Raw genomic sequence first — 288,358 nt, 5'->3', positions numbered from 1 at the left:
ACCACTTTCCTGTCACTCTCCGAAGCGTTGATTATAGTTGGAACAAATTTTATTCTTTTCCACTTTACAATTAATATTACTATATGGAAATCTCGTTCAATATTGAAACTTCTTTGTTATTAAAGTCTTCACTGAAATTATTTGGTGCAAGATTGAGACTTGTTCCATATTACTATGAAGTAAGGGTAAACAAAACATTTCGTCTCAAATTTTTTCATTTACTTGATCTATTAGAACTTGCCTTGAATAATTAAATTACATTATTATACCAGATTTCAACATAAAATAGTTATTTTTTGTTAATTTATTGTACAAATTTACTTTATATTTTAATAAATATTATTGATATTACTTTCCCGTCTAGTTAGCGCTATAGCAGATCAGAGCTCTAGAAGGGAAAGTATTGTAAATGGTCCAATTTGGGCATATGCGGTTTTCACCGGATCGTCACGTTTTGACACCAGTAACCTAAAAAAAACAAAAAACGGATGGAAGTTTTCAGGATGATAATGTTCATATGTACATGTTTTCGATGTTAGCCTGTAATCATCTTACATATCCAGAGCTACAAGACCGAATTTGACCAAACTTGGTCAGATTACTTCTATACATGGAGCATTGATGTCATTGAATTTTCAACTTAAAAGATCAAGAGAGTGTGAGGCTGAAGAGTAAGTTCACCCTCAGTATCTCAAGATTTTGCCTAAGATAATATTTTTCTTAGTCAAATATTTGTTAACAATTAAAAAATAAAAATTTTTGCAAAAAAATTTGCAAACTCGCACTCCCACCCCAAAAAAATGCTTTTTAGTTGTCTGCTGTCGTGTGACATCTCAGCTGAGAGGTAGAATTAAATAAATGAATAATTTAAAGTGTAAACAAGTAACTCGGTCTGGCTGGGCCTCAAATTGGGTCAAACGCTCGGTTGACTCAGTACCTGGTGCGTTAAGCCTTAAGCTACTCCAGTCTGCCGACCCTACAAGCGAAATTTGTTTAAAGCAAACATTAGTTTACATTGTGCTGGCCGTCGCATTAGTTCGGTTAGTGCCGGCCGTCGCCGCTATTACGGCCACACCCTCGTGAATTAAATACGGTATTCGCGCGCGCTTTACTTAGAATGATTGAATTAAATAACTGAAAAAATATTATATTTAGATAAAATGATAAATATTTTTAATTAAGTTGTGTGTATAAACCGTGCATTAGAAGCAACGTACTGTTGTAGGACTTGCTCGGAACGCGGCTTTAGCCGTATGATAGGAAATTCTTAGCACTGTGTTGTCAGCTTTTTTTTATAATCTTTTAATTTTCAGTATACTGTTGACACAAATAACTTGAAAAAATTTAATATATTGTTAGGTCAGTCGTCATTTTATTTCTTGGTGATTTAATTCACGACAGACGCTTACATAGAAGTTTTTTACGCGGAAATGGAATTTTGTAGCATATGAAAAACTATCATGCCTGATCGGATTCAAACGCGGGGATCCCTGAACGGAAGACCGAGAAGCTACCACTCCGCCACATCGATCGGCATTCGGTTTTTATTCATCTTCTTTCTAGATAGTTAATTCATTATTATTATTTTTTTTTATTTTACTCTACACTGTTCTTTTATTTACATTAGAGATTTTTTGCGGATTCTTTCTCTGTCATCAATTGTTACTCGGATACTAACTTTTATTAAAAGATAAATACATACCTTTTGGAAAATTTTTAAAAGCTTTACTTTCTATTTTTCCTAATAGTTTTCTTTTTTCTTAAAGAGGGGAGGAACCCCATTTACGGGCGCCTAAGCAGTGTCAGGCTCGCTGACAGGTTCTGCAAGGTGTTATTAAGTACGTATGTAAACCTGCGCACTACCGTCTATACCGCCACCCCTGGCTCCCACCCTTCCTAGAACAGCTTAAAAAGCATTACATCAAGAACGGGGGTGATACGCCCTCACACACAGTCATACACCAATCACGCACAGAACAAGATAAACAAGAATTACACACATCACGCCACAAGCACACCAAACAGTCGCAACTGATCAACAAACACGCTTCATACATATCAAGCACAAAGTCTTTGTGTGTGTGATGAGCCTGGGGGCGGAATGCTCCCACCCTTATCGCACCCAGGCGATCCTCACATGCACGGGTTCCCCGTGCATCTGGGACACACACATTCCTAATGTGTGCATTGCTATCTGCTCAACTAGTGAACATCTATCAGCTAGTGAACAATAAGCAATTCCCTCTGGCCCAATGAGATGAGAATGATATGTAAGTGAGATGTAGAAACAGCCCCACCATTCCTGAGACGTGTAGTTAATTGAACCCCAACCACCAAAGTACACCGGTATAAAATCAACAAACCTTTACTACAATTTGAACCTAAAAACCTTCGACTTCCAAAATCAGCTGTTAAACAAGTAATATGCGACGATGAGTTAAACACTAGCCCAGCCCGGTGGGGTTATTTTTCATAAATGGTACTATTTTATTTCATTTGCAAATAGCAATTTGTAATATTTTACTATAATTACAATTTTAATACAATTATTGTAATGATCATATAAACTCAAAGTATCGGATATAAAAGGTTATGGTGATACTACTAACTCAAAGCTTGTTCCAGTTCCAAAGGATTGTTCCAGTTCTTCGTTCATCGTAGATGTTTATACTTCAAACTAATCTGACCTCAACTGCATATTTAATATTAGTGAAACTTTGATCTTCATCAACCTCCTAGTCCAGTGTTGTCTCAGTATCTAAGTAAATTGACCTTTTTATTTTTTTCATCTGAAGAAGTGTGGATGTAGGCTACATTTTTAAATAAAAACAAAGATTGTTATGTACAGCATTTTTGTTTGAAGGTCTATAGAAGTAGAGTGGATCCGTTTATTGTCAAGCAATGACCGATGTAATATAAATAAGTAGAGCATGTTGGTAAGATAATTTTGTATTTTTCTCTAAATGTTACGTAAATGATTTTTATTTCAACCTTTAAAATAATTTACATTTGTAAGTGAAATTAAACTGGCGTTTGGCATATTCTTAAAACAAAAAAGTAACAATAATAATGATGATAATAATAATTATAACAATAATAAACGCCATACTTACAAACAATAAATAGGAAGAACATTTTATAATCATGTAACTACTCCAGAGTAAAAATAAAATTAAAACAAAAATCAGTGAATGAAACAGTAAATTTTATGAAATATTGCAATAAAATATATAAGCTAAGATAAATTAAAGTAGAAAGTATATATCTTATAATTTATATGAAATAAAATATTCTTATTTTAATTTTTTTCATTGTAAGCTGGAGAAAATAATATCAGGTATAGTAAAAAAATTAATAGTATAAAATTAAACTCTGCGTTATTTATGAACAAATCGAGGGTCGGGGAAGTGACACATAACAACTATTATCCCCCACAAGCATAAACTTCAATAGAAACAGATTGGTATGTAAGCCCACTCACGCAGTAACGGTAGCAATAAAAATAAATGACGTAATTGTCTGGATACTAAAACAGATAAGCTAATGGAAATGTTAATTATGAAAAATTGTGGTCAGAATTTTGAAACCTCTACATCAACTTCGCAAAAAGAAAATCTGTATAAATTGGATAGATAAATAATACGTATTACGTTAATTTCTTCTTTTTTTTATATAATTTCAGGAAAAATAATGAGAGCAATATGAAAATTATATTTCATTAAAATTATTCAAATAATTAAGCCTTTTTAACTTTTACTATTTGAAATTTTGTAATTCTTGTGATGCAATTTTAATCATATCTGTTATTCTCCATTTCATGAGCTCAGCGATATATCAAATAATCAAATCATAATGACAAATTTCAAAATTAACCTGTTATTTGCTGAATTTCAATTTTTCATTAGAAAAAGTTTTGTTATTTTAAGCTGCTAATTTTTAAATTAATAATACCAACAGTTAGTTAAAAGAATAATTATAATTAAACACCGAAAAATTATGCAGAATAAAAAAAAATACTTAAGTGTTTAAACATTTAAATTACAATACAAAATATCTTGCAATAATTTTTTAAACTCTTTGCGTTTATTTTTACTTTCTTATTCGAAGTACAAGGAAGTTAAATTAAGGAAGTATTGTGATCGTGAAAAATCTCGGTTTCTAGATATTAAAGGAAATATCCATTTTGACCATCCCTGAATCCATTTTGACTAGTTTTTGCGTGACGTCTGTACCTACGTATGTGCGTATCTCGCACAAATCAAAAATAATTAGCTGTAGGATGTTGAAATTTTTAATTTAGGACTGTTATAAAATCTAGTTGGGCACCTCCCCTTTTTATAGCAATCTATTGAATCAAAAGTGTCCAAAAATCCCAAAATCCAAAAAAATTGAATTTATTACTTTTTCTTAACTTTAGTAATAAGCCCTCATTTAGAGCTTTTCAACAATGTATCATAAGTGGTACTCATTTTCATTGGTTTCAGAATTATAGCCAAGTAAAATTTTAATTAATGAAATATTTGGATCTCACAAGGGAAGGCACATCGATTCGAATCAGACTTCATTTCATTTTTTGTAACTTTTTTTAAAATTTAAATATATTGATTTATTAATAATTATTAACCCGTGTTTATAAAAATTACATTTAATAATTATTCAATAAAAAAAAAGAAAATGAAAAAATGTAAGAGTTTTTAATGAAATAAAATTTTATGTACTTTTCATTTAAAAAAAAGTGTAATGTAATTTAATAGGCGTACAAGGAAGTCATGTGTTGCCCTCATCAGATTTTTTTATTAATATATTTATTTATAGTCGCACAAAAAATTAAACTCATTAGCAATTCGTCAACATCTGTGTGAATGTACCGGTGTACGAGTAGCCTTGAACAAACTTAGGCCGACTTCTCCTGAAATGTATTGTTAATTGAAATTAAACCACAAAATAACACCGGTATCCACAATCTAGTATTCAAATATGAATAAATGTAACTACTGTTATTAGGATTTGAACCTTAGAACTCTCGATTAGAAAATCAGAGGATTTACGAAGATAAGTTTTACCAGTAGATCAACCCGGTGGTTTATTCGTCAAGTTTTAAAACTCATGGCAATCACGTAACCCCATTCACAAAATCATAATCAGCCTATAAGAAAATTTTCATGTATAATTTAGAATTCCTTACATCAATAACGATGCCCCTTTAACACTTTCATCAAAATGAATAACATTTATTATAATCAACGGTACACATAGATTGCAAATACAATAGAAAGGTACTTGTAATGGAAGTTGCAGTTTACCGACTGTATAAGAACACTGTAGAATATTTCATTACTTTTAATAAAGTAACTTTTACAAGATTCAACACTATGGCTACGTTTTAACAATTCACTGAACAGCAAAAATAATGTATTAAATAAAAAAAAAGTTTTTTGAATTTTTCTAACGTATGCTCATTGGACCCTCTGTGCTCATTAAACTGGTGATTGTGAGTATAATAATGATAAATAAAAATTAAAGCCTGTTCAATTTATAAAACCTATCAGAGTATTGCAATTTCTTCAAAGCAACAGCTTGGTCAGTACAAGACCCGAAAGTTTAACTGATCTGAAGAATGAGGGTATTAAAGTAGTTGGCCTACAAAAATATTTATTTTAACCAGAGGCATGTGCAGCCAGTCGCATCGAACATACAGTAAGGCAATGGCTGTGTTGGTAGAGCCGCCGCGCCCTTCACTGTCGCACCAATTAAAAAATAAAAATTCAAAAATTCAAAAGAAAAGCGTCTAGGGAACTGTCTGGTTTTTTAGGCTATTTCTACGCTATAATCGGAGAAAGAATTATATTTACCGGACAACCTGCGTAGATTAATCTATTTTCATTCAATCTTACACTATCTTGCCACCAACAATCTCATTCATTGTCTTCGAATAGGATGACTTACTACATGAGACCTACTTATGTTCATATTATGTCCTACTTATGTTTATGTTGTGATGAAAAAATATCGAAGATAATGTGTAATTCAAACAACACTATTCATTGGGACTTTACTCGTACTTACTGGAATCAAGGATAACAGACGAAGTCTCGATTTGTGCAAACATGACCTCTTCTGCAGTTTGGTTTCCCCAACAATTTTTAAATTTATTTATTATTGTAATATATTTTTTTAAATTATATTTTCTAGTGCGTACGTTGCAGTCTGTTCAACTAGTGAACAATAAGCAACTCTCTCCATGCTACAGTGAGTTGAGGATTATTATGTTCGACTTGAAAACGAGGTGTAGCGTTGTACAGACTCAGGCCGACCATTCCTGAGATATATGTGGTAATCTAACACCAACCACCAAAATACACCAGTATCCACTGTCTAGCATTCAAATCCGTATAAAAGCAACCAACTTTTATTTAAATTCCAACCTTAGAACCTTCGTCTTCGAAAATCAGCTGTTAAACAACTGAATTGCGACGACGAGTTTAACCAATAAACCGTGAGCGGTGAGCGTGTTATAATAATAAAATAAAATAATTTCATTATAGAAGCTATTTGACAGTTAATATTACATGTTTATATGATAGCGTATTTGGATGTAATCAGTCAAAACCAAACAAAATATTATACGAACAAATTAATCTATCATCATTAATTATTTACTTATCAATTAAAAATTTAATGTTCAAGGATTTCTGTTCAATTATATCAAAAGTATGTGTTATTTTAATTAATAATCTACTTCTGCGCAGCTACGCTGAATTCCTATTAAACTTAAGCAAAAAAATAAATAAATAAATAAAAATTTGGTGTTGAAAACAAATCTTACTAAATTATATAATTTAACGAACTCTCCTTTTATCGATTACCTATTATGGTTTTCTTTTAATTTAAAATAAAACACTTGAACCATATATGTAGGCGTTAATTAACTTTTCATATGTTATTTACCCTATATTTGTGTTTTATTAAAATTATCTAGTATTTTATATTTTAAGAAATTAAGTGAAATTTGAAATATAATCGGAATAAAAACAAATTTAACTGATAAACCATAAATTGAAACATTAGAAGACAATTTTTTTATAAATCATATGGAATTAGATTCATTCTCGAAGAATTATTTTTTTATTTCTTTAATTATTTTTTCATTAGAATGATAGTATTAATATATTTTTTTTAATAAATATAAAGGAGTTGCGTTACAGATATATTACAAATATATCTAAAAGAAAAAGATTTCCCTTGAAGCGATTTTCGTAATGGATGTCAATAGGTTCTTTATTTACATACCGACAGCTGAAATTACGCGTGGAAATAAAAAAAGGTAACGAAAAGTATATATATTAAAATATCAGTCTTTTTACTTTCCTGGCATCATGTCTCTAGTCCTATACTGCAAGAAGGAAATCAATTAAAAAATTGGATACGGCTTTTTATATTTCTGGACGTTTCATGATCTAGGGACACCAAAAAACAAAAAAAAAAGGTACAGAGACTTGTGTAAATAGGGTAGTTAATAAAATGTAAGAAAATATCTCAAGGGAGTGAGGTACATAGTTTTGGTATCAATTTCTCAAAGTTTTGAAAACATGACCATACTTTAGCTCAGTACATGAGTGCATGTTTATTTTACCATTTTAAAAAAAATTTCCTCAAAATTCCTTCTTCCCGAAAAATCAAACAAAAAGCAAACTTATAATTTATTGCACATTTTAAACGATTTTTTTTTTCTTCGTAGGCATAGTAGTAATGCAAGTAACCCCCCCAAAAAAATACTTTGGTGGCAAAATTGGTGGTGAGGAAGCCGATCAAAGTCTAATTATTAAAATTTGTTAAAACCCCTTTTTGGTTTATTTAAATTTTTAATTTTATTAAAATCATAATAAACATTTAATAATATTACGATAAAACTTCATCCCATTAATTGAAAAAAAAAATTAATATGGATGTCTGGTCAAAATAAAATTATCAACAGTGCACACTGATGGATAGATAATAATTTTAAAACGTTGTATAAGTGCGCCTGAAAATATTCTTGGAGTATTCTTTAATAAAAAAAAAATTACAATGAAATTGTAAACTGTACGGTAAGAGTCTCGCAGATATTATTTCTTCCGCTGAAAAAACGAAAATTTCTGTAATATAGATAAAACTCTTTTTAACAAAATAATACTGATCTCAAGATTTCTTGTCAGCAAGTCCTGAAAAGGACTGTTGGGTATATCTAGCGACATGGCCTGCAGTTCGTAATACTGTAGGCTTGTGTCTGCGTGGTCAGGAGAACCTATCTACTTGGTTTGTCCGACTGCCAGAATCTGCTAGCTCATCTTTATTTGTAATTTTTACTGTAATTGGTGTTGTGTTTTGGTGCCATACGCTAAATAAATACTGATCTCAAAAAAGGTAAGAGACAACATTTCTATTATAAAAATCTGTTATTAATTTAGAATTTTGTTTAAAAAAATATGTTAAATAAAACTCTTACCGGCCCGATTTCGTTTATATGTAATACCTATCACGTTTACAGAAATAATACAATTCTTATGATTATTCTTTGTTTAATAAATGAAATCGGGCTGGTAAGAGTTTTATTTAACATGTCTGTTTTTTTAAACAAAATTCTAAATTAATAACAGATTTTGATAATAGAAATATACTGTCTTACCTTTTTCTGAGATCAGTAGAATTACCTTTTTTGAGCGGAAGAAATATCTGTGAGATCCTTACTGTACGGTTTACAATTTCATTATAATTTTTTTAGATATTACTTCGTTTTGTTAGATTATTCCTTTATTTTTTTATGAATTACTGATTGTTATCTTATGGATTTATCATTAAAATTTATTGCCTTTCTAGAACAAACAAATATTCATTTTAGGAATTTCTCGGCCAATTTTTGTTTTGTTGATAGTCATATCAACAGTCACTTCACACCATATTTTTCCTTTTTTAATAAAACTAGTATAATGGACCGTCACGAATCGAAGATCCGTGATGTAATATTGCACGTATTACTTTGTAAGTGTAACCCTCGATTTTTATCGTATCCGTGGACACACTTTTTATATTACTGTTAAAAAACTTTTTTTTATTTCTCCATCAGTCAGTTTAAATAGTTTTAATTCCATAATAAAAATTTTACCAATCGAATTAATTTCTGTTTTATGTAATAAATCTTTGTTGCTACATTTACAACACGTTCCTACTGTTCGTGTTTTTTGAGTTTTATTAGCAGCTATAATCTCTTGTAAACTAATACTTTTATGTTTTTTAATGAAGTGATGGGAATTAAAAAAATTGTTTCGTCTTCAGTACTTTCATTTATATAAGAGCATTTACTAATAAAACAAGCGGTAGTATATTTTCTTTTAAATTTTATTATTTCAAGTGCATTATCAAGTTTTTGTACGCTATCTTGTACTTCCAAGCGGCGCGATTTGTAAAACCATCTTCTTGAGAAAAAGTGACAAATTCGTGTTCCGAGGTTCATCAAATGGAATAAAAAATGTTGTCTAATAAAATTCGAAGTACTTTTTGAAAGTATTTTTTATTACAAATCTAATTGAACTGAAATATAATGTATTCATGCTTATTTTTTTCCCCATTTTCATTTCACTTTCAGATTAGGTCATGTTTAGAACTGTAAACATAGTTTTAATTTGTTGACTTCCCCGTTCCCTCCAGTTCTGTGGATTCTTACCGACGAAGTTCGAAGGAACTCCTAGATTTTATGATTTTGCTATTTATTAGTAGTAAATAAATAGTGTAGTGGTTAGCGTGTTGGCTTTTTGATCAGCTACTCTTGGAATTTAGATTACAATAACAAACAATAAAAACTTATCAAAATACTTTTTATGCAGCAGTTCAATTAAAAAAGTTTTTTTTTACAAAATATATGAATACTCTTATTATTTTTTTTTTAATTTAATAAACAGAACGAATTTTTGAAGAAATGACGTTTTATACATTTGAACATTTATTAAAGAATGCATAATTTTACTTGAGAAATAATGTTAAAATTTTACAAATTGACAAATGAAGTAAAAATAATTTCAGAACTACTCATAATCTATCTTTGTAGTTTAACAACCCTGCAAGAAATTATGATCTACCATAAGGTAAAAATAACAGACATCACGACAGTCAAGTATTAGATCGACTAGTTTTACTACATATTATCTTACTTAATTATATAGTTCGTCAAACGAACTAAGAATGCAACAACACGAGTATTCTATTGAAAATTGAAAATACTAATAGACTTAATAGAATGAGGACTTGTTAGATCTTGTAAAATCTAAGAATAGACTTTAACAAAAGTTAACTCTTGATAAACACTTTTGTATTTACTGAAACATGTAGCAAATAATTTCTGTTCATTATTATCAATAGTTAATGTTAATAATAAGCATTTCCTAATTATAAATTATTAAATAATAACAAAGGAAAGGATTAATTGTGTTATTATAAATTTTTAATTAATTAAGGTGCAAAACAAAAATTTACTCTTAAAACGTAAGATAAATTTCTAGTATTATAATTGTTTACATCTATGTAAATCATGAGTCAGAATCTTTAAATCAATATATTTTAATAAAAACATCTTCTTTCACGATTTATCAGAAATTATTGGTATTACATGGACTAATTAGTTTTGTTGAAGTAGAATAAAATAACAGTTATGTCACACAAACCGACTAACTTCTAACACAAAGGTAAATAGATAATCAATCCGTTCGTCTTTTTTAACGTTAAATTACAACAAAATGTACTGTAATAAATCGATTATTTAGACACTACATTTCGTGTTACAGTTACAGTTATTAACAAACATATTTTCTGTTTGAAGTGTTATGAGAATTCGACCGTATAATGTCGCGTCTGTTATAAAGAAACATAACGTAATCATACTCTCCAATCCAAAAATCATAAATTTTCATATGAATGAAATTATGAAAAAATGAACAAAATTAATTTAATTTTAGCTTTGTTTTACCGTTTTTACAGAATATCCCACGAACAAACGGAGAATTTCAGTGCATGTTCTAAAAATGAAAATAATGAAAAAAGTTCATACTAACATAGTTCTGGAAACGCTTTGTTTTCGAGTTACGGCTAGCGAAGATTTCATCCGGATTGCAGCTTTTCTATTTAAAAAAAAGCCCAGAAAAAAATAATACGATTTTCTGTTTTTCGTGTGTTTTGCTTCAACAAAAAATCTGATGTGGACACCGCGTAACTTCCTTGTACGCCTATTAAATTACATATACACGGTTTTTTTTTTTTAATGAAAAGCACGTAAAATTTTATTTCGTTAATAGCTTCTGATATTTTTCATTTTTTTGTTATTATTGAATTATTACTTATTGTAAAAATTTTTTTTACAATAAAAGGTTAATAATTATTAATAAATCAATATATTTAAATTAAAAAAAAAAGTAGAAGTCGGATTAGAGTCAGTGTGTCTTCCCCTTGTAAGATCTAAATATTTCATTAATTAAAATTTTATTTGGCTATAACTCTAGAACCAATGAAAATAAGTACCACTTATAATATATCGTTCAAAAGCTCTCAATGAGGGCTTATTACTGCAGTTAAGGAAAAGTCCAAAATATTTTTTTTTTTATTTTGAGCTTTTTTGGATACTTTTGGTTCAGTCGATTGCAATCAAAAAGCGAGGTGCACAACTAGATATTACAACAGTCCCAAATCCAAAATTTCAACATCCTACGGCTAATCTCGTTTTTGAGTAATGCGAGTCTGTACGAACGTACAGACGTCACGCCGAAACTAGTCAAAACGGATTCAGGGATGGTCAAAATGGATATTTTCTTTGAAATCTGAAAATGGGAATTTTTCGCGATCACAATACTTCCTTTACTTCGTACAAGGAAGTAAATAATCAATATTTAAAAGTTTTTATTTACATTTTATTAGTTGTATTTACATTAATTTTCTCAAAAACAAATTCTCTACAAGATTTATTACTAAATCTTCCTCATTTATTAGGCATTTAAAAAAGCAATTGTACTACAAAAAAAAAAAAAAACAACTTATTTTCCGACATCAAATTTTGTGTTTTACGTTGGATATCTTAAAAACTGCAGGAGTTACATTCTAAGACCTATTTTATCGTATTTTCCAGCTCAAATTACATAAGAAATCACAATTGTATTCCTTAATTTGGGTGCAGAAAATTACATTAGGACTTCTTTTTATTAGAAAATCTAAAAATCAGGGCGAAATTTTTCGGTAGGCGTAACTCAAAAACAAACGTTTCCAGAGCTATTTTCATAAGACTTTTTTTAATTATTTTCACCAGTAGAACATGTCCTAAAACTTTCTCCGTTTCTTAGTGGGACACCTGACAAAGTTAAGTATCACTATATAAACCCATATGTAAAAGATTTTAAAAGCAACCAGCATTTAACAAACAAAAAAAATCGGGTTATTATTTATAATTTAAGAATTCTAAGATTTTTTCTAAGCACCATTTTGTCTTTTAAATCCTTTCATGTTTGCTATCCTTAAGTCCTCTTTAACTTGTTTGAACCATTTGACGTTCACCTTGTCACCATTACACTTGTCAAAATTTTCTTTGCAAGCCTGTTTGGATCCATTCTTTTTATATATCCGTACATTAATTGTACGGTAGTAATTAAAAGTAATTTTCTTTTTCTTTATTCAGTTAACTAAATGTACTATAGCTTATCGCCATGCCAAATCCTACGTCAAAGTTCAAGTAGCAGTCAGTCTTATAACCGTCGCTTACTATACACTCTGTTCACCAAAGAAATTAAAATTAATACAGTAACAAAATTGATTAAAGCTTCTTTTTTTTTCGACACCCATCTCTGTAGGACCACATAGAATAGTTATCTTCTGGATAATTTTTTAGTTCTTCAACTCTCCTTCATTCTTTAATTTTGCCGCTTTTTCCACTCATCCGACTAGTTTACGTTAGCTTATTCTTTCTTCTCCTTCTGTATCCTTTTGAATTCTAGAAATTTTTCCAAAGCATTCTTCTGTCTTTTAAATCCGTCACGTTTATATTTTCTACCCTTAAATTTTCTTTTAGTTGCTTGAACCATTTACCTTTCATCTTTCACCATTACACTTGTCAAAAGCTTTCTTCGTAAGCCTGACTGAATCCATTTTGTCACTTGTCCGTAGAATGCGAAAATTCGCTTAAGTATTGCTTCCGTGATTCTATCAACTCCCGGTAAAGTTCCTTATTCTTCCTTAATTTCCATCCGTAGTAAAATTTTCTGGGTCCTAGGATTTTCCGTAGTATCCGTTTTTTAGGAAATTCCAGTTTACCTATTTCCTCATGGTTCACAGCTACGAAATTTGCCGCGTGTAGTGTGTTATCTTGCCCATCCTTGAGATCCGTTTCTTATTTTAATAAAGCTTATTTTAATATATTAGAGTAATTATTGTTTTAAAAATAATTCAATACTATTTACACGTTGTATTTGCCTCTCAATATATTTGGATGATACATTTAGAACCAGCGTACCAAGAACAATTATGGTAATAAGAAGTTTTGTAGGTTCTCATTATTTAATCATATAGAAACAATACTGCCTAACAATACAATTATTAATGCTTATGTAAGAGAATGCAGCAGGAAACTGATCATGCTAATGCTAATTTAAGTCCGTCCAAAAGTAAACCGATCAACAGGAATGAGAAATTGAAGATCGATAATATTCGTATGTTTCGTTCGTCCTACAGCACTGTGTTTCAGAAAATTTGGATTACCGAACAATTTTATTCTGGAAAAAACTGTTATGTGTTGGATTTACTACAGTAAGATTTATTAGTTTCAAAGATTTTGGGCTGGGACACGTACAGAGAGATAGCGTTAGAGATGGGTGGAAGATAGATAGTATTACATGTAGATATAGATTAGGTAGATAGTATTTCTGTCTACTCAGTAGACCGAAGTACTTCATCGTTGGCTATAAAGTAGTAAAAACAAGAAGAGATAGTAAATGTAATAGTTCATGATTATTTATTTTATTACACTTAGAAATATTCGATAGTCGTAGTTATTTTTAATTTACATAGATCAAAATTTTAATACTTCCCAAACTAACACGATTCCTTGAGTTATAATATTATGAAAGTCATTTTAATCTTTCCTTTTATCTATCACTGCTTAAAAAAAACCTCTCCATGACTTATAAAATTGAAATTTGGCAGGTGTAAAAAACTTTCTCTTCCCTATCTAAATCATTCTTAAGTTCAATTGCAATGCTATCATCTCTAGTCCAAATTTTTGTATCCAGTTATGGATTTCCATTTATGGCAGGTAAGTTGGACTCTGAATCGTCCGATGGACGCTACACGTATGGTATTTTTCCTGATGTGAGAAGTATGCAAGTAGTTAGGTGGGATTTCCCCCAATCGGCATATTACACAGTTTCTTTCTGGAGATGGTGTTTTTCCAGATAGATTGGCCAAATTTGGTTTGATTAGTTGAGACTTGTGTCCGGAGTGTAGGACCATTGATTATGTGCGCAATATCTTGTATATCTGTACCAAATACGAAGCTGAACGTACCAAACCAGCTAGAGAGTTTGTGGGAATCAATAATGGTTTTGATCTGCAAGTTAATTGGAACACCAAAAGGGAATGGACCATACGTGCTGGCTTCCTTATATTCTTAGCCCTGCGGAGGATGGCAGACGGGTTCTGTTGCTGTCATAGATGTGTAAATAGAATAGGAACCCGGGTGGCTAGGGGCCCACCAGGGTGTTTACTTCGCCAAGGTTTTGGCATCGAGTCCCGGTTAGCTGAAATATTCGCTGTTAGGATGAAAAAGGATATATGAAGAACCCTGTGATGGAGCTGCGGTATGAGATAGTATAGGCATTGACCTCGCCCCCTAAAGCGGATCAGAGCAGAGAGAAATAGGGTATATAATTTCATTAGAGGCTTATTAAATTGGTAAATTTGTTTCTTGATTTTTATGTAAATCAAGAGGACTTTGAGTAAATTAAATTGTAGGAAAAATTTTTCTTTGTTGCGATCAATACTTGTTTTGTTGGTATGATGATAATATTTTTGGTGTTTCAAAACTTAAGTAATGAACTCGTGTGTACAGTCTAATTGAAGTTAGATATAGGAAGAGGTTTTGTTTGAAATCTCCGGTGTTAGATTAAGGCGCGGGGATCGCTCTTCCGCCAATCGATTAATTTTATAATTGAGGGTTGTAAGTTGTGGTAGGTGGTCGTGGTTGGAAGAGGCCATTTGAAGGCGATAGTAGGTTGTGTGAATATATTGATGGAAATATTTGCCGGTGCATTTGCATCGGTGGCATCCTGACGGAGGCCAAACTGATAAGTGCGTTATGTTATCAAGTTTAGAAGGTCTGAAAGACGACCTCCGGTAAAGCCTATCAGGGCTAGGAACAGAGAGGGTGGTGTGGCGATCTGGGTAGTCATAAGGCGACTGTCTTCCTCTATGATGGTCAGGATGTACCCATATATACCTTTGTTCAATAAGTTGTGCTTAATGAATATACATTTCTAAAGATTTCTGTTTTAAATATTATACATTGCATTAATATAACAGTCTATTTATAAAAACGCAGCGATACTTTTTAGATCCAGTTGAATTTTCATAATATAAGTTAATTACAAAAATTCAATTTATGGAAACAATTTAAGATCTATTTATAAGAAAAACAAATGAAATGGTACTTTTATTTTATTTTTGTAAGCTTCCAGACAACAAAAAAACGTTCGGTACTAAAAAATTCTTTTGAAGAACTATGAGACGAAAATCTGACAGCAAATAATGCTGTGATATTTAACTATTATTACTAAATTAGTTTCTTATCGATTCATTTGCAGCATTATTCTTTGTTTTGAACACCAAAATTTTTAGTTGTGTTTTCACTTGTCTTTTAATTTCCTGGCATCGTAGTTCTACAGCTACGTTGCAAGAAGGAAAGTAAGAAAATCAGTGAAAAAATTGGGAATGAGTTTTTGTATTTATCGACGATACATGGGAACCCCAATAGAAAAAAGTAAGGGGGTAATTGTCTGTGCACGTGTGTTAGCGAGTTTAAGTTTAATAGTTTTGATTGGAAATACAGATTTTGATGAAATTTGGCACAGACTGGTGGATATGGGGAATTTGTTGATAAAACTTTGGGGTCAATATCTCTAGCGGGTAAAGTAGATAGTTTATTTACGATCAATTTTCTCAAATTTTGCAAACATAAACCCACTTTATATTAATCTCAGTACATTTCTGAATGCTTGCTTATCTGATCATTTTTAACAAAATTTTTCCCCGAAGTTCTCCCCTTCTCGAAAATAAAAAGTATCCTTTTTATCCTTTCATTTATTGCCTATTTTCTTCACCAAATTTTTTTTAAATTTCTTCCAAAGGAAATTAGTAGTGCAAGGGTACACCTCCAAAAAAAAAAATACTTTGGAGGCAATATTGGAGGGGAATCACATCAAAGTTTAAAAATATAGATTTTTGGAATTTTTTTACCTTTTTTAGTTTCTTTTAACTTTTGATAATAGTATTACAATAAAATCTCTTTATAACTCATCCCCACCCTCAAAAAAGAAATTTCAGGAAAATTTTTATTGGTTGTACATTTTTCAGTTGAATTTTTTTTTAGTTTCATCCATTTAACATAGTAAAAGTAGAAAAATAAAAAATAAAAAATATGGAAGGTATATGGTAATTTTTTTTAATTTGTTAAACTTTTTTTATGTATTTAAGCATAAAATGATAATTTTGTAATATAATTCTTTATAAATTATTCCCATCCTACGTAGGAAATCTTAGGTAATTCTTTTCATGCATCATTATTTTTCCATTATATAAGAATATATGATAATCGATACCAGGAAAGTATTACAATTTTTGTCAGATTTATTTTTATTCAATGAACTATTTAATCCTTAAAAAAAATGTACAACTGAACGATGATTTTCAAAGTAGATTTTTCATTAAAAACAAAATGCTGTTAATTTTTTAAGGGACATTTAAAGAACTGATTATTTTAGATAAATAAACAGAAAATGATCTCTAATAATATTATTTCTTACTATCTGAACCTTTATCAAATAAAATAATAATTAAAATTTTAAAATAAACCTGTGCTTTTTATAATGGTTTGTTTTTATTTTTTAACTCCTTTTTACTGTCCATAAATGTAATATAATATTGAGGTAATAGAATTATTGTAGTCCAGTGGACTAGTGCTGGTATATTATAAAATGTAACATTCATACAACTTTTATACGCTTTTTTCATCACTTATTTGTTGAGAATGTATGACGCAAAAATGTCACGGCAAACATTAATAAATTGGTATGTACGATCGTTGTAGTAAAGGGACATAAAAAATTTAAATCAAAAATAATATTTAAGAAGTCCATTTTCAATTTTATAACTTTTTTTAATGGATTTTATTAATTACACAAAAAAAACTAAATAAAACAACTAAATAAAATTAATTGATAATTTACTTTTAATAACGTATTTAAAATCGTCCGATTCACTGTTGTGTTCTATTAAAACAATAAAATAATGATGATCGTTTATATTAAATAATATCAACGGGCAAATAAGTTTGTAATATCTAATTTATTTACATATATTTTTTTTAAATCTTTAAATGTACACCTAATAGAACTCGATTTGGTTTTGGTCATTTACAAATTTAAAAGGTGTTTCATAGTAATATTCCTCTTATTTTACAGTGCATCGTATTAAATAGTCAGGACTGTTAGTGAATATTATTTATAAGAGCATTTCGTATTCAAGTCATATTATTTATAAGAGCATTTCGTATTCAAGTCGATAAAATAATAGACCTTAATATGTATATTAGGCGTAAATTCATAAATGAGAAAAAATGTTACATGAACCAGTCATCTTGATTAATACTTTTAGTAACACATTTTTATAAATCAGAACAAATTTCTGCGCAATAATATATTAACTTTGTTAAATTCAAAATAAATTTACATAAAGTCACCTTGGTAGTTCATATCGTAAAATATAAGTATAAACAGTAATAATTGTGTCCGATTCTAGGTAAATGTTTGAATGTCTTTTACCAGCGAAAACTCATTTCATTACTTAACAATAAGCAAAAAGCATAAAGCATATGTAACAATCATCCATAAAAAAAGAAGTTAAGTAAATAATCTAACAAAATATTGTAATATAAAAGATAATTAAAAATAACATTGACCCACAGCACTGTTTTGAATTATTTTATTTTTTGTGTAATAAAAAGAACAAAATAATTATAATGGGGTTTTATTACTTAATGATTGACAACAATCGACCTCAAACAGACTAAAGATTTTTTATTACACTGTACCTAGAAACTATTCTATTATCAACAACATAATGTATTAACAGCTACTGTAATTTACGTTATTTCTAAATCTACGTATTTTTAGTAGTACACGTTTTGATTATTCATCATCATTTTCAGACCCCTTTAACAAAGTTTCCACGGATTGGGCCGTCTACAAAATTTCTCCATCTGCCTCAATCCATGAACCATCTTCCATTACTCTCACTACATCCCCTCTCTTGAGCATTTCCTCCATCGCCGTATTTTTCCATTTCATTCTTGGTCTACCATTTGGTCTTCTACCTGTTTCCTCTGCATGAATCATCATGTTTGGTTATCTTTCCTCATCCACCTTTCAATATTTTTAGTATTATTAAGCATTTTTATTTTTTATTTTTTTTCTTAATATCAGTACGTTGCTAATATCTGTTCAACTAGTAAACAATAAGCAACCCCCTCCCCTTCCGACCCAATGCGATGAGGATGATATGTTTGACACGTAAATAAGGTGTAGCGCTTGTACAGAATCAGGCCGATCATTTCTGAGAAGAGTGGTTAATTGAACCCTAACCACCAAATTACACCGGTATCCACGGTCCAGTATTCAAATCCGTATAAAAGCAACTAACAACTAACTTTACTAGGATTCACAATCTTCGATTTCGAAAATTGAAGATAGATTTAATCGACTGATTTAAACGAGTTAACCACTTGACCTGCTGTCTAGTGGGCTAAGCATTTTATGACTGTTTAATTCTATGTTAAAATAAACATTTTTTAATATTGTTAGTGGATGATTCATTATTCACTATACTTAGATACGAAGTTATCGTCACTAACAACATATATATAATAAATAAGTTTTTGTTTTTATTAAGAGATTTGCTAATACCGTTGTTGATCAACAGTATTTTTACTCCATTTTCTTCCTGTTTTGTAATGATCTTTTAATCTCAATAGAAAGTAATTCCTACATCAATAATTATCAGTTTTATATTTATTTTCAAAATCGAAAACACGGTAAGACTGATACTAAAAATATACCGAAGATAATGCTCGTAGACTAGTAATGTATACAATGTGTTACGAAGTTCTCCCGGGACTTTCGTAATATATTCTACTCGTATAAATAATGAAAAAAGATCACATAAACATATGTCCTAAAATGTTTTGTTTGCAAGTTACGACTAGTGAAAGATTTCGCTTGGATTTCAGCTACCCCGGTGAAATGAGGTCGTACTGAAATTTTTAGAACGGTAATTAAGGAGCAAAATTAGTGAATTTTTATGGCTTCTGATCTGAAAAATTGAATAAATTAGATCCCAACCGCATCCGCAGGCGTTTTTGAGAAATCTAGAATGAAGACCAATAAATTGTGGTAAAAAACTCTGTTTTTTATGTTTGACGTACAATAACTTTGTTAATTGGGTAATAAACACATATAACTATTAAATAAAATTTGTTCAGAATTAAATAATTAATTCTAAACAAAATGGTGTAAGATGACTTTAGTAAAACAAAGAAAAGTTAGAAAAATTTGAATGTTATTTAGAAACAATAAATTTTTTTTTTTTGAAAAGTACTTTAAAAGGACGTTTGTTTAATGTAAAGAAAAACCAAATTATTTTTTGATGTAAAAATTTTGTAAAAATAAAATTTAAGTTAAAGATTGCTTTTAAATTTTTTTTATAAACTGAAAATTACAGAGCAATTTAAAATTAAAATAAATAAATTAAAATTTTTTTGATAATAATTTTTTTATTAATGTCAGAAATACAATAAATTATTTGTAAAATTATAATTTTATAGTTAGAAATAAAGTAACAAAAGCTGATCAACAATGTGTAATACTGTATTAGTGTTTAAATCAGTCTGTAAGGTACATTAAGTATTTCGGTTGCTGGGAACTTTGCTGACGTTTGCGAAGATTTTCCGGGAATTTTAGTTAAAACGTACTCGGATTTCCATTGAAGTAATGCAGAAGAATACGCTGATATAGTATTTTGGGTTTGTGAAATGATAATGCCAGCTGCTGCAGTAGACTATGAAATACGGTTTCCGAATCGCAGGATTCCGGATTCTAAAACAATTAACACGATTTATCGCAATATTCCGAAAACAGGTTTACTACCTAGTATTCGTACCAGCTACGTGAGATCTGTCGAGCACGACGCTGTTATTGATGAAATTATTATCGATGTATTTCAGTGCAGTCCAGGCGTCAGGACTGATGTCTATCTAAGCGAATCGGAGTTTCGCATTCGATGGCTGGGAAGACACAAACAAAAAAGTTTTATCCTTGTCATAAACAGCCAGTTCAACATCTACACCCAGGAGACGGTCCGCTTTGCTTCGAGAAATGGATTGGTCGTAGAGGTCCACATTCCTGGCCATCAATACTGTCTGATCTAACACCTTTAGATTTTTTATCTGGAGATGGATGATTGTTTATAAAACAAACATACATTCTCTTGAGGAATTAATTTTCGAATTACGGATGCGGCTGATCAACTTAAGAACAGCCTAGAAATACTAAAAATAGCAATTTGTTGAAAATTGAGGGCTTATTTTTGAACATTTATTATAAAGTGGGACACAACTTTGGTCTAGTGAACTGTTTTTAAGTAACATTTGAATTTTTCTAACGTTTCTTTATTTTATTCGTCTTATCTACACCATTTTGTTCAGAATTAAGTTCTCTATAAGTTTTGTTTCAAAGTTTTATGTGTTTATTACCCATTTAGCAAAGTTATTGCACGCCAAGCATAAAAGACAGGGATTTATTATAATTTATTGGTTTTCACCTCACATTTCTCAAAACCTAATGTAGATACGATTCTGGGACCTATTTTATTCGATTTTTCAGATCAAAAACCAAAGAAATCACTAATTTTGTTTTTTAATTAATGTCGAAAAAATTTCAGTACGACCTTATTTTTGCGGGATAGCTGAAATGCGACTGAAATCTTTCACTGGCCGTAATTCGCAAACGAGGCATTTTAGGACATGTTTATAATTTATAATTTCACGAGTAGAATAGGTTATGAAAGTCCCGTGATATCTTCCTGATACACTCTGTAAATTCCACTCGAGTCCTTTTTGCTCCCTGTCGGTCTGTATTTATTATTATCATTTACTATATAATTAGTGCATTACTACTCTTTATTATTCAATACATAACATTACATTAATAATCTATCTCTGAGTTGCCCAATTGGAGCATTACAAAAAGTTATTTCTTTTGAATCGGCACATATTTTCTCTTAACCTTACCAAATTTGAATATAAAAAATTAATTTTAAAGTTGAATAATCAAAATGATGTAATGAAAATTATATTATTCTAACAAAATCAATTTTATCTATCTTTGTTAATAGACAAGTTAATATTATAATAAAAATTTAAATAAAGTTTATTTAAGTAAAATAATAAATAAAATATTTGAAATACAAGTACTTTATAAGCCACCCCACTGGGTTGGTCCAGTGGTTAACTCGACATCGCAAATCAGTTGATTAACTAATCTTCGAAGTCGAAGGTACTGAAGTTCGAATCCTTAATGAAAGCTACATGCATTTATAAGGATTTGAATACTAAACAGTGGATACCGGTTTACTTTGGTGGTAGGGGTTCAATTTACCACATGTCTCAGGACTCAGGTCTGTTTGAGTCTGTACAAAACTACACTCATTTACATATTATCCTCATCTCATTGGGCTATGGGGGTTGCTTATTGTTCACTAGTTGAACAGGTTGCAACGTCCACATTAGGGAAATAAAGAATAATTTTGTGTCATACAAAGGATATGCAATTAAGTGAATATTTGAACATAAGGCAACCAGTGATAAATTAATTATGCAATAATTGAAATTTGGTCTATTGAACGTAAAAGTTATAATTAAGTAATAATGTCAATTTTTCTACGAATAACTTTCAATTTTAACTTCTAACTATAGATCTCTTTTGTTAACAGCAATTAAACGCATTAATGTTTTATTAAATACTTTTATTCTTTAAATAATAAGAATATACGATTTTAGTACTGCATAATATGTTTAACCTCTTATGGTACTGTATATGCTTACACCTACTTATATCAACAAGGTAAATTATATGAAGGAAATAAACCGAGAAAAAATTATTATTATTATTATTATTGTTAAAAACTGAATCTCAAATTATCTGATTTATTAACAAATGTGCAAACCACAATAAAAAATGGTCAACAAATCTTTGAATGCAAATTTATATTTTCTAATAATTTAAAAACAATTTTAATTGGATTGAGAGCAGTCTTATTGTAAAAAAAATATAATAATATTACTGTAACAAAAAGAAAGTTAAATATTTGTGCGTATATGTGCGTAAGGTTAAAGTGGGAATCGCATATATAACTAAATATTTACTAAATATTTTTACTAAATTATGAACTACTCTAAATTAATCAGCTTAAAATATAACCATATACACTTTTTGAATCAATAAGAAAATATGGTATTACATCTTGGGGCGCAGCATACACTAATGTGATAATGTGAAAATTTATAACATATATAGGAAAGGATATTTTAAAAAAGTTTTGTTAGAATTAGAAATGTAGATGAAAATAACAAACAAGAAAATATATTATCAGTAAAAAATGTATTATTTTATTTGTACTCGGCCAATTCCGTTCGCCGCTACCTGATTCACTTTTTCAAACCAGTCAAACAATAAGAGGGTTCATCACCACCATCCCTACCTGATTCTTCTTGTATCTACAGTATGAGCAAAAAGTCCGTTTACAGGTTACTAGAATAGTACAGTTAAAAATGTTGATAAAGTTTGTTATGGATACAAAACAATACAAAAAACGGTATATTTTTTGTATTTTATTTTTTTAATTTAATTTATTTATTTTTGTATTTTTCTGTTGCAGATTAACGCTTTTATTCCCGCCATAAGCTGAGTCCTGCGCATGTCACTTCGCTTAGTGTGGTGAGGACGTGACAATCACGAGTTAAACCATAACGGATAGAAATGCTTTCACTGTTGAGGAACATTTGGTGGCTTCTGTGTGGGTTCACGAACGTCAGAACACAAAGAATACAATGCCAGACATTTTGAGGTACTTCACTGTGCAGTTTGGAAAACTGCCGTCATCACGCCCAACGTAATTCGCACGGCAGAAGAGAAACTTGGCGACGGGAAAAGTTCTTGATGCGCCGCGTAGCGGAAGATCTAGGACTCGCACTGAAACTTGTATTGCTGTGGCGGAATTAATTGAATGATTGCCGATGAAGTCAACCCGTATGCGGTCTGGAGAATTAAGCATCTCGCGATCGACTATGCGAGACTATATATGGAAAGACTGGAATGTTTCGTGTTTTCGGCCATCCTCAGTGAATGAGTTGAGTGATCGTGACTTGGAACAACGTATGCATGTACGTGAATTGCTGCTCGCACGCTTTCAACATGCAAACGATCAAAGAAACGTTATGTTCTCTGAGGAGTGTGCGATATATCGTAGCTCACGAAACCGTAACTTCTTTTTTTGGGCACAAGACAATCCGTACTTTTATTAGGAAATCGTGTGCAATCCGCTGCATGTAATCCCTGCCCAAATCATAATTTGGGCAGGGATAACAATCTGGTTGGACCATATTTCTTTGATGGTTTTGTGAACCAGCACAGTTATCTTCACACAATTAACACATGGTTGCTTCCAATATTAATGGCAAGAAAAATAGCTGAAATCGTTACACTTCAACATGACGGCGCTCCACCGCATTTTGCTGTAAGTGTCCGCCACAAGGCTAAATGAACTGTTTACAAACCACTTGATTGGACGTGGATCCCGAGACCTTCTGCATCGTTGCCATGGTCTCTACGAAGCCCAGACTTCAGCACACCGGGTAATGCACTATGGGGGATAATAAATGAAGACGTTCGTAAACGACGATACATGAACGACGATCAATTAAAAAACGGAGTTCGCATGGCATTTGAAAGGATCACCCATGTTATGCTGCAGGGGTGCACACAAGAACATGGCGACGCATCAGCATTTGCATCGAACATGAGGGAGTGCACACTGACGTTGATAAATGAACCTTGAATTTTGTAGCAATGTTATTGACAATAAATTCTAATGTTAACCCGACATAAATGTTAAAATATACTGTTTTTGTATTGACAACAATATTTATCTACATATCTAACTGTTCTATGCTATTAACATGTAAAGAGAATTTTCGCCCACATTATATACCTATATACCTTTTTCGGGATTTTTGAAATTATTTTTTGGCATACCCTTCCTAAGTGCAGGCGATGTAGACGAATATTTCACAGACGACCTAATGGCATTACAATCAGACGGAAAAGAAAACATAAAAGTATTCAGAGATTACGTATTCGACATTTACATTCCTCCTGATGCTACTTTCTCCTCCAAGAATATGGGCGGATTTCAGCGTTTCAGGAAATCGTACAACGAACAACAAGGAATCGTTTCACGCTCAATTAAATGCGTTAATGCACTCTACACTTCTCATCCAACATACACAATGTTGTTGATGCTTAAAAAAATTCCCAGGGTGATATATATACATCAAAATATGAAACAAAGAAAATGTAAGGAAATATAAACGGATAAATATTTATATCAGGAAAACATTTTGAAAGTATATGTTTGGAGCGTAGCTTTATATGGAAGAGAAACTTAGACGATCGGAATATCTGAGAAGAAAAAAATTAGAAGCGTTTGAAATGTGGTGCTATAGGAGAATGTTAAAAATCAGATGAGTGGATAAAGTGACAAATGAAGTGATTTTGTGGCAATTTGATGAAGAAAGAAGCATTTGGAAGAATATAGTTAAAAGAAGAGACAGACTTATAGGTAACATTTTAAGGCATCTTAGAATAGTCGCTTTGATATTGTAGAGACAGGTAGATGGGAAAAGTTGTGCAGGCAGGAACCGTTTGGAATACGTAAAACAAATTGTTAGGGATGCAGGATGTAGGGGTATACCGAAGTACAATGACTGGTACTAGATAGGGAATCTTGGAGAGCTGAATCAAACCAGTCAAATGACAGAAGACAAATAAAATGGATAAAATAGAAAGAAATATATCTTTGGAAACAAATAAATAAATTCTCCAGAAAATGCTAGTTTCGAATACCGTATGTGAAGCCTATCGCTTAAAATTTTTACCAATAAAATAAATTAAAATAGAAGATTGACAAAATTATTTTAAGTCACTAGACAAACAGCATAAAAAAATTAATTAATTTAAAAAATGTAACGTAGAAAATTAACTAAATTAATATAAGTAGCTAGATAAAACATATTTTAAAGGAACGGTATAACGGACCTGAGTAACGGATTCCTGCCAATTAAGAAGAAAGTAGTAGAAAATATAATAATGGAAGGAATCCAGAAAGGGGCTAAAAGAAACCGTTTTAGTAAAGCTAACAGGTTCGTTTAACAATCGTCCTTTGTAATATTGCCCGCTGGCACACCTAAACAAATGCTGTTCGCTAAGAAGAGTAACCGGACTCAGGTTTGGAATCTCATAGGAAAATGTGAGGGCAGACGATCATTTTTACGCTTCGAGTTCGGTCTAATCCTGCAGGTAAAGAGGACAGGAGTATGAATATTCCGGGGAAGACCAGTTGACGGTCAGTCTGTAAGCGAGGAGTTATTATGTGAGTTTGAAGAGAGACTATTCTGCCAGGAGGTCAGTGAAGGAGCGAATTTCTTGTATGTTTAAGTTTGACGTGATTAAGGTGACGTCACAAGTAATTCCAGTACATGGAAACAGGAAATGGTTCGGTGAGTTAATGTTAGACTATAAGTGAAAGAGATAATAGATAATTTACTGAAAAAAAAATTGCATTCATAAATTTTTAGAGTAGTTTTGTTTGTGAATAGCAAAGGAATTTGCAGCGAAAGAATTTTATAGCTTATATAATAGTCTTATCTATCGTACTATTGTTGTTAATACAATACTAGTGGTTAAAAGAAACAAAAAAGAATAAGAAAAATTAAATCAAATGATTTAAAAAAGAAAATAAACTAAATGTGATGATATAATTCAGCTAAATTACAAATTTATATTAAGCTGATATTTTTGTATGTTTGTATATTTTCTGTTTTTAGGACTGCGTAAAGACTATTTAGGTCTCTGTGGATATATATACTATCCTACTGTGTAGGATATATATACTGATCATTATCTTTCATTTTGTACACAGCCTAAATAAGTACATTTAAAAAATAATAATAAATAAAATAAAAATTACACATACAGTATGATATTCTATTTTTGTGGTACCTATTCGTTTCGGATGTTGGTGACAAAAATTATGATTTTTAAACATTATCAATGGCAGCCCGATTAAATTTAGCGATCAATCAAACTCATAGTTTGTAATTTTTTTAAGCAAGTTATTCGGAATCTAGATCCTCTTTTCAAAATTCCCCCAAAATGACAATTAGTTATATTATTCCATAACGCTCCTTATGATAATTATTTGAAGCATTTAAATGTACTTTTCTTTACTAGGTTTATATTTTATTGCGTAGTTAATAAGTTCATTGAGAAGTCAAGGATTGGAAAGATGGTCAATCCACAAGAAGTTTAACCATATTTTAAGTTCTCACTACTAGTCGTTGGCACTATTTTCACTCTTCAGCTCCATAAAAAATTACAAAGAGAATATGCCGGTCTGTTTCATAGGCAAGAGCAAATCTAAGTAAAAAAATGTCATCTATGAGATATCCTGGGTTTTTATACGAAGTCTTATTCCTACTGTCTGATCCATTATTCATTAAATATGATCAAGTAAGAATATTAGCTGAGTGAATTATACAGAATTATACAATGTAATGGTATCCTATATTATTTCTCAAATAATATCGTTATTTTGTCCCTACTAATATCGATATCCAATCCATACGTCTTACTTACTTGCTTCCAAAACACTGTTTAGTAACACCTGAAAATTATCAAATGAGTTGGTGGTATATTGTCACCAGGGTAACAGCTGTTGCTCAATCGTATATGATTAACTTGAGATCTCAGATTCTGTGCTTCCAAGACTTTCGTAATTCAAAATAGATATTAGTCATAGTAAGAGAGAAATGTAATCTTGTCAAACACAACATTTGATATGAGTTTCCTCTGAACAAACTTTAATACTGGCACTCTAATTATTGTACAGATTACAAATAAGATATTCCTTATCATTAATGAAATTTATTTAAGATCTTTTAACATTTTTGTTTTTTAGACATAATCAAATACCCTACGGTAACCAATAAAGAAATCGTACTAATCAGGTTTCATTTCTTTGCACAGCTGAAATAATAACTGACTTAAAAAACAGTGCTTTCCAAGTAGTAAGCCCATTTTGAAACCCGAATTATGTGGTAGAAACGTATTCTATTCATACTATTTTGAATAAAATTTATGAATAGATTTAGCGAGTAAATAATTTTTATGCCAATAGTTTTACAAGACTTGTAATTATTTTTGCACAAAGTATTTTTATAATTATACGATTTAATCAGTATTATACAATTTTTACTGAATTATAAATCCTTTTAAATCCACATGTTAACCATTTTAGTATAACTTCTTTGAATAATTTAAGAAATAAAGATTGAAATCTATCTGATTCTAGAGTTTTTAGATCGTTCATACTTGATACATTTTCAAAGGTAAACAATGGAGTCTCCATTGCTATCATCTGATGTAATATTTTCCTCCTTAGTGTTCTCAAAAAGAAACTCAATTAAATTCCCTCAATTAAAAATTCTTCAAATTGGGTCTAAAAAATGGAAAAAATTACTCCACTCGTGTCCGGTATTAACAGAGTCTTCCTCGACCTCTAATGAATACTAAAATTACCGTAAATTTGTTGCATTACTTCTCTATACATTAACAAAGATTAATAAAGAATAAAAATCGTATTTGTTATTTTTCTTTTATAGATATCTAATTTATGTAATAGAATAATATAAAAAAAAAAAACAAAAAAAAACATAATATTAAATAAACATAAAACTGCGTTAGAAAAAAATCCAAAATCAGTTTTTGATAACCTTGTTGATAACTTGTTGATAAATTGCTCGTGTACGAGGACGAGTCAAAAATTATAATACTTTCGCCATAACACACCTTCAAGGTTGTCATACTCTCTTCTGGGCATGCGTGCTTAGAACTGGTACGACTGCTGTGACGTTTACGGAATTTTATTCCCATGTCGTCTTTTGCCTTTCGGCTATTACAATGTAAACATGTCCACTCCATTAGCAGTTTAACCGAAGAGGAACAACTAATAGTGATTTCATTTCTCTAGTCAGAGGGAGTGAATTGGACTGAAATTCATAGTAATATTTTGTCACAATATCAGGACAATGCTTTATCATGTAGAAGTGTTTTTTCTTTGGAACAAGAAGTTTAAAAGTGTGACGCACGAAGAGGGAGCAGGACGCTCGTCAACCTCCACCACTAAGGATAAGATCCAGAAGGCTCCAGAAATTCTAATTCTGGCAAATATACGAGTTACCATCAATGAGGTAACGTATTCTTTGAACATCAGTCATGGTTCTGCTCATCAAATCATCACCACCACCTCGGCTTCCGTAAAGTCTGTTCGCGGTGGATATAAAGAGGCCAATGCAAAACACAATCTTAACTTCCAAACCATCAACAAGTAGAATTTTGCGCAAGCTTGTAGACCGCTGTACAAAGTGCATTGACAAAAGAAGATGAGTATGTGAAAAAATGACGTACATGTTGAACCCTTACCTTTGTGGTAAAGTGTAGAACCAAAAGTACAGATAATCTTTGACTCGCCCTCGTGATTCAGTCTCAGAGATGATATTTATAATGCACTAAACCTTCTGTCTACAACCGTTCTTTCTTTTAAGTGCAGTTTATTAAAAACTTCCATCTATCAAATTCTTAACGTAGTAAAAAAATATGAAAAATTTCGTACCCAAAAGTCAGAATGTTTCGTTAAATTCTGATAGCTTCCTATTTATTACGTCACGCCTCAAAATTCCACTGTTATACAACTTTTTTTGTCATTGGTTTTACCTGACTACTGTGTGTCAGTATTTACATTTTTATCAGTATCACATATAAATTGATAATTATACTGACATAACCTCCTACTTATATAATCATTAGAATATCAGCTAGATTTTCTGTCGTGAAGTTTATATTTTCAAGAGTACGACTCACACTAGGAACTTGAGAATTTCCTTGTCACTTCAACTTGATTTTATTCACTTCAGTTGTTGCTAGAAATTTTATGAAACGATTACTTTTCTGAAAATAGCTGACAATAGAGTTTAAATACTTTCTTGACATTGGTTATTTATTCTTATGTAGTGAAAAAATAATGATACATGAAAAAAGTTCAAGAAATTTTTAAAAAATCGAAAAAGTAATTTTTTTCTGCTCCACCACCTTCAAAATCACTTCAAAAAGTTTTTTGATTGTCTAAAATATTTTGATTTTACTACGTTAAATGAAAGAAACTAAAAATATTCACCGAAAAATGTACATTCAATAAAAAAGTTACCTGATTTATTTTTTGTGGTGAGAGTGAAATATGATGAAATTTTATTGTAATATTAATTATTAAAAGTTTAAGTAAACTTAAAAATGTAAAACTTCAAAAACAATCTATATTTTTTATTTAAAAATATGCAATAGATAAAAAGATAACTTTTTTCAATTTTTGGGAAGGGAAGAATTTGGAAGACAATTTCTTTTTATTGGTAAGAAAAGCACTCGGTCACATCATGGTGTCTCGCGTGGCATTACCAAGTCACGATCAGGACCGCCACCGGCGGAGGGAAGCCACACCCCGGTCGCACCGGTACCATACCCCGGCAGCGCAGCCAGTCAACCAACAAATTGCCACATAAACACAAGTCCCTGTACCAAATTTCATCAGAACAAATTTATCCAATCAAGATTTATTAAGCTTCAAACACGCCGACACACGTACGTACGAACAATACCCCCTGGATTTTTGTTTTTATTGTTTGGGGTACCTCAGTCATAAACGTTGAAAAATTCAAAAACCCCATAACCATTTTTTTTTACTCTTTACTATACTTTCCTTCTTGCTGTATATCTCTAGAGCTATCATGCCAGGAAAGAAAAAAAATTGTGGTCGGTTTAATAAAGATCTCCGGTAATTTAACTCTAATAACCTGGGCCATTAATATGATGAAGAATATTTATATTTTATCTCACAAATCGCGTGCTCTACCAGTTCTTCCACTTTTCTCAATAAAAAATTGGTCTTAAAGGAAACCAATGATCTAGCAGGACTAATCCTTCTTCGCTTTTGAAAAGAATTACCACAAATTTTACAAAAACAATCACGATTAAGTGTAAATGAGAAGGAATTCAAACCAAAAGGTCCTTATTATCCCACAACTTCTATCATAAAAATTTTCCAGTGATGACTAAGTATAAATAGTATTGATCACAATTTTTATTCACCTGTTTTTCAGTAGTACTTATTAAAATATCATACATCTAGTTTTAATGGAGACGCTAGTAAAATTTTAAGTTAAGTTTCAAGTAAACTATTTGATTCACCCAACGTTAGTAAAAACTCAATATCATCTTACTAAATACAAAGTGCGGCAATGAATCGGGCGATTTTGCAACATTATTTTCTCAGAGATGGACTTTAGTAGGGATGAAACCGTTACCCGTTTTATAGCTTACTGAAAAGCATTTAGTTACAATGGAGCAGCGGAGTGGAGAATAATGCGCCTTTGCTGTGAAAGTGTTTTACAAAAACGGTGACAGTGACATAATCGCTCAGGGTGAACTTCGAAAACAATTGATCGCAATCGTGCTGTATCATAAGCTCACGCCATCCAAACTTGGGTTCGAAACTTTAACCCACTGGTTCTTCGCTAAAGAAGAACGGTAGTAGTGTAAAAAAAATACGTGCACTCGAGTACATCGCGACTGTGCAGAGGCATTTGAGTGAAGTCCATACCGGTCAGCGCATAGCCATTCTGTTTCACACGGATTGTCTGACCGCAGTATAAAATTCAAGTAATTCATACAGTACACGAACGTGACTGTAGAAACAGGGTAGATTTGTTAAGCTATACTGCTTACTGCTATACTGCTTTTATTTGCTATCTCTGCTTAGGGTTGATTTGTTAAACTATACTAATTAGTATAAGGCAAGACCTTGTTAACAATTTACTGATAGGCGATTATCTCATTTTCATTTGTCAGGATTTGTAAACTAGCCAAATTTCCGATACTGAGCATCCAAAAACTCTAGATCCCATATCCCATATTATCTCTATTTCCCCTAAAGATGCTGCAAAGAGTAATGGGGTGACTTTAGCAAGCGACTTAATGAGTGTGTACGGCAAAATGGCGGTCATCTGCTAGATATCATTTTCGGATGATAAATTTCTCTTTTCGATTACCTAAAATCAAATATAGTAAATGCTTTCTTGTCTATGTAGTATTCATAACCAAATAAAATTAATAATTTACTCTAAATAACGTTTTTAAAATTGACCGATTCGCTGTCGCACTCTGTACTTACTACGTTTTTATTCGTTCGCTCAATGTCTAAAGACCTTTCGAGCATATTTTTAATCGTCTGCGTAGTGTAACTTAATAAGATTCTGCCTCCGATTACTTAAAAAGATTTCTATAGATTTCTTCTAAAATCGTTTGATACAATAAATAATTTGCATTTTTAAAGAAGGTATAAATATTTAGTTAATACTTAGGTTTTATTAGTTAGGTATAAATAAGAAAACAAGACTGTATAAAACTAAAAAAATCAATGCTAAATGAACCCTTAAATACTTTAGATACTTTATATTTACCCACGAGATACTAATATAAATCAGAAATTTAATACATTTCATTCTATTGTGAAATAATGCAGCATTTATCTATGTGTTTTATTCGGTAAGATAAACGGAATACCTAATAAAACCTTAAAAACAAAATCCATTTTCAATTTTTATAAAAATATTTTTATCATTATATGACAAAACAAGGTATAAATTTGATAAACGTGATGTTGGGCAAGCAGTTAAAAAATTATGATAAAGTCAATAACCAGATATTTTTAAATAAACTAAATTTTTAGAGTCTCAAATTCTTAAATGTAACACATTTCACAATGGATATACATACATACATACATATATATATAAAATGAAACAGCGAAACAAAAAATACTTTATAAATTAAATATCAGAGCTTACTATTTTTTAAATTATGGATTCTATATTCAATAGAAAATTTGTTCTAAATTGACTAATTAGTTAGATACGTTAATACATGAAATATTGCCATGTTTCTTTTCTTTTTGTTTCAAAATTTAACCGTAAAGTTATACTTAATACGTTGTTTAGCAAAGCTTTTGCTAAAGAGAAATAAGGAAATAATAGAAGAGTTGGTATTTTTATTTATTTTATTTATTTCTTTGTACGAAGTAAAGCAAGTATTGTGCCTTGTACGAAGTAAAGGAAGTACTGAAATCGCGAAAAATTTCGGTTTTCAGATTTCAATAGAAATATTAATTTTGGCCATCCCTGAATCCATTTTGACTAGTTTTGGCGTCACGTCTGTACGTACATACGTATGTGTCTCGCATAACTCAAAAACGATTAGCCATAGAAAATTCAAATTTTGGATTTAGGACTGTTGAAACATACAGTTGTGCACCTATCCTTTTGATTGCAATCGACTGAATCAAAAATGTCCAAAAAATGCCAAAATCCAAAAAAAAAAATGGATTTTGGACTTTTTCTTAACTGCAGTAATAAGCCCTTATTAAGAAATTTTCAACCTCTCTTTATTAAGATATTATTAAGGGATATTTCATAAGTGGTACTTATTTTCATTGGTTCCAGAGTTATAGCAAAATAAAATTTTAATTAATGAAATATTTGGATCTTACAAGAGGAAGACACATCGGTTCGAATGCGACTTCATCTACTTTTTTTAACTTTTTTTTATGTAAATATATTGATTTATTAATAATTATTACCCCTGATTGTAAAAAAATTACGATAAATAATAATTCAACAATAAAAATTATGAAAAATATCAGAAGTTATTAATGAGATAAAATTTGATGTACTTTTCATTTAAAAAAAATGTGTTTATGTAATTTAATAAGCGTACAAGGAAATTATATGGTGTCCACATCAGATTTTTATTTTCTACGTAATAATTGGAAAATAACTTTGGTTTACATCTCGTAATATTTTTAGTAAACATGAAAAATCAGTGTTGGATTACAACACTATACTTTTGGTAGTTCATTAATTATTTAATCATTATTAAACAATAATATATATTTGGTAAGATATAATCATTACGACTACGCTTTAGATATTGATATTTAATTATATTATTAGAAAAAGATGTTCTTAAGTCTTTAAAAATAATTCTGTAACATACCTTTTCTGATGTTTTAAAATCAATACGCATATTGTTACTTTTTCCTTTCATATTATTTCATTAATAATTGTTTTTTTCATGAAAGTTTTTTTATATCGTAAATATTTTTTCACCGAGAACCCTATCTAAAGAATGCCTTTAAAGGAATTTTCTGATTAAAATGGATTAAAAAACATAAAACGTTGATAGATCAAAGAGCATAGATATCAGAATAAATAATACATAAAATTATTTTAAAATACAGTACTTATTTTTTACCATTTAAAAGAACTATTTTTGAACGCGCAATAATCCTTAACCTACTTTAATATTTAATTATTTAACACGGAATCATAATTAATACTACGTTTAAAACGCAATACCAAAATATTGACGTAAACAAACAGAAATGATAACCGTAATTTATAGATAAAAGTACGGTTCATTGTGATTTTGTGATTTAAAATCACTATATATATATATATATGTATGTATGTGTTTATATATATATATTTTTAACTTAGCATAGAAATGGCTTAATTTTTTTTTAACAGACTTACTGATATAACATCATTTCAAAACGGAAAAAGTTATTTATTTTTTTAGTTTTAAAGTAGTTGTAAAGATACCCCGCAGTCAACAAAAAAATATATAATTTATAGTAGCAGGCAGTTATAAATAAAATTACATATAAATGGGAATATTTTCACTGTTTCACAAAAAAATAATTCTTCTAATATATATATATATATATATATATATAGAGAGAGCTATAATTTGTCATAGCTGTTCCTATAGTAGTATTTAGAAATATAAAACAAAAATTATTTTCCCTGACAACCAATAAGTGATTAAATTTAAACATAAATCATGTGCTAAGATCAAAATTAAATGAAAATTAAGCGCGGTGGGGATGTTTCTCTTAAATAATAAACTACCGCTTAAAAAAGACTTTTTTAATATATCAAACTTAATGTGGTGAAAAATTATAAAATCGATTTTAAGTCAAGGAACAGACTCTCCAGTTAAAATCCAGTTTTTAAATTTATCAGGTACTAACGTTTCTCGTCGCGGCTTTGCTCGCGATATATATAATCACAATTTGAACACGAATATAAAAATTAATTTTTGAACACAAAGTTATTTTATTTTTTGAAATACAAAAAATTAGTAATTATTCAAAAATATTAAGTATCTTAAAAAAGAAATGAACACATGAATTGAAAAAAAAAATAAAAAGATACCCGATTAGGGCTCTGCCCCTTGGACCCCAATGCTGTCTTTAAGTTCATGCTTGTGAGAATAATAATTAAAAATAAAAATTAAAGTCTCATCAATTTATAAAAAGTATCAATGTATTGTAATTTCTTCAGAGCAACAGTTTGGTCAGTACAGGACGAAACTTTGTGTGATCTGAAGATTGGAATTTCAAACTAATCGGCCTCCATCCTAAATCCTATATAGCATTTATTAAGAAGGACGGGTAACTGTCCTTCTTAAGGGTAAAGATGTATTTTTCCCGTTTCTTAGCTATAACCGACAAAATTCACTTGGAGTTGACCGTACTTCAAAAGTTTTTTCTAATTTTTTTTATTTTTGAAGAGTATTTGCAAGTTCTAATGTAGTTAATATCTCATTTAATACTGTCCGAAATGGAGAAAATTTGCGATTATGTTCAATTTCTTTTTACCTTACTTCAATTTCGAAAAAACTTGAAATTGATTTTTAGATATTTAATTGAAATTACACAGAATCATGTTGATATCTTTATTAGTTACCGAGAAATTAAAAAATAAATAGTAAATTTCATTCTAACTCCACTTTAACCCTTTAAAATCGGGATTTCAAAAAGTTCTTTCTTAGTGTTCACCGCAAAAAGAACCGGTATAAAAATTTTCATCAGTTTATCTTCAGTAGTTTTTTCTGGGGGTTGATGATCGGTCAGGACAAATTGTATTTTATTTATATATATATATATATATATATATATATATACAGGTATCTACTAACACAATATTCAAAAGAAAAATTTAACTTAACTTTATGAATTTTTCATGAAACTATCAGTAAGAAAACTACAAGAATTACAAGGGGTGGTACATCTCTTGAACTCGTTATGAAGCATAAGCAGTTCTGTTTAGGATGTTCATAGAATGTCAAATTTTCTCTTTCCCTTCCAAAAAAGAATAAATGATAAAGAAAAGGATAAGAATGGATTTCGTAGATCCTGTAAGTATTATTATCCAATTGTCTTTAAGGATCTGAAATTCGGCTCTGAGAATAACTTTATCAATATCCGAAAAAAATTACTGTTTTCCTTTCAACTATTTCTAAAAAGATGAAACAAGGTTAAATTCGATTCATGGATATTTCTAATAAATTGGATAGAAAATAAAAATTTGTAAGATATAATGACGGATAGATATGATATAATAGATATGATGAATTCTGGTGAAAACCTTTTTTTAAAATTACCTTTAAAGATTCTTAAGAGTAAAAGTGGGTAAGAATTTTTAGTTTCGATTATTTACAATCTAAAAAAGCTGGAAACATTTAACTTTGTAGTGATTAGGATTATGAGGCTTGACATTTTTCCACATGCTAAAAAATGTATTCTTTTCATTTAAAATATATATATATATATATAATTCGGAGTATTCCCTCTGTTGGTTTCATACAATGAATTAAACACAGACAATATAAATTTTAATAATATCTTTATTCTTTCGTAAGATTACCAGCCACACGCTAAAAAGTACACGTAACATAAATAATCTGCGTAACGTTTGCTTATAACTGTAAATTTATAGAGAAGCTCATATAAAAACATTTCATTACATTAGCTATCCGATGAACTGCACTGCTAGACAACCCTCTTCACAATATATTTATATACGGGAATGTTCTGATATTTTTATTCATCCTTTCGATTTCCTGAAAGTCAACTAACTTTTAATGCAGCTTTCTTGATACAGGAGATTTAAAATTAAATAAAGTTAAAAAAAGGGATGTTGAAATAAAAACTGATGTTTATGTACTATCTTACGTAGTAAGCTATTGTTAGGAAAGGATTTTCTCACATTTCCATCAAAGTATGGAAAGGATTTTAAACTGGTTTTTAAAGATAGGTCATATTGCACTTTTACGTTTTTATCCAGCTATGAGAAATCTAAAATTCAGCAATGAATTTTTCTCGAACAATAAAAATTTGGCTTCTCTTTCAACCACTAAAATGCTTATTTTAGTGTTATTTGAGTTAATTACCTTTAAAAACCTTGTAATCAATAAGCTTATTAACTTTTATTTCGAGAATAAATTAATTTATTAAGGGATTGAGATTACGACAAAACTAAAGTAACAGTTATATAAGGGTTCAAATATTGAGGTAGCGTAAAGAAAGTTATAAATTTGTTTATACAGCCTACAGCGAGTTTAGAACATCTTTTTTTGCTCAAGCAGCAAAAGAAAGGTGATTAGTTCTTCTACCTGCTTGAAGTAGAGGAATTACAAATGAAAGAAAATAAATGAAAGACCAGAAAGTTTATAAAACTCATGATCAAAATCTCTTACGTGATTTCTCACTGAGAAAGCGATAAGTGAAAAGACATGCGCAATTAAAGTAAAGAAATGTGATAAGCGTGAATAAAATCACGACGCAACGAAAGTATCATGACAGTAAAATTGAACAAGGAATGCATTATATAACTGTAGTAATAATAAATAATCTGCATCGATAATGTAAATTAGAGGTTAATAAAATACGAGATATATGTGAAGTTAACTTCCAAGAGTCCTGGTCTCAAACATATTCAGACATTCCGTTCGTATTTCAAATCGTCTTGACTATAAATTGCGTATTAAGTTGCATATATAACATGTTTTCTTCAGCCTAAAGTTCAATGAAATACTAAAAAGCGGCTGAAAAACTCAGTATTTCCCCGACTAAGAGGAGGTTACTTGAGCTAGTTTATATCTAAACGGAAAAACTCATAATGACTCGTAACTAATTTTCTCATTTCCCTATATCATGAGAGCTGAAATTTGGTTTATTTGTTCCTAAAATTTCCTTTAGGAAAAGTAAACAAAAAGTAATTTAAAATCTCTGAAGGAATAAAAAGAGGGTTAATAAACTTAAAAATTCAGCATCTTTTCCTACGAAGATCGATAACTTTAGCTAGTATTACAATAGAATATTATTTATTACCGTATGACTGAAGAATGATGCGTATTTAACGTTCTAAGTCATGATTCTCAACCTTTATCGACCCCTTCGGAAAGAGGAAATTGGTCACTTTTATGTGGTAGTATTCAAATGCATAAAAATACGTCAAAATGTTTTATATTTCCACTAGAATTATCATTATTCATTTGAGTGTTACTTGCTGCCCTTCCTAGCATTGTCACTCTAAGATTTGTGTAGTTGACGCGTTTCGGAGTACCTTCATTCGTAATACTAGAGTGCTAAAAGTAGTTTTGAGAAAGGAGTTACTCCGAGACGCGTCAACTACACAAATCTTAGAGTGACAATGCTAGGAAGGGCAGAAAATAACGCTAAAATCAATCAAAAAATATTGTTTATTTAAGGTAAAAATTTATTTATGAATTTTGTTATGGAAATAATAAAAAATTTAGTAATTTTACAGTTCTTTTAAATTTACAAAAGTTTTTGTTTATAGATTTTCCATTTAGGTTTGGCCAAAGCAAAAAGCTTCTTTAGCCTAAATTATTTAGTAGCATTAAATCGCCTCTCTTGGGGGTTACCTTTTATTTTTCTTGCTGTTTTAATCAGTGCGTATCAAATGTATTCAAACCATATGAGAGAATATGATAGAATAAGTTATTAATTTGCTGAATAAATAAAAGAATAAAAAAATTAAATTCGCTTTTATTTTATGATATGAAGAATGAAATTATAAGGAAAGAACAGGATTACAAATAATAATTCTTAGAAAAGTATAAAGAATACAAACAAAATATGATAAAAATTAATTCGTAACAGGTAGAAAATAATTTTTTCGTATCTTATAAAATCTTATAGAAACCGAATATGAAGTATTAAGCATTTTTTGCCCATTTATTCATATTTATTTGAAGTAAGTTATACATCATAATCGGAACTTAAAGAATCCTATATAGATGAGAAAAACATGTATCCACTACGTTAATTGGTAACTTAAATTATAACTTCAATTCCATTTACAAATTTATTTTGTGATGTAAAATTGTAAATGGAATTGTAAACATAACCGTTATAAATGTTTATTCTTAGAGTAAAATCGGGGAGGGAGAAATTAGATCAGCTGTTATAGCGATAACTTAGTATAGAAAAAGTATGAATGATATGAGTGATGCCTTTTCACAAATAAATTTAGAAAACTTTATATATATTTATACCTAATGTGTACGTTCCAATCTCTTCAATTAGTGAACCATAAGCAACCCCCCCCCCCCACGACCAAATGAGATGAGGATGATATGTAATACTTGTAATTGACATGTAGTCTTATACAGACTCAGGCTGATCATTCCTCGGTTGTTTAGCTAATTGAACACTAGCCACCAAAGTACACTGGTATCCACTAATATTCAAATCTGTATAAAAGCAATTAATTTTTCTAGTATTCTAACCTCACAACCTTCGACTTAGGTAAATCAGCTGTTAAACTTTGTTTTTGCGACGAGTTTACCAGTAGGTGAACTAAAATTTTATAAAAAAAAATTATTTTTCCATGGAATTTTTTTGTTAATTGGATTATCATCAAGAACAAACATGCTTTCAAAATGTAAGCTTCCTGGCATGTCAGTAAATAGGTTTAAAATCGATCACAAGATTTGAACATAGAGACTGATATGACACGCAGGCAACTACTAATGAAATACTGATAGAAATTCCCAAAAATAGCTTAATTTTTCGCATTTTATTATTTGTAAACAATTTTGAAAATAACAAAATTTCCATTACAGTGAGCTTTACAATTTTTAAATTATCTAAAGACCTGGAAAAAAGGTTTATTAATTTTTCCTAAAAGGTCCTAAAAGAAAAAAAAATCCCTTTCGGCACGCCAGAAGGCGAATTTAGATTTCACTGGCGCTAAGTAGGGGATAAAAAAGATTTCCACCTAAAGTTAAGAAAAACTTCAAATATACTCAATACGACAATGGTAGTTTCACATATTTAGCATACGACAAGTTCCATCTTCTTACAATTCCAGCAATATTTTGGTCATAACTTGCTGTAAGGGTTGGTCGTATCAAAAAATTGTTTCCGAGAAAGGTTTTAGGTAATGTTTAGAGGACTAACCACCACTTTAAACCGATTCGATACTGTGTCTATTAAGAAAGGTATGATTCGTTTTGTCTTCAAAATCCATTTTTTTTACCTCCTGGGCAAATAGTTGATGATATAAAAATACTTTATTTAGATAAGTTTTAGGCCCTTATCCAAAGAATAGTAGGAACTTAAACGAATTCGATATTTTATGAATAAGAAAGTTATAGCGATATTTTGTTTTTTTCGAAAAAGCCATCCTATTTCCACACCCATGGTCCGATTTTGGCCGATAACGAACTCAACCGAGATTTTGGGACGAGTTATTTTTACGTATTAATTTGAAAGTGATTGGCGCAAAATTACGGTATTTATCGTATCCTTAAGAAAGTGAAATATATATATATATATATAAATGTATCTATAAACCTTTGAACTGACGATGGTTTTGAGGTCTGGGGGATGTGAAACGCGAAGATATGTCGAAATTTTTCGGAAGTCGAATCATGGTACCCATTAGAATAGGTAGCTTTCTTATGAAATTTACCTAAAAATTTTCACAAACGTTTGATATATGATTTCACGAAAATTTACCCACCCATTAATTTTTGGAAGTCAAAAATCCACCTGCTATAAAATACATTTTATTTTGGATTATCTTACTATACCCCTCGAAAAAAAACGAAATATCCCATTTTTATATTTGATTTTGGCCAAGCTTTTGACAGAATGTAGTATTATGGTCAATAATTCAATCTTACCTCTGTTAATGGAACTTTGCTGCACATGAAGATACAGTAGTATTTTTCTACTATTATGTTTACTTATGCATACTTGAGTCAATGACATTCATTTCGAATTAAACCGATGGTTAATACAGAAATCAGTGAACCCCCAAACTCAGTAATTAGTAAATTGATCCAACCCATGCTCTCTCTAAAAATGTTATAAGACTGCTAAACGACGGTAGAATAAAGTTTTTCTACGAAAGTGCACTCATAGCCAAAAACTAATTATTTCATTAAAATGAATATACAAAACAGACTCTTGTCAAGGGATAGTGTACTCCAAACATGCTGATATTGTGATTCATCACTTCACTTCAGTGGTGAAGCAGTAGCGACGTCACTATCCAGAAGGTTCTGTGCTTGATCATCTCGGTCAGGCTTGGAATTTTTCACACGCTGCAAATTCATGTATCATAAAACTATAGTTGGTTGTCGGCCTAATTTTTGTGGACTAAATAAAGAGATATTCACTATTTGTAAAAATATTTATGGTTGTGAGTTTATTTAAATAAGATTAAAACCTATTTAATCAGGTTACTTGGAAAATAAATAAAAATTATCAAAAATAGAACTGATATCAATATTATTGAAAAATATTTACAAAAAAGGTTAGAATTATAACCTAAAGATTTTTTAAGTGATAAAGATTTTTTAAGTTTATAAATTATTTTCACAAATAATATGTTAGATTGTAATGGTTTTTTGTGATTAACAAGGTGAAATCAACTTTTTTTCTTTACCAGACTGCATGAGTCAAAGAAAAAAAAGAATTATAAAATATCTCATTTTATATTTAAATAATATTCTACGAACATTTTGCTATTAATGGTGCGAACGCGAGTCCAACGATAAACTACTCGAGTATGCATTTTTAGAGGCGCCAGTATATGTTTTTTTTTTTTTTGAAAAAGCACTACAGCTCTCGATTAATAAATAAATTCAAAATGTGTTTTTAAAGTAAATATTCACCTTTATAGATTAACGATACTTTTTTATTATTATTAAAATTCATTAATAGCAAATACAATTTCACAAAATACAAATTTCACATTGTGAAATTTATCGACTAATTTTAATTAATCAACTGTCAGTCGAATAATTTGATCGATACAAATTGTAGAATCATATTTTGAAAAGTCTGATGTGGACATCACATGACTTCCTTGTATGCCTATTAAAATTAATATATATATATATATTTTATATATTTATATTTTTTATTAAATGTACTTTTTCAATTTTTTTTTTTTATTTTTAAATTATTATTTATTGTATTTTTTTTTACAATCAGAGGTTAATAAATCAATATACTTAAATTAAAAAAAGGAAATGAAGTCACATTCGTACCAAACCCAAATTATTTTTGGATTTTGTACTTTTTTGGACAATTTTGCTCCAGTCGATTGTAATCAAAATGGGAGGTGCCAACTAGATTTTAAAACAGTCCTAATCCAAAATTTCAACGTTCTACGGCTAATGTTTTTTTAGTTATGCGAATATGTTCGTACAAACATCACGCCGAAACTAGTCAAAATGGATTCAGGAATGGTAAAAATGGTTATTTCCGTTGAAATTTGAAAACCGAAATATTTCGCGATTACAATACCTCCTTGTACGAAGTACAAGGAACTAAAAATATAATGCTTATTTACGTTAAAAAATACATGAATTTTATTATTTAAATATTGTTCAAGATGATAAGATGGTTTAATACATAAGGAAGTTAAGAGAAGGGAGAAAATTGATTTTTTTTTTCAAAATGATCATGTAATTAAATGTACTTTTATATGGATGTGGAAAATGCGTACTAAGAAAAAACGTAAAATAAAATGTGAAGACACTTGATTTGTGTACATGAAGAAGATTAAATCAGACGAAGTGAAAAACGAAAAAATAATAAGTAGAATTAACGAGAACAGAATATTAATCAGAACAATTGAAAATAAGAAAGCTAACTGACCGGGAGATATTATGAGAGGATATGAGTAAAACAGTAATAGAAAGATTAGTAGATGGTAGGAAAAGAGACGGATGAAATGAATAAAAATTTTTGATATTCTAAAAGGAAATTTGTAAAGAATTATACTTAACCGAATTTAAATTATGTAAGAATATGAGAAAAGAAATACCTTATATTTATAAGCAATTAACTTTTACTTCCTGTAATTACCTTGGTATATAGCTTACTATAAATGTAAATTAAAACAAGTAGCTTCTTAATAAGAACTTGCCTTATTTTGATGAACAGATGGCTTCCTATAGATTCCATATTTGCCTTATTGCTTATTAAGTTATTACAAAAATTCCTTGAGGACGTTTTTAGAACATTTAATTATCCGTTTAATTACATTATTTTCCAGAATAACTGTATTTTTTTGTTAAATTATTTTAAACATCAATAAACAAAAGAAGTATAAAAAATAAAGTTAAAAAAAAAAGAAATAGAATTGTCCATTTTTTAAATATATATATTTATTTAATATTATTCCCTGGCGACTTAATACTGACTAGAGAGTTAGTCAGTAATTTAATGTAAATTTAATCTTAACATAAAACTATCTACACTACTTATTACAGGGAAAAGGGAAAATTTATCAACGAGTAAAACCATTTTTTAATAAAAAATACTGCTTAACCTTTTTTGTAAAGATTCTTCTCATTAGGCTACCACCAATAGTTCAAAGGAATCATGAAGTAACTTAATTGCTCATCCTATGTAAATGTTACTCAAAGTATTCACTACTTATATCAAAGTTAAACTTATTACTAATATTATTACTTTTTTTTAGAGCGACGTTTGCGGTTATTAATTATAGACGCGTTTTTTTTGTGAAATTTCATTTTTAATAGCTATAAATAAGTAGTGATATCGAACAGTTGGGGAAAATCACATTATGGGAAATCAATTAATCGAAAATTTATTATAATTTGACCAGATCTAAATAACATGTAGAAACTGAAAAAATGAAGGGTTTGAAAAAGTCATAATTTGTTCGTTTTCTATTTTTTTTATGTTTTTTTTTTTATAGATTACAGATTACAAATTTTATTCATTTCATCCTCTGAAGTAATACCTAGCGGTGGTCCCGGAGGTTAAAAAAAAATAAAATTACGTGTTGCAATTAAAAACTGTATAAATATTAAATGTTGTCCAAAATGACAAGATTGGATTAGTTTTTTAAAAGTTTTCTTGTTTCAATAGGGGGGTATAAATTTTATTTAGGTTAAAATTGAATTAAAAAAGGGTCCTTTTTTCAGTATTTAGAATTTTTCTGCAGGAATTATAAAAATATAAAAAAATAAATTAACATCTTTCTTAAAAGTGTAGTATACATTTTTCTAGAAATATTCATATATAGGTTGAGATTAACAAATTTACTTAAGAAAACCTTTCTCTAAATCTAACACTCCCTTCAATAAGGCTATAAAATAAAAATTTTCTGCGTTTTAGGTCCGGAGTCTATAATTGTTTTTAAAATTGTAGACATTTCATGATAGCTCCGTATATGAAGTATAAATTTTCAAAAAATCTTTGAAAAATTTTTAAATAAAAAGGAAATAGCAAAACGTACAAAAAAATATATATTTCAATTTTAACAAGCGGGGATTGATGTTTTGTAAAATATTTTGTTAGGATTACTTTTATATTTGTTGTAAGTAACAATTTGCTTTAATAACGTTTTCTCGTTACCTCCGAATCCACAATCAAGCAATTCTTTCCGCAGAGGATGAGATGAGTGTTTTGCAGCGTGTGTGAAAAATGCCTTGCCTGACCGGGATTCGAAACCAGAACCTCCGGATGAAAGGCCGAGACGCTACTACTCGCTCCATAGAGGCCGGGATATCTTTTTAATCTACATCAGCGATTATCAACCTTTTTAGCTCCACGTCATCCAAAGAGAGAGATGTATAATGAACACTTTGCAACACCCGACCCTAACCCTATGAAATCAAATAAAAACTATTTAGCTGCAGCTGTTTGTGAACCGTGCGATGAAATGAGCGAAAAGTTTCTTCTTTTCCATACAAAAGTCAGTTGGTTATCACAGGAGAAAGTGTAATCAATAATGTTTTTCCAGTATAAACAAACGCTATTCTCGATGTTTTTACAGAATAGTGAGTGTATGTTGCTCTTGGCTTAATTAGCTGAAACATTTTCGCACTTAAACGGCTTGAATGTGAATTTACAAGGACGTGATAAAAATATTCCATTAATTCAAAGGTTCATGCTTTCATTAAGAAGCTTGATATCTGGAGTATTCGCCTTCGAAGCAAAAAATTTGATATGTTTCCACTCGCTTCCAATTATATTGAGAAAGATTTGGATGAAAAAGTCACTATTATTCACCACAGTTCAGATAGCATGAAGGTCTATTTGCGTGAGCTAAAAATTCAATTGGCGGAATATTTCCCGGAAGATAAAATGTTTTCTCAAAGAGATGGGTACCGAATCCATTTAGTGAAAACGTTGTTACAGCTGCTAAGTTACCGGTTGAATTTCACAACCAGCTCATCGAAATATTTATGCCGATAAAACGTTACAACTAGAATTCACATCTGAAGAATTAGATACACGTTTTGGATCGCTCGTTAAAGTTAATATGGAAATGTAGTCGTAGATGCGTAGAAAATATTAATCCCTTTTGTTACGTCTTACCTCTGTGAAAATGGTTTTTCGTCTGTGGTTGCGCTAAAATCAAATTTAAAAAATCGTCTTTTATCGGTTGAAAACAATTTGCTTTTGTATGTTTCTAACTTAGATCTACATGTAGAGAAACTTTTAAATGAAAAATAAATGTAGCAATCTCATTAATTTATTTTCCTTACATGTGTACTTATGAATGTTAGTAAAGTGTTTATAATAAATGATTTTTTCTCAAAAAAATTATTTCATAAAATAAATGTAAAATTGTAGGCTAATTTCGCGACCGCCCTCTTATATATATGCTATGAACAGGCTGCTCTAGATCAACGAGTTGGACTTCAAACGTAAAGTTTTTGCAAAATTTTATATTTCCTCTAGCATTATCATAATTGATTTGAGTATTATTTTAGCCCTTCCTAGTATTGTCACTCTAACATTCCTAGTTGAATCCATTCTAATCCGAAACGTGTCAATTACGAATGTTAGAGTGACATTGATAGGAAAGGCTGAAAATAACACATAAATCAATTAAACGTTAAGCTCTTCAAAAAAAACCGATACCCCATTTGCTGACATGATCACCATACTTTCCCTTTTAATGGTTTCCCTATTTACATTCATGGGTAAAGTATTCGTAAAATTATTTTTCGTGTAATCCAGTCCAATTGTAGTAGGAGAGAGATCGTCATTTGTAATTTCTTGAAGAAAATTTCACTTTTCTTCAAGAAATAAAAAACAAAAATGAATTCAATATGAAGTTATCATTTTAATACTTTTATAACATTTAACAGAAATTTACCTTACATTTTTCAGTAAAAAGATTTAAATTTGAAATATAATTCATTCATGCATTATCTCAATCTGTTTGTGAACGAAGAATAAATATGAACCACGGTTATTTTAACGAATATTTGGGATGACAATCGATTGGATTATAAGTATAAAATTCCGAACTGATAAACGATTTTAATAATGCATTATTGATTTCTTGCCTATATACTTACATTTGAGAGTTAATAACAGAAGATAAGATTATATTAATTAATAACAATAGAATCTAAAGAGGTCATCCAAAAATAACTTCAGCTTGTAAAGAATATTTCCTGCCGCACCTGTCTCTCTACACATCAATCCTCCCCATCACTGAATAAATTTCTTATTTTATTTTTTCAAATTATTTCATAATTTATATTTAAGGTAACAAACTAAGATTATTTTATAAATAAATTTAACGTCTGTTGATGAATCGAGAATTAATTTGTTTTAACAGATTTGTAATTATTTTTTGGACGATTAATTCACCATGTAAGCTCGGAGCTTGTGCTTGGGAATATGGAATGAAATTTTTTTTTTGTAGCGTATTAAAAGTGCCATCCCTGACTAGGATTCAATCCCAAGACCCCCAGATGAAAGGCCGAGATGCTATCACCACGGAGAACAGCGGAGTGGCGATTTAATTTACTGTTACAATTTAATCAGTAAGTTACAGAATTGTTTCAGCCAAGTAACTGACAAACTTTAAGAATTTTTAAAGAATTTCAGTGTGTATTCTAAAAGTAAAAATAAAAAAAATAACTTCATACAAACATGGGTTTGAGAATGTTTTTTTTTTTTTTTATATTATAGCTTATGAAAATTTTCGCCATTTTTTTGTTCGAAGTGTAAAATGAAGACATACTGAAAAGCAAGGAATTTAAATTAAGGCATAAATACAGTTCTTGAAATTAAAAATTTAATAAAACTGATCCCAGAACAAAATCTCTAGTATTTTTTTTTGAAATCATAATAAAATATAAAAACCTGATGTAAACACCACATGACTTCCTTTTAAGCCTATTAAATTACATATACACATTTTCAGAAATGAAATAAACTGGTATCAAAAATAGACTTAGAAATTAGAAAATATATCTAAAATATTTGTATGAAATGGACATGGTACTTGCTAGTTTAAGCTTTACACCAGTTGAATATGAACGATAGGAAAGTCAGTAAAACACATTCACAAAATTTTTAAATTTTATGTTAGTTTGTAAACTTAGGTTGCGTAATATTAGATAAAAAACTTTTAAGAAAAAGTGAAATACAATAAAAGTTTGTAGAATCATGAATGAAATGTGTTGTAGAATCGTGTACAGAGAGAAACATCGAGTCATATATTAATCCTTCCAAATTTACTGCTCTGGACAGCTCTGACGGGAAAACAATAACATTTAACGTGTTCTTGTAGTTCATGATGTCTATTTTTTAAGTGAGGATATCAGTTGCTCCCGTATTATACTAAAAACAGATTGAAACTAATTCAGTAGCGTTATTCGATAATTTTTGTTGAAGAAACTAGTGCAAGGGATCTGTTACTACTATTTGTTTACACAAGCAAAGAAGTGTAAATAGGAATAATCATTCATCATGCAGTTATGGTTAATCATATTTTAATCCATCCAGGAAAACATAATTGTGTCCATTTAAAAGAAAATAAGTAACGTGCAAGCTCTTTAGAAACTTGACCTATAGTTTTTTACTTCCTTGTACGAAGAAAAGGAAGTATTGTGATCTCGAAAAATTTCAGTTTTCAGATTTCAACGGAAATATCCATTTTGACCATCCCTGAATCCGTTTTGACTAGTTCGGCGTGACGTCTGTACGTACATATGTATGTACGGATGGATCTCTCATAACTCAAAAACTACTAGCCGTAGAATGTTGAAATTTTGGATTTAGGACTGTTATAACACCCAGTTGTGCACCTCCCGTTTTAATTGCAATCGACTGGACGTAAAGTGTCCAAAAAAAGGCCAAAATCCAAAACAATTTGGATTTTGGACTTTTTCATAATTCCAGTAATAAGCCCTCATTGATAGCTTTTCAATAATAAGTGCAAATGGTCAATAAGTGCTACTTATTTTCATTGGTTTCAAAGTTATAGTCAACTAAAATTTTAATTAATGAAATATTTGAATCTTACAAGGGAAAGGCACATCGGTACGAAACCGACTTCATTTCATTTTTATTAACATTTTTTTTTAAATTTAAATATATTGATTTATTAATAATCATTAACCTCTAATTGTAAAAAAAATGTGTATATGTAATTTAACAGGCGTACAAGGAAGTCATCTGGTATCCACGTCAGATTTTTTTATTATATATTCAGTTATAGCCCACCGAGCTGGTCAAATGGTAAAACTCGTCGTAGCAAATCACTTAATTAACAACTGATCTCTGAAGTCAAAGATTCTGAGGTTCGAATCCTAATAGAAGTTGGTTGCTTTTAAACGAATTTTTATAGACGACTTACTTATACTTTGGTGGTTAGGGTGGTTGGGACCACAGATCTCAGGATTGGTCGGCGTGAGTCTGTAGAAGACTACATTTATATATGATATATATCATCCTCACATCATTTGGCCGGGAAGGGAGTTGCTTATGCTTCACTAATTGAACAGATTAAGAGTACACATTGGGAATAAATAAAATTATTCAGTTATTATAAATATATTGATTTATAATCTTGTATATTGAATCTAGATAATCTTGTACAATTATAAAATCTGAAAATAGTATACAACGCTAATTAATAAATTTTAAGGATACTATGACATTTGTAAGTCTTCTTTGATAACAGAGAATTGATAATCAAAAGTAATTCTAATCGGCATAGTTATTAATCGAAGAATATTTCTTGATATGATTCTGAAATAAATAAAAATTTCGTCAATTACAGTCAGTGTCTAAATTACTCCACATTAGATCCACCCCAGTTTCCAGTACCTAATAATGAATTAATGAATTTCTTACGTAGTCTCCTACTTAAAAGTATAATAGTACAAATATATCCATATCTCTTGATAATCAGTTTGGGATAAATAAACTTACTTCAATAAACCGTAAGGTACTAGCGATTTCATTCATGATACCTTTAAGTAAGATATACCTTAGTTAAACAAAACGTTTAATTACTGCCGTATATTTACCTTTGAATAAATGCAACATAATATGAACAAAAATATATATACAAACATTTTTCTTGAACAATATCCAGTAAGAATTGCTAAGAAAAGTACTATCTCCTGCTCATTCATCATGTTCAACCTTTCTCGTTCCCATTTCAGAAGTGACATTTTTCCCATTCTTTACTTTTAGTCATAATTTCCACCGTAACTGAATTCGAAACGATTTTAAATAATTTATATTTTTATCATTCATAATAATCGACAGTAATCATTTACATAAATTATCTTTGCTTATTATACATACAATAGTGTTTACATAAAACTTTGTTTAACTACGCTTACAGAACTAGTCATCAGTCCACACATATGACTAATCCCACAGGAATTCTACGTAAATTATGATATACTGTTTGTCAAAAATTAAAAAAAAAATCTCTATAAATAGATGTGACACATGATTTTTTCAATAACTAGTAATGTAATCTTCCCTAATTATTCTATAATAATTTTTAGGTAATGTTCAAAAAAATTGTAATTGTCTTTAACATTAATCATTATCAGGTGTATTATAGAAAAAAATTTCTTGTCTATAAATCAGTGATCAATTGTATTAAATTTTTTTTTAAGTTCTACAGTTAAATGTGTGAATTCACTGGTGAATTAAGAATTTGGAAACATGAAAATATATATTTTTTTTTAAATCATATCCGCAGGAAAATAAGAAAAAGATTTTAACATTTTAATGTGAAAAATTTAAGTTATAAGAATCGTAATTCATGACACGATTGAAAATCAAAAGACAATTATCGTGGCAGGAGCGCATTACATAGATATTGTTTCAAAAATGTTATTTTTTTATAATCGTGATTGAAGTACATAAGTAATGTTTATCAGACTTATTTCGTAATAAAAAATGTATTATTATTTTTTCCCTTGTTTAAGATTGTATTGTTATTCAATATAAATACAATCTTTTATAGAGGCATTCAAAACAAATATTTTAAGACAAATTGTTCTGTTAAAGTTGTTTAATATAATTTTTTGATAAACATATTCCCATAGTTCCACACTGATTATAAAGAGATATGTTCATAATTGTATTACTATTCATTTGAGTAGGATTCTACGTAAGAAATTCATTAACTTTTTAAATTATCAGAGCAATCGAACGAGAAGAATTCTAACCAAAATTGTAACTACACGAAAAAACCGAAAGGGCACAATTGAAATTTTTGGTTATTTCTGTACGTGACATACAACATTCCATATTGTTTTATATAATTAATACAATTATTAGTTTTGTTATCACTAAAAGAGACAAACTACTCGCTTCAACCACAAGCATAAGTTGTGAGCATCAGACCCACTATGGGCTTGTTCCACGTGCGCTTAGGCCATGTAACCCTTCAGTTAACAATAAATGTTATTACTGAATTATATAACCTGCTGAAATTGTTATACCGTATTTTTTCCCAACATTATTTGTAAATCCTCATGAATACTTGCATATACCATAACGATAAAACGTTACGCTATAATCGTCAAATACATATTACTGGTTGTTAAATAATTGTACATGCAAAATAAAAGATAGAAGAAAGAAATTATTGTAAAAAATACATAGGAATTCCTTGTATTTTTTTTTTAATAAGCAAAGGTGAAGGCTATTAAATAAAAATACAGCTAGTTTATGTTATGCAATGCTTCCTCAAATGAATAAATAAACTGGTGATATCTGAAAAAATGTTTGTATAGTAATTTAGTTGGTTGTAAAGGTTTAAATTTTGGAATTAGAGTAGGGGATTTTTTCTCTATCAACTCCCTTCCCCAAAAGAAAAAAATATTTACTATGTTTTGAAACTTAAATTCAAAAAGTAAATAGTTTTTCTATATTCTATAAATTAAAAAATAATTGTTATTTAAAAGGTCATCCGCTGTGTTTTACTTCCTTGTACGACATGAAGTACTGTAATCGCGAACAATTTTGGTTTTCAGATTTCAACGGAAATATCCATTTTGACCATCCCTGAATTCATTTTGACCAGTTTCGGTGTGGCGTCTGTACGTACGTACGTACGTATGTATGTACGTACTATGTATTGTACGTAACTCAAACACGATTAGATGAAATTTTGGATTTAGGACTGTTGTAACATCTTGTTTTTCACCTTCCCTTTTTATTGCAATCGACTGAACCAAAAGTGTCCAAAAAAGCACAAAATCCAAGCAAATTTTGATTTTGGACTTTCCTTAACTGCAGTAATAAGCCCGTATTGAGAGATTTTCAACGATATATCATAAATGGTACTTATTTTCATTGGTTCCAGAGTTAGAGCAAATAAAATTTTAATTAATTAAATATTTGGATCTTACAAGGGGAAGGCCATCGGTTCAAATAAGACATCTCCTTTTTTTAACTTTTTTTAAATTTAAATATATTTATTTATTAATAATTGTTAATCTTTCATTGTTGAATGATAATCTAATAATACAACAAAAAAATGAAAAAATAGCAGACGTTTTTAATGAAATAAAATTTTATGTACTTTTCATTTTAAAGAATGTGTAAATGTAATTTAATAGGCGTACAAGGAGGTGATGTGATGTTCACATCAGATTTCTTTATTAGTATTTTCCAATACATGGTGGAAGTACATTAATTTGATGGTAATATGGTAATTTCATGGTATTTTGTCTGTCATTCATTATACAGGTACAATAGTGCAGTAGTTCTAAAATTATCGGTTACAAAAATTATTCACGTGGTATTCTAATTATAGGAAGTGTCATTTTTGGGGGAGAGAGAGTAAAGTTTTAAAAATGTTTTTTTTAATAGGTAGTGCCCCCTGACCAACCTCTTAAATACATAATACTACTTCTGTTTCATTGTATATAAAACATTACCAAAGCATTATTTTAAGTCATGTTAAACGTAAACTATTTCACTTATTGAATTTTACTTATGGCTTATATGAATTTATACTTTCTGTGTAAGAATTACGTTTTACAAATCATAATAAAAACTCTTTCAATTTACTTTTGACTGAAAAACCTTGATTTGAGAAGTTCTTTTAACATATTTATAGCGGGGAATACCGGTAATAAACAATTACAATATAGAGAATACATAAATAAACCTGATTCACCATTACGGAATGCCTTTAAAGTAAATAATCAGTACACATGTGTAGACTTTTAGTCATGTCTGGGTAAAACGATAACGTAAATAGTACATATAAAAACATTTACGTGCACCTGAATGCATATATTTCCGGGATAATTCGTCAATAGATTGTAAAATCAATGTTTGAAAATTCCTGCAATTATTTCTTAAATAAGGAGTATTTCAAATTTAGCGCAAAACTTTTACATGCGTCATTTGTTTTCACTAATTTATGACAAATCGTCATGGAACGCTATACGCCTCAATAACGTATGCAAATCATAAAGATTTTTATCGAAAATGGAATCGGTTACAGATACGTATCATGAGCTTCGCGATATTTATGGTTAGCATAATCGGCCAAATAGAAATTCATCGTTTGGTTAAAAAATTCGAAGATAATTTTTCTGTACTTGATGCTGAAACAATAATTCACAAAAGAAATGTAAGGAGTCAAGAGAATATTGCTGTAAATACAAGTGTTCTTGAAAATCGAAACATCGATTTCACATCGATCACAAGAATTGTGCCTTTCTTCAACAACAACATGGCGAATTTTCCGTAAAGATCTTTTTTCTACACCATATAAGATTCAATTAACTCAAGAACTAAAGCCACGGGTTCATACTTGCGTTGACGGTTTATTGATTAGACTCTAGAATAGCTGAAAGTGGATTCAAACTTCATAAAAAAAAATCATCTTTTCAGATGAGGCTTATTTTTGGCTTGATGGCGTTGAAACCACGCAAAATTGCCGTATTGGGAATGATTCGAATCTACCAATGATTCATCCGGGACGGTTACATCCGTAAAAGGTCACTGTTTGGTGTTGATTATGGGCTGGAGACAGCATTGGGGCATTTCTTTTTCGAAAATGAGCAAGAAATGCCGTACCTTAAGTCACAAGTCTATGCAAAAAATCACAAACAACTGATGACTTGAAAGCAAATACTCGATGATTTAGTGGAATTCAAGCTGATTTGTGGGAAAGAATTACGCAAAATTTGTTGGTAGACTTGGCTATGTCAAGCAAAGCCGTTGAGGCCATATGAATGACATTACTTTTCAAATGTAATGTAATGTTATAAGTTTCAAAACAGAAAAAAAATCGGTTGATATTAAACATAGTTTACATTATATTGCAATTTTATTTTTTACACTGAAAATGAAAGACTATATATAAGCATAATTCAAACATATTTAAGTAATTTACAAAATGTACCGTATCATCAAGCTGATGAAGAAATTAGTAGAAGCATCTTTTCAAATATACAAAAGATGATATTATTGATATGTTTTTCAGCTTGATAATATACTACGTTTTCTAAATTCGCTCTTCAGATTTTGAACTAAGCATTCTGCAAACTGACCCTTGCTTCGTATATTTTAAGTAGAATAAATAATAACATAACTATTATTAATTAAATCAAATTCCTCTCTAACAAACAAGTCTTCAACTATCTTTACAAAAAAAAACCGAAAATATCTGAGGAAACAGTACAAGGTAGAACAATGTTAACAAAAATGGTACAAATTTTAAGGGTTTCCAAGAGAAATAGAAAACATAACGTCTAATCAGAAGAGAGAAGGCAAAATCAAAGAGAAAAAATGAATTATTAGAAGACCTGGACAGAAAAGCCCAAAGAAAGAGAAATGAATACAAAATTCTACTTTACCTGGTGGTTCTCAATCTGCCAAACTTAAAAAAGAAGATAACCCTAAAATTATTATTATTAATTTGCTTTTTTTTTATAAAGCAATCGTCAATCATTTTGCATAAACTGCATAGAAGGACGAGTAAACGTCTATGCGCAATGAAGATTACAATTAATTAAAGCTTTCCGCTTACAGTAAACTGCTAAACTTCTCCCAAATTTTTCATTAAAAAAAAAACGCAATTCAGATTCCCATATATTTACTACGCATTTCTCTTTGCAATTAATATTTTGGAGTTAAGTCTACTGGCTTAACTCAAAATAGGTACATAATTCATCTCAAATTGTTACTGATTTTTGTTTGTTAGGAACTTGATTGTTATTTTTTTACTGAACAATAGTATAAAATGTTTAATAACTTAAGTAAAGACGCTATATGTATTCAGTACGCTGTTACACAAGTTAACTGATAAAATAAGAAATAAATATTTTGCTAGTACCTTATTACATTTCTAATTTTAATCCAATATGAATAAAAAAGTAATTTATAATGACCTTGTCTTATAACGCCTTACTGAAATCAAAGATGTTCTTTTTAATTTTAACTGAAACATTTTAAACTTTTTTATTTTATATTATTAAAAAGAATTCACCTTGAAAGTGTTAAGGAGATCATGTTAAAAATGATCCATGTTTTATAATGCAAATCATGTCTTGTTTTTGAAAGAAACTTTTTAAAAAGACAAATGGGTTTTTCTTAAATAACTCGCTACGAAGCGTATTGATATTTGCATAAAATAACAACAGTTACGTATTCTACGTTAAAAATCATTAAATATTACTTATTTATAATACAAACTGTTGCTAAGTTCCTGAATTAACTTTTCAGTTTAATTTTCTTATAATTTTTATATCAACAATTTAAACCTAACTCAACAAATACGTGCGCTAAACTTACCGGATGCACTGGTTTTTGAATAAATCGTCGTCTTTTCCTTTGAATATAAAATAAAAGTATCACAAAGCTTTCTTTTACGTTTTAATCGGTAATATATAATAACAAGCATTTTGTTAAAAGGAATTCAGTATTACTGCTGAACCGAAATTTAGAGTTTTCCTCAAGGACCAGAATTTTTATATTAATTAAATTTGTACCCTCTTATCTAATCTTTTATGGGGTTCTGATGATGATTTCAAGAATTTAACTATGTTTTTACCACGATTGTAAATACGTGATAGAGTAGTGATTATCTTCTGAGAATGAAAAGACATTCAACGAATTCCAAAACATGAATTTTATCAGCTAATATTAGAATCGTAATAATTTTAAGAAATCAAGTCTTTCCCATAGAAAAACAGTGAAGAACAATAGCTACGAGGGCGGTAAACAAGAAATGAGACTACGCTTGTTTTTCGAAAATAAATTTTATTCTGATTCGTACATTTACACGTTCCTTTTCAAAATAGTCAACCTTAAATGCAACACAGCTTCTAGCATATGATCCACTTTTCAAACACGAAATCGAGGACATCTTTCAAAAGTACTTTGCACTTTGCTTCCACAGCTTTTACGACCCCTAGATTCGTTTCAAATGTTCGTCCTTTCAGGTCGTTCTTCAACTCAGGAAACAGCCAGAAGTCACACGGTCCCAGATTTGAGCTATATGGTGAGTGAGGAACCACTTCAATTATTTTCCATTTAAAAATTCGTTGATTATCTTAGCGACAAAGGGTTGCGCATTATCGTGATACAGCAGAAATTCTTCAATTTTTTTCCTCGTTTTTACCTGAAGTGAATCACGATTATTTTTGGTACAACGATGTACCAGATAGCATCTACAGTCATCAGCATTGTTGATACCTGATGTTAGTAAATGAATTCTTCATGATTAAAAAAGTAGATCATCATGCCGCGCTGCAAGCAGATTTCCCTTTTTTCGGGAACGGTAAAAAATTTCACTTCAATCGAGAGCTTTTTTGTTTCATTTAAGGATCATAATGGAACATCCAAGGTTCGTTAACGATTAACACATTAAGCAAAAAGCATGTGTCTTCTTGTAGCGAGCCAACAATTCTTTACACGAGTATGCGGTAATCCAATCCGTCAGGTGTTAAAAACCGCAGAATTCAACGACTCGCAACGCGTTTCAAGCGCATCCCCTCGCTCAGAATATTGTATGTACTTCTTTTTGAGCTGTATGGCAGTTCCTACGGCTGCCGACGATCGTACCAATACGACGATACGACGATCTTCTCGAATGATGACGCTTGCTGTATTCACCATAACGTTTTTCTGACGTCCTCGTTCGACCCGCTCACGCCATATCTTCCAAACTCTCTCGTCCGCCCAAAAACACGGCGTGTCAACGAAAAAATATTGAACATATTGAAACACATTCTTCATTGAATGCTTCTTTCTACATTTCGTTAGTTTCGGATGCTGATCTTTTTTTAGACACAAAACTGAATCTCATAAAATTTATCGATATCTTTTCCATTGTAGGCAATATCCAAGACACTTAACGCGAACGATCACTGACGCTCAATGACTGCAACAATCCGATCAGCATTGAGCATTGTTCTAATCGCTAATTTCAATCTTACTTTATGTTTACGAGGATGTTGAATCTGAATATAAAGTTTATTTTACTCTAGATATTATTCTGTATCTCAGCCGGATATTATATTTAATAACAATACTTTAACGGTATGATCTTCAAGCGATTCTTCGGAAAACAAGACCAGAGCGAATTTTCTAAAGCATGTTTCGGCTGTTATGATTTTTTTTTAAATTTTAGGTGAATTTTCACGTTAGCACATTCATTTGCAAAAGTTTAAAACTTGCAAAATTCAAAACGATGTTTTACAGTATTAAAATGTAAGACATTATGAAGTTTTTTGCAAACTTAAGCTCTTAAAATGCCGTAGAAAAAAATTATGGAAATTTAAATTACACTTTAAGACTTAAAGGAGAAATATAAATACATTTGGGTACTTTTATGCATGCAGGGCTACCACTTTATACGCTTTAAATTTCCCTGACAAAGTATCATTACTTTTGGACTGACCTCGTATATTCTATTCCTGGATAATACCTTCAAATCATGACAATTTTAATTCCTTTTAGCTCACCTTTAATTATTTTTAACTTCAAATTTTATTCTTTCTTACTTTTCTGTAAAACCTATTTATATAACATTTTTTTCTCATAGTATGTGTGAAGCAGTTTTACATTGTAAAATTTTTATTTTGAATTATGATAAAGAGTGATTGTAAAAAAACACAAATATTTTAGAGGTAATTTTACATAAGGTAACATAAAATCCTAAATAAATGAATCTTAAATCAGATATCTTAATTTTTTTTCTGAATTCGACAGATTTAACAGTTTTCTCTCTCCTGCGGCCGTACCGAAATTTAACGGTATTAATTTTAGTACACTTCCTCACCGGTAAGTCGAGTGCAATATTTGCAATGTCTAAGATTACTCACTTATGCACGTAGATTACTTACATTAATATCGTAATACTTTTCAGTGTAGATCAAATTCTTCAACTTATCCCTGTATAAAACAAAAACCATCAAATGAGATAAGGCTGGGACTTCTTAGTAGCTGTGTAAACCTCTCTTATTTTCAGAATTACATATTTGGAATTGAATCTTTGATTAATATGAATTCCATATCTATTATTATAGATATTTTGCGTCCTGTCCTGATATAAAAAAAAAAAAATAATCAAGTTTCAAGTTCTCAATATCATCAAATTTTAACACATCGTAGGAATTATAATCAATAACAGGTTTCCAATCAAATTTTGATAATTCAATCAAATCCATACGAGAGGTGTCAAATGTTGATATATAGATTTCAATCCCATATTATAAATATAGAATCGGTCAGTATATTAGGTGAGTGGGACACCCAAAAAGTCGCTTAGTAACAAAAAAACAAACGACCAGCATTGAGCATTGTTCTAATCGCTAATTACAATCTTACTTCATGTTTACGAGGGTGTTTAATCCGAATATGAAGTTTATTTTATTCCAGATGTTATTCTGTATCTCAGTCGAATATACTATTTCATAACAATATTTTAACGTTATGATCTTCAAGCGATTCTTCGAAAAACAAGACCAGAGCGAATTTTCCAAAGCAGTTTCCGGCTGAGTTATGATTTTTTGAAAATTTTAGGTAAATTTTCACGAGTTACACATTCAATTGCAAAAGTTTAAAACTTGCAAAAATTCAAAACGAAGTTTTACAGTATTAAAATGTAAGACATTGTGAGGTTTTTTGCAGACTTGCAGCTCTACCGTAGAAAAACATTTATGGAAATTTAAATTACACCGTACGTAGCACGAGCAGCGGGCATTCGAGCTGCCTTTCGCATGACGATTGATCACAAAAAATATATAACACTGAATACTTTGTTTTAAGGTGTATTTATATTGCTAATCAGACTATTTTATAACAATATATGCGTTATTATATTTAAATATAACTGATACATTTGAAAATTACTTCGAACTGAAGTAGTTGCTTTTGTATTTGCATTTTTGTTAGACAGACGTGCTTCGGTATCGATAAATTATTTAAAGTTTGTTTCACTTTTATTGAAAGTGAAGTTGAAAGTGACTTTTTAATTTTTTTAATTTCATTCAATTGCCACGTGCATTTATTAACTTATAGTCCTCGCGGAAAATCGTACATGCCTTGACAGGTTTTCTCACAGATTATCTATCTACTCGTCTATCACGCATTGCAGAACTGAAGGGTTTTTTTGGAGATTTTTTATTCTACTGCTTCTTACAGAGTGAAACAATGTGATAGATTTATACATAATTTATTGAATAGATTATACTTTTTGTACATGTAAGTATGCATTTGTATATACTTACAAAAAATACATGTTCTATTTTCTTTTTTTATGATTCCAAAAAAGAGTTCAAACTTTATTTACAATGACACCAATTTTTTGAGATACAATTTAGCAAAAGAAATAAATTTGAAAATAGATTAACTGCCACCTTCTCAGCTTACACTGCACAACATGTACTTAGAGCCATTTGGCTGATTAACGAATGAAACCAAGTGACACTTCCGAAGATAACTTCTAAAGATGTCAAAGAACATGGATGGTTAATTGATAAAGGAATTTTGTTATTTGATTATTACGACAGGGTTTCAGCAAAGGAATATTTACAAAATTATTTTTGTTCTTGTAAAGCAAAACTGCTTGTACAACAAATGCACGTCCTTGCGTACAATCGAATTTAAAATGTGATATCTGCATATGTTAAGATTCATGCACTAATAAAGTCATGTAGATGAAAAAATAAATGAAAAGATTCATAAATAACGAAAAGATTAATTAATTATTTATTAAGAATCAATAAGACATTAAAAAAAAAATTGTATATAAAGTTATAAATATGTATAAACATTATTAAATATTATTAAAAAGTATCCACCTTATCAACAATTAATTTTGAACTTCTCAAGATCTTTCAGTCCTTATACCATCGTCAGGAGATTAAAATATTATTTTAAAATTAAATTAAAAAATTAAAATATTACGCAGTCAAATTCAGTCAAAGGTTTGACTGCTTTATGTTTTCATTTTTTAACTTTATTTTATAATATTATTTTAATCTTCTGACGGTGGGCTAAGGACTAAAAGATCTTGAGACGTTCAAAATTAATTGCTGGTAAGGTGGATTTGTACTGTTTAATAATATTTAATAATTTATTAATATATCAGCGGTAACCGTGTTTGATAAATTGATGTATAAACGTGTTAATGTTAATATATTATTATTACAGTATTCCTGAAGGATAAACGTTTAAGTGTATCAGTTATATTTAGATATAATAATGCATATAATGTTATTAAATAGTCTGATAGCAACGAAAATACATCAAATTTCACCTTAAAACAAAGTATTCAATATTGTATATTTTTTGTTATCTGTCGTCACGCGTGTGCAAATAGCTGGCGCAAGAGGCAGCTCGAGCGCCCGCCACCCGCGCTACGTACGGTGTACTTTAAATTTCCATAATTTTTTTTCTGTGGCTTATAAAGAACTGTAACTTTGTAAAAAACTTCATAATGTCTTAAATTTTATTATTGTACGGGTTAAAAATGAAAATTCAACACTTCGTCACTCAACTTTTGCAACTGAATGTGCTAACTCGTGAAAATTTTGTTAAAAAATATTTATATCTAGTTGAGATACAGCGAATTAAAAACAAAAAATTATGAAAAAAATATTTTTTCTCATTTTTGGCTAAAATGTTAATTTCGGCAATTTTCCCCTAATTCCAAGTGAATTTTATCAATTGAATATGAAATGTATCAAAATAAACTTCATATTCAGATTCAGTACCGACGAAAACATAAAGTAATGTAGAAATTAGCGATTATAACAATGTGATCGATACTTGTCATTTTCGGGGTAGTTTCCGCTCGCCTATATGCCAGATGTGCTAACATGTTCTTTATTTCTTTTTTTTAAGATAACATCTAGATATCCAATCTAAGGAGCTATACTGGTTATTAGGCAGGAAATCGCAACTATCCCTACTTAACAAGTTACTTTTGTAAATCCGGTTTTGTATTCTAAAACCGGTCCAGACGTACGGAATCGACGTATGTTCGAAGGAAAGTCAATAGATTTACAGCTAAGTACAAAATAAAATTTATTAACCACGTAAACTATCTGTTAACCTATTAGACAATGGGGAAGATGTAAGGCGACTAAGGGGGTATATGTAACCCCTCGGGTTGGTCTAGTGGTGAACGCGTCTTCCCAAATCAACTGATTTGGAAGTCTTGAGTCCAGCGTTCAAGTCCTAGTAAAGGCAGTTATTTTTACATGGATTAGAATACTAGATCGTGGATACCGGTGTTCTTTGGTGGTTGGGTTTCAATTAACCACACACCTTAGGAATGGTCGAACTGAGACTGTACAAGATTACACTTCATTTACACTCAAAAATATCCGCATTCATCATCCTCTGAAGTTATATCTGAACGGTAATTCCCGGAGGCTAAATAGGAAAAAAAAGAAAGAAGCGGGTATATGTACTGGACCTTGGAACCAAATAACGATATTCAGGACGATGCCTCTCATCTTAAGTTGTGCATCATCAAAGTATTTATGTTTATGTTTATGATCATTTATAATATTATATGTTCTTATATTATTAGTATTTTTCATGTTGTGGTTTTATTCGTAGTACTGGACATTATTATGATTTCTGTTTCATTACTGGCAGGACTTATCAATAATTATGATACCGTTGCTTTGCTACTGATGTCTAGAATGTATTAATTAAGGTGTTTCAATGGAAACTCCTTTTTAACTAGATTATTGTCGTAAAATATATTTATGGTTTCTAATCTACAAAACCGATTGTAAACATAAATTGAAATACAAAAAAGTTCTTTTTTCATACCATTTTATAACGTTTACATATATGTTTTATCTTTTTCAGTAAATATCAGTTTTTAATATTAGTTCTATCACTTTTATGTTTCTCTAATGTTATTATTTTTCCTTGAAGGGATGTATTATGATTTATTAAATACTACTAATAACGTTTTTATCTTATATATATATATATATATATATATATATATATATATATATATATATATATATACTTATTTATTATTTAAAAAGTAGTAATTAATGGCTATTAAAACATTCTTTTGAATTAAACTAAAAAAATGAACTAATTAACTTCACAATAAATAAAATAAACCTTAACTGATATGTTTTAATGCGCAACCAGGCGCTTCAAAAAAAATGTACGTAGTACATTTATAATTACTTCAGTACTAACTATAGAGCTACGTTAGTACTGTAAAATCTATTTGTATTCTCTCTACCTTTATATATATCTTATATATATTTATATATAAGATTAATTTATACACATTTTTTTACAGTAGCTTTAAGAAAATTTAGTTAAGACATAACTTATTTGCAAATGGCATTTCTTTGTATGAATGAGTATTTTATTTAAATAAATTGAACTGAAAAAAGCTTTTAGCTTATTTTAACTGAATATGAATTTTGAAAACTCCGTTCCTTATAGATATTCTACCAGATAATTTTGTCCTATATTCTTTTAGTATTTAATTATTCAACCTACTTTTTTCATAATCTTATCAAGAATCTATTTATTTCATTCCACACCTAATCGCTATGTAAGAATATTCTTGATAACAATTGTAATTAGTAACTTATTTGCAGTAATAAGTAATTAAAACAGTAAGCATATTCTTTTGTCAAGTAAGAGCTCATTCTGCTCAAGATCAATTTCTTTAAGAATTTTGTAACGGAAAATACTTTTAACCATCTGTTTTTGCGAATTACTTACAATGATAATTTAGGGTAGTCTTTTCTTTTTCGTTTTTATTAAGGAGAAGAAACCTTTAATAGGCACCATGTGGTCTCATACTACATTGTAGTATGGGACTCTCCCTTGCGGGCCTACCCACTAAAACCCCTCCTACAACATGCTTACGGATAATACCGTAAGGTGGGCCTTACGGTATTATCCACAGCACCTCATGTGTCTTATCTCCATTGCTGGCCCCATGCCTCGAACTGGACGGGATCTTGGGGTTTTTTTAACTTCGAGCTCTTGAGGCAGGGACCTGTTCCAAGAGAGCCAGACATCTTCCGCCAACTTGGTTAGGATGATCTTAACCAGCATTGTAGACACTTCGTGCCACAATCGTTCGGTCTGAAGCATAGTCCCAATGATGTTTTCTAGGATAATTACGCCGAAATTTCTTCTGCATGCTTCCCTGTGCTGCAGGACCAATCGCACCCTAACACCGTGTGTTCCGCGGTGTCCTCCTCCCCTCACTAATCGCAATCCGTGTAGGGTCTCAGCGTCCGCATATGTGTTGTAAAGCCCAAGTATGCCTTGAAACATCCATGACCGGTAAGAAGTGAGTCAACTCGTACCCTATTCCCTGTGTTTTCGGCATAGCCATCTCTGGAGGAACGAGATCAGTCTGTAATTTAGCGTACTTGTGTAATCGATCTATCCAGCATTCATTAGGAGGCTTACAGTATTTAGTTCTGTTTCTATTGTGCGTTTTTTATGTACATAATTTTAACTAGTTTATACTAGAATAATAATATTACAATTTTTATTACATTTACGTAATTATTGTTCTATTTGTCTAAATAATAGAACAAGGTTTCATATCGCTCTCAAAACTGTATATGATGGATTGTCACTGTACGCAGTTATGCTTAATAAACGTATCATCAACAGCATTATTCGAAGGTAAGTCAATTATTATCCGCAATTTAGTCATAATTTTTTTAGGTTGGTAGTACTATCGTGTTGCGTAGATTACGCATGCGTGGTTTAATTGTTGTTATATCTGCGCAGGTTTGATGCTACTAGGTTAGTTCCATTATCGCTGCCCTGCCGTAAACCGTGGCTGCTCCGCTTTCTGTTTGCACCAAAGAAGAGCAACGTTCTGTGATCCGTTTTTTGTTAAGGTGTATCAGGGGCCGAAATTCATCGAAGACTTTCGGTACAGTACGGGAACAGTGTGTTGCCGAACAGAGTGTCTACGAATGGATTAAAAATTAAAAAATGGTCGTACAAGTGTTACGCACGACGAAGGAGCCGGACGACCGTTTACCGCCACAAATGAGGAAAACATTGAGCGTGCACGTGACATGGTTTTCTTAGACAGACGAGTAACTATCAATGAAATGGCACATCGTCTGCAAATTAGTCACGGTTCTGCCTATGAAATCATCCACAACAGACTGGGGTTTCATAAAGTCTGTGCAAGATGGGTCCCAAAACAACTCGCACAGTTGCATAAACAAACGCGCTTGGACATCTACCAAAAACATCTGGATCGCTATGGTAACGAACGGGAAATCTTCTTAGACAGAATATCATCACTGGTGATGAAACATGGATCCATCACTACGACCCAGAGAGTAAACGGCAGAGTATGGAAAGGAAACGTCCAAATTCACCCTGCAAAAACTTTTTTTTATACCGAGGACCTAACAAAGTGGTTTTAAACAAAATTTAAAACCATAATTTTTTACAATTTGGCTTAAATTAATTCCAAATAATTCCTGTACTTTCATAATTTTATGGTGCAATCAGAGTTTACTTTTATGAAAATTAATTTGATATTTATCTGGACATCAACAATAGATTCTATAAACAGTTTGATCTTATGAAACGTACTCGAATGAAAGAAAGAAATTATAAATTAATAAATTTTTAGTTGTTTTTTTTAAATGTTTTTTTTTAAGTTCAGATCACTCATTTAAGGATAACTTAAATTACGTTATACAGAAATTAAACTTTTTAAATTGAATTATTATTTAATGTTGAAGAGCAAAATGGCCTGCTGCATACATTTTAGCGGATAATAAAGTTTACATAATTTCATTTTATTGTCTTAAAAAAAGTAAAGGAAGAGAAAGCTTAAGAAACATTTATAAGAAAAAAAGATGACATAAAATTTGTTTTATTTTCCTGGCACTGGTGATTTCTTCGTATAAAATGGAAAAATAATGATACATGAAATAAATTTAAAAAATTTGAAAAATTAAATTATTATTAAATTATTTTTACTTTCTTTTGCTCCCCATTACCAAAATCATCTTCAAGAAAGTCTTTCTTGTTCTATGTTTACTATGTTTAATGGAAGATACTAACAATAATTCCACTAAAAATATACAACCAATAGTAAGTTACCCAATAATTATTTTTTTGGGGTGGGGGGTGGTAATGAATTATGATGAAATTTTATTGTAATATTATTACTAAAGTTCAAATAAACTAAAACAGTTTTAAAAGATACAAAAAAAATCTAATTTTTAAATGTGATAACTTCTCTACCACCAATATTTTACCCAAAGTATTTATTTATTATTTTATTTTTATTTTTTTTTGGTCACATTCACCACTAGCACTACGCCTATTAAGACATAAAAGAATTTCGATTAAAAATATGCAATAAATAAAAAGATGACTTTTCTCGATTTGGGGATTTTGTTTTTTTAAATGGTAAAATGAATATGTACGCATGTTCTGAAATTAATACAAAATTGGGTTATGTTTGCAAACTTTTGAGAAAATTGACTCCAAATAAACTATCTACTTCATACTCTGTAGATATTGACCCTAAACTTTTATTAACAAATTGTCGCACATAAACCATTTGCTGCAACAAATTTCATTTAAATCGGTTTATCCAATCAAATGTTATTAAGCTTCAAACACGTACATTTTCGTACGTAACATATTATCCTCAATTTTTTTTTTTTTGGGAGGTTCGTGGGTCATGAAACGTTGAGAAATGAAAAACCCACATCCTATTTTTTCAGTGATTACTTTCTTTCTTTCTTCCAGCATAACTCTAGAGCTACAATGCTTGGAAAGTAAAACGTTAGCATTGGATTAGAAAGATTTTAGATTTTTCATTCTTGTAAATAGTCCTTCAGCATTTTCTCTTTAGTAGTTATTACAGTAACCAATTCAACAAAATTCATTCTTTGTATTTAAGGTTTTCTTGTTACATTTTACTTATCTGCTCTTCATACACAAAGTAGGAATTTTTTATAGTCAAAAACAGTGCCGGCTCGTAGCTAAAATTAATGGGAGTGCTCCTCCAGAAAGTTTTTTCTGGGCCTTTTCAAAGCCTTGGTTAAAGTTTTCTGTAAAATAAATGAACCGAAAAAAATGATTCAAATAGAATAGCTGGAAGCAGGATAATAATCTAATTCTACACTTTATCACATTCAAGAATATTGTACACGGTTTTTAAGCATAATATGCTTAAAAAACGTATTCGGTTTAACCGAATAAATAGTAAAATGTCAATACAGATAATATTTTTTACTATTATTAGATAATAACTTAATAAAATGTCCGCTTAAAAATACTATAGTCTAATGGGGTGCTTAAATTTCTATGTACACAGAAACAAATACATAATTACTTTTTATTAATTACTTTCTCTTTCGCCCTTCCAGCGTGTTTTTGGACAGATTTGTCAATCAAGAAGGCTTTGCTTTTCGCCACCTTTTAATCACTACTGAAAAAACAACTAAACCACTTTCATGTTCCTTCCACCGACTAAACTAGAAAAGGGAACGAATAAGGAACGTTTCATATACATGCGGAATAAAAGAAAAAACTACCCTCCATCAGCACGCCAGGGTCGCACTGCGGGAACGATAGTACTCTCTTCCTTGCAGCCTCACGTGCAGCTTCCTATGTGCGCATGCGCACAACAGCCAAACACCACGGCGTTGGAACTGTGAAACGCACAGTTCCATACAATTATTTATGTATCTTTTTCATAAACTGGGGGATGGCTACTGACATTAAGCCTAAGGAGTATATATTGTACAAGTATAAAGAAAGAAATAAAGAAAAAAGGACTTATTATATTAAATGTTATCGATAATATCAAGTATAAATAGAGGGTACTGCAGTTTTACAGTCCCTATACGCGAGCCGCCATTGGTCGAAAAACTCATTTGATATATATAATTTCAATAATAATAAATCGGCTACTAAAAATGCTATCTTTTTTCTCTTAGAGAAAAACTTACAATAATATTTTTCTTATTGTACTAGTTAATTAATTTCAAGCTAGCATTATCATTAAATAACAGTGTGGTACACTTATTTTAATTAGTAACAAAAATTAAAGGGCAGAACAAATGGTATCCAATTAAAAGCGGTGGTGACGTCGTAAACTTACAGTTATATTCCGGTGTTGACTGTCAATTATGGTCGCTATCAGCGCATCTGTGCATCAAAGCAGTCTTAGTTCATTCCTACATATTAAAACAACACAATGAATCAGTTACAATTAAAATAACAGTAACTTTAATTTTAAATTTATGAAAATAAGATATCTATAAGAAATGTAAATTTTTGTGACACACTGAAATATATTATTTAATCAGTCAGTTTTGTTGTACTTCCTCTCTTATAACAACCGTAATTCAGTTTGCGGGAATAGCAACAAGCTACGTCACGCACCGCAGTCACGGAAGTACAGTACAAACAAGAATCTCCCTACTCTAGAACACCCATTGACGTCATTCAGACACCTGCAAGATGAACCAACATCTATCATAAACTGTTTTAATTTTCATTTGATTAAATTTAATAGCTCTAAATCACTCAAAATCTGGGTGATTTACTGGAAATACACGATTTAAATTTATTTCTATATCTTCTAGGTTTTAATCTTTTTTAATAAAATATGAAATACTGTATAATAAAAAATTAACTGATATTTTTTTTCAAAAAAATGTTTTTTTATTTTTTAATTGACATAGATGTGAAATAATTTAATAAATAACATTTTTTCGTTAAAAATCAAATATGTATATAAATATATATATATATATATATATATATATATATATATATATATATATACATGAACTGCATATACAGAGTGTATCACGAAGTTCTCCCGGGACTTAACCTATTCTACTTGTGAAAGAAATAAAAAAGTTGATATAAATATATGATCTAAAATGCTTTGTTTGTGAATAACGGCTAGTGAAAAATTTCTCTCGGATTTCAGCTAGCCCGGTGAAATGAGGTCATAATGAAATTTTTTGACGTTAATTAAAGGGAAGTTAATGATTTATGACCTGGAAAACTGAATAGGTCTGAGAACCGTATCTACAGTAGGTTTTGAGAAATCTGGGGACAAAACCAATAAACTGTGGTAAAAAAACCCCTGTTTTTTATGTTTGACGTACAATAACTTTGTTAAATGGGTAATAAACAGATAAAAATTTTTAAAAAACTTGTGGAAAATTTAAATTTAATTAATATGTAAGTAAGGTACCTTTTCTTAAATATCCATCGGTGTTAAAGATATTTCTTCCTCAGACAAACAGTGTAATAAATAAAATTATTTACTTGTTGGTGTACTTTCAAATTAATCTCTGTTTGCTAATTAATCGTATTAAAATTAAAGTACAAAAAACAGCTGAAGACAGCTGATAGTTAAACAAGCTGTTCGGTAAACAATACCCGCTTCTGATTGGTCAGTGGTTGAAAAGAGTGGCTTTTTGATTGGTTGAACACCTCTATATCATAATCAAAATTATTTTCATAATTACCCTCGTTAAAATAAAGGCAGCTGTAGAAAAACACCAATTAAAATATAAAGTATAATAATAATTTTTTTTAATTTAAAAAAAAATATTAACTTAAGAATTCACCGCCAAATTTTTAGAGTGATTTTATTTAAGTCGGTTTTTGTAGGATTTTAGGTTTATTTTTATTTAAACTATAGATCCTAAAAAAATGCTGACATATGGAAAAGAAAGCAAAGGAAAGAAACTGTAACTTAATAAAAATTGAAAAAGAAATGCAAAACTACGACATTAAAACATAGATAGCAAACGTGAGTTGTAGGTGAAATGAAATGAACTGTAATGCGAAATGGACGTGATAGGTTTTTACAATTTTTTTTTTAAATCTCTTATTTTGTAATTTTTTTTTTACAGTATACTATCTGACCCTGCAATGCTTCGCTATTGCTGGATTTGTTCGTTTAATATATATATATATATATATATATATATATATATATATATATATATATATAGATTAAACAAACACAAATGAAACAAATGAAAGTTTCATAAAGCATTAAAAAACTGAGCATTACACATCACATAATTAATTAACCCTTTCCTTTTTTCCCTCTTACCTTCTTCCAATCTTCACCCCTTCCCCTTTTTTCTTTCTTCGCAAAAATATTTCTTTTCTCATAACTAATACAAATTCTGAATATGAACCAAATCGGACCATAAATACAATTTTTCGAAATAACTCGACCACAACGCTATCTAGCGGGTCCATTTTTGCCAAAATATTTCTTTTCATGTAACTAATAAATATAATTCTGAATATGAGCAAAATCGAATCATAAATAAAATTTTCCGAAATATCTTGACCCCAGCGCCACCTAGCGGAGCCATTATTTTCATGTAACTAATAGATATTCTGAATAGGACCAAATCTGACCATAAATAATTTTTTTTTTGAAATACTCAAAAATAATAAATAATAAATAATTTTTTTTATCTCAACTCCCGCGACACTAGCCGATCCAAACTAATTCAGAAACCTTCACGGGCGTGCACACAACCACTCACGAAAGTTTTATCGCAATCGGATGAATGGTATAGGAACGCATGCGGGACAGACAAACTAACATTCATTTATATAAATAAATTGAATCAAAATCAATCCAATCAGTAAAAAGGATATATGTTTGAGAAAATTTTTTAAAAATATTTTTAATTAAAGATTTTTATTTAATACTTTTAGTTATAGTCGTATCAACAAGTAACGCCATTAGCGATTTCAGTGTAACGTAACTGTATCAGTAAATGTGTAGTCTTGAACAAACGCAGGGCGACCATTCCTGAGATATGTGGTTAATTGAATCCCAACCACCAAAGAACACCGGTATCTACGATCTAGTTTCATATCAGAATAAAAGCAACTAATTTTATTAAGATTTGAACCTGAGAACTTCGACTTCGAAATCAGCCGATTTACAATGACAAGTTTATCACTAGACCAACCCGGTAGGTTTAAATTTTAAGCACACATATATATAAAATATTTAAAAAATTATGTGTTACATATATATACAAACATATATATATATAAACATATATATATGTGTTACATATATATACAAACATATATATATATACATATATATATATGTGTGTGTGTGTGTGTGTATGTGCGCGTGTGCGCGAGTGTTTAACATATATTAAAAAACACACATACATGTCGAATGGAAACTTCTTTCTTTTTAAGTTTATTAAAATATATATATATATATGTATAGTTTACCGTTCATGAAGACCTAGTTTGGTCCTATACTACCACTTCCGGTCAAGAGAGAATCCCTTCATCACAGATCATGTGTGGTTTCTTCCTTCCTTTTTTTCAAAATAAATACTTTTTCCCCTTAAATACATACCTGTGCTATTATATTAATATAATTAATAAACATTTTCCTAAAATGTGAAGTTTTTCCGTAATCAATGTTTAGTTAATTTTTTCAACCCGTTTGTTTTAATAAATGATTATCCATTTGATAATAACTTCATGTAACAACACGTTTTTTATATAATTAATTTTACTCCAAAAAAATAAAAGAAAAAGTTTATTTATTATATATACTTACGTAAGTACGTACGCCCGTCACTGAGCCGCCTTGTTTCTGAAGCAGCTAGTGATTATTATATGTTGCCAATTTCTAAAGTCGATCAGAAGTAATACAATATTTCAAGAATTTTGTATATTTTTTAATATAAAAAGATAAATATGAAAATTAATAAATCAGTTGTAATCTCTAAAAAAATATCATTCATTTGAAAAGTTTGTTCAATAAAAACGTTTTTCAAATTGGCGACAGAATTGTTCGATTAAAAAAAAATATCACAGTTAGTTCCCCGAAAAAGAATTTAACTACTTATTTTCACTTAAATCAACATATTTTTACGAGCGTTATCCTGAAATAGATAGATAGAGATGAAATGAGAGCGAATAAAATACCAGAATTAGACTACCTTTAATTCTGTCATACCGTGACAATTCCGTAGATTACTGTCGTGTCTCCTACGTAACGTTCCTTAGGAGGATCAATGAATATTTTTTAATTTTCATTTATACAGGTTTTTCTATTTCCATTATTTTTACTTACTATACACACACACATATATATACATACATATATATATATATATATATATATATATATATATATATACAACTAATATATTTTTTACTTCCTTGTACGAAATAAATGAAGTATTGTGATGGCGAAAAATTTTGGTTTTCAAATTTTATCGAAAATATCCATTTTGACCATCCCCGAATCCATTTTGACTAGGTTCGGCATGATATCTGTACGTACATACGTATGTGCGTATGTATCTCGCATAACTCAAAAACGATTAGCCGTAGGATGTTGAAATTTTGGATAGGACCGTTGTAACATCTAGTTGTGCACCTCCCCTTTTTATTGCAATCGACTGGACCAAAAAAGCCCAAAATCCAAAAAAACCTGGATTTTTGGATTTTTTCCTAACCGCAGTAATAAGTCCTCATTGGGAGCTTTTCAACAATATATCATAAGCGGTACTTATTTTCACTGGTTCCAGAGTTAAAGCCAAATAGGATTTTAATTAATGAAATATTTGGATCTTACAAGGGGATGGCACATCGGTTCGAATCCGACCACATTTCCTTTTTTTCAACTTTTTTTTTTAATTTAAGTATATTGATGTATTGATAATTATTAATCTCTGATTGTAAATAATTTTTGCAATAAATAATTCAATAATAAGAATAAAAAAATATCAGAAGTTATTAACGAAATAAAATTTTATGTACTTTTCATTTTTTTAAAAATGTGTATATGTAATTAATAGGTGTTCACATCAGATTTTGTTTTTAATTTTACATGGTATTGTAATTGTTAGAGTGAGATGAAACCTCTCGAACGTATAAGCCGAGTGAGATTGAACGTCTAAACCCTGATGTACTCGTATAGAGAATTCTCGGATAACCAAGTCTCAGTAAAATATTTTTATAATAATTGGTTCATTTCAATGATAAATAGGCCTTAAAAACAAAAATGAATACCACTGTAGGATATAATTTTATGTTCATTAAATATCTGTGAAAAAAACTGTTGGTAATGAAATACAACATTCTTTAAATGTTCTTAAACATATTTAAACATTCTTATATATAACAAATTGTTTAAAAGACCTTGTGTTGATCAAAACTTCTCGAACAGATCTTGTAAATGCTACGTGTAATTTCATTTTTAATTATTTTATTACTAATTTATGTATTAAAAAATTTGCCTTAGTTAAATAAAATATCGCAGTAGAAGCCCACTTAAAATCTATAAACAATAACAATTATTGGTAAATTATTGAAAAGAAAAGAATATCTCTTTAGGAAGGTCATTTCGTAGAACGTAACCTACCTGTAATTTCGTACACTTTCTTATACGTATTGGGTCTTTCATTTTCAGCGCAAAAAGGAAAACCGTATAAAAACAAAAGGTATGTGTAATATCAACCACTTTTTTTTATTTTGAAGCTTATAACATTACCTTATGTTCAAAAAATAATATCTTTCATGTGGCCACCACGGTTTTGCTTGACATAACAAAGTCAACAACAAAAATTTGCGTGACTGTTTCACACTAATCAGCTTGAATTCCAGTAATAACGCGTCGAATATTTGCTTTCACGTCATCAATTGTTCATGATTTTTTGCTATAAACTTCTAAGTTTCCTTATACAATTTTTAATATCTTTAAATACAATTTTTTTATAAAGCAGTTTGGTAAAAAATCTTTATTTTTTTCAGTTAATTTTTGTAAATACTAATCTTTTTATTAATTAGATTTTTTGTAACGTAACATATTACTGAATCTAATTTCAATTAGTTGTGCATACGAGTATGTTATGAGTATCTGAAATATATTTATTTTTACCGACATCAAAGAAAATTACGGTATTATTTTCGATCGCATGAAAAGAACGGATGGTGAAAATTGATTTTCTTTACGTTTTGAGGTATGAAAAGTACGAAAATACCATTCACTTAAATTGGGGTTTCCTTTTATATACTTAGATAATAAAAGTCTGCTAGTATATATATGTATATATATACTAGCAGACCCGGCAATACTTCGATGTTGCTAAATTTGAGTATATATATATATATATATATATATATGTAGATTAAATTAACACAATTGAAAGTTTGATAAAACATTAACAAAATGAACATTACGGAACTTCACAAAATTTAACCTTACCCTTTTTCCCTTTTACCCTTTCATCCTTTTACCCTTTCACCTTTTTTTTTCCTTTTTCCCCTTTTCATTTGTCCTTTTTTCCCCGTTTTCCTTTTCCCATTTCCTTTTTCACAATTTTCATTTTTACCATATTCCTTTCAATTTCTCTCCATTCCCCTTTTCCTTCTCCATTTCTCTTTCCCTTATCTCACTTTCCTCTTTCCTTTTACCCATTTTTTATTTTCGCTTTTTCCCTTTCCATTTCCTTCTCCCGTTTTTCCTTTTCCCAGTTTCCCCTTTTTTTCTTTTTCCATTTTCCCCTTCTTCCCTTTTACCTTTTTCGATTTTTCCCTTTCTTCTCGCAAGTAAATCGGTCCAGTAGTTTTTAGTCTATAGCTGACACACATGTCAGAAACATTGAAATGAAATCGTAAAATATTTAGTATAACGTGTGTTGCTTCTACGTAAAACAGTTAGCGCTGTTTTTAAAAAAAGCATGTTTTTACCTATCACAGTTGTGACATCTTAGGCAAATAAATAGTAGGTGTATAAAAACATGCGGGGTGTTCGAATGCAACGTTGTGTCAAAATTTCAAAGCAATCGGTGAAGAACTTTCGGACATTTAAGATTTTGAACAAACGAACATTTACATTTTTATTTATACATATGTATATATTTATAAGCCTATGTATAAAATTTTGTGGCTCAAAAGTTTCCAAAACTACTAAATCAGTTTCATTGAAATTTAGGTATGCTCTAGTAAATTGTCTGAGAATGTGCATGTGAAAATTTGATGAAGAATTGAGTTACGTTCAATTTAAGGCTCAAATTTTGTGGCTCGAAAATCCATCAAAACTATTAGAACAATTTCACTTAAGTTTAGATATTCTATAGTCGTATATCTGAGGTTGTGCATGTGAAAATTTTATGAAGATTGGTTGAGTGGTTCTTCAGATACACTTAATTTGAAGTCGAAATATTTGAGCGGCCTAAGTTAGAACCGTGGTTCGTTATGATACTCTTTTTTTATCTCTTCTTCCCCTTGGAACCGGACCTAGGCCGGAGAAGCACGACTCAATCCCAATGGTGCCCTTACCTCTAACCTCCTGAGTGACCATACTGAACCCGGCTATGCCGTTCCCAGCACGGGGTACCACCCGGTCGGCCGGGACTGGGTCTTTTATAATGCCTTGCCTGTAAGCGGAAGTCCTCCTAGAGGGACCTCCACCCAGGACTCTGGTCTTCCTTTATGCCTTGCCTCTAAGTGAAGGGCTCCTACAGAACCCTCCACCCGGGACTCAGGTCTTTTCATTTTAACCCCCTAACACATCTCCTGGAGTCCCGTTTCACTCATCGGCCGTGAGACACCTCGCATCCCACGCCTCCTGAAAAGAGCTATCCATCCAACCCCTAATCTAGAAACCCCAAATCTCCGTTTTCGACGTTCCCCCTGTCGTCTTCCTCATCTTCCACCTCCTCCCTAACCTTAGCTCTCATTATATGGATGACCATATTACTAATGGCGTCCCAATTCACCTGATTAAACAACATCGTTTCCACCACGTTATCTGCAGTGATTGCACCAATTACAAGCTCAACCTCTCTCCTCTCCATCACCCATCTGACACAGTGGAGCACACAGTTTTCCACTTTGTGCTCCAACAAAAGAAAAAGTTAGTAAGTTTCTACTTACTTACTTTTTCACAGTAAGTAGAAAAAAACGAATCGGTTAAACGAGTGGATTACAAAGTTAAATAAAGCCAACCATTGAGTTCCCTGAAATTTCACGAACAGTTCTGGATGAAATTATAACATAATACCTTCCTTTATCCTGTTTTGCCTACGGGAATTACCGTTAAGTATTACTTCATAGGATGAATGAGGATGATATGTGTGTAAATGAAGTGTAGCCTTGTACAGTCTTAGGTCCAACCATTCCTGAGATCTGTGGTTAATTGAAACCCAACCACCAAAGAACACCAGTATCACGATCTAGTATTCAAATCCGTATAAAAGTATTTTGTGCCTTTATTAGGACTTGAACGCTGGAACTCTCGACTTCCAAATCCACTGATTTGTGAAGACTCGTTCGCCACTACACCAACCCGGTGGGTTCATAACATAAAACCTAAGCTGTCACGTTGAGTGCCAAAAATTTTGCCGGAGGTTAACAAAACCAAGCGATTAGTCTGTTTGAACAAATTGTCTGGGAACAATTAGACCATATACTTTATATCTTGAGTTGACGTCGAGTGACTATCACTAATTTTTTCATCTCAAGCCATCCCATGCTGGTCAGCGCTACGACGACGAAGCGGAAGTGAATGCTCTATATATATAGTAAATATGGTTATATTCACTAGCGATGTCGTTCTTTGAGGAAGGAAAGAAAAAACTGATTGCAAAATATGAAAAGTGTCTTAATAATGGTGGAAATTATATAGAAACGTAGTTTAAGGTATGCTCTTTTATATAATAATAAAATTATTCTATTGAATATTATGTGTATGTTTTAATAACAAAATAGCAATTACATTGCGGATACGCCTCATATAATTTCTTGCTGAGTTGTAGTAGTGTATATAACACTTTGTTTCACTACAGAAAGAGGTAGATTATTCACATTTTATATATATGCATACATGAAAATATATAAATATATATATTTACAGTCACTACACTGTAAGAGAATCTACATGTATGATTATATGCACTTACAAAGTACTTCCTTTTTATGGTTAATGTTAAACTTTTTCTCTTTTCTTTTTTTTTGAGATGAGCAAAATGTTTATGTCTTGATGACCTAATATTTAACAATCTGACTGGCAATGCCCGCTGTCTCTGACTGAGATTAACATATAACAGATATTTTATGCTTAAATAGTATTCATTTATTTTTTATGAAGCACTTGTAATTATTTTTAATTAATAATTTCCTCATTCATTTTTATTCACTTTGAAAAAGAATGTTTCCTTAGAAAATAATTCCTTTTGTTTTTATTTAACGTAATGATTTTATTTAAAAATTTCTTATTTATTAAAAATATTTAAAAAATTTAAATTTTAGCTTTTACTGATTTAACCACTGTATTAATCTTTTTGTTTATAAATTTTGATGTCCACATCCTCATTTCAAAGTACTCTTAAACTAGGATGTAAAAACTATGGTTTCCTTATTAGCTTAAAAAAAAAGTATAACTTTGCCTATTTTCTAGCTCGCATACACACACACACGCATTTATATATATAAAACACATATTATATACACATCAAAATCTCATTTGCTTTTGGTCCAAGACTCGTCCATTTCTTCAACTGGACAATAAATGTGAGCTTTTTCTTATTAGGAGAATTGTATTCTCCTCCCTTTTTCTCTTTTAGGAGAAATTTCTTGGTTTCTTAAGCCTTTCTAAATTTTCTTTTCTCAACCCTCACTTTTATGATTAAAAGACCGCAGTTATTGAAATAGCCAGTGTGTTGGCTTCACATAAACATAGTTCAGGATTCAATAATCAGTCACGAACCTTAGCTGGTGTACATATTGCTTCATCAAGCCAACTTTAGTAGTAGTTCATAGAAGTAACTTTAAAATATATTTATCGTATGATGCTGAAGTTCTTTCCTCATACGATTAGTTAATTTAGAAGATATTTTATCAGAATGTTTTAATTCAAATATAACTTTGCTTCAATCATTTCCTTCTTTTTTTTTAAATCGCTATTTCTAAGTAAAGTAAATATTACTTGAAAATTGATTACTAACTGGAAGTGGTTGGTTAAAAACTACCGCTCAGTTTTGCTGAAAAGAATAGAAAGATTATTTTACGATAGGTAACTGAGCATTTAAAAACAGTGTATTTTCATTTTTTAAATTTGTTTTTTTTTTGTTTTCTACCTGCTGAAAATCAAGTTAGGTTAAAAATTAATCGTAAAAAGGTACTTATTTTTTATTTATTTTTTCTTTTAAGTCAAATTTCTACAATGAAATGAAATTGTATAGATTAACGGAAAAGAATAGGGAATAAAATAAAACAACTCCCATTCTCTCCCAATTTTTTTCCGCAATATGAAGCGACTTATTAAGATCAGTGGCAAATTGACTGGTGTACTAGTTTTCTCACTATGTGAAATGATTTTAAATTGTTAAAATATATATATATAAAGAGGAAGAGGATTTTTGTATGTTCGGGATAAACAAAAAAAACTTCTCGATTAATCGCAACCAAATTTTTACCAATGTTTCATGGCATAACTGAGAAAGTTTTAAAATATATTTTATCTCGAAAAATCTCTAAAAAAAAATGTGTGTTTGTATATATATATATATATATACATATAGTAGTGGAGAATTGCTGGTTGAAGCACAAACAAAACTGAATGAATTGAATTAATGAAATGTGAACTGTGAATCTCTATCACTGTCTGAGCTGAGTTTAACTGAATGATTCGATTCAATAGAATGAATAACATCACAGAAATAATATAATTATATTTACGTTAAATAAAATAATATTAAATTAAAAAAATGTATGTTTAAAAATAATGAGCTTTCCATGGGGACTGCGTGTGAGACTAGAGGGGTGAGGTATGCGAGCACCTCGTGGGAGGCTAAACCAATCATCACCACTAACTAGTAACAAACGGGGTGCTCCTGGGGCGCTGTTTTGGGAGATGCAATGGGGTGCTCTTATAATATCTCTAAAAATAATCATCCGATTTTCAAAATTCAAACGGGGTATTTGTTAATAGGTTGAAGGCTAACTTTTGGATGCATTAGTTACACTCTCAGATTACGGTTATTCGGAATTATATAAATACATATATAAATTATATATATAGTGATATATATAATTTTTGTCTGTTTGTTTGTCATCGCATCACGTGAGAACCAACGGGATTCGCCTGGGCTGTCTTGAGCCAGGTTCAGGCTAGACGGGCCGACTAGTATGTGTTATTTAATACTTATTTCATTGTTTAAACTTCATGTTTAGCTTTCTTTTAAACCGAGACTTAGTACAGAATCCTCATTAATTTTAGAAGTTATAAAAACATTTTCAATAAATTTTTATCTATACAACATATACTATTAGCTTTAAATCTGTTTAAAACAAACAACATTTAATTATTAATTTAAAGTGCAGAACGTATGAGAATTTTCATTGTAAAATTGATTAGCTGCATACCGTATTCCACGGATAAATGAGATGGTTACTGAATGGTACTATTTTAGGGTGGTTTATGATAGGTACTTGAATGTATATTAAATTTTTATAAGATGAGATGTTCTCTACAACTTCGCTCTTGGAAGTTTTAAAAAATTCAGTCTAATATAAATAGATGAAGACAGCTTACGAACCTCCTGAACTAGAATTACATTTTAAATTCAGTACGACTATTTCTGTCATCTAAAATACTCTAAAATTTCATTAGATCTAATGATGAAATCAACAAATTTTTTATAAAATCATTGAATATTTATTTGTGGAAATATATATATATATATATATATATATATATACTGCTCGAATGTAATTCTGAACCACCAATATTGTTACTATTAGAGGATAGAGAAAGTCTATACAGATTAGTGAACTAATCTAGCGAAGATCTACTACGCGAAAACTTATGAGGAAGGCGAAGAGTACAACTCTTCGCCTTCAACGACATAAATCGGGATGAATAAATTTCTATTCACTGAAGCATTAATTAATTTAGACTGTAACTTCGAATTAGGTACTTCCGGTGATTATTGATTATATTTCTCTAATTATATACTTATCATTAACTAATTGGAGAACTGCTACATTTCAGTTTTCTAATTTTGATAAATTACTATATTTCATTTCTCTGCTGTATAATAACTCACATAGTCATTTCCGTCTGTTAGTCATAAGTAATTTATTAAAGAAATAATTGTTAAACGTGGCAATAAAAGTTATCCTAGAATTTATTTATTTATCATTATTATTAAGTCGAAAACTTCCCAATGGAAGACGTTAAGCATTTATGATTCATATTTCTTTCGCTTGACATTCTTATTTTCCCTCCAAAATTCTTTCATTCTTTCAGAAAAGGCCTTCTTCCGTTCTTCGGACCATTTCGGACGATGTTGTTTAGGCTTCGGCGCTGCTGGTTTAACTTCCCATCTATCTATTTTGTTTCTGTATATGTTTCTATCTATGATCTCCTCCAGCGTAATTCCGGCGTCTTCTAAATCTTTTCGTGTTTCTGCGAGCCAGGGGATTGCAACTTTTAATGATGTTAAATATGCGATTATTCTTTTGGTCAATCAGTTTTCCGGCAGCCTGCAAAGGTGTCTGAAGAACTTCAATCGTCTTCTCCTTATGTCAGTTTTGATGTTAGAGTATGTTTCAATTTAAATAAATTCGTTTGGTTGTAAAATGTATCCTTCTTCAGTTTGTCTCGGTCCCAATATTTTCCTTATAGTATTCCTTTCCTGTTTCTTTATTTCTTCTATTTCGGTTTTCCTATTTAAGGTCAATGTTTCACTGGTATATAATGCTGTGGCTTTAATAACTGTGTTGTAATGCCGGAATTTCGTTTGTCGTATAATACTTGGAGGTATTAAAAATAAATTTAAAACAGGTGTGATAAAATTTGTCAATCAAGTACACAGTTTGAGGGAAGTGAGGAGGAATATAGAAAAATTAAATCAGGAAGCAAATTTAATTTTGAAGAAAATAATTTATCAATAAATTCCATTGCAGTTCGTTCTTCTGATTATAGTCAAACTTTATATGATTATTTGAACATTTGTTATTCTTAAAAATACATTGCGAAGCCTTCTGAACATATATTCGTATAATACATGCACGGAGTATTTCAATATTGAATAATAAATAGCGTATTATATCATCACCAGTCCTTTTTTACCGTTTTTTATATACTTTTTTAACGCATTCTTTTTAAAAATATCGGGAAATTCTCAATTCGACCCACTTGTATGTTTTTATGTATTTTCAAGGATTACTGATTCTCAAACAGTATTAGTTTTTTTTTATTTTGTAGAAAAACTCACTCCTAGTAATTGTAACTTTTACCATCATATCTAAATTGAAGAGTTTTCAGCCGATAAATTCTCCCCATCAAGAAGCATGGTGCGTTTGTTTACTGCATCTCCTCACATTTTTGTTGCCGTTTGAAGCACAAATTTTAATGAATTGAGTTAATGAACACTGAACTGTTAGCCTATCACTGTGTGAGTTGGGTTTGAACTTAATGATTCGAATTAATCGAATATTACAAAAATAATAGAATTAAACTTAGTTAAATAAAAAAATATTAAATAAATTAAAAATATTTACTAAATTTTGTTTGCATGTTTGGGCGCCTCCATTGGAGTAAAACAATTCGCATTGACCATTGTTTCATATATCCAAGAAATGGCTAAAAGTGTTCAATATTTTGAAGATTTTCGTTATAAAGGTTTTTGTTGTTAGTACGCTAAATTCATGAAGCGTTATTAAGTTACAATTGGCAAAGACATTTAACAAAATCATGTGTAATGAAACATAAACCATGTAACATTTTTGCGACGGGCCTTAGACCCGCCTTATTTCTAGTCACTTATAGACGATGTGAATCTATTTTTATTTTCCTGATATGCAAGAAGGAAAGTATGGTAATCAGTCAAAAGATGGGTAAGAATTTTCTTGCATTTCTCGACGTTTCACGACTCAGAGACCATAAAGACAAAAACTTTTGAGGGGGAATGTTTGTACATTCTTACTTATATACGTGCGATGACGTTTGAAACTTAATAACTTTTCGGTAAAATGGATTTTGATGAAATTTGACACAGACTCATGTGTATCGGTCAATTTCTTGGTATATGTTTGGGATATATATCTCCAGCGGGTGGGATAGATAAATATAATTTGGGATCAATTTTTTCAAAATTTTGCAAACATAATTTCACTTTAAATTAATTCATATGTACTCAGTACATGCGTATTTTTTTGCCGTACTAAAAATTTACCAGGAAAAAAAATTACCCCAAATTCTCCTCATTCTCAAAAGTCGAACAAAAAAGCTATCCTTTTATTTATTGCATTTTTCAATTTTCTATTAAAATATCGATTTTTGAAAGTTTTAATTTTTTCCATGTATCATTATTTTTCCGCTGAATAAGAACAAATAACCAATGGCAAGAAAATATAATAGATTTTTGTCAGCTTTTTATTAACTATTATTATAATAAAAATATCTAAAATAAAATAGATAATAAAATTATCTATTATTAACGCAATGATATTCAAAGTATTTTTTACCCAAAATTCAAGAAAATTTGTTGAAAGCTTTATTAAAAATAACATATTTCCCCTCACTCCACAGAGCTGTATAAATTAGTAGCAATCTATTAACGTCATTCTTCAGCGTTCTCCGGATTTCATTAATTGATTTGAAATAGATGAAGATTGATCGTCTTTGCATGGATATTTTCCCATAGAGGCCAGAAATTTCTTTATAGGTCTATTTTTATTTTAAATAAAAACCAAATCTTAAAAAAAAACGTTTTCCGCAGATCTGTGCAAGAAGACCGACTTTTCGCTTCCAACGCCCTCACTATTTAGCAATCAGAAACGTACAGATTTTCAGAATACAACGCATTACATACGTTCAATTAACCAATAGACCCTATGGAACAGAACGGAACGCAAGAATGGCAGGAATTTCATTATTTCTCCCTACAGATCGCACAGCCTGGATAATGTCCCTTGCTGCTGTACCTTTCAATTATCGGTTATTGGGTGTTATTTAGTGGCGGTTATAAATTTTAAGTTTTATTTATGGACTGATTTGGTGATTTGCGTTCCTATCCGTATGGACCAGCGTGAAAATTATTTACTGGGTCTGACCGTGGGAGACTAAGCTTTTGAGCCTCGTACACCAGGCGTGATTCCCCTTCAGTACGTCCGCTGAAGTCCTTTCGGTGCTAACGCCTTTCGGGCTAGCAGGAATACGCCTACCGGGGCCCTAGTTATTTGGAGGAAGCAATGCACCCCCTTCTCCGAAGGCAGTCGCATGTGCTGACTGAAGTAAATTGTAAGTTTTAAGGATGGTGGGTACACCGAAGAAAAATCCTGGTAAGCGTGGCCCGCTCCACACTACTATACGGTGCAGAGGTGTGGGCGGGAGCCATGGTAAACGCCAAATTTAGGGGAATGCTGGCAACATATCACCGATGGTGCTGTCTACGGGTCTATCCGGATACCGGACTGTCTCAGGAGCGGCTGCAGAGGTTCTAGCGGGACTTCTTCCTATCGACCTGGTGGTTGAGCAACGGAGAAGGATGTGGGAGATAAGGGCTCTCTCACCAGAAGAGAGAAGGCAGCAAAATAATAACATAACGGTCGAGATGAACAATATATGGCAGCGGAGATGGGACTGGTGCGAGAAGGAACGGTGAACACATCGGATGCTTAGTGATGTCAAGGGATGAAACGGCAGACGCCACGGCTCCCTAGATTATTACTTAACGCAGTTCCTGGCGGGCCATGGAGAGTTTAGGTCCTACCTGTTCAGGAACAGGTAGGACCTAAATCCTCCAGACAGAACAGGTTCTGCCTGGACCATTCCGAGGCTGTCGCTGACTATACCAGGACAGTCCTGCGGGACCTAATTACCTGGGAGAGAACCGCATAAGAGCTAGGCGTCATAGGACACGTAAGCGGACAGGCTCTCGACCGAGCGCTAGGGGGCCCCCCGGGTGCGTGGGAGTCGCCTTGGTACGATGAAACTGCAGACACTTCGCACAGGTGTTGGATGGCAGCCTGGGTGGCTTGGTATTTTAGGTAGGTACTGTATCTGTGAAATGAGTAACAGCTGTCTACAGCTTCTGTGGGTTGCGCTTCTGGTATGACATACTCTGTATTTTTGTTTTTATCTTCTAGTACTTACATAATGTTTAGTTTTAGGTATTACATTGTTTGTTGTATATGGTTAGCTGTATTTGTACATGTATTATGTATAATTTTTATTGTGTTTTTAACTTAAGATCTGCACTTGTAGTATGATATGACATATGACTGTGTGTGTGGGCGATCTCCCCCTACCTGATGGAATGCGTTATTAGCTATGCCAGGGAGGGCAGATAGCCAGGAGTGGAGGTTTATTCGGTAGTGCGCAGGTATACACGCTCTTTCTATAACCTAGCGAGACCTGTTAGCGAACCCAACACTGCTTCGGCGTCTATAAAATGGATTCCCCACCTCTACAAAAAAAAAAGAAAAGGATGGTGGGTAGGTAGATAGAAGGATTATAGAACATCTTCTTTTTTGGCTGCTCTTCGTGCTGTTTCTCTGCTGGGCTCTTCTACCGGACTCCAGTCCGTGGCGGTGAGTCGCGTTGTGGGTTTTCTTTCTTCTTATTCTTCTTTTGTAGAGTTCTTCTTTCTTCTATGGCCTTCACATTTTGTTAGTTGGCAGTAATCGAATTACACGCCACTAACCTTAAAAAGTTCCGTGGCTCTGAAGGGCGGAACGGGGGAAAGTGCAAGTTTCTTCTTTCTTCATTCTTCGATCTTCGGCTGGTGGCTGCTTGGCTCGTTCCCTCTCTTCTGCTCGGTCTCTCTTCTTTCTTGAAAGGTAAAAGGAAGTGGAGAACTTACGATGGGGTTATAGACCCTATATACAAGCATCAGGTTTTAACTCACTCATCTCGCGCATGAAAGAAAATACACCACCACGCTGTCACCATAACCTCAACATTTTTTTTACCTTAAATTGAGCGTAACTCAAGAACTACTCAACCAATCTTCATGAAATTTTCACATGCACAACTTCAGATATACTACTAAAACATATCTAAATTTCAATGAAATTGATTTAGTATTTTTGAGCTACAAACTTTTATGCATAGGCCTGTATAGAAATAAGGTAACCCCATTTCAAGTAAATGGTGTTTTCGTACTCCTCATACCTCAAAACGTACAAAAATTCATTTTCACTCCCCACTTCTACCATGCGACCGAAAAAAATACCGTACTGTTCTTCGAAAAGTTGGTAAAAAAAAAAAAAAATTTCGACTAATTGAAGTTTGAAATTTTCAATAAAACACGAAGAAGATTGTTTTACCATTTCCTAAATATCAAAATTTAAAGAATGATATTAAAAAAAATATTTTCTGACATTTAGTAAATCTTTTTTAAGAATATTTTATTTATTTTTAAATATAACTCAACCTTTAAGTCATTTCAGAATTTTTTCCTTATTTCTAGCCCATTTAATAAAACTTAGAAAATGAGTTATAATTTTTAAGGTAGCTAGAACGGCACAATTTTGAGGTCCACAATAAGGGTTAGTACTTTAGTGTTTCATAATTGGGACGCGAACATCTACTCAGGAACTCATCGAGAGAAAAAAACTCAAAAGTTTTTGACTGAATTAATTGCGCTTATACGACTTAAGCATGTAATTTTTTTTTTCTTTAATATTTTTTTCAATTTTTAGCAAATCAATTAAGATCAAAGAATTTCTGGTTAACGATTTGATAAAAAAATAAATAATAAATAAATAAAAACAAATTGGAGTGAAGGCAGAATGTTCTTTTACGTTTTAATATTAAATAAACAGTAGTCACTATCTTACCTGTATATAATTATTTCGGTGAAAATAGAGTGAAATACATCCATAAAAATGTTTTTATGTGATTGTACATTTATTTATATACGAAACTCCTAAAAAGAGATTAAAAACTGATTTTCTTTCAACATATTGATCCTGAAGTAACTTAAAGCGATGTACAATATTTTAGTAATAAACGACTTTAGATACGAGTTTCGGATGCCATTATAAATCGTTCAAACTTTCTCGTTCATTTAACAGCTGTCATATAGCTTTTTCTGAACAATGATTCACGGAATACTGAAATTATTTCAGTTGACACATTTGAAAAGTTGGAAGAGTATTTTTCTTTACAAATTACTGTAGTGCAATTAATTTATTTTTTTAACAGTTTTACAATAAAAAGGATTTCAATTTCTGACGATTGTAAATCCCATTTTTATCTCGAAGTAACACTGAATAATGTACAGTTACACAAAATTTTGATGTCAAATAGAATAAATTTTTTATTGATAAAATCAAGAGAAGTGTATTGCTTCTTTATTTTTCATTTCAGTTAGATGTAAACATTTACAATATGGAAAAATAATTTTATTTCTACCTTTGTTATTGCTAATTTCTTTTTATATATGAAATTAATTAATTAATTCATTTTTTTTTTTTAATAACTCATTTAAAAGTATTCATTTTCTTTATGTTTGTAAAATTAAATAATAATAATAATTCATACTTATAAACAGTTATTGTGTTCAGGTAAAAGCTGCATACAACTGACTTGGATTGGAAATTCATTAATAATTTCCACTGTTCTATTTTTCTATTTTACTTTCCACAAACTTGCCCTTTATCTTCAAAAGGAATACTTTTCACTTAAAATAAAGCTCATATTAACATTTATTTCATTAATCTTTTATTGTCCTTTTATATCTAAAGTATGATATAAATGTACAGTAATAAAATAATAACAGCAAAAATCAAATGTAATTTCGATAAAGTTGATTTTGGAAAAAAATAAAAAGTAATTAACAATTATATGGTTTATAAAAATTGATACATAATAACCATTCTTTTTTTATGAAAAATTATGTATATAAGTTAGGTAAATCACGTAAATTTTGCAGGCTTAACAACAAAAAGGATAGTTTAACTTCTAGAGTAATTTAAAAAAAATTATACCCGCAAAGGGATCATTGAAAAAGTAATATAATTTTATAAATTCATGATTCATATATACCAAGTTCATAGTATGAATTATATATATATATATATAATAAATGTAAAAATGTGGAAGTAAAATTATATCCTACTTAAGAATTATTAGCTATAAAATTATTATCATTCTCATGGAAGAACTAAAAATGATCGGAATGTTTGGATTAGCATTCAGTTACACGGATAAAAAAAGCTGATAAAAAATTGTTATACTTTGCTGGCATTGGTTATTTATTTTTGTAAAGAGGAAAAATAACGATACAAGAATAAATTTAAAAAACAGATATTTTTTACTTTTTTGCTCCCCGACGCCTAAAATCACCACTAAAGAACTTTTTTTGATTTTTCTACGTTTACTATGATACAAAAAAAATTCCACTGACAAATTTAAAACCAATAAAAAGTTACCAAAAATTTAATTTTTGGAGTGGGGGTGAATTATGATGAAATTTTATTATGTTATTATTAAATTTTAGTTAATTTAATTTTTAATATTTAATTTTAGTTTTAATTAATTGTTTTTTTATTATTAAAAAACAGTTTAATTAAAAATAGAGTAGATTTCTAAGTTTCGAATAACTACCACTCGAGCGCGTTAGTTATAATGTTCTCATAATGACTAACCAACAACAAAAAGCCTTCTATTTTCTTGAGTTCGAAAAAACAAATTTGGTAGTCACGATGCAGCGTGGTTTTCGAAGGCGATTTGCCATTAATCCCCCCTCTCAGAAGATCATTCAACGGTGGTGTTGACAGTTTGAGGAGAATGGGTGTCTCTTTAAAAGAAAAAAGGCTAGGATGACCACGGGTTTCGCCGGAACAAGTGGAGAGAATGATGCGTTTCAGCATAGTCCGTATAAATCCACAAATCGAGCTAGCCGTCAGCTTGCAACTCCTCAATCAATTGTCTGGCGTGTGCTAAGAAGACGTCTGTCTATACATGAAACCATATAGATTGCAGCTCGTTCAAGTACTTTCCTCTAACGACAAAAGTAATCGATTGGAATTTTTCAAATCGATGCTGGAGAAAATGAAAGACAAAACTTTCATTTCATGTTTAATTTTTAATGATGAAGAGACTTTTTACTTAACACAGTCAATCTTCATAATGTTTGTATTTGGGGATTGAAACTCTCACATGTAACAGTTGATCACGAGAAAGTTTCTCCTAAGATGAATGTGTTTCTGTGCATTGTGTAAGAAGAAAGTTTACGGTTCCTTTTTCTTAGAGGGAAACACCAGTTACAGGACAAACCTTTCTCGAAATGTTCCAAAACTGGTTCTTCCAATTACTGCAAGCAGATTCAGATGACTTCATTTTACAACTACATTGTGCACCACCTCATTGGCACCTGATGGTTCAAGCTTTTTTGAATGAAAAAATGTCCCAACGATGGATTGGTCAAAACGGTGCCAAGATCTTTGTGCTTGGCCTGACAGAACTTAGATTTAACCGTATGTAACTTTTTCTTGTGGGGATATATTAAAGATGTTATTTTTCGTCCACCACTACCCGTAAACATCGAATATCAACTGCAATCAACTCAGTGAATCGTGACATATTGCTACACGTCTGGAAGGAATTCTCTTATCGCCTTGATGTTTTCCGTGCTGCTTCTGGTGGTCACATTGAACACTTCTAAGAGAGGAAATGAAATTTGATTATGAGTAGAATACATGTGATTTGGTAAAACTTTTGTATTACTTTTCCTTAATAAAATATTAAGTTATGAAAATGATTCATTGTTTTTTAATATTACACAAATTTTAAATAAAAGGAATTCCTCGGCTCATCCTCTGTTAAAAAAAAATTAATTTCGTTTTAACATAACAAATTTTGTTTCATTCGTTTAGGAACCAGATCTTTATCGTTAGAAAACATTCATTGTTTAGACTGAGTATGTTACTTGTTTCACTTAATAAACTGATAAACAATTTTCACCAGAATAATCACCTAACTATTGTCCCTCCCCGTTTTTTTCCCCACTTTCTTCATGGTGTTTTTCGTGAACTACAGGCACAAGTCTTTTAGTTGACAAATATTCAGATGGAGTCAAGTTCGCTGAACACTTTCTGAATTCTTCTATCAGTTTCAATAGCAATATTTATAATACGTAAACAATGTAATCTTGGTAATTGGACCGATCTCAACGTCAGCTTCCATTACTTCCTTTAACGCACAGGCACAGATTCAATTCATACACATTTGTTATTCGATAACTTTCATTGAATAAGTCATCGTTCACTAAAACTTACAAATAAGTTCTTACTTGTATAACATAACATAGCCATAATAAGAGACCACAAACGTGGTTTCGATGGTGAAACGGAGATATGGTCTTTAAAGATGGAAGAAAAAGGTCAGCAAATCAGGTTGGGACATAGATGATTACATCGGAAGTAGAATTTAACCCACACCATTGAGATCTCTTAAATGTTTTTAACTATGTATCCGGTTTCAACAGATGCTACACACTGGGCAGCCTCTTTACTGACGTTTTTATTTTTTATGCAAAAGTAAAACTCATTAAGAGGACTAACTGAAATTCAAGGTGCAAAATTATCTACAAAAGTTCCAAAGCGGGAAAGGTTTTACCTTTCAAGGAAAAACTACTACAATTGCTTTGTTAAAAATAAGTAGTTCTAAAATTTTGAATGCCATTTAAAATCTATTTTATCAGTAATGATGCAAATCACTCATCAGAACAGAAGATTACTTAAATAAAATTAAAGTACGAAAATTAGAACGTGAAATTTTTATATAGTCCATTACAGTCGGCCCGCCTAGAAACCAATAAAAATATGTACTAACATTACTAACGATTACTTAGTCTACATAACCGGAAAAAAGAACCACTCTGTAAAAGACACCCTAACGTAATAAAATTCACAAACACCAAATATAAATCAACAGACACGATATTCCATTATGTTGTTCATTCAGTGACTTTCTGTCACAATTTAAAATCCAGCAACCACTCAGCTTTCCCGCCAAAGGATATACATGCAAACCAGCACTCTATTGCAGAGGGTTAAAATATTTAAACATTGAAACTTTGTCGAGAACGGTGAACGTTTTTAATGACAGACGTAATCCCAGGAATTTGATTCTGACAGAGATCACAAGAGTGGTTTCGGTGATGAAACGCAGATATGGTCTTTAAAGACGGAAGAAAAAGGTCAGCAAATCAGGTTGAGACATAGACGATTACATTGGATGTAGAATTTAACCCATACTACTGACGGCTTACTGCCAACTGTAGTACTAAAAATCTGGTCAATGCTCAACTATCAGTTGTACAATTCAGATGCAGGCTTTTCGAATTTAGCCACTAATCATCTTCCAAATAGCAATCTAGGTGAACATTTTATTATTCTAATGAAATATAATTCTGGAAAAGGGTATTTCTTTAAGAAACACAGATCTTTTTTTAGAGCATATTCGTAGGTGGTCCTTTACTATCTGGAAGGAAAGCTATTTTTACAGTATGAAAGTGCCTTGAAAGTAATTATACATCGTTTTACGTCTAATTTTGCGGCCCCTTAACTTGTAAATCGTCTTTTTTCACGACCCGCATTTTTCCCTTACATACGTCCCTTTCTGAAGATATTCGTTGTTTTTCCAAGACTGGTCCTAAGAACCTATGACGGGACTCCGTATCCGATCTGGTAGGTGCACACAAATATCCATCTGGTAATGAAGTATTTTATGGGTAAATCAGAGCCTCCTATCTAATTCTTCCTAATTCATACTTACAATAAAAACATGTCGGTTAAGAAAAATCTTATTTGGTTCGGTTTACTAAATTTTAATTAATCTGTATTACAGTCTTAATTTCATAATTATAACTAAAAATAAGCGATAGGAAATAAAGTATTACATTACATATACAATCATAGTATTTACTTTCTTGGAATCGTAGCTCTAGAGCTATGCTGCAAGAAACAAAGTATGGTAATCATTCCAAAAATGGTTACGGATTTTTTTGTATTTCTCGACGTTTCATGAAACAAAAAAAAAGTGGGAATAATGATCGTGCGTATATATGTACGTGTGGTGGCGTGTTTGAAGCTTAATAACGTTTTACTGAATAAACCGATTCTGATAAAATTTGGCAGACTCGTGTAAATGGGACAATTTGTTGGTAAAGGTTTGGGTCAATATCCCCAGTGATGGGATAGATCATTTTTTAGGTCAATTTTGCAAATATAACCCTTCTTTATATTAAGCTGTGTACATCCGTGGATGCTTAACTTAAAATTTATTTTTTTAATTTACCTCTAAATTTTCCCTTCCCCAAAAATCAAAAAAAGGTTTTTCTGATTTTGCGTATTTTTCAACCGAATTTTTTGTGTCTTCCTAGGCATAGTATTACTGTAAGCGACAAAAAAAATACTTTGGGGCAATATTGGAGAAGGGAAAACCGATCAAAGTTTAAAAATATCGATTTTCTGAATTCTTTAAAAGTTTTTTTGGTTTATTTAGATTTATAAAAATAATATTTCATCAAAATTTCATCATAATTCAACCTCACCACCAAAAAATAAATGTTTAGTACCTTTTTATTGGTTGTATATTTTTCAGTTGATATTTTTTTTTGTTTCATTTAACATAGTAAACGTACAAAAATCAAAAAACGTTTGTTGGAAGATGATTTTGGTGGCGGGGGAGCAGAAAAATCTTCTTTTTTTGAAATATAGATTTTTTTAAATTAAATGGTTTTTTTGTTTATTTAAACATATAATGATAATTTTTCAATCGAACTTAATCAAGAATTAACCCCACCTCAAAAATTCTTAGGTAACCTTTTTCATATATTAATATTTTTCCATTGTATTATAATAATATATAACCAATGCCAGGAAAGTATTACAACTTGGTTGATAGATATCTTTAATAACCTTAAAATAAGTTTTTACCTTCATAAAAAAGTTAAAAATAAAATAAAATTTATACAGAAACATTACAATTATATTTTCTTTTACGTATGAATGAATACGTAATGTTTAGTAAAATAGTGTCGTTTGGCTTGTATTTGACCTTGTATTTGTAACATGGAAATTCTAAATTCACGTTGTTATCGTGACCTCAAATTCGTTAAAAGGAATGAGAATATTTTTTTTAGTTTTCAGATGTAATAAGACAAATTAATAATTTTTTTTCACGAGATCTTTTTTTTATTATATTCGTTAATTAGACTTTAATTCTTATTTACGTTTTAAACCATGAAAAAGTAAATTATTTCTTGTAACGATTTACTAATATTATTAATTTATTCAGTTTATATGTGTAGTAAGCACACATATGTGTAGGTATATATGTGTAAGTAGCACATATGTGTAGTAAATAATTTAGTCTATTAGTTGTTAAATAACACAGGTTGCAATTAGACTAATATCAATAATAACTCTAATTAAAATGCCTAGTGTAATGAATAAATTAATTTATAATAGTATTTTTTTCTCTCATAAAGAGACATTAATTAACATATTGATTACTTCGTCATTATAATTTTGTTTAATTTGTTCATAATTAATATTAAACAATCCGTAAGAAACTTAAATTATAATATAACTATTATTTGATTTATTTGCAATAAAGTTTTATCATTAAAGTAAAACCTCGTTTATCCATATTAAACCATAAGACAGGCCATCCGGATAAACGATAGTCTAGATAATTTATTATTGTGTAAAGTAAAATTCTGTGTTAGATAAGTAATAATACAGTTGATCAGCTTTCTTAAAGCGAATTTACTACAGTATGTTTGTACTTAGCATGAATCAGAAAACCAAGCTTAATACAATAAGAGCTTGAATATATATATATATATTTTTTTTTTTGTAAAGTTACCGATTAGTAAACACATTTCTCGAATAGGATTGACAAATTCACCTCTTTTATTAAATCATACAAATACTGAGGTTGGTAAGAAAGTAATTTCGGTTTTCACAAATAGAAAGCTTTATATTTGTTTTGAAGAACTTCTGTCAATATTATGACTTTTATCTTTTGGCATTTGATAGCAGTCAATTTTAACATATTTTGGAAGCAAATTGCCCGTCTAATTTTGTTTGTACCTGTTAGTTAAGCTTTGGTCAACTTTAACATGAAATGCAAAACGAATATTTTCAACGTATTTTACTTTTTTATTTTCGTAAAGGTAAGAAGGTTTCACGGTTGCAAAAATATATGTGAAGTTTATAGCGTTGATTGCCAAACAGAATCGGTTTAAAAAATTACTTTCTGGAGATTTTTCACTGAAAGATGACCAGCGTTCAGGTCGATTTACTGGAGTTGTTGAAAATCAAATCTAAACCATAACTAAAAAGGATCGTCATATAACTGTGCGAGAGATTGCAAAGAGGTTAAATGTATCGCACACAACAATTGAAAATCACATCTTGGACTCGTTAAAAAGTCCGAAATTTGGATTCCGCAGAAATTGAAACACATTCACCTAGCACAAAGAATCAATATTTGCGATATGCATCTCAATCGCAATGAAGTCGACTCTTTTTTGAAACACAAAAACACTTGTGATGAAAAATGGATCGTCTAAAATAACATCAAACGAAAATGATCATAATCGGCGCTTGCGTGGATCGATGATGGTGATAACGCACGTGGACTCTGAATCCCTTGAGTCCGAAGGCTCCCGCTGAGGCCGTGGTGATGCTTCATTGCCGGTCTGGCCCGGACGGGAGGAGTTGCACTTTAACACCTTGGAGAACCTACGGCGAGTCCGATACTGCCCCTTATGGGGCGTAAAAAACTGCTATTCCATTTCCTCACAAAAAAAAGTACCATACGATCAATTAAGATATTTACTATCAACAAAAACTAATGAAACTGGAGATCAAAGAAACTAATCAACTAATCATAGAAAAACGGGGAAAATTGGGAAATCTGAAAAGGAACCGTATATTACACCAAGATAATGCAAGGCCTCACATATTTTGTAACTCGTGGAAAATTATTGGGAAGTGATGATTCATCCGCCATATAGGCGAGATCTTCCACCATCAGATTACCATTTATTTCGAAGTTCACAAAACTCTTTGAATGGTAAAACTTCCACTAATGATGACAATCTGACATCACACTCGGAACAGTCTTTTGTTAATAAGGAGTACAAGGTTGTTATCCTCGCTATAAGCGTGGAGTCATGAAGTTACCAGAAAAATAGCAAAAGCTTATCGGAAAAAAAATTTAGATAAATAATTCATTAAACTTTGTTTTTTTGTATTAAAAAAAAACTGAGTTTTATTTCACACAATACAAAAACGAAATTACTTTCTTGCCAACCCAAGAAAATTATTCTTATATAAAATTAAAAGTTAAGGACCGGTTAATAAAGTACAGGTTAATTTAAATCAATCATTCAAAAGAGGTGGTAAACTCTGAGATTTTACATTTTACAGCGACTATGTGTGAAATAAATCACTCACATTAGCACAAACATTTTCTATATAAAAATCCCTTTCGGCACGCTGGAAGGCGAAGGTAAATTTCACTGGTGCTAAATAAGGGATAAAAAAGATTTCCACCCTTTTTTTTTGTCTTCAGTCATTTGACTGGTTTGATGCAGCTCTCCAAGATTCCCTATCTAGTGCTAGTCGTTTCATTTTAGTATACCCTCTACATCCTACATCCCTAATAATTTGTTTTACATATTCCAAACGTGGCCTGCCTACACAATTTTTTCCTTCTACCTGTCCTTCCAATATCAAAGCGACTATTCCAGGATGCCTTAGTATGTGGCCTATAAGTCTGTCTCTTCTTTTAACTATATTTTTCCAAATGCTTCTTCATCTATTTCCCGCAATACCTCTTCATTTGTCACTTTATCCACCCATCTGATTTTTAACATTCTCCTATAGCACCACATTTTAAAAGCTTCTAATCTTTTCTTCTCAGATACTCCGATTGTCCAAGTTTCACTTCCATATAAAGCGACACTCCAAACATACACTTTCAAAAATCTTTTCCTGACATTTAAATTAATTTTTGATTAGTAATAGTTAGTAATTCTACTTCCCAAATAACAAAATTCTTCTACCTCCATAATCTTTTCTCCTCCTATTTTCACATTCAGTGGTCCATCTTTGTTATTTCTACTACATTTCATTACTTTTGTTTTGTTCTTGTTTATTTTCATGCGATAGTTCTTGCGTAGGACTTCATCTATGCCGTTCATTGTTTCTTCTAAATCCTTTTTACTCTCGGCTAGAATTACTATATCAGTAAATCGTAGCATCTTTATCTTTTCACCTTGTACTGTTACTCCGAATCTAAATTGTTCTTTAACATCATTAACTGCTAGTTCCAAGTAAAGATTAAAAAGTAACGGTGATATGGAACATCCTTGTCGGACTTTCTTTCTTATTACGGCTTCTTTCTTATGTTCTTCAATTGTTACTGTTGCTGTTTGGTTCCTGTACATGTTAGCAATTGTTGTTCTATCTCTGTATTTGAACCCTAATTTTTTTTTAAATGCTGACCATTTTATTCCAGTCTACGTTATCGAATGCCTTTTCTAGGTCTATAAACGCCAAGTATGTTGGTTTGTTTTTCTTTAATCTTCCTTCTACAATTAATCTGAGGCCTAAAATTGCTTCCCTTGTCCCTATACTTTTCCTGAAACCAAATTGGTCTTCTCCTAATACTTCTTCCACTCTCCTTTCAATTCTTCTGTATAGAATTTTAGTTAAGATTTTTGATGCATGACTAGTTAAACTAATTTTTCTGTATTCTTCACATTTATCTGCCCCTGCTTTCTTTGGTATCATGACTATAACACTTTTTTTGAAGTCTGACGGAAATTCCCCTTTTTCATAAATATTACACACCAGTTTGTATAATCTATCAATCGCTTCCTCACATGCACTGCGCAGTAATTCTACAGGTATTCCGTCTATTCCAGGAGCCTTTCTGCCATTTAAATCTTTTAATGCTCTCTTAAATTCAGATCTCAGTATTGTTTCTCCCATTTCATCCTCCTCAACTACCTCTTCTTACTCTATAACACCATTTTCTAATTCATTTCCTCCGTATAGCTCTTCAATATATTCCACTTATCTATCGACTTTACCTTTTGTATTATATATTGGTGTACCATCTTTGTTTAACACATTATTAGATTTTAATTTATGTACCCCAAAATTTTCCTTAACTTTCCTGTATGCTCCGTCTATTTTACCAATTTCCACCTTAAAGTTAAGAAAAACTTCAAATTTACTCAATACGACAACGGTTGCATGTGAAAAAAGTTTCACATGTTTAGCATACTACAAGCCCCGTCTTACAATTCCAGCAAAACTTTGATCATCCCTTGCCGTAAAGGGTGGTCGTACCAGACATTGTTGCAGACAAAAGTTTTAGGTAATGTTTAGAGTATAAACGACCACCTTAAACCGATTCGTTACTGTGCCTATTAAGGTAGGTATGGTTTTTGTCTTCGAAACCCCATTTTTTCCATCCCCTGGACCAGTGATTGGCTATATCAAAATACTTTACTTGGATAAATTTTAGGTCCTTATCCAAAGAACAGTAAAAAGCTTTAAGCGAATCCAATATTTTACTTAATAAAAAAGTTATAGCGATATTTTTTTTTTTCGAAAAAGCTACACCATTTCTACCCCATGGTCTAATTTTGGCCGTTAACGAACTCGACCGAGATTTTGGGTGGAGTTAATTTTAGGGAACAATTTGAAAGTGATTGGCTCAAAATTTTGGCACTTATCTTGTCCGCAAGTAAGTGAAATATATATATAAACTTTTGAGCTGACAGTGGTTTTGGGATGTGAAACGCGAAGATATTTCGAAATTTTCCGGAAGTCGAATCATGGACCCATTAAAATAGGTAGCTTTCTTATGAAATCTACCTAACATATACCGTACCAGGCTTACTAATAAAAAAAGCTAGGAATACAATAGTTTCCTAATGCAGTCTTCACCGACTCAAATATAAAGTTGTACGGAACTGCTAACCTCACGGAATTCAGGGTATCTCAGTTCAAGTGGCACCATTTTGTTTAACACTAACACTGATATTTAGTGTTTTTCATTAACTTGAAAGAAGGCAATTCTTATTAGTCTCTCTTGAACTCTTTTAGGTGTTTTAGAGTACAGCCATAAGAAAAAGACGAATAGAATCACTTAAACTTTTAATTTTACATACTGCTTAAAATAATTTAAGATTTTATTTATAATTATTGTACAAAAAATCAGAAAGATATCTGCAGTCTTAGACATGTAAATGTATAGCAGTTAGAATATGAGTAAAGAAATTAAGTCATACCGATAAGTGAATAAATAGTGAAAATTATTTTTTTATCACGTTGTATCGGAATGCTACAATAATTATTATCAGTAACGGTCATCATAATACCCTCGGTCTGCCCTAAGGAAAAACTGATCCATTTTCTTCAATTTTAGCTAAATTTTTGAGTTTCTGAGACCTCTCATTTCTCTTAAGATTGTTTCTAATTTTTATAAATAACCATTCTTTCTTCTTTGCATTTTTCCTATCTTTTGAGCACTGTTTTCAATAATCCTTCACCTCTCATGATATATTCTGAGCTAGTAAAATTTCCTATTATAAATGTTTCCGATTAAGTTTCTATCCTTGTTCACTCTCCTTATTACTACTGCATTTTTCACTGTCTTCTTAATTTCCTCCAATCTTATCCAAATCTCCATTGCAAACAGCTCCAAACTTTTTTTTTTTTCCCAACGTATATTTTTTATATTCGTGTAGAAGTCCACTCCTTACAGTCAGTCTTTAATTGTAACTCCATAATTATTGTATAATAAAACTATTTCTTCCTTTTATTTAGTCAATCTAATAAAATGCTTCTCTCCGTTCCTTTTTAACCTCATTATACTTACTATATACTACATCCTTAATTGCCTGCTCTATATCTTTATATCTCTATATCTTTATATCTTTATATCTCTATATCTTTATATCTTTATATCTCTATATCTCAGTCTTTATCTTGTATAGTATTTTTAGCGGATTTCCAAAAAAAATTTGTAGAAATCGTTACTCCGCCCGGTCAGATTTTTTAAGGGGTGTTGGCGAGAGGGGGAGAACCAACTTTTCTTTACGTATAGGAGTCTCCTGTGCACGATTCTGCAATGTTTATATACTCGTAGATACGTATGTATAAGAAGATTATTTCGTCCACTCTATCAGGCAAATCTTAACCGATTTTGACGAAACTTAGTAGGGCGATTGGGAATAGAATCCTATTGATTTTCAAGTGAATCGGTTCATAGGAACCGGCGTTAGAGTAAAAAAACGGGGCTTTTGGATATATTTACTGCTTTTTTTTCGTTGTAATTGGCGCAACGTTTAACCAATTTTGATGGAACTTTGTAGAATGAGTTCTACATATTATGGAAATAGAGCCGTATTGATTTTCAAGCGAATCGGTTCACAGGAACCAGAATTAGAGGTAAAAAACTGAGTTATTTGGTACGTTTTCAAGGTTTTCATGTTGTAACTTGAAGGGTGACATGTTATAAAGCCAAAGTTAGATTTTTTTAGCACAACTATGTGCGAGCTAGTTTTCCAATGGTCTCAAAACATCAAGTTTACAGTCAAAATCAGATTTTTGTAAGCACCGCCAGTGCGAGCTAGTTTTACTACAGTACTTTAGTTTCTCAATAATCCAAAATGTGATCTGGTATAAAGGAAAGCGATTGTTGTCCAAAAAATCTTTTTTGTAGTTTTAATCGTTTTAGAGTCAGTTTTGAGTCAATTTTAAGCTTATCTTTTTTGTGATCACGGTTCCAAAACAACACAAATTATGAATAACAGTATCAAAGCGGGTTGTAGGCAAATAGCAGTGTTAAGCAATAATGTGGTCATAACTCAACAATTATGAGAAAAGGAGGGAGAAAAAACCCAAAAATATAGAGGTATAATATATTTATTGCGACTATACGCAGTAACTTGCAGTAATATAAAAGAAAATATGATACTAACATTACATGAAATACAAAAAATAAAGGTACTGCAAGCTAGTAAAATACCGAAAGCAAATATAGCTAAAATACCGAAAGCAATATTATTTTTTTTTAATTATTACAGCAGTCCAACATCCCTTCTTTCTTAACTAAAACCGGAAATCAGCCCTTCTAACGCTCTTATTGTGATAGAATTTTTTTTTAAATTTTTACAGGCCCCTCTATCATCAAATAAACTTATTGTCTTAATAAATTACGTACAACCCTAATTCGTCAAGATTTTTTTTTTGCTTGACGATGTCGCTACATAATCTTGAACCTTGTGGGTGGGATACTGAAATAGAATTTATGTAACGTATAAAAAATGTCATGTTGTTCAACAATCCGGTTGAAAGGCCGAGACGCTACCATTACACCAAGGAGATCGACATTCAAAAACTACATCCTCATTACATTTCAAAAGTCTCTTTTATTTCTGTATAATAATATAAATAGTAATTAAATTATAAATAATATTTCGGCCTTTCATTCGGAGGTCCGGGTTCGAATCCCGGTCAGGGATGGCGTTATTCATCCACTACAAAATTTCATTTCCATATTCCCACGTACAAACTTCCCTGTGTGCTTGTGTAATTAATTAATTCATAAAAAAAGTAAACAAATAAATAATATAATCCCGTATTAAAAAAATCGCCTAAATCTAAGAAAAAATGAGCTTGAGACAAAACTAACTTCATAGCAAGTACCAAAGATTACGTTATTTTACTGTTTTATTTAGTTTTATACACACCATTAATTCTGTTTTGCTTGCTATTTGTACAATTTCATTAATTTATTTTAACCTTAAAAAATGATTTAATATTCATTAAATTCAATTTTTTCTATTTTACATTAAATAGAATTGTTAAAAGTCAAACAAATCTCAGTTGAAATGTAAATAATAGAGACGCAAATACAGTTTTATTTCAGTTCTATAATATCCGTCACAATAAATTAAAGGTTAAGGATTTACCATAAATTCCTTTCCTGTTTATACTAAAAACCATTAAAGGGAAATTTAAATAAACAAAATATGAGTAGATGATCATAGTAACATTTTTTTTATAAGTCTTTATTGTAAAACCAAAAAAAAAGAAACTTAAGTATTAAAGGATTTAAGTTTTGACATTATATGCTTTTTTTGAGAATTCTTTAAAAGTAAATAAATTCTTGCACAAAGGTTTCTATGTTTGAATAAAATTATGAGATTTAAAGATTTCAACGGATCCGAGTTAAAGAAAGGAGAATTAGCTCATCTCTTTCTCTCTCTCTTTCATTCCTATGATGGTGTGAAATCGAAGTTGTACCTTCTTATACCGTTTCTGTCTTCCTCTTAATATATTTCTCAAATACAAAACAATTTCCAGAGGCAAGAATTGGAAATTTAACAGGAAATAGATGAATGATTGCTCATTTCATTACTGGATTAAAATGTCAGAAAGAATAGAATATGAACGTCGATTTTATTTTTCAACGTCAAAGCTATTTTAGAAATTAATGTTTATACATATTGAACGATATTCTGTAAGACAATATTGAAGGCATAATACACAAATTTTATATAAATATTTAAACCTTCTATCAGGTTAACACAACTGAACTGCTTTTAACACAATTTTTAATTTAACGTAATGCTTTTACCCAATAGGTTAACGAACATTTTTTATGACACTTATAATTGTTATCCACATTAATTTCAATTTAGGCTAGCTCCAGTGATTCAGTTATTTACTTAAAAAAGATTTTTGACTAGATAGAGGCGCACCGTTTTTTAATCAAAACCAGTTAGTTTCACAGATATATATGAATATAAAATTTTAAGATAATAATCGAATTAGGCATTTCTTGGTCTGCCGGGAAAAAGAAAGAACAGGTGCGAATTTCATGATAGGCCAAGCAATCTATAGCCTAGAGCATCACAGTTTTAGGGTCTAAATTTTTAGTAAAACTTTTATTGTAATTGAATGATTTTGCAATTTTTATTATATTGCAGTCATTTATATTGAACTAGAGAAGAGAACTTAACGCTTATTACATTACCTCTTCTTTATTATTTTAAAATAAAATAAAAAAAATTGTATAAGCTTTCTTTAACCTCTCGCGCGCTCCATTGCATACGAACCACAAACACGTAGAATAAGCGCTTGTTAGCACTTGTATTATGTGGGATTGTCGAGAGTCGGGTAAAATAATTTTTATATTCTATCATGAAAATATTTCATTTATATAAGATCAGTCTCTCAACATTCTATGTTAATAAAAATGTTTTTATTTTATAATATTAACAAATTTCTTAAAACAACACACATTTATCAAATCATAGCTATTTTTTTTTTTTTTTTTAAGTTATTAAAACCGTGAGAAGCTCTGAGCCTCAACTTAAGAAATTTAAAAGCTTAATTAACATACATAAACTGGGATTTAATTTAAAATCTACCACAGTACTCATGATACAACTAAATATCTTAAAGTAAATAACATACAAAGAGAACTTAACCGAATGTGCAAAAAAAAGTATTGTTAATTTACAACAGAATTTGAACATCAAAATGTTAGTTTTAAAGTTACCAGTGATAAAGTTTTCTGGAATATATTTGGTTGAAAATAAAAGGTAACAATGTATTAAAATCAGTAATTTATCTGTTAAGAAATTTATTTTTAAGAAACTTAGACTCAAGAAACGGTATAGACAATTATAAACAGTACCTATTGCATTGTATTTTTTCAATAAAGTTAAACGTTTGTAAAATATATTTACTGCTAATATAAAATATTGGCATATATATAAATATATATAAAATATAAATAATAATAAAGATACATACGAGGTCTGTTCAAAAAAAAACCGAACGTTTTTAATTACACGCCAACGGAGATATGTATTGACGTGAGGTTGGCAGCATCGTGTTCCGCATAACCTCCTCTGTAACCACATGTTCTTGAATTGTTCATATTTCGTTTAGTTTTCATGTTATGGTTATTTGAGTGCAACATGTTTAAGTGTTAGTAGCGATTTTTGTAATGTGCGTTTTTCGAGACATACGATACAACGTAAAATTTTGCGTGAAACTGGGGAAAACTTTCACAGAAACTTTTCAAGTTTTGAAACAAGCTAACGGAAATGATGTTCTGGGTCTTACGCAATGCTGCGAATGGTTTTCACGATTTAAAAGTGGTCGTCAGTCAGTTGAACCCTCGACCAAGAAGGCCTTCGACCTCAACTGATGATACACACGATCAGAGAATCAACAATTTGGTGCGTGCACATCGCCGATTGACTGTCAGAGAACTTACAAAAAGGGTTAGCAACTCGGATGGGTCATGCCATGATTTCTGACTGAAAATTGAACATGCATCGAGTTGCAGCAAAGTTTGTTCTTCGTTTGATGACCAAACAGGAGAAATAACATCGAATGGACAATTGCCGGCCACTCCTTGAACAAGCCGATGACGATGAAACATTCATGCAAAGGATCGTAACGCAGACGAAAGGTGGGTTTACGGCTACGACATTGAGAGAAAAGTTCAATCATCAAAAATCGCAACTAACACTTGATTACGTTCCACTCGAATAAAAATAACGCGAAAACTAAACAAGATATCAACAATCCAAGATCATGTGGTTACAAAGGAGGTTAGGCAGAACACAATGAATGCTGACAACCGCACGTCACTAAATATCTCTGTTGGCGCGTAATTAAAAAAGTCTGGTTATTTTGTGACCTTGTACTAATATATATAGTATGAAATAGATTTAGGATATGCTAAGGCATATACTAATATATATATAATAAAAAATAATACTTGAAAGATTACGTTCGTGGATGAAAGATATTTTAAAAAGGTATCGGTGTTGAACAATTTTACCTTTATTATAGATTTCCAGTCACATTTAATAAATTATTTAAATAACTTTTACGAGTAGTACCTCTGAACTCATATGTGGCCGGAGTTAAGTAAAACTTAAAGATTAATTTTAAGTAGGATACGTTAAAATTGTTTTATGTCAAAAACTTGTTCTTTTTCAATTTGTGAAAGTTTGTATACTTCGTTGAGATTTTTTTAGGGAAATATAAAATTCGCTATTAATCCTACCCTCCTAAATTTCAGATTATAAAAAGTCTTCTATTTTAAAAAAAAAAAATTAGTAAGAAAACTGTTTATTCGTACGTAGTTTCTTTTTTAAAATCATATAGGTAATTTAAAATCATTGTAGGTAATCCGAAATTACATACATTGTTATTGACGTGTGAAATTTCAAATGTAGATATTGGGAAGTCCACGATAAAAATCTGTTACTTTTGATCTTTATTTTAAAATGTATATTCTAAGAAGTTCGAAATAAAAGATTTTAATATTTAGAAATTACCACACTTATAAAAGCAAAAGAAATTAAAAAAAAATCTGACCTACAAACCGACTTTTCGTTTCCTACGCCCTCACTTGTTCGCAGTCAGAAACGCACTGATTTTCAAAATATAACGCGCAACATACGTTAAATTAACAAGTAGATCCTACAAACAAGCATCAAGTTTAAACTCATTCACCACTGTGACTCACTGAATAAACGAGTAATAAGAATACACCAATACAAAGTAAATATAACCTCAAATTGAGATTATGTTTCTATTGTCGATCTTAAATTGAGCGAAAATCATGAACGACTCAACTAATCTTAATCAAATTTTCACATGCACAACGACAGATATACTACTTCAGCACATCTAAATTTCAATGAAATTGATCTAGTAGTTTTGGCGACTTTTGAACGACAAATTTTATACATATTCCTATATCTAAGAAAATTACATTTTAAGTGAATGGTATTTTCGTACCCCTCATACCTCAAAACTTAAAAAAAATTCAATTTCACCCCCCCAACCCCACCGTGCAAACGAAAGTATATCCTACATTTCTTCGAAAATTTAGTAAAAAAAAAAAATATTGTAATCTAACAGCAAATTCCCACGCACAAGCTTCTCTCTATGCTTCGGTGGTGAATTAATTCATCAAGCAAAATTAAAAATTTGTTAGCATAATTTAAATTGAGTTTATTTTCAAAGAACACCTCCAGCATTATTTTTTGGACTTCAAAGCATAAAACGTAAATCCATTCCTAAGAAAAAACAGTTTGTGTTTGTTTTTATAAAACAAATTATTGTCTACTTTCCTAATATTTATTGGCAAAATTAATTTAAACTGTTAGCAGAATGGTAAGAAATACGATAACACAAAAGGTGTTAGATTATATAAACTGTTACGTTAATAAATTATGTTTTTGTGAATGAGATTTATTAATTAATAGTAATTTATCGTATTAAACGACCGCTAAATTTTGTAAAAATAATGATATTGTACTGTAACATCTTTTTATGATAGTTTTCTATTTGAATAGGTTAGTTAAAAAAAAATAATATTTTTCATTAAATACTTAGGTAAAGAAAATTATATCATAATGATTTAACAATTCGTTGATTTTACGGTTATTTACAGTCAGTAATTGTACAAATTTAAATAAGAACGTCTACAGAAAGCTGATTAAAAACAGTAAATATTATCAAGTTTCAACAAAAGCTAAACAGAAAAGAGGTGTTGGTTAAATATAGAACAGTTATTGTAATCCAAACACAACACATAACAGGCATGTTAATGTACTTTCAGTTGAAACAAGATCTATTTTTATATTAAATTCAACAGTAAGAAAAAAAGTACATTAAGTCTCTGAAGAATAATAAATGAAAGTCTTCGAATGAATTTTTTCCGTTGATAGTGTTTTTAAATATATAATTTTAAAGTAAAATTAAAACTAGTTCGCTTGAAAGCATTACCAGGTCACCGATTACTACCGAGCAACGTAGATGACTAACATCAACTAAATACTAACACTATGTTACAGTACTGTTAGTTTTATTTAGGTACAAGCAGGTTACCTACAAGTAGTGATCAATTTAACAGCTTTTTTTCGATACAGATAACTGATTTACTTAAAATTCATATCAATATTTTTCAATCCACTTTGTATATCTTAATACAAAAACCGGTGGTGTTTTTATTTTCAAAAAAATAATTTCTATATAGAAATTCAAAAGAAAAAAACACGTTCGTTTTTCTAAAATTAATTATTTCATAAAAGTACAACAAACAAAAGAGTAATGCAGCTGAGAAATAAAAGAAAGTGAAATTTCCTTTTAATAGAAATGGTTCAATACTACATCAGAGAAGTACTCAGAGTCCCTCTGTTTGGTACGAGTGCCCTATCTCCTAATAATGGTTACTAACTTACTTAGGTGCGCATATATGACCCAGGTACATCTAAGATATGATATTCCCGGCTCTATCAATACTAAATTTTCTCCGCATTTTTTCAATAATTTTTCTCAAGAGGTAAATTGTTTTCAATTCTCCCTTGCTAGACTGGTATTTTTAATAACAAAAACTCTTAGAAGTATTGACATCTTATTTAGGAAAAATAAAATTTGTTTGTTAAAACAGATAGACAGAATTTTCTTTCTTAAAAAAGTAATTTCAGTTTGTTTATACCTATCTATATGGATGCCCATTTTCTAAATAACATATCGATATCCAAATCTGCAATACTAAAAAATTTTTTTAAATCCGAATATTCGGAATATACTTCTGTAAAATTATAACTAGAAATTTAATTATTTTTTACAAAATTTTCTGGGTTCAATACATCATTTATGAGATCGACTTTCTCTGTGTATCTCAGCCAGTGTGGAAAGAAAATATTAATGGGCAAGGAAAAGGATTATAAATTATATAGTTTTTAATTTGTTGCAGTAAATCATATGTAAAAAAACCCACCCGGTTGGTCTGGTGGTTAAACTCATCATCGTAAAATCAGTCGATTTTCGAAATTGAGATGCTATGGATTTGAATGCTAGATTGTGAATACAGTTGTTCTTTAGTGATTGGGTTTCAATTAACGACACCTCTCAGGAGTGGTCGACCTGAATCTGTTCAAGACTACATGTTTAACAGTACATTTACATTGTACTACGTCTCCACCTACGTCAGGCTTGGCAAGCCGCTGATTGCAGTGGTTAATCTGTACACACACACCCAGACTCGGTAGTAGCTGGAAAAATGAATGGAGAAAACAATCATACGTATAAATGTTCCTAATGAATCATTTACACAATACAAAATAACAACTGACCGAGCGAAGAAAGAAGCTATTTTAACTCGACGTTTTTTGGTGGCCAAACGTGGTTCATTATGTTTTTTAAAATTTTCATATAAGTTCATTGTTATTAGGTGGTAATGATACTTATATATATATATATATATATATATATATATATATATATAACTATTATGATCAAATTTTCCATTTTAAAATAGCAGCTGTTTTTTTTTTTTTTTTAGTTAGGGTGAATGGGGAGGTGACAAATCACCAACACGTGGACTCCCACCCATTCTTGATGTTACTCACCATTTCCAATCTGTTTTTCAGGGACTACGAATTAGATAATTCATTCATTACGTTTTACTCAATCTGTAAAATTAAAGTCTGTTTCCTACTTTTGTACAAAATCATAGCTTTCTTAATGCGTTACAAAGTAATTACATTAGTTTTTAACAAATTCTTATTATTTTTCTCTCAAAAGTCGTATTTATAAAAACCTTTTTAACATATAAAAACTTTTAAATAAAAATCCATTTCCATATTTTCACATACAAGCTTCAAAACTTCTGTAGTGAATTAATTCAACAAGCACAAAAATATGGGGTTGTAATGCAAGTATCTCGACGGCAGACATCAGTTAAGAGGTGTCAGGTATCCCTGGAAATACTGCCTTATGATATTATTAATAGAGTATAATTATTTTTGGGATATCTTAAACCTGGAAGGAACGGACTTATCATTCTATGCCGTTATAAACCTAGTACTATACTAGTCCTCACTTTCTACAGCAGCTGATTGTTGCATTGGTTATTGCACTGACCCAGTCAGTCTTCAGGTAAAACATTATGCATGAAATAGTTCGTGCAAACGATCAACAATTCGTTTTATTAGAACTTTTGACCAATAAATAGTCTGGAATTGTATCAAATATATTCAATGATTATTAGTGTTTAAATTTATCTAAAAACTTCCAACAATAAGAAAAAAGTTATAAACTTCTTATTTTTAATTTTACTGTTAGAAACCATAACAAAATGATTGCAAACCAACCTAACGTAGGAATAAATTACTCAAGAAAATAGCAATTACTCTATTATCGACCTTTTGATTGTAGCTAAATGCGGTTCATGATGTTCGGCCAAAACATCATGAATGCTTACTTCGACTTATTCTAAGTCGCATTCCATACAAGACAGACAACGACAGTGACTCTGACTGGTAGCATCTTGTACCTGAGGTACAATACGTGAACTGAAAGTTTGCTCCTCACCAACTACAGTGTTAGTGTACTACTCATTATATTTACATTTATATACAAATGTATATGTATATGCATAGAGGTATTGCGGCAAATAGATTAAGAAAGAAGCATTTGGAAAAATATAGTTAAAAGAAGAGACAGACTTATAGGCCACATACTAAGGCATCCTGGAATAGTCCCTTTAATATTGGAAGGACAGGTAGAAGGAAAAAATTGTGGCCACGTTTGGAATATGTAAAACAAATTGTTAGGGATGTAGGATGTAGGGGGTATACTGAAAAGAAACGACTAGCACTAGATAGGGAATCTTGGAGAGCTGCATCAAACCAGTCAAATGACTGAAGACAAAAAAAGAATTAGTAATCAGACCTTGTCGCCTGTTTAAAGACGAGTAGTACAACAAACCTCGCTCGCCCGTCCCGCCAAAGCCAGCCGACAGTTCCGTTGACATAGGGGCAAACCTTCAGCTCTTACTTTTATACGGATTTGAATACTAAATCGTGGATACCAGTGTTCTTTGGTGGTTGGGTTTCAATGAACCATACGTCTCAGGAACGGTTGACCTGAGACTGTACAAGACTACATTTCATTTATACATATCATTCTCATTCATCATCTGAAGTAATGCCTTATGATGATTCCGGAGGCTAAACAGAAAAAGAGAGAAACCTTCAGCTGACTTAGTGTGCTTTAAATGAACTAAAACCAAAGGAGCGACTAAAAACAATATACCGACTCTGAATTAATGTAACACTTTCTATCAAAAACAGTGAGTGAGCTCTTATTAACTTATTAACCAGAAGTATCTGGGTTTGAAACCAGGTAATTTTTTGAAATTTTTCATGAGAAAAACTTCATCTCAAAAATTATAATTAAATGATTTTAAATAACTGCTCCTAAGTACATCAGTACTTAGGAGCAGTTATTTAAATCTTAATTTACATCTTTAAGTTACTACATTTTTTTAACGAAGGAATAAAAACTAACAAAAATGAAAATAATTACTAATATTATTATTATTATGGATAATCCATCCAATTACTTAAGAAATTACCGAATCGTCTTTCAGTTTTCAACATATTTTATTTAAGCATTCAGAAAATGTGAGAAATATCATTAGATGCCTAGCCATCTACTGCATAATAATTCCTCTTGAAACGACACTCGAGCTGCAATTATAAGATAATTTTAAACTCTTGCGTAGAGAGAAAGAGCTATTGTAATAAAATAGCAAAGAGTAAAGCTCAAAAACAGTTTACAAAAAATTAAAATCTGTAACTAGATCCGCATTTTGATCGGTAAAAAATTATATATCTTTAGGTAAAAGGAATTAATTAAAAATATATTTAAATACTAAAGCGAAATATTAATTCAAAAAACATATATTTGTGAAACAAACACATATATATTATATGCACACACGCGTATATAAGCGGCAGTGTGTTCGTGTAAATCCCTGTTCATTTTTTTTATAATAACATAGTTTTATGGCGAAAAAAAACAATTTTTTATTCACTTTTTAATAAAAGCATGCTTTAGAAAACTGGCAAATAATTACTTACGTAATTTTAAACCACTTCATTAAAAAGTTATGCAAACTACTTTTTTTAATTTTCTTCTTTTTTTAACCTCCGGGACCACCGTTAGGTATTACTTCACTGTATAACTTGAATGATTTGCAGCGTGTGAAAATGCCACGCCTGATCGGGATTCGAACCCGGGACCTCCGATGAAAGGCCGAGACGCTACTACTCACGCCACGGAGGCCTGCATAGGTGGCCTCCGGAGGCCACCTATGCAAACTCTACCTTCCTTCCTTTTTTCTGTTTAGCTTCCGAGAATCACCGTCAGATATTACTTCAGAGGATGATATGTATGAGTGTAAATGAAGTGTGGTCTTGTACAGTCTCAGTTCGACCATTCCTGAGATGTGTGTTTCTGTGTGTGTGTGTGATGTGAATTGAAACCCAACCACCAAAGAACACCGGTACCCACGGTCTAGTTTTCAAATCCGTGTAAAAATAACTGGCTTTACTAGGACTTGAACGCTGGAACTCTCGACTACCAAATCAGCTGATTTGGGAAGACGCGGCCACCACTAGAACAAGCCGGTGGGTTGGGGCAAACACCACCTGCCTGTTGTATTCTTCACTACAAAATACAACTTAAGGGGAAAATTAAGTGAAACGTTAAAGTATGCAAGTAAAAAATTATTCTATTCTGACAGAGTTTCCACCGAATTTTAAGATTCGTTTTTCCTGACTTTTCTTGTCAAATTTGGTAAAAATTTCCTGACTCAAAATGTTATAACCATTTACTCCGCAAAATACATATATTTTATTTTTTTGCAGCCTCCGCCATTCCCATAGCTGCCAAGCACACGCACAAAATAAAACAATAACGTTTAATACGTTTCTTGCATAAAAATGAACATCATGGTAATTAAAAAGTAACACAGATAAGAAATAAAAACTAACTAAAGCAATTTTTAAAAATAAATAGCTCCCACTTACAAATTTTGCCGACATTAATTTGTAAACAAGAAACAATATTTAATAACTTGATCTGCTAAGAACGCTAAATGCTAGGAAATAAAAAAAATTCTAAAAACACAAATTTCAATTTAATAAAAAATTATGTGTGATCACAACTTAAAAGAAAAACTAGAATCAATGTGACGAAAAGTAATACAGATAAGAAAATTAAAACAGAACACCTTATTTTGTATAGAATACAAACATTGTTAACATACACTTGAAAAATATTTTGTCATTATTCTAAGGTATACCAAAAAATTACAAAAATAATAATATGAGAGAGATCTCATTATTTACGTATTATTACGTACGTGTAAAATACAGAGCAACGTTTCTTCAATACCTTTAGTATCCTAATGGTTTGTCCTTTTCTAAAAGTTTAATTTTGGTGGCTATATGTTTTTCTTCTGCCATGATTGTAGCTCTCAACTTTTTCCTTTCTTCCACCAGTTTTTTTAACTTCTGCTTGTATTTTGCTTTCAAGGCTCTATTCTGTTCTTCTTGAGAAGTTATTTCTTTTTTCTACAAGAGATTCTTCAAATTGTCTTCTGGAGCTTCTCACTGCAATGAGCATTTTTTTGTAATAAAAACATTCTCCTTACCCCCATCATCTACAATTGCTTCAAAAAATTTTCGTTGATAAGTTATTCTCTCTTCTGAAAATTCTCCACAAGAAGAGATTTGTTAATGGTAAAGCAATCTCTGAAAAATGAAATTCTATAAAAATTTTTGCAGTCTTTCCTGATTTTTTCTAAAAATTCCTGACTTTTCGTGACTAAGTTTGTATTTCCTTCCTGTGGGGACCATGTCTGAGTAAAATTTTAAGATGAAGGTCCCACGCCGACTGTATCTCCTTACCCCATTGTAACCAAAATTATATGATGTCAACGACATGTATTTATAAGTTATCGTTCAAAATTTTATATCAATTGGTTAATTCATCAGAAGATACAATAAAAGAAACATTAGGCGATTATTCGCAGTAAGCAACCGATTTGCGAAGACAAGTTAAGCACTAGACGAGTACGGTAGACTCATTAATTGGATTATACTACATTATATTTTCTTTTTCTGTTTAGCCTCCGGAACCACCGTAAGGTATAACACTTCAGAGGATGTTATATATGAATGTAAATAAAGTATAGTTTTGTACAATCTCAGGTCGACCATTCTTGAGATGTGTGGTAATTGAAGCCCAACCACCAAACAACATTGGTGGATGATCTAGTATTCAAATTCGTACAAAAGTAACCGCCTTTACTACGATTTGAACCTTAGAACTCTCGAATTCAAAATCAGCTGATTTACAATGACGAGTTAACCATTAGACCAGTCCGGTGGGCTTATACTATATAACTGGATTATCGTAATTAAACTGCTTCAAGATTAAACAATGTGTATTCTTTAAAAGTAATACTACGATGATAATAATGGCAACACTCTTCCAGGTACGGTACAGATAACAATTCTATTTTAATTTTGAAATTTCGAACTTCTCCATTAATACTGAAAATCAGAATAAAAAATGAAGAGTAGGACAACTTCCTTAAGATATATATATATATATATATATATATATATATATATATATATATATATATATAAAATAACAAACGTTCTGTAAATGTCTGTTTCTTAAAACTTAGAATTTCCAACTTCAATGATTTAAATAATTTACATTTATAAAAAACTTTACAATACGTTTATTTTATCGCTTGTGTTTAAATGTTGTTTTAAATCTATTAATAACAAGGAAAATGTTTAAATAATTAAGAAACAATTTTTTCATTTATTTTAAATCAGCAAGAAGTTAACTTTCATTTTTATAAAGTAACGTTGATTATCCAAAGAACCAGTAATAACGCTTGGAAATTTCTGATAATTGAGATTAAGCAAAAACATTTAAAATAGCGATTCCTTAAAATTTGAAAGTTTATTTTTAAACATAACGCAAATTAACCTACGTTTCATAATTAAAATAATTCGTTCAAAAGAATTAAATGATGTTTAGTAATCTCTATTTATGACCGAATTAGTCAAGCACTCGTAAAAAAAAACCTATAAATTATAACTCCTTTCATAATTCTATCTGTTTAATTAAATATCCATTTAAATCCGTTAATTCTAACTCCGTTTTAATTCTATTAAATAACTGCTTACGTTGAAGTACACAAACGATGAAAAATTAGTTTTCATGGTGGAATTGAAACTAGGTTAGCCGTTTCTAGTGTTTCAGCAATGTCGTATTAGAAGTTGGAGTTAACGTTAAGTATCAAATCACTAACGAAAAACTTACATACATTATCGTAAACTCTATAACTAATGATGGAAAATCACTAATGAAAATACAACTATTTAAAATTCCCGCTCCAAAATAGTATTGCTTACTCATTTATTTTATTTTATAATCACCGTTCTTCTATATTGGTGAAACCTGAATCTTTTTTCAAGCTGATTGGGAAACAACGAGTTTTTACTTTATTGATTTCACAGTGTCGTAAATTTGTACATATATCCGGACTTAATACAAGTAAAGATGCCGCAACTTGTCTGGTACGGCAAAACATAAGAAAGAAAAGTTTATTAACAGCGAAACCAGAATTCCTGAAACATGTGTAATACGCCTTCTGCATAAATAAATGTGTGAGTTCTTTTTAATTGGACGACAATAAACAGACGACTAGCATGTAGGTTACACTCATACTTCATTCTAACACACACACACATATATATATAAAACATTGTATCGAAGTATTTTTTATCAAAAGAATCAACCTTTAACACTTTTATAATAAATTACGAACATTTTTTTAATTAATCGGAAAGAGTATTACATATTATTACATACATACAAAGGTCAACACAAAAGTTGTTTGCAAATTTGGTTACTAATTTTGTAGGAAATATTTTTATTCCTCCAGAAACAGAATTATTTTTGAATTTGATTTACATTTTTCCATTTTTGTTGTGCTTAAAAAAAACGAAATGTAGCGATACGTTGGAGTATTCAAAAAAAAGAATTTTATGCAACCGATCTTTATACTTTCGAAAAAATATTACGGCCAGGTTTGATAAGTCCAATAGAATCCATACAATAGCAGCGTTACCTGTAAAATGAAAAAAAAAATTAAATAGAAAGTGGCTTTTTCCTTCTTCAGTAGAATCTGCGACAAGCTTTAAGTCATACTGATAAAATTTAATCTGTGGAAAAATAAACAGTTATTAAGTAAATTTTTATATAAAATTGAAGAAAATTATATTATATCGGAGAAAAAATGTACTTATTTTCCAACACCCGCTAAGGTATAATCACACAATTGAGATTACCTTCTGTTACTTACGTAGACTGTTATAATCAATAAAACAAAAGCTATCTCGATATTTTTCCACTAATTTTTTTGTACATACCTCTTGACTCACAAGAAGTCTACTTCTAGCATCTAGCCCGGTCTCGTTTTTTTATTCTGGGAACAGCACCACATACCTTAAAACTTAAATCCTAATCCTATTTACAATAAATGAAAAAAAAGACAGTTTTGTGGTTACAGAATATATCAAAATGCCTGCTTTAGTCTAATAACGGAAACTAATGACGACCACATGTCATTCCGGAAATGTTCAGTAATATTTAAGAATAACATATTTCCCTTACTATGTTGCTTAGGATTAAAAGAATCGATGTACTGTCGAATATCAATATGTCAAACCAACTGAAATATGTTCAGTTTACCGAAGAGTACAGAGAGAGTAATTAATTACGTAATAGAGTAACGGTTGCAAAATGTATTATTGATGAAGAGAAACGTGATTTGTTATTTAATCAATCGAAAAATCACCAAAACGTTTCCACTCTTCTATGCAGTACATTACAGTTTTCGATTTTTCTGCAAAATTTGTAAAGAGCTGTTACCGTTTAGAATTTCCCATAACGTCTTCTCCATCCTAATTTTACGAATTAAAATTTTTATTCATGAAACCAATCAAGTATGAACATTTTGCTGGTTTCGCAAATGCAAAATTCAATTATTATAGTGAATGCAGCCACAACATTAACTAACTTGTCATAAGGCAATTTATTTAGCGTAAGACGAAATATATAACAACAATATGAAGCGGTTACAATATACTTAACGTAATTCCACAGAAATTGATACTATTTCGAAAAGTGATTCAGAGTTATAAATATGAAAAAAGTCATACAAACTTAATTCTGGAAATGCTTTTTCCTTGAAAAACGGCTACCAAAATATTTCACCCTGATTTCTACTCAAAGGGTGAATTGAGGTTAGGATAAAATTCTTACGTACCAAAAGAAAGAGAAAAATTATGTAGTTTTTGACCAAAAAATCCCAAACAAAAGATCCTAAAACCGTAAATCTAGTAATTGCAAACTGAATCCGAAGAACACTATTTTAATTTTGTCGAAAATTTATACAAAGTTAATATAAAACAAATGTAAGTTACAGAAATTCAGTTTTACTTTGAAACACACAGTTTGCTATCGCTGAATAATACCTTACGCTTTCAAAGAGCACCTCTATAACATGGCGAACCGATTGTTAATCTGCAACGCAGTTGCGATCTGAATAATTCTTCTACTGATGAAATATTTTTGGGCACACAGCATTTATTAATCGTGATTTTGTTTGTACTACATGATACTCTTTTAGGGAAATTATAACAGGCTGGCTTTCACAAAATTATCACAGTAAACGTCTGGTTAACTGGAATGTATTCAAGACTTCCTCCTACTCTTTTTGTATATCACTAATCTTAATTACGTATTAAATTGTACATATTTTATGTTAAAGAAAATTTTTTTCTCATAAGTAAATCAAAGTATGAAGTAGTGTGTGATACACCGATTGGGGGAGACCCATCCAATCGCACCTAAATCAGACACTATAGGAAATATACCATGCGTGTAGCGATCTGTGGGGGATCCGTCCCTGCCAAGACACAAGGCCCGGACTTTAATCTCCTGCTTTCTTTCTGACGTCAATAGGTTATTTACCTCGGAAATGTAGCGTTCATTACGCTCATCAGCCAAGATATCTATTGGTTTGACTCCAGCTATAACACAGACTGCCTCCCGCTAGACTGTTCTACAACCGCAACAACAACCAACAAGAGGAGTTCACGACATGGAACAGAGAAGTGCGATAAAATTTTGTGTATGACTTTAAATTATCTTTCGTTGAAACTTATTCTATAATACAGAAAACATCCGGTGATGAAGGCACATCTCGTATTACAACATACATGTGGTGGAAGCGGTTTAAAGATGGTAGAGTCGTAGAGTCGTTGCATGACGACAAACGTAGCGGGAGGCCGTCAACAGCTCTTCAAAACGAAAACGTTGCGAAACTGCGCGCACTCCTACTCGAACAACCTCATCTTACCCTTCCAGCCATAGCAGAAGAGCTTAATATCACTAAAGACGAGGTACGTACAATTCTAACAGAAAAAATGAATCGCCGAAAGGTGTACTCTCGTTTCCTACCACACTTCTTGACCGAAGAACAAAAACAGGTGCGTCTTTCTTGCGCTCAAGACTTAGTTGAAACTGCCGATAGCGACCCAAAATTTTTTTAAACAATTGTAACTGGGGATGAAAGCTGGTGCTTTATATATGAACTGCAAAAGAAGCGTCAATCCGTTTCTTGGATGAGTCATGGAGCACAATGACCGGCAAACGTTAGGCAGCAAAAATCAAGTGTGAAAACGATGTCGATTGCATTCATTGACTCAAAGGGTCTGATTCATCATGGATTTGTTCCACAACTGGTCAAACCGTGAATTCTAAATTCTACTTGGAAATAATGAAACGCCTGATGCGTTGCATTCATCGAATCCGGCCAGTTGACTCTCTCTTGCACGACAATGCCCCGGAACACATGGCAACAGTTTTAACACGTTATTAAGCCGCAAATCAAGTCACCGTCTTATCCCATCCGCCTTGGCTCCAGCAGACTATTTTCTGTCTCAAAACTCAAGTTGAAAATGAAGAAGTAGGATCACAAGGTAGATCCTACGCCGACCTACTTAAAACCATGAAGACTTCAGTTACTGAGGAAGAAGCCGGTGAGGTTCTTTCACTTCGGAAGGGCAACAAGGACGAGTTACAAGTCAGAATCAAAGGCTCTGAGAAGGCTGCTCAATTTACAGCTGCACTCTGCGATAAGGCCGAGGATTTACAAGTGGACCTTCGATCTCGAGGCGGCAGACGCGCTGTGGTGCATATAAAAGATATCGACGATGATGCCACAGAACAGGAAGTTAGATAGGCCGTTGAGAATGTTACTGGCAAGACAGAAGAGTTCCGCCGGGCATACGGGGAAACGCGCAATGCACGACATATCGTTCGGCCTGTAAGCTGGTGAGCAAACGCATCAAGATAGGCTGGATCCATGGTCGCGTTTATATACGCGAAGAAAGTGATCGATGTTTCCGATGCTGGAGTACCGGTCACAGGAGTGCGAATGTCATGGGCCCAATCTCTGTTACAATTGTAATGGAAGGGGTCATAAGATTCGAGAGTGTAGGGAAGGAATGAAATGTCTGGATTGTAGTAGTACTGATCATTGCACTGGAGGCTTGACGTGCGCTTTACGGAAGCATGATTACATCTGTTTTATCAAATGCAAATAGGAGTATTCTTTCCCACTATCTAGTGGGGGAACTGGCAAGTGGTCTGGAAGCTGATTTCTTGATCACGACGGAGCTTAATCGGTTTACAGCTACAAAGAGAGAGTAGTACTCAGATATGGCGGTAGATGTTGCCATACGCAATATCAGTGGCAGTTGGGGCTTTCAATTGTTTCATAGAGCTCAGGGTATTATAGCTATTGAATTGACAGATGCCGTCGAAAACTATATGTGGAGTCTTTATGACGTCATCACAAGATCCCCGAAAAAGGTCATTCTGATGGGTGACCTTATTGTAAGGCCGACAGTTCTTATACGAATAAAAGAAGCGAACTCCTGACAGAATTGATGATGTCAACTGGTTTATATTGGTTAAACGATCAGATGCCTACGTTTTAAGTGAGAGGGTATCAGTCCGTGCTGGACTTGACAATCTTGGGTGGAGGCTGGGACACTCCACTCCAGGTGCAGCTGTAGGACGAGATCATTATTCTGGATTTACGCAATGCGTTCGGGTAGGTCTATTTCCTGGGATTCAATAAAGACAGCGCTTGCGAGGAGGGGAATTAGTCCCTATCTAAGAAGACAAATAGAAGAGTACTTGGACTGAGAGGTGGATTGAGGCCGACACATTGGGAGGTAAATTAAGATTCCAAGTTTTTGGCGGGGTCAGTCCTGGGCCCCTTATTACGGTTATTGGTGTACGATGGAGTTCTTAACCTTCCCATGCCGGTAGATACCCAATTAGTGGTGTTTGCCGATGATCTCATAGTCCTGGTTGGAGCTTGCTCCACAGAAATGTATGTTCACCACCCTAACGGGTAGAAGTATTAGCGGAATAGATCTGAGATTGGGTGACTAATCGTTACAATTGAGTGAAAACATTAAATATTTGGGTGTCAAAATTGATAAATCATGTAAGTTTACGCAACACATTCTTGACTCTTGTGCGAGATCTGAGAAGACTTTTAAGTCACTGAACATGCTGCTTTCTACTCGATCTGCTCAGAGAGCTTCCAAGAGAAGATTAATAGTGTCTACAGTTATGTATTTTGTTCTGTATTCTGCACCGGTTTGGGGCGCCGCCGTAGATGTTAGAAGAAATTTAACTCGGCTTCAAAGTTTACATCGCCGTACGTTGTCGGCCGTGATATGTGGATATTAGACAGTTTCATATGACGCAACCTGTTTGCTAGCTTCAGCTCTGCCAATTGAGCTGCAAGTGAAAGAACGAATGAAGCGATTTGAAGGTATGGGGAAACATGATGCGATGGAGGCTACGTGAAATTCCTGGAAAATGAAATGTACGACAGATGAAGGTTCTAATTACAAACACAGATCTTTGCCTAAATAGGAGTGTGGCGAAATGAATTTCTTCATGACACAAATGTTAACACGTCATGGGACTTTCGAGTATTATTTGCATAGGTTCGTCAGACGTAGTTCCCCCTGCTGCATGTATTGTAGTAGGATGGATGCCGCGGAACATACAATCTTCGAGTGTGAGGAATGGCACGTTTTATGTAGGCAGCCAGATACCTTTATTTTAACATCAGATGAAAATTGGAAGGCTTTTAATTCGTTTGGCACTAAAGTGCTACGCAACAAAGTCGAGGAAGGGCGACGGCGTGTATTTTAGAGTTAGGGAAGAGCGGATAGTCCCGGTCGTGAGGGCTGGCATGCCGAGGTGTGTCAGTTACGATGATCGACCGGGGTCCTAAGGCTGGGATGAGGAAAAATAAAAAACACAGACCCGGCTGCTGGGTTGGGGGCCGGGGACGACTTGGTCAAGCCCGGTTTTCCCTCCTCAGTGGTTAGAGGCGCAGGCATTTAAGTATAGACAGAGACCCAGTCTCCGGGGAGGGGCCCGGGAACGACAGAGTCAGGTCCGGTACACCACTTCTCGGAGATTCGAGGCAGGCGTAAAAAAGATCCACCGGTGAGGGGGGGGAACTGCTAATAGGTGGGGAGGCCCTTTTAGAGTTGATGGACGCTCTCCTGGGCTGAGCTATACTTAATTGTATGTCCGGCCCAGGGGAGTAAAGGAAAAAGATTTTTAAAAAAGTTGAAGATGAAAGGCCGCTTTTTTGACGACATTCCGGCCAAAGAGCTTGCACCAAGCAGTTGAAGGCGATCCCACAAAGTGATTTCTCCAAAGCGTTTGATGGGCTCTAATGGCGCTGCAACGAGTTTATAACCAGAGAAGGGTTCTTTGTAGGAGCCTGATGTGAGTAAATTCGCTTATCTTTAAATCTAAAAATTTAGTTCGGGATCTTTTCAGACATACTGTGTTATATTTAGCGTCCATAGAGGTTAATGCATTTAGTTAACATTGTTATAAAAATATCAAACATTCTATGCCACGCTGATAATGGAAATGCATGAGTTTAAGTGGAATTGCGTTTTTATTTTTCTAGGATGATATACTGCAGGACACAACATCCCAAGCCTACCAAACGTAAATAATCATCCCTGCATGTCAAATTTTCATTAAGTTCACAACACAGACTATATAATAAATATTATTTTATAAAAAAAGTAATTTTTATCAAGAACAAGTGCCTAACGAATCTGAGGTCCTTTACACGCTTCTAGTCATAATATTATTGTAAAGCAACTTAATTATGTATCTGCTTCAATCAAGAAATACTACATACACTCCTTGTACTAGTAGGGGTTATCTCAAGGTAACCCTAGTTAACTCCTATCGAAACCAGCTAAGAGATAGGGTACGTATGTGAATTTTATTTAAGTAAAACAGATTTTTATGTTGCTAACAAACTCATACCAATTTGGATTGTTCTCAGTTCGGACAATTTCCGATCCAAATCGTACAGATTTTTATATACTTTCAATATTCAAACACTGGTTTAAGCTTCTTTTTGTGGTTAAAAGATAATAATAGGCTTGTTTTTTACAAAGTTTAATATCTTCATTCCCATTAAAAACGATTTTGTATAAAATTATCTCCACAATTACATAATTCTAACTGAATGAATTACATTTTGTAGATTATTAAATTTGTCTGTCTATACTTAGATTCTTTTTGATTTTTTTTTTTTTAAAGAAAGCATAGTTGTTGCCCAAGTAGCAAATGTGTAAATTTACTCGCAAAAATTCTTAGCACCACATATCAAATTGGTAAAGGCAGTATTAGCTTAAGATTTAAGAACATATAAATGAACACATGTATATCATTATTTTATTTTTTAAATAAACCACATACTGCATATTTTAATTATTCAGCAGGAGTACTATTCTTTCTGGAAGCTACTTAATTAATAATCTTTAAATATGAATTTACACAATCTTTAAAATATGAATTATTTTGTAATATAAGAAAAATTGTTTTAGTTATACTTCCTTTTAATTTCTTGCTTTCTTCAATAAATATAAGTAAAAGATTTTTACCAGTCATTATGATCAACACCTAAAAAATTTTTTTCAGCCACACTGAATAACTGATAGACGCACATTAGTGGAGAGGAGTAGAGATGCGAAATCCATATACTTCTGAAAGCATGTGTTAGCTGCTTACATCAACCACTGATATACATCCATTGGCCTACTGTTGGTATGTAGTGTAAATAAAAAAAAGCACGTGCTCTTTTATTTCATTTCATGAAAACAAAATAGACTTTGCCATGCCATATGGTTTGGGTGATATTGTGCATTCAAATTATTATATAGGCATACCAAAGTGCCATTCCATACATACATTTTAGATAAACAAAACTTCTGAGCATGAATATGTACTTACAACCAAATTTTAATCATTTAACATGTTTAACATTATAAAACATTGATTTATAAGAACTACTTATTTGTTTTCCACTCCATGTAAAGCACACGTTATCAAAAATGTAGTTGTTACAGACACAATACAAACCTGATCATGCAGAATTTAACTAAAGTAACAGGAGATGAATATAAATCTTAGATAACATATATTTATTTATTTGGTGTTGATACAGGAGATATAAATACTCAAGTCTGATTTCTAGTTATTTTTATCAAATAATATAAATGAAAACAGAATTTCCAAAAATGATAATGCTGTAAAAAAAATTGTTAATGAAAATTTAAAAGATGTAAAGGCAATTAATCCAAGTTATTTGTTTGTAGCAGATAAACTACCTGACTTTAAGCCATGTAACTGAATAACTATTTGTAATAGCCATTATATACTTACAGACAAAGAATAACCATGTTAATTACACATTGACATATTTAATCAACATCTGGAATATTTTACAGATTTCAAGGATTACTCCATAAAGCTGTTAACTAAAAAATATATAAGTTTAATAGTATGGAAGTTCTACATAGAAGCTCTATTCAAATTCAACAAGCAGTAACTGACAAAGAAATTAGTCTATGCTCTATATTTGATAAACTGAATTAAACTTGAATATATAATGAAGTTTATCATAATTTATCTCTCAAAATGATAACAGTTTTTTTTTAAATTCTGTTATAGCAAAATTCTTTGTACTCCAAAAGTTGAGGCTTTAATATTTATATATTATAAGCCTATAAAAATAGACAATTCCTATATTTTAACTATTACCTACTTTTTTGATAAATCTTAAATTCTTCCTCTCTCTTACAGATTGTTCGTTCAGAAAATGTACTATTTAAAAATCATTAATGTGCAACGGCTGGTTTAAAAGGAACTAATATGTTACAGCACAGGGTACTTCATATTATTTCATTATTTGATGTTAATAAACAATAAATAACACTTCTGAATGCACTACACTATAAGAATAAATAATTTTCTAGAAACAGGTCAAAATATAATTAACATTGTGAAACATTCTACAGCAAAATGACACACCTTATTGCATTTCTTACTACTACATGCATGATGTAATAGTTCTTACAATTAAATATGGTATAAGTAAAATATATCTTGCTGTCAAACTAAAATAAACCTTTTGTTAAAATTCCATGTTTAACATTTTATACACAGTAACTACAGTTCTGAAATTCTAGATATTAATAATATTAGCCTCTTCAAAGCTATTAATAATATCAACCTGTTAATTTATCAAGCAACATTGTTTAGAAAGCTTTACTTATAGTTCATTAATTCTGTAATTTCCTTTGGATGGATTTTTTTCACTACACAAGTGTAACATATTTAATATGTCAACAGAAAGTAATAAATAAAGAAAAAAAAACTAAAATTTAAGAGCCACCACTAGTTTGACAGCATAAAAAAGACCCATGTGCAGCTATGTTACACTGATACCAATAAAGATGGTCAATTAATAACCCTCAAATTAGTTTAATGAAGATTACATAATGATATTTCTCATTGTACATTTCATAATAAATGGTGTTGTTTTGGTGGTAACACTGTTGAACTAATTATATATTTTCCTACTAATGCTCAATAACCAAACGGAGAGCAGAGGAATTTGAACCCACAAATAAATTGAAAAAACTATTACTCAAAATTCCTGATACTTTTGGTAAATTAAAAATATATTTTTTGGTATGCTTGCATCAGAATATAATAATAAAAACAATAACACTGTAACAGGAGTTGTTATTATCCCTTACATTTCATTCATTTTTTATCAGAATTAAACATTACTATGACAAACCTTGTTTTGTGGAAAAAAAAAATTTTTCCGTGCACTCATTCAAATAGTCTTAGATTATTGAGACAATTAAAAAAGTTTTTGGTACGAATTGAAACAATTTAAATGAGGAATGCTTATTAAACTGAAGGATACTTTTTATCATTTTCATGTATATATTTGTGATATTACATCAAATTTTAAACTTTAGAGCATTAAAATAAAAGTACAGCTGTAAAGCAGCTGTACTGTTAACCAAAACAGTTTTGTTTAAAATAATGTTTAAAATATCCTTTGTAATTTATAATTAGATTGTACTGCAAGTAAATATTTATAAGGTTAAGATGGATTATTGAGTTTACACTTTACAACACTAACATTAAGGCTCATTTCTTTGTAAGAATGCTTGTAAATGGATTTTATTGTTTTACACCAATAATTAACTTGGACATTATAATAATTATGATAAATTTATGTTATCATAATTTCCAGATCCACTCACTAGTACAGTCTCTTAAGTAAATTTCAGCCAAAATGTTAAACAATATGAAATTTTTCATGTTTTATGTGTAATATAAAAATAGTTTACAACTTCTGGTGGTATGTTAAAAAAAAAATAGTACAACAAGTTTTTTTTTCAAATATCTCTAAAAAATAAATATATAAAACAAGATCAGTGTGAAAAAAAATTATACAAAAAGGTTTTGACTGTTGTTTTTTAAAATAAGTTTTTTTTTAATTAAATGCATCTACCTGTTAGGTAAAATATTTCAAAGTACGGTTTAAATGAGAATATAAGAAAAGTCAATTATTTATGGACCCATATATTATTTAATAACTTCTTCAATACTGGCCTGCAGAGAACAAATTTTTCAGCGATAGAGTAGTTTTTCAATCCTGTCATACACATAGTTAATTTGTTTTATTTTTCAAGAAAGAATTTTTGTTGGGTCCATACAACTCTTTGTTTTTTATAAACATACATATCCACAATAACTGCTTTAAATTAAAAATGCTTCAGCAATGATTTTTAAACATTACATTACTCTTTTAAAACACAGACTTCAGAAATTTTTATTAACTTTCTAATGCTACACTAATAGGGTACTTTTCCCATAATTATATATAATGGTATTTATATACAATTAAAACTTTGAATAGAAAATTTCAAAAATAGCACTGACATTTCTTAAAAATTTAAACAAATTGGAAAATTACATACTACCTACTGTATTACTATAACTACATATTAAGTGACCATTGATCTGAAAGATTTTTTTTGCATTTATTGTAGATATATATAAATATATGAAAGACTTAAAGTGAGTTCTTGGCCAATATGTACGGGATTAAAGCCACTTTTCATTTTTGCAGAAATGAATATCCATAATGAGGATATGCTTTATTACATTAAATTAAATAAGTACCAATAAAAATCTGAATCTTATAGTTTATTGCTTCACTTATTTATGAGAAAGTTTTTCCTATTCACATTTTATTCAAATTATTTACAAAAAAAAAGATCACTTTTTTTGTATAAAATTTTCTCCTCTTTTACACCACCACTTACTGATGCCAGTATTTATGTATATTAAAGATAGCAATGGTAAAAAATAATAAACCTATGGTGCCATTTTAAAAATAAAATGCAATGCTGTAAATTTATGCTAACTTTTTTTATTATATTAACAACAAAAAAAAAGTATTTTCAGTGTGTAAAAATTTCAGGAATTTCAGGAGACAAAAATATTTGAGCGCTGAACTGTACTTCATTTACAAAATAAAGCCTAACAAATCAATATTATTTAGACTGGGGGCAAATCAGCATCCTACTGACAAGTTGTAAAAATAACATAAAACCATAGTCTAAGGCAATATTTGTACAACCACAAGTTTCTTCTCTGTAAGAAGAAAAGCATTAAAATAAATAAATAAAACACATATTCATTATAAAAACCATGTATTAAAACATAATACTCTTCATGTCAATATATTATACAATGCACATTAAAAACCCTTCGATCGATATATTGTATTCAACTTGTTTTTTTGACATAACAATTAAAAGAATTTGTATACAATAATAATAATTTGATACCTATACATATTCATTTAAAATGCCTCAGCTTGTATGCTGTACATATACAGTTAAGAATAAGAGAATTATATGATAAAACATCTGGATTGATTTACATAATTTACATAACAAATACACAATAGAAAAAAAAAATCAACACACAATAATTCATCCTATTTACAATACAGGCCTAATTAATAAAATATAATTAATTACATAATTAAAATATAAGCTGAAAAAAGAAACCAGCATTTACAGCAAATTACCGAGTCAACAAATAACTAGGTAACTAACAGACTGTTTAGAAATATGTAGTTATACCATTTTATGGTGCTGTTATCGTAAAATACCAATACTGCAAATTACAAATAAAAATTAAACTGTAAAAATGGACGAAGATTACTGCGTTTGGATGAAAAACATCTTGTCTAGTTAATTTTTGTATTTTTTATTATAAATTACTGCAATGAAATTTCTGATACAAAATGTCGGACAGATTACATACAGATGTTATGTGCTATTATTTATTTTAAATTAACAATATTATGTAACCCATAAAATGGAATAGTAAACAAATATCACAATAATACATATAAAAGAATCAATAATTATTTTAATGTAATAAATTCTTTGGTTCTACACTTTACAATACATATATAATATTTATATAATATATATATATATATATTTAACATATAAAATTAATAATAATAAGCTAAATTGAAAAGATCATGAGCGTAAATAATTTAAGAACTATATATATATTTAAATAATAATAACTAAATGATATTACATAAATAAACTTATAATTAATACATAAAATATACTGGTATATTTATAATTAATTAAAATAATTAGTTTATTATAAAAAAAATAACTGATTTTACAAATAAAACATAAAAAATATGTAGATTTATATTATCTTTTATGCATGAATAACATATATTTTATATGAGTATATAGATAATAAAAAAAAATATTCACAAAATAAAATACAAGTGCCAGATTTTGATCAGAAAAAACCTCCATGAAATTTATAAGCAAAAAATAAAAATGGGGAAAAACTACGTTTTGGCCCTTAGCATTATGAAATTTAACAATTAAAAATTTAAGGATATTTTTATATTTATTACATAATGAAGTAGTGGATTTTCATACCTGATGAGAAAAGATTTTAAGGAATGTCAGTACACACGAAAAACACTTTTAGTGAAAAGAACGTAAATAAAATTTCTATCTATCTCATTAGAAAGAACTAACTTTCTAAGTATTTTTCAAGAAATATTTTGTAAAGTACATACATATCGTATCATGTATTTTATAAACAAACTTAGGTTTATTCTTAGTGTTAGGATTACTTCTGTACATGCAACTACCAACACTACCTAAATTTAAAAATCTTAAATGAACCGTTCTATTCATAACATCAACCAAATAAATACAAGGCAAAATCCCACAGCTTTACATTTACACAATGAAAATGAAAAATTAACAGTAATTATGCATGTACATGTCGTCAGCATCTTCTTTTTTTCTTTTTTCTTTATAAAACTGAACCAAACATCAATGAACATACAATCATCAAATATTTATTCAATCAAGAAAACAACTTTCTAACTTAGATATATCATTAATTATTTGGTAATCCACGATGGAAATATAGTGGAGGAAATAAACAGTTTTGGATAATTTTATTTTGATGTTACAAATTCTAATAAATGCCCACAAAAACATAAAATATTTTTTAAATAAATTTGACAAAATTATTTTAATCATATGCTATATATATATATATATATATATATATATATATATATAAAAGGAAAAAAGGATTACTTTGTTTTTTCATGACTATGAACTAAGTATGCATGCCAACAACATATGTATTTGGCCAAAACTAACACATCCATTCTCATTACTAACACATCATTCAATACCAGACTCTGGGCAAGAAAAAGCGAGAAGTGAAGGGTTTCCCACTGCCTTTTCAGAATCAATCAAATGAATGTGTGCATACCAAACCCGTGGAAAAAAATGTAATATTTAGTCCTTATTGAACAAAATGATAAAAAAAGATGACACTCTTAGTTATTAATATTAAAATATTGTAAATTTTGCTTTTTATTTCTTAGTCCTAAGATATTTGAATATATTTTTACAATAACATTATTCATGTTGGCATGAATTGGTATACCACTACATGGTTTTAGTTATCAAAATCCAACGAAGTTAACAGCCTACAGTCAAAAGTACCAAAATTAGTTTTATGTGTAATGATTGACAAAATACTAACTTTTTAAATGCTCGTTATTGACACTGAAGAACTGGCCAGTGGAAATTTGAACATGTAAATCAATAAAGCCATTCACAAGAAGATGTTTTACCTTAAACTAGTCTACAAATATTTGGATTTGAAAACAAATAAACCATAAAAAATAAATATGTTTTTAAACTGAAACTATTTTCAATAATTAAGCAAAAATGTTTAGCTGCATGTTTTATTAAAACAATTTATAATTAAAACTACAATGATCAGTATGTTGAAATAAAATATAACTTTATAATTAAACTAAAATAAATAAAACCTAATTTTTTTTATATTTTGTAACAACTTACTGGATTAATTGCATAATGTTTATCACTTGAAAATTCATACTATGTAAATTCATAGTTGACACATCTACACATTACTAAATTAGATTATATTAGATACTACAGCACAGTAAAAGATATGAAGGATGAATTTTATATCATATAACACCAAAATTTTCATTGAATAAAATACATTGATCATGCTAGGTTATCGTACATCAGAACTAATCAGTAATAAAAATATATCATTTTAACACAACACATCTGAACAAAAAAATAAAATAAAAAAGTTAATATTATCATCAGCGTGGTTCATTAATCACAGCCTAAACCAATTGAAACAATGTAACCATTTTTATATAAATATGATGCATGCGGGCTTTGTTTTCATTTTAAAATGATCAGAGCTAGAGCAATTATCACTAACTCATTCTGCACAGTCAATATGTGGCATACAAGCTTAGTTAGCAAGAAATAAAACAAATTTCAGATGGCTTGTCTGCTAAAATTAACATTTAGCAGTAATTTATTTTTATTATGAACTTGATTTATTAAAACGCTTAATAAATTTTTGGAGTTTATTTTTTTTTTTAAATGCTGAGCAGTAATTCGTATTCCAGTTTATTTCTTCTGTATGAAAATTAGTCATTAATGAAATATCCACTGGTAAACCTCATAAAAACTACTAAAAAAATTCTGTTTTAAGCAAAGTTTAAATATCATGTCATACTATTAATATGGATTCTACATTATATTGAAAATTAAATACTTGTTCATCAATTTAATCCAAGAATTAACTCAGTTGGTGTACTCAGACAGGAATGTATTTAAATTCATAAGAACAAATACGCACAATAACTCACTGAAGAGTTCTCTTCAGTGAGAACTTTGTAAAAAAAAAAGTTCGTAATTCCACTAAAATAATCAATAATTAGGTTTCTTACAATGAAAAACAAAATTTATAATTGATATGATTCAAAAATAAATTTATTAAGTGGGGAATACCTAAATCTTAACTACATCAGACGAAATTTTATTCACAGCTGTTTATGATACTTCATTGTTTATATCTTCCAACTGCATTAAAATATTTCTAGAATAAAATATAGTAGCTAATTATGAAGAAAAAACATAAAAAAATAAGATTCATCCCAGAAATTTTTATCTGCAACTATGATGAAACACAAATAATTATATCATATTATTGTCACCCCTTATGTATTTTAACCAAATAAGAGTCTGGGCATACAGCATCGATGCAACCATAATTATTTATAGCATACTATATTTAATTATACTACGCAGTTACGTAAATATATATATATATCAAAATCTGGGCATAATTATTCAAATAATTTAACTAGCTGTGACAATGCTATGCTAACCCCTCTTAATCAACCATATATATAAAATCAGTTGATTAACTTTTATTTATTCATTATTTAACTGAGAAAAAAAAAGTTTGAAACAAGTATATAAATTTTTACACACAACCTTACATAAACAGAAAAAATTAATATAAAAAATTTGCTTATTTTTCTTACAATAAGACATCTACTATTAATAGAACACAGTACCAGCATAACTAATCAGATAATTATGTCACAGTTATTCAAATCATATAAATCTGATCGACCAAAGTGTAGCAATAGAAGGAAGGTATCATTCAAAGCAAACATTTTTAATTCTTTTAATTTTGTATTATTTAATAAGTAAAATTTAAAAAATAAATAATTACATTCCATAATTTATTATGCATATATGAAAAATGTAATATATTTAATACTACACTAACATAATCACATTCCCAGAAGAAAGAGGTTATTTATTGTGAATTAACTTCCTCACAAATAAAAAATAATAACATCAGAGAATATATAATAAAATAAAAAAGGCAGCTAAAAGCTGTAAGAAATGTACTTAAAACAACAAGCACATTTTAAAACTAACTCATTTTAAAACATCAATATGTTCACTTCTACGAAAATCCAAGCAACTATCAGAACTCTAGTAAAATTATTCCTCTGTAAATGTAGCTATGTTTATATAGCTCTTTTCTCTGTTAAGTCAATATTTTCTATATGAGCGATTGGCAATATTACTTTATAACTAATGTATATTGATTAACTACGTTATGTATTCATATTTCATAACAGATACAAATAATGGGTTTTATGTGTTAAATCTTTAACACATAAAAGAGTTGTAGTAGTTGTGTTAAAGATTTAACACATAAAACCCATTATTTTTATCTGTTATGAAATATGAATACATTTCAAACAGGGTAAAAAGAAAATTTCTAAGAAATGAAATGTGGAATTAAAAAATATAAATACAAAAATAAAATTAACCTCACACCCAATAGAGGACAAGAATTACATTAAACATTGGCAAATTTTTATTTTTTGGTAGGGGTAAAGCTGTTACTGCTAGTAAAAAAGAAAATTTTATAAATATACAAAAGTACAGAAAAACGTAATGCTATCCACACAAGTTTAAACCAAGACCACTTAACTATAATTGGCATTGATATGATGACAACCAGCTTTCAGAAAATCACTAACACAGAGATAAGAACAGATTTTTATAGGCTATTCCTCTCCTCCTTCTAAACATGCATAAAAAAGTTGTAGCCAATTTTATCAAACTGATTTATAAGTAGCAGTTCTTTTATTTATTTATATATATATATATATATATATATATATATATATATATATATATATATATATACAAACACACATTCATTATTAACATTAAGTCCAAATCACCACCACGAATACCTTATCAAACCAGAGATTAGAGAACCTCAAGATTCATTTTCTTACAAATCAGTGGCTTTTTTGCAATCATCTCATAATCAATTGAATATATAATGTATTCTTTACAAGACAAACAAGAAATGGTAAAAAATGTTAGAAAAAGCAACACAGTAAACTGTAAATATATCATTTCACCAATGAAGGAAAGTTCCACAGCTGTATCCAATTGTAATAATACTTTTGAGCTGCTGTTTGCGGATCATTACTTAAATTATAATACAGCACATAAAACTCATCAGCAGTAATATGCCAGAATCTGACAGATGAGATATTGAAGGCAAAGGAATAATGACTGTTCTTTCTAAAGAAAACTTTACACAGTGCAAAGTTCTTATTTTAGTCCCTTTGTACAAAGAAAAAACATAATGGATTGAAATTCCAGAAACTACTTTAAATAAAAGAACTGGGATGAAACACATAATGGTGTTTTCACTAGAAAAAAGTGGACATATATTCTTTCACGATAACAATATGACAAGACAGTCAACAAGTTGATTCATCAACCAAAAAATTACTGGACATGGCTGTTCATCACTTTAGTTGTTCTACATCTTAAGAATATTAAACCTAACAATGATTATACATAATGATTTGTCTGAAAACAAAATTATAAGATCTGTTTGTTAGTATGCTACTAATATGTAAAATATAATACAAGTAGTATACAACAGTCTTTAACTTAAACGAAAGAGTTAAAATATTATTGTGAGATATTATTCAACATTTCTCTCATTCTTCGAACAACAAATTTATCATAAATAATTAAGGATAAATGTTAATAAAACACCTGTAAAATAAAATACTAAATTTATAATGGTAAAAACATTTATAAGTTGGTTTATTTTTATATATCTTGTATTTTTAAAAGTAAAAAAAAAAAAAAACTCGTATTAATAATATGAAAGCAGTGTACAAAATTGTATTATTCAATGTATAGCAGAGAAAAATAAAATATTAAAAAAAATTATGAAAAATAAATCTAGCAGTAGATTAATTCAAATAAATGATGATATATAGTTAGAAAAAAAAATCCCCATATCCACTGCATTGAAAATATTTTGAACAAAAATAAAACATTCCTTCAAAAAACCTCAACTTCCAGCTAATTCTCTTTTAAATTTATTAAAATATGTGAATAAAAACCACACACATAATAAAACCATTATTGTATATCCAATGTTTAGTTATATCCAATTAGAGTGCTAATATAACATTTTTAAAATAAAATAAATTTCTAAAAAATAAAATAAAAATTGTAAATTGATAACAGTGTGTAAGATTTATCAAAATTAATGGCCAATAAACTGAAATTACGATTTACCAGCCTGGCCAATATACATTCTTAAGGTATTTTACTGCATTCAATCTGTGGCACAATGTTCACTCTGTTAATTGGGAGTTAGGCGACATAGTGAATAAGGCTAAAATAGTAAAAAAAAGGTGCAAATTTGTCACGTTTCACAGAATTTCTATTTTTTTCTTTAAAATTACATAGTTTGCATTCGTGTTTTATTATTCTAAAAAAATAAAATATTTTTTTCATTAAGAAATACTGCTCTAAAAGAACTACTCAGTTTACTTGAATGTAAACATTAAAATATATATTAAGTATGTAATATATATTAAGTTTAATATATACAACACAGTTTAAATATATTTTCATAACACTGAATTTATCTTGGAAAAAAAATTAAAATTATTAGATACGAGTATGTAAGGTATACACCTTACCTTACTAATATATATATATATATGTGTGTGTGTTTGACACAATTAAACTAATGTTTAGCATAATTGATATAGAATAACCCATGTTATGATTAACCAATGTTTCTAATAACATTAGATGACAAAAAAATCAAACCAGGTACGGGAAAAAACTGCAAAATTGGGTAGTGTTAATGCTGAGAAAAAGATTCAACTATAATTAAATTAGAAAACATTAATTAAAAATTATAAATAAGATGCTTTTTTTTTTAAAAAAAAGAAAATGAACAAAAAAAAGAAAAATCCCTACATGTTAATCTGACACTTGCATTTTAAATAAATGTTTAAATTTTACATAAATAAAAGTTTTCTTCTTTTTTTATGATGAAATTTAACTATCTAACACATAATATGGCAAACGAGCTTAAATATTACTTATTAATGAATTTAATCAAACAGGTGCCTTTACACCTATTTCAGTCTTATTACTATAATTATTACAATATAATTTTTTTTTCAAAATTAAATCATAATGATAAATAATAATATAGCCTAAGTTAAAATTAATAATTATCATAAAAATATACCAGTGGCCTTTTTTTTGGACCCCTAAAAATTTTTTTTATCTTATAATAAAACTAATTAATTAAATATGTATAATTTAGGCTATAAATACATATATATTGCAGTTTTCCTACCTTCTTTGTTCAATCCAAAATAGGCTCAATATAAACAACGATCAATTCACTATCATATCACACCACTTTTATGAAAAAACTTACAATAAACTCATTAAAAAAAATTCTACACACTTGATAATATTATCTTTTTCACTTCACATAAAACACTAAATCCAAATTATTAATTGATCCTTAAGTCTTTTCACTGGTTAAGATATGTGAAGGTAGATTCAGACAGAACAACCTGTTTGAATGTAATAGTTACAATAATAAAAAATACAGCTAACTTCAAACATAAATTTTTATTTAAGACAGAAAAAGTACATAACAATAGAAAAATGTGGTAAAAATTTGAGTTGGTTTAACATACCAATAAAAATTAAACTGAATTTAATATTATATTGTTTTTATGTAAATAGAATTAAATTACAACATACAAAATAATACAATTAGGCCAAATCAGATAAAGAAGAAATGCCAAAAGGCACTGCCTCTAATAAAAAACAGAGCAAAAGTAAAGATGATATTCCTAATTAAAAGTGAAAATTGGAGAAAAAATTAATATTTTTAGTTGGCTCATTACAAATTATTTTTAATTGGATTACTAAATTAAAATAGTATTTGGTCTATCTGCAATTTGCCATGTAGATGAGTATATAATACTTAAAGCATTTAAAAAAATTATGTTGATTGTACTGTAAATAATACATATTTTTAATAATTAGCAAGTACAATTTAACGGCAGTTTTATAAGTATTTACATGACAATGTGAAAATGTTTTTACAAACAATTTATTTTATGCACAATTTAATATCTAAAAATAATAAACCAAAACAATTTTGCAGACTGGCAGTATAACTGTAGTATTTTAGACATTTTAAAATAAATGAAACATTTCTCACTGTACTTTTATAACACATTTATTTTTGATGTGGTATCACACTTACAACAATAAGATTTTACTAAGAAATGGGCAAAACACTTGTTAATTGAAATTTTGTAAAAGATTAAAAACATTTCATAAGAATTTAAAAATAACTGTTCTGAATGAACAATTTAAAAAGCTCTTCCTTTGAATTTACTACGCGATGAAACTACAACATATAATCTCGGCAAGATAAAAAACCAAATTATTTTGGAATATTCTTAAATTAGTCGATCATACTGCTTCTACACAAATTTTGTAAATTAAATGAACTTTATATCAATCAATAATGCTTGTTCATCTTTACATAGATTAGCAACAACTCAATTACGAAATTATCGAAACTCTAGTCTTAATCAGACGTACCTTTGTTAAATGCACTTGCATTAACAAATTTAAAACAGTTAAATATAACCAACATGATTTCTTACACACATTCCATCTTTTCAGTCATTAATACAAATACATCTGATGTAATAAAATAAAGAACTCTCTCTATCTAGAAAACACAAACTGCATTCATATTTCTTGGCATGATTTTGGAAAGAAACCAGAAATTAAATTTTTCTAAGCAAATATCAGTGCTAAAGGAATTTACTCAACAATAGAAAATTAATTAAACAGACCTTACACTGCCTGCTGTTGTAACATTAAAAGAAAACAATCACAACATTGCAAAACTGGTACTGAAGCTATGAAAATCTTACTGCAGAATAGCATGGCAATATATAAAAACAAACATATATATCTACTGTACATCTACAGTCAAACTGCAGATATAAAAAATGATAAGGGATTAATATAAAGCTCTTTGAAAACAAATTTTGAATAATTTAGGCCCCCTAATTGAAGAGAAATAATTTCTTAGTATGAAACAATAAATATTACTGATATAATATATTCAATAATTGAATCCTGGTACTTTCTACTACTTAAAAATAAATTAATCTAATCCTCTTAATCAATACACAATGTAGGCCCTAGTTAGAAAATATTAATAAAAAATTAACTATTTATTAAAAATATGGTCAATTTATTATTACAATCTTAAAAAATATAACACAATTTTCAAAATAACTTCAATAAAAATGACTGAACAATTTTAATTTGAAAACTGACCACCAAATCGAGTTCATTTTCAAATTAAATTAGAAGAACGAAAAAGATGATAGGAGTTAGCACTGACATATTGGCACCAGCTAAACCTACAAATAGGCCTAGTTGTAGTATTCATTATAAAAAAAATAACATATATATAAATTGCTGTATATAATGATCAAGAGATCAATACTAATTTTAAAAAAGTTAAATTTTAAAAAATGTTTGAAGTTTTTAAAGGAAAAGGTGTGTGCAAGCCTGTAGCCTACATATGGTGTCATGGCCACAATTTAATTATATAATGTATAAGAATTTTGCCTAACAAACTAATAAAAAAATTACTTTTTTTACATTAACTTAAATTGACTGAAAAAACTTCACAATGAAAATAACAAAAAATGTTTCAAGATTATTGATAATTAGAAATGTTCAAGTTCTTTATTTGGATAAATTTTGAGCCAATATATGAGGCAAATGTAGTTGTTTTTAATATTTAACAGGCATCAACTGCTATAGTCACATTAGCTTGATGGAAAATTGTAGCCTATTAAAAATGCCATGCCCGGATTTGAACCTGGGATCTACGGATGAAAGGCTGAGATACTAAATTAATATAATTTTATTGTCAACTATATAACCCAAAACTACTTGAATTCAGATATAAGAAAATATTAAAGTAAATCTTTTAATAATAATTAAAACACAAATTACGATTTAATGAATTTAAAATTAAGACAAAAGAGTTTGAAATAGGTTATTAATTCTGGTAACACAAAATATCTTAACACATAATTATTATAAATATTAAATTATTATAAATTCCAAAAATTATTTTGTTTTTTACAAGTAAAGACACCAACACACAGAAAAAATGTAAACTAACTTTATTGCTGTTGAATTTTATGAACAATGAAGAGTTAGAATTCAACAACAATTAAAAAAAAATGATGGCTGCAATCATGCAAAATACTGAATATGGTTTTTAGTTTTGAAGTTACACAACTGCTAAAACCACACAGTTGTATGGGTAGAAAATTGAAACAGGAATGATAAATACAAATCAATAAACTATTTTCTTTTCATGAAAATCTTTTGACTTAAAAGTACAACCGGATTTATTTATTTTCTAGTTTATATGAAAATGATTTGCAGCTAAGGCGTTTCAATGACTCATTTATAATCATCACATTGTTATACTTAACATATATTAGTTTTTATTAAGTATAATTTTGTTTGTTAGGATAGCTAATGTAACAAGCTCGAACCAAACTAATACACAATTAAAATCCATAAGAATCTCTTACTAATTAAATTAAAATAGTACAATTTTTAGAAGTAAATTAAAAAATATACATACCATAATTTTTTGTTGGCTATTATTTAACAATTTAACACTAAAAAAGCCAAATTAATATTTAAAATCGCAAACTAACACTTTATATGAATGTTTATTACACAATTAAAAAAAATTTTAATTCTGATTCAATTAGAAATAAAATCACAATAATAAAATACTGTACAAGCAAATTTTTAGGTATTTAGGTGCCTGATTACATGAGCAAAACTATATTATATTAATTCACACAATTCTATAAAACATTTGTAGGCCCCAATTACAAAAGATAAAATATAAACAAATAAAGATACTTGGACAAAGAATAGGCCTGATAAATGCCAGAACAAAGAATTAAACCATCTTGGTAGATTAATAATAAATAATGGCTTTTAACTGTACATGTACCATCACAAAATACTGCTGGCTGTCATAACTGCAGATATATTAAACACAATTAAGAAAAATATTAAAAACCCTACTTTAAAACACCACAACTGAGTAAAATTATCACTATCTGCAAGACATAAAAATTTTATTAACTGATAGCAGCTGCACTACTCATTACATACAACATGCTAACAGATTTCTTAGGCCTACATTTAATTTAATGTCTGCAAACACAATACGTAAAGTTACTAACAAGTAACATATTTTAACATTTATTGGGTTTCTTGTAATTTTTGTAAACTTACAATTAGATGCGTTCAGAAAAAACTGCTTACTATAAATCAGAAAACTGCAAGGATACTGAAAGATTTCAATACACACTATACACGTTATAGTGTTTTTAGATCCTTATTAATACAAAATATGAATAATAGAAATCAATATTCCAAAAATTAAAAAAAGTTTATACAGAGAATACGACTTCTTAAAAATTTTAAAACAAGACTGGCACTTTACAGTTGAAATAATGTCAAAATCAAATTTGACACAACCTGCATATTTTAGTATTATGATAGCTAATATATAAACAATAAAACACATACATGTTAAAATTACTAATTAAGGTATACAAGTAATCATTACAGCTAAATAATAATATATTTGATACTGACAATTACTTGTTCGCTGAAGTCTTACACATACTTTGATCATACTTTATATACATTTTATAATTTATAGCACCGTACAGCAGCAGTAACTCTTTTTCTCTTTTTCTGGACTGAAATTCATTTCCCTCACTATTTCAGCGAACATTTCATTAACATTTGTCCTGTTTTTAGCACTCGCTTCAACGAAAGGACAGCCCCATACTTGTGCTAGGTTGTTCCCTTCGCTGGTTGATACCTCCCTTTGATGTTCAAGATCCACTTTGTTGGCGACCAATAATATTGGAACCCTTTCAGAACCTTTTACACGAGTAATAAGTTCCTTCATAGTCTTAATGTCTTGAAATGTCTGATGATTAGTTAAGCTGTAAACTACAACAAAACCCTGGCCATTTTTAATATAAAGATCACGCATACTAGCAAACTGTTCTGTACCTGCGGTATCGAGTATTTCTAGAACACAAGGTGAATTATCCACCTCAATTTCTTTCCTATAAAAATCTTCAATTGTTGGATCATATTTCTCCATAAAACAACCGGAAACGAATTGGACTGTAAGTGCACTTTTACCAACCCCACCCGATCCGAGTACTACGACTTTAAACTCACGCATGTTGAAGTTTATTCAGTATATCTCGTTCAATACACCACTTAAAAACAACTACAGAATAATTTACACACCTGTTGTTACATACACAAACACTATGAAAAATATATATCCATTATACACCGTATTTCACAAATCACAGCCAAGCATCACGAGAACAGAAGTCCTCCACTGTCGCCATCTTTCTCGACTGCGAGGACTGAAACATTCTTTCTGAAACAATAGCACACCAGCGAGCTCTTGTGGACAAAAATAACATTTGATATCTTCGGAAAAGGAACGGAAATAACAATGCGCACAACATTCAAATAAGGGAACGACACTGCGCATGCGCTGTTGTGCGACTACGCATAATCTGTTTTAGTTCTGATTGCATACGTGCTATCGTGACACTTCATTGATTCATTGAAATTGTATTATAGATTGCAAAATTTTATTCAATTTAAAAACAAAAACAATTTACTGCTTATTTAAGGTAAGATGATCTATTGTCCGTACTATGTATAATTTATCGGGGGAAAAAACATATTTTGTGTGCGTTGGTTCATATTGTCTTCATCATACTTGTTTTTTCAAATATCTAAATTTATTGTGTTTAACTAAATAATATAATTTTAAATTTAAGTAACTCAATTGTATCATTATTAATTTTATTAATATATAATGAACTTGTGTCCAGTTTAACACTTGTCCAGGTTAACCTCATTCTTCTAACATTCCGAAATCTGCATGCTACTGCATAATCTATTTTTAGGATTTTTGTTTTACTTTGGTTGTACTTTGCCTTCTAGCATGAATTATACGTCTATATTTGCTGAAATGTTTTATTTTATTATATATAAATCCGCGTCACCAAAAGAAAATTCTGGATAATAAAGAAAACCTTGCTGTTCGGAATGAATTTAACCAGAGGTGTGTCAGATTTATATTTGTTTATTTTTAAAGGGTGTGTCATTATCTTACGTCACTAGTGTTTCGGTTGTGGATATTTCAGTTTTTCACGATTATACTGAAATTAAACTCGCCTCTAAATTTTATGAATTAATAATTATTCTTGCGTTTTCCTTTTAGAGGCTTAATTTTTTTCACTGTAGGCTATTTAAATACAACTTTGAAAGTATTCCTTATAATTTTGCTTTATAAATTGTAATTGTGCTTTTGGTAAAGTCCTTGATGTAAATAGATTGGTTCCATCCCCTTTAGACTAGATTGTTCTTCAGCTCTTGTGAGTGCAGTACTTTAAAAGGGAAGTTTATAAAGAGAAATTATTACTTTCAGATTTTTAACTCATAACAAATTATAGAAAGAAAATCCAAGTGCTGAAGCTGTAGTTTTAAGCAAGCATTTTATGTACATCAAACTTACATTTATGTTTTATATGTAGTAATCTTAGTAACCTGCCCTCATTGGTGGGCAGGTTACTAAGATTGCCCATCAATGAAATTTAAGGTGTACATCAACAGATCTGTATAATACTGGTGTAATAAATATGTTTTATATTACACAGGCTTTTATAATTCTATAAAGTTTATCTTGGTATTTTTATTTAAAATTTTTGTATTTTGTCTAACAAAACTGTAGTTTTTAATAAATTTTCTTAAATATGTTTATAGATCATTTATTGTGAAATACAATTTAACAACTCTTTAACTTTAAAGGCAAAAACATATCAGCTACCAATTGCATCTTACACTTGTTTACGTAACAGACTCTGCCAAAACACTAGAAAAATATAATTAGCTGCTGTAACTTTGAAAAGGAAGTTCATAAAGATATAAAAAATAGCAATTCCTTCATATAAGAAATATTCTGCAACCTATTTATTTTTATTGAGAATATAAATGTATTTGGTTGGAATATTTTTTTTTTATTTGTGTGAGGCTATTATTACTCTAAAAACCAGATTGTAGGCTATTGTTGAACAGTGTAAAAAGAAATGAAGCTGAGGTAGATTTTATTCCCATTTTGTTTCTATTCCTTATTCTTATAATTTTTATTTACTCAATTGGTTTTGTTTATCTGTAGCATAGGTCAATCAACGCTGCCCACCAACGATAAAACAGAAAGATAAACTGAGCAGAGAATAATTGAAGCATTGTGGCCCAAAAATAATCAGAAATTTAAATCTTATTCAAACTTTGCTGGCCTTCACATGTGATAAAATGTTAAATAATCCTCAGTTACAGGCATGTAAACTGCATGGGGTGTTGAACTATGAGCAAAGATCACATTCTCCCTCAAATCCTATGTGTATGCACACTGAAAATTTTGTAGAACTGTCTACTATAAGTAAACTTATCATATATTTTGAACAACTGTGTATACTAGTGTTATACAATATGTATTACTTATAAGTTGTAATAACAGTTGTAGTAGATTATAAAACATAATTACTTCATTGTACACCACCAATAAAAAGCTTTGAGCACTTAAGTTAGGAATTTGATTTAACAGGCCAGATTGTCATGGGTCATTCCATCCATAAATAGTTTTTAATTTATCTGTAATTTAAATTTAATCAATCATTACTGAGATTTATAAAGGTAAAACATTTTGGCACCTTGTCACTTTTTACACAAGGTTTCTTAATTTTATATATATGTTTGTTATATATTATAGAAACTTGACAGTAATACAGTATTATTGGTTTAACATTGATTAAATATATGTTTTCAAATTTTGTTTATTTTTATTATTAACTTGTTTTAAAAGAATTATAATAGAGTATTTTTTTTTTTAGCCTACCAAGTGTTTTAATCTCTTCAGTTGCTGATAGAAAATTATGTCTTATCCTCCAGATCCAAGTAACCAAGGTTATCCTCCTCCTTACTCACCACCCCAAGGTATGTATTTAATTAATTTAAAACATAATATATTCTAAGTGAATTTTTCTTTTCATACTGATTGATTATTTTTTAATGATTCACTTGAATTCATTTATTTATTTATACATTATATTCATTCATTTACTTTTTCAATAAATTGTTTTTGTTTACATACAAAACTATCAGACCCTGCTTTGATGTTTGTCAGGCATGCTTGATTTAAGTACTGTAGTTCTATAAATAAAAGCACAATCAACCATTATCCACTTCATATATCTTTATGTATTAACCTACATTAAAACAATTTTAATGGCTTATGTACTAATGGATTTTCTGTCACCATTTGTAAAAGAGGAACTTATGTAGAGTGTAGATGTAAAGAAGTTATTTGGTACACAGAATAACTAGTTAAATATTAAGTACATAAATTTCAGAAACTTTGTTTGAGAAATGAATGCTATTAATAGGTACATGTTTATTTCTGTTAGTTCATTATAATTTTTTTAGTTTGTATTATTTCAATAATAAAGATTAATTAAAATGAATCTCAAGATAATATGATAATCACACCTTCTTCTGAGAGTTAGTAACAACCAAATGACATTTTCTTACAACTCTTAGTCAGTTTGATGAATCATGTGTATCTTAATTTATTACCGATGTGACCATTATAACTTCCATTCTTTTTCTTTCTGATTTATTTTTTATTATTTCTCTACAATATTGTTAAATCTATTAACTTTTTTAATATTGTTATTAAAATAATAATTATTATAAACTTACAATTTTATGTTTAGTTTTAAAATGTTCATAAGTTCTTCCTGACTAGTTTGAGTGTGTAATAATGTTTGTAGTTTAATATTAATTTCTATTTTAATATACTGTAGTGTTAAAAGAATTTTTTTATATTAATATGAATTTCAATCATTTTCTTTTTCTTCAATAATGCCCTAGTAAGATGTAAAATAATTGCTTTTACATTATTCTTCGTAGTCAGATTAGGAAAGTAGTGCTTATTAGTTACATTTTTTATATTTTTTTTTTTTTAGAAAAAATTTGTAAGAGCCATCAAAATTTTTAAACAAAATGTGCAATGAATTGTAAAAGAAGGAAGGTCAATAGAATCAGGATAATCTGTTAAATTTTTGATTTCTAAAAAGAATGTAAATTGTATGGTGCCTCAGTGTAATCTAGATTTGTTTGATGCAGATTCCCTGTAATGATAGGGTAAATCTTTCCTTAACTGAAAAAATAGTAGTAGAGTTGAAAGAATTATGCAAAAAGCAGAAGAAAATAGAATTAATTTCAATTGAAAGTAAAACATTGCTTGGGAAAATCAATTGTAATTTGGGTTTCAGATGGAAAAACTTGTAGAACAGGAAATTGTTAATTGAATGATATTAACTGCAATGAGTTAAATTACATTGGTTGAAAGTGATATGGTAAAAATTTAATTTTTCCCCAGTATTAAATATTTTTGGATGCTCATTCTGAATATGAAGTCAGAATTTCCCTATCATCCTCATTTTTTTTAGGTTTTTTTATTTTTCAGCAATAATGTGTGAACTATACACATGTTTAGAATTTAGTAAATTTAAATAGTATTATTAAGTAAACAGTTTTAATTCAAATTAAATTAATGTGGCTCAATTAATAATCAAATGTCATATTTTGGGTTAAATGTTAATATTCATTACTATTGTCGTTTTCAGTAATTAAAAACAGCAGAATTGTATAATTCATAGCTTATTTTCTTTCTGATATAAAGATTTCATCAATGAGTCATATTATTTATAGTTTTACTTCTGTAGACTGGTAATAGAAAGCTGTAGATAAGTAAATTAAACAATAAACTATCTTATAAACTTTTTCATTAAGTTGTTTAAGTGCGAGTTCTCATGTGTGTAGTTGTGTGATGTGTGTAGAGTCAATGCTGTAACTAGTTTTATATCTGCTTTCACTTGAATATTTTTTATATAAATCAGAGTGTGTTCATAAAACATTAATTCTTATTTGGTTTTAGCTATCATTTATTAAATAAAATGCTTCATAGTTGCATCAGTTATCCATACCGTTTCTAGTATATTTATGGCAAGATAATGTTAATATCAGAGAAAGAATATGTTGATGAAAAACATCATATGAAATATATTTTGGATGTAAATTAGGTAATCAGGACAAATCTTGGACTTATTGTATTTGCTTTGCCTTGTTTGTAATGCTGCTAACTGGTTGGATAAATGAATCTTATTGCATGTTTTTAGTAATTCCAGTGATTTGGAGAGAGTTGAAGGATCATACTGTTATTTTTCTACAAAAAAATATCTAGCATGACAAGTAAGACTTGATGTAATATTAGATATAGTAATATTCCCTCTGGATTAAGACCAGCACCATACTATACAGAGTTTCGAATTACATTACTGCCAGAAACATGGAACTTCGGTGAAGATGTTAATAATTTTGAACCTTGTGCAGGCTTATCAGGGCATGAAGAAAGAAGAGACCCAGGTTTTCTGGGAAATACAGATGCTGAATATTAGTTATTAGTCAGGATTGAATGATTTCATTCCATGATTTTTCACAAATCAAGCAGAAATATTGGCATTATTATTAAAATAATACTGAAATAAGTTTTTGGTGTGGCAGGCAGTTTGAATTTGAACATTTCCTCTTCCCAGTATGAGACTTAGTCTACTGTATAATGACATGAGCTCTCTAAACTGAAAGCTTTGGGATATATTCACCATTATGGAGAATAATGTCTTTATAGGCTTTTCAGAGCTGAGTTTGAAAGCATGTTCCTAGTTCACACTAAAAGTAAATACCTGTCAAAGCCAAAGAGCTTTATTCCATTCTTATGGAGTTTTAACAAATTTTCTGTACGGGTTTTGATTAATATTCATGGCATGTTTATGAAGATCTGAAAATTATTGTTTTCTTGTGAATTGCAGCTGAGGTATCAAAATTTTCTCCTTCTTGTGCGAGAGAAACAGGATAGAAAAAATAATTTTATAAATATAAAAAAAATTCATTAGCAGCACCTGAAAAAAGTTTATCTTCCTTCACTAAACATGGCTACATTTCTTAAAAATCTTTGTTGATAAAATTAAGTGTAGCAGGATTCCAGTTTCTGAAAAGCAAGTTATCAAAATAATAAGTGTTGCTAAATTAAATGAATGCCTTAATTTATGGAAATAGTTTCAAACTATGAAGCAGACAACTATAGAGGACTTAAGTGAGCTCTTTCAAAACTGCAGAGAACTTCGGTATAACATATCTCACAAACTGATTTCTTTGAAGAAATTTGATGGTGGTCATAATATCAAGATTAAAATTTCTTGTGATTGACAGAAGTCAAAAGAATCTAAATCAGTCAGTAATACTGATTTCAGAATACTACATTTATGGTTATATAGTGTGGTTATATATTTTTTTAAGGTCTATCGACTGAAAACAAACAGTAAATGGCTCATCAACTATTAAACACTTAAGAATTATTAAAATAATTTTTTTTAACATTGGATGTGTAATGATTTAATAATTCTACAGACTGCATGCAAACATGCTTAAATATATTATACTACCTTTGGATCAACATGCAGGGTGATTCACATAGTGTTATCTGAGCTCATTCTACTAGCAAAAATATTGAAAAAAGTTCATGTAAAAATGGGTCTAAAAACGCTCCGTTAGCGAGTTACATCTAGTGAAAGATTTTTCTCTAATTCTCAGACAGAGTGAAATAAAATCATACTGAAATACTGGAAATCCAATTAAGCGCTAAACTTGATGGCTTCATATGATTATTTACCTGACAAATTGAATAAAACAGGTTCCAGAACCGGTTCTGGTGCTCTTCTCCAGTAGTTTTCATAATATTTGACATAAAACTAAAAAAAAATTTGTTTAAAAACACATTTTTTTATGTTTGTAATGCAAAAACTTTGTTAAGATTAGTAAATGCATAAAATTTATTATGAAAACTTGTGTGGAGAATCTAATTGTGAGAAATGATGTTAAATACCCTAACAAAAAAACAAATATAAGTTTGAGAAATTTGATTTTCTTAGTAATACTTACCATATATATATATATATACAAAGGGATTAGATATACAAAGCATGTTTGCTTTCCTACAAAGTGCAATGATACAAAAAATAGTATTGTGTTAAAGATAAAAATAAAATAAAATAACAGTACTTAAGTTATTCAGTCAATAAAGTTTATGTATCTCAAATTTACTGTTAAATTGAAAATTGAGAAATTATGATTTCATAAATTGGTAACATAGAAAAAAATCAGTTGGCCAACAGTGCATTACATGTTCTGTGTTACTACTGTGAATTGTTGCTAGTACAGTCTAGCAACATTAGCATGTTAAATGTGTTAATGTTTGTTTTAAGTGAGTGTCAATACTGCAGCAATGTTTTTGTTATTTACAACTGAGGAATACGCCAACATGGTATTTCTCTTAAGGGTGTATCATGGAATTTCAACTGCTGCTGAAGAATATCAAAGATTTTCCTAATCCCAGAGTTCCAAATCCTAAAACAATTAGTGGAACATTCCATATGTTATGAAAAACAGATATGCTTCTCAACATTAGTATTTGTACTCACCGCAACCATTCTGCCCATTCATGCAGTTTCAGCCTTTCATGCCTTTTGGCAGTTCAGGGTTTCCTATCTATGATGTGGAGGAACTTTGTTAAAACAAGCAGTTCTTTATCATAATCAATGAGAACAAAATCTTCACCCAAGAGATCCTCCTGTTCGTTGCAATATTACTACTGGTTGAATGTGAACCACTGATTGCACAGGCTTGGTTTACTTGGGACGGCATCACTAACCTTTGCAGTGAATACACTTGTGTAGAAGTCAATCCATACATAACTTTAGAATGTAGTTTCCAACACCGATTTAGCATCAATAGTCTAGGTTACCATCTGCTAATTGGACCATTCATTCTTCCAGGACATCTAAATTGTGACATTTACAAGGAATTCTTTAAAGATCAATTGCCGCCTGCTATTAGAAAATGTTCCACCAGCATCAAGATACTCCATGTACTTTCAGGATGATGGTGCACCTCCCCACATCTTGCTATATCGGCATACTGAAATGAGCAATTTCCAGAGCGATTAATTGGCTGCAGCAGGCCACCAAGATCACCTGATCTAAACCTTTAGATTTTTGCTTGGGGTTTAGATGAAAAGTATTGTGTTCATATGCGTGGACAGTGTTGTGTTGGATTTTATAGAGTTGGTTGCTCATATTACATATGTTGTATAAATTAAGGAAAATCGTGCAGAATTGCGGAGAGCAAAGCTTGCTGTCTAAAAGCATGTAGCCACATTTAATGAAATAGAAGAACTGATTTGTTAAAATCTACTGTAAACTTTATTAAATGTATCAGTTACATTTTAATTTTTGTAACATTGTATCAGTTGTATGTTGACTTCATTTCCCGTAGTTGATAACATTATAGCCATTTTCATAAGGCGAGTGTTATTAATAAAATCAAATTTCTTGAACTTGTATTATTTTTTATTGGGCTATTTTACATCAATTTTCTCAGAACTAAATTCTTTACAAGTATTGATAATAAATTTTACACATCTACTAGTAATTAAACAATGGTTTTACATTATAAACAAAAAAAATGTGTTTTTAGACCACAAATTTTTCTGTTTTATGTCTGATATTATGAAAAGTACTGTAGATATGGTTCTAGAACCTGTTATTCAATTTGTCAGGTCAAAAACCATAAGATACCTTCTTGACTCCCATAGGGGGAAGACACACCCGCCTTGTGATGATCCTCATCACCACACCACTCCCTACTTTCCTAGCCCTGATGGGATTTACTGGAAGTTTTCTTATAAATCGTCTGAACTTGATAATATAACACAATCGTCAGTTTGGCCTTGGCGTCAGGACGCCATTGATGCAAATGCTGCAGCAGAAATTTCCATCAGTGTATTTACACAAATTTCTTATCTTCATATTGCCTCTTCCAACCACAACCACCTACCATAACTTACAACGCTCTACTATCAAATTAATCAATTCATAGAAGCGCAATCCCCTTGTCTTCCTCTAACAATGAAGGTTTCATACAAATCTTTTCCTATTTCTAACTTCAACTAGATTATGCACACAAATCTCTTCCTATTTCTAACTTTAATTAGATTATGCACTTAGATCATTGCTTAATTGAGTCTTTAAATACCAAAAATACTATCCTCATACCAACAAAACAAAGTATTGATTGCAACAACAACAACAATTTTGTCCTTGATTTAATCAAAGTCTTCTTATTTACTTAAAAATCAAGAAACACATTCACAAATTTAAAAAATCCCTTATGAAAATATACCCTATTTCTCTCTGCTCTTGTCTGCATTTGGGATGAAAGTCAATGCGTACACCCTCCCACACCATAAGAAACCTACAAAGGTATGAGGACCGTCCATGTTATATAGCACCTACAGATGTTCATACCTCGCATTTACTACACCTTTTAAATTTTTATAGCCTTCTGTTTTTCCAACTTATCCCTGTTTATATCTTCCATGTAGAATCTACCCTATACATTTTAATTTTGATCTTACCATATAGAATAAAACATTCAAACTCCTTTTGTTATTTACCAATTTTTCTCCAAGACAAATCCAGATGCAATAGTATACATGGATGGATCGAAACAATACCATTGGATGCGCATTTGTTGTTAATGACAGAACCTTTATGTTTGGTCTACCTAGTATTACAAGTGTCTTTACTGTTGAAGTGTACGCTGTCAGTAAGGCTTTGAGTATCATTAACCCAAAATACCATAATACTTTTATTTTCAGTGACTCTTGTAGTGAATTCCATGCTTTAGAAGATTTGTTTGTAGACATCCTAGTGTCACCGAAATCTATAATGCAATCACTGAGTTGAACAGTAAAATTAAAATATCCAACATAAAATTTGGTGTTGGTATAGTGTCAGTATTTGAAAGCCCAAATTGAGTGATTGTCTTGTTTAGTAATGTTGGAGATTGAGTGAATATCTTGTTTAGTAATGTTGAAAATGTGAAAAATTTGCAATCATTATTCAAAGAATTTTACCTTACTTCATCTCTTTCAAAGCCAAATTTCAAAAAAAATTTAGAAATTGGTTTTTAGATATTCACATGAAAATTACTACCACCAAAAATAAACTTGATATCTTTATTTTTTCCTAGAAATAAATAAAAAAATAATAATCTCATTGTTATTCTATTTCAACGCTTTAAACTTGTAATTTCAAAAAATCCCTTCCTAGTGTTCACTTACAGTGTAAGAACGTGTATAAAAATTGCCATCAATTTATTTTCAGTAGTTTTGGCTGAGCGTTGATCATGAATTGCTCGCAATATGTTCTTTTATATATATATGTATGTGAAAAATCTTCCAAATTTATTAGTTATTTAACAAACCTAAAACAAACTTGTTTTTTGACACTGAATTTTGTGTTTTACATCGGATATCTTAAAAACTACTGGTGTAATAGTTCTGGAACATGCCTTTATCCTATTTCCCAGCTCAGATTACATAAGAAACCACCAACTTTACAACTTAATATGAGTCCCAAAAATTACAGTACGGTTTCTTTTTATTAGAAGAGCTGAAATCCAGGTGAAATCTTTCGCTAACCATAACTCGAAAATGAAGTGTTAACAGACCTATGTTTACATGAACGTCTTTCATTATTTTCACTTTTAAAACACGTCGTGAAAGTTTCTCAGTTTCTTTTTGGGACACCCTGTTTATATATAGCATTTATTAAGAATTCAAATAATTTATTAAAATATTGACCATTGTGCTGATTTAAATTCAATAATAACAATCATCAAAACACAATTTCAGAGAAACCTAAAAAAAACTTATACCAATAGTTGGCTTTCGCGAGATCCCGAATCATCAGTTAGTACACAACTCTACAATTACATTAAACAAATAATAAAAAACTTAAAAATAGAAAACAAACATATTAACTACCACAAAATTTATAACTGCATTGTCATTACTGAGTAAGATGATGCAGAATTCTATGAAAGTTGATTGGTATTAGATTTTGTTACTGTATTTTGGCGGTTAAGTTGTTATTATTGAATAGAAATAACCAACCATGAATGGTTAGTGCTTTACCACAAACACAAAACTTTAGGTGTGTGAATTCTACTTTCACGTGGTGTAATGTCCTTACATTAGTGATACTAACCACATTTTACGTTATTTAAAAATTTTATACATTATTTTACAAATACAGTGAAACTTTATCTAGATCTTGTTTAATTGAATTTCACATAATTCAGACTATGTAACTAAAAACAATGTTTTTACTTAGAGTTATTTCTTTTAACCATATAACTTTAATAAATAGTCTTCTTTTATAACTGTTTACTCAACATTTTGGACACAATGTTGAATAAAATGTAGTAGTAAATGAAATAATTTATAGCAGAGATGAAAAAATAAAATCAATGTTTTTGCTTACAAAATTGGACCAGTTGGCTATAAAAGATATTTGCAAAAATATATTTTTTAATGAAGTTTTGGAACTGGAAGAGACAAATAATGATGAGGAAGTTGGTAGAAAGGCAAAAGAACACCCTTCACTACGTAATATTTTACAATGTTTGGGGAGTTAGCAGTATTAGTACTTCTGGTTAAATGGGCAAATGTGTCGAAAAATTCTACTATTTTATCAGCATATGGTTTTATGTTAAAAAAAACATATTAGCTGAAAAAAATTTGAAACTATATTTTTTAATAAAGCAACCAGTGTTGTTTTTTTTCATGATTACTCAATACCACTGAGGAGGATCTATTGTTCCTATCATAACAGCTTTATTATTTTTTTCTGTTATATAAACTTAAGTTAAAAATTTAATCACTTGAACTAAGATTTTAAATATTTTATTTACTTTAATAAACTTTTTTTTAACAATATATTATATCCAAATGTAACAAGAATTTTTAAAATTGGCCTGATAACCCTTAAATTAGCTGGTGTAGCTGTTCTCACACAAGCATTATTTCTGTGGTCATTTTTTAGAAGACATATTTAGAATGAATGTGGTGTTTTTCCACCATTTGTTGATTTTGATTGTGTTTGTTCATTTAGTATTATTTTATTGTTTTTGTGGTTATATTTCAAATCCCCTTCTCAATCAGATACTAAATGTATGTTTTCATTGTTCACTGCTAATAATAACAATAGGTGATGCTAGAGTGAGAATAACAGCACCAGTCTCTGAGTATAGCTAGATAAATATCGGATTTAAGTTTGTTTAGATTTAATGTCTGAAAAATTGTAGTTTACTTAATTTTCATTGCTAACAGATTTGAAAAAATATTATCAAAAAATTAATGCTTCATGATATGAAAAATGTTCCATTTAAAAAGATATTTTCTATCGTAAAAAAATTAGTGTCTGTTTCCATTATTATCACCAGTTAATGGGATAAAATTTGAAACAAAAATTTTGGCGAACACAATTAATAAAATATGTACTTGTTTTGTTCAAGAACAAATCTTATATATTATTCAACAGAATTTGACCACTTTCATAGACTTACATCATGTTTGCTTTTTCTTCAAGGTATTACTTGAATTTTTTTTCTATGGCACTTTTCTTAGCTTGTTATTTTATATTTGTGCATAAAGTAGTAACCCATGCAAACAGTAATTGAAAGAAAATTTAAAGAATATACTAATATAATTTAAAAATCCTCATAAAAACAACTGATAAAACCCTATGTAGAAGATTTAAATGTAAGCAAAAAAAAAACATTTTATCAGCATATGCTTTTATGTTAAAAAAATATTTTAGCTTATTCTTTTAAACATATTAACTGTTAAAAAAATGTGAGATTATTTCTATTTATTTATCAATTTTTTTTAATAAAGCTACCAGTGTTATTAGTTTTTCATTATTATTTTAACATTGTACATCTATTATTCCTTCCGGAACAGCTTTCATTTTATTTCTGTTATATATCTTGAATTGACTTACACAAATAAAATTTTTTGAAAGAGATGAACTAACTATCTGTACTTTACGTCATAATTTTGCAAGTTTTACAAATATAGTTTTATTTAGGATGGTACAAACCATAGATAAAATCTTGTAAGCTTTGTTTTTGTTAATATTTTGCATGGTATTCATTTTAGAAAAAAATGTTATAATTGATATATGTAAAATTATTTTTCTACAAAAATTACTTTTTTTTTTTTTTAGACCTAAATTGTAAGAGATGCTTGTATGCTATGCACCATATCAGGCATGCACGCGCGTGCGTGTTTATGTAACTTTAACTCTAAAATATAAATAGAAACATTTCATGAATTTTGTACATACTATAAATTCCTGTTAAAATCATCAAGCTTCTTTGTGAATTTCATAGGTGTTATCTTTAACATGAAATTTATTTGTTCCACACTCGCAGATGTAATTGTTTTATTTCAAATTACTTACCCACTCCAATCTAGGAATGATACTGAATGGCAACTTTTATTATACTGGACATGTCTGGACTTTTAGGTCAGTCCTGTTACTTTTGCTATTTGAATCATTGCCTACATTTACAAGTGTAAAAGTGGATTCAAATAAATTACAAAATATTACGAACCAACTGTATTTTTTTAATTTACTTGATAATATTTGTTTTCTTTCAGCTGATGTTTATTGTGCTTAGTTGATGGCTTTTTACTGTATGTATATTAATTATAATCTACCATAACTATTTAATTTTTTTTTTTTTTTGTAAGTTATTTTGCTTTTATTGCTTTGTTTTATTTTTATCATTTATTTAGAAAGTGGTGGCTATGGTTATCCCCCAGCGAGTGGTTACCCCCCTGGACCAGGCTATCTTCCTACTTCACAGCCTCCACCTGGTCAGTTCTCTTATTAATGTGTATTATACACATTAAATTAATTTATTATATGTAATGTTTATATAGAAACGTAGTATATCATATTTTATGTAAATAACTGAAACGATTTGCAGTTTCCTTTTTGTGATTGTTTTACATTTTGTACTGGCAAATCAGTGGAGGGTTTTTATTGAAAAATTAATTGCTATGAAGTTATATTTTTAATTTTTAAAAACAATTTTCATTTGGCTATATGTATGTGTTGTACTAGTTTTTTGTAACAGGAAATCTCTCATGACAACCACTTCCATGAGATGCCTTTAGAGGCGACCAGTATTTTGACAATATAGATAAACTTTAATATTTAATGATTCTAGTATTATCTTTGAGATACTACTAATTTGAATGTGGCCATCAAATTTTTGTCAAGACAACCACTAAAATGATAAATTTCAGAGTTAAATTATTATGGAAAATGTTTAATGCAAAATGACCTGGGGCAGTCAGTTATTTTTTTATTATAATAATAATGGCCGCTCTCCATGACAGACTAGTAGCATCTCAGCCTTTCATCTGGAGGTCCAGGTCAGGCATGCCAGTTTTCACTCACTACAAAGTTCATTTCTCATCTAGTAACTGTAAAAGGGTATAATCCTGATTTTAGTATGAACAAATTTTTTTTTTATTAATCCAATTTTTTTTTTTATCTTAAGTCATTTGACTGTTTTGATGCAGCTCTACAAGATTCCCTATCTAGTGCCAGTCGTTTCGTTTTAGTACATCCACTACATCCTACATTCCTAACAATTTGTTTTACATATTCCAAACATTGCCTGCCTGCACAATTTTTTCCATCTACATGTCCCTTCAGTAATAAAGTAATTATTCTAGGATGCCTTACTATGTGCGTACATGCCTATAAGTCTGTCTCTTCTTTTAACTATATTTTTCCAAATGCTTCTTTCTTCATCAATTTGCTGCAACAGCTCTTTATTTGTCACTTTATTCACACTTTTTAACATTCTCCTGTAGCACTACATTTTAAAAGCTTCTAATCTTTTCTTATCAGGTACTCCGATTGTTCCAAGTTTCACTACCATATAAAGCTGCACTCTAAACATATACTTTCAAAAATGTTTTCCTGATGTTTAACTTAATTTTCAATGTAAACAAATTATATTTTTGACTGAATGCTCGTTTCGCTTGTGCTATTTGGTATTGTATATCGTTCCTGCTTTGTCTATCTTTAGTATTTCTACTTCCCAAATAACAAAATTCTTCTACCTCTGTAATCTTTTCTCTTCCTATTTTTATATTCAGTGGTCCATCTACATTATTTCGTTTATTTTCATGGGGTAGTTCTTGCGTAGGACTTCATCTCTGCCATCTATTGTTTCTTCAAAATCTTTTTTATTCTCGGCAAGTATTAGTATATCATCAGCAAATCATAGCATCTTTATCTTCTCACTTTGCACTGCTACTCCAGATTTAAACTCTTCTTTAACATCATTAACTGCTAGTTCTAAGACTAAAAAGTATTGGCGATAGGGAACATCCTTGTCGGACTCCCTTTTTTATTATGACTTCTTTGGTAAATGTTACCAATTGTTCTACTATCTCTATACTTGAACCCTAAATTTTTCAAAATGCTCAGCATTTTGTTCCAGTTTATGTTATCAAATGCCTTTTCTAAGTCTATAAATGCCATGGTACGTTAGTTTGTTTTTCTCTAATCTTCCTTCTACTATTAATCCGAGTGCTAAAATTGCTTTCCTTGTCCCTATACTTTTCCTGGAACCAAATTGGTCTTCTCCTAACACTTCTTTCACACTCCTCTCAATTCTTCTGTACAGAATTCTAGTTAAGATTTGGTGCATGAGTAGTTAAGCTAATTGTTCTGTATTCTTCACATTTATCTGCTCCTGCTTTCTTTGGTATCATAACTATTACACACTTTTTGAAGTCTGATGGAACATCCCCTTTTATGTAAATATTACACACCAGGTTGTATAATCTATTTATAGCTTCCTAACATCAGCTGTAATGTATCCTTTGATATCCAACATTTTCTACCAGTTCTATTTGTTCTGTCTAAGTCCACTTCTGCTGATTTAAGAATTCCATGTTTAATTCTCCCATTCTTCTATGTTTTCTACCTTACCTTGTTTACTCAGACTTCTTGCAATATCCTCCTCAAAAATCTTCTTTACCTCCTCTTCCTCAAACTTCTCTAAATTCCACCAATTCATCTGACACCTTTTCTTCAGGTTTTTAAACCCCAGTCTACATTTCATTATCACTAAATTATGGTCGCTATCAATGTCTGCACCAGGATAAGCTTTGCCGTTAACAAATTGATTTCTGAACCTTTGTTTAATCTATCCTATCTACCTTGCAATATCCCCTGGCTTTTTCCATGTGTATATTATTCTTTTTTGATTTTTAAACTGGGTGTTCGACAATTACTAAATTATACTTTGTGCAAATCTAAATAAGTCAGTCCCCTCTCTCATTTCTTTTGCTCAGCCTGTATTCAACCACTCTTACTTGCCTTTTCCAGTGCTTGCATTACAGTCTCCAACTATTATTAAATTTTCATCCCCTTTTATGTGTTTATTTGCTTTGTCAATTTCTTCATATACACACTCTTAACTCATCATCATGGAGACTTGTAGGCATGTAGATATTAACAATTGTTGTCGGCTTAGGTTTTGATTTTATTCTGATTATAATGATTCTGTTGCTAAGCTTTTTGAAATACTCTACTCTCATCCCTATCTTCTTGTCATTATGAAACCTACTCCTGCCTGCCCTTTATTTGATGCCGAGTTAATTTTTCTAAAATTATCATTTGACCAAAAGTTGTTTTCCTCTTCCCACTGAACCTTGTTAATTCCTACATCTACATTTAACCTACCCATTTCCCTCTTTAAATTTCCTACCCTACCAACCTTCTTTAGATTTCTGACATTCCACACTTTAACTCATATAATGTTATTTTTTAATTTTCCAGTTCCCTCTTCCGTAGCAGTCCCCACCCAGTGATCCAATTGGAGTAATACTAGTTTATCTATGGAATATTTTACCAAGGAAGGCGCCTCCATGTTTGTTACATGAAAATGCAGAGAACTATATTTTCTTGGAAAAAAACAGCTATAGTTTTCCATTGCTTTCAGCTGCACAGTACTGAGAAGATTTAATGATGTTGATATGGCCATTTTAAGTCCTGCCCTTAACAACTACTGGAAGAGCTGCTGTCCTCTTTCAGGAATCATTCCTTAGTCTGGCTCTTGACAGATACCTCTCCAATATGGTTGCACCTTTGATCCAGCTACTCTGTATCACTGAGCACTCAAGCCCCTTCACCATCATCAAGGTCTCATGATTCATAGAGGGAGATTAATCAAATATAAATGTAGTAAAGGAATGTATGTGAATTAGATAATTAATAAACTGTATCCAGTTTATTGCAAATATTGGAATAATTAATATCCGGGGCATATTCATAAAGTAAACGACATCATCTTAAATTTAAATATTAGCGGGTCTGAACACAGTTTCATGCATGCAGGACCATCTATTGTTTACAAAACCACTGCAGTTGTTTTGATTCAGTAGTCATTTGTCTGCCAGTGAATGCAAATCTCAATGTCCATGATAATCGTTTCTCCTGCCAGTTATGAAGTGCATGTTGTGATTTGATTTTTGTGTGCAAAAGGATCTTCAGCTGCTGAAATTCATCAGAAGTTATGCCTAGTGTATGGACCTACAGTAATGGGTGAAGGAATGGTTAGACAATGATTTTGTCTTTAAAAATGGCCGTACAAATGTGCATGACAAGGAGCAGAGTGTCAAGCCCAGTATTCAGACAAATGAAATCATTGAACAAATGCACCGAAAACTGCGATTGATGATTAGTGCTCTGGCTGATATAAATTTCTACATTTTTGACGCACCTCTATCTGCATGATTGTCACAGAAAAGCTTGAATATCACAAATTGTGTGCAAGGTGGGTACTGACAATGCTCACCGACCAACACAAAGAGCAAAGAATGTGCAGTGGATGAGTGTTTTTGGACCGATCGACAAGATGGAGATGATTTGTTTTCCCACGTTGTTACAGGCTGAGGTGTGGGTATCCTACACTATTGCATAATCGAAAAACAGTCATTGCAGTGGCATCAATCAAGTTCCCTAGAATTGAAAAAGTTTAAGCAATCTCCCTACTCGAGTTGAAAAATGTTGGCTACTGTTTTTTTGGAACAAAAAGGGCGTCATTTTGTTTGATTTCATGGAATGCAGATCAACAATTACAGCTGATGTATACTGCAAAATGTTAAAAAAACAGACATGCGATCCAAAATAGATGACGCGGGAAACTGTTCTTCGGTGTAATTCTCCTTCACAGCAACATACATCCTCACATTGCTGCCTTAACCAAGAAGAAGATTCAAGATTTTTATTTGGAACTTTTTGACCACCCTCCATGTAGTACCAACCTTGCACTTAGTGAGTACTTCTTGGATTTGAAAAAGTGGCTTGGCGGACAATGGTTTTAAAACGAGGAACTCCAGACTGTCATTGTCAACTGGTTCAATTCCCAGGAGGAGATCTATGCAGAGGGGTTAAAGAAACTGGTGCAGCGTTATGAAAAGTGATTAGAACTGAATGGTGATTATGTGGAAAAGTGAAGTAGATATGTAGTGAACTAAAACTGGTAATTCACCAGGTTGGTCTTGTGGTGAGCGCCTCTTCCCAAATCAGCTGATTTGGAAGTCGAGAGAGTTCCAGCGTAAGTCCTAGTAAAGTCACTTATTTTTACACGGATTTGAATACTAGATTGTGGATACCGGTGTTCTTTGGGGTTGGGTTTCAATTAACAGAAATGGTTGAACTGAGACTGTACAAGACTACAATTCATTTACACTCATACATATCATTCTCATTCATCCTCTGAAGTATCTGAACGGTAATTACCGGAGGCAAAATAGGAAAAAGAAATAAACTATAACTGTTAGTAAAATCCTTTTCTCATGGAATTTTTTTTAATACCAAATGTCCTTACTTTATGAATCTTCCTCATATACAAAAGATTCATAATTACATATTGAGCTTTTTTTCTTTTCTTACTGTAACGTTAAAACACGCATCTAGGTGTGTGTAATATATATTATATTAATATAATATATATTACATTATAATTGATTTTTTATTGACTTTTGAGTCAATAAAAATTGACTCTAGTCATATTTTTGATTGTAAACTTTATAATCAAGTCATGAGTTGCAGCTTGATTGATTTTGAGTTAACAGCTGATTTTACTGTATTATCAAATGCCTTATTATTTATGGTATATTATATATTTTGGATAAATGAGTTGGTAATAAAGGTTGGGTAATGGTTAACAGCATAGAGGAAGAAAGAGGGATAGGATTGGCAGAGTCAGTTTGTTGGAAAGAGTGTCTTGATGCAGTAACACCCTGAATAGAATGCATATGTAAAATACAGTATTCGAATGTTCTCCCAGGGGAAAAAATTGATTCGTTTTTGACATGTAATCATGGATTTATTCATGCAAATATATAAAAACCAATAAAAAATTATCCTTTGTAAACATATTTTATATTAACTGATATTTTACATAAAATTTTACTGCCATTGAATGTTTAAGTTAATCAAAATTACGACTGTAAAATACAATAAGTTAAGACAAGAATAGTGTTTGAAGTTAACTGATACTTTTTGTTGTCCAGTTTTGTCTTAAATGCTTTCTCTTTATTCTGAACTTAAATAATATGTATGTCATAATCAAATTATATTCAGGAAATAAGTTTATTTAAGCTTTAATAAATTTCTATAAATAAAGCTTTACATGGTGTTAAATTATTAGACAAATATTCTGCTAACTCTTTTAAGATTTTTGTTTTTTCAGCCTTTTTTATTTTTATTTAAAATATGAAAACTAGGCCATTGAAAAAATAGGTGATGAGAAACAAAAGTGAAAACTCTATTCCTTCTAGTAGAGACTATTAATGACCTTGAAATATAGTTTTCTGGAATTTGCACGTATTTATTATTCTTTTACTTTAAATTTTCTCATTGATTTTCATGGGATAGTACATTGAATTTCAGGATAGGATGGTGTTAAAAATTCACTGTTAATTATTGAAGATGACAAGAATAAAATAAAAATACCTTCAAATCATATATGTATTTATATATAAAAGACAAAAGTATAAAAAGTTTACCACCAAGAGTACAGAATTCAATAATGCTTCTTACCTTATGCTTATTATACAGGGTCCAGCATATAAATCTGACGATTTTGTTATGTTATATTGTTAATTGTTATGTTGGCACCACTGTCAATGAGAAAGCGGGAGTGTTGTACATCGACAGGTCTATTCGTGCTATTTCAGTAGCCAGTATGTCGTGGTCGAGTGAACAGCAGCAAGCGTTTGTGATTGAAGCCTATTTTAAAAATAATGACTGTTATTGTAACACAGCGTTTATTTTGCAGACATTTCAATTTAAATCGACACACGTCTGTTCCTAGTAGGAATATGATATTGTTGTGGGTGAAGAATTTTAGGAACATATCATCTGCTTTAAAAATGAAACCAACAAGATGAAAATGGACTGTAAGAACGCCTGAAAACATTAACGCTGTAAGGTTAGCTGTTACGTGGTCTCCACGATGTTCAGCAGCGAGACATGCTACTGAACGCCATTTCTGATCGAAGTGTACGACGAATCCTTCATGCTGACTTGAAATTCCATCCGTATAAGCTGATGTTAGTGCAGCAACTTAATGCAAATGATTGGGCGTCTCGCAAAGCAGCTTGCGAGGTCATCCTCGAAAGTGTCTACCAGGATGGATATTCTTTTAAGTGACGAGGCACATTTTCATCTGTCAGGATTTGTGAATAAACAAAATTACCGTTATTGGGCTTCACATAATCCACGGCAAATTCTTGAAAAACCATTCACAGTCAATATGTTACAGTGTGGTGTGCGGTTTCAAAGTTCAGCGTAATTGGCCCGTATTTTTTTGAGGAGTTAAATTGTAGAGTAACAGTAACATCTCATCAATATGTAAACATGTTGAATGAATTTCTGCGACCGAAACTGAATGACTTTCAAGGACGTGAAATTTGGTTTCAACAGTATGGTGCCACCGCCTGTACGGCGAGAATCGCAATGGCTGTTCTGCGAGAAACCTTTACTGGACGTTTAATTTCCCGATTTGGCGACATACCTTGACCTAATCTGGCTGTTTGTGATTTTTTTCTGTGGGGGTACCTCAAACATAAAGTCTTCAATGGTCGACCACAGTCAATTGGAGAACTCAAAGAGGCCATTCAATGAGAAATTGAAGCAGTTCCACAAGTAATGATTGAGCGAGCAATGTCAAATTTTAGAATGAGGTTAAGTGAGTGTGTAAGGAGTAATGGAAAACATTTGGATGACATAATATTTAAATAAACAAAAATCTATGTAAGTAATTCACTATAAATTGCAAAAATTGGTCTTTAATTTGGTATATTAAATGTTTTAATAGTACGAAACACAGTTTAATTATTATCCCTCAAAAATCATCAGGTTTATATGTCAGACGCTGTATAAAAGCACTTTCGAGGGTTTCCCTCACCGTCAGTTCATAAAACATATTCTTTTTTAAAAATCACACATTAAAAATTTAAAACTTAAAATTGTAAACATATAAAAATATGTAGTCATAAAAGTTAAAAAGATTACAAATTTTTTTTATGTATGTGGCTAACCTTAAATACAGTACTCATCTGTATGGTTGCATATTTTTATACGTTTACAATTTAAAATTTTTAATGCATGATTATTAACTGAGGATGAGGGAATCCCTCGAAGGTGTTTTTATGTAATAACAACAAGCATAAGGTAAGAAGTATTATTGAATTCTGTACTCTTGGTAGTAAACTTTTGTCTTTAACAAAATTATATAATAAAAGCCACCAAACCACAGTAATTTGAAAAGTTAAAGTTGCCATATAAAATTTCTACTAATCGAGATTTGTGGGATCTTGCATCTTCAGTTGATGTTGAATTCTATAACTACATTAAAGCAAATTGACAGATTATAAAATGAATGTTTCAGTGTAGGTATAGAATTCAATACTAACTGAAGATGTGGGATTCTGTGAAAATTGATAATTGGAAATTAATATGTTAAGTTTAAACTTATCTAAGTATTGTGTTTTGGTGGCTTATTTTTAATATTTTACAGTTATGTACAGATTGATTCAAAATTGCATGGCCATCGCTCAGGATATGATTCTGTAGTCAAAAATAAGAAAAAAAGTTCTTATAAACAAAGGTCAGAAAATGATTCAACAGTTGATTAACGAGTTTCAGCTCGCAAAACATTTAGCCCTGTTTTTTGCTGCCTCTGTGTATTAAAATTCTTGGGATATAAATTGATGGGTATATTTTGTGCTTGTTTATGGTTTTTGATCTAAGAAATTGAATTAAAGTGATCCCAGATCTCACTCAGGTTTTAAGAAAATGGGGTAAAACACAAAAACGTTTTGTCAGAAAATGCATTATTTTTAATTTGGAATAAAATAACTTTTTTTAATTTACCCGTAAAAATTTCTAGTTAACTTTGTAGAGAATATAATTCTGAGAAAATCAGTGTATATAATGTTTATTAAAATTAAACATAAATTTGAGAAGTTCAAATTTAATTAGAAACAAAACACACAAACTGGATCAGAAAACCGATACGATTTTAAACATAAAAATTTACTTACAAATGCTAAAAATTATAAAAATAAATTGTAGAGACATCCTGCTAAAGCATATTATAAATTTTTCTTTTTCAAGGTTGGCACTAACAGCTGATCAACAATTAAGTTTAGTGTCTAGCAATTGAATATTCATTTGAGCAGTATTTGTACTGTTGTTTGGTCAGTTGTTTACAGTGGGTGATATCACAAATTGTTTTCACTTTGAGAGTTGACAGACATGTTGTTAATTTATGGTGAATTAAAAAAAATGGATGGGCTGCTGTGCGTGAATTCAGGGAAGATTATCCAGATCGAAGAATACCAGATCGTAAATCATTTGAGACTTTGGAGATGTAAGTTTGAGAAAAAAGGTATGCTTAAACCATGATGATTCAGTGCTGGCCATGATTGTTTTTTGAGAAATGCCAACATTGAAGAAATAATATTAAACGCAGTACAATTATCTCTTACCTCAAGCATCAGAAGGTTGTCACATCGCTTTCATGTTTTGCAATCAAGTGTGGTGAACTTTATGGGACCAACAATTACACCCATTCCATACAACATGTATATACAAGAGTTGTTATTAACACCTGATTTTGATAAGCAGATAAAATTGCGTCTATGGTTAATTAGAAAATGTGATTATCATCCCACTTTCTTAAGTAATATTCTAATTATCCTATTTTATGAGAAATGACATTCCTTGCATTTTTTAAAAACAAATCTGATGGAATTTTTGGAAGATATTCCACTTGCAGACAGTGTGCAGATGTGATTTTTCAATGACGGCGCGCTGTTCATTATTGTTGTGAGGTGATGAATCATTTAAATAACACATTTAGTAAACAACAGATTGGTCGAAACAGACCAGTGAAATGGCCACTTCGATCTCCCATTCTCATAACAGCAGAATTTCCTTTGGGGTTGGATGAAGTCATTAATCCATTCTGCTTACATACACAAGAAGAATTAGATATTTTATAACAGAAGTTAAAGTTACTATTAGGAATAGTATTGATGCTCATAGATGTGCCCAGCTAGCATGGATTTGCCGAGTTGAACTATGCGTTCAACAGAGTGGTGGCTACATTGAGCAACTGCTTTGAAGAAATTTTTATAGCTTTATCAAGTAACAATTTTGATATTTATTAACTTTTAGAAGCAACAAAAAGGTGTGTGATTTTTAATTGTTAATAATTTCTTTCTGTTATTGATAAGTTTTTTATTATATTTTGTTGTTCAAACATTGATGAAAATTGTTCTGTTTAAAATCATATCACTTTTCTGATCCAGTTTGTGTGTTTTTCTAATTAACGTTGAAAATCTCAAATTTGTATTTAATTTTAACAGATTTTATTTTCATCAATTATCTCAGAATTAGATTCTCTACAGAGTTAATTAGAAATTTTTATTTGTTTATTGGTAATTTAACAAAGTTATTTTATTCTATACCTAAAAAAGTGTATTTCCGACAAACCCTTTTTGTATCTTACCCTGTTTTTCGTAAAACCTAAATAAAATAGATTACTAGGACCACTTTTATTCAATTTCTTAGATCAAAAAACGTAAGATGCACCAAATTTACTCTATTTCCACCCGAAAAATTTTGGGGGTCCTAATCTATAGCTTGTGTAGCTTATATGTAAATTTGGCACTGTTAATACCATTATTCCTATTATTCACCATTTTCTACACTTCACCTCACTTTTTTTTTAACTAATCAAATAGTTAATTAATTATTAATAGTAGAGTTATTAATAGTTAGTTATTAATTCCATATATCAATCAAAACTCCTTATCCTTTTTTCACACAATTTTATTTGGTATTATTAACCATTAAAAATGTATTATTATAAATAGTGCTTATTTCTTCTTTTTCTATGCAAGTTTTAATTTACAGTGGAACAAATCTAAGTGATTAGTAAGATTTAATTCTCAAACAGGCATTTTTTATTTATTAGTATGTTTTTAAAGAAAACAGACATATTACATTTAATGGTAATGAAATAAGTTAGTTAAAAATATTTTATTAACTGATATTAAAATAGAGATCTCCTTTATTCAATGTACAATATATATTTTTCTATGAATGTTTACGCTTTATTTAGAAGGCAAACGCACTAATTCTGACAATTCTTTTTTTAGTTTTGTAGAGAGTTTTTGTGTTAAACACATAATTTTCCTCTAAAAATCTTGGAAGACTGTTTAAAGTAAAAAAAAAAAATTATATACGTGAAAGTTAAATCTTATCTCTTTTTCCACCCCAAGAATTTTAATACGGTTTAATTTCACAAGGGAGCAGAAAACAGGGCTAAATGTTTCATGAGCCAAAGCTCATTAGTGAACCATTTTCTGACCTATGTATATATGAACTTTTTTTTGTTATTTTTCGCTATAGAATCATATCCTGAAAGAATGTCATGCAATTTGGATTCACCTGTATGTTTATATATAATTTTTTTTTCTGCTTTAAACAGTCTTCCAAGATTTTTAGGGACAAATTATTGTGGTTAACACTAAAACTTTCTACAAAACTAAAAAGAGAATTGTCAGATTTAGTACATTTGCCTTTTAAATAAAACTTAAATGTTCACAGAAAAATATATATTGTTCATTGAACAAAGGATATGTCTTATTTGAATATCAATTAACAAAATAATTTTAACTAACTTATTTCATTACCGTTGAATGTAATATGTCTGTTTTATTTAAAAAGACACTAATAAATAAAAAGTGCCTGTTTGAGAAATAAATCTACATATCACTTAGTGATGTTCTGCTGTAAATTAAAACTGGCATAGAAAAAGAAGAAATAAGCACTGTTTATAATAGTAAATTTGTATTTGATAATAATACCAAATAAAATTTTGTGAAAAAAGGATAAGGAGTTTTGATTGATGTATGGAATTAATAACCAATAATATAATTTGATTATTTAAAAAATGGTTGGGGTGAAGTGTAGAAAGTGGTAAACAATTAATAGGAATAATGCTATTAACTGTGCCAGATTTACGTACAAACTACACAAACTATAGGTTAGAGCTCCCACTTTCTTGAGGCCCCCAAAAAAATTAGAAAAATAAATAATAAATAAAAATAATATAGTTAATATAATCGTTAATCCTTATAACATTTTTCAGCAGATTAGATAAATAAATAAGCCAATTGTGTCTTTTAAAAAAAATTTGTTTCTTTTTAACAGAGTTTGCATTATTAAGTTTGTTATGGATAAATATGATTTTGAGTTAAAGATTTATTATTTCACTATCAATATAATAATACACTTGTTAATTGTATTTCATTTTAACCCTCTAGATATCCGAAAATCATATTTGTTATAGACATAGAATATCTGGACTTTAAAGACCCCATATCTCAAGTAGCTTAAGGCCTCATCAAGATTAAATCCAGCCCTGGGTATTTAACCAGTCAGTGTGTAGTGTATTGCTAATTAATGGTTACTGATGCAATGAATATATTCTTTTAGATTCATTTGAAGGAATAGAAATATTTATGTTATTGCCAGAAGTTCAGAACTGAGCAAGGACATAATAATCTTAATGAAATATGATGTTTTCTTACATCATTGTTGTTTATGAATTTATTTAATGAATATAATTCTGTGTTAATGTGTCAATTATTCTGCGAGTCTGTTTGAAGCCTACTTTTTTGGTAAATCAGATTAAAAATTAGTTTTTTTTTAAATTTAATATCAGGATTTTTTTTTATAAAATAGTGATAAAAAAATCAAGTTATGAAGATTGCTTTAATGAATTTTTTTTTGTTTAAAAAATTTAAGAAACTAAAAGCGCTATATGTTAGAAGTTTAGTTGACAAAATAAAAACATTTATTTAACGATCAATATAGCTTGTTAATGTAATAAGCTATTGAGATTTTCATCATATAGATCTATCACATAAAAAAGACTGAATATTCTTTCATTGACTGTGTGTTTTAGTGTGCAAGTCAAGTAAACCTAAAGACATAATTAAAATTGTGATAAGTTTAATTTAAGAAGTATTTTTGATTTATATATAAATAAATCAGTATTAAGATGATTTATATATAGTTGGATATCGTATATTTATTTTTTCACATTAACATTAATATTTTGTTAACAAACTGAGATTAAATACACAGTTTTCTTCTTAAAAGTATTATTTCATTATCTGTTGAGGCTGTTATATAACATAACTGAATGTTTTAGTTGTATTAATATTTATTGATGTCTGTAGAATGTCTAAGTAGTAGCTTATATTTTAAATGTTTAGACGTCACATTTTTAGTAAATGATTGCTTAAAATGTATTTGTATATAATTGCCTCAAAAAATAGTTCACTTTGCATTGTTAATCCCAATTTATTTTAAAATTAGCTTGTATTTTTAATTAATTTTACTGAATTGTTTTGCATTAGTAAAACAAAACGATTTACACTACTTGAAAAAAAAAATCTAGTATATAATACATACACTGTTTCATTATATTTCCTTAATATTATAGTAAAAATTGATAATTTTGCTTTTATTATTTAAGATGTTCAGGGTAAATGCTGTTGTATATGTAAGAAAATCACTCCACAGAGTATGTGGTATTTTTTTGCCTTTTCTGTTTGTTATTCTGGGTAAACTCTTATTTGGTCTTATGTGTACTGTTTTTGAAAGAAAATTGACCTCTCATTTCAGTGTGTTCAGTTGCAGAATTGGCCTTTCTAATATTTTGTAGTTTTTCAATTTACTGAATTTTCTCATCGTTTTATGCAGTTTTTATAGATACTGGAATAATATAGTTGTGTAGTTACTTGAATAATATAAAAATCACAGTTTTTATATTACTTGTTAACTTACCCTAATTTTTTTATTTTTTAGCACATGGCTTGTTGTTTGCCCTAGATGCTTACTCATTTTACTAGGAATTTTTATGAAGAAGCAAGGCATTTTTATCTGTCAAGAAGCCTAGTTTTTTGTTTTATTTATTTGCTCCAGTTCATTCAACCTACATGTTTTAGAAAGTAAAACTGAATAATTCAAATTAATAATGTATTAAAAATGATATTTGCATATAAAGTATTTATGGATTTAAAATATTTGGTCCAGTTTTAATTAATTACTTAATGTATTTTAATAGAAAAATTTCAGACTGCCCAAGACTGCATTCCAGACTGCTTAATCTTGAAAATAGCTACCGAATAAAAAATTATTATTTATACCAGCTTCAGATTCTCTAATTTTAGTTTTTAAACTACTGTATGATTTTTATTTTGTTTAATTTAGATAGTAAATAGGAATACTGTGATTCATTGTCAATAGTAAATACCATAAAAAAAGATTTGTATAAATTAAATTAGAATGAATTTATTTCCTTTGATGTGTTATTTTTCAAGGGATCGATAATACTCATGGGAAAAAAATGTTATTAGTCAAATCATTTTTTTCTGCTGAACATAGACAGTGATGTAATGTTTTGATAAATAATTATTAATTTTTTTTTATATTAGAAAAACAGTTTCAGTATAAATTGCATGTTGCGATTACTGTGGATGCACGTATGTAGTGCATTTATAAATATGTAATAATAAATATTTGTTCACTTTTTTTCCTTAAAATTGGTGTTTATCACCAATCTGTGTATGTACATGTAGATTAGATTGATAATTAAGAAAAAATTAATTAACCTCTTCTCTGAAGTAATAATTTATTGTAAAGAATGCCAAAAAAAAAGTGAAAATATTTGTTTCAATTCTGTTATATGGTATTAAAATTCAGTATTTAACTTTAACTGACTCTACTGTTAACTTCCTTAATATACCTACTTACCTATATTTGTAGTACCTATAGTATACTTACTATACCTTTAATCATTTATGAACTGATATTCAATTTATAAAACCATTTTATCTTCAGATGGTATAGTATAGAAACATGTGTGAAGGCTGTCATGTCTTCCCTATTATTTTAAATCGATTGTTTATAAAATGTTTATTTAACATAAATGTTTAATCATATTTGTAAAACTTATCACCAACCAGAATTTTTTTTAGAGATTTTTATGCATGATGAAATTATTCTTTTTATTGCTAAAAGGATGAAAAAAATCATAGAATATAAATCACTTCTCTCCCTTGATTGCTTGTTTGTGAGTACACGGTTGCCAAACTCTTTTTATTATATGAGGATCATTCAGTAAGTAAATAGACAAATGTTTATTGATGTACTACTTAGCATATACAGATTTAGATTATATTTTAGCTTAATATTTCTTTTTTTCACAACTTATTTATCCCATGTATCAGCAAGCTTTGTATTCAATCAGCAAAAAATTTTTTTGATTGATCTTGGAACCATGTTTACATGGCAGTTTTCACTTCTTCATTATCTTGAAATTGTCTTCTAGTTAAACCAAATTTTAATTACCAAAAACCTGTATTTTTCCAATGGTGCAAAATCAGGACTATGCTGGATGTGGTAAGACTTCCCAGCCTAATTTGTTGATCATATCTTGTGTTGTTTGGTGACATGAGAGCAAGCATTTTCAAGGTGAAGAATCACACCTTTCTCGACATTTTATGTTGTTTAGTACGAAGAGCCAGTTTCAAATCGTTTTACCTTTCATGTCCCAAAAGATAGTAAGCATCACTTTACTTCAGAAGGCTGCTTTTTAATTTCTTTGTATTGGAGATTCAGTCCATTAAATTATGTCAGAGAATCTTGTCCACTTTATCAAACCTAACACTGTTTCAGTTATTTCTTCCACAGTGTGTTGATTGTTGCCAATCATTTATTCAACTTTTTTTCCAAAAGTTGATGTTGACGTCTCTACTACCAGTCTGGACAATGTGACTTCAACACTTTTCTGACTACTCTTAATTTTTATCTTTCTGTTCACATGCTTATGCAAGTCACACTGCATTGAGCATTAATTCGCAGAAAAATATTGGCAGGTTTTATGCTCCAAGATTAAAAAAAAAAAATTAACTGGATGCCACTCCTCTAAGGTGCAATCTGACAATAGCATGTCTGTATTTGGGTAGATATTGAAAACAAACAAAACATGCATGGATTGCAGTCAACCACTTACATAGTGTAGCACAGCTAGACAAACTAGTTTGCTCTCTATGAATGTTTGTTTGTTTATTTATTACATTATCCTCATAAGTTTCTTATACTGTAATATTTAGCAGTAATTTCATTTTATCTTGTTTCCCTTTCTTTCAACAATTAATTTATATGCTAGAATATTTTACTATTTGCACATGATAGTTAATTGTAGGAATTCTTTATCGTTTTTTATTCTTGAATAATAATTGTAATTTTATATTTATTTTAAAAAATACATTTTTTGTGCTTTTTTGGAGGTTTCAATTTTTTCTGAGTTTTATATTAAAAAAAAATTTTATTTAAATTTAAAAAATTTTATTTTTAATAATCCTTTTTTTAAAGTAATCACATTTGTATGTCTTTAATATTTTATTATTAATGTTTTTTATTAAACATCAGTAAGTTATTAGACAAACTAAATTTTTTTCTCAAGTGAGTAAAATTTTCTATTGTTTTAGTTGGATTCCAACAGCCTGGATTAAATCCTGCTTATCCTCCAGGTGTGATGGCTGGCCAAGGCTATAATCCTCCTCAAGGTTACCCGCCTACTGCTACTGGAGCTCCACAAGGGTATCCTGCACCTCAAGGGTATCCTGCACCTCAAGGGTATCCTGCACCTCAAGGGTATCCTGCACCTCAAGGGTATCCATCTTATGGTGGTGGTAGTGCAGGTTATCCCCAGCCTGTGTCTACCCAACCTACAGCTGGTGGTGGTCAAATGCCTCCTGCTGCTGAAGGTGAGTGATACTGTTTTATAATTTAAATTAATACATTACAGTTATAATTAGTGTATTTCAGCTTTAGAAGATTGATATTAACAGTCATTAGTGTCTTCATATACATTATTGAGAACAATTCAGGTATAGTCTTTTGTAATGTAACCTCATTGTTAAAAATAAATTAAATATTATTATTTTTTAACAAAATATTACCTAATTATATATTTGAGGATAAACTTGTTTTATTTTTTTGATCTTCCAGTTTGAAGAAACTTTGAGTTTTAAAACAGGAGGATAAGTAGCTGGACATAATCTGCTTACCAAAGTAATTACACATTTTTTAAAAATTAATTGTTATCTGTAGTTTCCATCCTTACATTAATTACAGTTGTATAAAATGAAATATATGCTATTTTTCAACTCGGTAAGTATAAAAATAAATTTAAAAAAAATTAATGTTTAATTTGAAAAGCCAGGAATAATTATTATAATTTGTAAAAGTAAGAATCCTATAATAATGGATAATTTTAAATTCCTGCCATAACTTATGTAAAGAAAATAACTGAAAATGATGTTCAAAAATATATTTATTTTTACCAACTGTAGGGAAAGAAACTCACGACAGAAAAATTAGGGACTTACCAAAAATTTGCCTGTAACTGATGAAAAAGAAAATAGCTATAGTTCAGTAATTTTCTCAACAAAGTAGGCATAATATGGTTTTATATTATAAAATTATGCCAAGTTGGTGTAATATAGTTTTAAGTGGAAATAATAGTTTTTATTAAAAACAAATTTAAGAATAATTGATGTTAAGTTGATAAATTTTCATAAAATTTGAATACTGGGGTCAGATTTTGTGTATATTTATTATTGACATTTTTCCCAATTAATAAAAATTTTAATCTATAATCTGGACTGATATAAGCAAGTGATGTTATCACTGAAAGATTGAGAAATATGAACTTGAAAGAGAACTTTGGTTTGTTGTGGCATATAAACAACGTTTTTTTTATTAAATTTGTCAATCATCAATTTGTCAATCATCTCCTTAGGGTAGTAATGAATTATTATAATTTTTTGGTTTACACCGTTAGATTTGAACTTATTTTTGTTAAGTAGAGATACATGTGCTTGGATAAACATGTATTATATATACTATCAATACTTTATTTGTATTGTCTTTTTAAAATTTGTCAATATTTTATATTGTTACTTTCCTTTTATTATTTTTCATTGTAAGATGATTTCATGTTTTCTTCATCAGATATTTCCTACTTGGCATATAACCTCTGAGATCATTTCATTTATACATAAAGCATATATGTTATACTTTATTTACTTTCATACAACATAAATACTGCAATAATGTTTTGTAAGAATATATAAATAAAACACACCCATGAATTATTATTGTTAACTCTTTAACCAGTGCTCTTGTATATACAATAAGCCCTTGTTGTAACAAACTAATCGGTTTCTGGGGCGGGGTGTTCATAGATATCATAGATAAAGTTATAAACATCTAACAACAACATTGCTATATATACTCAGCTTCCACAGGAATATCCTCCATTAGTGAATTTTTGTAGGTGATGTTCAATTCAGTATTTAACAAAAAAAAAAACAACATTTGAATTGTGTTTTGAACAAAAGTGTATAATTCTGTATTGTTTGTCAAACTTCCATGATGTTGAAACAACATTTTTTTTTTTTTTTATTTGTATTCTTGACAGCATATGTTTCCAATAAAGATTTGTGTAATCAGCATGGTATAAAAGTTGAGCAAAGTATTTGTCTTTCTCTGTTACTTAATGTGTTTACGTGTTAAGATAGTCCTCAGGAGTTTAGATTTATAATTTCATATAGTATATGTGCTAACTTAGTATCTTCTAAATTTATCAAAACAACCCTTTCCTGCCATAGAACATTTCCTGAATCTAAATCACTTTTAGCATCTTACTGACGACAATACCTTGATAGAAATAGTTGCCTGCATAAGAGGTATGAGCTGATTGCATTTCTCAGTTCTTCATGTCTTTGCTTTCAATGATCCTCTGATCATATAGCACTTCTTTTTTCAAGTACTTGTTTTCATAATAATAATTACAACTTATATGTGAGAATTTCAATCTTACAATTTTTCATATACTTTCATGCGTAATTCTCTCAGTTTCAAAATTTATATTTTTCTTCCAAAAATATTTACTTTCTGTAAATCGTTTTTAATGAGGTTGTTATTCCCTTTTTTCTGACATCCTATTGTAAAAAAATTATATTTACATGAAGATATAGTAATTTTCTTTGTGGTCAGCCTTCAATTTGTTCAAGTCTGTACCTCATTTGCATGTCATAGATATTATCCTCATTTCATTTATTTTTTTTTTTCTTATTGTTCACTAGTTGAACAGATTGGGATGTATACTTTAAGAAAATAATAAAAAAATTCTTAATTTTAAACCTAACAGCTGTTAGAAAAAATAACAGCCTTTTTTATTTTGTAGATAAAAAAGGTTGTCCTGTCCAGGCATCTTCTTCACTAGTATAGTTTTTATATACGTAGGCATTTTGTACTCTGATTTGCCGTGTTTATCATTTTCACTTGTTATATTATGGAATTATTTTAAAATCCTACTGATTTGACTTAATTTAATGATAATGATTGTGTGAATCACAAAGATGGTTGTTTGAAGTATTTAAGCATTATTAGTATTATCAAATGTTTATAATATTGAGATTGAGAACTGTATTGCATATCATGGAAAATCTTCTTCCTGGGTAATTTTGTCATGTATAATGGTTTCCAATTAACTAAAAAATTTTTAAACAAGATTTAAAAAATTTCACCACAGTAGGTACGCTTATATTCCAAAGTTCAGTGTTAAAGGTCACAGTTAATGTGGCCACAGACTGGTGAACTCTTGCAATGCTTTACTGAGATTTTTACGCCCCCATTTCTCTCTTTTCTACTACTGGACTACTGGCAATTTCAGTTATTTAATTGTTTTATTACTCCAAGCTTCATCAGCTCAATGAAAGAGTATTAGATGTCATTATAGAATTTGTATATTTATATTCATGTAAGTCAGTTGACTGTTGAACATTCTTTGTACTACTATTTGGTTGTTGAGAATTATTTATTTTTAGATAAGCTATCAACACTAGTTACTGCCAATAAAATATCCAAAAAGCTGGATGATATCTTTGCATAAATTACTCTAGACTGAAAGCAATGTACTTCTCTTCTGATAGTGCTGACGCTATGGTAGGAAAATATGGAGATGTTGCTATCAAAGTGAAATTTGTTAGAAAAAATTCACTCTTTCATTGCAACATCCGCAGAAAAGCTTTTGCAGTAAAATTGATACCTGAGCAATCTAAACATATTCTCTAGTTGGCCACCAAGATGGTCAGTTTATTTAAACTTGGGCTTTAAATTCTCATTTATTTTCAAAAATGTGTTTTGAAAAGGGTAGTGACCACATTCAGTTACTGCTACATATAGAGGTGAGATGGTGTTCTAAAGGAAAAATGTGAAGCAAGTTATTTGACATTGTCAAATGATAAACAATAGTATTTCAAATGAAAACCCGCAGTCTTTTCCAAATTTGAAAAATTTTGTGACTAAACATGAAAGGTAATATCACATGAATATTATAAAACGCTATTGCTTATTGCTTGTTGAAACTTTTGAAGAAGAATATTTTAAAAAAGACTGTGGTTATGAAACTCTTTCATTCTGGATATCATTCCTGGAATGCTAAGTTACAACAAAACAGAATCTTTGATAGAACTATCTTGCAATGGAGGTTTGAAAATGGAATTGTCTAACTTAAGAGTTTTGATAATTTTAGCTAATTGTTAAAAATGAATATCCATTGGTCCAGAAAGCCATTTTTATTTTTCCTTTTTTTACCATATATCTTTGTGAAACTGGATTTTCTGGTATGGTAACAGTAAAAAATACATTTTGTAATAAACTGAACCTTGACCAGAATTTGCGCTTAAAATTAAGTTCACTTGAACCAGATATCTCTTCATTTATTTCAAGCATGTAGCACCATCTTTCTCACTGAATTTTTAGTCTTCATAGTCCAGGCGATATCTGTTTTAAAATGGGCATATTTGTAATTCTTCTATATGATTTGTGAAATAATTATTTTTCAGAAATGATTATTTTATGTGCCAGCTGATAAAGGCGTGCTTAAATTTTTCTTAAACAAAAACTAAAAAAATCCCAAAAATATCCATTTTTTCTCCTATTTCCCTAGATAAATGTATAACTGTTCATTTTAGAGAAAAGATTGAGAAAGAAAATGTTTTGTTATTAAATTTTACATACAATATGTTTATGGTTGCAAATTGAAAAATGTGTTATTGATGCAAAAACAGCAATAACTGTCAAAAAAAAATTGGAAAAAAACAAGATCTTTTGGGAATTTTTTTTGAGTCCGTATATTATACATAAAACCTTCAGATTTTGCCTCAAAGAACTTTATGATATGATAAAGAAGCATGCCAAATTTCAAAAAATCGATCTGATAGTTTTTGTACAATAATTTTGCAATCCAGGTTTTAAAAAAAATGCGAGTTTCCAAATTGTGTAGAGCTTGAAATAAAATCTCTAGATACTTGAAAATTTAATCACATATAAAAGAGCACTCAAACTTTCAGTTGCATTTTGAAAAATTTAATCCTGTTAATTAGGAGACCCTAGGGAATTTTTTAAACATTTCTGCAATTTAACAAATAAAATTGTTTTCTTTTTTAAATCAGTGTTTTGTAAGCTAAAAAGTTCAAATACTATACTGACAAACATGAATTATTGCTAAATATCAGTCTATTAATTAATCAGTAATAATTTATTCCAGAACTTGCACAGTGATGGTTAACTGTGATTCATTATATCTTCGGAGATAATTAATGATTCAAAAATTTTTTTTAAGAAGCGTCTTTCTGATGTAAGCTATATTTTTAAGCTGTGTTTTTTTAAATTAATTTAGGTAAAAATTCATGAAGATTCAGTTTGTTAAAAACGAAAAAAAATTGAAGTATGTTTTTAAAAAATTCCCTAGGCTCTCCTAATTGCTGATTTAAATTTTTCAAAATGCATTTGAAAGTTTGTGTCCTTTTTTGTATATGTTTAATTTTCAAGTACCTAGAGAGTGTATTTCAAGCTTTACACAATGTGTAAAAATCACTTTTTTTTAAAATCTGGATTGCAAAATTGTTGTGCAAAATCTGTTAGACTGATTTTGTTGAAAATTGGTGTGTTGCTTTATCATATCAAAAGTTTCTTCGAGACAAAATCTGAAGGGCCTATGTATAAGTACTTAAAAAAAACCCCAAAAATCTTGTTTTTCATTTTTTTAACAGTTATTGCTGTTAATCAATAATAACATATTTTTCAATTTGTAATCAATGATATTGTTTGTAAAATTTAATAACAACTTTTCTCTCTTAATCTTTTATCTAAAATGAACAGTTAATCAAGGTATCTAGTGAAATAGGGAAAAAATGGATATTTTTCTGATTTTTTTAAAATATTTTGTTTAATAAAAATTTAAGTATGTCTTTCTGCTCCCTCTTTTTTCTGTTTAGCCTTTGGAACCACCGTAAGGTATTACACACACACACATGCACACACCTTTACTCCTTTTTCAACTGTCGCATAACAAAATAATCATTTCTGATGAATATTTTAGAAGCATTAAAGCAATAATTAGCGATCATATAGAAAATGTTTAACCCGAAACATATACCACCTGGACTAACAATAATATATTGTAATCAGTAGTGTAAGTAAATGTATAATGTTACATTAAAGTTAATAAATGATTATGTAAAAAGAAATTAAAAAATTTTTAACTAATAAGAAATTGTAATACATTTTTTTTTATAAAATAGATTCATTATTTTTCAAAAAAGATTATAATTTTTTATTGCATTACCATTATAATATATCATTTTTTCACTGAGCTAATGATGGATTATTTGTTTAATAATAATTCAGTGGTACCTACTGATCTGTAATTCCTATGAGTGGTACATAAAAAAAAAAATGCTTGAAAACCGCTGCTGTATAGAATTTGTCAAATAAGAGGTATGGTTTTAAGTAAGTACCGTTTTTATATATGTCTGATGCAACGCAGTTGTCACCATTTCATACATATGCACTAAGTACATCTGTTGGCTTGCTGCAGACACTGTTATGTGATTGTTAGTTTTTGTTGGTAGTTTCCTGTGCATGTTTAAAATGTTAATGACTATAGAGTGCCAGCAGTAGTGAAAAATATGGTGTAATTCATTTCTTAGATATAGAGGTATGAAAGTGGCTGAAAGCCAGTGACAAATTAGTAAAGTGGATGGGGGATAATCCTGTGTCCAATGAAATGGTGAGAGAATGAGTTAGGACATTTAAAGAGGGCCATACAAATGTACATGATATTGCTCAGAGTGGATAACTTGTCATTATTGATGATCTGTGCAGAGTTAATGGAAAAGTCAGTGAGAATAGTATGATTTCATCATTATTTTATGAATTTCTTTTAATTTTGCAGTGTTCTCTAAGAAATTGTGTCCGAATGCATAAATCTTCAGAAATTGTGGTCGTGCTGGATACCAAAAATTGTAACAAAAACAGTATAACTAGTGATTTGAATTTTCTCATAAGGTACAGCAATGATGGCAATCCATTTTTAAGCCAAATTGTTTCTGGTGGCTAGATATGGGTGTCATGCATTGCACTGGAATCAAAACAATAGTCCATGGGTTGGAGACACTCAACATTTCCCAAGATACAGAAGTTGAAGCAAACAATGTCAACCTGAAAAATCATGTGCACAATTGTTTGCCTTGGGGTGAAACGATAGGTTCCGAGATATATTTTGAGACCTTGACTAAACTGTGACAAGCAAGCCAAAATAGAAGATATGGCATGCTCGGTATGGGAATTGTGCAACGCACACGTGACTCATCGCACCCAAGTTCTCATTGCTTCATTTGGCTGGGAACAAATTGATCATCCATCTGGCGCCCAGTGACTACACTTGTTCCCCCATTTAAAGCAGCATCTTGGTGGTCAGTGTCACATGGGTAGTTAGTTTCCTTTGTTGAATTCTTTGAAGTGAATAGGTGTTGTGAGTCTTAGGATTGCTTATCACAGTGCCCATCTAAAGTAGAGTGATTTACCAGGTCATACCTCTTCTCAGGCGACAGATTTCTGTGCAGTTGGAAACAGAAGCTGATCCCTAAATACAAGTGTCTTATGTAAGTGAAATTATGTAAAATTATAGATTAAGATCCAGTCTTTCTGGTAAATATAAATTTAAAAAAAATTTTTTTGGATAATTTTTTTATATTTGAATGGTACTTACTTAAACACATGCTTCGTATATTGTGTTGCTGTTGAATAATAACATTGATTTTAAAAACATAGGATGCATGTATTATTGTTTTTTAATCAAATATATGAATTTTTCTAATCTTATCAAACATAATTCTTTTCCTTTTATTTTGTTTCCTTTTTTTATTTTGGCTTTTGCCTTTTTATTTATTTAATATTTTCATTATCAGTAATTTTTCTTGATTCTTATTGGGTTGTGAATGATTTATTAATTTTAAAATTAATTTCTTAGAGAAAACGTGGCTTGTAACTGACTTTTTTTTTTATGTTGAAAATGCAGTGTGAATCGATAAATGAAATCTTACGGAAAGTTTGTAAATTTTGATTGTTTATTTTTTTCAAGTATTGCATAACTGAATTTATTGAGATGCTTAATTTTTTCAATTTGAAATGTTATAAAAGTAAAAAAAAAGTTTGCCTTATTAAATTGTATAAATACTTTTTTTTACTAAATCTGTTCACTTGCAGCACAGGCAAGGAATAAAAAAGAAGCTGACAACACAGTTGTAGTATTTCTTACGCAGTTTACACACGATTTAATTTAGCACGTCAGTACCACACTAGTTTTCCTTTGGTGACAGGGGATACTATTGACGCAGTACAACCACTTAGCCACTAGTTTAGAGCATTTTTTGTGGTAGGCTTGCGATTTTGCAAAAATGTTTTAGCAAATACGAGGGTTATTTTTTTTCAAGGTCTGATAGGTCGGAAAATAAAAACCCGCGCAAAAATCGAATGAAAATTTGTGCAGCGTCTCTAGTATGGCCTTCAGTCATGCTGCGTCACTTCATTTAGATCTGAACACGCAGCTAGCACGTAAACATGTCTACAACAATATCATCTACTGCCAATTGTGAAGTGCGTGCAATAATTCAATTTCTTCAGGCTAAGGGGTGTAATGCAGCTGAAATTCATAGACGAATAAGTAATATATACAGTGAAACTTCAATGAGTGACAGCAAAGTGCGACAATGGTGCAGGAACTTTAAAGCAGGACGTGCAGATGTTCATGATGCAGGCGGTCAGGGAAGGAAGCGAGTGTCAACCGATGATCTCGTTGAACAAGTGGATGAGGTAATTCAAGAAAATCGTCTGTTCACAATTTCTGTATTGAGTGATTCGTTTCCTGAAATTTGAAGGTCAGCTCTCTACACCATTGTGAGTGAGAGACTTCAGTACCACAAACTGTGTGTGAGATCATCGGTTCCTAAAATGCTGTCCGATCATTACAAAACAATGAGAATGGACACCTCCCTAACGTTTCTCCAGCGCAACCGCAATGAAGGAGATTTTTTGAACAAAATTATCACAGGGGACGAGACATGGGTCCATTTCGAAACTGAAGAAACAAAAGAACAATCCAAACAGTGGATGCATTCTCATTCTCCTAGTAAACTGAAGAAGTGTAAGTGAACCTTCTCCAACAGAAAGTGTATGGCTACTGTGTTCTGGGACTGGAATGGAGTTCTCTTGGTGGAATTCATGGAACGTGGCACGACCATCACTGCAGCCTCATACTGCGTGACTCTTCAACGTCTATGAAAAGCAATTCAGAATAAGCGGAGAGGAATGTTGTCATCAGGCATTGTCTTTCTCCATGACAATGCTCGGCCGCACACTGCAGCTGTAACAAAGAAGTTCCTGCAGCGTTTTCATTGGGAAGTGTTTGATCACCCACCATACAGCCCGGACTTGGTTCCATCAGATTTTCACCTCTTTGCTCACGTGAAACGCTGGTAGGAGAACAACATTTTGGCACAGACATCGAGCTGCAGACCAGCGTAGAAACATGGCTGAAAACACAGGCGGCTCCGTTCTATGACGAGGGTATTGGAAAGTTGGTACCACGCCACGACAAATGTCTAAATCGGAGTGGCGACTATGTACAGAAATAGTGTAACTATGTAAGTACTTGTTACAAATAAAAAATTTTTTATTTTCACTGGTTTTAATTTCGTGATCGATTGGACCTTGTAAAAAAAAATAACCCTCGTATTTTTTAATTGTTAACAAATACCTTAGAAAAATAAGACCTTAATTAGGCGAAATCTCGAGATACTGAGAGTGACCTTGCTCTACAGCCTCGATGTTTTAAGCTGAAAATTTAATGGCATCAATGCCCCATATATAAAACAATCCGGCAAAGTTTGCTCAAAATTAGCCTGTAGTTTGAAGATATAAAGTGGTTCACAGTGTGACACCAAACACACACGTGCACATACATATGAACATTCAGAAAAGTTCCATATGATTTTTTTTTGGGTTCCCTAGGTGTCAAAATGTAAAGAAACGGTGAAAACCATATATGCCCAAATTGGATTGATTATAATGCTTTCCCCTTTAGAGCTATAGCGCTATCTAAACGGGAAATATTATGAGGTAAATAAAAGAAAAAAACAGTTGTTTTGTTTTCATATAAGCATGAATCAGTTAAAAAAAAAAAAAAAAAAAAACTTAAAAAAGGAAGCTTTTAATATTTAAAAAAAATTATTGTATTCGAGTTCAGCAGACATGAAATGGTGTAAATTGATAACTCACATTATTACTTCATATGTAACTTTTATTGCGAACCCTAAAGTGGGAGTTGTAGTTAAATTTGATTAAGAATCCTCATGAAATGTAGTTGTGCATGCATTTGGCAAAAGGAATAAAATAGAAAATTAAAAAAAATTTTGGGTCCAGCCGCTAAGTGGGTTTAGAGCGGGTGGCTGTGTTAAGACCAGTTTGATGGTGAATTTGTGGATCCAACAAGAAGCTAATAGAAAAAAAAACTCTAACAAAAAAGACCCACTGGTACTGCCTTCTGCAATTTTTTAAAATTTTGCTATTTTTTGAAGTGGGGTGCAATTTAGTAAAAACATTTTTGCACAAAAGATTTTTTTTATAATTGTTCACAAAAATATTTATAAAACAAGTTTAGCGGCCTTTGAAAATCAATACCTTACATCACCATATATGTAACTTTCAGTGCAACCTCAAATAAGGGTTTTTAGGGTCTGGCCGATATGTGGGAAAGGCCAGGAAAAGTGGTTCCGCCATTTTGTGAAGGAAAATTTTTGGGTACAACAAGAAGCCAATAGAAAAAACTGCAATGAAAATCACCTCTTTTACTGCCTTCTATAACATTTCAAAATTAAAACAAGTTTTAGGGTTGGGATGAAATTTAGCAAAAACTTTTTTTTTATAAAAGTTGATTATTTTTTTATATTCATAAAATTATCAGAAAAAAAAAATTATATGTATATATAAAACCTTAATTATGCAAAATCTGGAGACAATTTCATTTTCCCCCTGTAACCCCACCACAATCCTTTTGATTTGAAAATTTAATAGCATCAGTCTCCCTGTACTATAGAAATATTTTAGTCAAGTTTGGTGAAAATCAGTAGTTCTGGAGATACAAGGTTATTTACAAATCAACATACATGCATGCATGTATACATACATACATACATACATACATACATACATACATACATACATACATACATATATTTATTATATATGACATTTTGTCATGGAAAATTTGATCCCATTTTTCGGTTTTCTGGGGTCCTTAGGGGTCAGTTAGTCAAGATTCAGTGAAAACCAGATACGCCCAATTTTAACCGGTCACCATTTCCCTTCTATATATATCTATAGCTGCTATATATAGCAGCTATAAACTATATACGCACTAAATTTTTTCAAAACGTTTTCCTATATTTTTTATTACCTTCATTTAATATGATTAATTTATGATTGCTTATGTTTGGTGAGCAATAATTTCTTCTTTTTTTTTTTTTTCTTCAGTCATTTGACTGGTTTGATGAAGGTCTCCAAGATTCCCTATCTAGTGTCAGTTGTTTCATTTCATTATACCCCCTACATCCTACATCCCTAACAATTTGTTTTACATATTCCAAATGTTGCCTGCCTGCACAATTTTTCCCATCTACCTGCTCCTCAATATGAAAGCGACTATTCCAGGGTGCCTTAATATGTGGCTTATAAGTCTGTTTCTTCTTTTAACTATATTTTTCCAAATGCCTCTTCATCAATTTGCCGCAACCCCTTTCATTTGTAACTTTATTCACCCATCTTATTTTTAACATTCTTCTACAGCACCACATTTCAAAAGCTTCTAATCTTTTTTCTCAGGTACTCTGTTCGTCCAAATTTCACTTCCATATAAAGCTACGCTCCAAACATACTTTCAGAAATGTTTTCCTGATGTTTAAATTAATTTTTGATGTAAGCAAATTATATTTCTGACTGAAAGCTCAGTGCTTTTGCTTGTGCTATTCAGCATTTTATGTCACTCTTGCTTCATCCATCTTTAGTAATTCTACTTCCCAAATAACAAAATTCTTTTACCTCTGAAATCTTTACCCTTCCTATTTTTATACTCAACGGTACATCTATATTGTTTTCTTGTTTATTTTTATGTGGTATTTCATGCGAAGGACTTCATCCCTGCCATTTATTGTTTCTTCTAAATCTTTTTTATTCTCGGCAAGTGTTACTATATCATCAGCAAATCGTAGCATCTTTATTTTTTTTACCTTACACTGTTACTCTAGATCTAAATTGTTCTTAACATCATTAACTGCTAGTTCTATGCAAGGATTAAAAAGTAATTGGTATAGGGAAAATTCTTGTCTGACTCCCTTTTTTATTACTGCTTTATTCTTATACTCTTCGATTATTATTGTTGGAGTTTGATTCCAGTAAATGTTATCAATTGTTCTTCTATCTCTATACTTGAACTCTAAATTTTTTAAAATGCTGAACTTCCAGTCTACATTATCAAATGCTCTTTCTAAGTCTATAAATGCTAAGTGTGTTGGTTTGCTTTTCTTTATCTTCCTTTTACAATTAATCTGATCGCTAAAATTGCTTCCTTTGTACCTATATTTTTTCTGAAACCAAATTAGTCGTCTCCTAACAATTCTTCCACTCTCCTCTCAATTCTTCTGTACAGAATTCTAGTTAAGATTTTTGATGCATAAGTAGTTAAGCTAATTGTTTTGTATTCTTCACATTTATCTGCTCCTACTTTCTTTGATATAATTACAATAATACTCTTTTTGAAGTCTGATGGAACTTCCCCTTTTTTGTAAATGTTACACATTAGCTTGTATAATCTATCTATCGCTTCCTTGCCTGCACTCCCCAGTAATTCTGCAGGTATCCCATCTATCCCAGGAGCCTTTCTCCCATTCAAAACTTTTAGTGCTCTATTAAATTCAGATCTCAGTATTGTGTTTCCCTTTTCATCCTCTTCGACTTCCTCTTCTTCCAGTATAACGCCAGTTTCTAATTCATTTCTTCCACATAACTTCAATATATTCCACCCACCTATTGACCTTTTCTTTCGTATTATAAATCAGTGTACCATCTTTATTTAACACATTTTAGATTTTAATTTATGTACCACAAAATTCTCTTTAACTTTCCTATGTTCTCGGTCTATTTTACTAATGATCATTTTTCTTTCTACTTCTGAACACTTTTCTTTAATCCTCTCTTCTTTTGCTATTTTGCACTTCCTGTCAATAGTTCCTCCAATAGTTTGATAGGAAGGCGTTCATTCTATCTTTGTTACATGAAAATGTAAAGAGCTAAATTTTTTTGAAAAAAAAAACAGCTGTAGTTTTCCATTGCTTTCAGCAGTACTCAGAAGATTGAGTGATGTTGATATGGCCGTTTCTGACCTACACCTTTAACAATTAGTGAAATAGCTGCTGCCCTTTTTCCAGGAATCATTCTTTAGTCTGGCTCTCAACAGGTACCTCTTCATGGAGTAATAGGAAGAGGAAATATCATGGAATGTTTAGTAAATTTTTGATACTTTTTTATTAAACATTACATATTTTGTGTTAACATAATATGGTATCGTGCTATAATGTTTTGTTGCCTGGATAAAATATATTTTTGCTTGTTAAAAGTTAACTTTTAAGAATAACTCAAAAGTAGTATGTACAGTTTTATTTTTTAATCAGTTATTTTCTTTGATATGTAAATCAGAATAAGCCTTTCATTTATTTCAAACTATTTAATGCACTTATTTATGAACAGTAGTGCACAAAAAATAATAAAAATTTGAATATGGTGTTAAAAATTGTACAGATATTTTACAGTCCTGTTGACTAAAATAATTCCATTTCTATTTATTTTTTGGTGTATTAATTAAGAGATTTCTAATTTTAGAAGAAAGATAATGTTTGATGAGTTTGCATTTTTTTTTAGTTTAGAACAGAAAACAAATAAATTTAATATAATTGTGTCTTGAGTGTTTAGTATTCTTCAGTTTTTTTTAATTGAGCAAAACTTTAAAATATAATTTTAATTATCACATTTAATCAATTATTTTTAACTGTAAATTAGTTTTTTTTTTTTTTTTTTTAATTTTATTACCATTCAATTTATGCATTATTAATTTCTGACCTTGTTTTTTTTTGCAGTTACGCAATGTACTAATTGAAAAAGCTTGATAAGATTTGATATAAAAATGATATTTATAGAACAGAATTTATTTTGTTAATATTTTAATTGATGAAGTTTTATTTATTTTTTTTGTTTAAGACCATTAGATTAGGAAATTTACTGTTATTATATGCAGATAACATTATTTTGTTTCAGTGAAAAATCTGCAACTGTGTTGTACTTTCCTCATTTGATATTTGCCTAGTTACTGGGGTTTACCATATTTTTACTTCCTTGTATGAAGTAAAGGAAGTATTGTAATCGTGAAAAATGTTGGTTATCAGATTTCAATGGAAATATTTCTTTTGACCATCCCTGAATCCATTTTGACTAGTTTCGGTGTGACATCTGTACGTATGTACGTACATTTATATCTTGCGTAACTCAAAAACTATTAGCTGTAGAATGTTGAAATTTTGTATTTAGAACTGTTCTAACATCTAGTTGTGCACCTCCCCCTTTGATTGCAATCGCCTGGGCCGAAAATGTCCAAATGTGCAAAATGTACTGCAGCTATTCTTAGCTGCAGTAAGAAGCCCTCATTGAGAGCTTTTCAATATATCATAAGTTGTACCTATTTTACAGAGTTACAGCCAAATAAAATTTTAATCAATGAAATATTTGGATCTTACAAGGGGAAGGAACATTGGTTCAAATCCAACTTCATAAGCATTATTAACTTTTTTTTAAATTTAAATATATTGATTTATTAATAATTATTAACCCCTGATTTTAAAAAAAATTAATATAAATAATTTAATAATAACAATACAAAAAAAAATATGAAAAAAATCAGAAGTTATTAGTGAAATAAAATTTTATTTACTTTTCATTTTAATTCAAAAATTTTTACAATATGAGGTTAATAATTTATTAATAAATCAATATATTTAAATTAAAAAAAGTTAAAAAATATATGTGTATGAAGTCTGATTCAAACCAATGTGTGCATGGTTACGGATCTGACACGTTCTCACTTACATCACTTATCTACTTGAGCTACATGAAAAACAAAATTTATATATAAACTAATAATTAAATTATTCCATTTAGTGAACTCCTGCATACTTTATAACTCCTGAGTAAACTTTATTTAACCAGTATAAGTATAAATGAATTGCAGCAAAAAATGTGTATATGTAAGTTTAGGCGTACAAAGGAATTTGTGGTGTCAACATCAAATTTCTTTTTATGTAAAAATATTTTTTAATTAAGGCTGTTTTGTTATTCTCTTTTGAATTAAAAACTATATATATTTGTTTTACGGTATTATGCTGTACCCTACATTTACAACAAATTTTAATGACTGTCATTGATATGCATTGAAACTTACATGTGACGGGTTAATGTTATGACTTAATTGTCAATGACAACTGATCACAGTCCCAGCACATCACAAATCACTTTAATTGTGATGATTAAAGAGATTCTTAAAATTGTTGCTTCAAATTTGATTTTTTTAGATTTTTGTTTATTAAGAAAATTTGCTGTATGAATCCTTTGCTGGTAAATAAGAAAAAATTGTTTTTGCCGGAAAGAAGGATGTAAAGACTATTTAAAATTAAACAGAAATTTCTTAGGAATATTTTAACATATTTTACAACATTTAACTTTTGTCTCTTAATTTTTTTTTTGATAACTCCTGAGTGAGTGAATAAATAGCAAAAATCCAATTTATTTTTTAATATTGGTTACTCCCTGGTAATGTTTGATTTTGAAAAATAACAGTTATTGCTAATAAAATTTAATTCTGCAGGTTTGATTAAATTAGTCATGACATGCTATTGCTCATCATGTGTGATCCCATACAATTACAAAAATCAGACAGAAATTTACTACTGAATTGATTGATGTGGCTTCTTATCTGCATTTTTTATTATTTTTTTTTTTATTACTGTATTTAATTCATTTGGTTTTATTTGTCAGGCTCTCTCGTGTGGATTTCTCACAGAAAAAAGATATCTTTTTATATATTTCAAAAAAAAAAGTAAAAATTATTTTTTATTCCATGTTGTACATTTTTCATGCATTAATTTTGAGTTTTCAATGTGCTTTATTGTACAATGTTTTCCTCAAAGTTAATTTTAGTCCGATTTTACATAATTGGCTATAACTCAATAATATGTAAGATAGTGTTATTAAAAAAAAACCAGACTTTTGTAATAAAAATCTTTGTAATGTATTTACAGCTTTACATAGTCTTATCATCTTTGATCCCTGTTGTTGGCAATATACCGTTCCCAAAATTTCTTCAGTTTTTTAATGTTTCCTGAAATACATCTTTGGGGATTTCAGCAATATTATACCACATTTTCCTCAGTGTCATTTGTGATTCAAAAACACTAACTTTTTAAGATTATTTACAATTTTGAAAACAGGGTAAAGTATGATGGAGAATAGAGTGAAAACTGTTTTGTCAGATAATAGCAGATAAGAAGTGGTGCATGAGCTGGGGTGTTGTAATGATGAACATGCAACTCTGATTTTTCTACAGTTTAGACCAATTTCTGCATACAGCATTCCTCAAATGTCATAAAACTTTCATCTAGTATCCTTATTTATGTCTGACACATGGAATGATTTGATAATGGATTGTACCTTTCTAGTCCAAAAAAAAACCATCATCATATTCATGTTTGACCAAGTTGTTCAATTATTTGATCAGAATGATCCTTTTCCACCCACTGTGATGATTGTGTCTTGGTTTCCGCATCATGCCATGAATCCAAATCTCATCTCCTGTTTTAATATATATAAAAACGTTTTCATCAATATTAGCTTGGTTAAGAAGTTTTTCACTGATATTAGCATGATTCTTTTTCTGTTCATTGTTCAGCAAACAGTACAAATTTTTCAAAATGTGATTCATGTTACATTTTTCTGTTAAAATTGTGTAACATGATCCTATGCTGATCTCCACTTTCTTAGCAATATCTTAGACTCTTTAAGTGTTTGTCTTTATGAACTGTTTGAATTTTTATAATCGTTGTTGATGTGGAAGGTTGTTGAGGTCTGGGATCTTCATTGTTTGATGTTCTGCTCTGTTTAAATTGATTGAACCATTCACATCAGTCTGGTTTTCTCATATAATCTATCCAAATGCGTTGCTGAAGCATTTAAAATATTTCTTTGCAAGTTTTTACAAAGTTTGAAGCAAAATTTAATACAAACATGTTCTTAGAGACATTTAATTTTCTCTTTATTAAGAATCTGATGATAAATTAGTAGTACATGTGTTTACTTCCACTGTTGAAGCTCAAAAACCAACATAGCAGCAAAACCAATAGCAGCATGACATGTCAAACAAATAATGTTTCTGCAAGTTACCACTTGCAAATGCTGTGTGTTGGAACATGCTCTGTACACTGGTTAGTGCATTGTTCTGCCTTTTTTTGAAAATATCTTTTATATTAATAATAGTTTGCGTGAATAATTTACAATAGATGCATACTGCTAACATGAATTAATCAGCAACTTAAGATATTACTATAAAATATTGCAAATGTGCTCTTAATTTCAGTCATGTTCCTTACCCAGTTATAAAGTTGCAAAAAATAAATTTACTCTAACTTCAGCAAATTTCAATAGATGGTAACAGAATCTAGTTAATCAAAATCATGATAAATAATTGTTCAGATTAACCCAACATTTTCTGATTTTTAAACTAAATTACATTAAATTATCATATCGTATGGTGCAATCTCTCTTATTTTAGTTTTTATCATCTGTATAATCATTAAAATAAACTGTATATATATATATTTGTTATCGTGAAAGACCACCGATATCTGGCAAATGTCAATATTCTCCTGTGAGTGTCAACTCATACCAAATACATTGGTAAAAGACCAAAATATTTGGTTATTTGGATCTTTGCTTGTATATGTTGACAAACACAGATAAGCTCTGGTGGGGGGTCAAAACAATAATTAGAAATTTAAAACAAAATCACCCAATCTCCAAGGTAAATAGATGACGATTAATTCTTATAAATAAAAAAAAAGATGTCTAAATTTAAGTCAAACATAACCTACTGTTGCTTCGCTCACCAACCTCATCTAATTAACATTAAATATACAAATTATGCATGTTATTTTCCAATATTTGAGGTAATTAATCAAATTCACCACATTAATCAAAAAATTTAATCAAATTTTCAGTATCTTATAAATTGAAAGGGCCAATCAGGATATGCAGAATATGTTAACTGTATGGATGAACTATGACAATGCAAATAGAGTCATTTAGTTCGCCCTTTGTTTAGTTTTTTATAAAAATATTTTTATTCAACTTTCACCATTAGTGCTTGCTGAATGCTTCGAATTTGATTAATCCTCACCAATATTGAATAGGTTATGTTTGCCTTAAATTTAACTTACTTTTTTTTTAAGGTGGTTTCTCGTAGTCTATTTACTTTGAGATTGGTATTGGGTTCTTTTTTTAATTTCTAGTTATCGTTTTGACCTCCACCAGAACTTATGTATATTTGTTGACATATTTCAGCAAAGTCTGAATGTGTAATAATATAAGCAAATTTTTAGTCCTTCACCGATGTATTAGATATGTGTTTTCATACACCAGAGAATACTGGCATTCTCTAATTTCACTCATTCACAGTAACATATTCATTAAAAATATTTATTTCTAGATTTATAAACATGATATTTTTATAATTTTTCTAGATCTTTATTTTCTTTATTTATAAATATTCATTACAAATATCACATTGCTCACATTTTTATTTTGTGACTTCCTCATACTTTATTGTTTTTTTGGTTTTAAATATTTATTACATCATTATTTGATTTATATGCTATGTTGTGTTTACTTTGGACATTGATTTTGTGATATAGTATTTTTTGTTATTTTACATTTATATGTTGCATATTTTGTTTTTTACATGATATTTCTTTTTTTGTATGATTGCATTACATTTACTCTATTTTTAGTTAACAATTTTTTATTTACAATTTCTCAGTTGTTACACCTATTTTCTTTAGTTTTTTCATTATTCAGGTTTTTCCTGTACTTAGTCTATAAATACAGTCTCCAATTTCTATTTTGTTCCTTTTTTTTGCATTGTTTTGAATCTTCAAGTATTATTATTATATCGCTTGTTTATTTTCAATTTATATGGGTAACTACTCTTATATCATTCATTAATTGTATCTTTATATCAGTTATTTACCTCTTTGTGTAATGATCCAAAATTATTTTTGTATGTCTGCAGTTTGTTAATATCATCTTTTTTCATTTTAGTTTTAATGTGTATGTTTGTAAGTGCTGTCATGTTATGCTCTCTGTGTGTGAAATTTTATAAAATTTAGCACTTAGTATATATGATTTATGACACATCATTTTTATTCCATGGGCAAGAAAACAAAACCTTATTACCATGTAGTTTTTCTACTACAATGATAGAGCCTACATTTATACATATAGAAATGCTTGAAATACTTATACATAATGGTTATAGAAAAAAATTTGAATAATATATATCTGTTTGTTTATTGTGCAAGTTAATGTTAGTTAATGTTTATTGTGTTTAATGTTAGGATTAATAATAATGGAACATTATAATAATTAAATCTTCTAAATCAGTCAGTTTTGTTTCTGATACTGTTCCGCAGGTAGTATTAGTTGATTTACTATTATTAAACACATTCACAGCAAAAATTTTTTTCTACATTTACCTGCTGTGCTGATTTATTTTTAATAAATTGTATTAATGTATAATACCAGCATACACACAGAATGTCTGAAAAGTTCTAAAACCAAATTTCTGTAGTCAATACAAGTAGTCCCATCTCTTCAACAACTGAGGAACTATGTAGTACGATGTCTGACAAGTGTGCATACAAAATTTCATTACGTTTTGTCACTCCAGTCTCTAGTTATATTCGGCCTTGTACGTTGTGTTCATATGACCTTGTGCAAGCTTGTGACATGGAACATCTCAACACCTGTAGGGAAAGACACTTGCCTTGTGACGATTCCAGTTATCCCCTTCCCCTCCTGTTCATAGCCCTGATGTGCTTTAACGGAGGTTGTTTTTTGACCCTCTAACTGACTACATGTCACAGTAATTAGCCAGGCCTCGTTGGAATGCCACCACTGTAAATGCCTTTATAACATTTACATCTATAAGTTTTGACACGACTTTCGCCTTTCCTGTAGGCTTCTTTCAAACATCTTGACTGTCCTACTTCGTTGCCCTCTGAACTAGCTAACCGAGTTTGCAGAAGCATGAGCCCTGCGCCTAGCTCTGCATTATAAGTAAGCTATTAGTGAGTAAATGTCTCATAATATTCAAGGTAAATTCAATAATATAAAACATACCACAAGAATTGTTGTTTGCAACAACAGAATTTATTCCTAGTTCCCTTAGTGAAACTCAGCTTGATAGTTTAAACCCTTAGTTTAGTTATAACTACAGACTCCAGTGTGGTCTACCAGGGAGAGGAGGACAGACCTCCTACTCGCACTCAGCTCCATTGCAAAGTCCCGCATGACATTTACATTATCACATAAAAGTACCATTGTCAAGACAGTGCTACACTTCATGGCTGCATGCAAAACCATGCCTCGCGACATGGAACAGGAAAGTGCAATAAAATTTTGTCTTTGATTTCAAAAATCTTTTGGTGAAACTTATTCCCTGATACAGCAAGCATTCAGTGATGAAGTCGCATCTTGTACTACAACATACATGTGGTGGAAGTGCTTTAAGACGGTAGAGAGTTGTTGGATGACGATGAACGAAGCAGGAGGTTGTCAACAGCTGTTCACGATGAAAACATTGCAAAAGTGCGTGTGCAACTAGTCACTGTCCTAACTGTGTGGAACGAAACAAGAGAACACCTTTTGGCAGTTCATTTTTTCTGTTAGTATTGTACATACCGCGTCACCGATGTTTAGCTCTTCTGCTGTGGCTCAAAGGGTAAAATGTTCAAGCAGGAATGGTGCACTTTCACAACATTTTTGCCATGAACAGTTGTTGACAGCCTCCTGCTTCATTTGTCATCATCCAGCGACTCTATTGTCTTTAAACCACTTTCATCACATGTATTTTGTAGTACAAGATGCGGCTTCATCGCCGAATGCTTGCTGTATCATAGAATAAGTTTCAACAAAATATTTTTGAAATCAAACAAAATTTTATCACACTTCTCTGTTCCATATTGCGAGCTCACACAAGATCACATGAATACAATGTACTTGGCCGAATATAACTTAAGATTGAAGTGATGAAACGTGATGAAATTTTGTACACTCACTCATCAGACATCGTACTACATAGTTCCTTGGTTGTACAAGAGATGGCGCTACTTGTATCGACAACAGAAATTTAGTTTAGAAACTTTTCAGACTGTGTATAGCTAGTTTTTTTAAGTTTGTTGTTAGTTTTGTAACCTTCAAAAGATGCGATGACACCATGTGTTTGTCATTAGCAAGCTGCATTTAAATTACTCCTGCAGTTGCAATCTACCCGTTACATTGCTTCTTGGCATATATTTTTCCTTTTGTTCATGAATATTATTCAATGGTTTTTAAAATCTTTGGTTTATTCTGTCACAGCATTGTTAGGCAGCCTTCTTAGGTTATAATTTATTGAAATTATTCCAAAAATAATCTATATTTATTTATTTATTAAATAAATAAAATAAAAATATTTTGTCAGAGCAATGTTAAGCAGTGTTCTTAGGTTATAATTTATTGATATTATTCCAAAAATAACGTTATGTATTTATCAATTAAACATTTTTTTTTGTTAGTGATAGTTTTCTGATTTGCAATAAAAATTACAAAAATATTAGAAGATAAATGGTAATTAATTTTCATCTTTTGCAGCATATATAGGTCTATTTCAGTTAAGAAAAGATAGCTTTTATTTGAACATGTAATTATGATTATAAAGATTACAGTTGATGAAAATTAAAACAATTGAAAAAATTATACTAATAAAGTTTATTACAAGTAGCCTGTGTTTTATTATAAAAATGGCATATTAATTTACTGTATTCTAATGATTAATTTTCAAGTTGTCAAAAAAATACAGCCTTTACCAAAAAATGTTTTAAGTCTATTATTTTAAAATATCTAAATTTTAAGAAATAGTTGTTAAAAGTATAGTTGAAAGAAGTAGTTGTTAATCTAATATACGCATCATTTCTTCATCAGATTCAATTTTGTGTAGTAAAATTTGTGTGCTTGTGGTTTAGCGGTTAACTCGTCATCGCAAATCAGCTGATTTTGAAGTCAAGAGTTCTAAGGTTCAAATCCTAGTAAAGGCAGTTACTTTTATTTGGAATTGAATGCTAGATTGTGGACACTGGTGTTCTTTGGTGAAATTAACCACACATCTCAGGAATGGTTGACCCTACAAGACTTCTTCATTTACATTCATATGTATCATCCTCTGAATAAATACCTTACGGTGGTTCTGGAGGCTAAACAAAAAAGAGAGAGAGTTTTCTTTTGCACAAGCTGCTGTTTCCTGAAGTAGATGACTGCAATTCAATTCTGAAACAAAAATCAAAAAAACTAAAGTAAAAATTTGTAATATTAATATTACAAAATTATAAGCATTATTAGCGTTTTAATAATATCACATTCCATTTTTTAACTAAAATTCAATTTAATATTTTAATTCTAAAAGTTCTCAAACATAAAGAAAAGACCAAACCAATTAGAATATATGCATATTCAATTTGAAATGAAAATTTAAATAGAATAAATAAAAAAAATGAAGGCATATTGCATTATACTTTGCAAAATTTTCTTCAAAATAAAATTAAAATTTGGAGTTATGAATTAGAGCATAAAAAAATTCATGTAAAAAACAAATTTCATAAAACAATAAAAAGATTGTGATTGTGTAATTTTATAAATAAACAAGGTTTTTTTTATACTTGCTGTGGTACAATTCCAATACTAAAAGTTACCAAGTTAATACATTTTATTAAATAAATCAATGAAAAAATCAGAAGAATTTTTAAAAAATTATACTTACCAGATTTTCTGTAAAACAATCTCTAAGAAGTTGTAAAAAAACTATTATGTTGAACATAACTGTACAAATATAAAACAAAAGAAAAGTAAAAACAAACTACAAACCAAACTGAAGAATTGTTTCTCTGTGCTAATACAGAATAATGAAACCCTTATCAGATTCTGAGAAAGGGTAGGAGAGGATAAAAAATTACATTACCTTTGACACATAAATGGTGTCACTTGGACGGAACAATCCCCATCTATGACACCACTGTGTCATAATCAGCAGTGAATGTGTTAACTGTTTTTTTAATTTTTCTAAGCAAATTTTAGAGATTTCTTGTATAGATTGGAACAGTTGAAAAAAGTAAAATTAAATGAAGTTATTGAAATAATACAAAGTTTCGTATTTCTAATAATAGTAATCAGTAATTTTATTACTACATAATAATTATGGTTATATGGTAACCATAATTTGGTTCTTTTAAATAAATATAATTTTTACTATATTGTAATAATTTTTTTTATTTAGAAGTCTAAGAAGTTTATTATTTAGAAGAATTAGTATATTTTTATTTTATGTAATCGGGTTTAAAAAAATCATATCTATGTCACTGCCACGGTTATATGTAAGAAATTGGCCTCTGTTGTCTGAAACATTTAAGACAAAACCTATCAAAAGAGTGGGCATCTATAATTGATTTGTAAATGTGATATTTGTGATTTTGGATAGATATGACGAACTAAAGGAAGATTAAAACTAGAATAAAACATTTGGGTCAGTATCAATACAGAAGACCAAAATAAAACAAACACAAATTTTAAAAAATGTACACAACAGGAATTAGATAGTTGAGATACTTACTTATTTTATGGTTAGTGATAAGGAAACTTTAGTGTTGAGTAACGATGTCATCAATATCTAACATCCTTTTAAAATGTATAAATCTTTTTATGAAAGTTTTTAATTGTAAGAACTTTAAGTGATTGATTATAGCCATGTATAAATATTGTTCATGAGAGATATTTTTATTGTTTTAGGTTTCTTGTTTTGCCTAAGAAATTGTTATTTATAAATTTTTAATTTTTGTTGTCTTTTATGAAGATGTGTGCGTTAGGTCGTGCCAGGCAATCAGAAACTGAGATTTCAATGCTTTACATGGTGTAAGCTAAAATTATGATTTCAGTTAGGGTTACTGAAAACAGTAACAGTGTTTGTATATTTTTCTTATTTAACAAACTTCTTTAGCAATGTTGGTTTTTATGTTACAAAAGCATTATTTATTTGATAATTAAGATACATTTTATTTTTCATTTATTTACTGATTTTCTACTCGATTTTCTCTGATGTTGTACACGCTTTCCTCAGTGGCTAATGAAGATGATTGTGTAACATTCAAAATGAACATTTAGTTTTATATTTGAGAAATATTTTAGTTGAATGTTCTTGATCAGTTTTTTGTTTCTAATTTATTTCAATAATGACTTAGCATAGTTCTTTGTAAGTTGTCAGTATAAAATTCTGTGCGACTGCTGTCAGTTTGTTAATGAACTGGATGCAGTCATCATAGAAATTATCTGACCACATTTCAGTTTTACCTAAATGTGTGAAACAGATATACATCAGTTCATGTAGAATTTGACAGTGCCAAAATGTTGAAATGACATTTTTACCAATTCTAAGTAAGTATATAAATAAAAAGATAAGTAAAAAGGGTAAAATTGAAATATTCGTGCTCAACTTGAATGACAATCATTGTGATGCATAAATATTTGGCACAAAAATTTTTTAAATTTTTTTTTACAAAATAATGAAAGTAAAATTTAAAAAAAATAATAATTTTTATTAAAAAAAAATATTGGCGAGAAAACTACATTGAAAAAAAAAAAAATAATTTTTCTAAAAAATTACAATAAGTTAAGATTTAAATAAATTAATTGCAATGAACTATTTGGATTTTAAAAGTATTCCAAAAAAACATTATGTAAATTAAAAATAAGATTTTAATATTAAAGTTATTTTTTTTAATCAAAGAGCATCAGGAATTCTAAGTTCTGGTTGGGCAACACTGCTCAAACTTTAAATATCAAAAAGTGGCCTTCCCCAAGAAACGTTGTACAAGAGAATGGTTTGAATCTCGTAATATTTTAATTTCTGCTATTATGAGGAGCTAGAGGATATGTCAATAGTACGGGATGATTCCCAAGCCTCTTGCACACAAATATATATTTTAGTTTTTTATTCTCAAGGTTGAACACATTTTTTTAAATGGTTAGAATATTGCATTATTTCAAGTTCTGTTAATAGAGAGACTCTGCAGGTAAGAGCCCAGTATTGGGGAGAAGACTAAAACATCAAAGGCACCAAACATTAATGGCGCCTTGGTGGTTTTAACCTCTCGTTTTATTAAATAGTATTATATTTTTTTCATAAGTTATGATGATTTTCAAAAGAAATTTGAATGTTTAATAAATCAGGGAGATTACAGATGTTTAAAATCTTTTCAACTCCAGTGATGCTTAGATTCTGGACCTTGAGAAACAAATTTCAGTCTTACAGTCAGATTTACTTTTTTAGTTGTATGTTGTTAATATGATTATGGTGAAGGGGTACTAAGGGAACTAAGTTAGCTAGTACTCCAAAAGTATCCTTAGTACTTTTATTAAGGGTACTTTTTTTTCTTTATTTTTTTTTTTAGCATTCATAATAAAATTAATATTATTAGTAGGCAGGTAATGTAGTATTGCTGTTTGGCTTTGGATAATGTCTATTTTTTTATTAATTTAAATACAGGTTATACTAATTGCACTTAATAAAAAATATGTATATTATGATTTTAAAAACTTATTAATGTGATATGGTGTACTTTGTTGATATTATTGGTAATAACTTAACAGGAAATCAAAACAAGTTAAAAACTTTTTAGTTAAAAGAAAATTACCCAATATTAATTATAAGTTTCAAATTGTTATTAAGAATAGATGTACTTTGATTTACACCAATATGGAGGTAGTTTTTGCTTCCAGGAATATAGTTAATTTATTGTTTATTTTAGAGGGTTTTATAGTTGACTCACATCAGTTGAAATAACTTATGTAGTAGTTAATTGTTCCATATTATTTTAAATGCTTGACAAACATTTCAGGGATGTAGTTTGTATAGTCTGGTAATTTGAAATATGACATTGTGGCCAAATATTATGCAATTAAAAAGCTCAGACAGCTACTGATTTTCTTAGTGTAGTTTAAACTAACATATTTGTATTTGTACACTGGCAGACCATTTGATTCTGTTATCTGTGGTTCAGTTGGGGTTTAAAGTTGCAGAGAAAAATTGTATGATTAGTTTAATATTCATTTTTGTATACTATATTATAATAATAATTTTTTTTTTACATTTAAATGTGTAATCTTTGAAATTATCTTACTGTAACGATGTGCACTTGGATAATTCAAATTATATTCATGTGCTTTTTAATTAAATTTTTAAGGTTACAATCCAAACTCGGCAATTATGACACCATATCAGCCAACCCCAGGTAAAATTAATGAGCTTTATTAAAGTTAGTATTATCTTTTCTGCTGCATCTGTATCTGGCGAGTGCATGTCCTTTTTTATATATATTTTTTTTCTTTTACCTTTTGTTATGTTAAGAGAAATCTTAAAATTATTATTTTAATTTTGGAATCAATAATATTATTATTTTGGCCAAAATTCACTGAAAATTCTGTTCAATTATTTGCTTTATTTGTGCTGTTTGTGAGATTGTACATATTTATATAAACTGCATTAACTCTGTGGAATATTTTTTTTTTTTTACACAGACACATATACCTTTAAAAACAATTTGACATCATTTTATTTAGTGTTATATTAGTCAAAATAACTGTGCTGATGTAATTTCGTAAATAATATTTCAGATACATAAAAAATATTAGCCATTTTACTTTGCTATGCAATATTTTTAGCTGTGAAAGAAATGAATTTTAATAATTGGAAACATGAAAAATTAGAACAATTGAAGTAGAGAACACATTGGCATTGGATGCGTGACAAATTTTGTTAGGTGACAAGTATGTTCTTCCAATTTTGGAAGTTTTTAGTTGTCAGTTCCTGTCTCCAGACCAAAATGACTTTACATTACCATGAAACATTCCCATTGCCATAGATAGGAAAAATTTATTGACTTCTTGCACTTGTTTGAAATGGTTGTAGCAAAAAAAGAAAGGTTTTCACTGGAGCATCAAAAATGTTTTTTAATTCAAACTGTTAAAATTACAATTAAACTGTAATTTACTTCTTGAAATGAATCAAGGAGACATATCTGATGTAAAATACAAAAGAATTGGAAAACAGGGAAACTTGCATATCAAATTAATTAAAAACATTTAAAAAGTGAATGTTTCGTTTCATTAACTACTGAGGGACTTTAATTCTGATTGAATTGATTTCTGTTGACTGTCAAAAATGACAATGTAAAAAATTTTATAATTTGATTTCAAATCTATCAAACCACGCGTACATGAATGAATACATCACATTAAATTATTTTTATCCAATTCACATTATTTACCTGTGAATATAATAGCATTTCTGGTTAACCCTTCATACTACCATACTAAAGACATTATCAATCAATTCAAATTTGTGCAGATTAGAAAAAAATATGAGGGTGAATCAAATTTAAATGGTAATTTTGCTATTCTACCCAGTAAGCAGTTCTGAACTGGATGGCAGAGCAGAGGGGATTAATATTCAGTATGTTAGAGAAGTGGAACCAGCTTGGTTAGCTCCTCCATTCTGTTCTGTCATCACTACAGCCATGAGTGAGCAAGAGGTTTCGTCATCTGTTGCACAATGTATAATCATAAAGTTTTTAATTAATGAAGGCATTAAACCTGCAGAATTTTAACTTGTTTAAAGGTACAATTTGAATATAGTTCTAAGGTATTATCCCAGAACTGAGTCAGACAGTTTAAGGGCGGGCGGGAAGTGTAGAAAATTTAAACCATGATCGATTCTCAAGGTCAAGTCTCACAGCTGACAACATCCTTGCTGTTCGAAATGATTATTACAGGTGATCGCCAGTTCACTGTTGAAGAAATGGCATCAGATATGGGTATCAGCTATGGGAGTGCTCAATTCATTATCACTGATCATCGTGGCTTTAGAAAAATTAGTGTTCCAAGGTGACCAAAAATCAAAAACAGATCAGGTTGAAGATCTGTGAGAGACTTCTGAATCAATTTCTGCAAGAAGGGGACAATTTTTTGACACGCATTGTCACATGTGATGAGACATGGGTCCATTACTACACTCCCAAGTCAAAAATGGCAAGTAAGGAGTGGTGAATGAAGGAAGAGGCCTGCCCAGTGAAGGCCAAAACTCATCTGGCAGCTGGCGTGCAATGACTTTTTTTGACTCAAGGGGAGTTTTACATATTGATTTTCTCCATAATTAACGAACAGTGAATGCCGTTTACTATTGCCAGCTGCTACAGTCAAGCCGCCTACCAAAACAACAGATGGGGTATGCCCATCAGAGATATCCTTCGCTATGACAATGCCAGACCGCACGTCGTAATTTTGACGGGGGATAAATTGGAGTGGGAAACCCTCGACCACTCACCCTACAGTCCAGATTTGTCCCCCTGTGACAATTTTTGTTTGTGGCTTTGAAAGAATCGTTTGGAGGGGAACGATTCAAAAACAATGAAGATGTTGAGGAGTGCTTGCACAATTGGTTGATGACTCATCCTCAAACCTTTTATGAACAAGGAATATTCAAGCTTCCAAATTGTTGGCAAAAGTGTGTAGATCATGCAGGAAAACTGTATAGAGAAATGAGGAACGTATGAATTGAGTATATTATTAATCAATAAATTTATTTAAAAAAATTACCATTTATATTTGATTCTTCCTCAAATTTGTAAATTATGTAGATAATCTCAATTTATTAAAAATAGTTATTTGTTTCACCTAGTAGGTAAAACAAAACAAAAATTACTGCTTTCCTTAAAAACCATTAGGGTTACTTTTTAATCTGTAATGCAGTGAATTCAGTTGCCATTCATTTTTCTCATAGATTTTTCAATTTAATTTTTTCCATATTCCCAGGAAAATGCAAAGGATTTTATATCCAGATTGAAATTGCATTTATTTTGAAAATAACTAATACAACTGCTTGTAAAGATTTACTACATTCTAGATTAAAAAAATAAAAATAGTTTTGTCTTGTTTTTTGAAGTTTTTGGTCTGTAATAAATGTATGTTTTACCTAAATCTGAAAAAAGCACCCAATTGATTTTCATGAAGCAAATTCTAGTTTGTAGATTATAATTCTAATAATTGTCCATCTCCCAAGTTATATTTATTAAATACCAGTTTATGTTTTTTTGTTTCTCATAAATAATTCTTAATAAGTGTTACCTAACTCAAATATGTGTTACATCGATTGACGGAAACCCAATACGAGAACTATCATCTATACACATGTTAAATTTAATGAACTTTTAAAAAATATCAAATAATTATTGAATATCGGTAGTTTTTTTTTTTTTTGGCCGCAAATATACTTATTTTTGTGAAAACCAAAATATACTTATTTTAATGAAAACCAAAATTTAATCATCTGTATTATATTCAAGTAGGCTGTTAACATATTAATTCACCTAAAAAATTTTATTTCTGTAATTATTTGTAATTCATTTTTGATATTTTAATTTTAAATGAGCATAGTATATTTAGCTCACTGGAGAAGACACTAAGAATCCATTTGTCACTTCTCGTCTATTGTTTCCTTATTTGATATGGGTTGTTTTTTAAACTTGGAATTATTATCCATTTTCAGAAGAGACTGAAGTGAAATTTGATAGATTTTATAATACACAGATCATTTGAAGTAATTAATTTATTCTACTTTACTGGTTGTGTAGATGCATTTGTTGGTAATTTTAACTTACGTTAATTTTAACTTACTGACCTTTATAATTGACTCCTTGAAAAAACAAAATTAACAATTTAAATTCCAATCATATTACCTGCTATTTTTTTCTGAAAAAGGTTTAATTTTTTTTAAGGGGTTATTTTGATTACTATTCATTGATGTAAAAGAAATGAAATCTTAATTTTCTCAGTTTGGATTAGTACATTTATTACTCCTGTGTGAAGTTTTCTTCAGCATGTACTTAGTTGACACTTTTGTCAAACATTTATATTACTGACAAGCATTTTTCAGTATGACTCTCTGTGTTCTATATAAAACTTAATTTTACAATTAACTTGCGTGCATATGACCATTGCACAAAAAACCACCAATATTGAATAAGCTGACAAAACTCCAATCCAACTTGTAAAAGTAACTCATGAACAATTGAGGATCTGCTTATACAGTTTGTTGTTATTGATTGAAATATATGTTTCAAATTCTGGAGTAAACATTTGCTCAGTTTTATTAATATTATTTGACTTTTTCAGTCATGAACACTAGTTCCAACAGCATGCAGCTTACCCATCTCAAGGACATTAGTCATTGTTTATTTCAGTGGTCTGTAAATACTGATTTGTTATTTTAACAATTTAGTCAGCCATTTGTATTTTGACCTTACTTTTTTGTCTTTGTATTTGTAAAATATTTACTGTGAATTTTTATATGGAACATCAGGAATGCAATGTGGAACAGTCAAAATAATTCAGTGTTTATGTATTTTCTGTTTATTGGGAATGTCGTAGATTTGCTTTTTGTTTATAATATTTCACATACTTTATTTGTTTACGTTTTTCACATACTTTATTTGTTTACGTAGTACATAGTTTTTTTGCATCAAGTTATATGTGATTTTTTGCTTTTATACTTTAATGTTCTTTTAATATTTTTTTCTTATTTGAATAGTACTTGTTCTTTGTTAGGATGAGTTATAATTAGTCCTTGTATATTTTATCCTGTAAAGTATTATTTTAAAAATAATGAGTTATTGTGTTATCTTTCTGTTTTTTATTATCTGAATTTATTTTTAAGCTTGCTTGATGTTTCATTGAATTGTCAATGAGATTATTTCTATGAAAATTCTTATAAGTATGAACATTACAATTATATAGTTAATTTTTTTTTACATGTTTTATCATTTGTTTGATAATGAGGTGAAGTGTTTACAATTGATTGTTTAATTAAATATTAACTAGGGACTTATGAGTCAAAAACCTCTGAGCAAAGAGTATTAGATGTAGAAAGAGTTTTAGTAAAATAAAACTTTTCTAGTGGGTGTCTGGTGCTGTAGGAAATGTATAAATGTCAAAGTAAATCATAAATTGTTGCATAACGAACTCATTAGAAAGCAGGAAACAGTATTTTTTGTAGCTGCCGATACCCAAGTTTTTATATCTCATAAAATTTTAGATTAAAGTACTTAATTATGTGACTTGAAAGCAGGTTATGATTTCTAGAACATTTTTTTTATACTTAAAATGTAAAAGAAAAGATTTATTGAATAAATACCAATTTATAATTAAACAGATATTTAAAAAATATTGTACATTTCCTTTACCTCAAATACAGCAATGAGTCGAGCCAAATTGGAGATTAGCCTTATTTTTATTTGTGGGTACCTTCTCTCATGTAGAGTGGAATTTTCTCGGACTTAAAATATGACTGTATGAGGAATTTTATAAAAAATGTAAATGTCCAAGTACTTACATAAATCAGCACTCTGAAATGAAAAAGTCTAATTGAGTTCTGTTCATTTATAGGTGAGAAACTGTAAATTAGTTTTTTGTGTGTGGTTCTATAAACTTGTAATTTTAATATGCGTTATTACATTTAGGTTTGCTTTTCTCTAAGTTAGACAGTTGTCTTATATTAATATGGATAAGATTGGAAAGTTTGTTAATGGAAAAAAAAAATTGTATAATGACTAAATAAATAGGTGACTAATTATGATGAAGTAAATGTATTTTTCTATATCTTAACATTTATTTGGATTGTTTTTGGTACTAGAACAAAGGGAATACTCATCAGTTTTTTTACAGGCTTTTAATTGACCATTTTCAATGATTTTTTTCCCTGGTGATACCTTTGGAAGATCTTTAGGTAACAAGTTCTTTTTTGTCACCACTGTTTAATATTGAATTGTTACACCAAAATGATGTTTTGATATTCAAACAGTTTTCTCATGAAAATTGATAAAAATTATATGTTCTTGCATTCCAGAGAACCTTAGTTTGCACTTAGTGTTGTCTAATGTTCTTTTGTGTTAGTTTTTTCTTTTTAAATAAAAGTTGCAGATTTCTTGTTTGTGGCATTTTTCATGAAATGGTTTTTGTGGGCCAATCCTTATTTTATATTAAAATAAAATAGTTTTTTAATTTAGAAAAATTCTGTAAAAGAAAAGAAAAATAACCATATTTTATTTTTTTGTGTTTTGAAGCCAACCCAAATTAACAGAATAAGTTGATATTTTTTATTTATTTGACTTCTAGAAGTAATAATTTAAAGAAATTAAAAAAAAAAAAAATTATTTCCTATTTTTAGTGCAATTTTATAATTTTAGTTTTATTATGTACAAAGATGTAACAAATAAATTTTTTGTAGGTTTTCACTGGCATTAGAATAATATATATTATGGGATAAAATTTTGTTGTAAACCAGCTATAATTTAGTGAACTTTCATTTATTATATATAAAACTTATTTTCTTTACTTTGTGTATTTTTATTGGTTATTCACACAAATTCAGTTAAATTTGTTTTGGGGAGGGTTTTGGTAAGGCTCTGTCTTTTAACTTTTACTTTATTTTGCTATTGAAAACATATGCTCAATTTGGGATCCATTTTTTTGTGATGAAGATGGTAGAGGTGATAATAAAATGAAAAAGTTTAAAAATAAAATGCGTACAAAGAAAATAAAACATAAAACACTGACCATTTGAGTTCTAAACAGCAGACAATTAAAGAAAAATAATGAAAACAAAAATATAAAACATTATTTAACATAAAGCTCAATACTTATAATTATTATAACAAGAAATTACCACATGCTATACAAATTTTATATATTTGTAGAATTTAAGAGCACATGAGAAGCTACTTCTTTTGTTTTTTTTTTTTAAAGTCTATGAAACTGCAGTGTTACCAATTTTCAGAAAAATGCAAATTGATCATGTATTTTTATAGATTGCTCCTAACAATAATGAAAAGTGAAAAGAATTTTTTTCTATTCTACAGTTTTAAGTAAATTCTTCAGGAAACATAATTTGCAAAAAAATCTTATATCTAGGAATGACTATAGAGATAGAGAATAAAATAAAATGAAACATACAAGCTTAGTTGATGCTCTGTTTTGAAAAGGGGTTTTCTATGAATATATTTTTACTCTGCTGTACGTATATGTTATATTTTGTTTTCCCACCCAGTTATTTATTTATTATTCTTTAAATGAGCTTAATCAGGTTCAAGTTTTGAGTGATAAGGATGCGGTCTAAGAACAGAATGATCATATTCTTATAAAATACTATCTATAACCAGATTTGATGCTAGTATCATCTAAAATAGTTCTCTGGCTTAAACTTTGATTTTTAAAGGAAATATTTTTGTTTTTTAGCCATTGCTACATTTCATTTTTACAGCTTGTCATAGAGTTATTTTACATTTTAACAGTGAGATGACATGTTGTGTCATAAAACCAAATATACTATTTGGTTTTAAGAATTTTTAAGATCTATTATTCAGAGTTGTGTTGATTCAATTGGTCTTCTGTTTTTTTTGCAAAACACCTAATTTTTTGCAATTTTTAAACCCCTAGGTGTTTTTCCACCTACATGAATTACGCTAACTTATTTCATATTTTGAAGTTGTTGGATGAACTCTCTTTGCTTCCATCCTCGCAAGAATTTTTGGTTGATTGTGAAGTTAAAATGTAGCTTTCATCCATTTAAATTAGGGTCTCTTCTCAAAGTTTTTAATTGCTTTCAGGTAAAAAATTATTTTCATGGCTGTATCTATTGTCTTAAACAACAATTTTTTATTATTGGTTGTTATAATCCACTTTAATCCTAAATCATTTAATATAGTCGTTAAACTTTTTTTTAACCATTACAAAAATCATATTTAAACTTACTTTTTGCATCTTCCTTAAAGTTGGTACTGTTTTCTCAGTGTAGTAAAAATTTTACATGATTCTACTAACTAGTAATTAAAACTATCATATTCTAATAGTTTTCTCTCTTAGGATTTTAATCTAGAGTATAAAAACTTGACTTCCCTTCTATCCGAAAATATGTCTTTCTTCAGCTTCGTTCTTTATGCATATTGGAAAAAGGAAAATTATTTCAACTTGTTGGAATAAGGAAATTGTCGTAATTTTTTTTTTATCAAATTAGTTTTTTTAAGCATTGCTTCTTCCATAAATTTTAGCAAATGTACACAATTTCCTTTCTTTATTTTATTTTTACTATCCTTTTATTTATTTCCTATCTTTTTTTATTTTTTACTTTATTTTAAATTGGTGGATTCCCAGTAAGAAAAAGTCATCAAATCTGCCTAGTGGAAATATACAAATGCTGTAACCATAAAAGGCCATGGAAAATCTTTTTTCAAAAATTACTTAAAAATGTAACAACTATATTCCTTAGGTTAGTGCAGAAGTTATCTTAATAAGATCATTTGCATGCTAAGAGGGCAAGTCAAAAATTATCTACGCTTTTCATTTAACAATTTATTTACACAAAATCCATTTGCAGACTGGCATTGTCATCTAATAACACTTTTTTCAACAATAGGCCTCTGTATTTATTGTGTATTCTTGGCTTCAGCTTGTTTTCCAACATTTCACTGTAACTTGCACTGTTAATCATAGTCCCCTTTTCCATGAAGTCTTCCAGTATAGGACCTATTGCATCCCAAAGAACAGTTACCATAACCTTTTCTGCTGATGGCACAGTCTTGAATTTTTGGGCCTTCTACTTGATCAGCGTTCCCTGTTGAAGCGATCAAGTAAGCACTGGCAGATGTCAACACATTTGAACTTGTGTTTAGCGGTAAGCTGTCTTATATGCACATACTTTATGAAAGTTGAGTTCATTGTGGATGATTTGTTGGGCAGAACCATGGCTGATATTCAAAGAAGACGCTACCTCATCGACAGTAACTTGCCTATTCACCAGAATCATCTCTTGAGCTTGCTGAATCTTGTCGTACATGGTAGAGGTTGACAGGTCCTGCCCCCTGTTTATGTATCGCACTCATCAATTTATGAAAAAACACTTTTACAAGCACTGTCCCTGTATTGTGATAAAAGTCTATGCTGAATTTTAGTTTCTTACATGCCCTCCGGCCAGAGAAATGCAAACTGCTAGCAGAGTGAACATATATACACTGTAATAGTCGGATAGCAAGTAATGCAATCGGGGTCAGATTTCACACACTTGGCCACAGTTGTTTATGTTATAAGCATTCATGCACTGAAGGCAATGTGACATCTTTAAAGGTGCATTATGGCAAAAATGTAGTTAATTTCTGATCACTTCATAAGCAGTCTGCTTTCAATTAACAGAACTGTGATTCATCTGATATCTAATTCGTAGTAAGTAAAAATTTTTATCCAAGAGCAATTCGCATTCATATAGCATTGTTTGGAATATAGGTAACTGTCTGCTGTGTATGATAACATGAATAATTAAAATAAAAATAATTTTAATTGAAATTATAAATAGTACTCTAATGATCTCATTATAACAATTAACTCAGCTGTTTAGAAAATTAAATGCTCTTCTACCTTCTCCACTGTCTTCACTCTGTCACAACCTATAACAGGAGACATACCATAACTTATATTATTTAATTTAATGTAATTTTTTAAGTGAAAATTTGGTTATAAGCTCACAGTCATAAGTCATATGCTAAAGATATTGTTGCATGTTCGCAGCTCGATCAGGATATTGAGAGGTTGACAATTGAAAATGTTTATGTAATTACAATTTATTGGTAACAAGACAAATCAATAATAATAGTAATGATAATTGTAATAATAATAGTAAAAGACAGTAATAAAACAAATAATAAAAACAGAAATCACAACTGTAATAATAATAAATGTCAATAATAATAATAATAATAAACAGTGATTACATACAAAACATAATTTAAAATAATCATCAGGATTTATTCACAGGTAGATAAATAATGAAAAACAGAGTTCAGTCCCATTGATAAAAGACATTAGCATGACCACCAGTATTAACACTTTTTACCACTAGTCTTGTATTAACAGTAGTGCAATAGATAATACAAGTATAAAGTTCTTTCATGCAAATACCTTTCCCAAATAAAACTACCCTAACAATTTATGAATGAAATTTAGTACATTAACTCTTTCTTTTATAGTCTAACAGTAACTTACTGAACCATTTCTTGTTTTCATGTAGGCCCGCACTGGAATTACTTAGGACGTCACCTTAATCGCGTCAAACGTGGTACACACTGACCTAGAATACTCTGGCTGACTGACATCTTGCATAACCCTCCTCACAGACTCACATCATAACGTCTTGCTTAGACCGATTTTGCATTACTGATTTCAACTGGTCTTCTCCAGACCATTTATACTCCTATCCTCCTTACCTGCCGAACCATACCCAATTCAAAGCATGAGAATGATTGTCTGCCCTCACACATTCCCATGAAATTCCTACCCTGATCCATAATTCTTCTCACAGAACATCTCTTTATGTGTGTCAGTGGGCAGTATTACAAAAGACTATTGTTAAACAGATCTGTTACCTTTATGAAAAAGGTTTCTTTTAGCCTCTTTCTGGATTTCTCCCATTATTATATTTTCGACTACTTTCTTTATTGATAGAAATCCATTACTCAGGTCCGTTATACCGGTCTTGTAACAATATTAAGTTTCAAAAAAGTTTTTTCTCTGCATAAAAATTAACATTTGAACCAATTCATATAAAATTATCAATGCTATTTAATGGAAAAGTTACTTTATCATTGTAAATTATTTAATACTGATTTACATTTTGCATCTATTTAAATTAGCGTGATTATACATAATGATAAGATCAATCATTAATATTTATCTTTATTTGACTATGGCTAATATCATTAATATTTGAATTAATGAATGTACAGAAATTGTTTACTTGTAATTGGTATTGATATTCTTAAATTGGTTTATAATTATTATTGCCTAGCTATATTTATTTAGTTTTGATGATACAGTGGGATATGTTATATCTAGTGTAAAAGTTGCTGGTAAATAATTTTAAAAAGTTATTTTGTTAATGTAATAAATACCAAAATAATTTTTTTTCCTTAAATAAATATTAAATATTTTTGTTGACAAATTTATATCTTGAGACAGTGTTCTTAAAATGAAAGTTCTTGACTGTTTTAAGCAAACCTAATGCAAGATTGGCCACAAGTAAGATTGGTAATGGAGTAGATAATAAATATAAAATAGTATTGCTTCTAGCTGTCTGTGTGCTTAACAAAAAAATGGACAAAAAAATTTAATTAGAGATTTTTAATTGAATGTAATGAGAATAAAGTAGAAATTTATGACAAGTCCTGTTAGACTGAAAATAGCTGAAAATGTGCTGTATGGAGTTTATAGAATTTACTATTAACCTCAACTATTATTATTAATTTTTAATAAAAATAAATATTGAGCTTATCTTACGTTCGTGTAAACTCTTGCTAAATGTAAATAATGCTAATACAAATTATGTAATTTGAGAACAAATGTTCTGCATGTTGACACCTATTTTCATTAGATATCTTTCTTTTTATAGAATTGTAACAATATAAAATATATTTATTGTATTAAATTAATTTTACAAATGCAAAAAGAATTTTCTGATTAAAATGTCAATTTATGTTAGGTGGTTATTTTGATGTAAATGAACTAACTTGACTAATCAATCATTAAAAGGAAATCTGAAACCAGATTAATGAGTTGAGTTTACAGATAGCGTTGCCTTGAATAATATAGCTTTTCCTTCTTTCAAAAATTCTTGTTCAGTATCTAGTTCACATATTGGATAGTAATCATAAAAAATCACTGTAAGACATTAAACTGCAGACCTTTGAACTCCTATGGGAAAGAATCATGGCCTCTTCCCAATAAAAAATGGGTGGCACATAATAGAACAGTTTTTTTGTGAGGTCAGAAACTGAAATGAGAGTATGTATATTGACCACAATATGCAACAAAATTATGTTGTGGATCATTCATTATGATAATGATGTTGATGATGGACATCTGGAATTTAAGAATTAAAGAGTATTCTATTAAAAGACAAATATATGTCTTACATGTGTTATTCTCTATTATCCCTTTAAGAACAACTCCTCATGGACATCACTATTAAAAGGAAGAAATTATAATGGTTAATTGTAGTGACTATAGTCAAGTATGTTGAAAACTTAGTTGTTAAGATGTAATGAAGATCTCCTTCATGTTCATGTGAAGTAAATACATTTTTTAAGAGAAAACTTTTACTCACTTATTTTTACATTTTCCACAATAATTAAAAAAAGAATTTTAGATAACTTTCATGAAGAAAGTTAATTAACTTTTTACCTAATAGAAGCTTCCAGTTGTATTAATCATAGCATTCTAAAGAAACGATTGTTATATGGTATTAATGATAAAACGTAATTGGTTGTGTTGTAGAAACCATTTCCAGAAAGCCGTAATAAATGATTTAAAATTTTCTTTGTAATATGCAGCATTAATGAAAAAAAAGATGAATTAAGATTTTAGAGTGGAAAACACAATCCTAAATGTCACTTGTTGATGTAGTATTAAGAAAATAATAAGCTCAAATCTAAGTTAGGAATTGCAGATTGCATCATAAATTCGCAGCCAAAACCTTTCTTTTTATTAATTGAAGGCTTGGAGTAGCAAAGGGTTATTAAACTGTGACATTGTTGAGGTTCATTGTAAAATTATGTTGTTTAAAAATAAAGTTTAAATATCAAAATTTTTATTAATCTTCATGTAGAAGCTTAAAGTACCGTGGCATCTAGATGGATAACAGAATTAATACATTTTGTACCATAAATGTTCTGTTGTTAACTATTAGCAGAATTCTGGAAAACTGTTATTTGAATATCCTGATTTTTATTTTTATTGTTTAATTAAAGGGGGTGGCCTGAGGTCTTTTGTTGAAAACAGTAACAATTTTTTTTTCTCATGTGTCTTAACCTTCTAGACAGGCTACACAAATATTAATTGAAGGATTTTTGGGTTTTAATTTTTTCTTTGGCAACATGTTTATTATTTTATATTTCTTAAGGTGGAATACATTTTGACCTCTCATCTTAATATTTCCTTAACACTAAGTTGTTGAATGGTGTAGAGCATTGATGCTTGCTTTTCTGTGCAAGACATTGATAGTTTAAGGCAAACCAGTTATATTTAAATGTTAATTGCATCTTGTTATTGTCTTTTTGCCACCATTCTGCTGCTGGATTCACTTGACTAAATTCTAGCCAGTAAGAGAATTGAATCAGCAGGTACATTCAACAAGAGGTGAACAAGAAATGATAATTCCTATAAGTTACACTAAACAGATAAAGCTGAACAAAATATCTGAGGTCTTTGGGAATGTTAAAGAAATCAATCAGTTCCTAACACCTGATCTTAGGAAATTATAATTACACAGGCAGGTTGTACTTATATTCTATTTAGGCATTTGCGAGAAATTTAAAAAAAAAAAAATTTTACCCTCAAAGCCATAATTGTTGTTGGTCTGGTCAGACCATTGTTATGACGATACGTATCCAGCATAATTATTTGAAACATAAAGTAATTACATTTTAAAAACAATCCCATGAAATTATATTGATTAATTATTAATATTTTTTGCCAGATTATTGATTTTTATAACTTCATAATATCTTCCTCTATTACTAAATTTATTCTCTTGCAATCTTTATTTTAATACTTACGTTTTTTTTTTTTTAGAAGTAATAAAAATTATTATTATGGAAGAATTCATTATAAATCTTACAACATATAAATTGAGTCTTAAAAAATTCTTAAATGAAAAATTTTATGTTAAAAATTTTTTTAATGAGAAAATTTAGTGACGTGATCTTAAAAGTTAATTCTATATTTATTTTAAATAAATAAATTTTAAGGCAGTTTAGGTTATCTTTAGCTGTTGATAATTAAAATAATAAATGTCATATTAATTTGTACAATATTGTAATGGTAATTAGTTTTATATTTAGTTGATAAACTGTTCATATGATAAGAGTCAAAGTATCAGCTGAAGGCAGTTTCACTTTAGAGTAGGCCTGCTATTACACCCACTTTACTATCTTAACTTAGCTCTCTCCTGACAGTTGATTGTAATAATTGTGTGTTCCTCTGTTGTGTTGCTGCAGTTAACTGGCCTACTGCTTACATTATAGTTTGTGTGTGTTTTTTTATTTATACTGAATAAAGATTTTTATTCACCAAAATTCCATAATATTTTTAATCTTTATACTTTTTTATTATCAGAGTTATAATGTGATGCATTTGTTATTTAACATATATATATAAATATATTTATTTAAATTTTCCTTTTTTTAAACTACCCTATTTATTCTTAACATTCTTAAGAGACTTTTACGACTTTTTGATATGGGAAAATCGTACACTTTTGTATCATGGAGAGATCGTGTCAAAACAGTTTTTGGTCCAGTTTACAGTCATCATCATCAATTTATTTTAATTTTAAAAGAATTAAGAGATTATTTATGGAAATCTAAAGCAAAAAAGCATTATAAACGATTTCTTACTGAAGAAGAGCAAAGGTGAGTATTTATTTTATTAATGTCTCTTAGGTAATGAACACTTCTGTAAGAAAACACATCTGTGAAGTACAGCCTACTTCATTATCAAATAAAATATTGTTTATAATGTTGCAATCTTACTTTCAAGCATTATATGTTGCTTTGATGTTAAAATTAGATAAAGATAAGTGAAAGTATTAGCTATATATTATAACAGTATGTATAAACAATTAATTTAAAATGGCTGAAATAAAACTTCTTCATAAAAAATTAGTTTTTTAAATTAAAAAAATTATTTTCATTAATAAAATGATTATCTAATAGCATAGTTAGTGCAAGGCCATTTTGAATTATTTTAAATAATTTTATTATTTATGTTATTTTTTATTCCATTTATTGTTCCTATTTTTATTTTATCTGTTTCATTTTTAAGTATTTTCATTAGGTATCTTTCAATTCCACTATATCTTCTTTCACAAGATAAATTTATTACTAAATATTTTTGTAGTATTGCCTGATGACAAATTAAATTCATTCATTGGATAGGTAAATTTCCTTCTTTCTGTTCATTATTAATTGTGGTTCCTGTTTTACTATAGAGTGATGATAACTGTCTTCTGGTTTTCATTAAAAATGCTGACAACACAGTTTTAGGACTTTCCTGTGGCATGGCTTTTTTCTGATGCACGGCTAGCACACACAATTTAATTAAAAATATTAATCATTTTATGTAATTATATTATTTTTTTGTTTATTTAATTCAGTGATTCTAACTAAAGCACGCACGCATACCATATGTCATTTGTGCAGTTTTGGCAGTACTAGCAGCCACTATAAATACTTTTTTACACTATATATTATTAATTTATTTAATTTTACTGCTCACCTGACGTTACAACATAGCAGATGACTACAATGGCTGTATGTCAGTGCTACTCTAGCACTCCTTGTGGTGAGAAGAGGTACTATTGACGCAGTACATCCACTTAGTCATTAGTTTATTTACAGCATTTTTTGGGGTGGGGGTGCAATTTTGCAAAAAAAAATTTTTTAATATTATTTTTAATTGTTAACAAATGTACCTAAGAAAAATAAGATGTTAATTAGGCAGAATATTGAAATGGTGTTGACATTAGTGACTAATGACTTACAATTATTAATGCATTTTAAGATTATATGACAATAGAATTGGAATGATTTATGATTTTTTAAAAAATTACACATATACACACATATAAAGCATGAAAGAGAGATGTGCCAAAATATTTGGTGTATTTATTTAAAGTTGAAGGTTAATGGGGAAGTAAAAGTTTTTATTATTCACAAAAGATTAGTTTAAGATAACTACTCTGTATCATTTACCCTGAATGGCGCATTTCTTGCTATTCTTTCCCTCTCCATTTACACAAATACATGTGTAATACCATGATTTGTGTTTTTTTAAGATGTTACATAGAATACTTTTTATGATAAACTTTTGCTGCTTGGGAATTTGTTTCACTAATTATCTATGGTAGTTATAATTATGACACTTTTTATCTGTTTTTGCCTACAATTTATTTTAATAACAAAAAATTTTTGTAGATATATGTAATGTCATTTATCATTGTTTTTAACGAATTATGATGATTTGCTATTTATATTTTTTTTTTAGTATTTGTGTAATTTATATTTATTTTTTTTATGTTTTGCTTGCCGTGAGTAAAATTTTCATTTTAATGTATTTTTCTCTTATTTTTGTTTTTATTTTTTTTGTAAATAAATTTCCTAGTTTAAAAATCAGATTTATTATACCTTACTGCACATTTGTATTGAAAAGTATCTGTAATATTTCTTTCAAACATCTGGGCTTTTAAAATACAAATTCAGTTGAAAATATTTGTTTTTAATTTTATTATTTGTATGTACTATCTCCTTGAGAATCTTTTCAAACCATTGAAAATCAAAAAAATACATGTCTTAGATTGTATAACAAAGATGCAACACTTCTAGTGCTTGTAGGAATTGTAGCATTCCATTCAATTAAAAAATTTATCTTCTGAATAATCTTCACGTTAATTAAGTAATAACATAATATTTATTAAGTAATATCTATCATAGCCCCAGAATTTTAAAAATTATTAAAATTTTGCAAGTTCCAAGATGTATCCGCTGTACTTTATCATTTGATAATTCAACGGTTCTTAGTTCTTTTAGTTTAAATACCAGGTTTGATATTAAAGTGTCTTTCACTTTTCTGAATCCTAGACTTTTTTTTCAAGTCAGTCAAGTCACGTGTTCTGCACATATTGAAAATCCCGTAGGTATTGGCTCCTCCATTCCAGTGTTCTTTCTGCGGCAAATCTGTGGTGTGTATCTGGTTACAGATTGAGAGGTCTATATATAATCTGTCTGTAAAGGAAGTAAGATATTGCTTGAGTAAAGACTAGTAGCAGTATTATGGCCAATACAGAAACTGGAGCTTTATCTCCTGTATTGGATCTCTCTAGAGTAATAATTAGATTCAATTCAATCTCTTCATGTATTCAATGTATTATGTAATAAGGAGATTATTATGAAATAGAGATTCAGTTCTGCTGAGGGTTAGACCCTGTGTGTGCAGACCTAGATATAAAATTTACAAAAAAAGTATGTATATCTACATATATATATATATATATATATATATATATATACGACGTGCAACAACAAAGTAATGAGACTGATGTGAAAAAAAATGTTGCTTACCATTTTAGTCATGTTTAGTGTTGTCTCCTTCAAAGTAGTTCCCCTCTGATTGCACACACTTATTCCAGCACTTCTGCCATTGATGGTAACATTTCTGGAACTCATCTTCTGTAATATCCTCCAAGACCCTCATCACAGCTTTTTGGACATCTTGTGTTGTTTGAAAATGGTGTCCCTTGACCGCCATTTTGACTCTTGGAAATAGAAAAAAGTCGCACGGAGTGATATCTGGTGAATAAGGTGGCTGTGGTAGTACTGAAATTTGTTTTGAGGTTAAAAATTGCTGTACTGACCGAGCAGTATGGGATGGCGCATTATCGTGATGCAGAATCCAATTATTAGCAATGTTGGCACGGACACGAAGAACTCGTTTACAAAGTCTTTCTAAAATCTCTTTGTAGAAATATTGGTTAACTGTTTGTCCAGGAGGCACCCACTCTTTATGAACAGTTCCCTTGGAATCGAAGAAGCACACAAGCATGCATTTCACTTTTCACTTTGACATGCAAGCTTTTTTGGTCTGGATGATCCCTTAGAGCACCATTGCGAACTTTGGTGTTTTGTCTCTGGATCGTATTGAAAAACCAACCTTCATCACCAGTGATAACACGGCTCAACAAATCTGGATTGATTTCCGTTTGCACTAACAGATCGGCTGCCACATTTTTCCGTGTTTCTCGCTGTTGTTGTGTGAGATTTTTCGGGACCATTTTTGCACAAATCTTTCTCATACCAAGATCTTCAGTTAATATTAGACGAACCGTTTCTCGATTGATGTTGAGTTCTTCTGCAATCATTTTCATGGATAATCTTCGATCAGATCGTACGATTTCATGCACCCTGGTCAAGTTGACATCTGTCCGTAAGGTTGATGGTCGTCCACTACGGTCTTCATCTTCAACATTCGTTCTGCCTTCACTAAAAATTTTATGCCACCGAAAAACTTGAGCTCTTGACGTAACCTCCTCTCCAAAAGCCTTCTGAAGCTTACCATAAGTTGTCGTCGCGTTTTCACCAATTTAATGGAAAAAGAAATGGCATACCGTTGCACAATATTTTGTGGTTTCATTTCTGTGACTAGAGACACAAACACGTGTTTACTTATTACAGCACAACTCACGACTGAGCAGTTGCATCAATGTGCTGCTTGGACTAGAAGTAGCTTATAGACCAAGGTCAAAGATGGTGTGCCTACGCAAGCTGCAGGGTTGCCACATCTGCAAAGAAAAATCAGTCTCATTACTTTATTGATGCACCTCGTATATTCATGCGTATTTTGTATATTTATTTCTAATTACAAAGTACCTTTTTTTTTTCTATTATTTGCTTAAAGTGCATAATTTTCGACTTATTACATTAAAACCCAGTTTTTTTTATTTTATTCTTCAGTAATGTGGATTTGACTGATAATGCTTTGTATATATTGGGCAATCTATTGAATTGTAGTTTAGCAATATAACATGAATTTTTTTCCAATGTTCAGTCTAATATTTGACAAGTTCAGAGATTTGTTTCAACAACTAGTGCTATTTGATGTCAGAAATTTATTTTTTTGAGCTTTTCATAGTGAAAGCTTAATGCTGTAACATTGTAGGTTTGTTTAATTGACAGAGATTCTTTAATAGTATTTCTTCCATTTGTTATTTTTTTCAAAATTCTGTTTTGAACTTTTGATAGCAAGTTTTTAATGTATTATCATGTGCTGATCCCAAAGCTAATATATATATACTATAGCTTGCTACACTATTAAATACTCCATTGTATAAGAGAATTAGTGTTTCTGAGTTCAAAAGCCTTGAAAACCCTGCAAAAATCAACAACAAATATTCTTCTTGATTAAGTTTTCTATATGTTCATTACATTTTAAATGTGACTGTACAGTTATTCCAGGATATTTGGTATGTTGAACTTTTGTTTAATGATCTTGAATTTCTACAGAAAAGTTTGTGTAATTTGAAGTAGAATAGTTTGAATAAGCTATAAAGACTTTTTCAAAATTTATTGTTAATTGATTTTCAGTTAACCGTTCATTTACAAGAGCAACATACGTAATCATTTTTCCAAAAGTCTCTTGACAGGTTTTTTCTGAGCTTAATACTACTGTATCATCAGCTTAAGCAAAAATGTTCTTCAGACACAATTTCAGAGTTGTCATTCACATCTATTAGAAACAGAAATGGTTCTAGTATTGTTACTGGAGGAACACCTATGTTTACATTTTTGATATCACATTTTGTTTTATTTATTCTTTTAGTTTTGCTCTCTCACTTAGATAATGTTGCAATACTTTTTGTGCTATATCTTGTATTCCATATTTTTATATTTTCTTTAGTAAAATTTTATGATTTGCGACATCAAAGGCTTTGGTAAGATCAGAGAAAGAAGAAATGATGGGAATACTAACATTTAAAATATCATAAACTTTTTCTGTTAAATATGCCAAAGCTTCATAAGAATGCACAGCTTTTTTGAAACCATACTGGCTTAACAATATTACTTTTTGTTACACAAAGAATTCAACTTATCTGGTAAAAATTATTTTTTCAAAAAATTTAGAAGTTTGAAACCAGTGCAACAGGACAATAACACTGATAGACAAAAAAAAATGTAATGCTTCTCTTAAGTGTGATACCATTTCTTGAATTGCTCATTTGCGTAGATTACAGATCTTTAAATAAAATTTTTCTGTTACCCTTGCTTTTAAATAAATTACGCTACAAAAAAAAATTAAGGGAAAATATAGTTAAAATCTGTAAAATTTATAATTTTACATGGCCATACCTGTGTTAAAATGATTTTGCCGATGCTTTTCTTTTATAAATACCCTCAGACACATCCTGAATTAATGTCCAACTGTAATTGACTAGCACGTTAGTATTCCATTTCCCTTTATAGTGGCTTTCCGTCACCGAATTGTGTTGGTGGAAACGTTCACCATGTTCGTCACGTACGTCTCCGAGCTTGTCCGGGAAAACATCCAGATGTGGGTGGAGGAAATGAATTTTCAGACATATTACATCCCATAGCTCTGTATGAAGTAAGAAGTTGATTAACAATATTGTAGTAATTGTCGGATTATTATTTGCCAAGAAAAGTTTTACAAACTTCATTAAATGAAGTCAAGCCAACTTTCTACATTATTTAACATCGAGTTAAATACATCATCTTTGACCAACTCTCTTATTTGAGGACCAACAAATATTCCTTCTTTAATTTTTCTTTCACTTACATTCAGAAATTTCTGCCTGATATACAAAAATCCAGGACTATCCTTCATTGCTTATACAAAATTTTTCATTAGGCCTAGCTTGATATGGAGAGGGGGTAAAATCATTTTTTGGGGTTCAACTAAGGGCTCATGAATAATATTTTTCCCATTTGGAGTTAAGTTGTTTCGTTTCTTCCACTCTTTTGTAACATAATTTTTATCGCTAGTTCGGCTGTCCCATTCGCAAAGATATGTGTTTTCTTTGCGAATGGTAGCCTTCTTTTCTTCTTAGTGTAGCGTAACTATATGTATAACAAAATAGCTATAACTTTCAAATCACCACATATGTTGCAGCTATGTTTTTTATAATTTATTTTTTCAAGAACGTCTTTCATCACATCATATGTTTCTTTAAAAATTAATACCATAAGCGATTGGTATCGAAGGATATTTCTTGCTGTTGTTTGTAGTAGAACCACTTTTAAACTATACTTGGATGCATCTATGAAAAGGTGCCAGTCCTCAGGTTTATGAACTTGTCCTAAGTGCAACATAAGCTCATCATTTGTGCAATAAACCAAATTATTTTCATCAATAAAGCACTGAGAAAGTTCTTTTTGTTTGCTTCAAAAGCCTGAAATTTTTGTATTTTTTGAAGTAAATTCCAACCTTGCAGTCTTCATAACAGTTCAGCTTGATTTTTTGATAAATTTAAATCCCTAACCAAGTCTTTTAATTCATCTTGTGATATATTGGAAGATAATTGTGATATATATTGGAAGAATTCAAAATCAAAATCATTGTTGTCTGCAGTACTGCCTGATTCTTCATCACTGCTTTAAACATACTTTCACAGGTGGCTCAGGAACTGGAATAATTTCACTGTGAGGTACAGGCTTGATTGCAGATTGCAATGAAGGATATTTTACAGTATGTTTAAATTTTTTAGAAATTCCAGAAACACTTGTTAAACAAAAATAACAATCGATTACATGATCCTTTGGTTTAGCCGAGCCATAGGTACACCAAATGGCAAAGCCTTCTTCTATATACCTTTCAGCCAACCTCTTAAATATACAGAACAATTATTGCATACTGTATGAGGAGCCCACGTCTTAACCTGATCACCAATTTTATACTGAAAGTTCAAATGATATGCTTTTTTAATTAAAGGCGTAATGTTTTTTCTATTCGATTTTACAGTAAACTCACTACATACATAACAAAAAGCCTCCACATCATTTACATAATTTCGAAGCGTTATGACACTATACTGTTAACAAAACTTAAGACAACAAGATTAATTCATTCCTAAATCCAGTCCTTAATACAAACAACACAGCTGTGTTTTCAGCTACATGTTTTTACCTGCACAGACATGATTAATCTTGTTCATGAAGGCTCACTCTTCAATATTAGATATGATGTCATAATATGTGACTATGATATGATTTAATTCTTTATCTAGTATTGTTTATTTATAGCTTACAAATTATGTTAACAAAGTTAAACAATAAAAAATGAGCTAACAAAATATAATATAGGAGCTTAAAATGCTAACTATACAATGAAAAAAATCCTTTAATTAAAATTAAAAAATATTTCAAAATGGTTCATTTTTTAAAGATTCTGAGTTCATATTTGTTTTCAGCATCAAAAAAACAGATTAAAATCATGTATCACATGTTAAGAAACAAAAATTATGTTTATCAGTGTAATTTGAAACATCACTTTCATTTCCCAATTTGAAGATAAGAATTACTTCTGCCATTTTGAATTGCATAGAAAAGTGGTAGCATTGATGATGCAAAAATTTATTACATGTAATAACTGGTAGATATATAAATTTATTAATTTTTTTAGTATATTTTTGTCTATTCCATCAACATCCACTTTTTTGTTAATGATATTGCACATTCATTTCCATTCATTAGATTCAGAAAGATTGAGTCTGAGACTGTTTTAATATTATCAATATATTGCTGTTTATCTGATTTTGTCAAGTTTATTCCGATTTTGCTGAAGAATTCATTAAACTGATTTGCAATTTCCTGCTTAGATTCAATAGTAATGCCATCAATCACTATATTATTTATTAAGTTTTCGTTCTTAGTTTTCTTAACTATTTTATTATTCACATATTTTATATTATTTTACTATCACCTTGCAGACTGGAAATAGATCTTATGACTCTTTGGCCTTGTATATTAAAATGTTCAGTTTGTGTATTACTTATATGCATTTTTCAGGTTGAAATTGGTAATATTTTCTGTACAAGTTATTTTTAATCTCACAAGATTTTATTAAACAATAAGTTATTCAGGATATTTAGCTTTTCTTTGTTTCTGTATTTTTTTTTAAAAACGTAGATAAATAGATAATACAATCATAATATTTTTCTTGTAAAACTTGTGTCATTAGCACCCAATAGTTTATTTCTTTATTACAATAGTTTCAATATATTTCTGTTTCCTAGGAAGTGGTCAATAAATTTGTTCATGATAAAGGTATTTGTCAGTAGGTTATTTGCTAATAATCAGGAGGATATTTACTCTGAATAAACAGAAAAAACTGGGGTCACAGCAACATTGACCCTGGTTACTGCCCTCTGATAAAGAACAACATGACCCAAAAATTAAAATAGATTTCCAAGAGATCATGTCAAAAGAAATGTATGAGGATAGGAAAAGAAAGAGGAAACAGAAATTGCCAGTAGCTAAAATTCTATTTAAAATTCTAACAGCTTCCATTGGCGTAACTGAATCAGGTACTCAGTGATAGATTATTATATTTTTTAGGTTTTAAATGTATGAAATTTATTTTAGGATTTTATACAGAATTATTTTTTTGCTTTATTCAGCTTCATTTTTTTACACTCCTTCTGATTTATTTTTTTCTGTTTACAGTTGAACTTTAGGCTTTTTTTATCTTTTAGGCTGTGCATGTGTATTTTTGTATTCTTGTTTATACATCTGTTACGAATCTTTGCTCTGATTTGAGTTTGTCTTTTTAAAATAGTAATTATATATACATATCTATATATAAATTCTTTTCTCTAGTTTTGTTATAAATTTTTTTTGGAGTTGTTAATGTATTCAGTTAATATATATTAAAATAGAATATGTTACAGTATGTTGGGAAAATATTTTGATTATCACACCTGAAATATGAGTATATTGAGAACCATTATGAAAGACATATGTTTTGATTTTTCTTTTATTTACGTTAAATATATAGTCTTAAGAATAATGTGTTTGTTACAGATGGTTGGATGAGTATTCCGAAAGGTATTCCAGTGAATTGTCCGCCAGGTTTGGAATACCTTACTAGCATTGACCAGTTGTTGGTACATCAGAAAGTTGAACTTTTGGAAGGTAAAATTTAAAAAAATTATTTTTAGTGTAATTTTTCTTTTATTCCGTTGTGTTGAAAATTAAGAAGGGAGTTATATTAATTTTTAGAACATTTAATGATATTACTGTTAAGGTTCAACGAACCATAGCAGGCTTGTTCAACCTTAGCATTAATATCATTAAGTGTTATATGAAACCTTGACCCCATTAGAAATGTTTATTAAAATATTTGGTTAAATGACTAATGATCAATTGTTTTTCACACACATTTTCAGGTAATATTGATACTAATGATTTTATAAGTATAATTACAGTTGATTGATATTTATTCTGTCTATTCCAGGAACCTTTCTGCCATTCAAATCTTTTAGTGCTCTCTTAAATTCAGATCTCAGTATTGTTTCTCCCCTTTCATCCTCTTCGACTTCCGCTTCATCCTCTATAACACCATTTTCTAATTCATTTCCCTCCGTATAACTCTTCAATATATTCCACCCACCTATCGACTTTGCCTTTCATATTATAAATCAGTGTATCATCTTTGTTTAACACATTATTAGATTTTAATTTATGTACCCCAAAATTTTCCTTAACTTTCCTGTATGCTCCGTCTATTTTACCAATGTTCATTTCTCTTTCCACTTCTGAACACTTTTCTTTAATCCACTCTACTTTTGCTAGTTTCCATTTCCTGTTTATAGTATTTCTTAATTGTTGATAGTTCCTTTTACTTTCTTCATCACTAGCATTCTTATATTTTCTACATTCATCCATCAGCTGCAATATATCATCCAAAATCCAAGGTTTTCTACCAGTTCTCTTTGTGCCACCTAAGTTCGCTTCTGCTGATTTAAGAATTTCCTTTTTAACATTTTCCCATTCTTCTTTTACATTTTCTACCTTATTTTTTTTACTCAGACCTCTTGTGATGTCCTCAAAAAATCTTCTTTACCTCCTCTTAATCAAGCTTCTCTAAATTCCACCGATTCATCTGACACCTTTTCTTCAGGTTTTTAAACCTCAATCTACATTTCATTATCACTAAATTATGGTCGCTATCAATATCTGCTCCAGAGTGAGTTTTGCAGTCGACGAGTTGATTTCTAAGTCTTTGCTTAACCATGATATAATCTATCTGATAGCTTGCAGTATTGCCTGGTTTTTTCGTTGTGTGTAGTATTCTATTATGATTTTTAAACTGGGTGTTGGCAATTACTAAATTATACTTTGTACAAAACTCTATAAGTCGGTCCCGTCTTTCATTCCTTTTGCCCAGGCCGTATTCACACACTGTATTTCCTTCCTTGCCTTTTCCAATGCTTGCATTCCAATTTCCAACTATTATTAAATTTTCATCTCTACTTGCTTTGTCAATTTCTTCGTATACACACTCTACCTCATCATCATCATGGGTGCTTGTAGGTTTTGATTGAATCCTTATTACAATGATTCTATTGCTATGCATTTTGAAATACTCTACTCTCTTCCCTATCTTCTTGTTCATTACGAAACCTACTCCTGCCTGCCCATTATTTGAAGCTGCCAAACTGTCAGCAATCAGTAATAATAGTGAAAATAATACCTAATAAAAACTTAAGCAAAACTTACACGAAGTCTTACTCCTGTACTTCTGTGCTGTAAGAACAGCACAGAAGTATAAGTAGTACTGTAAGAACAGTAACTAGATGTTATTATTAGTTCTTGTAAAATATTTATTACAAGTGATGAATGACATTGTGAAGTACCCGCATGGCTTATTTAGAAAGTAAAAGAAAATTCATGGAAACCATAGTATATGTTGCTTAATAATAAAAGATAACTTAATAGTGTTAATGGTGAGACAGGTGATAACCTAGCGTAATTTTCTTACAAGCATTATTTATCTATGGTTTATTGTAAGCTTTGAAAATAATGTATATGCAGTTTTAGTGGGTATGTGTTTCTTTTATACAGAAAATACTCAGCCATTTGCTTACATTCATTGGACATTTTCGTAGCTCATGAAGTAAGTGTCAAGAATTAATTTATTGTAATCCTCATCAGTGATCCTTCCTCATGTCTGACCTGATTCAGTCTTGTTGAAATTTCTTGCCATACCTCATCGTCCTCTGCCATTCGAATCAATGTGCCTTACGTATCTTCAATTTGCCAGACATATTTTCAGTGGTCTTCTATGTGACCTGCTGCCCTCGATTTTTCTGTGCATGACTAGTTTCTCAAGATTTTTGACAGGCCTATGGATTATTTGGCCAAAAAAGCTGAGATGTGCTTGAAATATATTGTGGACAATCTTCTCTGTATACCCAACATGTTCATAATCGAGTTATTCATCCTCTTTTCAGTTCATGTGCATGGGACTTTTTTTGTACACCCACATTTCGAATGCATTAATTCTCTCCTGTCTTCTACCTTGATCGTCCAGGTTTCAGTGCTGTAAGTGACTACTAGTACATTGGTACTAGTTTGCTCCAAACTAGTATCTGAAGCAGTCTCAGCTTTATTTTCCCTGCGATTACCTTATTCTTGCAAATAGCTGCCAACTTCGTAAATGCCTCCTTTGCCAAGATTTCATTTTTGTATTTCAGCCGACAAACCCCGTCTTTTCCTATTGTGAATCCTAATATACGAAACTGTCCATTTTTTAAAAATCACATCACATCACTGACTGGAAGATCATTACTGTCTAACATCATAACTTTTGTTTTTCCGATGTTAAATTTCTGCATCAGTGCCTCACTTTCTTGCTGAACTCGGTTGTAGTTCAACTGCAGAGCCTGCGAACAGGGTCGTATTGTGAGCAAACCTTAAGTTGGTTACAACCTCCCATTCATACACCACTGTGCCAATTTTACAACTCTTCTACATGATATATTTATCGTAAATGTTGAATAAGATCAGAGATAGAATACATCCCTGTCATACTCCTCTTGACAGATAAAAGGGCTGTTTTGTTTCCTTCTGCAGTCTAATCACTGCACTGTTTTTACATATAGGTATTTATTACTGTTTATATATAGCTTAACAAGATGGTCAAGAACACCCATTTAATACCCCTTTAATACTTATCACAGATCTTTCCATCTGACCGAGTCGGCCTTGTGATTATCTAGGAACCATGTTAACAAGAGGATTGTTGAATTCTTTGACTTTCTCTATTACCTACCTAATATTTAGGATTTTTTCTCATGCATATTATTTCCTTTGACAAATCCATCTTATTCTATAGGAATTTCTTGCTCCAGATTTATCGTAGATGTTCATGGAGTAGATACAACAAAATTTTACTTACCTGTGAAATCAGAAAAATAGTTCTATAATTTTTTGCTGTAGCTTTTTTTTATGTAGAGTATGAACATTAAGGTTGCACACTCATCAGGCCATTTGCCAGTTAACCATATGTATTTACAGATCTGGTGCACAGTTGTAACACCCAATTCTTCCATTATTTTGGTCATTTCTGCATGACACTATCGAGACCTGGTAACTTGTTTTTCAATTTCTTTATTGCTTTCCACACTTCCTTTTTGAGAATTTCTGATTCTCTCTCGGACACTAAATCTACCTGTGTGAGCTCTGCTTGTTCGCTTTTGACATATTTTCCACTGAACTAGACTTTAAGGTTCTGATTTTCCTCGTTGTTACAAAGTAGTGGCATATAACATTAAAAACAGTTGCAATCATTAAATATAATTAATAAAGTGCTTGGAAAATAGCTGAAGTACTTTATTTTCTTTTTTGGTCACTCAGAGCGATCGGTACAGCCTTAAAGCATTACCTCAGTTGCTCTGGAGTATTGTGGCAGCAGATTGGCTCCCTCAGAGGCCCTCATTGGGGTCTCCCCTGGATCATAGGAACAACCCGACTTCCGCATCTGGTTAGCAGAGATGCCCCTCCTCAGGACCTGGCCCTAACCTACTAGGTTCCAAGCATGCATTTCATATGCCCTTTCCCTCAACACGCCCTCTCATACCATCAGGATCCTCCTGTGCCATCATTGGAAGCACTCTGACTTCCCTGCTCTTGTGTGCGGGTAAGCTAAAGTGTCCTAGGCAAGGAGACCTTAACATGTGTAAATGTCACAAAGTCATGTTATATCACAAATAACGCATTTAACATTTACTTCTATTATAAATATCACCAAAAATACAAATAAAATTTAATTTCTATCTTACATTATAGGAAGTCATCTAGTGTATAATTATAAAGTGGATCTCCAATTATTTCTTTTTTAAACCTTATAGAGCCCCAGTCCGAAAGATAATGAGATATACTGACTAAATTATTGCTCATAAATGGCAGCCTCTTTTTGCTTCTACATTAGAAAGGTTTCCAATTTATTAAGTATTATGTACATCTTGTAATTTGAATTAGAAGTTTCTCTGCTTTAGTTAGTGGCTACTTTAAAAAGTTTTTACTGTATTTGAATATTGTAAAGCACATCTATTAAAAATATGGCGTATTTAAAAAATAATTTTTGGAAAATTCATCTTGGGTAATATTTTTGTATGATTTAAGTTTGAAGAGAAAGAAAAAATAAAGTACCATTATAAGTACTGATTACTAAAATCTTAATTTAAATACATATAGAAGATACAAACAAGTCTTGTACAATTAACTTATGAATATAACTTTTTTTGTAAATAAAATTAATTATTCATGATTTTATTCTATGGGACTCATTTTCATGTTTAATTTTTATCTGACTCGTTTCAGTTTGATTATTTAAAAGATCAATACATTATTGATTTATTAGTGGAACTATCAGTTTGTAAATTATAGAATTATAAATATATAATTGTAGAACATTGAACTGTATTGAGTAACATTTTATCTGTTTTTAAGTATTTATATTATTGTATATATTATATAATTGTTATATTTACATGTTAAGTTTTATCTCAGTGGAATTATCCTATTGGAATTATAAGTATAATATTTTGTAACTGAGTTCAAAGTCACTTAATATTTATACTTTGTATTATTTATTTAGCTACTGAATTATAGTAATTTGTTTTTTTACATATTTATATTTTTTAAATACTTCCTTTTAAAATTAGTATTAGAATGTGATTACATTTTAATAAATTTCAAAAAGGATGAGGTTTTCAATTTATGACATTTGTTCACCAGTTATTTAAATATGACTTGCCATATTTTTATGATTTTATTTTTAATTGAAAGAGTGCAGTCCTGTAATAGTTTGATAATGTTTTGAAAAGGTACTGGCCCAGTATTGAGCAAGTATTGGTAATATTTTGAAAACATTTGAAAGAAAATCTTCCCATTAACTTCTTAAAGATTTTGTAATATGCCAGAATTGATTCAGTACTGGGTCTATCGTGGGCCAACACTGATCACATTTTTCCAATAATATTTCAAATTTTTAAATTAATACAGTCCATTTCTATTAATGGAAAAATACATATTAACAATATTAGTAGTGATTTAAGAAGTATTACCAAACAGCAACATAAATACATCAGTATTTATCCCATTGCTGTTAATTTGAAGTACAATTTTCTTAAGCAGCATTATAACAAATAAACATATGTTAATGATTAGTGTTTCACTTTCACACAAAAGAGATATTTACCTTTGCATTTCTGCTAAGCTTTTTGACCTTTTTAATGTATAGATTTTTGATTATTTAGTTACTTATTGAGCTACATGAACTTATTCACTTACAACATTACTTCTTCCATTATTTTTTTAAGTCATAGATTCTTACAAGTCTTATTCTTACATTTTTAAGTCATTAGATTTTTTTTACACTGGCAGGATTTTTGGTTGTTTTATCCATAATTTATTTATAATTGCAAATTGAATTAATGCAGCAGAATATTAAAAATTATTAAATAAAAAAGAAATAAAACTTTAAAAAAAGATGAAAACAGTACTAAAATTTAAGAAAAATTGTAGAAAAAAGTAAATGTTTCTAGAAGTTATGAATACTTTTTTGAACTTGCGTTGAATTTGAAGTGAAGCATATTACAGGAGGTAATTGTATTTATACTGATGAATGTATTGCAAATATTTGTTTAAATTTTGCTTGTCATTAATCAGTTGAATTAATAAGAAATTCATTTTGTCAATGATATTTATGTAAGCTTTATATAAAAATATTTTCATGGCAAAGCTACCTTTCAAAAATAGAATATATTCTAACTGCAAAAACAATTTCATCACTGAACCATATCTAACTTACATTCACAAATAATTGTTCAGAAACTAATAAACCCAAAATATATAAAAAATAACTATCTGTTCAAAAGCACCAAACATTAAACTAAAATTTATTTTAAAAAATTCAAATAACCTATAAGAGTTACTAAGCAATGTTGTAAAACTGAACATTTAACATGAACAACTAAACAATATATTTAAAGAATGTAGAACTTACAAAAAAATTTGTTGAAAACAATCAGCTGCCATTAAAACTTGGCAAAATTGATCAGTAAAAGTATAAAATTATTCTAAGTTAAGTTTTTAAACATGACAGTTGGTATACAATATTATTTGTATATAAATAAATGAAATTCAACCTTGCCAACAATTCGTCCATGTTCTCTTTTCTAACACTTTCAGTCATTCGACCATCCTCAGGAAAAGTAGTTCTTCAATTTCAGATCATTAAAATGTTAAAATCACAACTGGTCGTCATAGTATAAACTTAGTTATGTAAGAAAGTCGCAGTTGTTAATCCTGATAATTATTAATTATTTGTTTAAATAAAGTATCGTCCTCAAATCTGATCTGTTCATTGATTAATTTATTGTTGTAGTAATATGTATTGAATTTTTTGAGGATACTGGTAAAAAAAATTATAATTTTTTATTTTTTTATAAAAGTTGTTGGAAATGTATATATTTTAATAAAATTATCGGGATTGTAGTTATGTTTATTCTGTAATATGTCTAGCATAATTTGATGTATCAAAGTATCCTTTCTTTATAATGTTAATATGCTCTTTGGCTCTAATAGAAAAAGAACAGTTGGTCATACCTGTATATTATAAATGGCAGTCTTCACATTTCTGACTATAGAATCCTTGTTTATCTAAGATATATATATTTTTGTTGTTTGCTATTTTAGTATGATCATTATTGTTTATAAAATGTATTATATTGTTGGTAGTGTATGTTGTCTTTAGATTTTAGGTTTTATATATTTTATCAAAATATTTATAAATTGGTTAAATTGTATTTTTATATAAGATTTTTCCAAGTCATTATGTGATAATATTATGTTGTATTTTATATATACTTTATTTTTAATTTTAAAGTATAATTTATTGATCAGTTGTAAATTTTATATAATAAAAACTGTTTAAAATACAACACAATATCCAAATACATTAATGTTAATATTAAATATCAAATCCAACTAGCTCAAATTACAAAAAAATAAAATCGAACTACTTTGGTTAAAAAATGAAATTAAAATATATAATAAAAAACAAAATTTTAATACTAAATAATGTATTTTGCAAGCGGATATAATGTATGGATTGGGTTATGTAACTTTTCAAGCATTATTAAGAATTACTGATTTCAACATTAACAACATAATGAACAGTAAGTATACAAAAATGAACAGTAACTTTTGTAACTTGAAAGATAAACAGATTAAAACTAACAGTAAACAAGTACACCATACATCTAATCGAATGCATACTTTCAGAGATAATGTTATTAGTAAAACAAAGATTAATTTCAGTGAAGAAGAACTAAATGTTATAAAAACTGCATATAAATTTAATCTGCCTACTATAAATAAAAATAAAATCATCAAACAAACCATAATAGACATTAAAAATAATAATTTCAAAGTCAATAATAAAGCTGATAATAAAACTAGGAATCAGTTCATCGAAATCATAGATAACTAAAAATAACAAACATTCAGGATATAAGTATAAGCATGGTAACTATAATAATTTTAATTTTTATAAAAATATCAAAACTAAACTAAAAAATAACGATTCCTCATAATAAAATCTGATAAAACAAATACTCCTGACATAATTCACAATGAGGTATATATTGAAAAAGCAAATCAGTTCATAAATGATAATAATTTTAAACAAATAAAGGATCCTGTCCCAAAAATTAAAAAAGACATATCATATAAAATTAATAAATGCAAATACATTTTTAGGGATACCCATAATTAACCAAAATTTAACTTAACCAATATTCCAAGCCTTATTCCATATTCAAAGCCTTACCCAAAGTACATAAAGAAGGGTTCCCAATACATCAACACATAAATTTCATCAATTCGCCTGTATATCAACTGAGCAAGTTTATAGCTAAAAAAAATTGAAGGAAAACATTAATTTAAATAATAAATACAAAAAAAAAAATGGAATTAATAAAAAATTGAAATAAACACATCCGCTACACTTATAACCTTGGACAAAAAAGATATGTACACTAATATTGATACAAAAGAAACTATAAACATTATATGTAACCGATTATCTAAATCAAATTTACATTTTGAATGGATAAATAAAGTAACCAATTTACTTAAACTATGCTCTAATTGTAATTACAGTAGAAGTCCGATAATCCGGCACGTTCGGGACCGGCTCGGTGCCAGACTACCGAAAATTCCGGTCTATCGGGCGGTAATTATAAGAACAATTAGGTTAATAATTAAACTACAAATACAGTATGCAAATACATACAACAAAGTTTATTTTACATTTCATATAATGTATGTACATGTACTGTAAAACATATTTCACTTAGATTTAAAAAAGTCACGAATGTCTTTTTGTTTTCTTGACTTTTGGCGTTTAGTATAAAATTTATTTCTAATGATATGGAAATCAATAATTTCTGAAGCACTGTAGCTAGTACTAGCCTCAGCAAAAGAGTTAAATTATTTAGTGATTCTGCAGCTTCTGCCCAGCTGATTTTTTCCTTTTCTTCCGTTTCGGCATCTGAGTCACTTTCTAAATCTTGGCCGAATTTCTTTGCCTTTTCACCAATCATTGGCCCTGTTACCGGCTTGCCTTCAGAACGTACTGCACTAAACCATTTGAACAATACACTATCTAGTTGTTCCAGTTTTGGTTTTTTTAATATTTGTCTAGAAGCCAATTTTTCAGTTGTTACTGATTGAGAAGCAAACTTCATTAGTTCATCTTTTTTTAATGTCATAAATAGTTGATGAGCCAATATTAAACTCATTCATTAAAACATTTCTATTCTCGCCTTTTTCTAGCAGTTTGATGATTTCTAGTTTCTGATTGAGAGTCAGTGTTACGTGTTTTCGTTTCTCTCCTTTTGAACTCGAAGGCTTAGGTTTTGAAAACATGGTCACTGTACAGTTAGAACGGAAATCACTTTTTTTATAAACAGTTTCAAAATTTACGTTTACTGCGATGTGAAAGGACACAAAACAATAACGCACAAAAAAATGGCTAAGACGCTTCGTGATTGATTAACGGAGCTGCACTGCACCTGAATTTGTTGTGACAGCTGAGACTAGCCGGTCGCTAATTGTTTCCGAACAATACCGAGCGCTTCCGGATGATCCCGAACTACCCCGAAAACTTCCGAATAGCTCTCGAGCGTTTTTATTTGCTTTAAAGACACACTTTTGGAGAAAACCAAAATTTTTACATTTTTCCGGAGCGATGCCAGACTGTCGGGCATTCCGGACTGTTGATGCCGGACTAATGGACTTCTACTGTACTTGAAATTCAACAATAAATACTACCAGCAAGAAAAAGGAGTTACTATGGTATCACCCCCCTCAGCCATCAAGACAGATATTTACATGGATGATGTTGAAAATACATTTTTACCTAACAGTTTTAAAAATCACTAAATTCTTTTATATAAAAGATACATTGATATTTTAATTATTTTTAATCAAAATACAGATAATGACATAAATATAAATTTTAGTAAAATTAATGCAATAAATCACAATATCAGTTTCACAATAAATCATGAAATTAACAATTTAAAAATAATAATAATATATTAATATAAAATATTTATTTAAATAATAATAATATTATTATTTATTTAGATATGATCATTGAAAAAAATTTCAATAATAATATTTTAGAAGTTGATATATATATAGAAAAACAACACGACATAATACTATAGTACAAGCTAATTCACCTCATTCATGAAATCAAAAAATGGCAACTTTTAATCGTTTAATCTACAGAGCTATTAAATATCTCAGACACAACAATTTAAAAAAAATTCCGAAATAATCATTATAAAGAATATAGCAGTATTAAATGGTTACAATGAACAACTGATCAAAAAATTATACTTTAAGATTAAAAATAGATATATAAAAGACAACATAAAATTATCACATAATGACTTAAAAAAATCTTATATAAAATACAATTTATCCCATTTTATAAACATTTTGATAAAATATATAAAACCTATAATCTAAAGACAACATACACTACCAACAACAAAATAATAAATTTTTTAAACAATAACGAACATACTAAAATAGCAAACTCCAAAAATATAAATATGTTAGCTAAACAAGGAGTCTACAGTCTGAAATGTGAAGACTGCCATTTATAATTTGTAGGTATAACCAACTGTTCTTTTTCTATCAGAGCCAAAGAGCATATTAACAATATAAAGAAAAGATACTTGGATAAATCAAATTATTCTAAACACATATTACAAAATAAACACAAATAATACAATCCCGATAATTTTATTAAAATATTAGATATTTCGAATGACTTTTATAAAACCAGTATCCTCAAAAAATTCAATATATACTATTATAACAATAAATTAATCAATGAACAGACCAGATTCAATGACGATATTTTATTTAAACAAATAATTAATAATTATCAGGATACCTAAACTGTCTCTCCAATCACTAATATTCATAACAACTGCGACCTTCTTACATAACAGACATGACTAACTTTATACTACGATGACCAGTTGTGATTTTAACATTTTATAAATTTACATTCTACATAATTTAATTTTAATGATCTGAAATTGAAGAATAACTTTTCCTGAGGATGGTCAAGTGACCGAAAGTGCTATAAAAGAGAATGCAGACAAATTGTTGGTAAGATTGAATTTCATTTGTTTACATTAAAAAAAAAGCATAAAATTATATTCAACTGATGAAGAGGTGATGTTTAAACAAATGTTTACATTCATTATAATAAATATGATTTACCTACTGTAATATAAGCCTCTTCAAATTCATCACAGACTTCAGAAAAGTATATAACTTCTAGCAATATTCATTTTAAAAACATAATTTTAGTATAATTACTTATTAAGAGTGTGTTTTTACTTTCCGAAAATTATGAAAATAATAATGCAAGTGAATTATAATCATTCTCTTCAGAAAATGTTCATTGCAGAAGTGTATGCAATAGATGTAAAGAAATAAATATGAATTACAAGGGTCATTTAAATATATAAAATGAAATTTATAGCTTTATTGATATTGGATAAAATTATAAATATATTACCTTAATTTTCTACAATGTTTCCTTCAACAGAGATACATTTTCTCCATCAGGTAGGTAGCTTTCTGGTCCCCTTATAAAAAAAAATAGATTGCCTTAACAACCAATTGCACACATATTGTTCAACTGCAGCATCCATCTTTGAATCTTTCTCCTAAAGCATATTTCAGCAAACTAAACATGTGGAATCACACAGTGACAAGTCTGGACTGTACAGTGGGTGTTTAAGAGGTGCCCAATAAATTTTAACGAATTTATTGTGAGTCCGAGCTGCTATATGTAGCCAAGCGTTGATCTGGATAAGGAGGATGTTGCAAGTTGGTAGTCAACAACTGTAAACAAATCACAGAAGAATGAGTCCCAATAAAATACTGTACAAAGACATCAATGGTGGAACAACAAATGTGACAAAACAGGGAGAAAAAGATATCAATCCCAAAAATCAGAAACATCCTTTTAGAATCTAGTAAAATAAATAACAGAAACCACCCGAACCCTAAGGAGAATAAAAAGGCTACACCTACACCATAAAGACATACTGAAGTCAGTAGAAGAAGAATTCAATAAAACACAGTCAAGAGACTGCTACAAATTCTTCAAAAATCAGCTCCAAAAATACAAATCTCCTGGCCCTACTAATAATGAATGAAAACTGTAAACTGACCCATAACAATAGACAGTGTGGAAATCCAAGCTAAATATTTCAATAAACTCTTAAATTTTGAAGAACCAACAGGACTCCTAAACTTCAACACCAACACCCCAATAACAACACCACCAGAAAACATCAAACCTCTCACAATAAAAGAAGTCTACCAAGCACTGAGTAAGATGAAGAATTACAAAGCAGCAGGAGAAGATTAGACTTTTGTAGAGATCTGGGAACATACTACAGGAAGATCAGCAAAAATTGCCTTTTTATCAACAGCTTCTCAACATCTGGATCAAAAAATAACTACCAGAACACTGGACGACAGCCCTCATCCATCCATTACGCAAAAAAGGGGGACTAAACAGCCCCTGGTAATTACAGGGAAATCTCACTTCTAGACACAGCATATAAAATTCGTTCAAGAGTCATCCTCAACAGGATCAGTTCACAACTCGAGAAAGAACTAAGAGAAAACCAGGGAAGTTTCAGATCTTGGAGGTGCTGTTCAGACCAGATTATGAGTCTCAAGCTAATAACTGATTACCACAGGAAAAGAAACAAAGACATGGTGACAAAATTTGTAGATTTTAAGAAAGCTTATGACTCTGAGAATACCACTAAAAATTCTAATACACCTTGGACTACGTACCAAATTAATAAACATAATAAAATTAATCCTCACAGACATTAAGTTAAAGGTAAAATTTAGAGGTGTCCTCTTGGAATCGTTTAAGATCAAACCAGGACTGCACCAAGATGATGGGCTCTCACCACTATTATTCAGCTGTGCTCTAGAAGTGGTAATATGGGAATGGCTCAGAAAATGTCACCCAGAATAAGTAAAAATAGGGTGAAGAATTAAAACAACCATCTTGATTTTGCCGATGACTTGGCACTGTCAACAAACAACATCAATGAGCTAAATAACATGTATTATAACTTATAAACATTGCAAATTAGATTGGCATCAAAATATCATTCTAAAAGACAGAAATTATGCCCCAGAAATCGACGATTAAAACAAGTAAACATAAATGGTAATAAAATCAAAATAGTAACCCTATTTAAATAGTTCAGAGAAATAATAACAAATAACAATAATAAATAACTTAAACAGAAGAATTGGAAGAATCTGCATCAATAAAAAGTACCAGAAAACAGTTAGTGGAGGAATGTGCCAACAAAGTCGTGTAGAAAGGGTTAAAAGCCATCATCGATACTATGCATTAAGTGGAGATTAGAATTCTTTGGACATATGAGGATGCAAGATTCAAGACTTCTGAAACAGTTTATAGTGTAATCTCTACTTGTGAAACACAAGACAGGATGCAGATGGATCAGAGAAATAAGAGAGAATCTGAAGGAAATTGGCCTTACACCAAAAGATAAAGACTAGATAAAATTAAGCAAGAAAATCAAGAACAAAAACACTCTGTTTACACTCACAAGAAAAAACTCACAAAACTAACATTTTCAACTCTAGAAAGGGCACATAGATTGGAATGTATGAAAAAGTGCTGGGAGGACCACGGGGCCCATACAGTCCCATCGAAGAGACTTGAATAATGGACTGACTTAAGTGATCCCATGAGGTCATAAAAGATAATAGAAAATTTGGTCATTCTTTTATATGTATATTTTTTTTATGGAGTAAATAAATCACAATTTTAAAATAAAAATAGATAAAAGTAACTATTGGTGCATGAACTATTGGTACATATTACATATGTAATAAATCATATAAAAATTATTCATAAATATATTTTTTTAAAATGTATTTATTATGAATCCATGTAGAGTACTTTTAAGGCAAATCTCATTTTATTTATTCCTAATAAATATTGCTTTAAGTTTGGAAATTATAATCAGGAAAAAAATTAGATAATTAAGAATTTAATAATAAACAAGTATAAACATTATATTAGTACACCCAAAAAAACCCACCTTTAATTAATCTTATTTCAGTGTATAATCGTTATGAACAGCAGCATAGCATTAGCAAAGCAGAAATGTAACTGGAAAATGTTAACAAAGGATTGATATTGATCCAACAATTTTACTTTTTAAGAAAACTAATGGAAACAAATGATACTCTGATTAACCATCTCATTCTGCTCGGTTACTCTGTCCCTTGATTATGGTGGAAGTATCAGAATGACAGTTTTCAATGACTTTCAAGTGCTGCTTTGTAACTATTTTTAAATGTACAGCCTTTTTGGCAGATGTGCTTTATGGTATTTCTTTTTCATGGTCACTTATTTATTTTTTAAAATTCATGCCAAATGTGATGTTTGATTTTATTATTACTGTGATAAAAAATAGAATTCCTTCTACTTGCAACATTTATTTTTTAAGAATGTAAACATAATTATACTGAGTATATATATAAATATATAAATAAATATTTCTTATCTATTATTATTACATTTAAAAATAGTTTTTAGTTAGAAACATCTGTAGCTTTAAAGATATTTTACCATGTTTGACAAATAAAAGATATTAAAAGTCGAAAATGTTAACTTAATTTACTTTTTTTCAAGGTAATATAAACCATTTTATTAATCAATTGTAGAAATCTGTTTGTATTCCTACATGCATCTTAAATTTTTATTTTCTGAAAATAATCTTACTAATAACATGATATAATCCTAAATTTACAATCTGTCTAAGCAGAAATTTAATCATGTACCAAATTTAAACATTAAAAAATTGTTTAATTTTTTATCAAATTCAGCTTCTTTTGACTTAGTTTTAAAAAACTTTCAGCAGAATTTTATTTCAATTGCATTAAATCATTCACTGAAATGTTAGAGTTTTCTTGACATGTATAAATGAGACTTACAAAGAAATCCTAGAGAAAAGTTTTACAATGTAAAATCACGTATATTATTTTTTCCTACTGCAGCACATGTATGATAAACTTTCTGCATTTCTGTTAACCTGCTTCATCCAAAAAAGTCAACCATTCATTAAACATTTTTGCATTCTCTTATTATCACACATTTATGAGCACTCAATAAATTATCACAATTTTTTTATAATTAAGTGCAGAAGAGGCATGCATTTAACCAAACTAATTTGTATATTTATTGCTGCTTCTGAAAATGTAGGGCTTCATGAATGGCACTTTCTATTACACAATCCAAGGCAACATATTTTTTTTTTTTTTTTTTAGTAAAAGTATGTTAAAGTCGTTAGTGCTAATCAAAATTTAATAATTGAGTTGCAGTGATAATTATAGATATAACATGAGGAGGGATAAACCAAAATAACATTAAGTGATTAAGCAGTATTATCACTATTAAACTAATAGTTTGTTTGTTACAATTAAATTACCTTGAAATAAGTTAGCTTAATTAGATTAGCTTGAAATAAAAATCATTTATCATCCATTCTTTGGGACAGTCATTAAGAAATTGATGATTCTTTGTGATGTGAACTACAATTAAAAACTATTTTTGGATATGTTTATTACTTTTGTTGTAAAAATAATACAATGTTACATTGCTAAATATATGTAATGTTTCCTTATTATTGGATGTACCTTGTAAAATCTGTTAATAAACAAATATTTCATTAAGTCTTTCTTTGTTAAATTTCTTTATTAAGGAGTTTTTAAATTTTGTTTTAAATTATTTAAAATGGATTACAGCTCACAGTTACTAAATATATAGTAAAAATGTGGATGTGATGAAACCTGAAAATAATTAGCAACAGCTTCCTTCTCTTACATTTTTTTTTTCAAAAAAATTGCAACTATATGATATAAGAAATTTGAACAAAGATATAGTAGCATTCATATATTTTTTAACATCTGTTTATGTTAAGAAAGAAGTTTGTATTATCGTTTTGTTAATTAATTTTATATAACATTTAGAAATTATGAAAAATTTTATATGCAAAGGTCATAGGAAAGTGAATCTAATAACCGCCCTCTCTCTTTCTCATACTTCCCCCTCCCCCCTCACAAACACCCTCTGTGTGTGTGTGTGTGTGTTTGTTTGTTTGTGTAGTATAGTGTCTGCCTGCTTGTAGCTCAGAAATTACATAACTTATTTTTATGGTGAAAAAAAAACAGAAGTAAACTAACGATATTGGGTTGTAGATCTAATTAATTGAAATTCAGCTTATATGTAATTGTTTCAGTATAATATATTGTTTAACAGAGTTGCTCTCTTTATCAGTCAGAAGAATTGAATGAACAAAAAAAAATCAGAAATCAGCTGAAAGATTTTTTTTACCTTTTGACAGTTTTATGTAGAAAACTACTTCTGTAAATGGAATTTATTTTTTTTTATTTTTTTTTTTTTAAGCTTTAATTGGATTTGAGAGCAAAAATAAATTTACTATTAAGAACAGTATTGGACAGAAGGTATTTTATGCTGTAGAAGATTCTGACTGTTGTACAAGGAACTGCTGTGGCCCATGGCGTCCATTTGAAATGAAGATTCTTGATAACTACAAGAACCATGTCATACATTTAAACCGTCCTCTTGCCTGTGACTCATGTTGGTTTCCGTGCTGTTTACAAGTAAGTATGTTAGACTTAACTTTTTCACTAAATTAATTCATTGTATTGTTTTATTAGGTCAGTAACTTATATTTTTATCATAAATATCTTAAAATTTTTATCCTTACATCTTGAAATGAGAAGAATCATGTGTGAGTTCCTTTTTGATTTAATAATATGTCTTCATTTTTCTATCTATTTATTTCTTAATAATTAAATTTTATATTTAGTTTTCTATTATTATCTTTTATGGTCACGTAGGATCTTTAATTAGTCTATTATTCAAGTTTCCTTCGATGTGACTGGGCTTTGTGATCCTCCCAGTACTTTTACATGTTCCGATCTTTGTGCTCTTTCCAGCATTGAAAATGTTCGTGTTGTTAGTTTTTTCTTGTGAGTGTGAACCGAATGTTTTTGTTCTTGATTTTCTTGTTTAATTTTATTTAACCTCCTGTGGTGTCTTCTGGTGTAAGGCCAATTTCCTTCAGATTCTCTATTATTTCTCTGATCCATCTGCATCCTGTCTTGTGTTTCACAAGTAGAGATTACACTATAAACTGTTTCAGAAGTCTTGAATCTTGCATCCTCATGATACGTCCAAAGAATCCTAATCTCTACTTAGCCCATAGTATTGATGATGGCTTTTAACTCTTTCTACACGACAATGTTGGGCACATTCCTCCACTACCCGTTTTCTGGTACTTTTTATTGATGCAGGGTCTTCCAATTCTTCTTTCGATTTTCTGGATTCTGTGTGTCTTTAATTGACTGTACAGGTGAAAGAGTGTTTTTGCTGCATAAGTGGCTTCTGGTTGTAAATTGCATTCCAGTGTCTTATTTTTGCATTTATTGATAGGCATTTTTTATTGTAAGTGTACCAGGTTAATTTTTGAGCTTTAGCTATTTTGTTTCTTCTTATTTGGATTGAGGTTGTTCTGTTTAAGTTAATTTTTATTACTTCACTGAACTATTTAAATAGGGTTACTATTTTGATATTATTACCGTTTATGTTTACTTGATTTCTGTGTAATTGCCAGGGGCTGTTTAGTCCCCGTTTTTTGCATAGTGGATGGATGAGGGCTGTCGTCCAGTGTTCTGGAAGTTATTTTTTGATCCAGGTGTTTTGCTGATCTTTCTGTACGTTCCCAGATCTCTACAAATGTCTAATCTTCTCATGCTGCTTTGTAATTCTTCATCTCACCCAGTGCTTGGTAGACTTCTTTTATTGTGGGAGGCTTGATGTTTTCTGGTGGTGTTGTTATTGGGGTGTTGGTGTTAAAATTTAGGAGTCCTGTGAGTTCTTCGCAATTTAAGAGTGTTGAAATATTTAGCTTGGATTTCCACATTGTCTTTATTGTTATGGGTCAGTTTACAGTTCTCATTCATTATTAGTCGGGTTCGAGATTTTTATTTTTGGAGCTGATTTTTTAAGATTTTGTAGTAGTCTCTCGACTGTGTTTTATTGAATTCATTTTTGTTATTGACTTCAGTATGTCTTTATGGTGTATCCTTTTTATTCTCCTTAGGGTTCAGTTGGATTCTTTTCTTTGTTTTACTAGATTAACTTGGATAGATTATTTTTCTAGATTTATTTTTGTATATAAATCAAAGTAGGATGTATACATCATACTCATACAATACATAAATGTAATATAGGGATGAACATTATTTTTTTTCTGTAAATATAATGGAAATTACTAAGCAATGCAGCTAACTATGTCAAACTTTAATAGTTCTTGATCACTATTTATATTATTTTAGTTTGACACGCATCCACCATACAGTACCTGAACAACATATAATTTTTTAAAACAGAAATGTAAATGTTCAAAGAGGTCACATTCCATTTCAAAGAATGGATCTAAGATGTCTCATTGGATATCTTGAGAGTAAGTTTTATGGTTTGTAAACGTCAGATGTAACACCATCTTTGAATGTAAAAATTACTATTAGGAAGAAATGAATTTGCTGTTTTGTTTAGCTCCATTAGAGATTGGTAATTTCTTGACATCCTTACCAGAACTATTTTTGTTCTTCCTATATTATGGTGATGAATTTCAGATGTGTACTGATTAAGGACTAAGGGGGTCTTTCCTTTCCATAATTAGTTCACATGGTTTAACATGCAGGGAAAATAACCAATGTTGTAGCCAGTAGGTCATCTTTGGATGCATATGTTTAGGAGTCCACCTTCCTCCCCCAAATGGTAGGCAGTGTTGTACAGTGGACTTCTCCTCCTTTGGATTGTACACACTCCTAAAGTAACTATAAATATGAAACTATATCTATAAATAAGTCAACTATAAAAATGAATTATTATATTGGCAGATATAAATATGAATTCAGCATTTATAAGTTATATCTCAGTAGTTTAAGCTGTATTGTAAGCTTTTGCTAGTTGGGTGCCATGATTTGCCAATGATAAGCAATTAATAATTTTGTTATTGTTATAGTTGTTTAATAATGGGAACATCATTTGCAACATCAGTTCACACCATTATTCAGTTCAGTGAAAGAAAGAATTTCAGTGTTATCACAGACTGAAATTTGTTAATACAAACAAAAATGTTATTACAGACATTTACTCCATACGGTACAATACAGTTTTATAATTCATTTTTATAACAGTTTTATTCAGTGTTATTTTCATTAATTTTAATTTACCTCATGTTTTTGTGCCAATTGGGTTTTGCAGTAAGTGATTCTGTCATGAAACATAAACCAGAAATCCTGTAAGTAGCTCTGAAAAAAAGATATCAGCAATGTATTATACTATATAAAATTAAAACATGATAACTCCAAAACTGAAGTCAGAGACATAGCTTGGAAAGCAAATAATACAGTAGGCATTACTGAAAGAACAATTTTTAATACAAAAAAAAACAATTAAAAACATGTTAACCCTAAAAATACTCAGAAGCAGGTGAAAACTATTGAAAAGTTGTACAATTTTACTATCAGAAAAAGTGTTCATTCGTTTTATTTAAATAAGGAGCTTCCTAAATTGAACAAAATATTAATTGCTGTGAATACAAATTCTGAACTGCTGAAGAGCACAAAAGTGCTTTTATCAAAGGTTTGTCAACTACGGTGAAAACCTGGCTCGAAAAGATTAATGATTAATAGTAATGCACATAGGATTTGAAAATGGATTTTTGAACGTTGGTTTATGGTTATTTGAGTCCAGATCTTCCCAAGAGTATCATGATGAAATGAAAGATTACAATTTTATGCAGTGGTTTAAAAAAATTGTTGCTGAAGGATCCCTATCGTAATAATAGATAGTGTGCCATACCATTCATTACCTGAAAAAATTCCTAATTTTAATCTTATAGAATTAGTAAGGCACAAGTCAAAGGCTGAATTGGGAGTAATAATAACATTTAAGTTAAGTGGTGTAAAAACTATTGATAGAAGGTGTAAATAGAGTAGATGCAAATGCTTGGAAAAATTATATTCAACATGTAATTAAAGAAGAAAAAAGAAAAAATTAAAGGAAGCGGTCAGTTTGCGTGAAAATATTATTGAAGATATTGTGATAAATTTGGAAAAAATTTATTAGACAAAAAATTCAATAGACAGCAGCTTATTAGTTATTGAATAAATATGTTGAAATGAATATATTTTCCGTTTTATTTTATAAAATTGAAAATTATGAAAAACCTTCTTAAAGTTTTTATTTTTTCAATAAATGTATAATTTTATCACAATTTCCTATTTTTTCTATTTCTAGTTATTTTACTTCATTTTTATGATAAAAAGTAAAAAGAAATGTTTTTTTCTCAGGTGGATACCGTTAAATTAAATTAAAATCATATCATCATACTGTTATGTTTTGGTTTGCTGCATGGTTTCGTGAAACAAATTATAGAAGTGTGAACTCTGCACATCCAGTTTGTTTAATTAAATAGTTAGAAAAATGATATTTATTGAAATGAGGTTGTTTATTGCTGCTTTACTACTTATAAAATATCACTTAATTTTTTCAATTGTTCTTTGATCATTTGAAATTTTACGTTCTCAAGTTAACGAGTTTATTTCACAAAATTTAATTTTTAATAAAGGAAACCTGACCAGAATATTTTGGTTTTGTATTATTGGTAATATTAACTTGCTTACAGGTGCGTATCTAGCTCAAAACGGAAGGGAGAGCAGCTTTCTAAATTTAACTTCTTTCATGGTAGTTCATGGTAGCTCATGCTATCCTATACATAATAACATACGGAGAAATACAATATTTATTTAAAAAAAATAATTTTATGATACTAGTTTGCAAGGATTAGGTGCAAATTTTCTAACTACAGCTTCATCTAATTGCTCTTAGCGAAAACCCGTTGGTGGTGAATGCCTGACATAGCTAACCCATTTAACCTGGTTTCACCAATTGTGCTTGTAGCTATGTTTTAATTCGATGAAGGGAGCTAAATGAATGGTCAATAGTACTTGTGCAGGGCTGTGAAAGCAGTATCAGCAGAGCCTTTGTAACAGCTGGGAATACATAAATGAGGCTCTTTTTAAAGCCTCATTTATGTATGGTGTTTCCAGTACCTCATTCCACATTTTGAACCACAATTTCCTTTCTCCTTCAATGCTTTCTAAATTGTCAAATGTTGCACAAGATGAAGTACTTTCATTCCATTCCTCTAATGAAACACCCCTCATATTATTCGGATAGAAATTTATTAATGAAAATGCAGGCAATTTGTCTATGGAAAATTTGACTTTCAAAGATGATATGATGGAATCCAAGTAAAGAAATATTCCAAAATTTGGATAGATTTTTGGCTGCATGATTGCTTCTATGCTTCTGTTGGCCAGCAATGTGAGTGGTGGTTATATCAACATTCACATGCATTGCAATATCGCCTGCTTCTTTTAAGATGGCAGTCGTGATGTTCTCCGATCTTCATGATGAACTCGTGTCATGTCAAGAATAGTTTGAATGTGCTGGTTGTTTTAGGATGTGTCAAATGTCTTCAATTGAAGTGCATTTAGAATATTTAACAATAAACGAAGATCTCCCTCCACTGCTTACATATGCATTTGATAAGAATTTTTTTTTGTTGCTGTATTTCCCTCTATAATTAAGGTCTCCAATGCATTAACAATATCAACAAAGTGATCCTTAAAAGCATGGATGTTCTTGTATTTTTCTTACCTCCTAGTCTCACACAATTTAGGAATGATAGCAATAAGCTTACATCGTAAAATGGACCCGTAAAAAATGTGATTATCTCCTTGATAGTTCCATCCAGCACAGTTTCAAATTTCTGGGATAAATTTTAAATCTTTCACAACAAGGTTAATATTGTGAGAAGTGCAATGGAAGTAGACTGCTTTTTTGTACTTTTGTCTCAAAATTATTTACATACCTTCTTTTCCAGACATGGTGGAACATCTTTTTTCTTTTCTTTTTCCTGTTTAACCTCCGGGAATTACTGTTCAGGTATTACTTCAGAGAATGAATGAGGATGATATTTATGAGTGTATTGTATAAGACTACATGGTCTCAGTTCGACCATTCCTGAGATATGAGGTTAATTGAAACGCAACCACCAAAGAACACTGGTATCCATGATCTAGTATTACTGCCTTTACTAGGACTTGAAAGCTGAAACTCTCGACTTCCAAATCAGTTGATTTGGGAAGACGCATTCACCACTGGACCAACCCGGTGGGTTTGGTGGAATATCTTCAAGCCCTACAAAGCCTAAAAATTCTTTGATTTTCTTGGCCTTTTCATCAAAGAAACATAATCCAATAGACAGCTATTCTTTACCCAAAATATCTGCAGTTTTGTTAACCAAAAAGTTGTAAACACAAGCTTTTTTTAACTCTTGTGACAATGTGTTCCCTGGTTGTTCCACCACATAGATCAATTATTTCATTTTGGATGATAGGTGATGGTTATGATGTGTTTTTTGGTCCATGCTCAAAATAGTCTTTTGGTTTGAATCGCCTACTTTGATGTTTAAATTGCATATAAGTACACCTTCATCCAGATATTTGCCTCTGAGTGGTAAATCATGTGGGCCAGAAAAAATGACCTAGAAAATAATTGAGGACAGTGTTTTTTTGCTTATTTTCTAATAATTTTCATGAGACTAGTGAAGTTTGATGTCCGTCATGAATGATTTTGCAGATTCAATTGACTGGGATATGCCATTCTTGTCTTATCTCGCTGTATTGGTTTGACAAGGAAGGTTATAACTGACATTTTTGTCAAAATTTAGTTTTACATGGTATATGACTATACTAGCTGAGCATAATTCAAAATTATGGCTCTCATCATTATAACATTAAAAACTTATGGTAGAATCATTAATAGAAAGTGTATTAGACATACAGACATTTTTTAGAAATCACTTTTTTGGACTCGGGACCCCAAAACAGATATTTTTATATATCTGTATCATAATCATAAATGTATCATAAGGTAGTTAAACATTTGCTGATGTGTTCAATATAAACTAGAAACGAGCAGATTTTACTGTTATATAAAACAAGCAATTGCCAAAAGCAATATTTAGCCAAGTTTTGAAGTATTTTTAATTGTTCATCCAAAGTACTGATTACTAGGAAAAAAGTAGGCCCTCATCTCACCATGAAAATGTTACATGGTTTATGCTTCATTACACATGAGTTTGTTAAATGTTTTTGCCAATTGTAACTAAATAACATTCATGAATTTAGTGAGTAATTTTTTAATAATTAGTTTCTTTCAAAATGTTTAATTTTTGCAAAATCTGTTATTTATACTTTTTTCCATCTTGAGGCAGCTGCCTCCCCTCTAAATATGTATATGCCTGCTTATTTTACTTTTATAGTTACTGTAATTAAAGTTTTATTTGATTGAATGAATTTTGATTTAATGGTAATATTAAGCAATTTTAATCATAAAAATAATTTTATAAATTTTGACGCAGATAATAATAAAAGATTTTTTTCAGATTATAGTCCTGAAAAATTATGATAAATTTTGTAAATAATATCAACTACCTTTCTTTTTATTGTTTTTATCAGTAATCTATATTAATTTGTCCATTTACAGTCAATTGAAGTGTTTGCTCCACCTGGATGTTTGGTTGGTTCTATTCAACAAGAATGGAGTATTTTAACTCCACAATTCTCAATAAAAAATGCTGCTGGAGATTCAATCCTCAGAATAGAAGGACCTTTCTGTACGTTCAGCATGTGTGGAGATGTTGAATTTAAGGTATAATTTTTTTTTATATATATATATAATGAATTAAAATTTTTATTTAATAAAAAAATGATATTTGAAAAATGAATTTTTTATTTAAATGCTTGTTTATATGGTTTTATGAACTGGCTCTTACAGTTTTTCTTCTGCATAAATAGTAGTAAATCGTAATTTTCAATTAAATTTGGTGAACATTGCTTTTGTACTTTTACCATTATAGTAATGATACTATCATGTTTGACTATATGATTATTATCATCATTTACAAGGTGTATAATTAAAGTAAGGTCTGTTTTGAATTTTCCACATAAACAGATGGTACTTCATAGTTCAGTTATTTCAATGAGTAGAGTTAGCTGTTGGCAACAATAGTTAAGTAATCTTTTGTTAGTTGAGATCACATTGTTACCAAAGATGAAACCTGGATTTCTTATTAAAACATCACGAGAAAGCAGTCAGTGCGATGGCGGTATTCATAATATCCTAGACTGAAGAAGTTCAAACAAAAATGTTTTCAATTTAATGATCACAGTACTACTATAAATATCAGTGCATATTGCAGAATGTTAAAAAATCTTAAAAGGGCTATAAAATACACTGTGATGACTGGATGCCCAGCTAGAAAATGGGTACCACCACAGCAACTCGTTGACTTTAAAAAGAAGCCTTGGCCTGAAAAGGCCTTTCATAGTATGGTAGTTTGCCTGCCTGACAGAAGAGGTGGTACTGTGAATACAGTGGTAGCAGTGGATTTATATAAGGTGACTGCTGGCTGCCTACTTGACGAATTGGCGGCCAGACACCCACAGGTGTCCTGGCTTCTGAGGGGTTCTGGGATGATGGCCAGGAATGTTCTTACAGCTACCTTGGAAGCCAGATTAGTTGGTGATGAAATGGGAGTAGAGTGACTACCTCATATGCAGATTTGCTGAGGACACTCAAAACTGATGTAGTGGTGCCTAGTGCTATGGAAATTCTCAGTCCAAAAGGCTGGGAATGCCATGGAGAAATAGGTTAAAGAAGAAAAGGACGCAGTTGGATTGTTGAAACAGGCGATGACTTCTGCCTTCAAGGAGAGTAATATCACGTCTAAAATAAAGATGCAACATTATGTATGATCTTGAGAAAGATATTGACTCCAAGGTTGTACTCTGGGGGCTTGAAAGAATTATGGAGTTGACCAGTATGGAAGCTGCTGGCATCTCCATCAGGGAGACTAAGATTGCCACATGTGTTGGCTCCCTGCGGCTTTGGCCACTGATAAAATGAGTAAAGGTAGAGTAACAATAGCAATTGCTTTCTGAGAACTGTTACAACGGTTTTGCGCCCTTACTGTTAAGACGATTCATACCCTTTTCACAGGGATTCAGAGGATTTGGTGCACAATTTGTTTAAGCACTCACCTCATAGTGGCGAAAAGAGTGGCAACGACTCCTGATCGCAAGTCCCTCTTACGAGCAAAGAGCCCTTTATCCTTAGTCCTGTTCATGCTCTTTTAGAGCGGGGGCTGTAATCTGTAACTGTTTGTTTATCTTTGATTTCACACATTTGATCCAGTAGTAGCAAAGAGTGACAGAAGAATACAGGTCTCCACCTGCCTGTGGCTCGCTGCAGGTAGTCATCACGCTTATGGGCTTGTGCCCAATATCTCTAAATAGAAGGAATACAGTGAGCATTTTGTTTGTATATTGTTAGGTCAGGGCATCTCCGACCATGACAGATGTTAGTGAAGTAGGAAAGAAGCCTAGCCAGAGGGCGGGCCAGAGCTTTATCTTTCGACCTCCTTGAACACTGGTCCTGATAAGGATAGTTCAGAAGTAGATATAGGGATGACCTCCCGGGAAGGTATGAACCCACTTATTGAAGAGTTTTTGCAAGCCAGAGGCAGGCATGGCAGTTCTGCTCCTTTGGCCCATGATGTTTTGGCAGAACTGGGTGGCTTGTCTTCCTATTTAGCAAACCCCAAGTGTACTTTTGCTGCTACCAAGAAGAAATTATTGCCTCAACTTGAATTCTTTCGAGTAGCTTTCACAGTTGTCATCAAGGGTTTCAAAAATCTTGCCTAATGGCCTAAAGAAATAACTGTAGCTCAGAAACCAGCCCCCACATAGGTAATGCAACCACATAGGTATGCTAAGGTGGTAAGGGCAGACATGGAACCAGCCAGTCTTCTAAGAAACCTGAGGTTGCATTTGTTAATAGGGCGAAGGGCTCAACTGTGTCCAGCAGTCAGCTGAAGAAAGACTTCCAGGTTGCACTTCAGGGTGACCGGAAAGGTCTTAAAATCAGGAACATTAAAGAGACTGGAAAGGTATCATCCACTACCACATCTATGTGGTAGTGGATGATATGGAGACCATTCAGGCAGTTAGAGATTCCACTGCGGTTAAGTGATTGAATGTAAAAATAGACCTGAAGAAAACGCATAGACCCTGTTTTATAGCCTATGATATTGACCAAAACCTGACTGACGAAGATGTCTTGTCCCTCATTAGGGAACAGAACAGTGATTTGGATGAAGCCGCCTTCCGGCGGGACTGCAGGTTGGTCTTTAAAACAGGTAGGCATGATACCCAGAAATATCACAGAGTCTTTGAGGTAAGTTCTGGTCTCTTTCAAAAATGTATGTCTGTAGGCAGACTATTTATCGATGTAGGGTTCTACCGAGTAAAAGAATATGTGGATGTCCAAAGATGTTTCAACTGCTGCAGATATGGTCACAGGGCTAAATTTTGTAAGTTTGCCTTGGTGTGTGGCCATTGTGGCAAGGAGGGCCACAAGTGTGATGATTGTTCACATAGGTCCAAGGCTCCGACCTGTGCTAACTGTAAGAGGTTGCACAAGAATCATGAGCATCCAGTTGTTAGTAGGGAGTGTGACTGTTACGTAAGGGCTGTTGCGCTGTATTTTAATTGCTTGATGGTTAGTATCTAAATGCCCGGGGTGCAGGTGTAGTCCAGGTTGAATTAGGTGAGATTGAAGAGAGATGGAGCGTCGATGTTGTCCTTCTGCAGCACCCATATGTAATTATGGGTGATCTTCCTGGTTTTCAGAGCTGGGAAAAGTTTTGTTTAGGGCATACCTGTATGTCTGCCATTCTATGCAGGAAGTCGCTTAGTAGTGTCTTATTCAGCACGTTTCTGATGCGCATCATGTTGTGGTCAGACTTGCCATTCGCAGACAGAACCTTACAGATAGTTATTAGTTCATATTTCTAATACAGGAATCCCACTGAGGAACACCTAGCAAGATGGGGAAGGATCCTTCATATTGTGGGTAATGGTCCAATCCTTATTCATGCCAATGTTAATGCGAAGTCGCTTTTTTGGCACAGTGGGATCACTGATCATTGTGGTGGCCTAATTGACAGTTTCATTGCACAGCACAATTTTGAGGTTTTGAATGTTGCAGACCAGTTGGCCACTTATGTCAGTACGGTTAATGGACCAGTTGGCCACTTATGTCAGTACGGTTAATGGACGAAGGACCTTTTCAGGTACAAATATTGACATCACCATTGATAGGGTCCTTGACTGGTCTGTGGTCGATGACTGTTCTAGTGATCATCGGTTGATACTTTTTGAAATAGCAGATGAGCTGCACGATGACCATGAGGGACACTTTCTTGTTTGCCAGGAGCACTTTTTGCATAAGAGGGCAGACTGGAAATTTTTTTCTCGAGACCTTGACGGCCTGCCACTAGATGTCCTGGCAGAAAATTTCACTTCTGCAGTGGTGATGGCGGCTGAAGCTGCCATTCCTAGAGGCACTGGCCAGGAACATATATCAGGTTGGTGGTCTTGGAATCTGACAGCAATGAAGCAATCTGTGAACTGACTCAGAAGGGCTGCACAACAAGAGGGTGATCCTGAGCGGCGTGTGACCCTAACTGCAGATTACCACTGAGCAAGGGCTAGGTACTTTCATAGCATTAGGTCTTCCAAGCATAATTCCTGGTGTTCCTTTGTTCAGGAGCAAGGAAATATAGATCATTGGGGTGTTGTGTATAGAGCCCTTGGATATAAGTGCAGGAAAGATGTCCTCTTGTCAGCCTTGTCTACCTGCAAGGTATGGTAATTGATAAGGACCATTTCATTAACATTTTGCTGAATGATTTGTTTCTGGATGACATATGGTGGGTGAGGTTTCATACCACCAGCGTGTCAGACAGGAAGTCGCAGTTTTCAAGACCGACTTAAATTCTGAGATAACAGAGGCAGAAGTGCGCCAGATGATCTGTAGTATGGCATGGCACAAGTCCTCCAGATATGATTGTATCACAGTGGAGCTCCTTGCCCAAGCGCTTCCAGTAGTCCTTGGCCCTCTAACTAAAATATACAATAGGTTGCTCTTCACTGGCGACTTTTCGGCATGTTGGAAGTGTGAAGAGTGGGTGTTGTTCAAAGGTAGCAACAAATATCCTATTAGTTCTTACCGTCCACTAACTTTCCTGCCCGTGATTGGCAAGGAATTTGAGAACGGACAACCAGTATGGTTTCAGTAGGGCAAGAGCACTGAGGATGCCACTTCTCGCTTATGCTGACAATGCGCTGCTACTGATTGAAGAGGATTCGCGGAACAAGGTATAGTTCAGAGCTGCTCATGCTTGTGAGATACTCTTGACTGTGGATTCTACAACATAAGATGATTTTCAGCCTAGAGAAAACCACAATGATTATTTGCTTAAGGGCGATTGGCTGCTACCCGACAAATCCAGGTCTAGATGGCTGGTTTCCCCATTCGGTACGTTACGACTCAAAAATACATGGGTGTTATCCGTGATGAGAATTTTCAGTTCAAGGAACATCTACAGTATATAGCAAAAAATGCTGCTGATGCCTTTTATGGAATCCGTAGAGTCATTCATCCCGATTGGGGGTTGAATTACCATACCATGCGAATCCTTTAAAAAGATGTTAGCAAATCTATTATGCTGTATGTTGCACCTGTCTGGGGTCACCGCATGGCATTTAGGTATTGTGCAGACATTTTGATGCGGGCTTAGCAACCCCTCTTGCTGGTTGTTAAGGCAGTTATAAAACAGTCTCGCAGGAGGCAGTCTGTGTTATAGCTGGAGTCAAACCAAAAGATATCTTGGCTAATGAGTGTAAGGAATGCTACATTTCCAAGGTAAATCCTACTGATGTTAAAACAAAAGCAGGAAATTGAAGACCAGGGCCTTGCGTCTTGGCAGGTCATGTGGAACAAATCCCCCACGGTCGTTACACGCATGGTATATTTCCTATAGTGTCTGATTTAGGTGTGATTGGATAGGTCTCTCCCAATCAGTATATCACACAGTTTCTCTCCGGGCATGGTGTCTTTCAGGCGAGTTTGGCTAGGTTTAGTTTGGTGGATTCGAGTCAACGTCCAGATTGTGGGACAGATGATACAGTGGACCACGTCCTCTATGTCTATCCTCGATACAAGGTCAAACGTTCACAAGTTGTTAGGGAACTTGAGAGGATGCATTCCTTTCTGGATCTCCGTATTAGCTGGATGATCCGCAAGGAGTGGTCTATAGTGGCTGGTTTTCTTCGTGCCCTTGCTGTGTGTAGGTCTGAAGAGGGAGTTTAATCGAGGTAGGATCCTGGATGGCTAGGTTGTTGCATTGGATTGGTTGGAGGTAGGGGCATTGGCATTGTGCCACGGTTATATTAATATTGTTTGTGATTCGCTTTGGGGCTTCCTCTGGTGGGGCTGGCTGTGCCGCCAGGGTATGATAACACGTGTGACTGGGGACGTGGCTTCCCTCCACCACTGGCGGTTGTGATGGTGAGTTGGTAATGTCACATGAGACATCATGATGGGACCGGGTAAGGGTGCAGAGTTTGTCCTCGGCTCCTGCACAGACTGTCATTCCCCTTGTTACATGACCTAAATTGGGTGTAGGTCTGAATTTCTATGTTGCGTAAAACATAATTTTGAATGGTATGAGTGTAGCATTGATGTAACTTTAAACTGGTTCGTTCTCTGAGGCATTCACAATCACAAACGATGTTGTCAAATCTGTACTAGGCGCAGGATTCACACTTCCGCGGTTTCAGTCAGTTAGTTTGAGGGAATCATGTTAGGATGAATTTGAAGATGTCCGTTTGAGACCTACGTGAAGGCGAAATTTGATTTGTATTTTACTGATGCAAATGTCTGCTGAGGCATTTACATCGGTACGATCCTGATCAAGGCCTGGCTGATGACTATGAGATGTAATCAGTTAGAGGATCTAAAGGCCGACCTCTAGTAAAGCCTCTCGGGGCTTGGAATGGAGAGGGTGGTGTGGCGACTGGTAATGTCGCAAGGTAAGTGCCTTCCCCTTATGGGGTTGGGATGTGATGAAGCGGGCCATCAGGTTGCTGAGCGTGGGAAGAGACCTAGTTGACTGATATGTAAGACTGATGGGCACCGCTGTGTGCCCTAAGGGTCTTGCAACTATAAGTAGTACTGAGGACCGCGGGTGTTTTTCTACCCAGAAATGAAGTTTGTTCAAATAAATTTGAATCACTTGTCACTTGCCCAAGATATTTGAGACATAGTGTGTCGGAGATGAGTGCTGATATAGCAATCATCTCCAAACCATATCCAGCCTGACATGGTGCAGACTAGTTGGAGTCGGTGGATAGTGGATCATCCATATGGATGTGCTCTCTCCTCTGCTGATTCTTGAGTCATTATGTGAGTATGGTTTTGTTCAGGCCAGGATTGCCAGAATCTATGTATGTAGCTGCTATGTGTCGCCTAACGTGAGCACTGAATGGTTCAAGGATGTATTGTCTGCACTTGCTGGAGACATAGCTACACAATGACCTGCATTGATTGCGGGCGATGTCAATGTGTGGTCGATGACATGGGGCTCTACCAGAACAGATGCAAGAAGTAGATTGTTGATTGAGATGGCTGCATCCCTGCACTTAGAGTATTAATGAGGGGAATACTTACTTACCTACCAGAGAGGCATCTTTGGATTGACAATTGATGTTATCTTTGCCACCTCCACCCATGCAGCGAGAATAGGTGACTGGCAGGTATCGGAGGATTTTGCTGGAAGTGACTACCAGGCAATATGTTTGACCATGGAGGACAATAGACAGAGTGCACCTGGATGGCCCCTGTTACATGGCTGGATTGTAAGGAGAATTGACACTCATGCATTTACTGAGGGACTTAACTTTCATAAAGTTATGAGGTTGCTGCCACAGAAGAGAAAGTTCCCTGTTTGATCTAGGCCTGCGATGATCTCCCCCAATGTTACATCAGGAGGTAATGCCCTTCAGTTTATTGGTGGACTGAGGAGAATCTACACGTCACTTTCCGTTTGCGCTACTTTACAATCTCTTCTATCCTCTTGTTTCCCATTAATTAGTTTTGCACTTGACATACCTTCAGCATATCATAATCTATCATATCATATTCCATCACTTAATATCTACTTATTCATATTATCTGCTGCTTAAGAACACAATTCCACCTTCCTTATTTACTTCCTTTTAAGTTATTCGCCTTATTTATATTTCTAATAAATTTATTGTCTGAATTTTTTTTCTACAATATTGTGGTAGAATCTTTTTTCCAATATTTACTTATTAATTTTAAATGTTATTTTGAGTTGGAACTTCATCTTATGCTACTGCTGTGTTATGTACATAGTATATAACTTTTTAACATATCAAATTTAATAATTGATTAAATTATACATACAGTACATGGTTTAATTATTGTTTTGTGTACTGTAATAAGACAATTAAGTCATTTGATTGGTAGGTTAACACAGTCAGTTCATTATTTCTTTGTTTTATTATTTACATACAGATTATGTAATATAGGGTGGAAATATTATTCAACTCTATATTTTATTGAAAATTGAAAAAAGTATTGTAATTTAGGAATTATTATTATTTTTCTACACCAGTAAGTCAGAAGAATTAACAATAAATCTCTAATTATTTAATACAGAAAGTCTGTGTAGTTTTTTTTTTAATCTGTGACTTTTGTTTTCTAAATTGGTTTTCAGTTTTGCCCTTGTTAAATTCAAGATCAAAGCATATGTTGCATTAAATTTATTTAGGACATTAGACTACATACTTTTTTCTGCAGTCATTTGACAGAGGAGCTAACCGTTTTTGGTTTTTCCTTTTCATTACTGTTGAAAAAAACTTAATTAATTGCTGTTTTTTTTCATTTCAGTTCTTTTAATTTCAACTGTTGAAATTAATTTAATTTCCTCAGTAAGATAAGATTAATTCTTAATTTGGTCTTCTCTCGTGTTCTTATTTTTCATGAAAGCTGCTTTAATGATATCCCTTTTGTTGTTTACTTTTTTTTTTTAATTTGTCTACTAAATAGATTGTTTTTGCATATCTATTATTACTATTTTCTGACATTAATTTCTTTTATAATTTAATTTGTAACCCTTCACTGTCATGTAACAGTGACTGGTGTGTGTTACCAGTGGCCTTTATTTTATATTTGTTGTACGTGCAGATTTCTTAGTTATATAATTTTTTTTAAGTTCCTCATTTTCTATTATTCCACAAAAAGTATTATAGTCTGGCCCATTGGTAGTGTTAACAAGATGACTTCTAGATCAGCTAGTCCCATGTATGATTCCATCCAAGAAATAATTTTTTTTTTCACTTATTAATGTCATCAATCTCATTTCTTAATAAAAGTATGTTTATCCCAAATCTGAAATTATAATCAAAAGAATAATTTATAGAAATTCATATATATTTATTAGCTTCCTTCTTTTCATTTCAGTTTGCAAAAGAATTTTTTAGAAATGTTTTTAAATGTTAACCTTACTTTTTATAGATATTATCAAAAGATTCAAGTCAAGTTGTAGGTAAAATATCAAAACAATGGGCTGGTCTACTTAGAGAAATGTTCACTGATGCTGATTATTTTGGGATAACTTTTCCTATGGATTTGGATGTAAGGATGAAAGCTGTCATGATTGGAGCATGTTTCTTAATTGTAAGTATAGTTTTTTCTCAGAGTGTATTTTGAATTAATTATATGTAATCTATATTTTTATCTGAAAAATAAAGTTGTTATTTTAAGTAGGAATATCATTAGAAAATTTGAATATACTGTCAAGTTTAAGGGGCAACTTTAAGTCAAAATTTCAGAATTGAAAAGAATTGCATATCAATGTTTTGCACATTTTATAAAAATTGTTTTATTTATTTATAAAGTTTATTTTAACTTTTTTTTTTTATGTGAGTATTCTTTAAAAAAAATCTGCCGTCCATGCGGAAAAAGTAGTTTACAATAAATTCAGAAGGGAAGAAACATTTGTCTTCATAAAAAATAAGTAAAGATATGAAAAAATGGAAAAGTATTAGAGTGCGCACATACTCCACACGGGTATGTGGGTAAATTTAACCTTAAGTTTAAATCAATTTTTTTTTCTAAATATTAAAATTTTATAAAGTCATTTATCAGTACATTATAACAGTCTTATTCTAAGCCATGAGAGCAACAAATAAGTTCAAATATATTCCAGTTGTAAAAATAGGCCGTACAATTTTTAATATTAAAAGTTTTCAATACTAAAGTTATCAGTAAGAAACATTTTTAAGGAACTTTCTCATAAAAAAAAATGAAATTTATGCAATTGTGTTTAAGTTAATATACCTTACGGTTTTAATTAAGAGGTTATTCTTTCTTTTGAATTATGAAGACCACTTGTCAATGTATTGTCAGGTTCAGTTATTTGCTAAAAATACCAACTGGTGATTTTTTCATCAATCTCATTTTATATGGGAAAGACAATTTGGCAAAATTTCATTATTGTCAAATTGAGGTTGGTACTGATCACATGTTTGGTTATCATGGCAGACATGATGGTTCACTTACAAGAGGTTACATTTGTTATTGTTTAAAATCGCATGTGACATCGCAATTAATATTCAGATGGTAAACAAAAATAATTATTACTTTGAACCTAATGAATTTATGTTTTTATTTTTAGAGAACGTTAATCTTATTCAATGCATAATATGTAAATTTCATTTGTTTGTTATTGTTTTGAGTTGACCATGAAATCAGAGTTTGTCCAGAGTCAAAAGGAATGCTTTATTTTATGTATTTAGTTTTTAACAGTACTGTATTTATTGGTGTGTTGCATAGTATGTAGATGAGCCAAGAACATTGTGTTTAGTTGTTTGTGACATTTGGATCGTAACACTATATTTGTTTCATCTTGGTGCTATGGTTTCTTTTTCCCAGTAATATTTATCATTAAGTTGCTATAATACGCAAAATGAGCAATATATTTCAAAGACTGAGTGAAATTGATTGGGAACCTAGGAATCCTCAGTCTGATAGTGATTTGTGTATAGACAGTTCTAATCTAAATTTAACTAAAATTAATCAATTTCTTGCCAAAAATCATGAAACTTTCAGGTTTAACACAAAAACATTTCTAAAAATCATGATTCCCATAGTAAAATTGTTTCCTGATTTTGAGTTAAGTGACTTCAAACTCATTTTTTTCTGGTTTTCGTGTTCTTAATCTTTAGAAAACTATTCAAATAAGATATAACCACAAAACATATTTCTAGTTTGTAGTGCACTGGCTTTCCAAAATTAAAAAAAAGATTGCTATAAAATATTGGTAATGAAGAATTTTATAAATTTTTTAGCACAAGCTTACAAATAGTCACCATAATGCATTGTATTGTTTATTACAATAATAATAATAATGTGATTTATTTTTAACCATCTTCAAAAAAGGTCTGGTCATCAAAGGGTTAAAAAGTAGTTAGAAAATAATAGACCATGTATTATCCTATTACCAATGCAACAGTACTTACAATTGCTATTTCTTATGATATTTTAATATATTACCCATATTAGATTTTAAAAATTGACATGATTTATTCCAGGATGCTATGTTTTTTGAAAAAGTTGGAGGCCAGGAACGAGATCGACCAGGAATGTTCTAATAACTCAGTATTTAAGGTTAGTAATGCTTGTATATTTAATTTAGTTTGTAACTTAATTGTGTAATCCATTTTTCATATGAGTTTGTATAGAAAAAGGAAGATAAATTTTGGACATGGGAAAAAAGTCCAACCAACCTGAATGAATTTGCCTGTGTCTGATTTTGGTGCTCCATAAAGTATCAATTTTCATTCTTGATGGCATCTAAAATTATAGATAATTTAAGTGTTTTGTTTGAATTTTTTGTGCACAAAGGATTCAGAATGTTTCTACTAAACTTTACAGAATATCTCTGATTAAAATTGTGAAAAAATTTATGTAAGCATCGATCCAGAAATGTTTTTTGTCAGTCAGAATTTTTGTCCTCAAAGGCATGGTAGAAACAGTATGGTTACTGCATTTACATGAATGCAATTTATAAGGCTGAATTTATGATTTTTTTTATAATATAATTTTTTTTTTAAAGTTGGCCTCCAATATCATGAATTGAATGAACACTTTTTAAAAAATATTCATGAGATAAAATAAAGAAATTAATTTAATAATTTTAAATATTTCTGGGAAAAGATTATAATTTTTGAAATATTTCATTTAAAATAAATTTATTTAAAAAAATCATTAAACACTTAAATTGTAAACATTATTGTTACACTGCATAAGTTACATATTACTGTAACTTAATTATAACATTAAATACATAAATCTAAATAAATTGAATTTTCATTAAAAACAATAGTGCAGAAAATATATCTATGAACACAATAGTTGCACTGAAATCAGGTCACTGGTATTTTTATCAAAATAGTTTTAAAACAACAATTTAATTTTTAACTAGTTTAATTACACATAAAATTAGATTTTTATGTGTTAATTGTTCACTACCATACTGGATGCATATTGAGTACAGATGAGATTTAATTTTCCAACATCCTTGTGTTCTTGATTTCTTCAGCACTAGACATGATTCTTTTTAAAAGTGGACTTATACTAATGCTATCATATTTTGACATAAAAATGAATAACAGGACAACAAAACTTAGCTGGACTCCATCACATAGGAAGTACTCACCATGTTTATGCCATTTGTGGAATGTCCTCCAAAATTTACGATAGCTTTTTCAGAAGGAAGTTTAAGTAATCAACACCTACATGTTTATCATTGAAAGATAGAACACTGCAGATATACCGCCAGACATTTATTAAAAAATTTAATGTGATTATTGAAACTAATTTCTTATAGGATTGCTATAGTTTGAAAAATGTGTGTTGTTACTTGTGTTGCATATACCATCACACATAAATATTGCTTCATCTGTAAAGAATCTATGGAGTTATATAATACTTAAATTCGTTATATAATACTCGCCATGTACTACATGGAATTTTGAGATTTGTAAATAATCTTCAACATATTCCTGATTATTTCTTATAGTTTTGTTGTTAATGTAAATGATCCTCTTTTCTGCAGTTAGTAAGTAAGTAAGTATTCATAGATAGTTACCCATTAAGAATCTGTTAGAAAATTGCATAAAATATTCCAAAACAGCTTGTATAACAAGCTGTTACAGTTAACTATAAATACAACAGCAAGCTGTAACTGTAAATATAAGCTGCTGTAAATACAACTGTAACAAGCTGTTACAGTTAACTATAAATACAACTATATACATAACAGTACAATACAATTAACTATAAATCTCTGTACATTCCTCATTTGTGAAATTATATGATGTGTTTCTTTTCTTATATCTAACCAGTTATTGTCAGTAGTTAATGAAAAACAACCAACAATTAAAGCACATTTGTTCTTTTTTACTCATACGCAGTTTTTTTACTTGTATAAATTTAGGTCTGTGTTCTACAGTATCTCATTGTGAGATATTGTAGCATATATTTTAGAGATATTGTAGCACCAAAGAACAATAGTATCCACAGGCTAGCATTCAAATCTGTATAAAAGCAACTTCATTAACAAGAACTGAAACCTTTAAACTCAAAACTTTAAAAACCTCAAAATCTTTAAACTTAAAAAATCAGCTGATTAGGTAATGGCAAGTTTAACCTTTAGACTAACATGGCTGGTTTATCAGATGTGTTTAAGTTAAGAATTAAAAAAGCATCATTTCTTAGTTAGGTTGTTAAAGAAAAATTAGCACTAAGTAATTTTTTATTTTATTTATTATTGATAATATTAATACTATATAACATCCTTTGTAGCAAATAATATATTACTTGCACAAAACAGTAAAATTATTTATTGTACAAATAAATACTGGATTAAACATAACTTTTCTGTATTATTGTTTTCATTGAAAATGCTACTTATTTATCTTGTGATATGCTTACTGTTGGTTGATTTTCGTAAAAAAATTACAAAGCTGTATTATCTTAACTTCAAGAAGTAAGAAAGGAAAAATTTTTGATTTGTTACTGCTTTAAACAGAATATTCCAGGACTAAGTTATATGATATATATGTTATAGAATTTGTTATTATTATTTTTAATCAGAAGATTATGCATGTACACTATAGCAGAACCTCCTAAACACTCCATATATATAAATGTATTACAATTAATTATATATATATATATATAAAGTTTCAATGAGCAAATAGTGGCTCTTTTTTTTTAACAGAAAAGCAATTTTGAATTAAAAATAAGCAAAATTTTGGTTTCCTTTTACATTAAGTAAAAGTACATTCTTTTTAAGGTTAAATTACCTGTTATAAAATGTTCAAAAAATACATTTAAAAAAAAATTATACTGCCATTTAAATTTTCATATATATGTGTGAGTATTAAACTTGCAGTAAATTAATAATCTATTATTCGTATTCACAACTTGTAGCTTATTCTGTATTCAGTTTCCCTTGGATTTTCATTGTTTTTCACTTTTTTCTCTGATACCCGTATTTTAGTATTATACAAGATAAAAAGATTTTGTTACTCCTCAATTTAGCTCTGTTTCAAAGTATTTGCATTTTCTTAAGTTTAAAGTGAATAAAACCAAATAAAGCAAAATTTAAATAATAATATAAGCGAAAATTAAATAATAATAATAATTTAAATATAAACGAATAAATATAGGTATATGCTTTTATTTATTACTGTTATATTTTAGTCATAATGGAATCTGTCTAAATTTTATTGTGTTTTGTAATTTTCAGATTGAAGTGTCTTATAAAAAAAGGCTTCCAGCTTTCTTTTTACAGTATTTCATCCTGCACAAATTTGTGGAACAATATATTTTATTAGTTGCCTATTATTATTTTTTTATTTTTTTTTTTTGTAATGTTAACATAATTTTTATAATGTTACTGTAATTTTTTTTCACTTATTCCCTCTTTTGCTAGTATTTTAATAATTTATTCCAGAAGTTATTAATAAGGCTGTTAGTTGCAAGTACAGGAATAACAAATACATTTATCTTAGGTATTCATTTTCCCCTTTTTTATTTAATTAAATTACTACTTTGCCATGGCCAAGGTAATTTGTGCTTAAAATTACACTATTTTGATCTGAATGATATCTACCTTGATATTGTCCAAAATTATAATAAATGTTAATACATTTATACATTCATGTCATTTTGTTAAGTAATAGAATGTGTTTCAGATAATGTATTTATTTGTATGTTGTTGTACATAATATATAGTCTATCTAACATTAGTTTATAATATTGTTATTGTACTCTTGTTAAATGATTAGTTTCATTCTACAATATTGATGTTTGTCAAATATTTTAACATAATTGTAATTACTGTAATTTATATTAAAAAAAAAAAATGGCTGTTATATTTACAGGCTTTGTCAATTAACTTTTTTTTTGTTTCAAGAGTTAATAATATCATTCCTGATAAATATTTCATTTATTTAATAAAAAATGGTTTAGTTATTAAATTACATAACAAAAATTATTTTTATTTGATTGGTAGCTTTGATTGCAAGTATAACAATGTAAGGTTTTAGTCACATTATCATTATTATTATTTTGTTTCATATATTTGTATAATTATTTTATCAAGTAACCCAAGTCAAGTTAAACATATGTTAAAAGATCAGATTATTTATTAATCTTTAAGTTAGTAATTTTTATAAATAAATTTAATTACAAATTGTCCAAAACTAGTTAAGTGCTGAGAATTGGTGTTATTCACTTTAACTAAAGTGAATAAAGTTATTCCCTTCACTAAATTCTCGTTTTGTACAAGAACTTGTGAATGTGTTTTTCTTATGCAATTTAGTATAATGTTCAATTAATATTCATTTTTAATTCAATTTAAATTTCAGTATTTCTATCGATTTCAATACTTTTTTCATTTTTAACCTTATGTTCTGTTATCCGTTACATAATATCACACATCTATCAGCAGACAAAAGTTCAGCATTACAAATATATTTCTGAAAAGAGAGTGGTTTTTTCATGATGTTCATTTTAAAAAAATAAAAAACTTGTTTTTTTGTTAAACCTTACAACAATACTGAATTCCAACACTAATATTAGTACTTTGGTATATTACAACTTCAGGCACAGTAGAGGCATTGAAACATTTTACTTGCAGGAAGTCAACTATTTTTCACTATAATTTAGAAGTATAAAAACAATTTTTATTTATAAAAATATGTTACTCTAATTAATTGAGTAATTTGATTTGTAATTCTCAATTATTTACCAGTAAGTGTAGAATTTCAAGGGTCATAAATAAAGTTTAACCTCTTGAGATCCAGCGACTCAAAATTTAAAATACACTCATTACAGCTTTATATATTAGCTATGCTAAAATTCATGCAAAAAATATTTTAAACCTTAGGTCTAAATAAAATATTATGTCTTAAGTATTTAAGATCTTATGTCTTAATGGCAAATAAATAATCAACACCCTGATGAGTTTTGAATTGAAACTTACTTTCTTTAAAGGAACTTTACACAGATAATCCTAACAAACATTATTAGATTTATTTTTTTTTTATAACTTAATTACAGTGACAAAAAAATGACTAAAATAATTATCTATTTCTAAATTTATTGGTTTTTAAAGTAAAAAATTGAAATTATAAATGATTTAATAATTTAATTTAATAGTTAAAGGCTATGATACTTTGAAAATCAGTTATTGTTAATGCATAAATAAACATTACATTTAGTCCACAAAACTCGACATATTGATTTGCACTCTGCGTGTCTTGTGGTACAACCTTTCAATACTTTCTTCTTCTTCTTCTTGTCATTTTCATAATAACTTTCTTTAATAATTACCTGTCGTCTTGGTTTAGAATTTGAAGATATTAAGATTTTGTGAGTCTTAATATACTAGGTTACAATTGTAGTCCACTCGAGTAGTGCAGGGAGTTAACTATTAAACATCATTATTATCATCTAACATTATTAAAATAATGTTAATAGAACATTAATTGATTGACAGATTAAAAGTATAACTGGAGCAGGGATAGACGGTCCTTCATCAGTGTACCTTCTACATTACACTTCCTTAACAGTTAATTATTAAAATATCTAGAAAATGATTAAACACTCAAACAGGCCATTTACTTGTATGTATGTAGCTTCTGCAATAAGCAATTACTTGATCTACAAGGTCGATGCCACCCATGTATTTATTATAACATTTTTCAATAACTGGTTGGGGAACATTAATTTCCTTTTTATACCCCTTTTACCACTGTTTGTAGAGATTTCAACAGGTGTAGATCCTGTACAGGATGAAATCAGAAGGACACTTTGTTGTCCTTCCATTTGGTGAAGGCTACTGCATCATCTTATCACATTGTCTGACTCCATTTATCTCTGTCTTAATATTCTCTTATCACCCACTTTAATGATTTTGCATTGCCAATTTGATTGGCCATCAAATTCCTGTAAAGTAAATATTTTGATCAATTAACATTTCCACACATTGATGCTACTGAAAAAACGATCAGTATAAATGGCATGTGAATTGTTATTAGGGATTAAATGAATAAAACATTTTAACAGTTGAAGCCCCTAAGCCTAATCATTTCATCATTAACAGTCCCTTTACCCGTACACATTTTACAGTCGTAACAATAAATCATCAGGAGCTGCCAAGATGAAATTTTTCAATCCAATAGGACATGATTTAGAGGTACATAGCATAACATGAAAGGTACATAGCTCATGAAAGGTATCATCTGTTCATCAATTGCCAAGTGATTACTGTGAAGTAGTGTCAGGCGTTTAATACCAATACAGTAAAGAAATGGTGTTGCAAGTTCCATGTCCTTTTGTTTATTGAAATCTGCAACATCATTATTGTTAACTAAATGCAAATGCTTTCTTAACTCATAATACGTATTTCTAGTCATTTGATTTGTAATTGTTATAATATTTAAATCCCTACTTTAGTACAGTTTAGCTTGTGAGATTCTAAGGCATCCCATCATGATTTCAGTCCCAGTAAATACAATTATTTCTTCTGAGGTAGTATTTATAGAAAGTATATTCCTATTCTGAACTGAATATAAATTTGTTTTGTCTGCCATGTTATTCAAAAATCCAAATTAAAATATTAAAAGATTCTTTATTGCCATCAGTAACATCTGAAAGTGGTGATTCATATCTTCACATGGTACAGATGGGCCATCTTGCCTAAAAATTATCAAATTATTTTAAAATTAAAATTTAGCATTTTAAAATTATGAAAAGTAACTGGGTCTCAAGATACATAAATATAAAAATGCCAAATAATATGAACAAATTTTGAAGTAAATGTGGGTTAAAATAAAAACAAAATACTGAGTCTTCTGGGCCTGGAATCAAAAGAAATGCGACTGTAAAGGCTAGTTGCTTACAATATTGTGGCAAGGTAATAAATTAAAAAATAATGCATTACCTAAATTCTGCAATTTTCCACTGAAGCGGTGCTATAGACTGACTGGAACTGGACCATTAAATTGTTTGTCATTTTCTTCTGACTGTTCTCACTGGTTAGTTAACTGGCTGTGGTTCAGGTTCATCCAGTTGTGACTCAGATTCAGGATCTGGATGATTTTTTTTTTCATCTAACCATTGGATTCATCATTATCAAGATCACTATCTACAAGAACTATTAACAGTTTTTCATCATTCAAAATTGAAAAAGAAAAAAAAATATCACCCACCTAATACTGAAAAGGAGCTTTTCATGTCACTTTAGTATTCATGTGGCTACACTTGTAGCCAATTTCATTTTTTTCTTTTATTACCCTCATAAAATTATTTTTTACATATGTTAAAATTTCAGTGTGTTTTTATAAAACTGCTAGAATTATTTTGGAGTTTCTTAAACTTTTTTAAGGTTAAAAAATTTAATAAGGTTTTTTTGTTTTGAACAATCACACATTATCTAACTTTGAATGCTTTTAACTTATAATTTTTTTTAGGGCTTGAATAATTTAAACTGGTATATTTTGTAAACATAATTATTACTAGATAAATGAAGTAAAAATTCCCATAAAAATTGTTTACTTATATTAAAAATATATACATTTTTGAAATGGCAATTTGTGTTTATAAAATACATTTTATGCCTATATGTTTCCAAAATGTTACACCTACATGTTTCTTCTTCATTCCATTTTCTACTCCATCGTCACTATCTGCCTTGACAATATCATCATCAGAACTGCTTGGATTGTACAGTAATTCAAAAATATCCTGATTATGTAATCGGATGTGCTTAGACTCACTCATAACAGAAATACTCGCACGGCCTACAGATGTAGCCCAGACAAACGGAAACATTATAAACCCAAACTCTCTTAAGAAGTGCAAATGCACACTGACCAAACAAAGCAGGAGTTGGTTTTAAGGTACTGAAGTTCCACCTATACTCCTACCAATAGGCTCCTAATGTGTGCGAAACAAAACAACTAGGTTACAAATGTAGCCCACGCGAGTAGTGCAGGGAGTTAACTATTAAAAATCATTATTATCATCTAACATTATTAAAATAATGTTAATAGAACATTAATTGATTGACAGATTAAAAGTATAATATAGTGTAAAATATGAATTAATTCAACTTTAAATCAAATGCAAATAGTGCTAGCATAACATAACCTAAAAACATGTACAGCATTAGATAACCTAATTTAAGTTTGCTCTAAGACCAAAAATACACTCGCATGTACTTCAAAATTGCCAATCTCTCAAACAATACCTAGGTACAAATTTTCATCACTGAAGTGTTTAAGTATTACTGTAAAACATAGACATTGCATATATATCATAAATATTATTAAATTACAAAAAATAAAATATATATAATATTTGCATGGATAGATATCAAGGAAGTCACTATCTTGCTGAGATAAATTGAAAACTTCTACTAACAGTCACTTAAGAGTACAAACAGTGCAGAAGTGGCAGAATTGTGATGCTATAAGGTATATTGATGTGTACCCCTGTCTCAGTGTTGTAAAAATGTAAAAAGATGTTGTAAGGGCTCGTAAAGCAAGATTCATGTGTATAAACCCAGGGTCGTAAGAGGTTTTAATCAGTTTACTGGAAACATTTCTGAGCTCTGCCTTGAAGTTACTTTCTTTACTTTTATTGTTTTAGTAATTTGCTTTGTATTTAATAAATAAAAAAAATGTTACAAACTACATTTTTAATGACTAGATTGAGGAATTTTTCATTGTCAGTTCTTAGTGTCATGTGGAAGAATATAATTAAAAGAACAGGCTAGATTGTTATTACATTAATGGCTTCCCATATTTATTTTTGTTCTCATTCTCTTTCATGAGACGTCAACCTCTTTGATGTAACTGACTCTATTTTATTATTTTTAGTTTTATATAGATTGTATGCATTTAAAAAATAATTGAATAGCGTATATTAAGATTTTAAGTCAAGTTGTAGATTTTTATTCACTTAGTTTAAAAGTCTGTTACTCTAGTCTAAGATTATAATTATTTATTTTTACTTCCTATATGATTAAACATAGTTACTTCATTTATTAATGAAAAGGTGTATTCAAACCATAACTTAAAGCAAATAGTGTTTTATTCAAAATTCTATATTAATTTATTTAATTTTTATTTTTTTCAACATTTTATTTTCATGATTGAAGGAAATAAATTAAACTAATTTAATTTCTCAAACATGGTATGCTGATATGTTAAATTAATAAATTAACAATTAATATAATCCACCTTACCGCAACTTTTATCAAATCGCAACCATGATTGCGACTTGACATACATGGGTATGACCAATCGTAAATTTTGCACACATGCTAAAGAGCATGTAAATAGTATTAAAAATAGTAAACCTGAAAACTCTAACTTTGCCAAAGATATAATAGAATACGGTCATACATACATTCATAATAATTTCATGAAAATCTTAGATATTTCTTACAAATATTATATAATAGTTCTAATTTGGAAAAATAGCAAATATATTGTAATAATAAAAATTTAATTAATGAACAAAAATTTTTTAAAGAGTATATATTATTTAAAAACATACTAAAGATATTTATTTAAAACATAAATATAAAGAAGTAATAATCTAATCTAATAATTATCTCTTTCATAACATGGTTCTGTTTGATTTCATTTTAATTCACCAGAGTATATGTATATTCCTTCAGTATACTAGAAGGAACGAGACAAGTCATGACTGTTATTAAATTTTTAACTATGATTTTTTTAAACTTTTGACTTTAAGTGTATTAACTTTAACTCCTGATGATGGCTTCCGGATAGGCCGAAAGATCTAGAGTACATATCAACGTGCTGGTAAGGTGGATTGCATTAATTGTTAATTTCTTCATTAAACTAATTTATTTTGTATGCAGGTTTATTTTATTCATCAAATCATGAACTTTTATCAATGTCAACAAGAGAATTCCACTGGACTTATTTATCTAATTTTATTTTTAAATGAATCCTCTAAGTTCCAAAGTATAACATTGTAATCCTTGTATTAATTTTATTTATAATTGTAATAAAATAGAAGTAATCTCCATAGTTGTAGATTTTACAAACAGATTTATAAAACATTCTTTGAAATTTATAAATACCAATGTCTGTTTTTTTTCTCTTACATGAAGTAATTATCTTTTTTTAAGTTTTGTAGTTGTAAAAGATTTCAGAAAACCCTTCATACTGATCATTCAATTTTAAAAAATTCAACTAATAAACTGTCAAGGAGTAAAATGTACTTTTATGTTTTTTTTGGAGGGTTTTTTTTAAGTGATTTATTTTACCAAATAAGCTTCATAATTGTCTATGAGAATATTTATACAATAATTTAGTATGTATGAAATCAATTCATTTAGTTGTAATGTACACTTACATTAGTTTTTAGTATATGAATAAATTTGTAAATTGTATGATTATCTTTTTCCGCACCACATGCTCATTACCGTATAACTAACATAGTGCATTGCAGTGTTAGGACTGCATATCATTTCTTCCTGATTCCCAAAAGATTTTAGAACTGCAACTTGCAACTGCATGATTAACGAACATGGCAGGTTTATTCTCAGTAACATTACACTATTATATTTTATTAAAAACATAACTCAAAATACAGAATATAAAATTTTTACCTTTGGTATCTCAAAATACAAAAATAGAAATATTTAGAAAAATAAAACTTAGAAAAAAAGACTTAGATCTGTACATAAAACTTGGTAAACTAGACAAACAGGTCGTAACATTTTTACTTCAGAAAACTCAAAAAGCTAATTTTTGTTTTCACATAATGAATGTTAAGTCTTCCTCTTCATCACAGACATGATTGTATAGCTTGCAGGTAACTTTGTGAGACTTTGTCTACCAGTAGGTATAGAAGTGTTGCCTTTTGTTACAACTTTCTCTTCATCAACTCTTTGTCTGATTCAGCAAGATATTCTCTCTGCCCATCTTCTTTTCAATAAATTCTCGTTGGATGAAGAAATAAATTTTGAAAGAATTGACTGGCTAAATCAAGTTTCTGAAAAAATACAGCAAGAGGTCATTTACTTGTTTTTCTTGAGGTTGAATACATGGAACACAACTCATCAATAGAATTAACCCCTCCCCTTTTTTTTATTATAATCTGTTGCCATCACAAGTTCCCCGATTTCTGGGTCTATATCATTGTCATTGTGCATTTTTGACAGTAATAGACTGGTTTTTCTCTTTTTTTTTGAATAATACAATCCCTTAACATCTTGTCATATTGGAATACAAAAATACTTAATCAACAGGGTGAGAGGGATCCGTGAGAAATTCAGAGGGAATCTTCCTAAAACTGTCAAACCTGGTTAGAGCAAATATTCACCCAACTCAAAACTGGTATAGTAGTTTTCAGTTGCAATATTTCTGTTTGATTTTTCCATGGGAATATTCAAGCATCTTACAACATCTAAAGGTTTGTTTGAAACTTGGTACGGACCGTTATTTTTACTTACCAGAGTATATTTCTAAATATACTCTGTAAAATGTTACAGAGTATAAATGTAAATTTTTACTCTGTAAAAATGTTATACTCTGTTAAAATGTACTGTGTGTAAAATGTTTCGAAATTGCATAATAAATATATAAAATGTTATGCCATACTTGGTTGGTTTTAGTTGTGTGTATTGTATTGAGATTCAGAAACCATGGAATCCAACTAGCATCATCAGTCGTGACAAATTCACCCACACTGTAGCTACTTTGGCAGTTGTTAACAAACAAGAATGAAATTCCCTAATTGTTTCCAATTTGGCTGTTTTTCCTTTCTAATTCTGACATCACAAAATGGAAACATCTCATCAAAAACAAAAACCACCATCGGCTGCTAAAATAAGCTCAGAGGATCATCATTTCAGGGTCATCACTTGTCCACATCTCCAAAAAATTGAAGCAGTTTCTTTTTTCTCTGGAATCAAAAATGCTTTCTTAAGGACCATAATTTCATATCGAGATTCTCTTTGAAGTCCCGCTCTCAGAAGCCTTAAATTTTCCCTTTGTTTACTTTTAGTTTTTTTCTTTCACTATCATAATGTATACATGTGCATATTTTACAATGTCATGTGTCATGTTAAGAGTTATAATATTTATAAACGCATCAACAGGTTCCCAGAAGTTTTTTTTATTAAATTTTTCGATCTGGTCTTATAATTCCCAACTAAAGGTTTACTAATCCAAATTATATCGACATAAAACCTAAAATCATCTTCCTCCATTTCTTCTGGGTCATCTTCCATTCTTTCTTAGCAACATCTTTAGCAATAAACTGATTAGAATCACTGGATTAATTATCAGTTTCAAGTCTTCAAGGTTGGATAATCAGTGTAGTCCTCCAAATCAATCCTATCATTGCCACCTTTCTCTTCCAGAGCTAATTCTCTGATGCAGCGTTAAATTTCTTCTTATGTTCTGTACATTTGTTTAGCCCTGAAACAAAACCCTTAACGTACACATTAGAGAGAAATTTTGGCCTAACATTTTCATTTAATCCAAATCTTAAGCAGCTCATAGTGTAATTTTTTTAGTCATAAAAAATTATAACATCAGTGTGCAATTTGTAAGTAAAAAAATGTACTTTCTATTTTTTGTGCACTCTGTGTTTAGACTGCTTTAGTGGGCCCATCGCGATGTTAGAAATGCTCAGCTGTGCTCCGTTCATGATTAACTTGCTCTTCACAGACTATTCACTGAAACGAGTAGCAGTGCTACCTTGTGAGGGAAGATGTAGATAAGGAATTTCTGATGCCATGATGGCCAAGATATGTAGCCAAAAATAATGCAACAGTGGCCAAACACCACCTGCACACATGGAACAGGATTAATAAAAAATTATTTAGTTACTTATTTTAAAATTGAAAATATTAAAATATTGCAGTTAATGAATAATTTATGTACTGTGAATTGTTATTTTAAGCAATTATTTAGTTAATTGATTAGTTATTAACGTTTTGAGTCATTATTTGGTATCATTCTATTGTCAGAAAAAAGCTCAATAATTTTCTTCCATTTGTTTCTTTTTTAAACTATATATTAGCATTAGTTGATTTATTTATTTTTTTAAATTTAATTGCTCATTGATAGTGTAAATGTTAATCTAATTTTGCTTTAGTATTTAAGTTGTTAATAATTTATGACATTTATATTTTTAATTATATTTATCTATAATTTATCTTCATTTGGATGAGCCTGATTATTTGAAGACATTGTATTAATATTAGGTTCAAATTGATCACTTAATTCAGTTAATTTGTAAAGCCATTTTTAATTAGAAAAATGTGTTGCTATCATAATTGTTATTAATACAATGGATATAATCTACTCATACTGCACAAAACCTATTGATAATATGAAATTTAAAAAAAACATAGAAGTTAAGTTAAATTTATTCTTTTTAAATAATATAAATTTGTAAATTATTACTTCAACCTTGTATTGTTAGTGACACGTATGTTATTTCTTTCTTTTTATTTAGACGTCAATAATATATTCTAAATATTATATTATTTACATAATATATTAACATATTACATTAGTATATTTTAAAATTGTTAGAATTAAAAAATTCTTTGAGTGTCTATTTGTAATTATACTTTTGTAACTCATTTTATCAGTTGTGAGAGTTATTTCTTTCAAAATCATTTTTATGTACAATTTTTCATTTTAATCACCTAAATCTTTTTTCTTATTACATTATTTATATTTTATGATCAAACAAATACATATAATTTTCAGCAATTTTTATGACAAATCAATGTTTCTCAACCTTTTCTTTGGTATTTCCTTGAAATTCATTGTTTGCTTCAACTAAATTATTGATAATTCGTAAACATTTATTACATTCTGGTATTAATGTATCATTTCTTTTAAATTTTCATATTGATTTGTTCAGTTGAATAAGGAGTTAAATATTAATACAATTCAGTCCTAATTATTAATTACAAGATAAATATGTATGCATACTATTTATAATATTATTATATTGCCATTTATACACATTTTATGGTAATCTATGTAGTTATTGATAAGTGGTGTGCAGTTTGATATTTTTTTTAAGTGCATTGTATACTAAAATGTGAAAGTTCCTGAAGTATTGTCTTATAATCTTACAGCATACTGTTTTTAATTATTATTAGAAAACATTATTTATTATTAATTATAATAGTACGTAGTTGTTACTAATATGTGTAACTTTAAAAAAATTATGTATTATATAATTATTATGCTTCAATTAATTATAATTTGAAAAGTAAAAATATATATATTTATATAATCAATTTTACTTTGATTTAAGAATCATATGGTTGTTGTGGACCTCATGCTAGGAAACTATATTAAATGATTTTTATTCAAATATAGTATAATTTTTTTTTTTCAATTTTTAAGTATTTAGTAGTTAATCATTTTAATTGTAGTAGTTGATTTGCCGTTAATAGCTTGACTACATTATACATTATTCTGTTTGCATTTTTCTTCATAAGTATATGCTTAAATGGTAATGAACGTATCTGATATTTTAATACAGTATGTTTAAGTTATAATATCTAAAAAGGTTAATTTAATACAGTTTTAGTATTTGATTTTATACTTCACTCATAGTTTGTTATCAAGAACATGAGAAAAATAGTTTTCTTACTTGAAGAAAAAAAATGTTAAAGTATATTCCTTTGTCTTTCAGGTTTGACTAATTGACCCTAATTAGTATACAGTAATTAAAGCTTTATTAATGAAAATTGAAACTTTTCTGTATCATAAATACTAAATCTGATTGCAGGTACTGACTATTGTCTAGTCTTGATTATTACAAAAAGAGAACCAAAGATTATTTATAATTACTATATCTCCAACTACTAATATATATATAGTATATTAAATATTTCAATAAATCATAGTAAATCCCCAGCAGTATTTATAATCGCAAAGTATACCTTGACACTAGCGTAAAATAATTTTCTTTTTAACCGATTTAGAAATAATAAATTTTTAATTTGAGTAATTGTCAAATTAAAATCAAGTGTGATAGTTATACCTAATGATATTTTTTTTATATGGTATTTCAATAACCTCGGAAATGATCTTCATTAAATTTCCAGCAAATGAATCCTGATGTCTAAAAGGTTTTAGGCATACATGTTTTACAGATAGTTTTTTTAATGTAAAAAAATGGATAAACATTTTATTTATATTATAAATATAATTGTTCAACATCGTTTGTTTTAGCCTTCACATCAAAATTTATTTTTTGTTTCTTTACCAGAATGCAACTGTATACACTTAAATTAGCAGTCTTTCACAGCAAAACTAGTGAATAGCCTTACTAAAAAATCTTAAAAACAATAAAAATGTTTTTACGGGTTTTATTATTTGTATAACTTTGAGGGTAAAGTAAGGTTAATCTAACTTAATTGTAAAGTACATTCTAAAATAAATGCACACTTTCAAAAAATTTACAATTTATTTAAAAATGCAAAAAAATTTTTTAAGTTTAGAATATAAAAATTGTAATATACAAAAAATTAATGTTTTTTTCTTAATCATTGTTTTCTTCGTTATCATTTTGTCCAAAACATTCAGTACAAACATATATTGCTGAGCCAGTGTGTTCTTTGCAAATTGACTTTTCATTGTTTATATACTGAAAAGACATAAAATGGTTATTCCTCACCGGACAATAACCACATCTGGACTTTCCTCCGTTGTTACCGGTACCTGAAATTAAAGTTTCTGTGTGATATCGATCTTTATTATTAACGCCTAAATGAAGTTAATGTATTAAATAAACCTATTGCAGATTTATATTTTATGACAATAAATTTAATAATACTATAGAACAAGAACTGTATGTGTGTTAGGATTTCTGTCAGGACTTTGTTGGTCAACAATGGTCTGGATACTGGACTTCAGATTAATTTGAAGAACTTCAGTGCTAGCAGGTCTCATCAGATGTGATGTATTTAATACCTTTGCAAGTTGAGAGATGAATTTTCTCCTTTGCATGATGATCTTTGTGTTTGGTTTTGTGTATAATTTGTGCATTAATAGTGTAACATTCATCAGTCCACCGAAAAGTGTAACTGGCCATTGATTCCTTTCATTTCCATTTTGTATTCCTTCATCCTGTCTACAATGTCCACTCCTCCCTTGGTCAAATTATAAAAGGTTATCACTAAAGGGTTAATCAAGTCTACACTTTTGGTGTCAATTCATCTTCAGGTAATGTTGGTAGTAGCAACACATTTGTTTTTTTTTTTAAACATGACACCAAAAGAGTATTATCTGCATCCCTAGGAAAGCCAAATGTGCTTCTACCATCCTTTCTTTTCCTGGACTGTTTTGAAGCACTGAGGTATGCGAGGCTTACTTTTTTAAGAGTACTGACTATTGTTATTCAATGATTGGCAAAAAGATCATTTGCTAGCAACAAATTTTTTAAAAAATTATCCATTGTTAACATTTCTGCCCGTTCCACCAATTGGTTTTATAATTTATTTTTAACTACATTGTTCACACTATTGTCAGTGTTGAAAAGGCCCTTAGGTTGCTTTCCACAGTATACTTGCATGTTCAGCATAAACTAATGCATATATCGTATTAAACTGTATTTAACTGGCTTGTTGCTTGTATATTGATAAACGGTTTCATCAGTGTAACATTCACCCCTGGAAAGTAGCTATCGGAGCATCACTTTACAAAATTTTCAAATAAATCTGTAATCAGTGCTAAATTGTCTGTTTTTCTGGCTTGTCGCATGGTTTTAACATCAAATCTGATACCACATGCCCAAAAAAATCAGGAGCAGTTCCATCAGTATTCCACAAATCAGCAGTATTAACATTGCTTGCTTTTTTCACACAACATGTATAACATGCCAAAAAAGGTAAAATTTCTTCATAGTCTGCAGCCCAACAATCCCTTTCTCAAGAAAAATTACTTAATATTTCCACCAATTGTGCATTAGTAGAAGGACAATTTTATCAGTCATTTTGTCAGGGATAAAAATTTTCCAATAGTCTAGAACTGACAGTTTTTAGCTGCCCCTTTAATGCCCGCCTGGTAACTCGGTCACAATATTTTGTTTCAAAGTTTTTTCTTTGGATCATTAGATTTCACAATTGACCATTTTCTTACATAAAACAAATTCAAGTTTGCTACCTGGTTGAACTGAGGTTGTTGTGATGGACCAGGTGTAGGTTCAGTTGTTACTGGTGCTGGAGGAATCAATTCTTCCTCTATCATTGGCTCTTGTAATGGCTGTTCAGAGTTTAAATTTCCTGCATCATCAGTTTTCTACTCATCAGACTGTTCTGTGTCTGTACTGTGTACTGAATGATCAGAAGGAGCATCAGAATCACTGCACTCTTCGTCAAATAATTTGTCTTCATCAGTATCACTTTCTTCTAACCAACTTAAAATAATACCATCATCATTTTTTTTAGCCATTGCTGTATCAGACATACAGTGCAATATCACACACATGAATAAATACAGTACTCACACGGTTTTACATCACACAGATGTTGCAATATCACACGTGAATTTAAAAACACCTTTACTGTTTCTCCTATATGTGAAAAACTAACTATTTAATACACACAAAGAAATTAATCATTTTATAATGTAAGCGGGTGTATCATGAGACGAGAGCTAACAAAAAACGTATGTATCCATGAGCGTAGCTATATCACAAGTAACACAGCTGACATGTTGTTTAGGTCTCCCCCTCACACCACTGACAGATGAATCATGTGAATTGTTCATAAAACATGAATTTCACATACTCTCTGAGACATTGTAAGAGTTTGAAATATTTTTTTATAAAAATAAAAAGTTTGCAATTTAACGACTATTTTGTTAGATGCCTTCTAATAATGCGCCCTCTTGCAGGTTTAGATGTTCAATAAAATAAAAAAAACAGTAAATAGTTTTTTCTTTTACAATACAACTAAATTAATATTTAATAAAGGATAAGTTTAAGAGTGTAAGAAGGCATTAATTGCATTTTTCTTCACAGCTGTAGAAAATAAATTTGTTTTATCCATATCACTGATGAATTCTCTTTTACAATAAATCAATAAATATAAAATTAATTCAATTGCGAATGAACAGCATAACCTAACGTAAGTAACAGACTAACTATTAATACCAAAACTAATTTTTTTTTTTTTGGAGCTCAGTAATAACATACAACATAGTTTATTTGCTGATGAATAAGTTTTTCTCTACTGTCAAACTAATTACCATGCTCTTTTTTCTTGCACTTGTATAACAAAGGATGGGTGCTCTGTTCTAACAGTTTATATTATATATATATACATTTAAATATAGAACATATATTCTTGTCATTATCAGTTAATAATATTTACTCAAGTACCTAATGTTAGAAACAACCAATTAATATATATACTTATATATTTGAACATGCCAATAATACATTTATCTTTTTAATACAGATTAATATACTAATATTGTGCCTGAAATTTTAGTTTCATTTAATATTGTTTAATGTATATTGTACTAATATTCTATAATTTGCATATTATTATCAGTCTATTAAGTATGTTTTATATTTGGGTATATTAATGAAATGTTTATGATAAATATTATCATGTATGTTGTGCATATTATTTTGCACTTTTTATTGTACACTCACATATAAGGCTGATGAAAGTGTTTACCTTATTATATTAAAAAATTCAATAATAAAAATACGCCTACATATTGTGTGTTCTAATTATTTACTAAAACTCATCATCTGATTTATATTAATTTCTACCTTTGCCAAAGATTATATCATGATTTTACAATGATGATGGAAAAAACAACTTCTTAAACTTGATTTGCAGTAACATCTTTACCAAAAGAGTATTGAAAGACGATTGATATTCTTGAAAATCATTAAAAAGTAAGTTGCTTATAAGAAAGGAGACTATTTTTGTACGAATTAATATTCTTGAAACTGAATTGGTGAACCCTTAATCCTTGCTCTGCTAATCTTATGATTCACTTATTGAATTGACATTAGAACATAATTCATGCAATCCATTGCAGCATTCAGAATTTCTACTTTTCTCACTGCTCTACCCATTTAAAAAGAACACATTTGTAATTGAATAAAGTAGAGGTGAAAAAATCAATTATTGTTTGTAGATATAAAGGACATTACCATGGTGATATTCCAGATACAGAAATGCATAAGAACATCTAGATAGAGTGCTCCTTTGTTTTCATAAAGTGTGAAATCTAGGTAAGAATTATCATAATAAAAAGCTAGTCTGAAAATTTGTCAACTCATTACTTCTCACATATTGTCTCTCCAAGATGTTTCTCATGCTATTAAAGTGCGAGGTGTGTTTGAAAAGTAACAAGAATTTTTAAATTTTGTGTGTTGTATTAGTAGAATTCACAAGATTTTTATGTTGTATTGGTAAACATGTCTGAAAAGAATCTGTGCATTTTTAGTCGTATTGGATGTTTAGTCTGTTGTCAGCTGTCAAAAGGATAATACGTATTTTGGTACAATCGGTGATTTTTTATTTGTATAAATAATAGATCAAAAAATTTGTATTAAAATTTTGCTATAAGACTGGAATAAAGTGTAGCAAAAGCAATATTTTAAAAATATTAAATATTGCTTTTGGTGAGTCTACTATGATTAAAGCAAGGGCTTATGACTGGTATAAGCATTTCCAAGAAGATGTTGGTGACAAGCACCCCAGCACATCAACTGATGAAAACCCGTGGAAAAAGTGAAAGAAATGATTATGAATGATCGCCGAATCACAATCAGAGAAGTCACTGATGATGTTGGGATATCAAATGGCTTTTGCCATGAAATTTTTTCAGATGTTTTGGGTATAAAACGTGACAGCAAAATTTGTTCCAAAATTGTTGAATTTAAAACAATCACCGGCGAATAGAAGTTGCTCAGGAGTCGCTAAATGAAGTCGACAACAATGCAGAACTACTGAAACGTGTCATAACAGGCAATGAGACATGGGTTTACAGATTTGTCAAAACTAAGGCTCAATCGTCTCAGTAGGCATTCTGGATCACCAAGACCGAAAAAAGCTCGACAAGTACAGTCGAATGTGAAGGTTATGCTCACCATGTTCTTCGATTTTAAAGGTATAGCGTATCATGAGTTCTTGCCACAAGGTCAAACAATCAATAAGGAATATTACCTACAAGTTTAATGCTATTTGCATGAAGCAATATGAGAAAAACGCCTGGATTTGTAGCAAAACAATTAATGGCTTTTGTACCACGATAATACACTTGCTCACATGACTTCATTGCTTGTTCGTCAATTTTTAGATAAAAACAACACTGTAATGATACTCCAGCCACCATATTTGCCAGATGTGGCCCCATGTGACTTTTTTCTATTCCCAAAAATAAGAGAGCCTTGAAGGGTCGTCGTTTTACAAGCATAAATGACATTAAAAGCGAATAGCTAAAAGAGCTAAACACTATTCCAAATATTGAGTTCTGAAGTGTTTCAGGGATTGGAAAAAGCTGGCATAAGTGAATAATATCTAATAGGGGCTATTTTGAAGGGTGTAACATCAATGTAGATAAATAAATAGAATTCTTTCCAATAAAATAAAAATTCTCGTTACTTTTTGAACACATCTCATTTGTCAGTCACAGCTTTGTGTCTCTGTCTCCTTAGTTACAGTTATCAATTTTTGTTTTAAAGTGCAAAGGAAAGTTTTGCAATAAGACTTCATTTTTCATAATTTTTCTAAAAAATTTCTACCACACATTATACACTTCTCCATCCTTCTAAAACAGTATTCAAAAAAAAAATCCTGCCTTGTTTTGAGAGATTGACAATTTTAGTCAGACATTCCTTGGTATACCACTTCCCTGTAACTGTCTTCTGAGTTTCCAACAACTCGCTCTAAAACTCTCACACTAAAAAAATACAACCACCATTCTTTCCTTTACTGATCTGGATTTTCAACAGCCATAGGGATCTTCGAACAGTCATACTTTGTTATGAGCTTTGGTCAGGATCTCCTAGTACAGCCAAGTTTCATCACCTGTTGCAATACTACTAATATAGGGAGATTTTCCCATTTTCAAATTTTTTTAACATTTCACAGCACCATGAAACATGGACGTGTCCAAAAAGCTGATCATCAGTCAAGTTGCACACTACCTAAAGGGTACAAAGCTTTCTAATTGTGAGGTGATCTCACAGAATACCGTGAACTGCTGGTACATTAATGTCCAAGAACTCTATTTGCTGACAGGTCACACCTCTGTCTCTAGCATTTTTTATAATTCAGCAATGTTTCTGTGACTATCAGTCTGACCTTGGAGCATCTTCAAGACCAAAAATTTCCTCTCAAACTTTTGGTACCTACTAAATATTATACGATGAGACAATCCTCTAAGCTCAGGAGTCATTTCCTCAACATTTAATCGTGTGAATATTGCCCATTATTCAGTTTTTGACCATAGTGACATCGCTACCCCATTTCACTAACACAGCTAGAAAGCAAATGAAACTGAGACAGTGAGGAGTGGCTGCAGTACAGGTTGGGACCTGTCTAATAAATAAGTTGTAACCACCTGTGATGATCCATTCCTTTATATTGTAAATTTTTCCTAGTGCCCTTTGTATAAAGTTTCAACATCACTTTTTGACGTGAAAAAGAGATATTTTGAAACTTATCTCAACCTTGATTCCTAATTATGTTGTGTGTTTTGCAATATGTATTTCAGCCATATTAAATGTTGAATTTACTTGTTATGACAATTTTCTGTCCACCAAAAATGGATATTTCCATCTGAAAATCAAAATTTTTCGCGATCACAATACTTCCTTTACTTTGTACAAGCAAGTAAAAAGTTACTGTGAAGCTAAAAAAAGTTATTTATGTTAATTCAAACATATTGCTTTACAATATTTTAATAACAAAATTTTATTTCAGCCAATACTAATGCATGCACCACTAAGCAACAACGGTTTTTATTTGAATTATTTTATATTTATCATGAAAATATACGTAATATCTCAAGCTTGTTTATTTGACTTAATATATTCATTGTTTTCAGCTTTTTTTAGTTGTTTGAAAATAAATTGTATCAATAGTAGTAATGCATACTGAAAAATATATATCTTGTATATGTACAGAGCTTATTCACAGTATTTTAAAATCACAGGTAATATACTTTTTAATATAAAATCACATCTTGAGAAGATTGTAACTCAACAGTAGCCAAATATCATAGTGGTATTTGAGTTGCAAACTGATACCATTTTTTACATATAATTTTTATTTTCTTTGCAATTGTATTACAAACAAACTTTTTAAAAGAAACAGGTTCTCAATTTAGCACATATGTATTTTTATTTTTTATATATATTTACAACCATTCTTCATTAGATGTACCATTTTCATGATTTTTTTTTAGAGGAAGTTATTGTGGAAATTTCCTTATAAATTTTCAAGATAGGTTAAGAAATAGATTGAAGAAAGTTTGCTGTATGAATCCTTTGCTGATAAATAAGAAAAATTTGTTTCTGCTGGAAAAAAGGGTGTAAAGACTAAAATTAAACAGAAATCTCTTAGAAAGATTTTAACATTACAGCATTTAATTTTTGTCCAGTTAAATTATTATTTAATTCCTTAAAATTATTACCAATTATTGTTGGTAATAAAATTTTTGTATAAGAATAATTTATTTTTATAAATCTAAAAAAATTATTTAAATTCACCTATAAAATAAGTAATTAATTAGGCCATTTATAACCCAGGATTAATAAAAAGCAAAAAATATATATTTTTTTAAGATTGGTTACTCGTTGGTAATGTTTGAATTTAAAACATAGCAGATATTGGTAAGAGATAATGTTATTCTGCAAGTTTTGTTAAAATCAATCATGCTGTTACTCATCATGTATGATTCCATACAATTAGAAAATCAGACAAAAAATGGGGTATGAATTGATTGATGTAGTGGCTGCTCATCAGCATTTATTATTAATTATCTCCTGTGAATTTCTCACAAATTTTTTTTTTTTTTTATTTTTCAAAAAATAATTAAGAATTATTTCTTATTTAATGTTGTACTTTCTTCATGCATTGATTGTATATGTTTTCAATGTGTTTTTTGTGTAACCTTTTCCTCGAAGTTAATGATTTTACATTATTAAAACACAATAAGTGCAGTATGTGTTAAAAAAAAGACCAGACTTGTGTAATAAAAATTTTATTAATGCATTTATAGCTGTAGATAGTCTTACTGCCTTAAATCCCTGTTGCAAGCAGTACACTGCTCCCAACTTTTATACATTTATGTAATATTTCCTGTAACATGTTTTTGGGGATTTTAGCACTATTGTATCACACTTTCCTCAGCATCATTTATAGTTTGAAGATAATTACTTTTTAAGGATAGCTTCAATTTTAAAAACAAGAAAAAGTATAATAGAGAATAGGGTGAAAACTGTTTTGTTGGATAATAGCAGATAAGAAGTGGATTGTGAGCTGGGTTGTTATGATGCAACATCCAACCCTTATTTTCCTACAGTTCAGACCAATTTTTTTCATACAGGATCCCTCAAATGCCATAAAACTTTAATGTAAAAATATTATTTATGCCTGACACATGGAATAAATTCATAATGGACTGAGCCTTTTTAGTCCAAAAAAAAAAATCACTACCATCATTTTCATGTTTGACCAACTCATGCAAATTTCTTTGGTCAGGATGGTTCTTTTCCTAGCCCACGGTGATGATTGTGTCTTGGTTTCTACAGCATCCCATAAGTCTCATCTGCTCTGTGCTCTTAATTTCAGCCATATTGTTTACCCAGTTACAAAGTTGTAAAGAAAAATTTACACTAGCTTCATAAAATTTCAATAAATGGTAAAGGAATCTAGTTAATCATAATCATGGTAATTTAATTGTACAGATTAACCCAACATTTCCTGTGTTTTAAACAACATTACATTATCTTACCACTAAATGGTGCAATCTCTGTTATTTTAGTTTGTATAATCAATAAAATAAACTTTATGTATACTCATTAAAAAATCTATTCCTAGATTTATTAATTTGATATTTATCTAATTATTTCTAAAAATATATTGCAAATATCACATTTTATTTTACCAATACTAAAAATTTGCATAATTCTCTGGTTAAAATTTGGGAATCCGAAAAACTTCCAGAACATTGGACGACAGCTATTATACATCCTTTACACAAAAAAGGCGACAAGACAAATCCGGACAATTATCGTGGAATTTCTTTATTGGATTGTACGTATAAAATTTTATCTAGAATTATTTACAACAGAATTAAGTACCAACTAGAAAGCGAGCTAGGCGATTACCAAGGTGGCCTTGGCGCAGTTGTCCAGATCAAATTATTACTTTGAAATTACTTATAGATATTTATAATAGAAAGCAAAAACAGATGATTATTTCTTTTATTGATTTCAAAAAAGCGTACGATTGCATACATAGACCTTCGATGTTAAAAATTCTGAGAAATCTCGGATTGGATGCTAAATTGGTAAATATGATCGGTTTAACATTGACAAATACAAAATCTAAAGTGAAGTTTCGTGACGAATTTTCCGAATCTTATTACATAAAATCCGGTCTTAGACAAGGCGACGGACTTTCGCCTTTATTATTTAATTGTCCACTAGAATTTCGGATGTGCAAATGGTTTAAAATTAATCCAAAAAATATTCACATAGGATACAAAAGAGATAATTTAAATTTAAATTGCCTAGGATTTGCCGACGACTTAGCTTTATTAGCTAATAGTATCGCAAAAGCCAGAATATAAATAACAAGTATAGAAGAACTTGCGAATAAAATTTCTTACGAAAAGACTAAAATGATGGCTATAGATACTGTAGTTATTAATTCTGTGAATATTAATGGAAGCAAAGCAGAACTTGTAGAAAAATTTAAATATCTTGGAGAGTCATTACTTGTAATTGTAAAGAAAAACAAAATTGGACTGAAGACTTAATAGATTATTTGAAGTACTACAAGTAATCAAAAATACTTACAACAAAAAAACGCTTTCGATTAATACTAAAATTAGACATTACAAAACTGTGGTTAAACCAGTAATTACTTACGCGAGCGAGACTTTATTTAAATTAAATCAGAAAAATAGTTCTGAACCTTTGCTTAAAGTTGGATGCAGGATTCTTAGAACCTGCATAAACAAAAAATATAAACGCGAAAATCAGTACAGATTATTGCCTAATATATTTCTGTACGAAAACTTGGAATCCTTAATTGATACTATGAAAAAGAAGCGAATTTCTTTCTGTGCACACTTGTTAAGATTACCGCAGGATAGGATTACTAAGAGAATTATCGATCAATTTTGGTCTTTAAAAAATCCGCCATTATGGATCAAAGAAATTAAAGAAGACATGCAAGAATTAAATTTGATTACGAAGATTTACTTAATAAATACGAAAAATTAAAATTTGTTATTAAAGATCTGAATACCAACTTTAAAGTAAGAACTTTTAATTATACAAAAAGGGTTTATTCAGAAGAGTTTCGTAAAGCAAGATCATTAAAGAATGACTAAATATTGGGAGAAAGTAAAAGCTAAGAACTTAAAGGCCAAAAGATCGGCAAAAAAGATTTGAATTATTCTGACTAAAGTGGTGCTTTGCGGCCTTAAAAGTAAAGTCTGATGGTATGCCAACCCATTACTTCTCACACATTCTCTCCTCTCCAAGATGTTTCTCATGCTATTAAAGTGTATTAGTCACAGCTTTGTGTTTCTACCTTCTCAGTTTTTTTTCTAAATGTACAAAGGACACTATGAAAGTTTTGCATTATGACTATTTTTTATAATTTTTCAAAATAATTTCACCATACATTATACACTTCTTCATCCTTCCAAAAAACCCTGTCATGTTTTGTCAGAGATCTGGGCACACTAGTCATCCCAAGCCCTCAGGAGTCACCTAACTCTTAAAATATCTCTCTTTCAGTCTGTTTTTCACTTGCGGAAACAGCACAGTCATACAGAGCAAGATCAAGACTATGAAGGGTGCTCTAATAGTTTTCATTTTATTGCTGGCCAAATACTCAGAGCAAACTTTGGAGCATTATCATGGTGAAGTAACCATGAGTCCATCCTTGAATTTGGGTGTAGCTTCTTGAAAATGTCAACAACTAGGCAGATATTCCTTGGTACACCACTTCCTTTTAACTTTCTTACATAACTTGCTCTAAAACTCTTCTCACTCTAAAAAATAAGACCACCATTCCCTTCTTCACTGATCTGATTTTTCTAACAGCCACAGTGATCTCCTCATCTTTGAACACCCATAATTTGTTCCGAGTGTTGGTCACGACATCATAGTACAGCCAAGTTTCATCACCTGTCACAATACTGTTAACATGGGAAGATTTCCCATTTTCAACATTTCAGAACACCATAAAACATGATGTGCTATTTGATCATTAGTCCAGTTAAGCAGCACACAAAGGGTACAAAGCATTTTAACTTGGAGGTGATCGTGTAGAATAGCATGAATTGCTGGTGCATTAACGTCAAAGGACTCCTCTATTTGGTGATAGGTCACAAAGATGGTCAGTCTGACCTTTGAGAGTCCTCAAGGCCAAAAGTTTCCTCTCAAACTCTCAGTATCACCTAAATATTATTGTAAGATGAGGACATTACTCTCCAAGCTAGGGAGTCATTCCCACTCAACATTTAACAAAGTGTAAAACTGCTTAGTATTCAGTATTTGAACATAGTGATATCACAACCTCTTTTCACTAACAAAGCTAAAAAGCAAATTGCACTGAGATAGTGACAAGTGGCTACAGTGCAGGTCATCTACTGTCTAAATAACTTGTATGTCAAAAAGTGATATTTTTTTAACTTACCGCAACCTTGATTCATAATGATAGTTTTTCATTATATTGGTAGTGCAGTGTGTTTTGAAATTACTTGTTATAACAAGTTATGAAAAGTTATAATGACATAGTAATTTTGATTTTTAAAGCATTTTAGAGAATTAAATAAGCAGTGCTACAGGCTAGCAAGATATTTATGGAAAAATATGTTTTTATAAAGATTTGGATTCATACAAGGTATGTCTGAAAAGGAATGCTATGATAGATTATTGTGAAAATTTGCATCTAGTTCAGTTTCAGTGAATAGATTAATAAAAGCTACAATGTTGCCACTTATATGTCAATATCTAGTTTATTTTTCCCTGAAACTGTTAACAGGTGTTTTACCACACTTAGATGCATACATTCATGTCTGATCAAATAAAATCAGCTTATCAGCTAATTACCTTATTAGTGCCATGTGCTTTAAAATTACTTGTTATGACAGCAATTCTTTGTCAACCAGTGGTTTAGTATTGTATGAAATAACACTGAATTGCCATTCTTATATTTCCTTCAATCTCATATGTCTTCTATTAACTATTATGAAAACAAATTATCCATTAAAAAATAATTAGTATTAATTTTAAAAACAATATTAAGTACAATGTAATTTTCAGCTTTCTATTTTCCATACTGAACTATTCTATGACTTTCTGTTCTGCTGTGACTGTAGTTACATTATTTAATTTTAACTATTTTCCATATTAATATTATTACTAATTTTTATACTTGTCATTATTATAATAGGGGGGAATGTTATGATTTAAAAAAAAGACATGAGATAGTAACAAAAATGTAATAAAGGTAACAAAGTGATTTACTGACTGAAACTATATCTAATAGTTACTGAGAAGCTAAAAAAAAATAATTTATGTTAATTTAAACAAAATGCTTTCTAATATTTTATTAAAATTTTAATTATCAGTACTGTTGTTACATGTGCCACTAAGCAACAATAATGAAAAAATAATACCTCAATATGTTTATTTAATGTAAAAATAATTTACAATGTTTTCAGCTTGTTTTAGTGGTTTGAAAATAAATTATATAGTGGTTTGAAAATAAATTATATCAGAATTGCATACTGAAAAATTAATCTACAATTGTGGTTTTTTTGCCGTTAATTTTTAGTTACTTATAAAGATAAAAACAACACACACACACACATATATATATATATATATATATATAGACTGTATATCTGTACAGAGCCTATCCATAGTATTTTAATGAACACAGGAAATATATTTTTCAATATAAGATTTCATCTTGAAAAGATTGTAACTCATAGTAGTCAAACATAACAATTTTATTTGAGTTGCAAACTGATACATTCTTTTTACAAAATTTTTACTTTCTTCACAATTGAATTACAAACAGACTTTTAAAAAAGAAACAGGTTCTCAATTTAACACATATGTATTTTTTTTAATTTATGTTCACACTTGTTCTTCGCTAGATTTACCAATTTTTATGATCTTTAGAGTATTTTTAGAGAAAGTTATTTTGAAAATTTCATTATAAGTTTTCAAGATAGGTTAAGAAATAGTGTGTGCATGTGTGTCTACATCAACAGTTCTCAAACTACAATGCGTTGAAAAAGTCGCTGTGCAGTATGCTTTAAAATTATGTTTTGCATTGTGTTGCTCAATGATAAACCAAGTTAGTTGTTGTGTTGTGATTTAGTGTGCTTCATTTATCAGATCAATAGTTGCACGAAACACATTTTTCTTGTTGAATAGGTCTTTCATGAAAGTGACAAAGTATACTGATTTAGTGAAGCACAAGTTTTCTGAAAAGTTATACTTCTGATCCTCACCCCAATGCATTTTGAATTCTATTGAAGACACTGATTGAAGTGAAAGACCACCTAAACAAAATTGATATTTTAAATGCTATGGTTGAAAATTCAAAGTCAATGCATAAGTTGTCATAGCAGCAATATATTGGACTTGCTACTACATATAAATCTGTAAGAAAAGAAGTGAAACTTTTCCCGTACAAAGTAATGTGTGTTCAAAAACTGAAACCTGCATATAAAGATCATGCCAAAAGACTAAATTATTGTCAGTGGTTTAAACATTTAATTGACCAAACACATAGGTATCCTCAACATTACTTTTTTTACAAATAAATTGTGGTTTCATCAGGGAGGGTATATTAATTCACAAAATACACGACTGTGGTTGACAACTAACCCCTATGATCTACACAAAGCAAAAATTAAGAGTCTAGGTCAGTGTGAGTAGAACGCGCATTGTGGGTCCAATCTTTTTTGAAAACAGTTAATAGTGATCCTTACTGTGCTGTTTTAACCAACTTCATTAGTCAGTTAACAGAAATGGAAATCAATCATGGTTGGTTCCAACAAGATTGTGCCACAGCTAACAGGTCAATGATGTTCAACGAATGTCTTTGGTGAATTAATCATTTAGAGGTGTTTGTGGCTTGCACAATCGCTTGATTGGACTTCCCCAGATTACTTTCTATGGGGGCAGCAAAACATGCAGTGTACTGCATGTTTGACAGGTGATTGAACTAAAAAATGCAATAACAGCATATGTACGAGACATTCCAGTACATCAGCTGGTCAAAGTATTTGAAAACAAATTGAAATGTATGCAGTGCTGTATTTATGTTCGAGAAGTTTATTTTTAACACCTTTTATAAAATGTCCAGTTATTGTAATATCTGTTAACATAAAGTAATGATGAATAAAGGCAGGAGATATCTGGTTCGGCTGAACTTAATTTAAAGGTATATTTAGGTCGAGGTACTTTATTACAAAATTAATCTCTTTTTTTTTTTACTGTCAACATAGTAGAAAATCCTGTTTCGCAAAGAAAAGTGGTAGAAAATAGAATTAAAAAAATGCTTTTCTGGTCAGCAATGGATATTTATTTTTAACCTGTAGCAATAATTCACATAACTCTAATTTACTAAATTCCATTTTCAATCCTCCTATCACAAGATAGTTCTATCAAAAATTCTTTTTCATTGTAAGGGCTCCGGAATGGAATTTTTCATATCAATAGGAATTCAAGATAGTTTTCTTTAAATACTCTTCAAAAGTTTCATTAAACATTAGCCGATTGCATTTTACAGTATTGATGAATATCTATCATTTCAATTTCACATACTCATACAAAATCATCCAAATTTGGAAGACTGAAGGGTTTTGTCTACTGAAAATAAATTTGTTGTTTCACTTTCAGAATATAATCAGAAATTAGTGGAAACATTAAAATTTTTGCTTTGAAGGCGAATAATCCGAATATCAAACTTAATGAGAGTATGAACTTTGCCTGTCATTAACAAAATATTTTTCTCATATCCTTGTTAAATTCACATTCAAGTAGTTTAAATGCAAAAAAAAATCAGCTAAGTAAGCCAACAGCAACATTTACTCACTTTTCTGTAAAAAAAGTCATATGTTTACTCTGGAAAAATATTAATTCCATCTTGCAATTCCAATAACTGTGATAACCATCTGACTTCTGTATGGAAAAGAGTTTTCTTTTCGTCTATTTCATCGCATAATTTAGCAAACAGCCTATTTTGTAACGGTTGACTTTTAAACCATTTTTATAGCTTTACAAAGAATTTGTTTGTAATTTTCAGGCATATTTTTTTGTGGCAAGAGCATGTCTCTGAAGGAAGCAGTGAATCTATTTTGCCCTTTGTTAAGACGATCTTTTAATTTTTTCAGAAATCCACTGATCTTTCTTGTTTTCACCTTTGCACTATCACTATGACATCGATTCACCTTGATTTCCAAGCGGATTTTCCTATTTTTGCTTCTTCTACCCCATTAAAACACTGACCATGCAATTGCAGCAAGCAATCTGAGGTTTACTGGGATTGTATGGGGTTTATATATCTTAGCTACTCCATAAGATAAGATGCTTCAAGTATACTTTTTATCATAATGGCTTGATTTTCAAATAGAAGCTTGTTGATTTTCTATGAAAAATTCCAATAGTTTGTTTTATGATCCGGATGTTTAGTTTCCAAGTGTTGAATTAATTTTGATGGCTTCGTGCTTTTATCGAAGAGGACTTCACCGATAATGTTATCGGTTTCCATCCAATGAGATAAAACATAATTTAAATAAATTTCATTGTACAATTGTCTTTTTACTAGTCAATGCACTGGATGTAAGATGGCTAACTTTGTTTTTTCACAAATTTATCCATTTTGCATATGAATCTATTTGACAAAAAAAAACCAGTTACAGTATTTGACTGTACGCTAAACAACTGAAAACTCAATTATTACTATTTTCAATAAAACTGTGCTTTTAAAAACTTAAACAAAGGCAACAGATGCAAACTTCACACTTGAAACTAAAAAACTGACATTCTGCAAGCCCTTATGCCTCTTTTATACTGCTAAGAGCATTACATGTTGAAACGTATTATATGTATGTTTGAAAATAATGCTCCCATAGCGAATATTATGTAAGCAGATCAAATTACAAGGAGCATGTATACATAAGGCTGGAAACTGTAAATTGTTCAGTTTGTACACTTGATAGATGCATGTTCACATATCCATTGCTATCAACACAGCTAAATAGTTTTAACAAAGTTCCATTTAATTATGGTTTGTGGGAGGGGGGGGTTGTAAAATATTTGTTATACTGTATACATTTTTTACTTTTTGGGTGTCGTGGAGATAAAAAGGTTGTGAATCACTTATGTAGCAGTTAAACTCATCATTGCAAAATCAGCTGATTTTTGAAGTCGAAAGTTCTAAGGTTTGAGTCACGTCTCAGGAGTGGTCAACCCGAGTCTGTTCCTGACTACATGTTTACTAGTACATTTACACAGGCCTAGCAAGCTGGTAGCAGTAATTATTATGTTTGCCTTTCTTTGCATACACTCAGACCTGGCAGTAATTGGAAAACTGGTCGGAGATTATACATATACATACACACACACACACACACACACACATATACACATCTTTACAATAGCTATTTTCAAGCAGGCACCATTTTTTGCCTTCCTGTACTTTTACATCAAAAATAATACTTTTCCTTTCAGTTTCAGTTTAAATTAAGGGTTACAAAGTACATGATTTTTAATTGTACACAAAATCAAAATTTAGATGATTCAATTTTATTATTTTTTAATCTTGATAGTGATTTTTGAAGTGGTCTCCTTTATTTAACATCATGATAAAAGTAGTTCTAAACTTTTGCTCTGTGAAATATTCATAACATTATGATAACGAGTGTTACAAAAATTATGCTAGACAACAAAAGCACTCTAGCTGAAACTGCCAGATCACAATGGATGGTGCTTTAGAAGCATACACAGTATTGTATAAAATCAAATAATATTTGAATTGTTAAATGAATAGGTTAAATTGTTTGTCTTTTTTTACATTTAAATATAAAGAAAACTTTTTCGACAGTATTCGTATATAACAAAAATAGTACCTACTTCTTCTGTTAATTTACATTTTTTCATGCCGTTCTGCTATAGTTAAGTATGAGAATTAGCAAGTTTGTTAATGGTTACTTTTGAGAGCAATACTGAAGCAGGAGATATTTAAACTGCTTTAAATATTTAATTTTTCTTACAATGCAGCATGGGAATAGAAACTAATTTTTCCTGATAACTATTTTTCACAACAGCCTAAAAGTATTTGTTATTGTAATATCACAACATACCACTTAGCTGATGGGAGATAATCATAAGATTAACAGTATTAAAAGATTCTTCAAAGTCTTGTGATTAAGTAATAGGTGTACAGTATGTGACAGCTTAACATCCTTACCAATTAAATTAATTGTAGCCTGAGACAGGTTTAAAAAAGGGATACAATCACTAGATTTAATAATTAACAATGGAACAGTTTATAAAAAGTATACAAACCTGGTATTATTGAATATGTACAAGAATATTGAGAGGAGGAGGAATGTTTAAGAGGAAAGAACTGAGAGGAAAGTGGAAGAAGTGTTAGAAGTAGACCAGTTGGGTTCCAGGAAAAGTATAGGGACAAGGGAAGCACTTTTGGTGGTCAGATTAATAGTAGAAGGAAGTATAAGAAAAACAAACGAACATACATGGCATTTATAGACTTAGAAAAGGCATATTAGAAAATTTAGGGTTCAAGTGTAGAGATAGAAGAACAATTGCTAACATTTACAGAAACCAAACTGCAACAGTAATAATTGAAGAGCATAAGAAAGAAGCAGTAATAAAAAAGGGAGTCGGACAAGTTCCCTATCCCCGTTACTTTTTAATCTTTACATAAAATTAGCAGTTAATGATGTTAAAGAACAGTTTAAATCCAGAGTAACAGTGGAAGGTGAAAAGATAAAGATGCTATGATTTGCTGATGATATAGTAACTCTAGCCGAGAGTAAAAAAGATTTAGAAGAAATAATGAATGGCATGAATGATGTCCTACGCAAGAACTACCACATGAAAATATAGAGTAGATGGATCACTGAATATAATAGGAAGAGAAATGATTATGGAGCTGAAAGAATTTTATTATTTTGGAAGTCAAATTACTAAAGTTGGATGAAACAGGAGCGATATAAAATGCCGAACAGCACAGGCGAAACGAGCTTTCAGTCAGAAATATAATTTGCTTACATCAAAAATCAATTCAACATCAGGAAAGCATTTTGAAAATACATGTATGGAGCGTAGCTTTATATGAAAGTGAAATTTGGACGATCGGAGTACCTGAGAGGAAAAGATTAGAAGCTTTTGAAATGTAAGGCTATAACAGAATGTTAAAAATCAGATGGATGGATAAAGTGACAAATGAAAAGATGTTGTGGCAAATTGTTGAAGAAAGAAGCATTTGGAAAAATATAGCTAAAAGAAGAGACAGACTTACAGGACACATATTAAGGAATTCTGGAATAGTTGCTTTGATATTGGAGGTACAGGTAGATGGGAAAAATTGTGCAAAAATGCAATGTTTGGAATATGTAAAATAAATTGTTACAGATGTAGGAGGTAGGGGACATACTGGAGTAAAACAACTGGCACTAGATAGGAAATCTTGAGTGCTGCATAAACCAATCAAATGACTGAAGACAAAAAAAAAAAAAAGAGTCCTGCAATGAAACGCTATTACGTGCAATTTCTGAAATTTACCTTTTAATTTAATGTTAAAGCTTAAAAGTAACTTTGATCCACAGCAAACAAGTTTTGAAAAATTCATTATTTCATTACGTCTTAAAATTTGCTCAGTTTTTTTACTTTTCTTCAAAGGTAAGAATATTTATGTTACTACTACCTATTATTTTACTTTCAAAATTTTTTTTTGTTTATTGACCAAGGTATTTAGTGGCCTGAGATAAACTGTAAAATCAGTTATAGTTCAATAATATGTATAATATCATTAATTAATTCCAGTAGCAAAGTACATGGTTCACAGACAAGAAGGCAACCAGATACAATAAAAGGAACATAATTTAATTTTTACTGAAAAATGAAGACTAATCCATGTGTCCAAAAATGGCTATGATACTAAGAAATTAGTATCACAGCCAGATGGGAATGAAACTAAGAAATATCTTCCAACCAGCTCGAGGCTCAGTAGCCATTTGTGGCACCGACATTCAGTCTTATGTTTTAGGACCACCGAATGGGATGGTGGTGGAAAAGATGCCAAGCAAACCAATCCCTACACAAAATTTATGCACTGATGAGTCGAAGGTACGCTGGAGGGAGAGACTACTTTTTTGTATTTAAGTTAAGCGATATTGGTGCAGAATAAAAATATAGAAACAGAACCTTCTGGTTTTGTATTAAGGTGCATTGTATACACTGGAGCTTCTGATAAAGAAGTTTGTGGTCTACGTCACACAGAAAATATAAGCTCATGGAGGTACAATTGGACGATGGACACTCTCTTTTAATGGACAACTACTAAAATAGTGTTGGTCTGGTCCATGAGCTTTTAGAAAGGAAATCTTGCAGTACAGGTATCTTAAAATCAAACTGAAACGGGAATCCATCCGATGTCATTTGAAAAAAAATTAAAAAAAGGTGAAGTAAAAGCCTTATTTTCAAATGATACTGTTTGCATGTTGAAGTGGAAGGAAAAAAGGAATATCACTATGATCAGTTCTGAATTTAGGAACGAAATGATCAGCATCCCGAGCAAGTGAGGGGGGTGAAACCCTTAAACCAGAGGTTGTGGTTAAATATAATAAATTCATGAGAGGCATTGATCATTTATATCAGATGACTGCCAATAGAAACAAAAACCTAAAATGATATAAAAAATTGGGAATTCATAGATTATGCTATCTGATTCTGATGAACAGCTATTTTTTATTTTGAAAAATCATACCGTAATTATTCCTTTAAAAAAATTCCATCATTAGATCCTTAACCATAATGTCATATAACCCAACATACCAACATCCAACAGCTGTTCCGTCGCAATGGAAAAGTACTGCTATCTTGTTTTCTGCCTTTTCAATGTGTGACCATAAAATTCCTTTTTTTTGTATTTATACCTTTTTTTTATTATTATATATAAATTTTGATTTTTAAACTTGTGGCAATAACTTTTTTTTAAACATAATGTATATTTGTATGTTTTTTTTTGTATTATGTAAATAATAAGTAATTCTAATAGAACAATTTCTGTAATTTACTTTTAAAAAAAAAATATTGTTGTTTATTGTTCTTCATAAATAATTATGTTCATTTATTTGAAAATTTTTTCAATCAAAACTTACTTTATTTTCTGCATCTCACAAATAGACAAATATGCAGAGTAAAATCTTTAAGCTGTATAACTGAAATATTTATTAAAAAAAAACCTAAATAAATAAAAATATATACAGCTGCTTGTTGTTAATTAGGCTATTCAAATACAAACATCTTACATAGCATATATAATAAAAAAAAAAAAACAATTTTATCTAAAAAGAAGTCTTCAAAGAAAAAAGAAGAAATATATCAAGCACTTTCAGGCTGATAGCATTTGCACATTGAATAACTCGTGAGTGACATCTATATATTATCTATATTTATGTATAAACACCAATATATAATCTCCATTTAGAATTAACAACATTGAAAAGTAGTTTTAAAATAATGCAGAAAAAAATCGTTTACTAGCTGTTGCATTCATGAAACATTGTGAAGAAATGGCTTAACATAGACTATGATAAGCGTTCATTAGTCATCGGCTAAGTTACAAATACCAATGACTGTGGATGGCCATCATAAACAATTATAAAAAAATAGAAAAAATTAAAAACAACAATAAAAATGAATTTTTATTTAAATCTAAGTATCCCTTTATTGAAAAAAAAAAATAGAAAAAAATCAAGTTAGTAGTAAAATTTTTATTTTTTTGGCACTATTGAAAACATTAATCATCTTAAACGATTCTTTGTTACCCTAATTAAACATGACACTATGATAACTATATCCAAGGATTCACTGGATGGATTCTTGACCATAACTATGGTCTTTTAAACTGGATAAAGTCATTGAATTGTATTTATCAGGTAGAAATAACATTGATAACCACATGGAGAGCATTCTAATTATTGACGAACACAATTTCCTGTTTGGTGAAATTTCTGGGCTTATTACATGATAAATTCTAACAGGATTTAATCAGGATATATTCAGACTGATTATAACTGTAAAAAAGAATATTTTGCTTTGAAGTTTCTCAATAAAAATTTTCATTATTCAATTCTTGCTATATATAAAATATGTTCAATCTGAGATTTAACACTTTTTGAATATCAGAATAGTTTTCAAGATTCAATTACAGACTTATTTTTGCCGATCACTGTTTGGTGTTCAAAAATATGAATGAATATGAAATATTGTTTAGTCTATTACAGGATCCATTTATAAAAAGTGTTCCCAACAGGTAATAAAACAAATAACCTTTTTACAGAAATATTACTCATGTAAAGTTATAAAAAAATAATAATTAAAAAAACCCTGAATTATCTGCATTTGCGTCTATATACAAATAAATATATGAGTTCAATTAATATTTAATATATATAAAATTGCTTAATATACATATTTGATATACTTGAGCAAATCTACATGTTTAGTTTTTGTTAATGTCTAATAAATTGTTTTAAATTTATTTAGTATCTACATTTATATATTAGGTAGATTTCATAAGAACTATTTTAATGGGCACCATGAATCGACTTTTGGAAAATTTCAACATATCTTCACATTTCACAACTCCCAGACCCCTAAACTACTGTCAGTTCAAAAGTTTATATATACATTTATACTTAATTATTTTTTAAAAGTCTTAGGTATTTTTGTTTATTAAGTATTTTTTTAAAGATCCTA

The 288,358-nt window shown here is 30.1% G+C and overlaps 2 protein-coding genes across 7 annotated transcripts; one reads left to right on the top strand and one right to left on the bottom strand.

Annotated features, from left to right (window-relative positions):
• Nucleotides 1-111,720: 111,720 nt before the first annotated feature.
• Rap2l (Ras-associated protein 2-like) lies at nt 111,721-136,268 on the bottom strand. Of its 3 annotated transcripts, none has more exons than XM_075358827.1 (2): nt 131,077-136,268; nt 111,721-112,048 (listed from the first exon to the last, which is right to left on the bottom strand). In XM_075358827.1, the coding sequence occupies exon 1, from the start codon at nt 136,081-136,083 to the stop codon at nt 135,538-135,540; it is 546 nt and encodes a 181-aa protein (XP_075214942.1). In that variant the 5' UTR covers nt 136,084-136,268; the 3' UTR covers nt 111,721-112,048; nt 131,077-135,537. The 3 variants fall into 3 exon arrangements, with proteins under 3 accessions (XP_075214942.1, XP_075214947.1, XP_075214955.1); XM_075358832.1 differs by having other exon boundaries at nt 111,741-112,048; nt 135,477-136,268; XM_075358840.1 differs by lacking the exon at nt 111,721-112,048 and having other exon boundaries at nt 130,354-131,302; nt 135,477-136,268.
• Nucleotides 136,269-136,424: 156 nt separating this feature from the next.
• scramb1 (phospholipid scramblase 1) lies at nt 136,425-264,856 on the top strand. 4 transcript variants are annotated; one of them, XM_075358804.1, is made up of 11 exons: nt 136,425-136,552; nt 138,818-138,920; nt 149,752-149,832; nt 166,135-166,413; nt 192,754-192,801; nt 216,250-216,360; nt 232,811-233,028; nt 240,059-240,223; nt 249,020-249,181; nt 251,098-251,173; nt 254,322-264,856. In XM_075358804.1, exons 2-10 carry the CDS (start codon nt 138,860-138,862, stop codon nt 251,155-251,157), a joined length of 1,185 nt encoding a protein of 394 aa, XP_075214919.1. In that variant the 5' UTR covers nt 136,425-136,552; nt 138,818-138,859; the 3' UTR covers nt 251,158-251,173; nt 254,322-264,856. The 4 variants fall into 4 exon arrangements, with proteins under 4 accessions (XP_075214919.1, XP_075214929.1, XP_075214924.1 ...); XM_075358814.1 differs by lacking the exon at nt 149,752-149,832; XM_075358809.1 differs by lacking the exon at nt 192,754-192,801.
• Nucleotides 264,857-288,358: the final 23,502 nt, after the last annotated feature.

The sequence above is a fragment of the Lycorma delicatula genome, chromosome 1 (genome assembly GCF_047948215.1).
Source record: "Lycorma delicatula isolate Av1 chromosome 1, ASM4794821v1, whole genome shotgun sequence".
Taxonomy (NCBI): Eukaryota; Metazoa; Arthropoda; class Insecta; order Hemiptera; family Fulgoridae; genus Lycorma; species Lycorma delicatula.
The sequence above is the reverse complement of the archived record's forward strand: the minus strand, read 5'-3'. Positions and strand labels throughout refer to the sequence as shown.

What these genes read in the sequence shown, in the direction of transcription:
- Rap2l (XM_075358827.1), bottom strand. Translation starts at nt 136,083, where the DNA reads ATGCGTGAGTTTAAAGTCGTAGTACTCGGATCGGGTGGGGTTGGTAAA.
- scramb1 (XM_075358804.1), top strand. Translation starts at nt 138,860, where the DNA reads ATGTCTTATCCTCCAGATCCAAGTAACCAAGGTTATCCTCCTCCTTAC. An exon ending in TACTTCACAGCCTCCACCTG is followed by an intron (nt 149,833 to 166,134) that starts GTCAGTTCTCTT and finishes CTATTGTTTTAG; the next exon opens with TTGGATTCCAACAGCCTGGA. An exon ending in TTGGAGCATGTTTCTTAATT is followed by an intron (nt 249,182 to 251,097) that starts GTAAGTATAGTT and finishes GATTTATTCCAG; the next exon opens with GATGCTATGTTTTTTGAAAA.